At 38.2% G+C, this 250,463-nt stretch overlaps 1 protein-coding gene, 1 long non-coding RNA gene and 2 other non-coding genes across 7 annotated transcripts; 3 read left to right on the forward strand and 1 right to left on the reverse strand.

Moving 5' to 3' along the window:
* The first annotated feature begins 15,617 nt into the window (after positions 1 to 15,617).
* On the forward strand, positions 15,618 to 213,013 carry AFG1L (AFG1 like ATPase). Of its 4 annotated transcripts, none has more exons than XM_042939500.1 (14): positions 15,618 to 15,702; positions 15,831 to 15,974; positions 50,324 to 50,547; positions 71,913 to 71,964; positions 82,552 to 82,653; positions 83,830 to 83,960; positions 93,998 to 94,097; positions 119,018 to 119,076; positions 155,188 to 155,270; positions 178,022 to 178,092; positions 178,349 to 178,449; positions 206,846 to 206,986; positions 209,230 to 209,343; positions 211,845 to 213,013. In XM_042939500.1, the coding sequence occupies exons 1-14, from the start codon at positions 15,621 to 15,623 to the stop codon at positions 211,971 to 211,973; spliced, it is 1,533 nt and encodes a 510-aa protein (XP_042795434.1). In that variant the 5' UTR covers positions 15,618 to 15,620; the 3' UTR covers positions 211,974 to 213,013. The 4 variants fall into 4 exon arrangements, with proteins under 4 accessions (XP_042795434.1, XP_042795435.1, XP_042795436.1 ...); XM_042939502.1 differs by lacking the exon at positions 15,618 to 15,702 and adding an exon at positions 20,224 to 20,391 and having other exon boundaries at positions 15,904 to 15,974; XM_042939503.1 differs by lacking the exon at positions 15,618 to 15,702 and adding an exon at positions 46,611 to 46,765 and having other exon boundaries at positions 15,931 to 15,974.
* Positions 71,002 to 71,139, reverse strand: LOC122220855. Its single transcript, XR_006203022.1, has one exon. It is a non-coding gene; the product is annotated as a small nucleolar RNA SNORA70 (small nucleolar RNA).
* An 11,325-nt stretch (positions 213,014 to 224,338) lies between the features above and the next one.
* Positions 224,339 to 240,392, forward strand: LOC122219128. The gene is made up of 3 exons (XR_006202271.1): positions 224,339 to 224,562; positions 225,089 to 225,149; positions 240,330 to 240,392. It is a non-coding gene; the product is annotated as an uncharacterized LOC122219128 (long non-coding RNA).
* Positions 240,393 to 243,733: 3,341 nt separating this feature from the next.
* Positions 243,734 to 243,840, forward strand: LOC122220789. Its single transcript, XR_006202973.1, has one exon. It is a non-coding gene; the product is annotated as a U6 spliceosomal RNA (small nuclear RNA).
* The last annotated feature ends 6,623 nt before the right edge of the window (positions 243,841 to 250,463 follow it).

Here is a 250,463-nt window from a genome sequence, read left to right on the forward strand (position 1 = left end):
CTGCAACTGTATCTACATTTTTAAAAGTATGTTGAGTTTCAGAAACCTCATTCACTTTAAATAATTGGATCTGTCCCTTAAGTTGAAAAATTGCCCAGATCATTGGCAACCTAATGACACTAGGAGCAGTTGGAATAAAGAAATTACCTTAACATGATATAGACTATTATCCAGAAAACTCAACATTTGTTGATTCAACACTTGTTTGTTGAAGGTCTAGTAGGTGTTTTTCAGTTGTACATGCTAGAGAGCTAAGGGCAAATAAGACTGGAAATTCTCTAAATTCATCAAGTTTATAGTGTGGTATATGGTCTATTTTGGGGGGACATAATAAGTCAATAAGTCAAATAAATAATAAATTTGCCAATATGGTGCTGTAAGGAAAGTAAAACTGCAAAAACAAAGAACAAAAAAAAAAGGAAAATAAAACTGGGATAACTTAATAGAGAATGAGACAAGCTCATTAGACAGGGTGGTCAGAGAAATCCTCTCCAAGAATATACCTCTTTCAGAGAGTAAAGAGAATATCAGAATAAGTATGCTCAGACAGGACTCTGCTGGGCCTGTGTCCTGTTGCCAGAGACCAAATGAGAACTTGGCTCGTATTATTACAACAGTGAGTTCAAGAAATGAGTACAGATTGTGGGGGAGGAAAAAAATTTCCTTCTACCCTTTAAGATCTTCCAGCTGGTTTGAGAGTCAAACTGACATAAGGCAGATTAACAGGAGAAAAACACCAAAATTTAATTACATGCTCATGGAGGCCCAATGAGAATGAAAATTGAGATCCAAAGAAATGACTAAGGCAGGCAATTTTTATACTTTTTAGACAAAAAGCCAATAAATCTGTGAAGAATTGACACAGTTTAATTAAAGCTTGGGAGCTTTAATTAGTAAGGAATTCTGAGCAGAATTTGGGCTAGGATGATAGATTAGTAAAAAGTACCAAGGTTTTTTCTATAGCATTCTAGGCTTTAAAATCCCTATCTCTGGTGATAAGGCTTTTTTTTTTTTTTTTTTTTAACTTAGTGTGAAAAGGATACCTTTCATGTAGGAGATTTATTTCCTGCTTTCAGGGGGCAGAGAGAAGGGTCTGACTGTGCTTTCACCCACTGTTTCCCAAGTAACTTTTATTTAAAATAACATGCCAGGGGCACCTGGGTGGCTCGTCGGTTAAGAGTCTGACTCTTGATTTCAGCTCAGGTAACCATCTCACTGTTCTTGAGTTCAACCCCCCATCGGCTTTCTGCTGTCAACAGAGAGCCTGCTTCAGATCCTCTGCTCCCCTCTCTCTACCCCTCCCCTGCTCATTCTCTCTCTTTCTCTCTCTTTCAAAACAAACTCTAAAAAAATTGAAAATAATATGCCAAAGTAGCATATTTTAGGATGGTGTGCTCTTGGCCCCTACAAGATGACACTTTGAATTAGAGTATATGAGAACTAAGAGATCAGGAACTGCTGCATTGTGCTGCCATCTGTGACACTTGAACAAAATATCCTGAGGTGTTCTCATAGAAAGCTCCTGTCTCATTCATTGAAGGCCACTCAGAGCAGCTTTAGACAGCAGCAACAGTTGCCTGCAGTGGGAAGCAGTCAGAGAGGATAGTAACCCGGCATTATAGCAGTCATACAGCTAAGAAGAGCTTCCTGGTATAAACATTGGCAGGAAAATTGTTTCTCAGGAGATATGATTGTATTCCTAGAAAGACCCAAAAAGAATAAGCTGCTAGAATTAACAGGAGAATTTAGTGACTGAATGAAATTAAAGACCCTATTTATAGTTTTTCTCTGTCCAGGCAATGTCTAGTCAGAATGAAGACTATATCTATTTTTAGTTATCAGAATCAGAAGAGGAATATCCATGGTGTATTGGTGAAGATCACAGAAAAATATGTCCAATATATTATCTCATTTGGGTAAACAGAACAAAAAAATAATAAAGATATGTACATCTATATGTACATATTTTTGTATGTTCATGGGAAAAAGTGTGGAAAGATATATAACCAGGGTATTAATACTGGTAACTCAAGAGAGATTGGCAATTGTAGTGGGGATAGGAATGGGAAAACATCAGCATATTCCAGGGATAGGCTAAGATGTTAGAAATATATTACTAATTTTATGTTTTCCTAAGCGCCTAATATTAAATAAAATAAATTATAGTATGCCTGTATTACTATGGGGCCATGAGAGATAAAAATTGTGTCCTTTCAGTAGTCTATTAGGGTATATATAACACCACAGGATACACACTTTTGTATCTTATTTCACTTAACAATGTATCTTGAAGATAGTTCCATACTTGTACTGCAGCAAAGTATTCCATTACGCGGTGTGCCATAATTTAACTTGTCCCCTATTAAATATATATGGGGTCTCGACCTTTCATTATTACAGTATTGTGATGAATTGCCTTGAATATGCCATCATTACACACACATGGTATTATATTTATAGGATAAATTGCTGTGAATGGAATTACTGGGTCCAAACGATATACAGGTATAGATACTTATCAGAGATATTGCAAAATTTCCTCTGTACAGGTTTAACCAGCTTACACCCTGTTCAGCAATGTACAAAGGTACCTCTTTGTCCATAGCTTCACCAACATGAAGTGTTATAAAACTTTTTAATCTTCACTAATCTAAATGGTATTTTTATTTGCATATTCCTTATTCAACTGAGCACAGTTGAGCATCTCTTCATATGCTTATAAGCTATTCATATTTCCTTTTTTGGTGATGTACATGTTCAATTCTTTGCCCATTTTTCCATTGACTTCCTTTTTTTAATGTTGGAGTTTATTAAATATTAAAAGGTAACCCTTTCATGTGATATAAATTGCAAACATCTTCCTCAGTTTAACTTTTGACTCTGCCGATAACGGTTTTTACCGTGTACTTTGTATTTAACTTATGTAGTGGAATTTATCAATCTTTTATGGGCTTCTGAGTTTTGAAGCATGCTTAGAAAGTCCCCCTCATCTTATAAAAAAAATTCCTTTTTTTCTAGAATATTTATGGTTTTTTTTTAAATATATTTGATCTATCTAGTATTTCTTTTAGTATAAGTATGGATCTAAATTTCCCCCCATTTGACTACCTAGTTGTTCCTACACCATTTATTAAGCAATCTATTTTTTAAAAATCTATTATTTACTCAATGATTTGAGATGGTTTGATTATTAATTTTGGTAATGTTTATTTATTCTTGAGAGAGAGAGAATGCAAGGGGGAGAAGCAGAGAGGGAGACAGAAGATCCGAAGCAGGATCAATAGTCAGCACAGAGCCCAATGCGGGGCTTAAACTCATGAACTGAGCTGAAGTCAGATGCTTAACCAACTGAGCCACCCAGGTGCCTGGAGATGGTTGTATTATTACACTTAAAGTCACATGAGAATTGTATTTCTCATTCATTCCTGTACCTGAGACTGTATCTGGTGTAATAAAAAATATATTAGTTTTTATCCCTGGATCCTAGCACTGAGTTCCTAAAACCTTTGGAATTTTCTGAGTGGTAGGAGTGTCTTTTGTTATTTCTAAGGAACCCCTTTTGATCACACCTGAGTTTATGTTAATGAGGTGAGTCAGGGCAGGTCCCCTAGATGGCTTCAGGATGGGAGCTGGTCACCAGAAAGACCAAATACTTGAGGAGAGGATGGGAAATGTTAACCCCCTCCCCCACCCTCATCTCCTGGAAGGTGGCAGGCAGGAGAGGAAATAAAAATTCCACACATCTATCCCTTCCCCAGACCTTGCCCTATGCATCTCTTCCATTTGGCTATTCCTGAGCCAAATGGAAGAGACAAACCAGCAAGCATAAGGAAAGTGTTTTTCTGATATCTTTGAGTTGAATTATCAAACCTGAGAGGGAGGAGATTATGAGAACGCCCCAAATGTATAATTAACTGGGCAGAAGTGGATAACTTTGGCACCCCGTTGGAACAGGCTGGTGCCTGAAGTGTTCAGGCAGTTTGTGTCAGAATGGATTTGAATTGTTGGACACTGAATTGGTGTTGGAGAATCAAAGGCTTTGGAGATGATGTTACTCTGTTCTAGTTGCACATCAGACAGATCCTTCTCCTCTTAGAGGTTAACCTCTCTACTTCCACAGTCAAGGAGATCAGCATGTGGTTGCTCCTTAAACAGTCTAAGAGTTTGGAGTCTCTGGGAGGCTTATACTTTAGCTAAATACATCTTAACACTGATTTTCTTTGTATATTTGTTTACAGTTTTATTTAAAGAGGCTAAGTGTTCCTGGAACTGGAGCTAGCCAGGCAGGCCCTGGTTTCATACCCCACTCAACAAAGAAAACCTACGGGTAAAGTGACTCTAAGTGTCAGCAGGCAGGTTAGTAACCACCTGCTGTGTTTTAGGCATGCCCTTTGAGGAGTCTTAATTCCCACCCCGAGATCCTGTACAAAATATCTCTTCCGAAACAAATAATTCTGCCCCCCCCCCTTTTTTTTTATTTAGTGCCTCTTCTGTTTTGGTAAAGCAGGCAGTGTCCAGCTGGTTGTATTAACATCAGAACCACTCTCTTTTGTTTTTTTCAAATTTTTCTCCACTAATTATTCCTTTTTTCCTATATCTTCTCCATACTCTTTGTGGTAGCCATGAGAATGTGCCTCTCAGATCTCCAGCCTCAGGAAACATAATTAACCTATGGCCTCAGCTGTTGTGCTCTGAAATTCATTACTGCATTTGCTCCAAGGCCACATTTCCCATGAGCTGCTCCCAACCAATGGCTGAAGACTGCTCAGACATCAGGGATATAAGTCCTATTCCTGGGAAAGGAGGGATTCTTCTGATAGACAGTGCTGGATTCAATGTCTAGAAGTCAGAAGCAGCCATGACAAGGAGCTATTCCTGTTTTTAGTTGAGTGATTGATTTCAGGGCTGGGGAGGGGCAGGTACAAGATGCCTTTTGCAATAGGGCCCCTGACATGCAAAGTAACTTATTTCAAACATGTAAGGACAGGCAAGCTTGGTATACACCTGGATCAGGGCAAAAATAAGTCCTCACCTGTGGCAGCACTGGAAACCAGGGTTACCAACTTTCTGACTAAAGAACTACCAATGTTATCTAAAGCAGTGTTTCTCAAATATTAATGTGCATACAGATCACCTGGGGACCTTGTAAAATGCAGATTCTGATCCAGGAGTTCCAGGATGAAGTCTGAGATTTTATATTTCTAACAAGGTCCAGGTAATGCCAATGCTGCTGGTCTCCAGACCACAATGAGTAGCAAAGATCTAGAGAATTTCAAGAATGCAAGATTAGTTGATGAACTGGTGGGGTGGGGAGCGAGTCCCATTCCAGAAACAGTGGCATCATATGGTCTCTTTAGGTGAACAGATATGTTCCTCTTTGGACTTTTAGGTCCTTCTGGCCATTCATGTGACAGATATGCACTGAGCATCCACAATAAACCAATGTTTTTGGTGCTAGGGGAAGGAGGAGCATGGAGAAGAGGGAAGGTGGTACACAAGACACAGTTCTTGCTTCCAGGATCTTTCAGAATGGTCATAGAGACATAAAAATGAACAAGCCATGTGAATGGGGTGTGATAAGAGCTGTATTGCCCAGTCTTGAGGGTAGTAAGGGAAGAATGCCAGAAGGAAGTGGCAAGAAGACTAAGACAGAAAGTTGGCATCTGACGGCCAAGGTGCCTGTGATGGGGTGTGCATGTGTGTAGGAGGTGCCTTCTGGAGATAGAGATAAACATGCAGGGGCCCAGAGGAAAGAAAGAGCATAGCTCAGGAGCTACACATAGTTCAGTGCTACTGGAATGAAAAGGGAATAGAAAGGACTAAGGCCAGAGGGACAAGGCCATGAGGACCACACAGTCCATGTATATGGTTCTGGATGTTATCTAAAGGCATTCTAAAGGAAACCACTGAATAGGAGTGATTTGATTTGATTTTTAGTTTAGAAAGGTCACTTCAGCAGAACTAAGATGGTTAATGGTGGGAATGTAGAAAAGTGAATGGACTTGAAAAATATTTGCCCCTGCTTGACCCTACGAAAGTACTGCACTAACAATTGAAAACTGTTCAGACCAAAAGTTTGTGAGATGCCAAGTCAAAGGAGGATGTCAGGATACAAACAGCGCCACAACTCTTATTGGAACATGGAGGGCCTGGCAAATAAATATCTGTGGATTGGTGCTAGTGTTCTAGTGAAAGATCTTAGGCACCAGGACATACACTCCCAGGCATACCAGGTTGATTCCTAATTGTATTTGCAAAAGAAGTAAACTCTTCTAACTACTCATTTGGAAACATATCTGCATAAGAGATATATTTGTCCAGGACCTGTGGGTTGGGTTTGGTAGAGAGCTTGACCAAACCTGCTGGACCAGGGCTTGATCCACTAAGCTGTCTAATGCTCCCAAATCTATAAAGATCTCAACTTGGAGTGGGTATATCACTACAATGCTTACCATGCATCACACCACACAGATATCCACACAGATATCACACAGATATCCATATGCTCTTTCCATTTGTTGTCTTATTGTCTAATTCAAGCTCAACATGTCTAAAATTGGTCTCATCCTATTTGCCCTTACACAGTATCTCTAATATTTAAATCCTTTTTGCTGTAAATATTACTTTTTGTCCACCCCTGACTCCCCTGCCATAGCTTAGTTTTGGTTGATGTTAGACTGCAAAGATCTCATACTTCCTTATTTTCTCTAGCCTATCCTATCCATTATGCATAATACTAGCATGATTTAAATATTACTATTCTGATATGTTTTTATATTATAAATATCTCGTGGCTATATAAATGTGTCTGACTGGAAGACAATACTATGAGCAAATCAATTCTATTTAATCAGGGTTCATGAGAGGAGATGGGCAAAATACTTATAGCTGTGTAACCCTACAAAAGGTACTTTGCTTGTCACTGCCTCCATTTCTTCATGTATAAAATCAGGAAAATAATAGTACCTACCTTACAAGGTGGTTATGAGCATTGAAAGAGTTAATATTTGTAAAGCAATTAAAGCAGTGCTAGACACATGCTAAGCCCTGATATCTATGTAGGAGTCTGTAAGGAAATCGATTTATCTGGAAAGAAAGAACATGGATGGAAATTCATAGGATGAGGCCCTGAACGCCATTATCAGGAATGACTGATCTTATGTGGCTAGGTTTGTGAGCAGAGGATAGTGAATGTTGTATCTAGATGAAATCTAGTAGTGGAAAGCTTGATGATCCTCTTGACCAGAAACCTGAGCTTAAATCTATTGACAGAATTTTTCAAAGCCTTGATTTATTTACTGTTGTTTTAGATTCAAAACATTGGTCACAGGCATTTCAGTGTAAGGTAATGTCAATTAATTAGGTCCCAAGTAAGACAGCTGTCATAGGAGGTTTACATTACTATAGCTTACATTTGAGAAAGTCACAATTTTCAAAATATGGTTAGTTCCAAAGTATATTTTTGATCAACCAGCTTGGATACTGCATTGTGGATAACAAGGTTAAATAAAGGTTCTAATAAAACAAACAGCGACAATTTAAATAAATCAGATGTTTTTGCCGAAGATTACTCTGTGATTTTCTCCAATTATTCATGACATTTCACCCATTCATATTGTGATCTGCTTTAATAGTGGAAAGAAAAAAAAACCTTGTCTCCTTGTTTATTCTTTGTTCTCAAGGAGATAAGCTGTTTATAAAGATACGTTATTTGTTATTTAAATCACTTTTACTGAAGTTGTTTATTTCCTTGTTTCAGTTTCTAAAAATATTGCAACAATTGCAATGCTTCATAGAGATGTCTATTCAATTCAAAAATGATTTGTACTGAAATTCTTTGCTAAATGGGCACAGGTGCTGATGTGTATAACATGCTAGAGTGAGTCAAAACTAATAAATGCTAAAAAAAAAAAAAAGATAAGGGGGATATACTTGTGTCAACTTTTGAAATCTGCAATTAAACACATTTTAGACCTAAAGTCTCAGGTATTTGTAAAGGTTATCTCTATACTTGTCATTTCATAACTATTTAATAATAGTAATAGTAATAATGATAATAATGAATTAGATAACACCAAAACTCTAAGCAGAAAAATTGCATAATTTAAATCCAGAAATCTATTTCTTAGAAAATGCCCTTTAATCACTTCATAGACTTTCAAGATCATAATTATTATATAAAAGTAATTACATTAGAAGATAATTTATCTGGTAGTAAAGTATCAAATTAAAGCTGAAAAACAGTACTTGTAAACAGAATTATATTTTTAAAAAATTGTTGAACAGCAAACATGGCAAATTATATCTCCTGCTTCTCTCTTTGCTATGCATAAAATTACCTCCAGAATAAATTCTGGTAATCTGATACTATAATGCTTCAGAGTAATATAGTATATAGCTGTGTATTACAAGTCTTGCATATCAATGTATAAACTCAAACTATGGCATATCCTAGGTAATCAACAGGACTGATGTGTAAAATAAAGCCAAAGGAATTTAATATTTTAAGGGACAGTTGATTATTTGTAAGAACTCAAGCTTCAAAATCCAGCTGAGTTGATTTGGACTAAAGAAATGAAGCCTGGTACCATAAATTATAGTATGTATTCCTGCTGAGTAAGCCCTGGATACTGCAAACTTGGGTCTGTGGATGCACATCTCTCCCTTTGAAGTTGATGAGAATTGCTTGGCCTAAGTGAGATACATGCTGGGAAAATTGGGCCCTTACAATTGGTGTGTATAGACATTAGAGGTCTCATGACACTTTCCTCATCTGTTCCCTTAGTTTTCTGCACAGTCTTGGTTTTGGCAGAAGATACTCAACTTTGGAATGAACCCTTCTTGAATTAGATATGTCCTATGATTAACAGATATTCAAGTTTTATCATCTAGAGAGTCTAGATTAGGAACCTCTCTGTTGTCAGTAAAGTTGGGTAAATAAAACTCACCTTGATTTAAAACTTATCCAAGTAATCTCCCCAAGATGTCCAATCGAAAGCAAAACAAAACAAAAGAAATACCCAGCTGATTCCTTTGAAGTCTAGGTCAAATCATTGCTAATTCTGAGACTAATCATCTGCTGCAAGTACTAATATTTATTCAAACAAATGAATTCATACAATTTTATGATTGCATCTTTGAGTTTTAAATATTGGCTGCATTTCAGGCCAACTTATATTCCTTAGAATATGCAGTCTATAGAACTGAAAAACATTTGGTCTATGTGATTGCCTGTATTGCATCCACCAACTAAACCAACTGACAAAACTAGATTTGTTATGACCATCACTGAGTGTCAATCGAAATTCTATGTAGCATGGTCTACTTTCTTTTTGTCTATATATAGATCTGATTTAAGGGCTATTTGAAGAACTATCTCATTGAATAGACAAGCTTTCAGCCTCTATTACTAGTCAGTTAACTTCAAGAAGGAGTAATACCTGTGTTATCTTGGGTAAGTTATTTTTTCTAAGTCTGGATATCCATGTGAATAGTCTATAGTCCATCTATGTGAATGTTGTGTGTGTGTGTGTGTGTGTGTGTGTGTGAGATGAATGCTGAACACGTATGCAGTATTAAACCTGGAACATCCTTGGAATTGCCCTGGAAGTACTCAATTTCAATTTTTTTTGTAAGTTGTTTTTGTAATTATTTTATTAATATGATCTTTTTTCTAATTACACAAAGTACCAGAACATACTTAGAAAATAAAGAAGGGGGTAGGGAGTTGGGGCTGGGATCAGTTTTCCAGTTTTTCTAAAATAATATAGAGAAAGTTTCATGAAAACAAATGAGATATTTGGTAAATCGCCCAGTACATGTTTTCTGAGTCTAAGTCATTTGACTGACAGGAGAAAATGGTAAGTTAGGTAGGGGCCAGAGTTTGATTTTCCAAAGGCTTATAATAAAGAAATTTTATTTCATTCTGTAGATAGTAGGAAGGCATTGCAGGTTTAGATTGTGTGATGGGATGTGGTCAGATCATATTTTTGGAAACAAATCTGACAGTAGGCTGGAATGGAGGAGAAAGAGATGTAGCCAGTTAGGAGAGGGCTGCATTTAGCCTTGGAAAGACAGGAGGAAGATCCAATGATGATGGATGGATTTAAGTCATATTAACATTATAGGATTCAGGCATATCTGGTGAAAGACTGGATTTGAAGGATGAGGAACAGAAACTAATTGAAGGTGGCTACCAGGTTACAAATTTGCATGTGGAGTTGAAGGAGGTTAGAATTGGTTGGGGGTCGCTGCTCTTTTAAAAAGAAAGATGGCAGAGAGGGCATGTGGAGAAATTATATAAGGAAAGCTTCCACTCTACCCTCAAAGTTTAGGTAAGGAACACTTAAGGAGGAAAGATATAGGTAAATACAGACTTGTTATGTGGTTCAAATTAAAAAAAAAAAAAAGAATATCCCAGTAAAGGATATTGGAAACTGAAAAACAAACAGAACAAGTTATTTTTAATCTGTTGTTGAAAATAAGTGGAAAGGAACTAAATAAAGACTTGAGCCCTGGACTTGACTTCAAGTATTTTGTGTTGGTAGTCTTTAGTTACAGGTTAAACAATGTTTCAATAAAGGGAAAAATGGTAACTTTTGTTGGAAAGTTAGCAAATATATAATTCTTACTTATTAGAAGGAATGGACTGCTTGAGACAAAATTTATACTTTATGTAAATTTATGTTACTGAAGTAGGTACTGTATATTGTGTTTAGAAGTTTCCATAGTTAGTAGGGTACTTAACCATGTTTGATTAGTTTGTTGAAATTAAGTAACTGAAATTATATTTAAATTTTTTTTAATGTCTATTTATTTTTGAGAGAGAGAGGGAGGGAGAGAGAGAGAGAGCGAGAGAGAGCGCGAGCATGAGCGGGGGAGGGGCAGAGACAGAGAGGAAGACAGAATCCGAAGCAGGCTCCAGGCTCTGAGCTGTCAGCAAGCACAGAGCCGGATGTGGGGCAAGAACCCACAAGCCGTAAGATCAAGACCTGAGCCGAAGTCAGAAGCTTAATCAACTGAGCCACCCAGGCACCCCTGAAATTATATTTTTGGTTCAGAGTCTTTGTGTTTTTTTTTTTTAAGTTTATTTGTTTTGAGAGAGAGAGAGAGAGAAAGCGAATGGGGGGGGCAAAAAGGGAGAGAGAGAGAATCTCAACATGGGGCTCAAACCCGTGAACTGCAAGATCATCACCCAAGCTGGAAATCAAGAGCCCAATGGTCAACTGACTGAGCCACCCAGGCACCCCTTGGTTCAGAATCTTTTAAATACAAATGTTGGAATTTAGAAGCTAGATATTTGATTCTACTTTATAAAATGAGTTATTATGGTTTTAAATCATCCCTTATGTGTCTTTGAATGAATCATAGTGTTTCTTATAGCTCTGAAGTATTTCTTTGTTACAAATTAGAAGAACCTGTAATTATGAGAAGCTGTAATCATGAGGATCTATGTGTAATGACAAATCAGCGAAAAAATAAATAAGTGGAAAATAAGTGCTCTTTGTTTGTATTCCACTTCTGTGATACTGAGTTTGATGGTGTTTTTAATAAATCTTTAAAATGGGCTCAAAATATGAGGAGTGTAATTGATTTCATGAAGCAGGTTATTTGCTTTTTTGCAGAGACTAAAACAATAAATTTTGTATTTCTTATTAAGACTGCTTATTCATTCAACAAACATTGAGTGTCTGCTAATCTAGGTACTCTCCTAAACTTTGGGGATATAACAGTGAACAAAACAGACATAAATTCCTGTTCACATGGAGCTTAAATTCTAAGAAGAGCAGATAATAAACTAATAAATTTGTACAGTGTGTATTATGCCATGAGAGTAACTGTTGTGGAGAAAATAAAGCTGGGAAAGAGGAAAAGGAGTGCAGGGTGAGACTGTAATTTTCTTTAGGTAACTAGGGAAGGCCTTAACTGAGAAGATATAAGGGAGTAAGGACATGAAGAAGTGAACCAAATAGATATCTGGGAGGAGAGCATTCTAGGAGAAGGCATAGGAAATGCAAAAGCTTTGGGGTGATAAGCAGGCTTGTGAGTTCCAGGAATAGTAAGAAAGCCAATGTGGATGGACTGAGGGAGGGTAAGGGAGAGGGCCTTGAGATGAGATCACAAAGCCAGTTGGGGTCCAAGTCATGAGGTCTTGCAGGATGCTTGAACAATTGAGCGACAGGGGAAGGCATTCTAGTGGATGTTAAACACAAGAATGGCATGATTCAACTTAAAATTTTAAAAACAAATCTGGGGGAGTCTGGTTTGTTCAGTTGGTAGAGCATGTGACTCTTGATCATGTGGTGGTGAGTTCAAACCTCATGTTGGGTAAGGAGTTTACTTAAAAAAATAAAATCTTTTTTTTTTTAAACGTTTATTTATTTTTGAGAGACAGAGAGAGAAATAGCATGAGCAGGGGAGGGGCAGAGAAAGAGGGAGACACAGAATCCGAAGCAGGCTGCAGGCTCTGGGCTGTCAGCACAGAGCCTGACACAGGGCTCGAACCCACAAACGGTGAGATCATGACCTGAGCTGAAGTCAGACGCTTAACTGACTGAGCCACCCAGGCGCCCCTAAACAAAATCTTTAAAATAAAGTAAAACATAAATCTGGCTGCTGTGTGGAGGATGGACTGTAGGGGACAAGAATGGAAGTGAAGAGACCAATTGGAAGGTAACTGCAGCAATCCAGGAGGGAGGTGATGGTGACTTAGACCAATATGGCGGTAGCAATGTTGATGGTGTAAAGTAATGGGATTCTGAACACTTCCTAAGGTGAAGCTACAAATTCATTGTTGGACTGGATGTGGGATGAGAGAGGAAGAGGATAACTCTCTTATGAGTAGCCTTCCAGTTGCCATCTACTGAGATGGAGAGGGCTACAGATAGAATAGTGGAAGTGGGAATCATGTATTAGGGTATCCTCTTCCTTCAAAGGAATTGGTTTTAGAACAACAATAATAACAGTGTTAGATTTATACTGGGATCCTAGCTAGTTCCTGCCAATGGCTTATTATATCTGTTCCTCTACAGTGTGTCTCTGACAGTGGCTAAAAGGCACTTTAAAATGGCAACCTCATGAACTTAGGGATGAAAAATCATAGTGTATTAGAGTTGGAGAAGAACTAAATATTCCAAATCACCCATATTTATTATGGATTATCATCCTTATTTAAATCCTACCTGATTTTTTTTTTTTTGCTTTTAATGAGTTTCATAAATTTGCTTCTTGAAGTATTAAGGTTCAGTAGAACTTTCTTCTATTTATTTAAAAAATTCTCCCTACCTTTTGCAAGCTTAAGAGTACATTCCTTATTTTTATAATTCTTGGATATCATGAATCCATGCTGTCCTAGACTCATTATTTTATATTTTGACCTTATCCTCTTTCAGTTTCTGTTTATAAGTGTATATGATTAACCCTTTATGTATATACATTATCTCATTTAATTCTCACAAAACCTCTGGATGGTAGCTAGGATAGACATTATCTTAATTTTATAGATAAGGAAAACAAAGGGAGAGTTTAATTTAGTGACAAAATCAGAACCCAAATATAATTTATGACTTCTATATAGTATGTTGTCTATTGACTACTTTCTTTCCCATTTCCTTCATTACTTTATTTGTCATCTGGGTACTTTCCGTTTGGTTTTGACCATGAGATTAGATGCCAACACCACTTGGCATTTTCTTTAGGGAGATTTTAAAAATAAGGACAAAATAATGCTTTCTGATTTTCTGATTTCCTTCTATTACTTTTTCTGATAATATTCAATGAATTTCTTTCAGGGTTATTTTTGCTTTTTTATTTGTTTTAGCAATTGCAGGAACTGCAGGAGCACAGGATTGATGTTTTAATAAAATGGTTTATAATGGCTACTTAATTATTCTTCTGGTCATAATGAATTCTCTTGAATACAACAGATGTAATCTAAGTTACCTCATACTGGCACGCAATACTGGCACACAATAAAGTTTATTTGCTATATTTCTGTTCACTTGCACAGCCATGTGAAAATTTCCTGTAGATATTCCCGCCAATTTGGCATTAAACTGTCTACTAGTGCTTATTTCACTTCCAAAATTGTTAAGCTGTTGGAATCTCTAATAAAAAGTAATTTCAGGGGCACCTGGGGGGCTCAGTCCGCTGTGTCCAATTTTGGCCCAGGTCATGATCTCATGGTTCATGGGTTCGAACACAGCGTCTGTGCTAACAGCTCAGAGCCTGGTGCCTTCTTCAGATTCTGTGTTTCCCTCCCTCTCTGCCCCTCCCCTGCTTGTGCTTTCTCTCTCTCTCTCTCTCAAAAATAATTGTTAAAACAATTATTAAAACAATTTAAAGTAATTTCATTGACTAAGGCAAGCAACTATTTTTCCAGAGCAAACAAAATGACACACAGATACTCTCTGAAAATCTTGAATGTGATAAATATGTAAATCAAGGAAGAATAGATTTTTTTTCAAAAGATCTTTCACAAAGTGTCACACTCCAAATTAATAGTATTAAATGCAAAAAAGAAATATTCAATATAGCATGGAGGAATAGTTTGTCATGTAAGACAATACAACTTAAGATAGATATCAAATAGTAAGTGAAAATTTATTTTGAAAGATACAATCAAAATAACTTTTCCATAAACAATTTGACAGTAGAGAGTTTCCAAATTATTATTCTATGCTGTGCTCTTTTTCCTGTTTCTTAGGAATCTTCTATTGTGGATGAATTGTTTGATTTCCTGGAACTCTTTCTAGTGTAGTCTTTTTAATTTTCACTCAATCGAAATGTGGCTTTATCCTTCCTGTAATTCATACTTTCTTGCCTGCCTGCCTTGGTTCACTCTATTTCCTGTTCTTGGAAGGTCTTCATCTCTTGATAAAAGTAAAGCTTCCAGAACGTCCTCCTGATTTCCCAGCCAAAGTGCTCTCCTTAAGTGTTCTCCTTTCATTGATTCCATAACATCTGGTAGAATCTTTTGTTGCTTTTTTTCATCCCTGCTGATGGATTGCCAGCCTCTTCTGGACAGGAATTTGTACTCTCAATACACTTATAATAACTCAAACATTTTTTGTTTAATCAAATTAGGGCAATCACTTAAGAGAAATTCCTCTTTGGACACACTATCCCATGGCCACTCCATCCACTCATTGTCCATCTTGGGCCATTGGCTTTCCTATGCCAGTTACACACTCTTTAAAAACATTTGAGTGTATGCCATATTGAAAATAATTTATGCTATTCAAATATAGGAAGAAAAAGTGGAAGGTGCTCATTTCAGGTACTCTGGCAAAGATGAGTCGGACGCTGGAGGCAAAGGAATTAGGGTTACCATTTAAGGAGGTGTGACCAGGTAAACATCAATATTTCATTAAAACATGAGTGCCCACTGGGTCACCTACATCTTATTTAGGTTTCGAAATCTCGGTCAGGTACGCAAACCGAAAAATGCTCAGGGGTGGTGACGTGACCGTACGTCACTACCGCGTTCCACGTTCCAATTCCCTGAAAACGTTTTAGGATCCAGTGCCACGGACGTGGGCTGGTTTTGGGCGCAGGATCGCCCTTCTCCCCAAGCCCGTCCCTCCCCTCGCTCTGCTCCGCCCCCGGCGCTGCCGCATTGCATGCTGGGAGTCGTAGTCTGTCTGGCAGCGCCCGGAAGGACGGAAGGGCACCCGAGTCTAGCCTGTCCTCTTGCTACCGGAGGTCGCGTTCTTCCTCTGCTTTCTTTCGTTCTTTCCTGCGTAGCCTTCTGTGAGCACGGCTTGGTTTGTCTGTGCCACCGTTTCTCTTTTGGGTTTCAATAAAGTTTTCCTCTTCCTCCCTTTGTACAGAGCTCAAGATGGCGGCCTCCTGGTCGCCCTTGGTTACACTGCGCTTAGTGCAGAGCCGGCTGAGAGGGAGATGTGTTGGGTGCGGGGCCTGGGCTGCTGCTCTCGCCCCTCCGGCCACCGCCCCTGGAAACACCTTTTGGAAAGGTCAGTGACCGTGCCATGAGTAGCCCGAGCCGACTGCATATGACCGGGGAAGCCTCGGGTCAGTCACCCTCTTATCTCTCCCAGTTGCCTCCTGGTTTCACCTGTTTCGGAGCTAAGGGTCCCTGGAGAGGAGTTTCAGCCTCTCTTGTCTTTGGCTGGCTGCCCATGAAGGAGCCCTGAACACTGAGGAAACTGACCCAGAGCAACTTACATTTTTGAGGTCAGAGGTCAACTCAGAGTTCGTTCCCTTCAGGCTTTCAGAGAGTTAACACCTACCTGGTGAGCCCAGGCGTGGGAGTGCCTGGCTTGAATGGATACAAATGTGGGATTGGGGGCTGAGGACCCTTACACCTGCGCCTTACCTACTCTCCTGGCTGGTGACCCTGGCCTGGATCTAAAAGCCAAACCTCGGACTTCTGAGGGCCCTGCTGGCTCTCAGGATTCCGGGAACACAAATGTGCAAGCTTTCTCAGATGGAGTGATCAATTCTTGTTCTTTTCAAGCCACTAGAGGCCTTAGTGGGGGTATATTTTGTTACCAGCCTTGCTCATTCATTCATTCATTCATTCAAATTGTTACGTGTTCAGGAGTGAATGAACATATACTGTGAGTAACCGACCGAGTCCCAGGAATACTGATTTTGCTGCTTATATTCATATACTCTCATGAAACTATGGGCTACTTAAAAACAAGGACTAAGTGTCTTGTTTCTTCAGCACAGTGTTTAGTACCTGATGGGCAAGATATATTTTCTGAATGAGTGAATGAATGATATTCTTATTGTCTCTTCCATCCACATACCATTTTTTTCTCATCTCCAAGCATCCCTTCTTCTGTGTCTTAATAAATTAACTCTCATTGGCTCATTTAGTTAAAACCTTATCAGTCTTTCATTATTACATCAATAGAGTTGAAATTAATACTAGAACTCTGATTAAGTCACCTCAGGGGTTTTTTTGTTTGTTTTTGTTTTTTTTTTTTGCAGTTTCACATAATCTATTTACTACATAATGAAATATTTTGGTAGCATAAAGGTTGGGTCATAATGTAAACTTTATTGTTTTTATTTTTGGAATAGGTAATAAAAACAAATGATGCAAGAAAGAATATGGTAAAATGTTAAAACTATTCCACCCCTATTGCTTAGCCACTTAATTTTCCTCCGCAGAGGCAACTTCTAATACTAGTTTCTTATGTATTCTTCCAGAGACATTCTGTGTATGTACAAACATATATGCATATAAACATCTGTATTTAAAAAACAAAATAGAAGTGGTAACATATACACACCCCTCGATACCTTTCTTTTTTTTTCATTTAATATATCTTGGAGATCATTACATATCAATTTAGAACTGCCTGATTTTAAATGGTTGAAATAGAATTCTATGGATGTATCATAATTTATGAAAACTAAGATGTAAGGAACATCATCACAATAACATGCAGTATGCTAAGTGCTTTCTACATATATTATCTCATTTAATTCTCATTCTTCTCATGATCCATTTTGGAGATGATGAATCCAGGGTTGCAGAAGTTATATGGCTAGTTAAGTCAAGTAAAGGCTGTATTTGGTTTTATATCTTACAACAAAGGCTTTGCTATGAACCTGTATTCATATATATTTTTTTTAATTAAATCAAGATTTTGTTGTTTTCAGAATTATCATTTGGAATTTCAAAACTTACTGGTAACCAAAGGGTTAATGGGACTAATTACAGCAGCAAGCTAATAAGCACAGCTGCAACTTTTCCTCCAGACCTTTTCCATTTGCCTTCAAATTTCCCTCCTCCTTTGGAGAGGTGGATTTGAGGCTTGCGCCTTCATCTCCTTGTTTGGCTACCTCTCAAGCAAACCCTTCTCTGTCTGCATACTTGATGTCTTGGTGATTGTCTTTGCTGCAAGTTGGGCAACCAAACCTGGGTTCAGTTACACATTTGGCAAGCTAGCCAAGACTTTTTTGCCCGGCCCTGCGTGGTTTGTTGGCCGCCAGCTGGTGATGGGGGCCTCGTGACAGGTTGAAGCAGCTGCCTAGGTGACAGGTTCCTTGCTCTAGGAACTGTCCCTGGGGTCCCACCTACCTGGGTACCTCTGACCTTTGGTGCCTAATTTTCACTCTTGTGGCAAGGAAATGTTTTTTTGGGTTCAGTTTGGACAGATGTCTCTTGGTGACTACTTTGTGTGTGATGGACAGCATGTGAGTTTATTTCTTTCTCCCTTTGGTTCGGCTCTCAGATTTCTTACTCCCATTTGGTTGCCATCAAATAGTGGGTTTTGGTTCTCTTAGCCTCCTTTCTTGTTTAAAAAAAGGCTGACTAGGAAGCCATTTGGTTCAGTCAGTGAAGCTCTGATCTTTAGGGAGGAGCCAGAAACTAGGGAGCCATTTGGTTCAGTCTGTGAAACCCCAACTTTTGGGGAGGAACTGATGTTCACAGAAGTACTCTGGGCTTCATGTGTTTTTTTGTTGCTGTAGATTTTGGTATTTTTGAATAAAACCAGCCACGTTCTAACTGGAAAATGGAAAGTGACAATTTGATCCCCACATGCAACCTTTTGGACTGTATTCTCCAAAATTGGGCAGTCTTTTTTTGCAACACTGTTGGCCACATCCATTAATTGTAATACCATCTTGCAATTAGATTTGTGTTGTAAAAGGGGGATATTTGAAATTGGGCCCTTAAGATTTTGTTTGCATCGTGTGTGTGTCCATGTATGTTGTAAATTTGAGATATTTTCTCTATCTCCAGATGTTATTGCTGAAATTAATTTGTAAAAGAGCTCTATTTAATTGGTTTAAAGGCTAGCACTTATAAGAATTGGGCATTCTAAAAGAAAGATAGAAACTAACCCAGACGTTTTTTAAATTCACATGATCTTGGAAAATATTTCGTATTAAGGCTAATTCAAGGTTATTGGTTTAATAAAAATGGACATGTCTTTAGAGTTATCAGCATTAAATGTAAAACTTTTATTCTGCCTGTCTTTACTTAAAGTCAAATAAATTAATGTTCTCTCCATTGAGAAAAGAAAAAAAAAACATTAGAACTTTGTCTAATGCCTCAAGAAGTTTTATGAGTATTCTAATAAATATAAATAATTTAAATAAATGTAATTAAGACTACTGGAAATGATAAGGGAGACAACTCTATATCTGAGGAAAGTGAGACTGGTTATTTTTTTTAAAGAGGAATTAAAAAAAATTTTTTTAAGTTTATTTTTGAGAGCAAGGGAGAGCACTTGCATGCAAGTAGGGGAGGGGCAGAGAGGGATACAGAGAATCCCTGCTGTCAGTACAGAGCCCAATGTGGGTCTCAAACTCATGAACCTAGATCAAGAGTCAGATGCTTAACTGACTGAGCCACCCAGGCACCCTATTATTATTACTTTTAAATGGTTATTTAATTTGAGTGAGAGAGGGAGAGGGAGAGAGCACGCATGCAAGCATGCCTGCACTGGGGAGGGGCAGAGAGAAAGGGAGGGTGAGAATCCCAAGCAGGCTCCATGCTCAGCACAGAGTCCAATTGGGGCTCAATCCCATGACCCTGAGATCATGACCTGAACAGATATCAAGAGTCAGACGCTTAACTGACTGAACCACCTATGTGCCCAATAGCAGGTAGTTTTTGATATTTGTTAGTATTTGTAGACAGCCCTATAAGTTGGGTTGAAACTTCCATGCCTTTCAGAGAAGTCCTCATCAGAATTTTTCAAAAACACTTTTAAGCAAAATTATTCCTAGTTTTGGATTCTCACTAACAATCCAGAGCAACAATGGAGTGGCATTTGGGGCAAAAATCACACAAGCAGTGTTGAGTGCCTTGGGCATTCAATGGAAATTCTATGCCTCCTGGAGAAGCCAACAGATTGGAAAATAGGAAAAATGAACTTTGGCAAAAATATGCCAAGAAACCAACTTAACTTGGGAAGAAGCCTTGCCAGCTTCTCTGCTTTGAGTAGAGTGGCCCCTAGAAGTAAGCTTGGTTTAAGCCCCTATGAGGTGTTATGTGGAAGACTCTTTCTATACTCATTTCGTGACTTAGGAATTCCTGATGGGGCTCACGTTAGGGAATACTATCAGCTACATTCGCTATGTAAATTCGCGTCCAGGAGGTTGATGTGCCTTTATACCACCTGAATCCTGGAGACTTGGTGTTATTAAAGACCTGGAAGAACAAGCACCTGAGGACCAGCTCCAGCCACCATAGACAGGACCTTAATGAGATGCTGTTGACTACCCATTTTTCAGGGAAACCAAAGGGAATTAAGCCTTGGATCCATCACACTTGAATAATAAAAATCTACAGGTTCCCTATATCTTGTCAGCAAGAAGAACATCAAAAAGAGTCCTGCTTGGACTGGCAAGCCTTTGATGGACCTGAAACTACTTTTTAGGAGAGCTGGTCTGAAGAAATCAGTAAGTACAACAAGCTAGTTGCTTACAACAAATCTCCCTTGAGACCTAGATAAAATATTGTACAAGAACTAATAACCAAAGTACAAAAATCTTGGTAATGCAGGATGTTGGGTTTCAACCTGGAACCAAGGACTATTTCTAGATGACTGCAGAAAGGTTCTATTCCTCTAACCCTGATCTTCACCCCCATCTCAGCAGGAAGTAACTAATAGAGGTCATTGGCCCAATTCTCTTGAGAATGAGGAATGGTCAAAAGACAGTGGGAATTGAAACCAGTAACCAAAGGGTTAATGGGACTAATTGCAATTGCAAACTAACAAGCCCAGACCTCTTCCTTTTCCTTTAAATCTCCCTGACTCTCCTTTGGCGAGGTGGATTTGAGACTTGCCTTCCTGTCCTCTTGTTTAGCTGCATCTGGAATAAACCCTTTCCTTGCTACATACTTGGGATCTCAGTGATGGTCTTTGCTGGGCATCAGGGCAGACGAACTTGGGTTCAGTTATAATACTGCCTCTTATACTCAGAATTTAGCCAGTTTTGGGTGTGGAGATTTAATGAAAATACAGGCAAGGGAGAGGTAAATTTAGTTGTAACTACATACACTCCTTTCCTCTCTTTAAATAAAAAGAAAATTTTAAGTTGAAATGTTTTTCTGTATTTAGAGCACAATTTTAAAATTGGTCTTGTATCCCTCAATCTTGGGAGTGGGTGTTATTTACTGTTTACATTTATATTTATCTCCATTTTTTCATCTTTTCAAGTCTACTCTTTACTGCAGTATAACGTGAGGGAACCATTGGCTTAATGTTAAACAACGGAAGGAAATACATAAAGGAAAGGAATGAGGGGAAAGGAAGAGCATGTTCTTTGTTTTTATGTCTCATCTAAGCTTTCGTGCCAGCCCTGGCTCCAAGATGTTTTGGAAACTGACCTATGAAGACTTGGGGGGTCCTAAAATACTCTTCATCCAAATTGCCTACTTGATTGCTTAACTTAAAATTCCTTAGGAAATACAATATTATGAATTCCATTTTGGGATCTGTGTATTTCCATTTGTTTATTAAAAATTTAAATTGAAATTTGGTATCTTATTGTAATTTAAGTAATATGCTCCATTTTTATTTCACTGCCTGTTTTCTTTTAGGTCTAAGTGTATCTTCATTTAATGTAATGTTTAACATCCAGATAGTTAAGGGGAAACATTTTATTTGAGATTAGAGTGGCCATAGTGTGGGTGAAAAATGCCTCAAATTCAGTTGGAGCCTTGTATTTAGGGTGTGTGTGTTGGGTGAGGGGAAGTGAATGAAATGGGGTCCCAGCCCTTGAATAGCTCATGGTCTTGGAAGGGAGATGAAATTATAATAGCTAACATTTATCAAGCCCTTTCTATGTTCCAGGCCATCACTGGCAGTTTCTTTTTCTCATAATTTAATCTTCACAAAAGCCCTTGTAAAATACTTGTTAACTCTGTTTCATAGATGAATAAACAGGCATGGCTACCCAACTGGGATTTGAACCCAGGTACTTTTTACTCTAGAAGCACAAACTTAACCCTTATCTTCCAGCTCCTTAACATTGGACATTAATAACCCATAATTTCGGTTCATCTTAAGTGTTGTAGGACTACAGAGGGGAAGGCAGCTCTGCTAAGAGAGAGAAGGGGGTTGTAGCACAAGTGTAGAAGTGAGCTGTACATGGCCCTTACTGGTTTATGGGCCCTCAGGGAGAGCAGCTAGAGATGAAGCTGGGAAGGTGGCCTGGCTCTGGTTAAAAGTCCTGTGTAGTGTGTGAAGATGTCTAGGCTCAGTGGGATGCTGATGGAGGTTTCATAAGAAGAAAGGTGATCAGATCAGTTTTAGCATGATTATTCTTATTCCTGCCTGAAAAACAGATCAGGAATGCCTGAGTGGGGAAAATTGGAAGTGCGGTGGTTATTTAGGAGGAAGTTGTGGTTCGGGAGAGAGCTGTTCAGGGCCTGAATTACTGCTGTGGTGAGGTGGAGAGCTGGGCAGCAAGGTGGGGGAAGGGAGGAATTCAGAGGCACTTGCTTGGTAGAATTGCCAGGCTTTGGGGGAGACAAGGAAAGAGAAGGGTTAGGATCAATTCAGATATCCTAGTTTGGGTAATTTGATGGCATCACCATCCATCTAATCAGGGTAATCAAACCAAACAAAAAATAGGGCCAGAGGTATTTTAGGGAGAGATTCCATCTTGGACTTGTTAAATTTGAGGTGGTTATGACATCCTGGGTAAATAAGTTTAATTAGTTCTGGGAAATATGAAGGTCTGAGACTGAGAAAGGAAATACGATATGTCGAGAGCCACGAGAATGTAAGAACTAGCCTGGGAGTATTTGTAGACTGCAAAGGAGAAAATTTTCCTTGAAGGAAAGCTGACACTTTATGAGAAGAACCTGACCTTGTCAGAGAACATTAAGAGAGGTCCTAGGAAAACGAGAAGAGAAGCCAAAGAGGAGAATTTTACTAGGTTTTCTAAAACTGAAAATTGGCATATCTGAAAATTATATTTTATTTAAGCTAGCCTTGGAAATTAAGTTTGTTTCATAAAGGCAAGGTAATATGAGAGTCACGTCTTGTGATTTCTTTTTATTATAGAGTCTTTTTGTATCTCAGTGTTGTATTTTTAGGTGTCTTTATTAAATGATGACTCATATTTACCTTTGGCTCCACAATCTTTTCTTTACTGCATGTATGTATACATGAGATCTCCATTAGGCATTAATATGAGAACAAATGCACCTCAGCCATATGAATTGGTATAATTAATTGGTAGTATATATTAGTGATTAAGAAAATGGGCATTCGACTTTACTACCCAATTAGATGAATACCTTTACGTGAAACTTTGTTTCTTGGATTTTCATTAATATCTATTATTATATTAGAAGAATGTTCATGCCTACTCTTGAGACTGATAACTTTATGATAATGGTTTCTTCCAAATAGTTTTTAAAAAGGATAGCAGAGCCTATTACATAGGCATAGCTGGTGCCCTAGATGTAGTTCTGGGGTGGTAGGAGGGGCAGATGAAACAGGGCGTGTCTAAGAATAGAACTGGTAGAAAGGAATGTAAGAGGTCCAGATATGGGTTATTGAGCTACTCTAGATTAGCATAGCTTTACACCTCAGGAGCTTCATCCTCTTTGTTTAAGAAAATAATATTTAAATGGGGTATAACTATTTTCTTGATTTGTCTTTTTACAAAAAGTACCACAGAAATAATAGGTGTTAAGACTCTGAAACCTGGTAGTTCAGCCTTGGTTGCAGTATAGTGATATATTCCATATATTTGCTGACAAGTGATCTAGCCTCTGCTCGAATATATCTAACACTTGTTTTCCTAGGTCACTCATATTTTTCACTGACCTGTATCTACTATTTGTCCCAATGTCTCTCTTATAAACCTTTTGGATATATCTGTTCTTCCTACTTTGTTATGTCTTCCTTACCTAAGGTCCTTGATTGAGGTCCCCTTTCTGCATCTATTCTGCTGGTAGTACCAGATTCTTTAATCTCCAGAATCTTTTTCATAGGTTTTCTTTCCTGTCCTGCTCATGCTGCCTTATTTCTTTTCTTCATTGAGCCCTTTCTAGGAGTTACTTTTCAACATATTATCTGTTCATATACTTTTTAAAAAAATATTTATTTATTTTGAGAGAGACAGATGGAGCACAAGCTGGGGAGAGGCAGAGAGAGAGAGAGAGACAGAGAGAGAGAGAGAGAGAGAGAGAGAATCCCAAGTAAGCTCTGTGCTGTTAGCATCTATCTATCCATATTCTTCTTTTTTAAAAAAATGTTTGTTTATTTTGAGAGAGAGAGAATGAGAATGAGACGGGGAGAGGCAGACAGAGAGGGAGACAAGGAATCTGAAGCAGGCTCCAGGCTCTGAGCTGTCAGCACAGAACCCAACGCAGGGCTCGAACTCGTGAACTGGGAGATTGTGACCTGAGCCAAAGTCAGATGCTTAACTGACTGAACCATCCAGTTTATCCATAGTGGATAACCACCCAGGCTATCCATAGAGGGCCATGTATCTATTCATATTCTTTCCTGGATGGCAGTTTTCAACAACTTTTAAAGCCTGAATGTGTATTTCTTTTAGAGTAGTTCCTTCATAACTCCATAATGCAACTATATCTTAAATGTAAACTGTGTAGATTGCATTAAAAAATTCTTATATGTATGTGTGAGTGTATAAAATTTAAAGTAAATGAACATAACATAATAGATGTTATTTTTCTTTATCATTTGAAAGAAAATAGATCCCTTAGATCTCATTATTAAATAGTGTGTGAACAGGGTGAATATTAAGGAGTTACTCAGTATGCTAGGCCATGCCTATAATTACTTCAGAATAGCTTTATTCAGATTTTTAGGCGGTATTTTACTGATTTGTTATCATGAAATTTAAAGTACTATTTTTTTCCTTTTGTAAAGTTATACACTGGCACATTAAGATTAACTAGCTTCTAAAGCAAAAGAATGATAACCAGCAAGCATTTAGTTTTAATTTTCATAATTTTTCTATTTAAATCAAAAGCACCCTTTTAAAGCCCCTAAATCAGCCTTTTATAAATAAAGTAAATCATCTTGTGATGCATTCCTTGATGATGGCTTATGTTGTTTTTCTAAAGAAAGAGTTTAATTAAGATTTGATTTTCTTCTATTCTGCACTTTGTTTATTCATCACTGAATCAAACATAGGTCTTTAATGTCGCTGGTAAGTCTTGACTTTTTGGGTCATTGATGACCGTTGCAGTTTTCAACGAAACAGCCGAATATTTATCTTTCAGGTATGATTTAGAACATAATAAAAGAATAAATGGGCTGCCTATGACCTTAGTATGGACTTCTGTCATTGTAGGGGAAAATTTCTGGTCAGTGGCCACTGTTTACAGTTTTTTAAAATCAACACAAATGTACAAATAACTCATGAATAATTGTGAACACAGTATTTGAATGGATGTTTAATAAATATGCATTAAAAATCTAATTACAGTAATGAAGTTTACAGCTGAAATTTTAATCCAGCCCTTTAGAAATATTAAACATGCTTTTCCTGATTGTGCATTTTTCTCACAGCAGTTGGGTAAACATTTTAAACTGGAAATCTAAATTTCTTATATAGTTTTGATTTCATTTAACTAAGCGTGTGTTCTTTTTTGGCAACAAGCTTCTTCCTCTTTGTGAAGAAGTGAAGCTCCTTTTATTTCATAACTGTTACTTTGAAGAATTTTGATCAGTTCTATCTTAGGACTGATGAACATGCGGGATACCAGATGAATAATAAAATGTGACCTGCAAAACTAGATGGTGATTTTGGTTTCATTTGTTGTATGAAGACAGTCATTTAATTGGTATTTCCATTTTCTCATCTGTAGAATGGGATTAATTATCCTAATTCTACCTTCCTTACAGGTCATTTATGAGGCTCAAATAAGTTACTATGTGAGAAAATAATTTTAAAACTGTAAGAACGGTTACATAAATGTGGAGCTATGCTGGGAGTAATTGAAATATTATTAAAATACCAGAGGTGGTAGATTCCAGTCAGTGAACAGAAATGGAATGAATTCAACTCTCTACAGAATTACTGGAATCATTTTAATTTGAGGGGAGGACTCTGTTATAATAACAACGGCAAAGAACCCAGTCTGATTTCAGTGCTTTGAATTCTAGAAAAATGAAGCTTTTTTTTTTTTTTTTTTTTTTAAAGATTGTGGAAGGGGCCTCTGTAGGTAGCCAGGGACAGTTTTTGTTCTCCTGGACTTTACCTTTTCTCTGGATACTCTGAATACCTAAAGGTTCTTTGTCATGATGTTTCAAAGAAACTTGTTGAAGTTTGATTTATAGTATGAAGGTAAAATCTCTTCATTTAGTAAGAAATTGATACTGTTTTCAAAAGTAACTCAACTAGTTGCAAATTATTTTCTGTGAAGAAGATATAAAGGTAATATATTATAGAATCAGAATATTAGAGCTGAAGAAGTCCTCTGGGTCATGTAGTCAAAGGATGTTAGATAGGCGTGTAGTTTCTGCCTTAACTGTTTCTTTCATTTTTGGAGAGCCCTACATGTTAGAAAATTCTTTTTTTTTAAATTTTATTTGTTTATTTTGAGTAATCTCTACACCTGACATGGGGCTTGAACTCACGACCGTGAGATCAAGAGTCGCATGCTCTTCTGACTGAGCAGCCAGGTGCCCATAGAAAATTCTTTAAGTAGACTGAAATTTGAGATTTTCTTTACCTTCTCTCCATTCATCTTGAATCTTTCCCCAAGCACAACCTATACAACTCTAGTCCTGATTGCATATATGACAGTTCTTTAAGCATATCAAGACTGATAATATCGTTACCTTACTCATTTTTTCATTCATTCATCAGATTATTGGGTGCTTCTTTGTCTTGATTCCATTTGACAACTTTTCAAACATTAAAGACTTAGATTTCTTCCATTCATTCATTTATTCCCCAAATATTTCTTGATGCCATCTATATGCTAGACCTAGGATGCTTGGATCTTATTACCGTCTCTTCTCAATGTCAGCCGTCCCTTGTCCTATTGGTCAACTCTTATGAAATGGTTTCTAGATCCCTGGAACAATTTCCCTTCTTGAGATTACAGTCTACTTTCTGAATGTCACTCTATAAATATGGCCCCTGTATCTCAATATATTCCTTCAGATATGTCTGGCTAGAGTACTGTTGTAGGTTACCTTTCCTGTGTCCTGTTACATTCTGTCTCACCTTAACATTCCTAGGGCTGTTAAGACTGATCTCTCCAATTCATATTTGATTACTTTTTTCTTTTTAAAAAATAAATGATATTTAATTACAAAACATAGTATATGTGCATAGTAGAAAATACAGAAAAAAACAACCATTAAGTATACTTAAAAATTAAGTTATTGAGATATAATATTCAGAAAAGTACACAAATAATAAGTGTAAAGCCTATTGAATTTTCATAAAGAGAATAGATCTGAAATAGAAATCTAAATCAAGAAATAGAACATTTATAGAGCCCTAGGCAACTGTTGTAGACCCTCTAAGTCCCTAGCCCTTGACTTGTAATGGTAATCAACATCTTGATATATATATTACTATTGATTTATTTTGCCTGTTTTTGAATTTTATATAAGTAGAATCACAATTCTGGCTTATTTCACTTAAAATTATGTTTGTGAGGTTCTTTGATCTTTTTTACACATAGCAACTGTTAATTCATTTGCTGAATATAACAAGATATTGTATGATTATGTCACAATTTTCTTAAAGGTCTTCTATTTTTTTAATTGCAGTATAGTTGACATACAATGTTATGGTAGTTTCAGGTATACACTATAGTGATTAGACAACTCTATATGTTATGCTATGTTCACCAAAAGTGTAGCTACTATGTGTTACCATACAATGTTATTACAATACCATTGATTATATTTCCTGTTTCTTTCATCTTCATGACTTATATGATCTATAACTGGAAGCCTGTACCTCCCAATCCCCTTCACTCCTTTTGCTCGTCCCCCACCTCCCTCTCCTTTGGAAACCACCAGTTGTGTGTTTATGGGTCTGTTTCTGTTTTTTTTGCTTGTTCATTTGTTTTTTTGGATTCCACACATAAGTGAAATCATATGGTATTTGTATTTCTCTGCCTGGCTTGTTTCACTTAGCGTAATACTCTCAAGGCCCATCTATGTTGTTGCAAATGGTAAGATCTCATTCATTTTTATAGCTGAGTAATATTCCATTGTGTGTGTGTGTGTGTGTGTGTGTGTGTGCGCGCGCACGCGCGTGCATATATATTATATACACCATATCTTTTTTATCCATTCATCTATTGACGGACTCTTAGGTTGCTCCATATCTTGGCTATTGTAAATAATGCTTCAATAAACTAGGGATGCATATATTTTCTCAAATTAGTGTTTTTGGTTTTTTTTGGATAAACACCCACTAATGGAATTAACTGGATCAATATGCATTTCTATTTAAAAAAAATTTTTTTTAATCTTTATTTATTTTTGAGAGAAAGAGAGACAGAGACAGAGCTTGAGCAGGGGAGGGACAGAGAGAGAGACGGAGACACAGAATCCAAAGCAGGCTCCAGGCTCTGAGCTGTCAGCAAAGAGCCCAACACGGGGCTTAAACTCATGAACTTTGAGATCATGACCTGAGCTGAAGTCAGACACTTAACTGATTGAGCCACCCAGGCGCCCCTATGCATTTCTATTTTTAATCTTTTGACTAACCTCCATAGTGCTTCCCACAGTGGTGTACCAATTTATATTCCCACCAACAGTGCATGAGGGTTCCCTTTTCTTCAGATCTTCACCAACACTTGTTATTTCCTGTCATTTTGATACTTGCCATTCTAACTGATGCAAGAATTCTACCACAATTTTTAAATCCATTCTATAGTTTTAGATATTGGGGTTTCCAGTTTTTGGCTATTACTGTTCATAGTACTGCTGTGAATGTTTGTACAAAGTTTTTGGTGTACATATGTATGCTTTCTGTTGGGCAGATACCTGAGAATTGATGAATCATACAATACATGATCATCTTTAGCAGATAAGGCCAGTTTTCCAAAAGTATTATATCAATATGTATTTCTACTAGCAGCGTATGAGATTTCAGCTGCCACGCATCCTCATCAATACTTGGTATTCTTTTTAATTGTAGTCATTCTACTAAATGTGTGGTGATACCTCATTGTGGTTTTATTTTGCTTTTCCCTGATGACTGTTGAGGTTGAGCACCTTTTTTACATATTTATTGGACACTCGGATTACAGTCTTTTGTTTAGCTTTTCAGGTTTTGTGCCCATTTTCCTAATGCATTTTTTGGTCTCTCTCTTTTTTTTTTTTTTAAATGTTTGTTTATTTTGAGAGAGAGAGATAGAGTGAGCAGGGAAGGAGCAGAGAGAAAAGGAGATAGAGAATCCCAAGCAGGTTCTGCCCTGTCAGCACAGAACTGATGCAGGGCCTGAACCCATAGACTGTGAGATCACGACCTCAGCCAAACCAAGAGCCAGACACTCAACCAACTGAGCCACCCAGGTACCTCAAAGTCTCTTTCTTAATAATTGTAATTCATTATATATTCTGGATATGAGTCCTTTGTCAGATGTGTAAATTGTAAATATTTTCTCCCAGTCTGTGGCTTGCATTTTAGTTTTTTTCATGGAGTCTTTTCATGGACAGAAGTTCTTAGTTGTAATGCCTATTTATTAGCCTTTTTTTGTGATCCTATTTAAGAAATCTTTCCTTAGCTTAAGGTCATGAAGGTATTCTGATATCTTTTAGAAGTTTTATTGTTTTACTTTTCACACTTAGATCTATGATCCATCTGGAATTTTTATGATGTTAAATTGGGGTCATGATTTTTTTTTTTTTAATGTGGATATTCATTGACCTGGGAACATTTTTTGAATAGAGAATCTCTTTGCCAGGCTACTGCGGCATTACCTTTGACATAAATCCAGTGACCATATATATGTGTGAGTTTCTGTTTTGTTCTGTTGGTCTATTGTTCTGTTTGTTCTACCAGTACCACAGTGCCCTAATTATTTAGCTTTATCATCTTAGTATCTGTATGAGTCCTCTAAATTAACTCTTTTTCAAGATTGACTAGACCTAAATGAGCTGTCTGGTACCATAGCCACTAGCCACACATGGACATTGAGTACTTGAAATGTGGCTGGGGAACTAAATTTTAAATTTAATTTAATTTAATTTTAGTTAAATACAGATTTTAAAAAGGATACTTGATTCAGCTATTGGAAGACATTTTTAAAAAAGATTTTATCTTTAGAGCAGTTTTAGGTTCACAGTAAAATTGAGCATGAGGCACAGAGATTTCCCATACCTCTTTAAAAAAAATTTTTTTTTTGATGTTTATTTATTATTGAGAGACAGAGACAGAGCATGAGCAGGGGAGGGGCAGAGGGAGACAAAGAATCTTAAGCAGGTTCCAGGCTCTGAGCTCACAAACCACAAGATCATGACCTGAGCCGAAGTCGGACGCTTAACCGACTTAGCCACCCAGGCACCCCGAGATTTCCCATACCTCTTGCCCTCACACTTACATAGCTTTTCTCAGTAACATTAAGTAATCTTGGAACAACTTAGGAAGGTGAATCTACTTTCTCAACTGTAGATTTTGTGAAGTCTAAGTACAGATTAAATATTTCCAGTGAAAATTTAGCATCCAAATTGAGACATGTTCTAAGTGTAAATTACATTCTTAATTTGAAGACATGAAAAAAATAATTAAAAAATTAAAAAAAAATTAATGATTATTTTGAGAGAGTGGGAGAGAGATAGCATGAGCAGGGGAGGGACAGAGAGAGAAGGGGATGGAGGATCTGAAGTGGGCTCCATGCTGACAGCAGAGAGCCGGATGTAGGGCTCAAACCCGTGACCCACAAGATCACAACTTGAGTTAAAGTTGTGATGCTCACCTGACTGAGCCACTCAGTCGTCCCTAAATTTTTTTTTTAATTTTTATTTTTGAGAGAGAGAGAGAGACAGAGCTTGAGCAGGGGAGGGTGGAGAGAGAGAGGGAGACACAGAATCTGAAGCAGGCTCTAGGCTCTGAGCTGTCAGCACAGAGCCCAACGTGAGGCTCAAACTCAGGAACCTGAGATCATGACCTGAGCCGAAGTCAGATGCTTAATCGACTGAGCCACCCAGGAGCTCCTGAAAAAAATAAATTTAAAAGTAAAAATCTGAGTACATGTTGATTACTGTTCTTGATGTTAAGAACTGTGAAGGAGCTGAGATTTTATCCTGCTTGCAGGAAACATGCTAGCTTGTCAGGATTTTTTGAATGTTGGCAGAAGACATGAAACTCCTGGGTCAGAGACAAAGAATTTAATTACTCATGGCCCAGCAGGCGGTGTGCGTCCTGTATGCTTCCATTCCCCTTGCCCCTCAAGCTCCATGGGGGGTGGTGCAGAGGTTGATCCAGGTGGATGCTGACCTACTCAGTGGTTTTGTTTCACAATTGAAGAACCCTGAACTTAGGAAATCCTATCTTTTATAAGGGAGGTGCAAGGAAATTTTGGCTTTTGACCTGGGAGAGACCTTATTATACAACAAATATTGTTGGAAAGACTAGAACAAAAGCTGTCTGTTTCTTTACTCACAGGTGTGCAGAAATGTAAAAGATCTATGAAAAATTGTCTTTTAGCAGTTGAAATATTTTGGTTATATTGGATTAAATAAAATGTGTGATTGAGATTAACTTCACCTCTTTTAAAAAATGTTTATAACCATGTAGCTCTTAGGGGTGCCTGGGTGGCTCAGTCGGTTAAGCATCTGACTTCGGCTCAGGTCATGATCTTGCAGCTAGTGAGTTCGAGCCCCCAGTGGGCTTTGTACTGACAGCTCAGAGCCTGGAGCCTGCTTCAGATTCTGTGTCTCCCTCGCTCTCTGCCCCTCCCCCACTCATGCTCTGTCTCTCCCTTGCTCAAAAGTAAATAAACATAAAAAAAAAATTTTAAATGTAGCTCATAGTGAAATTTAAATTATATATGTTCACATTGTATTTCTTTCGTACAGCACTGCTTTAGGCCATTCTAGGTCCTTTGCATTTCTATATAAATTTCAGAATCAGTTTAGAAATTTCCTCAAAACAAAAAGTGAGGATTTTTAAAAAAGTGAAGTAAAATCTACCTAGAGTGAAATGCATAGATCTTAAATGTATTATTCAATGAGTTTTAGTAAATGTATTCACTGTTACTTGCACTCAATGAAGATACAGAATGGGGGTTGACAAACTTTTCCTGTAAAGGACCAGATAGTAAATATTTTATGCTTTGTGGGCCATAGGGTTTCTGCCACATTTTTTCTTGCCTTTTTTTGTGTAAAAGCAGCTGTAGATCATATAAATGAACATGGCTGTGTTCCAGTAAAACTTTATTTACAAAAACAGGCAGTGAGCTGGATTTGGCCCAAGGTCTAGAGCTTGCTGACTTCTAATAAAGAACATTTCCATCACCCTAGAAAGTTCATTCTGCCCCTTTTACTCATTTTTTATACCCTATAGGTTGATCACTGTTCTGATTTCTATTACCATAGATTAATTTTTCTATCACAATGATTTTATCTGTTCTTGAAGTTCATGAATGCAATTATATAGTATATACTCTTTTGTGTCTGGTTTCTTTCACTTTACATAATTTTTCAGATTAACTCCTATGATTTCATGTTTTAGCAGTTTTATTGCTGAGTAGTATTCTGTTATATGAATATACCCCAATTTGTTTATCCATTCTCCTTTCAATGGACATTTGAGTTATTTCTAGCTGGTATAATCTTATATTGGTTATTTTGGATATGTTTTCATTTCTCTTGGGTGTATACCTAGGAATGGCATTTCTGGTTCATATAGTGAGTATAGTTTATAAGAAACTGCCAAACTATTGTCTAAAGTGATTTTACTATTTTATACTCTGAAATAAGTGTGATTGTTCTGGTTGTTATATATCTTTATCAACATTTGGGGTTGTCAAGGTTTTACATTTTAACCATTCTAGTGAATGGAAATGGTATCCTATTGTGGTTTATAAAGTTGCATCTACTGGGGCAATTGGCTGGCTCAGCTGGTAGAGCATGTGACTCTAGATATTGGGGTTGTGAGTTTGAGCCCCACATTGGGTATAGAGATAATAAAAAAACAAATAAACTAAAAAAAAAGTAAATTTTTGTGTACCTAATGACTAACATGTTGAGCAATTTTTCATGTGCTTATCACCATTCACGTATCTTGTCAAGTATCTTTTGATACTCTTCTGTCCCTTTTAAAATTGGGTTGTTGGTCTTATTGGGAGATGTTCTTTAAATATACTGGAAACAGGTGGGGTTTTTTTTTTGTTGTTGTTTTTTGTCATATGTATGTATTGGGAATATTCCTGCAGGAATTTTTTGTTAAGATTTTTTTTTTTTTTTTTAATTTTAAGTAATCTGTACACCCAACATGGGGCTTGAACTCACAACCTGGAGATCGAGAATCATATGCTTTACTGACTGAGCCAGCCAGGTGCCCCTGGAATTTTTTTAATTAAAAATTGAGATGCAATTCATATTCCATAAAATTCACCCTGTTAAAGTGTACAATTCAGTGGTATTTAGTATATTCACAAAATTGTGGAGACATTACCACTATCTAATTCTGTAACATTTTTACCACCCCCAAAAAGAAACCCAATACTCATTAGCACTCACTACCTATTTCCCTCCTCCACTGCCCCCACCCCTTGGCAACCACTAATTTACTTTTTGTCTCTATGGATTTGTCTGTTGACATTTCATATAAATGGAATCCTACAATACGTGGTCTTTTGTGTTGGCTTCTTTACTTAACATAATGTTTTTGAGGTTTATTCAAGTTGTAGTATATATCAGTGCTTTATTCCTTTTTCTTAGTTTTTTAATTTTTTAAATTTTTAAAATTTTTTATTTTTGAGTAATCTCTACATGAAATGGGGGGCTCTAACTCATGACCCTGAGATCAAGAGTGGCATGTTCTACCAACTAAGCCAGCCAGGTGCCCCATCATTCCTTATTATGGCTGAATAATATTTCATGGTATGGATGGATATACCTTAGTTTGTTCATCAGTTGATGGACTTTTGGCTTGTCTCCACTTTTTGGTTAATATGAATAATGCTGCTACAAACATTTCTGTATACATTTTTTGTGTGGACATGTGTTTTCATTTCATGTGAAATGAGTCATGTGTAAACTCTGTTTAAGTTTTTGAGGAATTGTTACTATTTTCCAAAATATCTGCACTATTTTACATACCCATTAGCAATATATGAGGGTTCTAATTTCTCCATACTCTTTTCAACATTTATTATTGTCGTTTTGATCTTCACTCACCTAGTGGGTGTGAAGTGGTATCATATTGTGGCTTTGATTTGCATTTCCTGATCGACTACTCATATTGAACATCTTTTCATATATTTATTGACTATTCGCATATCTTTGGAGAAATGTCTATTCAAATCCTTTGCTATTTAAAAAATTGGGTTATAAAATTGGGTTGTAAGAATTATATATTCTGGAGCCAAGTTCTCTAGCAGATATGTGATTTGCAACTATTTTCCTCATTCTGTGGGTTGGATTTTAACTTTCTTGATAATGTTTCTTGTATAAAAGTTTTAATTTTGATGAAGTTCAATTTTTTTTTCCTTTGGTTGCTTTTGGTGTCATATCTAGGAATCATTGCCTAATCCAAGGTCATGAAGATTTACAATTATGTTTTCTTCTAAGCATTTTATAGTTCTTTACATTTAGGTTTTTGATCCATTCTTACTGGGATTTAGTTGGGATTCAGGAAGTCTGAGTTTCACAGGTTGAGTGTGATGTCCAGACAGGATTGGTCTTAGTAATAAGTCCACACCTATTAGGAGAATAGATCAAAGATTGACAGACTTTTTCTGTAAAGGACCAGATGACAAGTATTTTTGCAGGCCATATGTTCTTTATTGCAACTACTCAACTCTGATATTGTAGTGTGAAAACAGTCATAGACAATACAGAAACTAGTAGGCATGGCTGAATTTGGCCTGTAGGCCATAGTTTGCAGATCTTTGTACTAGGTAAATATTCATGTGTAGTTTCTTTGAATTTAATATTTACATTTTAAAACCACCTGGAATTTATTTGGTGTGTAGTATGAAGGGATAATCTAATTTCTTCTGTTGTCTCCCAGTTGTCCAAATATCACTTGTTGAAGAGTCTGTTGCTTCCCTTGCTTTATTTATTCAACAAGTATTTATTGTGTGTCTATCGTATGCCAGGCATTGTAGGTGCTAGGTATATAGCGAATTGAACAGACAGCCTACCTGCTTGTAGTTTGCAGTCTAGTTAAGAGGGATAGACAAGATGGATAACAAAAATATAAGTTAGGTGGTAAAAGAACAGTGATAAGATTTGGTATGCTTCCTTCTTTTATTATATATTATGCCATAAAGACTTTTTTGTAAAAGTATCTATTCTATTCATTGATCTTTTGATCATAGTGTTTTACATTTATTTTCACATCTGGTAGGCAAGAACCCCTGTATTAATTTTCACGGTTTTCTAAGGATTTTGGTGGAACTGTATTTAACCTATAAATTGTGAAGAATTGGCGATGTTGGTAAAGTTGTGTTTCTAATATTAGGTCTGTTTTTCCAAATTTTCATTTAGGCCTTTGAGAAAGATTTTTTTAATATAAATCTTACAAATTGATGATATTGTTCATGTTTATTCTAGACTTTTTATTGTAACGGTAAGTATTATCCTTTTTTTTCTCTTGTATTTTCCAACTGGTTATTGCTAGCTCGTTAGAATGATGAAACCATTAAAATATTTTTCCAGTATCCTCCTTTTTTGCTTAAGAGGGGCATAATCAAACTACTGCATTCTTTAAAACTCCTAAATGGCTTCCTATTGTTTTCAAGGTTAAATTCAACCTGCCTGTCATTGCAAGGCCCTGTGGCACCTGGTTCCTTTATAATTCTCCAGTAGCTCATCTCTTGCCCCATTCTGCTTTCCACTTTACATCTCAGCCGTATTGAACTTGTTTCATTTTCTTTAGTGTGTGCCATACTCTTATGTTTCAAAGCCTCCTCAGGCTAATGCATCTCATTCCCTTCCTTCCTAACCTGGCTAACTCCTGTTCATCCTTTTGCTCTCAATTGAAACATCATTTCCTCTGAGTACCCTTAACTCCCTAAGCTAGATTACTAGTTTTGGCTGTGATCTCCTAGCATTCTTCTCTTCCCTTTATGTACTATACTGTGTTAGAGTTGTTCATCCACTTGTTTGTATCTCTCCCAGGGCACTGCCAGTATTTTGAGTTCAGTTACTGTGTCTTTCCAGCTCACCACTGATTATATAAGAAGTTTTTAGCAGAGAGCTTTGCACTCTGTAGATGCTTTATAAATATTTGTTTATTTGCTGCTGACTGAATTCTTCTATTTAATAGGTTTTCAACTGATTCTTTTCAGTATAATAAAGTTTTTGAACTTAAATTCATCTTAGTTAAATTTTATGTTGGTATTTTCATCCAGTTTTGTAGCACATTAACATCACCTTGAATCAGGATTGTGATCATTGATGTGTCTTCCAACTTTGTGTCCTCTTCCTATTTGAGGGCTAGGTCATTATGTCTTTATTTAGTGCCAAATGTATTAATATTTTGTTATCAAAGCTCAAAAAGGTATGTATATATAAACCTGGTTTGTCAAAATTCTTAAAAGCCAACTGTGTGAAATATAAGGGCTTTTAGATTCATAGGGAAAGGAATTTCTTTCCTGTAACACTTCATTTTGGGACTTTTAATAGAAAAATCTGCTGCTGGTACATTTTGGAAGTGCCATTTACTAGAAGAGACAGGTTGACCCTAGAGTGTAGGCAGGACAGAGCTCTGACAGGGCCCGAGGAGGATGGAGATCCAGGAGGAATGGGTTGGTGTTTGCTCCAGGAGGCTTGAGGACTTCAAATTAGAGGGCCTGAGAGAGGTTTGTGTTTTGATTTTCTGTTGCCTGGCTACGACAAGTGGGAGCACAGCCTTCACTTATCCATAGTATTATGGTTGTTTTAATGAGCGTGACATCCTGGTGGTTTGGGTCACTTAGCTTCAGATCCTGGCTTGGCCATTCACTCAAGTTTTCTAACCTTTAAGTTATTTTAGTTTCTTTATTTGTAAGGAATAATAATAGCTACCTCATCTTTTTTGAGAGAAGATAATGTATAGAATAGTGCTGCCTGTGTGCTAAGTATATAGTAGGCACTTAATAGTGTTAGTTTTCTTTACCTTTCAGAATTTTGTCATTCATGAATTTTCAAATGAATCTAAGTTTCACAAAGAAAACTTGAAGCTGTTAAAATCAACATAAGCATATAGCTTTCCTGAGTTATATAAATACCTCTGGTAGTCTGTTGATTTTGTATAACTTCTTTGATTATTCTGCAGTAAACATACATAATGCCTTGAAGTGGTCAGATTCATCACATTGTATTAAGTATTTCTAGATTTATAATTTTTAGGAATGAATAATGCCAAAAAATTGTTACCTTGGAGACTCTTTATATTTGTACGGTCATGTGTCATCTTGCATATCTTCAATTCTTTGTTTTAATCATAGGATATTTTTGAGCTTTGAAATCTTTATAGAAGATTTTTGAGCTGAACCCTGCTTTACTGACAAGATATATGTAAAATTTCTGGCCATTAAACCACATCTTTACTGATTTTGAGTATAAAGTTAGAGATAGATTCTCAAAAAATATTTAACTTCAAGTATTAAAAAAAAACTTCAGGATGAAGCAGACTTTTAACATGACATTTTTTAAAATTTTAAATATTTATTTATTTATTTTTAAATTTTTACATGTTTATTTATCTTTGAGAGAGAGAGACAGAGCACAAGTGGGGGAGGGACAGAGAAAGAGGGAGACACAGAATCCGAAGCAGGCCCCAGATTCTGAGCTTTCGGCACAGAGCCCAACGTGAGGCTTGGAACCATGAATTGTGAGATCATGACCTGAGCTGAAGTTGGACGCTTCACTGAATGAGCCACCCAGGCACCCCTTTGATTTTTATTTTTTAAGTAATCTCTCCACCCAAGTGAGACTTGAACCCATGATGCTGAGATCAAGAGTCACATGCTCCATGACTGAACCAGCCGGGTGCCCCTAAAATAACATTTCTTTTTTTTTTTTTTAATTTTTTTTTTACATTTATTTATTTTTGAGAGAGATAGAGCACGAGTGGGGGAGGGGCAGAGAGAGGGAGACACAGAATCCAAAGCAGGCTCCAGGCTCTGAGCTGTCAGCACAGAGCCAGACGTGGGGCTTGAACCCACAAGCTGTGAGATCATGACCTGAGCCAAAGTTGGATGGTTAACTGACTGAGCCACCCAGTTGCCCCTAAAATAACATTTCTTAAAGGAAAAGTGCTTACCTTCTGCTGAAACAGTCGAGTCCACCATTTTCTAAAGTATCTAAACAATATCTTCAAGATATTCTCAACTATCTACCTATGTGTAGAATTAGAAATCCACTCCAATTTAAAGCACCAAAGAATACAAAGGCCATGTATCCCCTATGCTATTATCACTCCAGCTCTATGGAAACAGTGTCAGTACAATTAAGGTTTATAACCTATGTATTAATCAGGGTTTTCTAGAGAAACAGAGCAAATAGAATATATGTACACACACACACACACACACATTTAGAAAGAGATTTATTGTAATGAATTGGCTCATACAATTATGGAGGCTGACAAGTGCCAAGATCTATAGTCAGCACGTCGGAAACCCAGAAACCCAGGCGAGTTGGTGGTGTAATTCCAGTCCAAGTCTGAAGGAAGGCCTGTGAACCAGGAGAGCAGATAGTGTAGTTTTATTCTTTCAAGACCAGCAGGCTTAATGCCCAGGAAAAGCCCATATTTCAGTCCAAAGCTCATATTTCAGGAGTCCAAAGACAGGAGAAAACTGATGTCCCAGCTTAAAGGCAGGCAGGAATTCTCTCTGACTCAGGGAGGGTCAGCCTTTTTGTTTTATTTAGGCCTTCAGCTGATTGGATGAGGCCCATCCACATTAGGGAGAGCAATTTGCCTTAGTCTACTGATTCAAATGTTCATCTCATCCGGAAGTACCCTCCCAGACACATCCAGAATAACGTTTGACCAAATGTGTGGACATCTCATGGTTCAGTCAACTTGACACATAAAATTAACTATCACAACATATATCAAGACTATGGTTGTCCTCCTCCATGTGTCAACATTTTCCCTCATGTTCTTAACATGTTTGCAGCAGTCCAGGATTCCCCATTTGACAGAGAAAAGTACAAAAGGCAGGAAAGAATGAGTTCTTGTTCTGGTCTCCTTTTAAAGAGCTTTGGAGAACTTGTTGGGATGAGCACTGGGTGTTGTATGTAAACGATGAATCATGTGTATCTACTCCCGAAACCAAGAGCACACTGTATACACTCTATGTTAGCTAACTTGACAGTAAGTTATATTTAAAAAAAAAAAAAAAAAGAGCATTGGAGGAAACTTTGGCATAAACTGACTTCCCCTTAGGCATCAGTCCTCATTGGCTAGGATGGTGATCACATGCCCAATCTCCCCAATCCACCATCCGTGGTTGAGAGTCGATTCCAGAGCCCATCCTCCTTCCACCATAATGTTCTGCCTCCCTGTTGTACCTGTGGGGACAGATGTTGGCTCTCTCACTACCTGACTATGGGAACATGGACAGGTTACTTACTTAGCCCCTTTGTGCCTCAGTTTCTCTACCTTTATTTCCTTATTTAAAATTTTCTTTATTTTGAGAGAGAGAGCACGAGCACAAGTGTATGTGAGCTGGGGGAGGGGCAGAGAGAGAGGTAGAGTCAGAATCCCAAGCTGACAGCATAGAAGATCATGACCTGAGCTGAGATCAAGGGTCAGACCCTTAGCCGACCGAGCCGCCCCAGCGTCCCCCTGACTCTTCACCTTTGAAGATACTGTTAGTACCTATGTCATACGGTAGTTGTGAATATTAAATTAGTTCATATATGTAAAATACTTAGAAAAGTACCCGGCACTTAGTAAATACTTAGTAGAGGTCAGCAGTTGTTGCTGCTACTGTTAATAGCCACATGATCTTCATCAGTTTACTTAAGTTGCAGTGCTAACTCTGGTCCAAATTATGGGGATCTTTGAGCTAGATTATTGTTATAGTTTCCTAACTGGTCTCTGCTACTACTTAAGAAAATATAGGTAATAGCTTTTATTTTATTTTATTTTATTTTTATTTTTATTTTTATTTTTATTTTTATTTTTATTTTTAGAAAGTGAGAGAGAGAGGGAGGGACAGAGGAAGAGGGAGGGAGAGAATTTTAAAAAGGTTCCACACTAAGTGTGGAGCCTGAGGTGGAACCTGATCACAGGATCCTGGGATCATGACCTGAATCGAGTTGGAAGCTTAACCTACTGAGCCACCCAAGCACTCCTGTGCTTCATAAACTTTAATGTGTATATGAAACACTCAGGTGTTTTGTTATAATGCAAATTTTGATTCAGACTTCGAAGTGGGGCTTGAGATTCTATATTTCTATTAAAGTCTCTGGGAATGCCTAGGCTATTGGTCAGAGACTCTAGGATATCCCTTTTATTTTCATCACTGTACAGATCACTGTCTGCTCCTTTAATTTTTTGTCTCTTTTCCCCTTGACTGGAGTGAAGGCTCCACAAGGGAAGGAATTTTTAGTGTGTTTTTTTCACGGGTGTCAAGAATAATACCCCAGATGTAGCTGGTTTTCAGCGAACAATGAATGAATGAATGAATGAACAAATTTATCCCTGGATTTTTTAGTTATTTGTATAATAAGATTATTGTGAGGATTAATAAAAATAATTGTCATTACTCTAGTCCATGGCATACGGTGAGTGCTCAAAAAAAGTGAGCAGCTATTAATAGATTTTCCTTCTAAAACTCTTAAATTTTGGTAATTCTTTAAAACAGTGGTTCTTAACCAGTTTTCACAAACTTGTTTGACAATTCAAAGGAGGCTGTAGTATGTTCAGAGATCTTGCCTCAGAAAAAATACACAATTAACACATATACATACCCATAGTTTGTTTTTAATAGGCTCCCAGACCTCTCCACCCCCACCCTGGTCATGAACCATAAATTAAGACCTTGTTTAAAAAAGAACTGTGTGTTCTATAATAGCTCTTGTCAGGGCTATTGGTGAGTTTGCCTTTTTCCAATTTCTTTTATAATTGTGCTATGTAGTTGCCTCTTCTTTCTGCATTATATGCTACCATGTGCCATTAAAACCAGTGTAAACCAGTGTAGCTTAGTATTTATTAATGTAGTGAGACTAGTTAAGTGGAGTGTATTAGCTTGTAGACTGCAGAACTTCAGAATTGTTTTCTTCCAAATTGCTCTCCCTGCCAATAGTGCCCCAGCAAACAAACATGGTAAATATTCCCCAAACCTGTGGCATTTCCTGTAAGAAATGGGGCACAAAGTGACATGGGACAAGAAGGGCAAGGATTTTTTTGTAAGCCCAGGGAAAGTGGTCTTATTACAGGAAGCAGAGAGGCTGTGGTGGGCAGACTAAACAGATTTTCTGAGAAAAAGCTAAAACTACAAAGGAGATTGTGATGATGCCTGAATGCATTGAACCCAACCGCAGATCTGGGCAGTGCTGGCCATTAAGACATGCAGGCATTTTGAACTGGGAGGCAATAAGAGAAAGGGCCAAGTGATCCAGTTCTACGCTTCATCTTTTGTTTAATATGAAGACCATAGAATCCTGAGGTTATGTTCACTTAGAAAAAAAAAAAAAAAAGGAAATCGGAATAATCACAAATTCACTCAAAGGTTGGGGAAACTATTTTTTCCTGGGGTGGAGGGTGGGTAGAAATAATTGTTAAAATACTATCTAGGAAGTCATAAGCACTCAGACAGAAGGACATCATGATATTGACTAAGTCTTGTAGCATGTGAACTATGGAGTGTAGTGAGATCTTCTTAAAACATTTAAGAGAAAATGGTAAAATCAGGTACAAATTGAGGCATTAGAACAGTGCAGGCTTTATGGGCCTCTAAAATCTTCCATTTATGTTTGTAGATCGCTGTGTGGATCTTCAGAATGGCATTTTCCCACTGTCCATTTGGAGTACAATAAGACAAATTAATACAAATCAAAATAATATGGCAGCAGCATCCCATAATTTGTGTACACTGATGTAGTAACAGATTTAATTTAGTGCAGCTTTTGAGAAGTCTTTTGTGTTTCAATTTATACAGCTGCTCTCCAGGCCCAAGCTGGCCAATCTCTCAGCCTTGAGTGTCTTGTCTGATTCTCTCTCTCTTTTTTAGACATTTTTTTTAAGATCAGTTAAAAAAAGATCAATTTTAGGTTCACAGCAAAATTGAGAGGAACGTACAGAGATTTCCCACATTCCCCCTTGCCCCCCACATGTATTGGTGCCCCTATTATCAATATCCCTCACCAGAGTGGTGCATTTATAAGAACTGATGAACCTACATTGATTCATAATAATTACCTAAAGTCCATTTGGGTTCACTCTTGAACAATGGGTATGTATGTATGTATATATAAGGACACGTATCCATCATTATAGTATTATACAGAGTGTTTTCACCACCCTGAAAATCCTCTGTGCTCTGTCTATTCCCTCCTCCCTTTGTCCCCAACCCTTTGTCTACTATGGATCTTTTTATTGTCTCCATAGATTTGTCCTTTCCAGAATGTCATATAGTTAGAATATCTGACCTTACAATATGCAGCTGTTTCAAATTGGCTCTTTCCCTTAGTTATATGCATTTAAGTTTTGTCCATGTGTTTTCATAGCTTGATAGCTAATTTCTTTTTAGCGCTGAATAATATTCTATTGTCTAGATGTACCAATTTATTTGGCCATTTGCCTATTGAGGGACATCTTGATTGCTTCCAAGTTATGGCAGTTATGAATACAGCTCCTGTGAACATCTGTATGCAGGTTGTGTGTGTGTGTGTGAATTTAAGTTTTCAATTCCTTTAGTTAAAAACCAGGGAACATGATTGCTAGATCATATGGTAACAGTAGGTTTAGTTTTGCAAGAAACTGCCAGTCTTCCCAAGTGGTTGTACCATTTTGTATTCCCACCAAGAATGAATGGGAATACATTCTTGCTCCATATCCTGGCCAGCATTTGTTAGTGTTCTGAATTTTGTCCATTCTAATAGGCGAATAGTGGTGTCTCATTATTATTTTGCTTTGCATTTCCCTGATGACATATGATGTGTAGATAGATTTTTTCCTATGCTTCTTTGCCATCTGTATATTTTCTTTGGTGAGATGTCTTTGGCCCATTTTTAAATTGGATTGTTTTCTTATGAGTTTTAAGAGTTCTTTGTACATTTTGTAGAACAGTCCTTTATCAGATGGGTCTTTTGCAAATATTTTCTCCTGTTCTGTCTCTTGTCTTCCAATGACACCATGGCATTGACTTTCGCAGAAGTTTTAAATTTTAATTGAAGTCCAGCTTATCAATTATTTCTTTCATGGATTGTGCCTTCAGTGTTGTGTCTAAGAAGTCATCACCATAACTCAAGAGTGTGTAGGTTTCTTCTATGTCTTTTTATAATTCTCCTATGTTACCTTCTAGGAATTTGATAGTTTTGTGTCTTACATTTAAGTCTGTGATCCATTTTGAGTTAATTTTTTGTGGAGGGTATATGGTCTTGTACATTTTTCTTGAGATTTCTTCTTTAACACATATGTTAGTTAGAAGTGTATTGTTTAATCTCCATATGTTTTAGAATTTTCCTGTTACTTTTCTGTTACTGATTTGTGGTTCAATGAGTTGTTGTCTAGAGCAGACATTATATGATTTCAGGTCTTTTAACTTTGTTAAGATGTGTCTAATGGCCTAGAAGTAGTCTGTCTTGGTGAATGTTCCATGTGAGCTTGGGAAGAATGTGTATTCCCCTGCTGGATGAAGTATTCTATAAATGTCAGTTAGGGCAAGTTGATTGTTAATGTTGAGTTCAGTATGTCCTTACTGAGTTTTTTGCCTGCTGGATCTGTCCACTTCTGCTAGGGGGATGTTAGAATATCTGGCTATGATAGTGAATTCATCTATTTCTCCTTATATTTCTGTCAATTCTAGCATCCTATGGTTTAGTTTGATATTCTGCTATTAGGTGCATATGCATTAAGGATTGATTCTTCTTGGAGAACTGACTCTTTTATCATTATGTAATATAATGCCCTTATTTACCTCTGATAACTTTTCTTGCTTTGAAATCTGCTGTGTCTAAATTAATACAGCTACACCTGCTTTCTTTAGTGTTAGGGTATATATTTTTCGCCATTCATTTACTGTTAATCCATATGTCTTTATATTTAAAGTGAGTTTCTTGTAGACAACATATACTTGGGCCTTGTGTGTTTTGATCCACTCTGACCATCACTGTCTTTTAATTGATGCATTTATATCATTGATCTTCAAAGTGATTATTGATATAGTTGGATTAATATCTACATGTTTGTTATCTTCTAGCTGTTGCCATTGTTCTTTGTTCTTGTTTTTGTTGACTTCTCTTTTTCTGTGTTTTGTGGTTTTAACTGAGTGTTTTATGATTCCATTTTCTCTTTCTTAGCCTGTCAGTTATATTTCTTTTTACATTTTGCAGTATAGTCACAGCTGATCCAAGTCCACTTTCAAATAACACTACACCACTTCAAACGTAGTGCAAGGACCATGTTATAATAACAAAATAATCCCAACTGCTCTCTTCTGTCCCTTGTATTATTGTTGTTATTTATTTCACTTATATATAAGCATGCATAAACATATATATGACCTATGCCTAAGCATAAATGATTGAATACATTGTTGCTATTATTTTGAACAAATTGTTATGTGTTAAATCAATTAAGAATAAAGAAAGTAGGGGCACCCAGGTGACTCAGTCGGTTGAGCGTCCTACTTTGGCTCAGGTCATGATCTCACATTTAATGGGTTCGAGCCCTGCATCAGGCTCTGTGCTGACAGCTCAGATTTAGAAGATTTAGAAGCCCAAGGGGATTTTTCCTGTATTGACACTAAGAACTTGGTTGAGCTCTTGGAGGTAAAATTCAGGAAAGTATGGGAGCCCCTCTATGCTGGTTACCCCTGGAGTTTTTAAATCTTGAGTTGTTCACATTGAGCTTCTAGCAATTTGTCAAATAAGTTCAGGTTTTCCTACCCTGGCACTGGTTCCTGGGATGGTTTCCACTCGTGAGTCTCTGCTCCGGTAAGCGATTACTCCCTGTATTTGCCTGTCTTTCTCTTTAAATTTTTTTTTTTTTTTTAATGTTTTTATTTATTTTTGAGACAGAGAGAGACAGAGCATGAATGGGGGAGGGTCAGAGAGAGAGGGAGACACAGAATCTGAAACAGGCTCCAGGCTCTGAGCTGTCAGCCCAGAGCCCGATGCGGGGCTCGAACTCACGGACCGCGAGATCATGACCTGAGCCAAAGTCAGACGCTCAACCGACTGAGCCACCCAGGCGCCCCTGCCTGTCTTTCTCTTTAATCTTAGGGGCAGTGGTTTGCCCTGCATCCTCCCTTGTCCTATGGATCTGGGAAGAGATGTTGTTTTTTCAGTCTGCTTAGCTTTTTCATTGTTAGGATAGACTGGCAACTTTCAGGCTCCTTGCATGTGGAACTGGATAACTGCTATTTCTCTTTTTATGCCTGCTAACTAGCTGAAGTGATGTCTTATCTTCAGTGTGCCTTGGTTCTCTTTTTTGAAAAATGCAGGTGAAGTATATATACTACTAAATAAAGATGTTAGGCTAGTGAAAAATCAGAAGCAAAGAACTTAAGCCTCTCTGTGGACCAAGAGAAACAACGTGCTTTGCCCACAGTCCTGATCTTTCTAATGACTACCTTTAAAAATCAGATATTTTATGATTGTGAAAAGGAATATGAAGACTGAAGAGTAGCTCCTGGATTTGGCAATAGTAGGCCTTGGGTGAATTTAGCAGCACCTGTCTCAGTAGAAGCTTGACCACAGTGGGTTGAGAATTGAGCAAGATGTGAGGTAGTGGCCTGAAGAAGTAAAGGTAATCAAGTGGTTTGGCTTGTGAAGGAAAGGAGGAAGAACAGATGTCTTATGACTGGTTTTGTTGTTAGTATATAATTTGAAGATAAGAAAGGGTTGAATCGGTATGAAAAAGCTGGTAGAGAGGGGAAGGTTGATGATATAATACAGAGGTGGTTAGTGAAGAGAATGACATCTCTGGAAAGGTAGGAAGGGAGGGGATTCAAGAAATATTTCATAAGCACCAGTTATGCCCCAGGCACTGTTCACTGGGGAATATACAGCATTAAACAAAACAACAAAAATTCCTGTCCTCAAAGAGCATATACCTGGGGGGAAACAAAAAAACAAACAAACAAACAAACAAACACACACACACTGTGGGTGGGGAAGGCAGACAGAAAACAAAAAGGTAAATAGGTATAATATATGGCATTTAATATAACTAAATCTAGTAGTTCTTGGCACATATTTAGGTCACATACATATAGTAAAATATTATTAAAAATACCAGAGTATGTCATGCATATTTTTCTTTTAAACCATTTATACTCTTACTAAATGTCTTATTTCATGAAAATTGTTTTTCAGTTATTTATACATGAGTGAATATTGGATCATGATGACTAAAGAGGGTTCAAAAATTTGAAAGCCTCTGATTAGAGAACAAGGAGGCATTAATATCCTTGATGGAATGAGAAACAACTCTTAGGCTAAGGAAAGAGAAAAGGATGGGGTAAATACAGGTGAGTTTGGAGGTTTTGGTGGTAGGGAGCTGAGGGACTTTGAAGGGTGGTGAGGTTCTGTGAGGGAGAGATTAGGCTGGCAGAGGCTGGAAGAGAAGGATGTCCAGCCAGGGAATCTGTATGAACAAAGGCACTATGAAATGAAAGAATGGATTTGAGATGTGCTGAGTAATCCACTTGACTAGAGGACAACTCCCATTACTGAATCTCCCTTTGCATTTTCCATTTAACCAGCTTCCTGACATTTCTACTACTGCCCGTCCCAATTTAAGCCTTTATTATTTCCCACCCAGAATAGTTTCGTAACCAGTTTCTCTGTACCCAGATTTCTTTCACTTGCTAGTGCCAGTTGATCTGATACATTACTGCTGCATTTTTTTTGCCCCTCCACCCCCACTTAAAATTTAAAAAAAAAGCAACCTTGATATTCTCTATTACCCTGTTACCCATTACATGTGATGGATGCTCAATTGTTTCTTGTATCAGTGGATGCCTTTTGGAGAGTAGAGGGAGAGTAGTCTGGAAACGCAGACTGGGGCCCTGTTCTGGATTTCTCGAACCCCAGAATGAGGATACTGTGTTTGGGGATTCCCAAGACTACCTCCAGGTTTGGTGACTTGTTGGGAGAATTCACAAGACTCAGCATATAGTCGCGCTCACGGCTGTGATTTATTACAGTAAAAGGATACAAACAGTACAGCAAAAGGAAAGGCATGCAGGGCAAAATCTGGAAGAAATTAGGTGCAAGCTTCCACGAGTCTTCTCCTAGTGGAGTCACATAAGACATACTTGGTTTCTCCAGTAATGAATTGTGACAACAGATATGAAATGTTGTCTGTTAGGGAAGCCCCATAGAGACTCAATGCCTAGGGTGGAGTGGGGACGGTCGCATAGCTATTTATTGCATAGCATGTACTAACATTCTATATGCGTAGAAGGAAACTAGGTGTTCAGCATAAGCCACGTTGCTTATACATGGTATAAACGGTTCAGGCACAGCGAGTCACTCCATTTCTGGGAATGGTGGGAACCCTCTTGGAATCCAAGTTCCCAGCCAAGGGCCCACCGTGTAAGCAGACCTTTCCAAGGACAGTAATCTCAGGCCTGCTGTGCTCACTCTTTTCTGTACACTGTTTGTACTTAATGTGATTCTATAAGGTGGAAAAGTGGTTTCAGGGCTGCTTTAGAAATAGGGGTGGTACAGTTGTAGAAATAGAGGAGATGTGAAGAGGGTGGGATTTTGTGCTCCCCTCCCACTTTTCTCTTTAATAAATTTAGGATTCCATGGAATGTTTTATATGTAAAAAAACAAAAAAACAAAAAAACCCCCACAACGCTGCTGTTAAAATTATGTTTGAAAACCATCCTTTAAAAACAAGGAGATGAATTTCAAGGTAAATATTGATAAAATCACACTTGGATTTTAGCAAGATCATTTCTATAGTTGATGGAAGATAATTTAGAGATTGTGGTAAATTTGGGGTCAGTGGAGGTGATCAGAGGCAGGGAGGCCAAGCCAGAGATCATGAGAGTCCCAGCTAGGGTGGTGATATGAGGAAGAGTGGGAGGGGATGGATTAGAGTATTTGCCATGTAAAAGGAGTAGTATGGACGGATGATTGGCTGAGGACCTGGTTGAAGAGCAAGATAGAAGTTTTTTATTCTTTTCCATAAAAATCCAGTAGGTGGTCCGGAGCTGATTTGGCAGCTTAACATTGTTGGAGAACTTTGCTCTGCTTTGCTCAGCATTCTGCGGGCCTCTCCTTGCCAGGATGGCTTTTCCAGCTGCAGTGCCTATACTTACATGCCAGTTAGAAAAAGGGGAGGGGGAGCAGGAGCGGTTTGCCCTTTCTCTGTAAGGGCATGCACCAGAGCTGCTTGTTTCAGGTTACATCCCATTGGTTAGAAATGGTCCTATGGCTGTGCCTGGCTGCTTGAGAGGCCAGAAATGGGTTATTTAACTGGGCAGCCTTGTACCCAGCTAAAACTTTTATTCAGAAAGGAAGAACAGCTGTTAGAAGACAGCCCTGCCCTATCCCCAACATTCGTGATTTATTTAGAATTTTTTTTTTTCCTCTCTTGGGAAAAAGATGGAAATAACCTTGACTGTTCATTTTTTCCCCAAGGTAAGTAATTTTCATGTTACTGAAACAAAGGAAACATGGTATTCAATGAAACGAGAACAATACTCACAGTGTATCTTTGCAAAAGTTTTGTCAGACTCAAAGATGGGCACAGCCCTATCTAAAAATGTGCCAGGTTGCTGCTGTTTATTGTTGCTTTTACAAAATAAGGAGAGAGATAGTCAATATTATAACTTTGTATGGTGATGGGTGGTGACCATCTATTGTGGTGAGCATTGCATGAGGTATAGAATTATTGAATCACTATGTTGTCCACTTGAAACTAATATAACATTGTATCTCAATTATACTAAAGTAAAAGAATAAATAAAAATAGAAAGGGAGTTTCTGCTCACTGAAACCTGCCCCAGATAAGAAATAGTTATGACTGATCTTGCCACGGACAGTCATTTCTCTCCCAGGAGAAGCTAAAAAAAGGATCAGAAAACGTCACTGCTTTGAAACAGACACTCTATTGTGTTTCACCTCTTTGTGTCCAACTTAAAAGTTGTGGAAAAGGGAAGGAATCTTATAAGCAGAGGGCTGAAATCAATGTGGTAATATATGAATGCTGTGTGGTTTTGGAGAATAAAGAATAAAGGGGCAGTAGAAAACACTTTGTGACTAGTCTCTGTGTCTCTGCCTTGGTACTCAAGAGCCAGAATTAGGCCTAATTCAGAGGGGCCAGCCCTGCTGTGGGGAAGGATCTGATGAACCGAAGTGGCTTGTTTAATGGAGTAGAGATAAAGCAGAGACTCTGTGGCAGGTTAGGTTTTTAGAAGAGGGGTTACAGTGATAGCTTATGGGGTTTGCAGTTTATTCCTTTTTATTTTATTGTTTTAATTTTTTTTAATGTTTATTTTTGAGAGAGGGAGAGACGAGTGTGAGCGGGGCCAGGGCAAAGAGAGAGGGAGACACAGAATTCAAAGCAGGCTCCAGGCTCTGAGCTGTCAGCACAGAGCCAGACATGGGGCTTGAGTCCACGAACTGTGAGATCACAACCTGAACCAAAGTCGGATGCTTAACCGACTGAGCCACCCAGGTGCCCCTATTTTAGTTTTTTAAATGTTTACTTATTTTGAGAGAAAGAGTGTGAGCAGGGGAGGGGCAGGGAGAGAGAGAATCCCAAGCAGGCTCTACGCTAGCAGCTCAGGGGCCCCATCTTGCAAACTGTGAGATCATGACTTGAGCCAAAATGAAGAGTTGGACGCTTAACTTACTGAGCCACCCAGGTGCCCCTACTCGTTTTTATTAAAAGGAGATGATTATATTTATTGAACAGAATGTGTTTTAATCAAAATGAGATTTATAATAACTGCTCACATATACATACTTGTAACAGAAAGGTTTTAATGTGACCATTAAGAAACCTGTGGAGTATTATGAAATACTTTCCTTTAAGAAAGTCTAAAGTTGTATATATTTTTTGTTTATAGCCTATACAGTTCAGACACCTGAGATTATGTCTCCAACTGCGACTACAGAGGTTTATTCAAAAGCTTTGGCTGTTTGCCATGGACCACTGGACCACTATGACTTTCTGATCAAAGCTCATGAGCTAAAGGATGATGAACATCAAAGAAGAGTCATACAGTGTTTGCAGAAATTACACGAGGACCTTAAAGGATATGATATAGAGGCAGGAGGTCTTTTTTCAAAGGTAAGATTTGTGTGATATTAAAGATCAAACAGTTAAAAGTGTAGGCATTTTATAAAATGGATTAAGTGCAGTTAGTACAATCATTAAACCGCTTCAAGATTTCTCACCAGTTCCTTTAAACAAGCTCTGTTGGATCTCCATTCCTGATCTCTTGATGCTCCATAGCTTTCTTTTACCTTTGGGTGGGGGAGATTCAGATAGCTTCATATTTAGGTAATGACTGATGCAGTCTAGTCCAAATGACAGCTGTGCAATTCAAACACTTCCCCTGTCTCTAGCTCAGGCCTGTCCCAGGATCAGCAGTGCAGAAGGCGGAGTGATTTGTTCTTCCCCTTTCTCCCCTCCTCCTCCTTTTTCTGCTTGCCTGGCTTCTCCAGGGTCAGGATGAGAGGGAAGGAAGATTACAGAAAAACAGTGGAGTCTTCAGTGACCAGTTAAAAGCTTTTGGTGTGGTAGACACTGACATGCTAGATCTTTGTTGAGGGGCACAATGAGGGGTTCTTTTGGACCCTGGGGGGACCTCCCCACTGCTCCATTTTTGGATCTCTTAGGACTCTAGTTGAATACCTTGCAACACTGCTTTCTGCTGCCTCCCCTTGCCTTTACACTTGACCTTCTTGAGTAGGCTCCTTTCAGGACAGCTCTAGCCAGGACACCTTTTATGGTGTCCACTTAGGCCACAGGGAGAATAACATCTCCTTTCTCTAATCCATACTCCAGCATCAGTAACCCTCCTGGGAACACGTGTCAAGTATTTCCATGAACACTTCATTAGCCTGCTTCGGTACCTGCCTGTGGATTTACTCACCTAAACAAGCATCCAGCTGAGGAGGGGGATATCCTCTTGTTATATACTCAATCGTGGTCTTTTTGGATGCTTCTCTTGGGACTACCTGCCCTTAGCATGAGGTTTATCTGAGGGAAATAGATGCCACAGCATTCCTTACTTAGCTAACAGCTTTCTACCTTGATTACTTCAGTTACACTTTGTTTTTAGGAATATTTTTGCCTTTTGTTTTTCTTTTTGAAGTAATTCCTGCATGGGTATGACTAATACTCTCTTTAGAATGTAGGGAAACTTGTTTCTCCTTGTCCTTAGCTTTGAGCTTTTGCTGAAATTCTGAACCAACAGGAAAACTCCATTCCTTATTCCATTATGATGTTTATTTATTTTTGAGAGAGAGACAGAGACAAAGCATGAGCAGGGGAGGGGCAGAGAGAGAGGGAGACACAGAATCCAAAGCAGGCTCCAGGCTCTGAGCTGTCAGTGCAGAGCCTGACACAGGGCTCAAACCCACAAACTGTGAGATCATAACCTGAGTCAAAGTTGGATGCTTAACCAACTGAGCCACCCAGGCACCCTTTTTTTTTCTTTAAGTGTTTATTTATTTATTTTGAGAGAGACCGAGAGAGTGGGGGGAGGGGCAGAGAAAGAGAGGGAAAGAGAGAATCCCAAGCAGTCTCCGAGCAATCAGTCTGGAGCCTGATGCAGGGATAGATATCACAAATTGCGAGATCATGACCTGAGCCGAAGTGGGACGCTTAAACAACTGAGCCACCCAGGCGCCCCTCATCCCATTATAGAAGCCATTGTCATCAGCAGTGTCATCTTCAAATTATGAGAGATATTAATAGTAATAAGAATTAGAGTATGGCTCAACCAGAGAAACTAGTTTTCTTTTAACTGACTGGCCAAACCATCTTCCCCTGACCAACACAAATATTCTATTATGAGGCCTTTAGAGAAAGGTTCAGTATAACATATGTTAGTAGTACTTTATTTAAAAACTCTAGGGGCGTCTGGGTGGTGTAGTTGGTTAAGCATCTGACTCTTGATCTTGACTCAGGTCATGATCTCATGGTTCGTGAGTTTGAACCCCACATCGGGCTCTGTGCTGATGGTGGAGAGCCTGCTTTGGATTCTGTCTCTCCTTCTCTCTGCCCCTCCCCTGCTTGTGCGCGCACACACACACACACACACACACACACACACACACTCTTTCTCTCTCTCAAATAAATTTAATAAAACCTGTAATCAAAGTAATTTTACTTAAAAAAGTCTTTAGAGTATACTTAGTTTTATTTTTATGGAAAGAAAAAGGCTGTCATCGTGTAAATGTCTTTTGGTTAAATGGAGTAGGGATTCATTTAGGTTACAGAAAGAAATGGAGATTTAGAGCAAGACTACATATGCAAATAACAATGAAGGGCATCTCCCTCATACAGCCAGGCCTCAGCCGGCTTTACATCAGTGGCTCTGAAAGCAGCCAGTGACTTGATTGGCGGTAGTAACATGTTCTGGCCGATTCTTCCTCCAGTCCTCTGCTATTCATGTCATTGACTTACTTTGTTGTTCCTTTCCCCCGTGTCCATTTCCATTTCTGTTTGTTCTACCAGCTTATTAACTCTCTTCCTGTATCAGTGGTTTAAATTCCTGGGTAAGAACCTGATAGGACATCCAATCACTTTATCCCTGTTTGGGCAGAGCTTTCATACCGGGTTTTTCAGAGGCCGCCAGCCAGTGTACAGATCATATCTCTGCCTAAGGTACCATCCAGGGCTCCCATAAGTGTGGTGATTTCCCCCTAGAAGTAGACTGTGAGTGTGGTGGCCACTATGATTGGCCAGTCCAGCACAATGGTTATAGGAAGTAATAATGAGTTATCCCTTTAGATGGCCACCCCTTCTTTTTCCAATATTTCCAAAAGTCTATAGGTGAGTAAAGAACTAAAAAGTTTGGAAAATGTAGACCGCTTATGTACTGTGCACCTAATTATAGTTTGTAATACAGATGGTCTTCCAAATAAAATATTGGCGTAGTTACGTGTCATAGCCAGGAAACAGGATGTTTTACTTAACTGGGTTTTTGGCTATCTGAGAGTTAAATTGCTTTCATGAATGTTCTATTTTGTTCTGTTTCTAGTCCTTTCTCTCCCTTTTAGAAATACAGTCCTTTTTTTCCTCCTCCCCATTCTGTATCATCCTTGGGGCTCAACTTACTGTGAGTGGTGAACTCACATCCAGTGAAAAGTATCCTTTAATCATTAAAGTATCTGGTTGCCAATGCAACATGTTTTTTTTTTTTTTTTCCTTTAAAATTGTTGTTTGACTCTTTTTAGGGGTATTCTCCCACATTTTGTCTTTTGATTTCTGAATATGGAAGTGATGCATCTGCTTAGTAAATTGATAGCTATTTAGCAATATGTAAATGTAATATTTAGTATATAGGATCCCTGGTTTTAAGGTGTAGTTGTAATCTTATAGAAGTAAGAGATTAGACATCTCGCTAATTTTAAACACATCTACTGAAATCTTATATTTGTTAAGTCCTAATGCATCCGTGAATAGTCTTTTGTAGACAAATCAACATCTCTTTGTGATGGTATTTATCCTGTAGTTCCTAAAGCTTGCCAAATCTTTAACATTGAAAAAGACCCCAACATCTAACATAATTTGAATAAAACATACATAAAAGCTTTAGTGGTTTTTTGTTTTTTGTTTTGTTTTTTTTTTTTTTTTTTAAAGAGCTAGAAGTTTATTGAATAGAGGAGACGGGGTTCTTCACCTTCAGACCACACCAGGGAGCTACCCTGGCCAAGACCTTCAGGTGTCTGAGGAGTACTAGGGTTATACCACCAAAGACCCGAAGAGAGGAAGGAGAGGGAGGGTAGGATCCCTCCGAAGGGCAAGAGAGGAAATTCCTCACCATTCTGGGCAAGGGCAGTCTGGCTGGTTCCCTCAGGGGCTTTGGATCCTCATTGAGGAGTAACATCAGCCCAAGGTCCAGTTTTTACAGACAGTATGTCTTTCTCTGACTGACTTTTTTCGTTTAGCGTAATACACTCTAGCTCCATCCAGGTCGTTGCAAATGGCAAGATTTTATTCTTTTTTTTATGGCTGAGTAATATCCCATTGTGTATATACATACCGCATCTTCTTTATCCATTCATCAGTTGAGGGACATTTGGGCTCATCCGGGTGCCTGTATCCCTTTGAATCAGTATTTTTGTATCCTTTGGGTAAATACTTAGTAGTGCAATTGCTGAGTCATAGAGTAGTTCTATTTTTAACTTTTTGAGGAACCTCCATACAATTTTCCAGAGTGGTTGCACCAGTTTGCATTCCACCAGTGTAGGAGGGTTCCCCTTTCTCAGCATCTTATGACACCTGTTGTTTCTTTTATTGTTAATTTTAGCTATTCTGACAGGTGTAAGGTGGTATTGTTGTGGTTTGATTTGTATTTTCCTGATGATGAGTGATCTTTTCATGTGTATGTTAGCCATCTATATGTCTTTTATGGACAAATGTCTATTCGTGTTGTCTGTCCATTTCTTTACTGGATTATTTGTTTTTTGGGTGTTGAGTTGTAGAAGTTCTTTATGTACTTTGGATACTAACCCTTTATTGGATATGTCATTAGCAACTATCTTCTCTCATTCTGTAGGTTGCCTTTAGTTTTGTTGATTGTTTCTTTTCCTGTGCAGATGCTTTTTATTTTGATGAAGTACCAATAGTTATTTTTGCCTTTGTTTCCCTTGCCTTAGGAGACATATCTAGTAAGAAGTTGCTACAGCTGATGTCAAAGAGGTTACTGCCTGTGTCCTCCTTTAGGATTTTAATGGTTCCCTGTCTTACATTTAGGTCTTGAATCCATTTTGAATTTATTGTGTATAGTGTAAGAAAGCAGTCCATGGGGCGCCTGGGTGGTGCAGTCGGTTGAGCGTCCGACTTCAGCCAGGTCACGATCTCGCGGTCCGTGAGTTCGGGCCCCGCGTCAGGCTCTGGGCTGATGGCTCGGAGCCTGGAGCCTGTTTCCGATTCTGTGTCTCCCTCTCTCTCTGCCCCTCCCCCGTTCATGCTCTGTCTCTCTCTGTCCCAAAAATAAATAAAAAACGTTGGGAAAAAAAAATTAAAAAAAAAAAAAAAAAAAGAAAGCAGTCCAGTTTCATTCTTTTGCATGCTGCTGTGCAAATTTCCTAGCACTATTTGTTGAAGAGACTGTCTTTTTTTCCATTGGATTCCTGCTTTGTTGAAGATTAATTGACCACATAGTTGGAGACCTATTTCTTCTAAAAATAAGCACTGATATGCCAAGAAGAAGGAAAATTTGGGCTACTAGGTTTTTTTAGTGAAAGGAGAACTTTAATTATAAACTTGTTGATTTTGGAAAGTAGGATTTATGATTTTATTTGTCTTCTAAGCTTATTGAGAAATTTTTGACATTTAGCTTAGGAAAGTTCAAGGGGTACAATGTGATGATTTGATACTCATGTATTACAAAAGATTACCACAATGAAATTAGTTAATATCACCATCCCCTCACATAATTACCATTTTATTTTTGTGATAAACCATTTAAGATCTACTGTCTTAACTAATTTTGGGTATATAATACAGTATTATTAATTTTAGTCACCATGCTGTACATGAGATCCCCAGAACTTATCCTATAGCTGGTGGTTTGTACTCTTGGACCAGTATTTTGCCATTTCCCCCAGGCTCCAGCCCCTGGTAACCACCATTTTACAAATTTGGCTTTTTTAGAATTCTACATATAAGTGGGAAAATACAGCATTTGTCTTTGTGTGACTTTTTTCACTTAGCTATATGAGTATTTGGTTTTTGTTTTTAAAAAAATTTTTTTTTCAACGTTTTTTATTTATTTTTGGGACAGAGAGAGACAGAGCATGAACGGGGGAGGGGCAGAGAGAGAGGGAGACACAGAATCGGAAACAGGCTCCAGGCTCCGAGCCATCAGCCCAGAGCCTGACGCGGGGCTCGAACTCACGGACCGCGAGATCGTGACCTGGCTGAAGTCGGACGCTTAACCGACTGCGCCACCCAGGCGCCCCTGGTTTTTGTTTTTAATGTAAGCTCTACACTCATCATGGGGCTGGAACTTACAACCCCGAGATCAGGAGTCACATGTTCTACCATCTGAGCCATCCAAGTGCCCCTGGGCATTTGTTTTTAATGCAGATATTTAAACGTTCATTATAGTGGACTTTTTTTTCATTGTACTCCTAAGAAACTTGCTGTAAAGCTAAACTATAATATTAAAATAAAATGCATCTGAATTATTGATGAGAAAAAAAACTGGTGGCAGTGTATTAGGCTGCTTTGATGTACCTGTATAACGATGTTTTCTGTATTAAAAATTTGAAAAAGTTATGAGCAGATGACCATTATATAGAAGCAACAAACTATGAAAAATGAGCATTTATGAACACTTTACCTTTGTTATCAAATAAAACTTACAACCAGGTTAATCTGACACATTTAATGTATGCATAATTGTTATTGTGCTGTGAGGTAATTAGGCATAAATGGTAAGTAGTTCATGTAAATCACTATAATTAGAATTACTTTTACACAGCCAAATCAAGCATTTCTAGAGTCAGGGAGGGAGAGAATTAAATAGAGTGTGGAGCTACTGTGAACATCTCTGTTTCCATTAATCAGGGGTATACAGGCAGCCAGGTTTTTTCATCTCTTGGGAGGCGACATCATAGCCTAAGAGACCTGGGAATAGGAGTGGAAGGCACGGTATTCCTTTCCTTTTCCTCCTGCTCTCTACAAAATAATTTTCAGCTTTTCCCTAATGAGAAATTATTTCAACTTCCTCTTACATCCTATCATCTTTTATTTGGATACTTGTTCTTACCCTCCTAAGAACAATGCATAGATTGCGTAGAAAAGACCTGTCCTGTCTTGAAAGCCAGCTAATCTCAGGTCTTGATGCTTTTCTTGTTCTGGCTTCTAGTACTTGGAGGCTATGAGCAGGATACCTGGAATGCTGGGCTGTAGCCTTTCCTCGTAGGGGATGTGGGAGCCCTACTTGTCTGAATCCAAGACTAGGCTATTTGCTGCTTTTCCTCAGTTCTTCCCTTCTCTCTTCCACCTAAGGGAGTGAATACTTATTCTCTCCATTCTTCTTAGAACCAGCATTTCCTATAGGTAAAATGGGTTGAGCAGCATGATTTGGTTAAATTTTCTCTGATCCCTTCATTTATTAGAAAACCATAAACAACATTGAATACAAATGGGCAACATCTGTAGCTATATACAGCTTTATTGAAGACCAGGAATATTTTTATTTTTTTACTTTTTAAAAAATATGTAACATTTTTATTTATTTTTGAGAGACAGAGAGATACAGGGTGCAAGTGGTGGAGAGAGAGAGGGAGACACAGAATCCAAAGCAGGCTCCAGGCTCCCAGCTGTCAGCACAGAGCCCAGTGTGGGGCTTGAACCCACGAACTGCAAGATTGTGACCTGAGCCGAAGTCAGATGGTCAACCGATTGAGCCACCCAGGTGCCCCAGGAATAATTTTTGAATGAATGTTTCTTGTATCAAATTTTCTGAAAGCTGTAGCAAAATTATGTCCTAACCCAATGTTGGTATTGTCTGTAAGAAGTAAGATCAGGAGTCAGACCACATTGTTTATTGAGAACTAACATATCCCAGACTCATTTAAAATCTGAAATTTGAGAAACAGAGTGTAATAGGGCTGTTTCCATCTACAGAATAATTAACCAGTGCATTCAGTTTTATTTTCTAAGGTGAAATTTCTAAGCCATCAACATAGATGAGAATATCTTTAATAAGTCCCTTGAAATGAATTTAAAGGAAGGGATATAGCCCTACTTCATAATGTTGATGATTGCAATGCTTTCTGTCTTTATCAACCAAAGCTGACTACTTTGGTTATGGAAGCAAAATTACATAGGCCATAAAGAGGAATCAGTACTGTGGAATCTATGCTGAGATTATAGTCAGATCTCTAGATCACAGGTTGGCAATTATTTATTTATTTACTTATTTGGCAAATATTTTAGGCTTTGGGAACCGTATGACCTCTCTCCCAATTACTCGGCTCTGTTGTAGTCAAAGCAGCCACAGAAATACATAAATAAATGTACTTCAACAATACTTATTTACAAAAACAGGCGTCAGGCTGAGTTTAGCCCACAGGTCATAACTTGCTGACTCCTGCTCTAAATGAGCGCTACCTGAGCAGATTTGATGTCTGGTGGGAGACCACTCATTATATTCACAATTCTACTTAAACTGTACTTAGTCTAGCTTTTCAGTCTAATTTCCCATTACCTCTCTTTATATATACCTGCCTCTAGTCAACAGAACCATTCAGTGTTCCATTAGACAGACAAATGGAACAAAATAGAAAGTTCAGAACTTGAATGAAAACTTGATGTGCTATTGACTTGGCACTGAAAATCAGTGGGGAAAAAGATGGTCTAGTCAATAAATATGGATGAGAGGCTGAGAAAATTGATTATGTGAAAAGTAAAATAAAATTAGGTATCTTTTTCTTTAAATATAAACATAAATTACATAGAATTAATGTCTTAAACTTCTTGAAGAAAATATAAAGGAATATCTTTATGAACCTGGGAATAGTAAAAATTTCCTATATAAGATAGGAAAACCTAAATTATGAAGATAAAGATGGATACATTTGACTATACTAAAATTTAAAACTTTTAGCTGAGAAAAAGTGACATAGAAAAGGTGAAAAGGCAGAACACAGACTGGGAGAAAATACTTGCATTAAAAATAATTGATTGTGGATTATTATCTAGATTGCATAAAGAACTATCAAAAACAGAAGAAAAAACACCTCAGTAGAAAAATGGATGAAGAGTCTGTCTTGTGGGGATAACTAGCAGATGCCACAAAACTGGATAAATAAATCAGAATGTATTTCTAAAATGGAATGTTGCGTAACATGGGGATGTTTTCTCTGAGGAAATAGGATACAAAGGGAGGCTTCAGTTGTGTCTGATATTTTATCTTAAATTTTGGGATAAATATGTTAAAATATAAAGATTTGAAAAAGTTGGGTGGTAGGTAACTAGCTATTCAATATTTTATCCAATTTATCCTATTTATTATATTCTATAGTAAAAATATTTTAAGTGTATTTGTTAGATATTTCAACAGATTTCTTAAAATCATTTTTAGGGGCACCTGGGTGGCTTGGTCGGTTGAGCATCCGACTTTGGTTCAGGTCATGATTTCACGATTCGTGGGTTGGAGCCCTGTGTTGGGCTCTGTGTTGACAGCTGAGAGCCTGGAGTCTGCTTCAGATTCTGGGTCTCCCTCTCTCTCTACCCCTCCCCCGCTCATGCTCTGTCTCTGTCTCTCAAAAATAAATAAACATTAGAAGAAACTTTAAAAATACAATTTAAAAATCATTTTGGGGAAATTACAACTTGATGATGTAATTTTAGACTCTACTGTTTCATCATTTGCTTCTTACAAATAGACTAAAGAAGGGGAACTATTAGCACATAGCTCAGAAAGGCCTAGAAAGTACTATAGACTTTTTAGCAATGGAAATTTTTTTCTCTTTCTGAAGTTCCATAAGCTGAATTGTCTTGGTTTAAATCTTTTTCATGAGTGCCACATGTTTCTGAGTTCTATATATGTAGTTAGGTATTCATTTTTATTTATTTTTTTAATGTTTATTTTTGAGAGAGAGAGAGAGAGAGCAAATGGGGGCAGGGCAGAGAGAGAGGGAGGCACAGAATCTGAAGCAGACTCCAGGCTCTGAGCAGTCAGCGCAGAGCCCGATGGGGGGCTCAAACCCATGAACCACAAGATCATGACCTGAGCCGAAGTCAGACGCTTAACTGACTGAGCCACCCATGCACCCCTGTAGTTATGTGTTCATTTAATGTTGATTTAATCTTATCTTATGTTTGGTAATGTTTTGTCTTTTTCAAATAATGTGCCCATTTCAAGTACTGGGGAAATAATGAGCCAAGTGTTTTCTTGCTTTTTTTTTTTTCTTTTCTTTTTTTTTTTTTTTAACTTTAAATCCAAGTTAGTTAACATATAGTGTAATAATGTTTTCAGGAATAGAATTTAGTGATTCATCACTCACATATAACACTCAGTGCTCATCCCAACAAGTGCCCTCCTTAATGGCCATTGCCCAGTTAGCCCATCCCCTCACTAAACACCCCACCAGCAACCCTCAGTTTGTTCTGTGTATTTAAGAGTCTCTTATGGTTTGTCTCCCTCTCTGTTTTTATATTATTTTTACTTCCCTTCCCCTATGTTCACCTTTTTGTTTCTTAAATTCTACATATAAGTGAAATCATATGATGTCTTTCTTTGACTAATTTTGCTTAGCATAATACACTCTAGTTCCATCCGCATTGTTGCAAATGGCAAGATTTCATTCTTTTTGATTGCTGAGTAATATTCCATTGTATATATATACCACATCTTCTTTAGTCATTCAAGAACAATATTTCTAACACATAATCTGATTATACCATTCTCCCATTTAGGGTTCTTGATGCCCTTGGGGAAAAGTACAGACACATTAGTGTGTTCTACAGGGTCCTTGAGAACCTGGTCCCTGCTTCTAGCCAGCCTCATCTGTTTTAATTCTCTGCCATTAAAGCACCAGCTGTGACAAACTATTTGAAGCACCTTGGGCAAGACTAGGACCTTCTCTTGCCTTGGAGTCTGCCAGTGCTACATCTCATCTTCTTTTGTTTAGCACCTCTCATATTGCCCACCTGGTGACCACATATTCCTTTAGTAAATACTTTGTTTTCTGAATCTTCTGGGTCTGCAGAGCCTAGCTCACTGCCTGGCACAAAGTAGGTGCTCAGTCCTTAATCCTTGTTTGCAGAATAAATGAAAAATGAATGACAAAGCCATCATTGAAGATTCAGAAGACAATTCTCTGATTGTCAATTCTCTGATAATTCTGAATGATAGGCTATCAGTCTATCCATGTGTCTGTGTGAGTGTTGGTGTCTCTGTGAGTTTCTATATCCATATGTGTCTCTGTGGATGTGTTTGTATTCTCATTCCCTCCTTAGCATCAGTTTTTGATAATCCAGGAGAAGCCTGGAAGGTCACTTTAATTCTTCAAATTCAGAACTTCAACCAGGGATATTCAGACCAAGGGATATTTTTCACATTTTTTTTTTTTTTAAATGAATTCCAGGTTGGTTTGAGAATTATGCTTGTGTCTTGGATATCCCTCTGAACTAGTAGTGGACCGGAATAGATCACACCTAGTATAGCTTTGTCTAAGCCAGTTAGAATCAGAGTACCAGTTAGGAGTGAGCGGACAGTGTAGATTTGCTGAAGAAATTACCTGCCGTCATTTGTTTCCCAGTGGCACATGTAGACACTTAAAAATGCTTGTTGCTTGAATGCATGAGGCATTAAAAAGTCATTTGCATCCTCAAACTATGTTATAATAAAAAATAGAGCCATTTCTTATCCTAGTTGTTCTAGAGGTTTAAGCTCACCCCCCTCCCCGCCCCCCCATACATACTTGCTATTTAGGTACATAAATAGGCTTAATTATAGGAGTAAACTGAACAAATTGGTGTACTTTAGGTTAGGAGGGTTCTTCTGCAATTCAACTGAAGGCATTTTAAAAAAGATTTTCATTTAAAGAGCCTTTATGGGTGCTAACATATAGTTCATTCTTTTAGTTTTTAAAGATCTCCTTAGAAACCTGAAGTGATCTACTTTTATCAGAAAGTGGTCTATGTTGAGAATGATATAATGCTAGTTTTTAAAAGATGTAATTATGCCCAGCATTCCAGCTGGAATCATTGTCTCTGATTCTATCATTTTTGGAGATAATAATGGAATGATGAGGGGAGTGGGGAGAAACAGGAAAAGTAGTATTCCTGCATTTTAAACAAATTGAAAACAACCCTTTTTATTTTAAAGCACCACCCTTATTATCTAATTGTCCTAATGGAAATTATGCTGGAGTAGCAGGTGGGGAGTAACCCGGAAAGGTGGAGGACATGCTATTTCAATTTATAACTTTGGTGAAAATCACCTCGGATTACTTTTTAATGCTAGAATTTTTAACATAAGGAACAAAACATAAGTTAAAATGATTAAATCAAAATATTCAGAATGAGGAAAACAAATGTTTACTTTGCCGCAGTTAAAGGAATGGTTTTGGTAACAGTTTTGAAAGCAGTTGTCTAAAATGTAAATATGCAGATACTTTTGGAATAATTTTAGACTGAATTCAAAAGTAAAAGCATTTCACCAAAGGGGGGGGGGGGCGGGGAGTAAAAACAATTTAGTTATTAGTTACCACATTTTTTTCCCCAGCTTTTTATTTTGAAAAATTTTGGAGCACCTGGGTGTCTCGGTTAAGCATCCAACTTGGGCTCAGATCATGATCTCACAGTTCTGTTCACGGGTTTGAGCCCCACATCGGGCTCTCTGCTGTCAGCACAGAGCCTGCTCAGATCCTCTATTCCACTTTGGATCCTCTGTACCTACTTCTCTCTGCCCCTACCCCACTCATGCTCTCTCTCTCTCTCTCTCTTAAAAATAAGTAACCATTACAAAAATTTTCAACAATACTTAAGTCTATGAATGTTAACAATTTGCCACGTTTGTTTTTTTCTCTCTAAATTATATGTTTTTTTCTTTTTGTTTTTTCTTTAATTACCTGAAAGATGCAACATAATAACCCTTGACCCTTAAAAACATCATTATGTATTTCCTAACAAGGATATTCTCCTGAATAACTATATTACCAGTATCATACCCAAGAAATTTAACACTGGTATAATAGTATTATCTAAAATAGGGTTGCCTGATTTAGCAAATAAAAATACAGGATGTCTGGTTAAATGTAAATTTCAGATAAATAATACTTCTTTAGTGTATGTATGTCTCTTGTAATATTTGGGACATAATATATACTAAAAAAATATTTGATGTTAATCTGAAACTCATATTTAACTGGCCATCCTGTATTTTCTCTGGTAACCCTAAATATGAAGCCCATGTTAAAATTTCTTCAGTTGTCCCCTAAATATCCTTTTAACTCTGTGTGTGTTTGGATTCACACTTTGAATTTGATTATGTCTCATAAAATTTTGGTAGAATAATGATTGGATATTTACTTCTTACAATGTAAGCCCCATGTTCAAAAGATTCTATGGGTGTAAATGGGCTTTTATATACTGTATATAAACTTTAAAACATAAATTTCTACTGAATTTAGCAGTTTGGAGTACATCACAGGCAGGACCCCAAACATTGGTGCTATCAGCACATTTTTCATTGGACAGTTGGCAGTTTAGCTGTATTGTTTTGAAAAATTTTAATGACACTCTTTTAACACCTGCTTTTCCTAATCCTCCCTTTTGATTTAAGTTATTACAGCAGGTCTCCTAAACTTAAGAATGCTCTGTGACTAGAGAGTTCTGTGAGATTTTTTGTTTTGTTTTGTTTTGTTTTTTAGATTCCACAGATAAGTGGTATCATTCAATATATATCTTTTTCTTTTATTTTTTTGAAGTTTATTTTTAAATATTTTTAATGTTTTCTTTATTTTTTGAGAGACAGCATGTGAGCAGGGGAGGGACAGAGGAAGAGGGGGACAGAAGATCAGAAGCAGGCTATGCACTGAAAGCAGCAAGCCCAACGATGGGCTTGAACTCATGAACTGCAAGATCACAACCCGAGCCGAAGTCGGATACTCAACTGACTGAGCCACCCAGGCGCCCCTAAGTTTATTTATTTTAAGGAATCTCTAAACCCAACATGGGGCTCAAACTCACAATCCCAGGATCAAGACTTGCATACTCCTCCGACTGGGCCAGCCAGGCACCCCAGTACATGTCTTTTTCTGCTTGATTTATTTCACTTAGCTTAATGCCCTCAGTGTCCATTCATGTTGTCACAAATGGCAAGATTTCCTTCTTTTTTTATGCCTAATATCCCATTGTAAATATACACCACATTTTCTTTATCTGTTCATCGATTCATATACCCTTAGGTTGTTGTCATGTCTTGGCACATGCAAATAGTGCCACAGTGAACATGGAGGTGCAGATATCTTTCTGAGTTAGTGTTTTCATTTCCTTTGGATAAATGCCCAGAAATGGAAAGCTGGACATCTATGGGGTGCCTCCAAAAGTGTGCAGTGTGACCTCCCCAAAGGGGAGTACGTTAAAATTCACTGTGCTATGAAAAAAAAAAAGATTATAGCAGTTCATATTCTTACCAGTTTATGAGCCTGCCTGTCTCCCTACATCTTTGACAACACTGTATTCTCTCAGACTTCTAGATTTTTGTCATGGCAATATTTCATTGTTATGTTAAATCACACCACTTTTATTGTGAATGAGAAGTACTCTTTCAAATGTTTAAGCCATTTGTATGTGTTTTTCTTACTGATTTATAAAAACTCTGTTTACTAAGGAAATAAATTCTTGTTTCTAATAAATATTGCAAGATTTTTTTCCTTGTCTTTTACTGTTAGCATTTTTTTTCCCCCAAGCAGAAATGGTTAATTTCACTGCTTTAAGTCTTTCTGCCTTTTCCATTATAGTTTTTTGGGTTTATGTCTTGCTTTGTAAGACATTACACTTAAAGATTGTAAAAATGAATTCACAGGAAGGCCTTTATAAAGATGTTGATGAAAAGGATTACAGGAGAAGTGAAACATTTAATTTGGTGGTCATGGTTCCTGAAAAGGTGGTGGGGGTGGGGGTGAGGACTGAGATCCAGAAATTGAGAGAACGTTGCATAGGAAGAGGAATCCTCTTACTTTGTCACAGGAGGGAGAGAAGAAAGGATGGGTGCCGATATGGGTGGGATTGCAATTTCATATAGGAAGTTGAAAGAGTTCCACCTCAATGCCTTCTGTTTTCTCTCTAAGGAGAAGTAGGAGACATCTGCTGAAAGTGATGGGGGAGGTGTAGTTCGGCTTGAAGAGAGCTGAGAAGGTTCCAGAGAAGCACTGCAGAAACAGAGAGTGAACTAACCAGAGAAATGGAATTGCTGGCAATATGAAGGGACTGGCGAGAAGCTGCACTCTAAAGAGATTTCAGACTGTTTCAGCAATATTCCGAAGGCTGGGTGAACATGATGGGAAGGTTGATTTTCTATTTTTAGCTATCCTTCCATCATTTATTTTTAATTTTATTTCATTATGGTTGGACTAAAGTGATTCTTTGGAATTTATTGAGGTTTCCTTTATGGCTTAGCATATTGACTATATTTGAAATTGGGCTACATGTTCTTGAATATATTCTTTATTTGTTGAACATAGGGTTTACATAGATATAAAATAGCTTGAGTGCACATTGGTGTTCAGATCTTAGAGATGTCTCAAATGATATGATGTTTCTTTCTTTCTTTCTTTCTTTTTTTTTTTTTTCGTGTATAGGCTTTGATGGAAACAGAAATCCGTAAAACAAAGTTTGCAGTCTTCAGCATGAGGGAATGGACCTTGCAATTAGTGGGAACGCCCTGTACTCTGCCCTGTACTCAGTAGATAAGGAAACAGCAGGCTGTTGAGTTGATAAGTCTTATTTATCCAGGGTCACAAAACTAATAAGTAGCAGAACCAGCATTTTTACCCAGCCCTTTGGGGCTCATTTCCAGTATTCTTCTGCTCTTTTATGCTTAGTAGAGGCAGATGATAGGTTACCACTATCTTTCAACATCATCTTTATTTATTTTTAATTAAAAAAAATTTTTTTGTTAACATTTATTTATTTTTGAGAGACAGAGAGAGATAGAACATGAGCAAGGGGAGGGACAGAGGGAGAGGGAAACACAGACTCTGAAGCAGGCTCCAGGCTCTGAGCTGGCAGCACAGAGCCCGACGTGGGGCTCGAACCCACAAAGCATGAGATCATGGCCTGAGCCAAAGTCGGATGCTTAACCAACTGAGCCATCCAGGTGCCCCTATTTTTTATTTTTTTTAAATTTAATGTTTATTTTATTTTTGAGAGAGAGAGGGAGGGAGGGAGGGGAGGGGCAGAGAGAGAGGGAGAGAGAGGATCCGAAGCAGGCCCTGCACTGTCAGTGGAGAGCACAGTGCGGGGCTCAAACTCATGAACCGTGAGATCATGACCCGAATTGAAGTCAGAGCTCAACCGACTGAGCCACCCAGGTGCGCCCCCCACAACATCATCTTTAAACTTACCATCTGCACAGTCTATATATAATGTCATTGGAGATTTATCAAAAGCCCAGTGGAGAAGGTGTCGTCAGCCTGCTTTATGAATTTCTGAAGATATAAGTAACATAGCAAATCTTACAACTGGTCACTAATGAAACTTGTTCATCTTCAGAGTTTCAGGGCTTTGTTTAGTGTTAAGTGTATGCATTTAAAGGATAGGGCACGTATCAGAGTCCTGGCAGGAAACCGTTCACAACAGATGTTTCAAATAAAGACTGAATCAAGATGACTTAGTCATGACTTAATCAGGCCTAAGACAGCAAACGAGATGGAGATGGACAGCAAACGAGAGGAGCCTGGAGTGGGCTGGAGGCATGTGGCATGAGGGCCTGATTGGTGGTCCTGAAGGGATTCAGCTCTGCCAGAGACATAGCAATGAAGCCAGGAGGAAACAGGAAGGAATGGTCTGATTTTTCTTTCTTCCCTCTCTTCCATCTCCTGCAAGTAGTATGTCACAGGGGCTAACGCCAGCTAGCAGCCAGCCGGCAAGGTTAGCCTCCTGGGGTGCAGAGCTGGAGGGAGGAGATGGTTAGGGGAGGGGAGCAAATGGAGAATATCAGCACCTAAGAATGATAGCAGGGTGGAGTTTTCTGAGACCTAAGAACAAATGATAGAAATTAAAACACTATAGGGGTGCTTGGGTGGCTAGGTCGGTTAAGAGTCTGAGGTCAGGTCATGATCTGAAGGTTCATGGGTTGGAGCACCACTTTAGAGTCTGTGCTGAGAGCATGCACACTGCTTGGGATTCTGTCTTTCTCTCTCTGTTTCTGCAACCCCCCCCCCCCCCGCCCCCCGCCCCGCTCCTCCCCTACTCACGCTGTGGTCTCAAAATAAACTTAAAAAAATTAAAGCATCATAAAGGAAATTTAATGGAACTGAAAAATAGGGTAAATTGTGAGAAAATGTAAATTAGGAGCATGTAAATGATGTGGGTTTCTGTCTAAGTCGTTTTGAAGAAAATTGTGAACCTTACTTTCTGTGAATTCACTACTATAAATAAGGAATTTTAAAACTTCTTTAGGACCCATTTTATAGTCTTCTAAATAGTCTTACTGTTCACCATTTGATTCTGATTTTCCCCTTAAAATACAGATTTTTATCTTTTTATTTATTTATTTTTTTTGAGATTTTAACTAATCTCTACACCCTATCTCTACTTGGGGCTCAAACTGAACTTACAACTCCAAGATCAAGAGTCACACGCTCTACTGACTGAACCATCCAGGTGCCCCAAACTATAGATTTTTAGGGGTGCCTGGGTGGCTTAGTTGGTTGAGCATCCGACTTTTGCTTTGGGCTGAGGTCATGATCTTCCGGTTCGTAGGTTCAAGCCCCACATTGGGCTCTGTGCTGGCAGTAAGGAGCCTGCTTGGGATTCTACCTCTCCCTCTCTCTCTGCCCCTCCCCTGTGCACATGCTCTCTGTCTGTCAAAATGAATACAAATTTAAAAAAACCTTAAAAATATATATAGATTTTTAAACCCCTTGAAATAATTTCAGTAATTTTTGGATGACTGAAAGTATATTAGGAGAAAATTGAAAAAGTGAAAAGTGAAAATACTTGGAGTATATTTTGTTTAGGTAGATGGTATCTAACATGTTATAATTATAATATAATATGTATATTTAATACATATTATATAATTTAAAAATATGTATGTAATATATAGTGTAATATAACATTTGCCAAAATGTTTTTTTCCAAAATATGTTGAGTTTGAGTGGGTAAAACAGAAGATAGGACCAAATGCTGGTTTTTTTTTTTTGGCAGCATTGAGTTCTCTCTGTGTCATCTTTTCCTCCCAATCTTTAGTTTTTGCCTCGAACTTCATTTATTTAGCATATATTGGTGATCTCATGTGGATAGTACTAGAGACCCTAGACTATTCCTGCAAAGTGTGTTATGAAGAATTATGAATTGCTATGACCCTTGGAGTTAGCTAATACAGAACATTGCTTTCAAAAGACTTTTTAAAATTTATTTTGAGAGAGAGGGTAGATGGGGGAGGGGCAGGGAGAGGCGGGTGGGGAAAGAGACTCCTAAGCAAACGCCATGCTGTCAGCACAGAGCCAGATGGGGGCTCTGTCTCACAAACCATGAGATCATGACCTGAGCGGAAATCAAGAGTCTGTTGCTTAATTGACTGAGCCATCCAGGCGCCCTTCAAAAGATTTCTAATACATAGACTATAATTAGAGATTATGAAGTTCTATGTAAGCTTTCCAATTTGAAGCTGTTCTAAAATTATTTAAGAGCATAATGCTTTTTTCTGGCAAGTTGAAAATAGCATAACCAGTGTACAAGAATGGCTCGTATAAGATCTTAAAACAAAACAAATTAAGAGGTTTTGGCAGGAATGGAATCTGTTTTCAGCTGAGATTTAAGAATAGATTGAGAGTTAATGTGCAGAGGAACACAGGGAATGCAGTCAGCTGGCAAAATCAAAGCAAAGAACGTCCTTTTGCCTAAATGGTAGGGAAGGGGCATGCTAGAGTCAGGGGCTGGATTTGTAGAGAAGGCTGAGAGGGGCAGGAAAGCAAGAGAAGTTTCTGAGACATGTTGGAGTGAACTCACAGACTAAAAAACAACAGCCATTATGTACTAGATTGTATCTAGCCTTTGAGTATGTTCTCAGCCAAAATCCTGACTGCTCTGGTTTGTTCTAAGAGGCATAACCTTTGCCTCTTTCCGCTTTTACCCTTCCTGAATTCTCTCTGCTCTTGCTTACTTTGGTTTTTTGCTCAGGTATCTAGAAATTTGCAGAGTTCAAAGGTTACTTTTCTAAGTGGAACAAAATTTAGTATGGTTATTTGGGTTGACAGTAGTATCAGGCAAAGAGAAGTTGCATTTTGTTTCTTCCTTGGAGCCCTCCATCCTCCTGTTTTGATCTGGACTTGATTGCTTTCTTCATCCGCTTGTGTCTCTGCTTCTGGAGCAACTCTCTATCCCACCAGGGCTTCCTTCACAGGATCCTTTGTCTTTCCTGGAGCCTAGGAGTTCCTATTTCTGTTAGGGGGATATTATTAAGACCCGCTATGTATGGGGGCACCTGGGTGGCTCAATCAGTTAAGTGTCTGTCTTGGGCTCAGGTCATGATCTGATGGTTTGTGAGTTTGAGCCCTACGTCGGGTTCTGTGCTGACAGCTTGGAGCCTGGAGGCTGCTTCAGATTCTGTGTCTCCCTCTTTCTCTGCCACTTCCCCGCTCACACTCTGTCTCTCTCTCTCAAAAATAAATAAACGTTAAAAAAATAGACCTTCTATGTATGGAATGTCAATTTTCCATTTTCATACTTGATGGATACTTAGGGTCGATTAGATTGGAAATCGTTGCCCCTCAAATCTTATTCAAGTCTTTATCTGTTGTTTGTGACTTGTTACCCTACTCCTTTGTCACCCTCCCCAGTGGCCACCTCAGACATTTGTAGAATGTTTCCTCTGTCCCTGGTGTGTAAAATTTCAGGGTTATGACTTGGTATTGGTTTTATTTCCCTCTCTCTGCTGGGCACTTACTCTTTCCTCCCAAATCTAGAAATGAAGTCCTTCAGATCTGAGAAAAATCTTGGTATTATTCCTTAGATAACTTCCTCCTCCTCCTCTATTTTCCCTTTCTGGAATTCCTTTTTTTTTTTTTTTTGGCCAGACATTGGACCTCCTGGTGAATTAATCCAGTAATCTTATATTTTCCATTTATTATTGTTGCTGTTTATTGTATTTTCATTTTTTAACAAATGTTTGTTTATTTTGAGAGAGAGAGTGGTGGAGGGGGAGAGCAAAAGAGGGAGATAGAGAATCCCAAGCAGGCTCTGGAGCTGTCAGCACAGAGCCCGATACAGGACTCGATCTCACGAACCATGAAATCATATTCTGAGTCCAAATCAAGAGTCAGAAGCTTAACCAACTAAGCCACCTAGGCACCCCTAAAGACTTTGTATTTTTAAAGTAATCTTTACACCCAACATGGGGCTTGAATTTACAACCCCAAGATTAAGAGTCACATGCTCCACTGCCTGGGCCAGCCAGGTGCCCCTCTGCTACCATATTTTATTTATTTATGTATTTATGTACTTATGTATTTATGTATTTATTTTTTAGACAGGCAGTAGGGTTTATTGGTAGTCATGAATAGGGAAGGTATAGTGCCAAGTTTCTCATGAGTGCAGAGCCTGCCATTTTTCCAAGAGGCCATAATTAGGGATGTATTTGACCCCACAGCCATCTGGGATGAGCTGTTTTCCTACTACCATGAATTCAAATTCATCCACATTAAACTTAGTAAATTCCCATTTCTTAGAAATGGGACATCTTCTGTCAGCCAGAGAACTTGAACTTGGCCTTGTGTGGGGCGTCAATCACATGTTCCTTGTTTTGCAGCTTGGTTACAGGTGGAGCCTAGATTGGAGATGGGGTGAGGTCGTACATCAATGTCCACTGGAAAGGGCTGTCTCCAAGGTCCCTTAGGGCAACCCATACAATCACCAGGCTGCATACACTACCAAGGAGGCTACTGTTCGCAGCCATTGCATACTGAGCCCCCACAGGGAAAGAGCACAGCCTACTTACTTAATTGGCTGCAGATCTGCTACCATGTTTTAAATTTCATTCTTAATGTTCCTTTTTAAAAATTGCATTTTGTTCTTGCTTTACAGTTTTAAAAGCTTTTCTCATTTTCCCCAGCATATTAATTATACTGATTCCAGTTTTATTTTGAAGTTTCCTTTTGCTGTCTAGGTAGTCTCTGTTTCCTCTGAGTTTTTATCCTCTCTGTACTCTTGCTCTGGTCTCCAGCTTTCATCTTGGGCATTTTTCTTTTCACATTTCTATTGATTCTTGGTTGTCAATTCATTTTAGCATCTTTTCAGATACTGACAAGCCGATCGAAGGCTCCATCATAAGAGGGTGGTTGATTGGTGGTGCTCTGTTGTGAGGTGATCTAATAGGGACCAGGTATTTCTTTGGGAAAAGTCCACACATAAGTACCTTTGGGCTTTTTCTTTTCTGTAGACTATTTAGTGTCTCCAGAAAAATTCCTCTGCTCTCTTGCTAGCTGGGAATGAGCTAGGCTGTCGTTGTTTGGGGAGCCCACTTGGGGAAGACGGCATAGTTATTAAATGATGTAAGGGATGTAAACTCCAGTTGTGTGACTTCAGCCCTTGTCCTGGGCTGCTGTGATTCTTGCCTCCTACATTAAAATGGAAGTTGGGCTTCATAGCTTTTACATTAAGTTTTTTGTACTCATTATGTATAATAGCCTGTTTTACTCCTATATGTTATAGTTAGGAACACTGTGTATATGGTGATATTTAATTATTTCCATGTTAGAGATTTATAATTTGTTCTTAATTTACAGCTGTTTTCAAGGAGCAAACCTCCAAGGGGCCTGTATGTTTATGGAGATGTTGGTAAGTGTGCTAAAATAAGTTTTGAGTGGTCCAAACAGGAAATTTCCCAGCTTTAGCCCAGGGATATTTCCATTTCCATCCCTCAGTCTGCCACCAGGTAGGGAATAGGATGGGGCAAAGTAAAACAGGAGGAGAGGATAGGGGAGAGGTGGGAGCTATCTTAGTTTTCACTTTCACTTTTCATAGAGAAGTGACCTGAGCTGAAGTCGGATGCTTAACCGACTGAGTCACCAGGCGCTCCTAGGCACCCCTATTCTTAATGGATGAGTGGTTATGTTTCCTTGGTCTCCCACATCTACATACTGGGCACAAAGACTTACCTTTTCATGGAAACCTTATGAGCTATTGCTTACCTTCTAGATTTAACTAATCAATGAATGTCTGCTTCTTTTCTGACTTGTTCTTGGTGAAATTGTCTGTTGTTTGGCTTCTGTTTCCTTCAAACAAGTTCTTTTCTCCTGGTCCTAAACCTTTCCCTGTTTACCCACATTTATTGATGTCATAAAGGTGGCTCTTATTTTATTTGGTCTTAATGCTTATCAATCATTTTTTTTATTGGCTTACTCAAAATGCACATTTACATATAGCAAAATCGGTTTGCTCCTCAACTGATAAACCTCAGGCTCCCCTACAGCCATAACAAATTTGTGCTATGAGGAAATGGTAGCAAAAGTTTTTATCTTAATAAGAATTTTAGGACCAGAAAAGTATTAGGAGTTGACTAAGTAGTTATGGTGCCTTAAAGATCCAACTGTTCTTTTCTGGGTCCTCCCTCTTCCCATTTGTTTATGAATGCCTGTAAATACCTGCTCTACACTTAGAGATTTAGCAAGTTTAAGAAAAAGAATCGGTGAGTTCATAAACAAGTGGATGGTAAGAGATTGTCCTTTAAGATTCATCAAGTTCTTGGAGCTTACAGATTTGGAAAATGTCAAAGAAGTTCAAGCTATTCTATTTTGTTTTTGTTTTTTGTTTTTTTTTTAGATTTTAAAGTGATCTCTACACTCACCATGGGGCTTAAACTCACAGCCCCAAGATCAAGAGTTGTACGCTCTTCTGACCAGGCCAGCCAGGCGCCCCCAAGCTATTCTTTTTCTTAGTTCATTGGCTAATTGGTATTTTTAAGAATAGCATATGCTTATTTCTTAATTAGAAAGCAATTTATTCCAAAGGCTTATTTACAAAGCAATTTATTCCACAGTTTTATGTGTCTACACCTTTGGGTACTGTTCTCATTCTGTGGTCATCTCTTATTCTTTGCCTCTTTGGAGAACATTTACTTCCTATACCTTCACTTTCACGTTTAGTCATTGCTAAAATCAACATCTTTGTTTCTCCTGTTACCTTAACCACTTACCCATAAATGGAGATGGTTAGTAAAGCACAACTGTTTCTACTTCTGCAAAAGGGCTTTTAAAAAAAACCCCAAAACCTATAAAAGTTACTGGATTTTAGTTTGGAAAATACAGCCATATGCTAACAAATTGAAGGGAGGTATAACAAGCGTCATTCGTCTGAGTGCTTGAAGGAATTGGAGAAGATGTGATAACATGGGATGTTCACAGAGCTGGGTGTGTGGCAACCTTTGGTTAAGAACATCTTTATAGCGTAGAGAGGGGAAGAGAAAGGAATTCTAAAATAGGAAGGAAGATGAACATTTTGGTGGCTATACTCAGTTTAGTTTAGGATACTTACAAAAACAGGTAGTAAAAGATAGGTCAATTCTCAGTTTGAGGGCGTTCTCTGGCTGGGAGAATAGCCTCAGAATGCTCTCCCAAGCTCTTTTTTGTTACTATTTTCCTTTTTTTAGACTTGGGAAACAGGTATTCAGTTTCAGAGAGACTCATGACAAAGAGAGGTCTGTGTCATAGCACACCCTTCCCTTCCTTATTTCTGCACTTGCCCTAGGCTCTGTCATGCATGCTTCTTTCTACTCATGTGGAGATGACAGACTCAGATGGATCCTCAATCCAGGGAGCCCCAGTAGATTTGATTCAGTAATTTTCATTCATTTTCACTAATAAAATGCTTATTAGCACATCTCCTGCCGAAGCCAAAAGCTGCAATAGGAGTGTTTTTTTTTAATAAATTTTTTTATAAATATGTTAAATGTTATATTTATATAAATGTTTTATTAATGTTAAATTTATTTATTTTTTGAGAGACAGAGTATGACTGGTAGAGGGGCAGAGAGAGAGGGAGTCACAGATTTGGAAGCAAGCTCCAGGCTCTGAGCTGTCAGCACAGAGCTGGATGTGGGGCTCAAACTCACGAATGCGAGATCATGACCTGAGCCGAAGTTGGATGCTTAACTGACGCCCCAGGAGTGTTTTGTGGCTTCATTCTTACCCTGCAGTTGGCTTTCTTGGGTTTCAGCTCTGGCTAGCAGACTGCAGTGGTGATGGCGGGTTGTTGATTTCCCTGGTACATTTGGAGAGAATCAAAGGAGGCTTTTGTTTATCAGTCCCTTTTCTGCTGCCTCCTGATTTAACCTCACCTGCTTCACATTGATAATTTCACCAGTCAAAAGGCAGGCTGGTTTTAGGATTAGGAGTTGGGAAGCAAAACTCTGGGCTTGGGGCAGTGATGGAGGACACCACCCCCAGCTCCTTTAGCAGGAAGATTGGCTGTGAAAAGGGCACCATGGGGAAGGGGGGCTAGCGCTTGAGTAGTCCTTTTTGGCTTCATAACTATATAGGCTTGAAAGTTAGAACTTAAAAGGGTTTTAGGTTTTATAAGAATCTTCTCTTGAGAAAAATACAAGGTTCTATTTAGGCTACTGCAGAGACCAAAGCAAAATTGTGAGGTAGATAAAATTTATTGTTGGTTTCTTCCCCACGTTTTGTCAACATCTGTCCTCATTCTTGCGTTCACTTGACAAGTGTCTGCTGTGTGCCAGGCACCGTGTTGTTTCTGCAGATGGTGGTGGTAAATAAAGGCAGACACAGTCTTTGCTCACCCAAAGCTTACAGACTCTTGTGATGGCTCTAGAAATGTTTTCTGAACATAACCTACAGTAAAAAAATATTTTTACATTCTGACCTACATGTGAGTGTGTGTGTGTGTGCACACATATGTACACACACACCCTGAAAAATAGTTTCATGAAAGAAAACTTACCCTTACATGTGGTACATTTTGATATTTTCTATTCTATTCTATGAAAAAATAATTCTGGTTGTAGAGGCAGTATTTTTTTTAATTTTTTAAATCTTTATTTTTGAGAGACAGAGAGACAGTGCAAGTAGGGGAGGAACAGAGAGAGAGGGAGACACAGAATCTGAATCAGGGTTCAGGCTCTGAGCTGTTGGCATTCTAGGGTTTTTTCCTGCTGTTTCATCTCTTTGGGCATTAGGATTTCTCATGCTGGATCTTCCATGAGACACAGCTTTCTCCTCTACTAGTTAAACTTACCTGGTTGGACTCATATTATTCCAGGATCTTCTAGCCTTCTAGCTAAACTTCTGAACTATTTCTAAGCTGTTTTTAATCTAAACTATTCTAAACTACTTTTTAAGTTTTTTGTTAAAATTTTTAAATATTTATTTTAGAGAGAGAGAGAGAGACACACACACACACACACACACACACACACACACACACACACACACACAGCACAAGTGGGAGAGGGGCAGAGAGAGGGAGACACAGAATCCGAAGCAGGCTCCAGCTGTCAGCACAGAGCTCGATGTGGGGCTTGAACCCATGAACTACAAGATCATGACCTGAGCCGAGGTGAGACACTTAACTGACTAAGCCACCAGGCACCACTACTTTTTAAGTTTTTAATGGGTTCCATTGGATTAATGGGTTACCGTTCCAGAACATTTGCATTTAAAGAGAGTCTTCTGAGAGTTAGAATTTCAATGAAACTTAGTATATGAAATAGAACTGTAGTGATTCAGCTGGCCAGTTGGTAATTTTGGGCAGACAAATCTTTTTTTTTTTTTTAATGTTTATTTATTTTTGAGACAGAGAGAGCATGAGCGGGGGAGGGGCGGAGAGAGAGAGAGAGACACAGAATCTGAGGCAGGCTCCAGGCTCAGAGCCATCAGCACAGAGCCCGACGTGGGGCTCGAACTCGTCAACTGCGAGATCATGACCTGGGCCGAAGCCGGACGCTCAACCGACTGAGACACCCAGGTGCCCCCTGGGCAGAGACATCTCTTTTAACATCTCTGAAATTCTACCACACACAGGCTCTTGCCCACCCATACTAAATCTAATGGTGCTTATCATAGACACATTTAAAGAATTTTACATTTTAGAAAGATCTTTGCTACCATTTCTTTCCTTTTTTTGTTAGTGTCATGAACTTAACATTTTCCTGATATTCTCCCTAAACACTCTTTGGTGCTGAGGAAAGTCAAATGTTAATAATTACTTGGGTATATTTACTAGTCTCTGTTAGAAGTAGAGAAAAAAATAGATATTGGTAGAAATTAATAAGAGAACAAATACAAAATAAGTAGAAGTTTAAGTATATATAAGCCATACCATTTTCATATTAACATTTTAAATTTCATTAAGTATTCAGTTACTCAGATTTCTAATTATATCATAAACGTTTCTGTTTTCAATGTGATATTGTTAAGTCTTTAGTCTGTGTGTGTGTGTGTGAGTGTGTGTGTGTCTCACATCATACCACTGAAATGCATCAGCAAAATTCAGGCTGTTCATATATATGCAACATATGTAATGCATGTATAATGTTACATACATACATATATAAACCGATTTGTCTGGTAGGATTTTCTACAACCTGGATCTTGCTGGTGCATCCCTGTGGTATAGTGTGAGAGTCTTTCAACTTTGTCTTTTTTAAGATTGTTTTGGCTATTCTATGGCTTTTGCATTTCCATATAAATTTTATTATTTATTTATTTATTTATTTATTTATTTATTTATTTATGAGAGAATGCAAGCATGAGTGGGGGAGGGACAGATGAGAGGTAGAGAGAGAATCTTAAGCAGACTCCATGCTCAGGGCGGAGCTGGATGCGGGGCTCAATCTCACAAACTGAGTCACTAAGGCGCCCTGTTATTTTCTTCTTCAAAAAATAATAGTCATCCCAATGAGTGTGAAGTGGTATCTCATCGTGCATTTCTCAAATGATTAGTGATATCGAGCATCTTTTCATTGTAGGTTTCTTTTGTCTTTGTCCTTTATGTGTTTGAAAGTATGCTGCTTTTCCTAGTTTACTGAGAGATTTGATCATAAATGTGTGTTGAGTTTTTTTCACGTGTGATGATTGTATGGTTTTTATATGTTAAATTTTATTTTGGCAGGGGGTTAAGTTATTTACATGCCAGCTTAATTTATTTGAAGGTGTTTTTAATTGAAATTTTTATTAAGATAATTAATAGATTCACATATACTAGTAAGAAGTAATAATGGAGGTATCTGTGTAATGTTACTCATTTCTCTCCAAAGGTAACATTTTACAAAGACTACAGTATAAACATCACAAACAGAATGACATTGATACAATTCACTGATCTCATTCAAATTTCTTGTTTTACTTGTACTCATTTATGTATGTGTGTATTTAGTTCTATATAATTTATCACCTGGTGGTTCATGTATCCACCACCACAGTCAAGGGACTACACATTCTGTCACCGCAAGAGTCCCTTGTATTGCTCATAATTTTATAACCATACCTAGTCACCCATTGTTTCTAAGTCCTGGAAACCACGAATCTGTTCTCCATTCCTAAGATTCTGACATTTCAAAAATGTTACATAAATGGCATAGTATGTAACCTTTGGAGATTGGCCTTTTTTTTTTTCTTTCTTTCTCAGCGTATTTCTTTGGACATTCATTCAAGTCGTATGAGTTCAGTATCTCTGGAAATTGTTCATTTTACAGTTCCCTGGTGGCCATTCTTTGCCTCACATCGTAGAGGATCACTCTACACATGAGCAGCTAGTATTCAGCCAAAGACTCAAGAATACCCTCATGTTGATTTCTGGAGCTCTTTCATAGCTTCCTTTTCCCTGGCACTTTGCCTTGCAAATTTCACCTGTGTGGGACTCCTAATTCTGATCTGTCTTAACCCATCTCAGCCAGTCGTGGGTGTTTTGCTTGGATTCCTCCGTTCTGTTCAGCAGTCTGGAGGGTGCCTCCAAGCCAAAAGCTGGAGTGATCTAGGGCTCATCTTGTTTTTTCCTTTCGTCATGGATCAGAGTCTTGTACTGTTATTTTCCAGTGTCTGAAAACATTAGTTTCATGTATTTCATCCCGTTTTCTAGTTGTTTACATTGGGATGGCAAGTCTGGAACCAGTTACTCTCACATAGTCTCTCAAATGTTTTCATTTTCTTGGTACACATTGCCAAGCTTTTCTTGCTCCAAGGTGATACAAATGTTCACACATATTATCTGCTGGGTCTTTCATATTTGTTAGCACCTTGGATTCATCTGGAAATAATTTTGGTGTGAAATGTGATGGTAGAGATCTAGTTTTATTTTTTGCAAATGGTTGAGCATTTGTCTTTAGCAATTACTATTTTTTTCATATACACTCTTATATATACTTAGATCTGCTTAATTGGTTTAGTTGATTTTTTAAAAAATTCAGTACCACTCAAATATAATTTCTCTAATTTCATAATATATTTGTATTATGTAGTTTCTCTTCTTCCTGTCTTTGCCCCCCCATCTCTATTACTTGCTACTTATCTTGTTTTAGAACATTTTTTTAAAAGAAATTAACTGCTCAGCAGAATTTTTAAAAGTGTGGGTGTTTTGTTTTACTCAAATGTTAAGTGCTTTATTTTTTTCTAATTAATCATGGGTCTTAGATATCATGCCATATCAGAACATATAGATTTACCTCATTCATTTTACTGGGTATAATATTTTATTATATGAACATTTCACAATTCACTTAACCAGTTTCCTGTTGATAGGCATTTGTTTATTTTATTTTATTTTTTTTTTACCAAGAGATTGACTTTAGGATCATGTTGTCAAGTTACTCCTAAATTGATTTTTTTAAATGTTTATTTATTTTTGAGAGAGAGAGAGAGAGAGAGAGAGAACATGAGCAGGGGAGGAGCAGAGACAGAGGGAGACACAGAATCAGTAACAGGCTCCAGGCTCTGAGTTGTCAGCACAGAGCCCGATACTGGGCTTGAACTCACAAACCATAGGATCATGATCTGAGCTGAAGCCGGATGCTCATCTGACTGAGCAACCAGGTGCCCCCCTAAGTTGAGTTTGATTGGGATTTGACTGAGCTTTGAAGTAATTTAGGGGAAAAAAATCTCCTTATACTATTGATTTTGGTTCTGAGTATTTTTAAATACTTATCTTTTGATGGATACTGCCAAACTGACTTCCAGAAAGGATTTTTTTGTTTGTTTTATTTTAATTTTATTTATTTATTGTGTGTGTGTGTGTGTGTGAGAGAGAGAGAGAGAGAGAGAGAGAGAGAGAGAGAGAGAACATGTGCAAGCGGGGAACTGGCAGAGAGAGGGAAAGAGAGAATCCCAGGCAGGCTCTGCACTGTCAGCGCAGAGCCCAACATGGGGCTCGAGCTCATCAACTGTGAGATCATGACCCTAGCCGAAACCTAGAGTCTTAACCGACTGAGTCACCCAGGCGCCCCCAGGAGGGCTGGTTTTATACTACCACCAGAAGTGTATCGGAGTGCTTGATTTCCTACATTGTCACCAATATAAAAATGTTGTATAATTGGTGTTTTAATTTGTATTCCTTTTTATTTCTGGTAGAATTAAACTTTTAAAAATATGTTTAAAGCTATGTATTTATATTTTTTGTGTCATTTGAATACTCATATTTTTTTTTGCTCATTGATCATCTATTTTTTTCTTTCCCCTCTTGAGTCTGTACTGTTTAGTACTCTTTCAGTTGTAGCGGGGAAAAAAAGGCAGTTGAGTTAGCTGAACCAGAGGAGGAATTTAAAGGTTGGTTTAATTATTCGGTTGAATAATTAATTAATAATAATTATTAAGTTGAATGAATTAAGTTGATTGAACTGAGGGTAGATCTATATTTACTATCTTAAATAATGTTTTAGGGATCTCTCTCCCTTTCCCTCCATTTCCCTTTTCCTTCATCTTTTTTGTCCTGCTTTCTTTTTTGGCTTCATTCTTGTTCACAGGTTTGTCATTGGATTCATTCTTGGTCACAATTTTTTGCGGTTATAGAAAAGATTTCTGGAATTTTCTAGGTTGCTCTTTCAGAAAGAAAAGAGATGATGGTCATTCTCAGAACCTATGTTCACTGCCCCTGGATAACACTGACCTAACCTAGGTACATGCTGATTGCAGGGCCGACCACAGTTTATATGATAACGGGGTATTTTTGATTGGCCCGTCCTGTGATTAATACCCTCATACAATCGTGCTAAGTAGAGAAGTTTGCAGAAGGAAGAGATTTAGGACAGACCACAAAACAGAACAAAACAAAATACACAATTCCATTATAGTTTTTAAGAGCTCTTTATATTTTAAAGATACGTAAGGTCAATCTTTAAAGTTTCATGAAGGCTGGGATTTTTGTCTGTTTTGTTTACTACTAGATCCTGAGGCATGATAGGGCCTCACATGTGGTGTTCAGTAACAATATATTGATTGTATAAATAAAGATATTAATTTTATTTATAGTGATTTTGATATTCAGAAGGTTGAAGTTCATGTAGCCTAATTTATCATTTTTTTCTTTTTGATTTTTTTTTTTGCTTTTATTTCTAGAAACGTTTTATATGATGGTGCTGTTAAGTCTGTTTTTTAAAGTGTTAGCACAAAGATTGCATTCAAATATATATTATTCACATTTTTGGTTAGATAATTCATGACTTTTTTTCTGGATCTATAAGTATACTGTGCTTCATGCAGCAGAGTTTGAAACTTTATTTTTTGCATAAATGTAATGATTTAAAATCTGCCACTTACTGTATCAAGAAATGTTATACTGAATGGTTTTACAAAAAATTATTTTTAAATCTAATTGATCTCTTTATTAGTGACCAAATGTGTTTGGTGAATTGTACTTTCATATACAAAAAACTTTCTGGTAATTCCAGTGGCATAGGTTCAAAGTCATGTGAAGTGGAGGAAAGCCAAATAGATTTAAGGCTCAGATTTTACATCCTCAGCTGCCTATCAATACGCGTAGCTCCTGCAAAGAGAGGATGGGCACTGTGGTAGAGTGGTGGTGGAGAAAGTGGTGAGGGTGAGAGAGAGCACCAGCCTGGCTTGGCTGGGCCTGCTGAGGAATGCTGGGTCTGAACCGAGCTCTAGTGCCACCAGTGTCCCCAGAGCTCTGGGCTTCCTGTGAGGGAATAAGACTTTCTGTGCATACTTTGTTAAATGTGATTCTTTGATTACTAAAGCAATCACAGTGATTAAAAATTTCGGTGTGTTGAGGGGCGCCTGGGTGGCTCAGTTGGTTAAGCGTCCGACTTCTTCGGCTCAGGTCATGATCTCGTGGTTCGTGGGTTTGAGCCCCGTGTTGGGCTCTGTGCTGACAGCTCAGAGCCTGGAGCCTGTTTCAGATTCTGTGTCTCTCTCTCTGTGACCCTCCCCTGTTCATGCTCTGTCTCTCTCTGTCTCAAAAATAAATAAACGTTAAAAAAAAAATTAAAAAAATTTCGGTGTGTTGAATATTAGATAATTAAGTTATAAGGGTTAACTATATTAGAATTTCTTCAAGTAGGCCTCATTTTGAAAGACTTAGGTGCTAAGCTTTTTAAGAAAGTGTTACATTTTAAGAACACTTTCTTAAAAAGCTGAAACAAAACAAAGGGGGAAAAAAAGACAAACGGAGAAAGAGACTCTTAACTATGGAGAACCTGATGGTTACCAGGGCAGAAGTGGTGGAGGGATGTGTGAAATAAACTAGGTGATGGGGATTAAGGAGTGTGCTTGTCATGATGAGTTCCAGGTGATGTATAAAATTGTTGAATCACTGTATTGTATACCTGAAACTAATTTAACTCTGTATGTTTACTGGAATTAAAAAACTTAAAGAGAATATCAACATTTATAAAGGAAATCCTGTAGGATATGCAAGAAGAAATAAAGATAAACCTATAGAAAAAGTGTTCTATTGGCAATTCTCCAGCTCTAACATACATGTATTATTTATTTTCAGAATTTATGTTGGATACTAATCTTTTCTTTTTTTTTAATTTTTAATTTTCAAATTTCCCGTAGTGCCTAAGACCACTCCTCATGCATATGGCCCAATAAAGCCATAAATATTTATTTAATTGATAAAGTTATTTTATTCATATTGATGTCTTTTGGAAGAGAAACTGAAAGATGAATAATCTGCAAATCTTACCAGTTTATTTACATAATTCTCTGGGAGAAATAGCCCCTGTAATGTTAACTAGATGTCATATTTCCTAATAACAGGATTTTAACAGAAAAGAGCAATGTCAACATTTTATTTTTAGCTGGTTTAACATAAAAAATAAACACTCCTTTCTAAAAAAGTAACATAGTCTTAAGCTTTCCAGTAGAAGAGTGTGGTTTCATTATCCCAAAGCTAATGAACAATCATTAGAGCAATCAGTACATACTGTTTAATAGTTTTTTTTTTTTTTTTAAGGTACAGGGAAAACAATGGTGATGGACATGTTTTATGCTTATGTGGAAATGAAGAGGAAGAAACGGGTTCATTTTCATGGTTTCATGCTAGATGTTCATGAAAGTAAGTTAAATGATCTAAAAGAAGGGGTTTTTAAGTGGACAAACACTACAAAATACCTTTCTTCATCTTTTAAAATTCTTACTCTTTTAATCTTTTAAAATATTAGATTTTGCTTAAAGTAAGGTTTTATTTGGTTTCATTTGTTTTGTGCTATATTGAAATGATTTGTAGTGTATTTAGAGTTGACCCTAAAGACAGATTCAAAATCAGTACTTCCCAATAAGAGAAGAGAGGTTACTATATGAAGGTCAGGTATTTTCTCCTTCTACTAAGGGTCAATAAGAAATATTAAAAACTCACTTATTTGGAGAAGTTGTTCTTGATTAGGTCCTTTCCTCTGTGTTACCTTAGCATGTAGGCATTCATGTACTTGTAGGCATGCTTTATTGTTTGTCAACGTTCCTTTTTAAAAAATTTTTTATTTTTATTTTTTGAGAACGAGCTCTGTGCGAGGGAGTGTGTGCAAGTGGGGGAGGAGCTGAGGGAGAAGGAGGAGGGTATTTTAAGCAGACTCCGTGCTCAACAGGGAGCCTCAGTTGGGGCTCGATTTCACAGTCCTGAGACTATGACCTGAGCCAAAATGAAGAGTCAGACGCTCAACCAACTGTGCCACTCAGGTGCCCTGCTTTGTTGGTGTTCTTAAGTTATTTCATTTTGCATTACTTGTCTACCAGCTATACTAACCTCACCAGGGCGGGAACATTGTATTTTTCTTCTAATACTTTCAGCATTTAGTACACATATAATGAGTGAAGTGGGACTGGCTAGAGACCAGGAAGCATCCTGATTATGTATGCTAGATGTAGGGCAGGATCACCTCTTCTGCCTCCATCTCTGAAATCCTCAGCAGTAAGACTGATCTGTTGATCCATCTAGTTACCATCTTTTCATCTAGCCTATCATTTGTCATCTCTGAAGTGATTGAAAAGAGGGGGGATGGAATGACTACAAAGTGTCCTTACAGCCATGGGAATGTATGAATATGTGAACAACTTATTTTGAGGTAGAGAAAGTGCAACTAATTTTCAATAATCACATTTGATTTTATGTGGCATTTACACTTAATTTTTATGTTTACGCTAAGATTTCATTTAGAGATTTAAAAGATATGTTATAGTTGTCTAAAATGGACTATTAATACAATATTTGATTTGTGTTTAATTTTATTCATTAAAGGAATACACCGCCTTAAACAGAGTTTGCCAAAAAGGAAACCGGGATTCATGGCTAAATCATATGATCCAATAGCTCCCATAGCTGAAGAAATCAGCGAAGAGGCATGTCTCTTATGTTTTGATGAGTTTCAGGTAAGGCAGAGATATTTCATAGATGTAGAATGGTATGCTGAATGATATGTGAAGATTTAAATTCTGTTCTTGATTTTATCATTGTTTTATAAATTGGTTTGACACATTACCTCTTATGACTTTATTTTACTGTCTGGTCCAGGAGTCAGCAAACTATGGCTTGCAAAGGGAAAATCTTGCCCATCTGCTTTTGTATGGCCAGTGAGAAAAGAATGATTTTTATATTTTTAAAGAGTCTTTTCAAAAAGAAAAAGAAAATGCAACAAAGGCCATATGTGGCTTGCAAAACCTAAAACATTTACTACTCAGTCTTTTATAGGAAAAGTTTGCCTTCCCCTATATTACAGTCAGTGGATTTACATTTCCCCTATACCACAATGGAGATAATGTTGATTACACAATAATGTCTAAAGATATTTGAAATTTTTTTAAATGTTTATTTTTATTTTGAGAGAGAGAGAGTGTGCACACACAAGCAAGCATGAGAGGCGGAGGGGGAGAGAGTGAGAGAATCCCAAGCAGGCTGTGTGCTGTCAGCACAGAGCTGGACTCGGGGACTCGATCTTATGAACTGTGAGATCATGAACTGAGCTGAAATCAAGAGTCAGACGCTCAGCCAACTGAGCCACCCAGGCACCCCTGAAGTTTTTTGAAAGCGTTATATAAAAAAAACAAATGATTCACTCATCTCATTTAGACTTTACAACTTATTTGTGATAAAGGGAGGGAGTTCGCCCTCACTGAACTTCTAAAGTTTCTTCTAGTTTTAGGATTCTCTGAAATAGTACGCTTAAATTGGTAATATGTTACTTTCTGATCTTTATTTCCTATGAGAGCAAATATGGCATGCCAGCAAATACCGTGTCTTATGTTTTTTTCTGTATCCCAGAGTTTAACAACACCACCACCAACAACAACAGATACTCTAGTTAAGAATTATTTCCTCATTTCACTGCTTTCTTTAGTAGTTCTGAAATGCAGTAGTTGATTTTTCTATAATGCTTATCAGAAGAGCAATTGGTTATTGGAATAAAAATAGAAAAACCATAAGTACTGAATATAAATTTAAAAATAGGGCATCACTGGGGTGCCTGGGTGGCTTAGTCAGTTAAAGCATCTGACTTCAGCTCAGGTCGTGATCTCAAGGTTGATGAGTTCAAGACCCACATCAGGCTCTCTGCTGTCAGCACAGAAGCCTGCTTTGGATCCTCTATCCCTCTCTCTCTCTGTCCCTTCCCTGCTTGTTCTCTCTGTCTCAAGAATAAATAAACTTAAAAAAAAAAAAGTTTCACTCTCAAAGCTTTTGAATAATATTTCTGGAGCTGAGTGCAGAAATTCCCATGTCTGATTGCATAAAATAAAGGCCCAGAGAACTTTCAAGGGTAGGAAGCTAACACTTTGTGCCTACTCTGAGGTGGGCCCTGGTGAGTCACACATTTTATTTAAGCCTCACGACATATTTGTGATGAAGGGAGGGAGCCGTCCTAGTTGAATTGTAAAGTTTCTTAACAGTTTTAAGATTCTCTGAAATGATGCATTTAAATTGGTAGTGAGTTATTTCTTGTTCTTCTGTGTTTAAAAACCTGGGTTGGTGGGAAGATAAGAGGCCAGGATGCCTTTATCCCAAATGAGAAGTCTCCTTTAGTAGCTTGATACACTTAATCTAAGAGCAGTTTTGATTTATGAGAGAAGAGAAAGAAGAATTTTTGCCAGGAATGGTGTTACACTGAGCCATCTAAGGGGGAGGAATCTTTATTTCATTTTCCCTTCAGTCTATTAAGATAACCTGGCATTCACTTTTTGTACTGTACAGCTACAAAGGTCTTCAGAAGAAAGGCTGATGGGCAATAAATGTTTACTTACTACTCTGAAGAAGTGTACTAAGTACACCAATGTGTTGCAGAAAGAAAAGGGCCTCATTTAGTTTTTTGTTTTTTTTTTTAATTAATTTATTTTGAAAGAGAGCATGCGTGTGAGCCGGGAAGAGGCAGAGACAGAGAGAGAGAGAGGGAGGGAGGGAGAGAGAAAATCTCAAGCAGGCTCTGAGCTGTCAATGCAGAGCCAGAGGTAGGGCTCTATCTCACGAACTGTGAGGTCATGACCTGAGCCTAAACCAAGAGTCGGAAGCTCAACCGACTGAGCCACCCAGGTACCCCTAGTTCTAAAAGTAGCACCAAGTTGACAGTTATGCTGTCTTCAATAACAGAAGTCAGCAATCAATCAGGGAAGGCCATTTCTCTTGTTTCCTCATTATGAGTCTCTTAACCACAGTTTCCCTAAATAAAATTGAGTTGGCACAGTTAAATTAAAAAAAAAATTATATGTTTATTTATTTATTTTGAGAGAGACAGCATGAGTGGGGGCGGGGTGCAGAGAGAGAGGGAGAGACAGTGAGAAAAAGAGAGAGAGAGAGAGAGAGAGAGAGAGAGAGAGAATCCCAAGCAGTCTCTGTGCTGGCGTGGGGCTCAAACTCATGAAACTGTGAGATCATACATGACCTGACCCGAAACCAAGAGCTGGACACTCAACCAGCTGAACCACCCAGGCACCTCTGAAGTTAAAATTTTTAAAAAGGGTACTAACACCCAACCTTTGTAAAATGATTCATGGTTTACAAATTTTTCTTATATGCTTCATTTAATTCTATAAAATAGTTATGATATTCATTATGTAGATGAGGATATAGAGGCATCAGAATTTCCTCGGTATCGTATGAAAATCATTACCCTTAACTTAAAATGTGTAAATTTTAAAACTTTCAGAGAAAAGATTGGCCTGTTTCTGTGACATGATGACCATTGACAAGACTATTTAAGAAGCTAAGGAAGTAATGAAAATTTGGTTGTGCAAAGGAGATCATGAGAAGATTAATAGCAAGCAGGGCCAAATTACCCATGAGGTGCAGGAGGCACAGTACTTAGGGTCCATGATACTTTTAGGACCCCATGAAAATATTTTAATTTCTTTTCAAATTTGAAGAAAAAAATGAATGTATCATCATGAATTCAGCCTGTAGCTGTCTGTATCTGTATGTATTTTACACCAACATAGTCATAAAATACAATTATGTATATAAACACACATATTTTCAAATGTATTTTCTAATTGAGGAAGGGGCTCATGAAGGTTAAACCAGGAAAGTCATAATGTTGCCCTGATAGTGAGGTGATAACAGAAACCTGTCTGGTTGCACCGGGCATTCTCCATTGAGTTCCAATTTCAGAAGGTTGATGCTTGGCTGGGAAGAAGGAAACAAAAGCAACTCTCAGGATACTTATGTTCCAAATGAGTGAGTCTTGCAAAAGAAAGGCAGGCAGTTAAGATGATTTTTTAAATTAAGTATTAAGGAGATCAAGGGGGATACAGGCCCCTTGCCTGTAAAATGTTACTTGTCAACAAAGAGAGAATGGATCTGATGGAACTGTCATCACCTGCCCTGACCAGAGTTGGTTTGATGTTCATTCATTTGTTTACTCATCCATCCCTGTTGCCTTAAATAAAGAACCTTATCCCATACTATAAGACCCTATCTGACCCACAGTCAAATGGACCATGTCTGGACATCTGATCTCTGAGTAGCCTACACGGTTGTCAACAATATTGCACTTTTTGGTGTGCCCTGGGGATTGAGCCAATCATATACTCCATCTCATGTCTTTCAAGTAAAATGCAGTTTTACTGCACAGTAATGAAATAAGGGCAGTTCCTGCACAGTAATGAAACAGGAACAAAGAGACGTAGGAAATAACTGAATCCCGTTAGGGGGAAGACTACAAGGCTGCTCCCTGGACAGCCGCTGAGCTCTCCAGAGCTACCTATGCTCTGAAGCCAATCTTTAGCTCCGGTTCCCAGTAGGTGCTAACAGTGCTGTTCCCATCCTGGTGTCTTATTTATTTATTTATTTCTGAGAGAGAGAGAGAGAGAGAGAGAGAGAGAGAGAGAGAGAGCGCGAGAGCGAGAGAGAGCATGCGCATGTGCAAGCAGGGGGGAGTGGTAGAGGGAGAGGGAGAGAGAGAGTCTTAAGCAGTCTCCACGCTCAGCAAGGAACCCATGCAGAGCTCGATCTCACAACTGTGAGATCCTGACCTGAGCTGAAATCCAGAGTTGGACGCTTAACTGACTGAGCCACCCAGGTGTGCTCCATGCATCCTGGAGTCTTAAGTAAACCTCTTTTCTTTATCTGAATCTCCTGTCCCTGTTTCTTGCAAGCAGTCTCGATGAGGATGGAACTCCTGTTTTGCTCTTATCTGCCTTAGTGGTAGGGATTTCCCTGTGGTCTGTGAAAGCTAGCATAAATAGGGGTACTGTGAGGAAATGTCACCTTCCTTCATATAAAATCCAGTACCTCCAGTGGAAGGAGAATTACCTGATGAACTAAAGACAAAAGATCCCAGAGATGAGGTATCTCTTAGGATGCTTTTGACTGCAGGTAACAGAAAACCCAATTTAAAAAGGCTTAAACTCTAAGTGGGGGGTCCGGGGGGAGGGATGGAATACAATAAGATAGTGTCATTCCTTTTATTCAAGCCTGCCTCCTTCCTCTCTGATCTTATCTCCTATACTTTCAGCCTTGCTCATTGCTCCCTACTATTTCCATCCCTATTGTTTTCATAGATTAGGGAACCATAGCTAATAGATTTAGGTGTTAAACCAAATGCTTCTTTCCCATCAGGGCTCTGAAGAAAATTTGCTCAGAGATGGTAAAACAAGACTGAATACCAAATTGATTGCCTTTGTTTAATCCCAAATGCTACTAGAATGAAGCATTCTGGTATGTCAGAGTTGACAACATGAGAGACTCTCTGCTTTTAAGAAAGTTGGCCTGCATGTCTTAGGATGAAACATGTTAGTAGTTTTGCTCTTTTATTTCCTCTACAATTCCAGACTCAAGCCCTAGAGTCTGTATGCAAGACCCTGTATGCAAGAAAAGGCCAATATCTGCATATACCCACTGTTGAGAAGAACCAGGAAAGCAAGAGGATAAGGGCAAGAATATGTCCCTTAAGAGCAGAGATGATCACTGAGCAGTACCTGGATCTCCTAGTTTTAATATCTGGACTGTGTTCCACTGGTCTTAGAGAAGCTCTTGCAACACACCAAAACTGGATTATTTCTGCTCCAAATCTCTCCTTGTCTCTCATTCCAAAATTCAAGAGGATAAAAGGATACCTCCAAAATATTGCTGCAGCAGCATTCCGATCCCCAACATCCACACAATTTAGAACAAATAAGCAGAGCCTTTGCACTGAACTTTCTGCCTGGGACGGTCTCTCCTGGATACCCCTAAGAGTCTCTCACTTCTTCAGATCTTTGCTCAGTTACCTCCTTAACAAGACCTATTCCTACAAAATTGCAATTTGCCATTAATCAGTGTCCCTTACTATCCTTTAAAGAAATTTTTTTAACATGTATTTATTCTTGAGAGAGGGTGAGAGAGAGAGAGAGAGAGAGACAGAGAGAGAGAGAGACAGAGCGTGAGTGGGGAGGAGCAGAGAGAGAGGGAGACACAGAATCCAAAGCAGGCTCCAGGCTGTGAGCTGTCAGCACAGACGTGAGCTGGAACTCAGGAACCATGAGATCATGACCTGAGCCGAAGTTGTATGCTTAACTGATTGAGCCACCCAGGCACCCTAAAACCATTCTTTAAAAAAATAACATATCATCTTCTGGTAGATAATATATTACTTATTATGTTTACTATTTATATAATTCCTCCATAACAATGTAAACTTGAAGGCAGGAATCTTTGTGTTTTTTTTTTAATGTTTATTTATTTATTTTGAGAGATTGAGAGAGTGAGAGAGGGGTGGAGAGAGGGAGAGAGAATCCCAAGCAGGTCCTCCACTGTCAGTGCAGAGCCCAATGCGGGGCTCAATGCCAAGAACCGTGAGCTCATGACCTGAGCCAAAATCAAGAGTCGGTCGCTTAACTGACTGAGCCACCCAGACACCCAGGAATCTGTTTTTAATTGACGTATCTCAAATGTCTAGAACAGTGTTTGAGGATGAATGAATGAATAATAGTGAGTGAATGAATGAATGAATGAATAAATCTAGTACCAAATGATAAATATTGAGCTAGTCTCCCAACTAAGTCCCACTTCTCTTATGTATAATAACTACCCACAATTTTTCCTGTCAACATTCTGAATTATCTTAACTTTTTTGTCTAATTTAATAGATGAAAAGTGGCATCTCATTGTTTTAATATTTATTCCTTTAAGTAATAATATAGTTGGATTTTTTCTATGTTTATTTACTAACTACTTAAAATTCATCTTTTATGAACTGAGACAATGCCATTTATTGGAATGCTTACATTCCATCTATTATGTGTATTCTGTAATAACATTAGTTTTTGTTTGTTGAGTACTGTGGGACTATGTTCTTAACTACTGGACTATGCTAAGTATCATTCTATAGCTAAAATTCTATACAGCTACATATAAATAATATGCAATTATACTAGCATATATACCATACATAGATAATACAGCTGACATTTCTTGAGGATTTACTCTAAGGATCATAACAATTTTGCAAGGTAGGTATTGTTACTACCTTCATTATATTGATGAGGAAATTAAAGGTCAGAGAAGTTAAGTAACTTGTCCAAGGTCACACAGCTGGTAACTCAGTTTGAATTCATCATTGGTGCTCTGATTCATTAGTAGTAACAGCTACATTATATGTTCTCTTTGGTATATGATGTTTTGTGTTATATATTTAAATACATAGATCTAGAGCTGAGTTGACTTTTAGTAGATATTTTAATGACAGAACCTAAAAATTATCCTTAAGCCTATTAAGTCTAGTATAATACATTGCTGATTTTCTAGAAAATAATTTTTTTGGCCCTTTTTTCTTAACAGCCATATGTCTACAATCATCACATCACTTTTAAAATTGAATCCTACTAGTAGTCTTGATTTTTAACTAGTTATTATTGGCCTTTTGGTAGTGTTAATATAATATTTATTTTACTAGGGAGCTGGATGGGAATTATTGCTGCTTAAAATCAAGAGTACATGTGCTCTTGAATTTGAGGAATTTAAAAATTATATTTTGGTAGCATTCAGATTACATTTCCAGAATATATTCTTCATCAGCTTGGTCATTTTAACTAAGTATAGCATTTCAGTTTTGCCTGCAGTATCAAATATACTATTCTTGTTTTGTTTGAGAAATTTGGCTAGGTAGGTTGTTTTTATGTGTTTTAGTTGCTAAAATAAAAGAACAGCTTTTCCTCAGAGTTTTCTGTAGGGTCTTCATTGTGTTGACTTTGAATGATTATGTTTCTTATTACATCATTTATGAATCTGAAGGTATACAATACTGAAGGAAACCGATTTAAAAAAAAATGTTATTTCTTCCTGTCCCTTTCAGGGACACTGGATGGATGTTTTACTAATATGGTCTTAAAAACAAACAAAAAAAAGAATTCTGATGAGCAGAATATCATGCAAAATTCTCCTCTGTAAGCTATCAATATCATTTAAAAAATAGTTTTGACCGTTTTTGTAAAACAGAAAAGCTATTAAAAACTGCTAATAAAAAATAGGTGCTTATTTTTGTGCTAATACTAATTACTGATAATGCCTGCTTATGTTTGTCACTCATTACATGGCACTGTACCAATCAGTGGGTGACTGAGACTCGAGCACTTACATATGTAAATTAACCATTAGATTTTCTTTTTTTCCTTTTTTACTTAAGTGAGTCATAATGGAAAGCAACTCTAGGTCATAAAAAATCTTTTCTCTTTAATGCTAATGAAATGTCTCCCCTCTCTGTATTAGCAGACTACCCTTATTGGTAATCTGTAGCCTTCTCTTTTGTTCCTGGTGGTAATGAAATGCTGGGTGCTAAAAAAGCCCGCTCTCCAAGAATGTGTGGCCAATTGTCTTCTGTTCACTTATACTGTAAAATTACTGTTCCCCAGCAAAGCTGAACAAGTGCGGGGACAAGATCAAAAGAGTATACATTGGCACCCGGCTACACCAAGTGACTCCTGCTTTATTAATTAGCCATAGCTTCTCCCAAGTTAATTTACTCTGATAGAGCAAAAACATTTCGTAATACAAAAACAACAAATGATAATTCAACCACGAGTCTTTAATAGTTTGCTTTCTTCAACTTCCAATTTAAATCTTTGCAGTATGTTATAAGCTAAATGTCTCTTCACTTTTCTGAACCTTAGCGCACAAAAGCTGTTTTTAATTTTTTTCAACATTAGTAAGATAGTCGAAGGACAATTTTTATTTTCTAAAATTGGTAACTTTTAATTGATATCATTCTTTTTAAAAGTCAGTGTATTGGGAATCTAATTTAAAAGTGCACTTGCTTCTGAAATTTGCAAGCTTGTTTGTTCTCTCATCAGAAATGCCACTGGCGTTTAAGCATTTGAAAGGGGCCTTCTCTGTGAGTATTTTTGTGGAAGCAAAATTTGACAGTGAACCTAAGCTCCAAATTTAATAATATCACTTTCTTCTTAAATAATTAAATACTACTTTTCATTTTAGTCACCACTTTGTAAGTTCCTGAAGTCTTTTTAATTTAAGGAGTCTCCAGTAGTTTTTTAGCTAATGTTTTAAAGTTAGAGCTTGAGACAGCAAAAAAAGATCTGTGTGCACAGCCCCGTTTTCTGGTTTGTTTTTTGTTTTTGTTCAGGTGGGAAGGAAATAATGTAACGTTTGTGTAAGATAATCACCTGAAAAGAGAAAAGAGATGGAGACCTGTGTAGCCCAGGTGGTTGTTGTCAGTTAGTTGGTAACTTTCAGTATTTTGATCTAATTTGAAAGAATCCCCCAGTTTCTATGCTCTAACATGGTTAAAAATAAGAATGTGATATTTATTGTGTGATTTATTTTGGACAAATTTTATTATCTAAAATGCCATTAAAGAAAGATCAAAATAGCTTTACTTAAGAAGGATCTAAAACCCGTTTTATTTTTTTTTTAAGGGAAGGTAACGATGATTAATATCTACCTTCACTGTACATTTGTTTTTGAACTCAACTGCCTTCCCTCCTTAATTTCTGTATTTCTTTGTGATTTTAAAAAGCTTTTTAAAAAGTTCTTAAGCTTACTTGTTAATTGTGGATTTTTAAAAATAATTTTAGAAAAGGTAGCTCTATGTATCTCTAACTTAGGTGGAACAGTTTAATCTATATTATGCATTTCTGCTTTTGTCAGAAGTAATTTTTTAAAGCCCTGTATTAACCATTCTTGTAAGGTTTTTATTTTTTTCCTTTTTAATAGAAGGAATATTTGTGTTTGCGAAGGTTAGCAGAGGCTGGCTGTGCTGGAAGTGACTGCAGTGCCTTTTGATTATTCATGGACAGTAATAGAAGGCACTTAAAAAGAACAATGAAATTGCTTATTTTTGTGATGGGCCATCTGTTGAATTGTTTTGTGCAACAATTGCACAATAGTATCTATGTCATATCATTCTATTTTCAACAGCAGCTGATTATGTCTCACTGGCTATTTGTCCTTATTTCTAAAGTCCCATGACCATTTAAAGTCACCTTTTCAGGGACCTTTGCCAGAAAGGTATTAGAAATCTCAATCAGCTGTTTATTATTCTTTTTTTTTCTTTTTTCTTTCTCTCTCTCTTCTTTTTTTTTTTTTTTTTTTTTTTTTTTTGGTGGGAAGGAGGTGGTGCAGTGGATGGGGTCTGTGATGGGAGCAGGAGGAGGGATTTGGTCATGTTAGCTCTAATTAATTAGACTTCCTAAATGTTTAGGACAATTATCTATGCTTTCCACCTGTAGTTTATAAAAGAAGTTAACACAGAACCATTTGATAATTTGGGTAGAAATGATAGGCTTGCAAAAAAGAGTCAAGTTTAAAAGACTACTATACACTCTTTTATGGTTTTAATTATCTGCTCTTTTCTTCATGGTGATAATTAGAATTTTTCTCTTGGAATTCACTTCCATCCTTAAAAAAAAAAAAAAAAAAGAAGATGAGCCATTAGCAAATTTGTTAGAGCAGAAGTGAGTATAAAATAAAACAAATGTGTTGTTGTCCATAGGTCACTGACATTGCTGATGCCATGATTCTGAAACAGCTTTTTGAAAATCTGTTCAAAAATGGGGTCGTCGTTGTGGCAACATCCAACAGGCCACCGGAAGGTAAAAACAAACATTGTGCTAGTCTCATCCAATTAGGTGGAAAATAACAAGCTTTGAAAAATCCATAATTTTATACTCATTTTGTTGTGTTAATAGAATCTGATGACTTTGCTTATCATTCATTTTATAACAGACAATCTAAAAAATCAGTTGGTATTTGTGTCTGAAAAATGTTTATATTCTTCACAAGTTAAACCCATGTCATCCCCTGTGTTTGATGCACTTGCTGTTTTTCTCTGAGTTTTAGATATATCATATATTTGTATCAAAAAATGATGCCGGGATGTGCCTGGGTCAGTCAGTTAAGCATCCGATGCTTAGACCCTTGATTTTGGCTCAGGTCATGATCTCACAGTTTGAGCCCCATGTCGGGCACCATCCCCCATGTGGAACCTGCTTGCGATTCTCTCTTTCCCTCTTTCTGTGCACTCTCTATCTCTTTCTCTCAAAAATAAATAAATAAACATTAAGGAAAAAAAATGATGCCAGCAGGAAGGCTAGGTTTGAGGACCCAGAGGGGGCCTTGCAGGACCAGCCAAGAGGATCCTTGACTTTGCGCAGGATAGAAATCAAATACAAAACACCAGAAGGTGAGAACAGGGTTTACTGAAGATACAGAGGGAGCAGATGCAGATGGAGCATCTGGGGGACTTGGGAAGGAAAGGAGCATGAGTCTTGTCTTGGTTCGGGGCTTGGGGGTTTTATTAAGGATTGTGGTCTGCTGTATGTGTCCTTTCAGGCATCCAAGAACTGGTTAGAACAAAGATAAGGGCCCAGGTGTTAGTCCTTGGAGCCAGCGGGCCTTGGCATTGAGATGTCTAGTGCTGGTGGTCTGGAATATTCATATGACAGCTTCATTGGTCATTCTCACCTGGTCCTTCCTTAGATGTAATCTCTACTGAAGAAATCATTAACTAACTCCCTGCCCCTTACAAGGAGGAATTACAGCTGTCTGCATTCTGTGGACTGTGCAAAGTGGGGTGTGGGTCCTAGAAAGAACAGAAGCAGGAAAAGGAGCAAAAAGCAGATTTTTATGGAGTTCTTCAGTTTCTCTGTTTCAAAAATACAAGGCTTTCTAATTGCTTTTTAGGGGCTGTAAAAGAAGCTCAATGAAATGAAAGAGAAAACTCCTAATTGAGTCTTAGAAAAAGAATTGAATCTCACTTGCATAAGTAGTTTCTAATACTTAATTTTATTCCTAAAAAACCACTTGTGGCTTATTTGAACATTATTTAAGGATTAAAATACAAGTAATATCTAGATAAAAACAAGTTTAAAATGTTTTATCTTTCCATGATGTGGTCAGTTGAAGGCCAGAGGAACCAAAACCAATATTTAATGACTTCTTAAAAAAAAATTTTTTTTTAATGTTTATATACTTTTGAGAGATAGAGACAGAGTGTGAGCAGGCAAGGGGCAGAGAGAGAGGGAGACACACAATCTGAAGCAGGCTCCAGGCTCTGAGCTGTCAGCACAGAGCCCGATGTGGGGCTTGAACTCACGAACCACAAGATCATGACCTGAGCTGAAGTCAGAAGCTCAACTGACTGAGCCACCCAGGCGCCCCTAATGCATTCTTAATGTTAACATCTTTCTACCCTGGAATGCTCTACCACCTGGAATTCCCTGCATGGTTAATTCCTTACCTTTTTCAGGTCTTTACTCAAAAGTTATTATGCCAAAGAACTGTAGACTTATCTTTCTATTTGAATCTACAACCCATCCCTTTTTTTCTTACCTTGCTTCTCCTTTCCTCCTTTATTTTCTTCTTTGTGGTTTATTGTCTATCCTCTTTCAGGATGCAAAGGGTTCATGAAGGCAGTGACTTTTATCTCTTCTGTTCATGGGTATATACTGAACAACCAAAACAGTGCCTAGCTGATCTCAATAGTCTTAGAGTGAATGTTGAATGAATGCATGTTTTTAAAGGTTATCCCTGGCTGCAATACTGAGAATGGATTGTGGGGATGAGATTTCAAAGTTGGAAGTAAGGAGACCGTTGATGATATCATTGCTGCAATCCTGAGGGGAGATAATGGAGCAGTGAGGGTGGTGAGAGTAGTCAGAGTTTGGATATATTTTGTAAGCAGAGCCAAGAGGATTTACTAATGGGATGAATATATGGTATTAAAAAAAGAGAAAGGGATAAAGAATGACTCAAAGGTTTTGGCTTGAGCAATTAAAAGGATGAAGTTGATGTTTCCTGAGATGGAGAGGACTATAGGAGAAGCAGATTTGGGTAGGGAGGGGAAAGTACTGAGGCAGATGCATATCAGAGTTTGGATTTTAATGGAAAAGTTTAGATTGGAGATGAAAGTTTGGGAGTTCATTGGTCCTAAAGGAAGCTGGTCAGAGCAGCCAGTGAGGTAAGAGGAGAACCAACAGAGTATCATGTGAAGAAAAGGAAAATGGTACAAAAGGATGGATGGCCACTTTTGTTAAATGCTGCTAGGAGGTGAAGGGGAGGTTGAGAATTGACCATTGGAATTAGTAACATGGAGTTTATTGGTGGATCTGAAAAGAGCAATGTAATAGTGATAGTGTGAGTTTTTTCCTTAATAAGCCATGTCATGTGGGTGACTTATATTGAGTTTATAATCTGTTGTTACCTAGATCTTACTTTGTGAGCTGCTGTCAAACTAGGTGTCTCTCATTCTGTGTTTGTGTAGTTGATTTCTTTTTTCTTCCTATTACATTTCAGCTTATTAGTCTGCATTGTTCTGTTTTATGATTTATGTTTGATTATATTTGATTTATGTTTGTATCTTTTTGAAGTGTGGTTCTAACAGATTAGTTTTAGCTATCCCTACTAACTATGACGTTTATAAAATGGTAATCATGCTGCTATATCTTCAGTCATTCATTAATTAAAATGTAACCAAGTTTAGACCCTCATAGCATACCATTAGAGGCCTTATTTTAGGGAGACATCAGTTAATTAATACTATTAAATCCAGTTATTCAAACAACTGTAGTTATACCTCATCTATTATATTCTAAGAGAATTATGAATGATTCAGATGCACTTATTAAAATATCTATAATACTGTTATAGATAGCATTCTTTTTTTTTAATTTAAAAAAAAAAATTTTTTTTAACGTTTATTTATTTTTCAGACAGAGAGAGACAGAGCATGAGCGGGGGAGGGTCAGAGAGAGAGAGGGAGACACAGAATCCGAAACAGGCTCCGGGCTCTGAGCTGTCAGCACAGAGCCCGACACAGGGCTTGAACTCATGGACAGCGAGATCATGACCTGAGCTGAAGTCGGCCGCCTAACCGACTGAGCCACCCAGGTGCCCCTTAATTTTTTTTTTTTTTTAATGTTTACTTATTTTCGAGAGAGACAGAGACAGAATGTGAGTGGGTTAGGGGCAGAGAGAGAGGGAGACACAGAATCTGAAGCAGGCTCCAGGCTCTGAGCTGTCAACACAGAGCCCGGCGTGGGGCTTGAACTCATGAGCTGTGGGATCATGACCTGGGCTGAAGTCAGACACTCAACCAACTGAGCCACCCAGGCACCCCAGCATTCTTGTGATTTACTAGGGTGATAACGCTGTGAGACACAGCAGTGAGTGTTTTCATATTAGATCATCTGTGAAGACTCTCCTTTAGCTGAGTGGTGACTTAACTGTGTCATCAGTATTGCCTTTAAACATTCAGTGACAAGCTATAAATAGCAAGGTGGTAGAACAAGCTGGGAACACTGCCCCTGCCACCACCACCAGTAAAGACTGCCGAAAGGATGATTGCAGTTTGCTGCTCAGTTGGCAGTGGTAAACTGAGGAAGGACAGCCACAGGGAAAGGTTAAGGAGCATTCTGGAACTCAAAGCTTTGTAGGAGTGATCAAAGTTACAGGCCCACCGAGGTAGCATACAGAAATCCAAAGTGGAACCACTTTTCCAGAGAAGACTGAAAGTTCAAGATGTGGAATTACAAAAATTGGGCATTAGCCTCAAACATAAAGCCTTTTCTAAATATGATCCATTGAAGGGACACTGTCATACACTGTTTTTTGTTTTTTGGGTTTTTTTTTGCCATGGCAGACAATCATCATAAATGGCTTAATATTTTATTATAAAGAAGATGACATATACGTATGTACCAGGAAAATATAAAAGTATAGGACAAAGAATAAATAGGTCACTGGTTGCCAGAGGCCACAGTGGGAAGGTGTTTGACTGCAAAGGGGCAACATAAGATAATTTTTTTGGGTGTTTTGTATCCTGGTCATGGTTGTAGTTACTTGTATTCAAATTAATAGAACTGTAGATGAAAAAAGTTAATTAAGATTAAAAACAAATCCCATGGATAAGAAATGGCAGAAAAGAGGTTAGAACCTAGGTTTTGTGACTCTTTACACATTACCCTCTATCATTTCTCCTTGTTGGTCATCACTCATCTTTGTCTACCCTGTCCTAGATAAAGTGTGTCCTCTTTTCCAACCATCAAAATGCATTCAACTTTTTCTTTAGGTCACAGCTTTTCATCTAGAGCCTCCAGATAGGTTGTTGTTGTTGTTATTATTATTATTATTATTATTATTATTTTATTTATTTATTTATTTTTTTAAATAGCATCTACTTATTCTCAGAGTGTTATAAGAGGTGGGGGAAGAATCTTCTTATCAGAGGGTTGAGGCAAAGCCCAATGGCTGGAGAGAGAATGACCCGTTTGAGGAATTGAAAGGTAGCCAGTGTGGCTGGAGTACAGTGAAGGAAGGAAAGTAGGATGCAGTGCAGTACATATAACATGAATCTGGAGAAGTGACAGACCTTATAAAATAAAAATAAGGATTTTGGATTTTATTCTAAGAGAAATGCGAAGACATTGGAGTACTTTAAGTAGGGACTGACAAGAACAGAGTTGGACTATCACTGGGTATAGTGTGGAGAATGGGTTGTGGAGTGGAGTGCAGTGATGCGGTGGACTCAGTGAAGACATGTTAGGAGGCTCTTGCAGCACACTGGATAAGAAATGGTGTTAGTTTGGCATAAGGCAGTTATTGTCACCTAGGGGGATATTGGCAGTGTTTGGGACATTTTTGGTTGTCACAAGCAGGCAGGGTGGCAATAAGTGCTGCTATTGGCCTCTAGTAGAATTCTTGGTGGAAGCCAAGAATTCTGTCAAAATATCCTATAATGTGCAGAGCTACCCCTCACAACAAGGAATTATCTAACCAAAAATGTCTATAGTTCTGAGTTTCAGATACTCTGATATATGGTGATACCAATGGATATGGAGAGGATAGATCTGAAAGATATTCCAGAATTAAAATGGATAGTACCTGGTTATAGAGTGGTCACTGAGGAAAAGGTAAAGGAAGATTTAGAAATTGTTTTAAAATTTTAGGCTTGTACAATTAGGTGGTGATGCCTGTCATTCAATAAAGACAGAAAAGTCTGGAGGTTAAAGGTCCTGAAGACAGTGCTCAGTGGAGAAAAACCTATTTTTTCCCTTCATTAATTTTTTAGCATCTCTGTTTAATTTTCTTCTACTTCATTCATCTCATTCCCTCCATTTCTAGTTGTAAAAACATAAACTTCATGAACAAGAATGGGGATTATTGTTGTTGAGGGAAACTGCTATCATACCCTAATTTTTTAACAGCTTATAACTTGTCAATTAATAGGCAAATTAATTTTAATGGAAAATGAGCAGAAACATTTAATAAGCAATTAATAATTTTAATGAAAAATAATTGATAGCCGAGTGAAAGCAACACCAGAATTTAGGAACCTAAGAGAGAAAAATCGTGTAGAAGAGAAAAAAAGGAAGTGATATTTGAGGGGAGTGAAGGGAATAAGGTACCAAAGAGTGACTGCCTGTATGTTACTTTTTTCTAGTCCTAAATTTGAATTCCTCTCTTGCTTGGGTCCAAGGTCTCACTCTTTATACCCCAGGTAGTTGCTAAAGCCCCAAACCAGCATCAGTTCATGATTAGTACTTTAGCTTTTAGCCTCCTGTTTTTTTGCTGGTCTGTAGGGATTTTCCCACCTTCTTGCAAGCTTAAAATATGTTTAGTATATTATATTTTTAATTTTTTAAAGCTATCTGTTTTGAAAGAGACAGAGCGAGTGGGGGAGGGACTTAGAGGGAGAGAGATAATCCCAAGCAGGCTCTGTGCTGTCAGTGCAGATCCCAACATGGGGCTCAAACTCACAGCTGTGAGATCACGACCTGAGCTAATACCAAGAGTTGGACGCTTAACCTACTGAACCACCCAGGCGCCCCTATATTTTAGTATATTTTAAGCAACAGTTGTAGTGCAACATTTGTAGTGCTACTGTTTTATATTTTCTAGGATAATCTGATTAAGGCTTTTGAAAGAGGATCTTGGATCAAATCTATAGGAATAGGAAATTGCTAGAAAATTTTCAGATAAAACATATCTAGAGATAGTTTTTATTTAATTTCTTATTTTTATAAAACCCCAATTAAATGGTTTATTCATCATTTTTGTCATTTAGGGAAATACTTTATATGGCCCATATACAAATAGACATAGTTTACTTATCAAAGATTATGCTGTCAGTTCATTAGAAGAGCCAAAAACAAAAATGCACAATTAAAATTTCATATATATGCTACTCAATTTTTAGGTTCTGAAATAGAATGTTGTTAATTACATGATATTCTAGTAGAGAAAAAAAAATATTTAAGAGCACGGAGAGCCTAACAACAAATTGATAATAGACAAGTAGGTTACATTAATTAAAATGTGAAATTAATAAATTTAAGAACTTATTCAATCAAAAAACAAGAATACATTTTTATGGGGGAAATATGTAAGTTGAACTCAGCTGTGCTTCTTTGACAGTAAGACACAAAGTGGTAAAAGGAAAAAAGACATTTGGGCTCTTTCCATACTTTGGCTATTGTCTATAGTGCTGCTATAAACATTGGGGTGCATGTGTCTCTTCGAAACAGCACACCTCTGTCCCTTGGATAAATACCTAGTAGTGCAATTGCTAGGTTGTAGAGTAGTTCTATTTTTAATTTTTTGAGGAAACTCCATCCTGTTTTCCAGAGTGGCTGCACCAGTTTGCACTCCCACCAGCAGTGCAAAAGAGATCCTCTTTCTCCGCATCCTCGCCAACATCTGTTGTTGCCTGAGTTATTAATGTTAGCCATTCTGTCAGGTGTGAGGTGGTATCTCATTGTAGTTTTGATTTGTATTTCCTGGATGATGAGTGATGCTGAGCATATTTTCATGTGTCGGTTGGCCATCTGGATTCTTCTTTGGAGAAGTGTCTATTCATGTCTTTTGCCCATTTCTTCACTGAATTATTTGTTTTTTGGGTGTTGAGTTTGGTAAGTTCTCTATAGATTTTGGATATTAACCCTTTGTCTGATATGTCATTTGCAAATATTTTCTCCCATTCCATCAGTTGCCTTTTAGTTTTGCTGATTGTTTCCTTTGCCATGCAGAAGCTTTTTATTTTGATGAGGTCCCAATAGTTCATTTTTGCTTTGGTTTCCCTTGTCTCTGGAGATGTGTTTAGTAAGAAGTTGCTGTGACTGAGGTCAATGAGGTTATTGCAAGCTTTCTCCTTGAGGATTTTGATGGCTTCCTGTCTTAGGTTTAGGTCTTTCATCCATTTTGAGTTTATTTTTTTGTGTGGTTTAAGAAAGTGGTCCAGGTTCATTCTTCTGCATGTCACTGTCCAGTTTTCCCAGCACCATTTGCTGAAGTGTCTTTATTCCATTGGATATTCTTTCCTGCTTTGTCAGATTAGTTGGCCATACATTTGTGGGTCCATTTCTGGGTTCTCTATTCTGTTCCATTGATCTGAGTGTCTGTTTTTGTGCCAGTACCATACTGTCTTGATGATTACAGCTTTGTAATACATCTTGAAGTCCAAGATTGTGATGCCTCTAGCTTTGGTTTTCTTTTTCAAGATTGCTTTGGTTATTTGGGGTCTTTTCTGGTTCCATACAAATTTTACAATTGTTTGTTCTAGCTCTGTGGAGAATGCTGGTGTTATTTTGATAGGGATTGCATTGAATATGTAGATTGCTTTGTGTAGTGTTGACATTTTAACAATATTTGTTCTTCCTATCCAGGAGCATGGAATATTTTTCCTGTTTTTGTGTGTGTGTCTTCTTCAATTTCTTTCATAAGCTTTCTATAGTTAGCAGTGTATAGATTTTTCACCTCTTTGCATAGGTTTATTCCTAGGCATTTTAATGGTTTTTGGTGCTATTGTAAATGGGATCAATTCCTTGATTTCTCTTCTGTTGCTTCATTATTGGTGTATAGGAATGCAACCGATTTCTGTGCATTTATTTTATATCCTGCGACTTTTCTGAATTCATGGATAAGTTCTAGCAGTTCTTTTGTGGAATCCTTTGGGTTTTTCATCTAGAGTATCATGTCATCTGTGAAGAGTGAAAGTTTGACTGACTCCTGGCGGATTTGGATCCCTTTTATTTCTTTGTGTGGTCTGATTGCTGAGGCTAAGAATTCCAATACTATGTTGAATAACAGTGGTGAGAGTGGACATCCCTGTCTTGTTTCTTACCTTAAGCGGAAAGCTCTCAGTTTTTCCCCATTGAGGATGATATTAGTGGTGGGTCCTTTGTATATGGCTTTTATGATCTTGAGGTATGATCCTTTTATCCCTACTTTCTTGAGGGTTTTTATCAAGAAAGGATGCTGTATTTTGTCAAATGCTTTCTCTGCATCTATTGAGAGGATCATGTAGTTCCTGTCCTTTCTTTTATTGATGTGATGTATCACATTGATTGTTTTGTGGATATTGAATTAGCCCTGCATCCCAGGTATAAATCCCAGTTGGTCATGGTGAATAACTTTTTTAATGTATTATTGGATCTAGTTGGCTAGTATCTTGTTGAGGATTTTTGCATTCATGTTCATCAGGGAAATTGGTCTATAGTTCTCTTTTTTAGTGGGGTCTCTGTCTGGTTTTGGAATCAAGGTAATGTTGGTTTCATAGAAAGAGTTAAGAAGTTTTCCTTCCATTTGTATTTTTTGGAACACCTTCAAGAGAATAGGTGTTAACTCTTCCTTACATGTTTGGCAGAATTCCTCTGGAAAGCCATCTGGCCCTGGACTCCTGTGTTTTGGGAGATTTTTGATTACTAATTTGATTTCTTTACTGGTTATGGGTCTGTTCAAGTTTTCTATTTCTTCCTGTTTCAGTTTTGGTAGTTTATATGTTTCTAGGATTTGTCCATTTCTTTCAGATTGCCCATTTTATTGGTGTATAATTGCTCATATTCTCATTATTGTTTTTCTTTCTGCTCTGTTGGTTGTGATCTCTCCTCTTTCATTCTTGATTTTATTTATTTGGGTCCTTTCCTTTTTCTTTTTGATCAATCTGGCTACAGGTTTATCAATTTTGTTATTTCTTTCAAAGAACCAGCTTCTGGTTTCCCTAACACACTTGCATTCTGTGTCTGTCTCTTTCAAAAATGAATAAACAAACAAACAAAAAGGTGTAAAGTTAGGTTGTGTATCTTTGACCTTTCTTCCTTCTTTAGGATGGCCTGGATGCTGTATATTTCTTTCTTATGACCGCCTTTGCTGCATCCCTGAGGTTTTGGGCTGTGGTATTATCATTTTCTTTGGCTTCCATGAACTTTTTAATTTCTTCTTTAACTTCTTGTTTAGCCCATTCATTCTTTAGTAGGATGGTCTTTAGTCTCCAAGTATTTGTTATCTTTCCACATTTTTTCTTGTGGTTGATTTAGAGTTCCATAGCATTGTGGTCTGAAAATGTGTGGTATGATCTTGATCTTTTTTCTACTTGTTGAGGGCTGATTTATGTCCCAGTAAGTGATCTATTCTGGAGAATGTTCCATGTGCACTGGTGAAGAATGAGTATTCTGCTTTAGGATGAAATATTCTGAATATGTCTGTTAAGACCATCTGATCCAGTGTGTCATTCAAAGCCATTGTTTCCTTGTTGATATTCTGTTTAGATTATCTGTCCATTGTTGTAAGTGGGGTGTTGAAGTCCCTTGCTATATGGTATTATTATCAAAGAGTTTCTTTATGTTTGTGATTAATTGATTTATATATTTGTGTTCTTCCACATTTGGAGCATAAATGTTCACAATTGTTAGATCTTCTTGGTGGATTGACCCCTTAGTTATGATATAATGCCCTTCTTCATCTCTTGTTGTAGTCTTTATTTTAAAATTTAGATTGTCTGATATAACTATGGCTACTCTTTTGGTGACCATTAGGATGACAGATGGTTCTCCATCCACTTATTTTCAATCTGAAGGTGTCTTTAGGTCTAAAGTGGGTCTCTTGTAAACAGCATATAGACAGATCTTGTTTTATTATCCATTCTGTTACCCTAAGTCTTTTGATTGGAGCATTTAGTCCATTGACGTGTAGAGTGAGTATGGAAAGATATGAATTTATTGCCATTATGTTGCCTGTAGATTTGGAGTTTCTGGTGGTGTTCTCTGGTCCTTTCTAGTCTTTGTTGCTTTTGGTCTTTTTTTCCCCCCATTTTTTCTCCCTTCAGAGAGTCCCCCTTAAAATTTCTTGCAGAGCTGATTTAGTGGTCACGAATTCCTTTAATTTTTGTTTGTCCGGGAAACTTTTTATCTCTTCTTCTATGTTGAATGATAGCCTTGCTGGATAAAGAATTCTTGGCTGCATATTTTTCTGATTCAGCACATTGAATATATCCTGCCAATCCTTTCTGGCCTGCCAAGTTTCTGTGGATAGGTCTGCTGCACACCTAACTGTCTTCCCTTGTAGGTTAAGGACTTTTTTTTCCTTGCTGCTTTCATGATTCTTTCTTAGCCTGAGTATTTTGTGAATTTGACTATGATATGCCTTGTTGATGATTGGTTTTTGTTGAATCTAATGGGAGTCCTCTGTGCTTCCTGTATTTTGAGATCTCTGTCTTTCCCCGGGTTAGGAAAGTTTTCTGCTATGATTTGCTTACATAACTCTTCTACCCCTTTTTCTCTATCATCATCTTCTGGGACCCCTATGATTCTGATGTTGTTCCTTTTTAATGAGTCACTGATTGCTCTAATTCTTAAATCATGCTCTTTTGTGTTAGTCTCCCTCTTGTTTTCTGCTTCATTTTTCTCCATTAAGTTTGTCCTCTGTATCGCTGATTTGCTGTTCTGCCTCATCCATCCTTGCCGCTGTGGCATCCATTTGAGATTGCACCTCAGTTACAGCATTTTTTTTTTTTTTCATCTTGACTAGCTTTTATCTCTGCAGAAAGGGATTCTAATCTGTTTTCAACCCCTGCTAGTATTCTTATTATTGTGATTCTAAATTCTGGTTCAGACATCTTGCTTGTATCTGTGTTGATTAAGTGCCTGTCATTTCTTCCTGTTCTTTCTTTTGGGGTGAATTCCTTCATTTCATCATTTTGAAGAAAAGGAATTAATAAGGTAAAAAAAAACCCTTAAAATTAAAAAATTAAAAACAACACAAAAATGTCAAATAAAGGATGCTAGATCCTAGGTGTGTTCTGGTCTGGTTGTTGAAAGGAGCTTGATAGAGAAAAAAGGGAAGGATAAGAAAAGAAAAGAAAAAAAAGAAAATGGTTGAAAGTTTGAAAAAACGAATACAATGAAATAGAATAAAATGAAAGATGGAAGTAAAAAAATAGAATTTGAAAAATTTACAAAAAAGTAAAAAATGTAGTAGGAAAAATGTAAAGAAAAATATTTTTAATAGAAATGGAAAATAAAAACACATTTTTTTCTCATTCTATATTCAAGAAATAGAAAAGAAAAAAAAATTGAATAGATGGACCAGCAAACAGAGTGAGGTATGATTGAAATTACCTTGGTTTCCCCTAGAAGTCGAACTAAGAGGCACTTTATAGTCTGTAAACTAAGCAGGCGGAGAGACTTGTGTTGTTCCTGGAGAGCAAGGTTGGTCCAGTTGGGCGGGGCTTAGTGTAATGGCTCCATTCTCCACTAGATGGCGATGCTTAGCTTACCGGGATGGATTGTTGTGGTGCTTGTAGGTGTGTATGCACATGCGTGGGAAGGGTGAACATCGTGTCACTCAGCTATCCAGTCTCTAGTGTTGGAACAGTGTCCTTCCCGACCAGCATTTGCACACCCCTCCTTTGTCTCTGGCTTTTGTCCACTCCCTGCTTTTACACTGTCTGTGACCAAGCCATCAGGTTGCCAGGTGGCACCTCCCTCCTGAGTTTTATGTCATATGCGGCTGTGTTTCCCAACCCCTCACTTCTGAGGGACTGTGGTTTTGACCCACTCAGACCTTCTGGGGGAGGGTCTCAATGAGCAATGCTGGCCTGCTTCTAGGAATGTTCGGGAGACCATGCTGCTGCTGATGCCCAGACACTGTGGCTGGGTGCCAGCCTGCCCCAGAAAAAGTTCATGCAATCATGTAGCAGCAGCGTTTTAGGGATTATGAAAATAACAACACACATCTGGCACAGGCTTCCTCCCAACATCCTTGTTCCAGCACCAGCGAATGTGGATGTTCTCTGGGATCCACTGGGACCTTTGGCTATGGGGAGGTGGCACAGCCTCTACCAAAAGTCCTCCCAACAGGGGAACTGCCTCTTCCCATGTATCCTAAGGACCCTGAGGATCTTGCTCTCTGCTCCTGGGGATTTGCCCTTCCCACCAGAGCACTGCCAGGTATTGAGCTGCGGAGTTTCAGACTCTGTGCTCCCCCTGTTTATAGAGTCTTAATGGAATTTAAGTCCTCTCCTTTCTCCTTTTTCCCTTTTTTTTTTGTTTTGTCCCTTGTGTATTCTGTCCCTTGTGTACTCTTTCTTTTCTCTCCAGCTGATTTCAGGCGGAGGGGATGCCCTCTGTATTCTTCCCCCATCTCTGTCCTCTCTCCACAAGCAAAAACAGCTCCCTGCCCTCTGTGCCTTTCTCCCCCAGTTCACCTCTCCATGCTGTGTACCTGCTGAGTTCTCTGGTTCAGGTTGTGCAGATTGTTGTGTTAATCCTCAAATCAGTTTTCTAGGTGTGCAGGATGGTTTAGTGTTCATCTGGCTGTATTTCAGGGACGAGACATGCAAAAAAAAAAACCCCTTCCATGCGGTTCCTCCATCTTGGGCCCTCCTCTAGTTTCTTAATATGATACCAAAAACGTGTATATCTGTTCAAAAGTCATTATTATGCTTAGTTGGGACATTGGTATTTCTACTACAAGTATGAACAAAGGAAGGATGCCACCTATCCCTTTTTAACATTGAACTACAGTAGAGACAGAAAGAGTATAAGAACAACTGGGAGGATAGGGAAGGGAACCAAGAAAAAAACACATATCTTGATTATAGGGATTCTCTGAGATTAGTCATACCACTCCTTTTTCAAGGTCATGTAAAAAGAAAATACCATAATATGGGAACAATAAGTAGAAAAGAGAGAAGTAAATATTAGGAAATTTCTGTTTTGTATTCTTTAAAAATCAGGAAAATATAGACTGTATAATATAGAAGATCTAAGTGGAGAGAAGACAGATTGAATTGAAAACCTATTTACTCAGAAATTAGAAAATGAAATCACTAATGTTTAAGAAGTATGCACAAATAGAATAAAGAGAATATGATAAAGAAAAAAAAAAGTGCGTGCCCTGGAGGAAAGAGGTCTTAATGTTTCTCAAAAAGAAATGTTTGAAATAAGAAAATTGATGATACCAATGAATTGAGTGTAAATAAATGTTTGTAGTTACTGCTTGCTTAGATATTTGTAAATTTTCTTCCCCTTGGAGAGAGAGTTTACTGATTCTGAGTGACAGCATCATAATTTGTGGTACTTACCACTGGGGAAATATACAGTCAAGTATTTTAGAATTTAAGGTATACTTTTCAAATAAGTATAAATAAGGTAAAAGAAAAAATATTTCTTAGAGCAAAAACTAGAAAGCAGAAGAAACAGAAAATAAGTATGCATAGAGCATGAAACAAGATCAAGCATGTCAACAGGAAATATCAATGGGATACATTTATCTATTAAAAACTAAAACTGATATGGCTGAGTTCCTAGCTCAAAGCCCTAAGCTTCTAGCCAAATGGCCTTCTTGCAGACAATAATAATAAATTCTGAATAAAATATATAACACAACTATTTGAAGGTCTTAGAGAGTGAAAAAATGTCAGGGCAGATAAGACTTAGAAGTAGGTCCAAAATTGGAGAGAATATCTTTCTTAATGGTTGTCACCTTTAGGGCAGGTAAAGTCAGTACTGCGCTGAATGACTGAAATTCTGATAGAAAACCCACAGTGTTTCTGGCCTGAAGAACCAGATGCAGAGTTTGGGGCTAGCATTACTGCAGAGAAATGAGAAGTGAATCCCAGAATGAACTAGATGGCTGTAGCTCTAAGTTCTGTGTATAAATCCTGCCCAAGTCTCTGATCTCTGAACCATACATTTGCAGAGTAGATCACAAACTTCCTAACTAAAGGTAGGGTCCTGAACTGAGATTTCTGTTTGTAGTTCGAGTCCATCTAAGGTAATTTCTTGTTAAAACAAAAATATTGACAGTCTTCAGAGAATGAAACAGAATCCACAAGGCCCAGAACACAATCTCAAAGTGAAGAATGAGTAAAGTATGACCCAAGAGAAAAAACAATCAACACAGACCAACCCCAATAGACTTTAAAGTAACAATCATAACAATAATTGTTAGAGAAATGAGTTAAAGAAGATATGTTCATAATGAATGAAGAGATAGGAAATCTCAGCAGAGAAATAGAAATCATAAAAAAGTTCTAAGTTTAAAATTTAGAATTAAAAAAGACAGTCTCTTACATAAAAATTCACTTGATGAGCTTAATAGCAGATGGAAATAACTGAGCAGAGAGTCAGAGAACTTGAAATTATCCAATGTGAAGAATGGAGACCAAGTGATAGAAGAAAAGAAATAGAGCTTTAAGAATTTGTAGAACCATAACAAGCTTTAGAACATAGTTCTAATTGGAATCCCAGAAGGCAAGAAGAAAGAATGAGGCAGAAAAACTTTTGAAGATAATGATCGCAAATTTCCTAATCTGTGGGAGACAAAAATCTACAGATTCAAGAAACTCAGTGAAATTGAAGCGGAGGAAATACAAGAAAACACTGCTAGGCATATTGTAGTCAAACTGCTAAAAACCTAATGTAAAACAATCTAGAAGCATCCAGAGAAAAATAGCATATTAAATACAGGGGAACAATGATTAGCTTCTGATGACTTCCATTAGGAACTATGGAGGCCAGCAACCATGGAACTATGTCTTTATGCTAGGGGAAAAAACCCATTAACCTAGAGTTGTTTATGAAACAAAAATGTCCTTCAAGAATAAAGACAAATTATTGTCTACACCAAGATAAAAAAGTTTCTGTACAGCAAAGGAAACCATCAACAGAATGAGAAATCAATAGGAGAAGGTATTTGCAAATGATATATCCAATAAGGGGCCAATATCCAAAATCTATAAAGAACATAAGAAACTGAACACCAAAATTCCAAATAATCCAATTAAAAAATGGGCAGAGCGCTGATAGACATTTTTCCAAGGAAGACATCCAGATAGTCAATAGACACATGAAAGTATGTTCAATATCACTAATCATCAGTGAAATGCAAATCAAAACCACAATGAGATATCATCTTACACTTGTCAGAATGGCTAGTGTCAAGAAGACAAGAAATAGCAAGTGTTGGTGAGTATTTGCAACCTTTGTGCCCTGTTGGTGAGAATATATATTGGCATAACTACTGTGGAAAACAATATGGAGGTATCTCAAAAAATTAAAAATAAAAATAGCATATGATCCAGTAATTTCACTCCTGGGTATTTAGTGAAAGAAAATGAAAACACTTATTTGCAAAATTATATGCACCCTGATGTTCATTGCAGCAATATTTACAATAGCCAAGATATGGAAGCAGCCTAAGTGTCCTAAGTGTGCATTGATAGATGAATGGATAAAGAAGATTTGGTGTGTATACACACACACACACACACAAACACACAAACACACACACACAATGGAATACTACTCAGCCATAAAAAAACCAAGATCTTGCCATTAGCGACAACATGAATGGACCTAGAGGGTGTTATGCTAAGTGAAAAAGTCAGACAGAAAAAGAAAAATATCTTGTGATTCCACTTGTATGTGGAATCTAAAAAAGAAAACAGAAAAAAACATAAATACAGAGAACAAACTGGTCGTTGCCAGAAGGGAGGATGGGCAAAATGGGTGAAGGGGAGTAAGAGGTATAGGCTTCCAGTTATAGAATGAATAAGTCATGGGAATGAAAGGTATGGCATAGAGAATATAGTAAATAGTATTGTAATCGTGTTATACGTAACAGATGGTAGCTACGCTTGTGGTGAGCATAACGTGATGTTTAGACTTGTAAAATCACTGTGTTGCACACCTGAAGTAATATAACATGGTGTGTCAACTATAGTTCAATTAAAAAAAGGAATAAAGACAAAATAAAGACGTTCTGATTAAAAAAAAAAGAAGTAAAGAATTCATCACCATTGGGCCTGAACTATAAGATATTCTAAAAGAAGTTTCTCAGGTAGAAAGTAAATGATAATGGATGGACACTTGGATCCTTAAGAAGAAATGAAGAGCATCAGAAATTGTAAATATTGTGGTAAATATAACTAGCTTTTCTTCTTAATTTTTAAAAAATAGAAATAATTGGTTTTCATGCAATTATAATATTATCTTCTAGGGCTTATTATTATATGTAGATATGATGTCTATGATACCCATCCCATAAAGTGGGGAGTTTGGAGGTACTTATATTGATATAAGTTTTCTACACTTTTTTGTGAGGTGATAACGATATTGATTCTGAGTATGAAAAGTTAAGGATATATATTATAGCCCATGGAACAAGAACAAAAATAAAGCCCAGTAGTCAGATGAAAAAGGAATTTAAAAATAAATTCAAATAATCTGAAAATGTCAGGAAAAAATGAACAGAAGAAGAAAAAACAGGGTGGATAAGAAGAAAACTAATAAAATCAAAGACCTAAATATTATGGATATACCCTTACTTCCTTGCTGCTTGGTGGCATTGCTCACTTTTCCAGGGTGGTCTAGTGCCACTCTTATCTCTGTAAAGCTGTCTTTGAACCATGATAAACTGAATAGCTTTGTGCTCTGTGTATTATGTTTATACCTTCTGTCCCTTTTCACCTTGAATCGTGGTTATGGTCTGGTTGTGTCTGTCAGCTGTGGTAAGTTGAACGGGTCACAACATGGTTCTGAAAAAGTCCACAAGTTTTAACGTCATTAAAGACCTTGACTCCTAGGTACGCCAATCACTGGCAGGAAATTCAACAAATTACCTGAAACTCTCAGTATCAGTTTCTTTATCTGTAAAAGGGAGGCAGAAATACCTGCTTTGTTGTGTTACTGTGATTTGCATACATTGCCAAGCGAATTGCCTGACTCCTAGTAAGTATTCTGTAAATCCTAGTTTATTTATTTATTTCATTTATCTTTTGTCTTTAGCACTCATTTCAGCATAGCTATATAGTAGGAATTCATGAATGTATGTTGAATATAAAATGATAATATACCATCCAATGGGAACATTTAATTAGCTGTATTATCAATGCATTTAGTAACTATTGCATCTCCAATTAGTTGGTTTTTTTTTTTAAAGCTACATAGTTCTTGCTTCTTAAATGGTCTAAAGGGACCATTTTCTTTTAATCTATACTAAAATAAGAATCTCCTGGAAGAATAAATCAGATTGGTTCCATAAAGCCATGCACTTTTTTTGTGTTAATTTATAGGAACACTCCTTTTAATTATCTGTCCTAAATGTTTTCTTACTCTCAACAGATATGTACTTATATAAATAAGCATTATACCCTGTTACTTTTGACACTTGGAATTCTTTTTTAAGTTTTTATTTTAATTCCAGTTCATTAACGTACAGTGTTATATTAGTTTCAAGTATACAATATAGCGATATAATACTTACATACATCACCCAGTGCTCATCATGGCAAGTGCACTCCTTAATCCCCATCACCTATTTAGCCCATCCTTCACCACCTCCCTGCTGGTAACCATCAGTTTGTAATTAAGAGTCTGTTTCTTGATTTGTCTTTCTCTTTTTTTCCATTTGCTTGTTTTTTTTGTTTCTTAAATTCCACATTTGTCTAAAACCATGGTATTTGTCTTTCTCTGACTTATTTCACTTAGCATTGTACTCACCAGCTCCATTCATGTCACTGCAAATGGCAAGACTTCATTCTTTTTTATGGCTACATAATACTCCATTGTGTGTATATGCCACATCTTCTTTATCTATTCATCAATTAATTGTAAATAATGCTGCTATAAATACAGGGGAGCATGTATCCCTTTGAATTAGTGTTTTTGTATTCTTTCAGTAAATATCCAGTAGTGTGATTTCTGGTTTGGAGGGTAGTTCTATTTTTAACTTTTGGTGGGACCTCCATACTGTTTGCCACAGTGGTTGCACCAGTTTGCATTCCCTCAAACAGTGCATGAGGGTTCCTTTTTTTCCACATCCTAGCCAACACATGTTGTTTCTTGTGTTGTTGATTTTAGCCATTCTGACAGATGTGAGGTGCTATCTCACTGTACTTTTGATTTGCATTTCCCTGATGGTAAGTGATGGTGTATATCTTTTCATGTGTCTGTTGGCCATCTGAATGTCTTCTGTGGATAAATGTCTATTTGTGTCTTCTGCCCATTTTTTAATTGAATTATTTTTTGGGGGGGGTGTTGAGTTGTATTAGTTCTTTATAGATTTTGGATACTAACCCTTTATCAGATGTGTCATTTGCAAATATCTTCTCCCATTCCTTAGGTTATCTCTTAGTTTTGTTGATTGTTTTCTTTGTTGTGCAGAAGCTTTTCATTTTGATGGAGTCCCAATAGTTTATTTTTGCTTTTGTTTCCCTTGTCTCAGGAGGCATATCTAGAAAAAAAGTTGATACAGCTGATGTCAAAGAAGTTACTGCTGTGTTCTTTGCTACAATTTTTATGGTTTCATGTCTCACATTTAGGTCTTTAATCCATTTTGAATTTTTTGTGTAAATGGTGTAAGAAAGTGGTCCAATTTCATTCTTTTGCATGTTGCTGTCCAGTTTTCCCAGCACCATTTGTTGAAGAGACTGTCTTTTTCCCACTGGATATTCTTTCCTGCTTTATTGAAGATTAATTGACCATATAGTTGTGGGTTTCTTTCTGGGTTTTCCATTGTCTTCTATTTAACTATGTGTATTTTTGCCAGTACCATGCTGTTTTGATTACTACAGCTTTGTAATATAACTTGAAGTCTGGAATTGTGATACCTGTAGCTTTTCTTTTCTTTTTCAAGATTTCTTTGCCTATTTGGGGTCTTTTGTGGTTCCATGCAAATTTTGGAATTGTTTGTTTCAGTTCTGTGAAAAATATTGGTGGTATTTTGATAGGGATTGCATTAAATATGTAGATCACTTTGGGTAGTATAGACATTTTAACAATATTTGTTGTGCCAATTTGTAAGTATGGAATGTTTTTCTGTTTCTTTGTGTCATTTCAATTTCTTTCATCAATGTTTCATAGTTTTCAGAGTATAGGTTTTTCACCTCTTTGGTTAGGTTTATTCCTAGGTATGTATCTTACTGTTTTTGGTATATTTATAAATGGGATTGTTTTCTTAATTTCTCTTCTGCCTCATTATTTGTGTGTATAAATGCAACAGATTTCTGTGTATTGATTTTGCATCCTGCGACCTTACTGAATTTATTTATCGGTTCCAGCATTTTTTTGGTGGGGTCTTTCAGGTTTTCTATGTAATGTCATCTGCAAATGATGAAAACCTTACTTCTTCCTTACCAATTGGATGCCTTTTATTTCTTTTTGTTTTTTGTGTGATTGCTGTGGCTAAGACTTCTAGTACTCTGTTAAAAGGTAGTGAGAGTGGACATCCTTGTCTTGTAGATCTTCAGGTAAAATCTCTTAGTTTTTTTCTGATTGAGGACGATGATAGCTCTGGGTTTTTTCCATATATGGCCTTTATTATGTTGAGGAATGTTCCCTTTGAACCTATTTTATTGAGGGTTTTTATCGTGAATGGATGTTCTACTTTGTCAAATGCTTTTTCTGCATCTATTGAAATGATCATATGGTTCTTATCCTTTCTCTTATTGATGTGATTGGTTTGCAAATATTAAACCACTCCTGCAACTTAGGAATAAATCCCACTTGATCATGGTGAATGATTTTTTTAATGCATTGTTGAATTTGTTTTGCTAGTATTTTATTGAGGATTTTTACATCTATTTTCATCAGATACATTGGCTTGTAGTTTTCTTTTTTTGTGATGTCTTTAACTGGATTTGGCATCAGGGTAATGCTGGTCTCATGGAATGAATTTGGAAGTTTCTTTCCTTTTCTAGTTTTTGGAATAGTTTGAGAATTATAGGTATTAACTCCTGTTTACATTTTTGGTAGAATTTACCTGTGAAACCTTCTGGTTCTGGACTTTTTGTTTGTTGGGAGTTTTTGATTACTTATTGAATTTCTTTTCTGGTTATAAGTCTGTTCAAATGTTCTATCTCTTCTAAGAATTTATCCATTTCTCCTAGGTTGTCCAATTTGTTGGCATATAGTTTTTCATAATATTCTCTTATAATTGTTTATATTTCTGTGGTGTTGGTTGTTATTTCTTCTGACTCGCTTGTGATTTTATTTGAGTCCTTTCTCTTTTTTTCTTGATAAATTTGGCTAGAGGTTTGTCAATTTTACTGATTTTTTGGTTTCATTGATCTGTTATATTGTTTTTAGTTCCATATCATTTATTTCTGCTCTAATCTTTATTATTACCTTCCTTCTCCTGGTTTTAGATTTTGTTTGTTTTTCTCTTTATAGCTCCTTTAGTTGCAAGCTTAGGTTGTTTATTTCAGATTTTTCTTCTCTTGATGTAGGCCTGTGTTGCTGTAAACTTCATTCTAATGACTGCTTTTGCTACATCCCAAAGATTTTGGACCATTGTGTTTTCATTTTCATTTGTTTCCATGTACTGTTTAAATTTTTCTTTGATTTCCTTGTTGACCCATTCATTGTTTAGTAGCATGTTATTTAACTTCCATGTATTTATCGTCTTTCCAGATTTTTTCTTGTGTCTAACTTCTACTTTTATAGCCTTGTGGTCAGAAAAGATTCATGGTATGATTTCAGTCTTCTTGAATTTGTTGAGGCTTATTTTATGAACTAAAATGAGATCTATTCTGGGGAATGTTCCATGTGCACTTGACTAGAATGTGTATTCTGTTTTCAGATGGAATGTTCTGATTATATCTGTTAAATTCACTTGGTCCAGTGTGTCATTCAAAGCCATTGTTTCCTTGTTGATTTTTTTGTGTAGATGATCTATTGATGTAAGTAGAGTGTTAAGTATTATTGTATTATTATTATTATCTATTAATTATTGTACTGTATTGTTATTAATTAATTCTTTTATGCTTGTTACTGTAATTATGTTTATTATTAACTGTTTTATGTATTTGGGTCCTTGTATGTTGGGCACATAGATATTTACAATTGTTAAGTCTTGTTGGATCGTCCCTTGGTTAGTATATGGTGTTCTGTGTCTCCTATTACACTCTTTGTTTTAAAGTCTATTTTGTCCAATGTAAGCATTTTTACTCTGGTTTTCTTTTGATAACCATTTGCATGCTAGATGTTTCTCTGTCCCCTTACTTTTAATCTGCAAGTGTCTTTTGGTTTGAAATGGGTCTCATGTAGGCAACATATAGATGGGTCTTATTTTTTTTGTCCATTCTTTCACCCTGTGTCTTTTGATTGAGGCACTAAGACCATTTACATTCAAAGTAATTATTGATAGATATATATTTATTGTCATTTTATTATTTGTTTTGTGGTTGTTTGTAAAGATTTTCTCTGATCCTTACTTGCCATTTTTTTCATGTTTTGCTGAATTGTTTAGTGATATATTTGGATTTCTTTCTCTTTATTCTTTACATATTTATTCGTGGTTTTTGATCTATGGTTACCATTAGGTTTGTATATAACCTCTTCTGCGATGTTTGGATTTTTAAGGAAAATATCTGTATATCCATGTACATTAGATCCTTGTAATTACTTTAAAAATCCTCTTTGCATCTGTTTCATCTGTAAGTATTATTATAGTTATTCACTGTGGAGAATGTAGAGGTCCTTATAACCATTCTCAAAAAATGAATGTGCCATAATTCCAGTACACTCTCTTATATGACCAAGTGCTCACTTAACTGTGTTTAGAGGTCGTTAAAAAATCGTAGGCAAGAACTTCTGGTGAATTTTTAAACAGTATTTAGTAAACAATGACAAATGTTGATATAAATGTATCATAAAATCTTTATGTCTGGGAAAAATAATATTAAACGACTAGTATGAAAAAATTGGTAGCTAAATAACATTTCAGGAGATGGATCTATTGCATTGATAATTAGCATAATATTTGAATTGCAAAAAACTCTTCAATTTAATGAGTACAGCTCTTTTTCACTTAAGTGTCCTATAAAAACCTAAAGGTTTTCAAGCCAAATGAATTTTGTTTAGAATTCTGTTTAGAAAATACTTTTCAGAGCATAAAGTTTGAATTGTATATCTTTATAAACACAGATTTTTAAAAAGTTAACCCTTTTAAAAATTAACTCTTGAAGACTTACAGGTATTATTATTTGATTTTGCTGATGAGTGGAAACTTTTAATCAAGAATACTATAAGTGGGGCTTTACATCCTACTTTACAAGTGGGTACATTGTCATGGACCCACTAAAGGGTGCGCGCTTGTTAAGTTACAACTCAGAGCCTTATGTGTCCATAACAAAGATGTTATTCTGTAATACCAAAAGGTTACCTTAACATAGATAGACTTTCATTAGTGTGATATCTTAGTGTTAATTCTATAACATTGTGTTCTTCAGTATTCCCTTTGGTATTTTTCCCAATAAATTTTAGAAGAACTTATTAAGGTATAATATGCAATAATTGGTACATATTTAAAGGATACAATTTATAAAATATTGGCATGTGTATACATCTGTGAAATCATCACCAAAGCCAATATAATGAACATTTCCATCACACTCAGAACTTTGCTCTCTCCCTTTTTTCATCTGTCCCGGTTGTCGCTGTCATCCTCCTTGCCCCTTCTCTAGGCAACCACTCATTTGCTTTTTGTTATTGTAGCTTTAATGTGCTTTTTCTAGAGTTTTGTATAAATGGAATCAAACAGTATGTACCCTTTTTTTTTAATGCCTGGCCTCTTACTCTGCATAATTATTTTGAGATTCATCTATTTTGTTGTATGAGTAGTTTATCCTTTTTATTGCTAAGTAGTATTTCTTTGTACAGAAATGCCACAGTCTGTTTATCCACTCACCTAGTGATGGACATTTGGATTGCTTCCAGTTTTTGGCCATTATAAATAAAGCTGAAGTTTTTAGCTTTTATGAGTAAAGCTGCTATAAACATTGAGTGTATTTAAAATTATTTTATTTTTTTAACCACTTAGTCATAATCATGGCTGTCAACTCTTATCATACAGCATTATTTTTATGCACCTTTCCCAGCAACTTGGTAATTAGGGAAGACTATGAAAATAGCTAATTTTATAACTCATTTTCTACATTTTAGCCATTTTACTCATTTGAGGTATTGACTATAGGAAAGGAAATCTCTCATTTTGAATGTTGAAATTCCAACAGTCTGGCCAGCATTATCTTACCTTTTATAATATCTCTAAATAAAAATATTAAATGTAACTGAATTAAAGCCTCTGGTCCTTAAGTAACCAAAGAACTTTGCAAATACTTTATACACTGTAATGGTATTGTGATGGATATTTTTCTAAAGAGAATAAATGTTTCCTAATGACCATGTTTTATTTCTATAAGCAAATGTGGCAGTTGAAGTCTGTCTCAGTTATCACATTTTCTATAAACAAGGAAATCTAGAAAGAACCCTATAATGCAATGTTTAAAAGAAAATTGAGACACATAATCTAATTCATGAGTTTTATTATTGAGAAACTTTTTACTGTTCACATTTTTATACTTAAAAAAAATCTCATTACTTTAGATTTTACTTTTAAAAGGAATGTTTTATATACAATAAAAGTTCAATCTCTTGAATAAAATTCCAAGTCTTTTTTTAGAAGGGAAGAAAAAAGGAAGAATAAAATAAAATATGCAAAGTTTAAAATTTGTTGCCCCCTTTCACTTTTTTGCTCTTGACGGTATGTGTTTATGTGTGTGAATATGTGTCTAAACATACGTACACTGTGACACATGCATATATGAAAATTACCATTGTAAAGCACAAGATACGAGCAATTTATTATTTATAAATGCATTAAATTTATAGTCTATTGAGAATGGAATGTTAATTTTGGGGTAATTTCTTTTAAAGTAAAGTGGCCTTAGTGTTATTCACCTTTATGTTAAATATATAACTTTGATACAAATATATGCACAGCTCTGTCTGTTGATGTATTTTATTAAAAGGCTAATCTTGTCCTACATTTTTAATTATGTACTAAGAATTTTTACTATAGATTGAGATAGAAGACAATATAATTCCTTTACTAGTAAAATTCTATATTTTCAAATATTAAATACTTTTAAGTATATATCTTGTGTTGAGTTATTGACTTAGGAATATTTGTGATATCTTTGAAATTCTTTCATTGCTTTTTATTATACTTTAAAGCTAATTTGATTGAATGTCTTTTGATCTTCTTTCTGTAATTATTAATTTTTCTTCTTATTAAGAATGAATTTTGTGTAGTACCAGAATGGAAATCATTTTGGTTATTTTTCTTTTGCATGTTTATCTTTTTTTATAAATAAAAGCTTTATTTCTCAGGCCAAAATATGAGTTAACATTGATTTTAGGCTATGTAAAATGCTAATATCAATTTTTTCTTTCAGATCTCTATAAAAATGGACTCCAGAGAGCTAACTTTGTACCATTCATTGCTGTTCTAAAGGTAAGGAAAATCACTTACTTGTGTTCACTGATTAATATCATATTGATTGATAATTAAGGGCTTTTATAGGATTGCCTATGGTCTTGCATTCAAGCAGAATTCATTTTGATATTAGATAGTTATAGTCAAAGACACTAAAGGAGAAAAGAATGTTTTTTATATAGTATTCATCAATGTGTACACAGGAGAAATTATAAAATATAGTCTAAATTATTGTCTAACTGAAACATTTGATAGTTTGCATTTATAAATTCTAATTTGAGGTTTGCTCATAAATATTATAGTGGAATATTTAACCTTACACATTGATTTCTGAAAAAAATGTTTAATGTTCTCTATTTCTTTAAGGTTAATGGTCTTTAACGTGTTTTCTCAGCTATTAAAGTTGCTATTCTAGAGTAGCATTATTACAAAAATATTCTAATATATTTAAATGTGATTGCCATCAAGTTATGAAATTATGTCAAGTTGAGGCACATAAATAGTTTAAATATTTGTGTGTATCATCACTGCATGGAGTTTGAAATAGTCTTCATTACAAGATGATTAAGAATAAAATAGCCTCTTTTTTCACTGTTAATTTAAATAAATTTTTATACAATTATTCAATAATTCTATATTTTACCAATACTTATTGAGAACCTACTATGTGCAAAGTGCTACTTTGGGCATGATGGGTAATGCAATCATGAAATAGGCTGTTCTTGCTTACAAGTCATTTATAATCTAGTTGGTCATATAGGACATACACAAATATCTATAATACAAAGCAAAATGAAGTACCAAAAACAGTACCAAAAATAAGCATATGTGCCAAAATATAACTCCCATAATTCTTAGGTACATAATTTTTCCCAGTCTATAGCAATATAACTGAAGAAGGGATGAGGTTGTATTATTTTTAAAAACCTAAAACCTCAAAAATTCTTATCAAGAAGGAGAAGTAAATCTATTTTTTTTCTACAAGTATTCTAAAGATACAGTCAGATAGTCTTTTTCAAATTATTGGTACCAAACTTTATTCCCTGTGCTATACTTGGGAGAATTAAAACATCTTTTTCCTTGAGCAATTTTAAGTTCCCAGAGGTTTTTAATTTCTCTGAGATATTTATAGATGTAAGGAAAAGTACTCTTTGAAGATTTATGCTGTTAGTATTTTTTTCCCCTTTATATTCATGTTTTGCATTTGGGGGGAAAATAAATGTACAGTGTGTTCTTCATGCTGGGAATCCAAAGTAATTTGGTACATGTAGATACCAAAATATAAACAAGGAAGCTAAGAAAAATGGGTACTAAAAATAGTATCTTCATGTAGCATAAAATATACAAAATGTAAAGAGAGAAGGCTCACAGAATGAAACAAGTTAAAGGTTCTCAGGGAACTTTGTATGTATACTTTTTTTTTTTAACCACAAACCTTATTTTTTGGCCAGTAATTTGTCATACTTTAATATATAATAGCATTATTAATAAACAACTAAATTGGCCAGATTGGGTTTAATTTTTTCACTTTTTAACCCTCTCTCTCTCTCCATATATATATGTGTGTATATATATATATATATATATATATATATATATATATATATGTATTGTATATATATATGTATTGTATATATATATGTATTGTATATATATATGTATTGTATATATATATATAGTATATGTATTGTGTGTGTATGTGTATATATATATATATGTGTGTATATATATATATATATATATATATACACATATATATATATATTTGTAGAGAGGAAGAAACCCAAAGAGATAAATTATCCAAATTTGAAATTGAACAAGAACTGAAATAAATAATGTACAATTTGAAATTGAACACAAACTAAAATTCCTAGGAAACTGAATATCTTATTGGATAAGAAAGTATTTAAAATGTCCCGTTTATTCAAGACTTTTCACATGTAACAAAACATCAGCCAGGTAAATATATGCTGTGGCTGGTTTCCCTGGAACTTTTTTGGTGGGCATATGAGGTTTCCTTTGTAAGGAAAGTTTGTTTCATATTTATTTAAATGACATTTCGTCTATTCACATATGCTAGTGTTACTCTTGCATTTTGACCCAGCTGAGAGAACTGTATAGCAGAAGTCAATCTTAAAACTAATAGAGAATCTTGGTTTAATAAAAAGAGACTATAAACCAGATAGAAATTTATTTGGGGAAAAAGTACAGTGTATATTCACTTTTTCTTTTATGTCCTCTCCTATAAACCAAGTGATAACAAATTGGTAATTCACTACAAGAACTTGTGATTTGTTGCTTGGAGTATTGCAAAAAAACAAGAGCCTATGTAAGTTCTTAGTAAACAATAATATTTTTATAAGATAGTAGGAATGATGAGGAGGGCCAATATGCTGTTAAAAAACAAAATGTGGTATATTCATACAATGAATTATTGTTTTGCTATAAAAAAGGAATGCAAATTTTGACATTTGCTACATTACAGATGAACCTTGAGAACATACTAAGTGAGAGGAGTCAGAAACAAAAGGACAAATATTATATGATTCCACTTATATGATGTGCCTAGAAACGGCATATTCAGAGAAACAAAAGTAAAATAGAGGTTACAGGGGCTAAGAGGAGTGGGGAATGGGTAATTATTATTTCATGGGTAGAGTCTCTCTTTGGGATGATGAAAAGGTTCTGGAAATAGACATTAGTAATCGTTGTATAACATCATGAATGTACTTCATGCCATTGAATTGCACACTTAAAATGGTTAAAATGATAATGTTTTTGTTATGTATATTTTACCACAATTTATTTAAAAAAAGAAAAGAAAAAGCCATAGTACTTGAAAGGATATAGAAAATGTTTAGGTATATCTCTTTTAGGAAGCCCTCCTGGAGAACTCCTTCAAGCAAAGCAAGGCAAAACCAAAACAAAACAAAACCTAACCCTTACATATAATTTCCACTGCCATTTAAGTGGGGAGGCTCCAGTTTTGCTCTTACTTGCATTTTCTTTGAATTTATCTTGCTCTTCATTTTCTAATTTACTGAGATTAATTTTTTTTAAATCTCTTTTCAACCTTCTTTCCTAACTGCATTTAAGGCTATTTATTTTCCCGTAAATAGCTGCATTCATTAAGTTTTTATATTTAGTATTTTCACTATTAAGTTCAAAGTATTTTCTAATTTCTATTGTGATTTCTTTTTTAACGCATGTGTTAGCTAGAAGTATGTTTTTTAATTTCCAAACAAGCATATGAAATTTCCTGTTGTTATTATTTTCTCAACAAATGCTTAATTGCGTTGTGGTGGGAGGATATGCTCCATGCAACTTAAATCCTTTAAAATTTGTTGAAATTTCCTTTATGGCCTAATATATGGCCAATTTTTATAAAAATGTTCTTTGTATTCTCGAAAATAATGAGTACTCAACTACAGTTGTATGTGATAGTATATATAACACAGTACACCCATTAGATTGGAGTTGTTAATTGTGTTCAAATTCTTATTATTTTTTCCCATCAATTATTATGAAGCTTATGGAAAACATCTCTCACTATGGTTATGAATCTATTTATTTCTCTGATAATTCTGTCATTGACCTTAACATATTTCGAGGCTGTAAGTTGCGTGCAGATTTAGAATGATTAAATATTGCTTGTGAATAGAACTTTTATAATGAATTTTTTTACTAAGTAGTGATACAAGCTTCTTTGTTGTTACAAGCATAGTCATAATTGTGGAAGTATTTTTGTCATATCTGCTTTAAATTGCACACGCATAGGGTAATTTTATCAGATAATTTTAACATCTCTGTCATCTTGATGTTTTTTTTACAGTGTAAGATCTTCCTGGTTTTTGGTGTGAATGAATTTATCTAGTGATTGTCTTTTTATAGTGTGAGATCTTCCTGGTTTTTGGTATGAATGAATTTCATTTGAAATTTGGACATTTTCATAATCTGTCATGAGACTTTGGATCTTATTTTTAAAATTTTTTTTATTGTGGTAAAGTATATATAACATAAAATTTACCATTCGAACCATTTTTAAGTGTACAATCAGTGCCGTTAAGTACATTTACATTGTCGGGCAACCATCATCACCACCTAGCTCTAGAACTTCGTCTTCCCAAACTGAAATTCTGTACTCATTAAATAATAACTCCCCATTCTCCTCTTCTCCCAACTCCTAGTAACCATCATTCTACTTACTATCTCCATGAATTTGCCATTTTAAGTACCTTATATAAATGGAGTCATATGATATTTGTTCTTTTGTGTCTGGGTTTTTTCACTTACATAATGTCTTCAGGGTTCATCCATGCTGTAGTATGTGTCATATTCCATTCCTTTTTAAGGAATAAGATTCCATTATACATATATACCACTGTTTGTTCATCTGTTCATCTATTGATGGACATTGGGTTGATTCTACCTTTTGGCTGTTGTGAATAATGCTGCTGTGAACACTTGTGTACTAATATTTGTCTGAGTCCTTTTAATTCTTCTGTGTGTAATCATTGTAGTTTTGATTCATGTTTCTCAAGTGATCAGTGACGAGTAGCATATTTTCGTGTGCTTATTGGCCATTTGTTTGTCATCTTTAAACTTGAGTTTTAGATGGCTTTTTGGGCACTATTCTAACAGAAGGATAGGCACTGTCTAATTATTGCTAGATATAGGGGGCAGTCCAGGTTCTTTATCAGCATCTATAGAGCAGGTACTCCTTGTTTCTGCTGGTGGAGAGGTTCCACTGACATCATCGGGGTAGGGAAGGCGGGGTGCTCATTATTGACTGGCAGGGATGAATGTTTCTTTTTTAAAAAAAATTTATTTATTTAAGTAATCTCTACACCCAACATGGAGCTCGAACTCACAACTCTGAGATCAAGAGTTGCATGCTCCACTGACTGAGCCAGCCAGGTGCCCCAGGGTTGAAAGTTTCAGTTCCCCACTTAACCTTCTCTGATGTCACTGGCAGGAGTGTTGGGATGCCTCATTAACAGCCTTGTGAGAATGTACTTCTAGACTCCTCTCAGCCTTTGCTGGAAAGGGTGCAGGTGGCATCGGTTTTTTCCACTGTGGTGTTTGCCACAGTACAAGTTATTGTTGAAAAGTTTCTTCTTTGCTATGCTGCCATTTTCCTGGGTCCTCCCTTGTCCATGTCCATTGGCATTTCTGGGATGCTGGCTTCTTCAGTTCCAAGTCTGGAATACGTGAATTGAACAGAAAAGCAGAGAACTCACCATTCTGTTGTTTCTCAGGTCTTGAGATCCCTACCTCTTTTTTGTTCTACTTTTTAGTATGTACCTATGTTTATTTTATATATGATCTCTAGGATTTTAAATTGTACATGTCAGGAGGGACAGAGAAAGGATGTCTACTCCATCTTCCCAGAAGTAGAAGTCGTTTTATTAAATGTTCTTGTCTGCTAATTCCTTCATTTCTGTCATTTTGGTTTTGTTTCTGTGTTCTGATTTTAACCTCCCCCCCCCCCCCCCCCCCCCCCCCCCCCCCGCCGGTTGTGAGTCCTCCTTTCCTGATTCTTGGCAAACTTAATAGTTTGTGATTGGATGATGAACATTGTGATGATTATATTGAGTGTTACTTCCTTTAAGGCTGTTGAATTTTATTTTGGCAAGTGGTTAAGTTGCTTGCAGATCAGCTTTATCCTTCCGAGGCTTTTTAATTAATGTTTATTTATTTTGAGAGAGAGAGAGCACGCAAGTGGGAAAGGGGCAGAGAAGGAGAAAGAGAGAATCCAAGCAGGCTCCGCACTGCCAGCACAGAGCCTAATGCAGGGCTTTATCCCACAAACCTGTGAGATCATGAGCTGAGCTGAAATCAAGAGTGGGACACTTAACCAACTGAGCCACCCTGGGTGCCCCTTGAGGCTTGTTTCTAAGCTTTGATAGTATGTCTCAAGTAGCCTTTACTCTAAGACTATTTTACTCTTTCTTCTAAATGTGACCCTTCTAGAGCCTCTACTGAATCCCCTTAGTGTCACCAACTTCTCTCTACTCTGTCTGTTCAGAATGCTTGTATCTCCCAGCTTTGGGTGGATTGTTCTTTCCCCAGTCTTGTGAAGTTTCACCTTATGCACGTGCAATTTAATATTCAGCCAAAGATTACAGACATTCTCTATGCAGATATTCTAGAGCTCTGTCTCTGCATAGCTTCCTCTTTTACTGAACTCTGCCATGCAAATCCCAACTGCCTCAACTTCCTAGAGCTCTGATCACTGTCTCCTCAACTGATTTAGACTGCTGTGCTGCAGTCTAGAAATTGCCTCTGACAGAAAGCCATGGGAAGTGTAATGCTTGCTTAACTGGTTTATTTCCCACATCTCAGGGATTGCGTCTTTTGCTACTCATTGTATTATGTCTGGTAGTAGAGGTTTTAAATGTTTTGTCCAGTGTTTTAGTGCTTAATGGCAGGAAGGCAAAATTGACTTCTAAATACTCTGCTTTGGCCAAAAGGAGAAGTCTCTTAGTTTTTTTTTTTTATTGAACTATAATTAAAATTTACCATTATATTAGCTTCAGATGAAGCTAATCAACATATTGATTCAACAATTCTGTCTATATATTACTCACTGTTCACCACAGTAAGTGTAGTCACCATCTGTCACCAAACATTATTGACTATGTTCCTTATGCCGTACTTCTCATCTTTGTAACTTACTTGTTTTATAACTAGAAATTGTACCTCTTTTTGAAAAATTTTTATTTATTTTATCTTTTCAAATTTAAATACAAGTTAGTTAACATATAATGTAATAATGAAATTCAGGAATAGAATTTACTGATTCATCACTTACATATAACATGCAGTGTTCATTCCAACAAGTGCCCTCCTTAATGCCCCTCGGCCATTTAGCCCATCCCTCTGCCAAACACCCCACCAGCAACCCTCAGTTTGTTCTCTGTATTTAAGAGTCTCTTATGGTTTGTTTCTCTATTTTTCTTATTTTTACTTCCCTTCCCCTATGGTCATCTGTTTTGTTTCTTAAATTCCACATGAAAGAAGTCATATGGTATTTGTCTTTCTCTGACCGACTTATTTTGCTTAGCATAATACTCTAGTTCCATCCACATTGTTGCAAATGGTAAGATTTCGTTCTTTTTGATCACCGAGTAATATTCCATTGTATGTATGTGTGTGTGTATGTATGTGTATATGTATGTATGTATATATGTGTATATATACATATATATATATACATGTATGTATATGTGTGTGTGTGTGTGTATGTATATATATATATATACATACACACACACACACACACACACCACATCTTTATCCATTCCTCGGTCAATTGACGTTTGGGCTTTTACCATACTTTGGCTGTTGTTGATAGTCATGCTATGAACATTGGGGTGCTTGTGCCCTTTTGAATCAGCACTCCTGTATCCTTTGGATAAATACCTAGTAGTGCAATTGCTGGGTCATAGGGTAGTTCTATTTTTAATTTTTTGAGGAACTTCCAAATTATTTTCCAGAGGGGCTGCACCAGTTTGCATTCCCATCAGGTGCAAAAGGGTTCCTCTTTTCTGCATCCTCGCCAATGTCTACTGTTGCCTGAGTTGTTAATTTTAGCCATTCTGACAGATGTGAGGTGGTATCTCTTTGTGGTTTTGATTTCTCTTTCCCTGATGATGAGTGATGTTGAGCATTTTTTCATGTGTCAGTTAGCCATCTGGATGTCTTCTTTGGAGAAGTGTCTATTCATGTCTTTTGCCCATTTCTTCACTGGATTGTTTTTTGGATGTTGAGTTTGATAAGTTCTTTATAGATTTTGGATACTAACTCTTTATCTGATGTCTTTTGTAAATATCTTCTCCCATTCCATTGTTTGCCTTTTAGTTTTGCTGGTTTTTTCCTTTGCCATGCAGAAGTCTTTTATCTTGATGAGGTCCAGTAGTTCATTTTTGCTTTTGTTTTCCTTGCCTCTGGATACATGTCAAATAAGTTGCTGTGGCTGTGGTCAAAGAGGTTGTTGCCTGTTTTCTCTTCTAGGATTGACAGTTTCCTGTCTTACATTTAGGCCTTTTATCCATTTTGAGTTTATTTTTGTGTATGGTGTAAGAAAGTGGTCCAGGTTCATTCTTCACATGGCTGTCCAGTTTTCCCAATACTGTTTGCTGAAGAGACTGTCTTTTTTTCTACTGGATATTCTTTCCTGCTTTGTCAGAGATTAGTTGTCTATATGTTTATGGGTCCATTTCTGGGTTTTCTGTTCTGTTCCATTGATCTATGTGTCTGTTTTTGTGCCAGTACTATACTGTCTTGATGATTACAGGTTTGTAATACAGCTTAAAGTCCGGAATTGTGATGCTTCCAGCTTTGGTTTTCTTTTCAACATTACTTTGGCTATTCGGGGTCTTTTCTGATTCCATACGGAAATTTGTACCTCTTAATCGTCTTTATCTATTTCACCTGCCAAGAACCATCAGTTTGTTCTCTGTATTTAGGACTCTGTTTAATTTTTGTTTCTTTATTCATTTGTCTTTTAGATTACATGTATAAGTGAAATTATATGGTATTTGTCTTTCTCTGACTTATTTCACTTAGCATAATGAAGGTCCGTCCATATTGTTGCAAATGGTGAGATTTCATTCTTTTTTTTTCTGGCTGAGTAATATTCCATTGTGTACATCTACCACATCTTCTTTATCCATTCATCTATTGAAGGACATTTGAGTTGCTTCCATATCTTGGCTATTGTAAATAATGCTGCAGTGAACACAGGGCTGCATATCTTTTTGAATGAATGTTTTTGTTTTCTTTTGGTAAATAGCCAGTAGTGGGATTACTGAATAGTAGTATGCTATTTCTATTTTTAATTTTTTGAGGAAACTCCATACTGTTTTCCATAGTGTCTACACCAATTTACATTCCTGTCAGCAAGATTCCTTTTTCTCCACATCCTTGCCAATATTTTTCCTTCTTTCCTTCCTTCCTTCCTTCCTCTCCCTCTCTTTCTTTTCTTTTGTAGGCTCCATGCTCAACATGTGGCTTAAACTCCTGACCCTGAGATTAAGAGTCACGTGTTCTACCAACTGAGCAACCTGGCCAGGCATCCGAGTTATTTCTTGTGTTTTTGATTCTAGCCATTCTGACAAGTTGTAAGGTGATGTCTCATTGTGGTTTTGAATTACATTTTTCTGATGATGAGTGATATTGAGCAGTCTGTTGCCTGTCTGTATGTCTTCTTTGGAAAAATGTCTTTTCAGGTCCTCTCTCCATCTTTTAATCAGATTACATGGGGCTTTTTGGTTTTGAGTCATATAAATTCTTTATATATTTTGGATATTAACCTCTTATCAGATAAGTCATTTGCAAATTATCTTTTCCCATTCAGTAGGTTGCCTTTTCACTTTTTAATGGTTTCCATCATCTTAGCTTTTAATCGTAAAGAAGAAGACAGGATATTTTGTAATTTAGGAGCTCAGAGCCATATTTTTTTTTTTTACAGATACTTTAGAAATATAAAATAGGATAACTTTTTTAAAAAACTTTTTTATTTACTTATTTTGAGGGAAACACAGATATCGTGAAAGGGGGAGGGGCAGAGAGCGAAGGAGAGAGAATCCCAAGCAGGCTCTGCACTGCCAGTGTAGAGCCTGACATGGGGCTTGAACTCATGCAAATGTGAAATCGTGACCTGAGCTGAAACCAAGAGTTGGATACAGAACTGACCAAGTCACCCAGGTGCCTCAGGATAACTATTTTTAAGAAGCAGTGATGAGAACATCTTTCCCATCTTTAGAGGAATCATTAAGTAAATGATGGTACAGTCACATGAGGGGATATTATAGTATACTTACTTGGAATGATATTTTTAAAAAGATTTTAATAATGTGTAATAATGTTCACAGATAATTTGAGTGAAAAAATATGATGCAAGAGTATATCCAGTACTCTTAACTGTGAAAGTAATGTACATGTACATGAATAGAAAACTACTAGAAATAAATACCTCAAAATATAGCTAGAACTTATTTCTGAAGAGTTAGATTATAGATGATTTACATTTTCTCTGTTAGACTTTTCTAAGATTTCTTTTTTTAAAAAATGTTTATTTATTTTGAGAGAGAAAGAGAGTGAGCAGGGGAGGGGCAGAGAGAGAGGGAGACAGAGAATCCCAAGCAGGCTCTGCTCTGTCATTGCAGAGCCTGATGTGGGGCTTGAACCCACAAACCATGAGATCATGACCTGAGCTGAAATCAAGAGTTGAACACTTAACTGACTGAGCCACCCAGGCATCCCTTACTTTTCTAAGAATTCTAACATTAGACTTTTCTGGAATGATCTTGTATTATTTTTTGTTTATTTTTCTTTTTCATATTCTTAAAATTTATTTTGAGATAGAGATAGAGTGTGAGTGGGGGAGGGGCAGAGAGGTAGGGTGAGAGAATCCTAAGCAGACTCTGCACTGTTAGCACAGACCTTGATGCAGGGCTTGAATTTATGAACATGAGATCATGAGCTGAGCTGAATTCAGATACTTAACCGACTGAACCCCCCCAGGTGCCCCTTGTATTATTTTTTATAATAAAACCCATTCTTTTAGCAGGTAAATTTTTGTCTACCCTTCTTAGGAAGTCGGCAGATCTGGGTAGGATTATTCACATTCAGGGTTAAGGAATTAGCAAAAAGCAAAATGAAATGAACATAGGTCCTATGTACAGAGGCTATTATTAAAAGAGTGAAATGGTGGGCATAGGAAGGAAGCAGCAGGAACAAACAGGAGAGGTAGACACGCACTAATAAGTAAAAGCACATGAAGAATATACTTTGGAAGAACTACCTAAGGAAACGGGAGACGTTTGTAGATAAAACTATATGTATATATATACACACACACATATATATATATATAGAGAGAGAGAGAGAGAGAGAGAGAGAGAGACAGAGTGGGGTAGGGGCAGAGAGAGAGGGAGACAGAATCCGAAGCAGGCTCCAGGCTCTGAGCTAGCTGTTAGCACAGAGCCCGATTCAGGGCTCGAACTCACAAACCGCGAGATCATGACCTGAGCCGAAGTCAGACACTTAAACTGACTGAGGCACCCAGGCGCCCCATAACTTTACTATATTTTAAAAGAAATTATAAAGAAGTTATGGGTACCAGTGAAATAAGAGGACAGGTAAAGTAGCTGCAAGATTAGATGGAAAGTGAGGTGGCAGAGCTAAGAAAATAGAGTGAGGGTAGACACATTAAAAAAGTGAAAAGCATCTTAGGAAAAACAAGTTAAAGGATTGAAACTGCTAAAAATAAAATTAGTGATAAATAGACTCAACTTATGGAAAAGTCACACAAAGTGTAGCTAGAATAGTCAGAGATAAAACAATTACAGTGAAACTGCTAGACATGGAAAGCAGACAACAGATCAATCATTCACATAATTCATATTTCTGAAAGAGAAAAATAAAGATAAAATAGAGGGGTAATATATTTTTCTGATGCATAACTGAATTTCAAGGATAAAGAAAGAGTCATACAGTTAAATAGAAGAAAAGTTGGGGAGCTGGGTGACTCAGTGGTTTGGGCATCTGACTCTTGATTTTGGCTCATTTTATGATCTGGTAGTCATGAGACTGAGCCCTGCAACAGGCCTGCTTGGAATTCTCTCTCTCTCTCTCTCTCTCTCTCTCTCTCTCTCTCTCTCTCTCTTTCTCTTTCTCCCTCTCTCCCTTTCTCTCTCCTTCTCTCTCCCTCTCTCCATCCCTCTGTCCCTCTTCCCTGCTCTCTCTCTCTCAAAATAAATAAATGAACATTAAAAAAAAAAAGATGTGCCTTCTTGTTAGCCAAGCTGTCACGAAAATTTAAGCCTGCAGATACATATTTTTGGATATGTGGTATCGTAGGATTTATAGAACTCATGAAACTTCTTGAACAAACTACTTTAAGTCAGAATTAATAACTTTTAAATGGAGATATTAGAGTAATAAAACATTGGTGGTGGTCATTGAATCTGGTTAAATATTGTCTTTTTTATGGTCTGTAAGTCAGTAAAATTTTCTTTGTGTCAGGTGGGAACTTCTGTAATTGAGTTAACTATAGAATGCCAAAGAATATAGAAAAGGGGCCCCAACCCACACCAGCAGTTTGAGTGGAGTAGATGGTACATGTCAGGAGTATTTCCAAAGAACAAGTGATACTTAAATTGAAACTTAGAAATCAAATAAAAATTACCAGGCATAGTGGGAAAGGGCATTCATCATGGAGGAAAAAACCACATGGAAAAGAAACACAAGCATGAGAATTACAGATTAAAAATTTTGTGATTAGTAATTCTTTGAGATTTTTATAACATAACAACTATTACATTCTTCTGTTTGCTTGAAAGTTGGAAATTAATTAATTAATTTTTGAGGGCGGGGAGGAATAGATGGAAAGAGAATCTTAAGCAGGCTCCACACCCAGTGCAGAGCCCGACGTGGGGCTCCATCTCATGACCCTGGGATCATGACCTGAGCCAAAATCAATGTGAGTTGGCCGCTTAACCGACCTGAGCCACCCAAGCACCCACTTGCAAATGTATTTAAAAGTCAGATCCCCACCCCCACCCCCATAAAAGAATATGTATTGCATGTAGGGTAGTTCCTTGTTACCCACAGTTTGACTTGCTACAGTTTCAATTACCTGAGGATCCCCCTTGGTCTGGAAGCAGATGATCCTCCTTCTGACCTGTTGTCAGAGGTCAATAGTAACCTAACACCACGTCACATTGCCTTTGTCACTCACTTACTTCATCGTATCATGTAGGCATTTTATTATCTCACTTCACAAGAAGGATGAATATAGTACAATAAGATATTTTGAGAGAGAGACCATAACCACATAATGTTCATTACAGTATATTGTTGTAAATCGCTTACTATGTCTAATTTATAATTTAAACTTTATCTTAGGTATGTATGTATGTGTGTGTGTGTGTGTGTGTGTGTGTGTATAAAACATAGGATATATAGGGTTCAGTACTATCTGCAGTTTTAGGCATCTTGGACTGTATCCATCACAGATAAGGGGGTGGGGGGAGACTACTATAAATTAAAAAAAAATTTAGTATGTAACATTCCCTTATGTATATTAAAGATGGTTAATACTATGATTATTGTGCATGCTTCAAACTTGAAACTCCTTGCTTACTATATAACACAATGTCCTGATTTTGCTGATTTAGTCTTAAAGAATCTTTGTTGTGATTTTAATAAAACGGAAGTAATTCTTCTAAGTATATAAACATATAATTGTGAAAGCATATGTTGGTATCTACATAGCACTATTCTGTGAAATTAAGTATCTTAGTTCCACACTGCAGTATTTTAGACTGTGATAAACTATACCAGGGATTGTTAAACTATAGCCAGTGGCCAAATTCACTCTGCCACCTGTTTTTGTAAATAAGATTTTATTGAAAAACTTCATGCTTATTCATTTATGTATTGTCTGTGACTGTTTTCACAGTACAGTGGCAGAGTTAAGTAGCTGTGGCACTTACGGCCTTCAAATTAAAATATTTACTATCTGCTTTTAACAGAAAGTTTTCTTATCCCTGATTTATACAACATGCAAAGGAAAGAGAGATAAGTGTTTAAAATAACATATGTATATAGCACTTTTTTTCTGTGAAGAGTGACTTTTTTATGTGGTGGAAATCCTGTGTCAGCATAGATTCATTTTTAAATCTTGCAGAAAGTGTCATTTTAAGAATTTGCTGTATAAATGATTGATAGAAGGGAGGAAGCTTCTGGTGAACCAAAAGACGAGACAGTGGCTCAGTATCAATTTCAAATAATTTGATAAGTTGAGAAATACCAGTTTTGTTAGGATCAACTTTCTTAGAAATATCTTCAATTTTTACATTTAAGAAAATAATATCTTAAATGCGCATTCATTGTATAATATACATTGAACATAATTTTGTGTTGTAAACATTATTTAAATCATTGTGGTTGAGGGGTGCCTGGGCGGTTCAGTCGGTTAAGTGTCCGACTCTTGATTTTGGCTCAGATCATGATCTCACTTTTCGTGGAATTGAGCCCCACAAAGGGCTCTGTGCTGACAGTGCAGATCCTGCTTGGGGTTCTTGTTCTCTCTCTCTCTCTCTCTCTGTCTCTCTCTCTCTCTGTCTCTCTCTCCCCTCCCCCCATCCAGCTTGTATGTGTGTAGTGTGTGTGAGCTTTCTCTTATTCTCTCTCTCAAAAAAAAATTAAAAAATATATATATATACATAATTTAAAAAATGAAATCATTGTGGTTGAAAGGAAAGGACCAGTTGATATTTTGAGAAGAGTAGTTTCTTAGGTTAATTTCAGCTAGACACTATTATTGGCTTTCTTGATACATGGATTGCCTGGCAAGCATTGTTGCTTTTCTCATCTGATCAAATTCCAGCCATCTATGATATTTTGGACAGCTGTTTTATATTTGGGTAAAAATCTGTCTCTTTACTCCATCACTTAAACTTAGATAAACCATTGTGTCTGATGCATTCTATAATGAGCCCTTAAAGAGATAAATGCTATTCATACTTTTTAGAGTTAAAAAATAATTTTCCATGTGATTTTATTAACTTTCTTTTATAATTTTCTTTCTTTCCTTTTTTTTTTTTTTTTAAGATTTTATTTTTAAGTAATCTCTCCACTGAACAGGGAGCTCGAACTAACAACCCCAAGATCAGGAGTCGCGTGCTCTACTGACAGAGCCAGCCAGGCATCCCTTTTTATGATTTCCTTAATCATTTTAACAATGTGGACAGATCTAAAATAATCTCCCCATGGGAAATGTTCCTGTGTAGTATTGTATGTAGTGTTTTGCTATATGGTGATAGATTCTGTTATCAGTAATGTGGCATTTTAACTTTCATTCACACTAATGTTTTAGCAAACTATCTTCTTTCTTAAGTTTTTAAATTTCTATTTACAATTAAATGATTAGAAAAGAAATGAGTTAGGTGTTTAATAGATTATGAAAATCACACCTGTAAGCTGGTCAGAAATAACCAACAAGGCATTCCGCAGTATAATTTTCCTTTGATGAATATTAGATTACTAAATTATCGAAAAATAAGATACTAGCATTAACTTATAAATATGAATTTTCCTTTTCCTGATAAAGAGTTGTCCATTGGGAAAGCATCATAATCTGATTTGGTTTAACATTTGTTGGGTTTAACTATGCAACAAATAAAAATACTTTATAATCTAAAGTAGTAATGGTTTTATTATTATGATTTTTATAATATTTTTTAATGTTCAGGCAATAACTTTATTTCTTCTACTTGGTTGTTAATGTTTCTCAGTTGTTATGCATCCTTTATCTAAAACTGCCCACTCCTCTCAAAATGCTGAGTATTAGCTTTTGTTTTTGTTTCCTGAGGACTTTTTTTTCCTAAGAAATCTTACATCTATAGTGAACTCTGAGAATATTCTGGTATTGTGTGATTTCTAGTTACAAACTTTAAAAAAAATTGTTTATAACCCTCAGGTAAAACACTTTAATGCTCAGACTGCCCAGCTACCTGCATTGGGATTTATAGATTTGTTAAGTGTGTATTTATTTGCCATTTCTTCCTGCCATAATTTTCATTTCATTGGTGAAATTGATTTGTCAGTTTGTTCATTATAACTTTCAATACTAGAGATTTCAGAGGGCTAAGTAATCCGAATCAGCTCTTGAGGTCAGTGTCAACTCCACTGACTGACCTCCACTATGTTGTCACCTGAGTCAGTGTAGCAAGGATTAACTCTTTGTTAGTGTGATAATGTCTTTACTTAGGAGTTAGGTTTTTATCCCTTAAAGATTGAAAGAAACAAAATGTGGAAAAGTAATAGACTGAAGTCCAGAATTGAAAAGAGTTATGACTTTCCCCCATAAACCACTAAAGTGTTCATTTGAACTTTAGTGTTTAATAAAGTTTTAAGATACAAAAATGAGTTATTGACTTGCAAAACATTCCTATAATTTGCTAAATTTTAGGCTGAAGAAATTAACGAAATCTATTTTCATATACCTATTTCCTATATGTTTGAGAAAATTTATTTAAGCAAATTGGCTATAGTAACAGGCATTAAACTTTGTGACAGTATTTTTGTGCTGTGTCCTTGAAATAAATAAATATCTAGACTAAAAGTTATTGTAATGTGGATTTAAAATGTAATTCTTGTTCATCTTGATAGCAGAATGTACACCTTATATTAGTCATGGCCTACCTATGGAAAAGTGATTTTGGGTGTATGCCTTTTAAAATAATATTTTCTGTAATTGTCTTACATAAAATGAAAACATAGATTTCCCATGAAATATATAAATGATACATTTATATTTATGTAATCAGAAATAAAATATATAGATGATATATTTATCAAACTGGACTACAGCAGGCTATTGCTTATGTGTAAAATATAGACTGTTAGGTCTTGAATTCTCTTCTCTTAGAATAATAAATAGTTATTTTTGGCTAAATTACAAGAAATCAATTCTCTAATGGTAAAAATGATTGAAAGGAAGTGTGTCTTAAATATGAATTAGTTGTTGGACTCATGAGATAAATTAGTTTAATTACACGTGGCAATTTTCTTGGCTAGTGATGTAATGTGAAATAAAATTCTCCCTTTCCCCTCCCTGAAAACTCAAACCAATTAATAGAACTTTTAAGCTCTTTGTCATAGGCCACCGTGGAGGTCTGCAGAGAAGAACTTTAATCCAATAAACATTTCATTTAGATCATGAAAAGAAAGCATGAGGAGACGCTCCCATAAGAGAGGGTGTTACTATGATTCCAGCCATGAAGAGATGTGAGGAATTTGCCAAATTAACCAAGAGGTCCTCATATTTAACGCATAAATGTGTCAAAACTAACAGAATAATTATTTAATTTGCTTGAACTTTATATTGAGAAAACTCTAAAAAGCCACAACTGTTTGCTTCAAAGCCTTCACTGTTGGGCTGGATGGACAGGGCAAAGGGAGGTTGTGAGAAATCCAGATAGCAAATAACACTGGCCGAAGCTGGTCAGAAAAGGGAATAGATAATTAGACGTAATTAGCGTGTATGAATTGTTGTCTCTCTGCCCTTAGCTTGAATAAATTTTGAAGAAAAAACCCTGGTGGTGAAAATCCTTTGATGTAGGAAGAGTCATTGTGGCTTGGCAGCATAAAGGCAGTGTTTTATACTTCTTACATAATGGTTGTGATACAGAAAGAGTGAATGGACTCAGCACCCCCCTGTCTGCTTTATAGCAAGGACTTTTGGATTCTCTTGAAACAAAATGCATCACAAGTTTTCATTTGTTAGTAATGAGGGAGCGGACCTCATCAGTGCTCGGAGGAAGCCATCTTTAGCTTTTGTTTAAATCTTAATCACAGTTTTGTGTTTTTTTTCTGGGAAATCTGTTTTCTTAAATCAACACTTCTTTTCCCTCCTTTGCTTGTACCTCCAATAAGAGGAAGGAATAATGATCAAGAAAGCTAAACAGAAGAGTTCAACAAAAATTATCACATAAAAGACTTATACATTTTTGTGGTTTTAGTCCCATATGAAAAAGATGCTTGTTATATTTCTTTTTTTGCTTCAGATTGATAAGGTTCCAGGAAAGTGGTTTTATAATAAAATGTATAAAAAACCTATAAGGAATGATTTTAGATTAGTTTTAGAAGGAACTTATCTTTCAAATTGAAATTACACAAAGTGAAGTGGTAAATATGTTCTTTTTTCACCATAGTTAAGTTTTTAAATGGAAATCAGCTTGGTTAACAATATCACTCAGTAGATTTACTGTAAACTTTACTTATTTGAAGGACATAGTGGAAATATAGGTTTGGGAACCTAGCTCTGTGTGGATATTCTGTGACCACTACTGACAAGACAAGAAATTATTCTTGAGAAAGCATTGCATTTATTTTGAAATCTTCAAAGATCTGAAACAATAAATCATCCAAAATGCATTATCAATTTATTACCATACTGAATTATGTTCACTTTGTCTAAAATATTTTAAAAAGTTAGTCTTCAGAGAAATTAGCTATTTCAAGACTCTAAATCATGTATTTTTTGGGGAGAGGGGTGTTGCTGGTATTAAAAGAGTTTTACATATTATCCTTGGTATCAGAATAATACCCATAAGTTTTATATTTCTGATAGATTTCCACCCTCTTCCATCAACTATTTTGGTATTACATTAAAAAAAATCTACCCTTTAACTTCTCAGATTTCCTTCTAATTAATATTCTTCTTTTTACATATTTTAATGATAAGACTTTCTGCAGTAGTCATCAGGATCCGTTTCTTAATGTGTAATCTATGAATCTATTTTTATAAGTGTCACTTTGCTTAGTGTATTTTTGTTCTGACGTTTTGATTCTGGATAGACTTCTTTCAAGCCACAATGCTCTGAGATGCTTTTGGCTACTTAACCCATTTTGCATATTGTGCCATTTGTAGAATAAAGTAGCCTTTTATACTTGAAGTTGATTTGAACTCTGAAAGGCAACACCTGAGCATCACACAAAACTGGATAATTATGGCTGATTGTGTTTTTCAGGTATAGGTCACAGGAAATTCATTTGGGGTAAAGTACGTACAAAGCTAAGAAATATGCAGATTTTCTGTTGTAGGATTGTGTAAAAATTATTTACAGTTAATACTTGCATAAAGGTTAGAAAGGTTGATGAAGTGATATTTAGTTTTGCTTTACTATTCACTGCATGTCAGAATGTAATTATGACTGATTCATGAAACTGTCTTAGAAACGAAGCATCTTTATTAAAATGCTGATCAAGATAAGAGCTGACAGTAATAAAGAATAGAACATTTTAGTCTTGTTGCTTTTGAATGATTGCTAATTACCCCAGAGGTCATGTATAGTGCTTGGTAGGATTCATTGACATTATTTCTTTTAAGTCTGCTGTTTCAACAACATCTGAGCATGAAGACACAAACTGTGTGCACATTGAACAATAGTTTGGCCAAGTTTTTGAGGCTTCAAGATATCCAAGAAACCTTTTTCTGCTTCAGTGCATTTAGCTTTTCTCTCTCAAAATTATAGCATACTAGGGGTGCTTGGTACAAAATATTTTGTATATTCTTTTACTATTGACTGTCTCTACACTTCCCATTTATAAGTTGGTGTTAAATAGTATACACAGGTTATTGAGACAATGTCCTCTCTGAATATACACATAAACACTTAAAGTAAATAAGAACAACATGTAGATTGGCACTAAAATTAGAATTAATAGAAAGGACTTCTTAATGTATAATCAGAATGTACTTCTTACTGTCAATAGTGTTCAGCTTGTTTTTATTAAATGTGAAGTCTGCAATTTGTCTCTAAAGACATGTGGAAGTCCTTAAAGTTATAGTATTCCTCAGTTAATAATGAATAATGATCATTAGGATTCACATATTATAAAGATATGGTTGATTAACTGAATAAACTCTGCCATAATACCTAAAATAACTTAAATCTTTAAAATTCTTAACAAATGAAAGTAGAAGAAACCATACAGTCATATCACATATTTATGTGGTTCCATGATATAGCAGAAGAATAATGGGTTAAGAAGGCAGTTCTTTGTGAGTCTGGCTCTGTTCCTGACATTTGGGCAAGTGTCTTGAATCCACTTGAGTTCACATTTTTTTCATCTATAAATGATAGGATTGGACCTCAAGATTGCTAAGGCCCTTATTGTGCTACCAATTTTCAAAAAATTAAGTTTCAGAAGTTTACTTGTGAATTATTTTTTTGGATTATGATAGATTTCTCCTCTAAACATTGTTCTAAATGTGGTGTTCAAGTCCTAGGCTAGCTGGTCTGCAAAAGCCTAATTGCCCAATTAGCTCAAATATTACACCTTTGTAAGATAAAATACAAGAAAACAATATTCAGATTTCAACATGCATGCTAAGTTCCTTTTAGCATTTATTAAGTGCTTAGTCACTAGGATTACAATGGTGAAGCTGTCCTGAAATGAATCCTGCCATCAAGGAAACCAGGGTATTCTATTAGAGGAAATAGACACACCAACAAATAATTATAAGAAAAATATTATACTTCAATATTGAATGGGTTAGGAGTGATTAACTATGTGTTGGGAGTGTACAGTGCTAACAATGATATAAAACAGTGATAAAACCACAAATTTTATTTTTTTTTAATTTATTTATTTAAATTCAAATTAGTTAACATACAGTGTAGTATTAGTTTCAGGAGTAGAGCCCAGTGATTCATCACTTGCATCTAATACACAGTGCTCATCCCGACAAGTGTCCTCCTCAATGCCCATCACCCATTCAGCCCATTCCCCCCCCCCCCCCACAAATTTTAAATAAATTTTCTATCTTCTGTAATGCTGGTGATTATGGAGGATGAGTGAATGAAATGGAAACTTACGTGAATTCTGAATGGACTCCCATGTGTGTCTGCAAATTTCAGAGGCTGATGAGGCTGATGAATCTGAGCCTTTTGTTTGTTAAGCTTTTTGTTTTCTTTTAGGCGTGTCCCTGCCATCACTCTTGGCTTAGTAGTCATGCTTATGATTTTGTTTTTGCTCTAATTGGAGTTAAGTGAAGATTTTCCTGAGAAAGCTGGAGAAGGCTTAGAAGGGAGAGATGAGGGCAGAGGGAGAAAGCTAAAAATAGTTTCAGTGTATGTGGGAAAAGCTACCTGATGAAACTGAATAAGTTATGAATAGTGAGAGCTGAGAAATGGCTACAGAGCAAGGAATATATGGAAGGAGCCTTAGCAACATTTATACCAGCACCTTAGACTGTAAGGTAACATTTATACCTTTTTGAGGCTCATGCCTAAGATTGCCTGGCTAGTGACAGAGCCGTACCTAGAACCCAGATTTCCTGCTTTTTACTGAGAGTTCTTTCCACCCACCATGTTGCTCAGTGTGTGTGTGTGTGTGTGTGTGTGTGTGTGTGTGTGTGTAACATTATATATTTGTTATATTTACATATTATAATATTGTCTTTGGGTAGAATTAATTATATTCTCATTTGCTTTTATCAAGGAACTATTTGTCTTTCTTTTATAAAGTATAATCTACTTTATTAATCTACCTTTAGTTGTACATAATGATAAATATGATGTTCAATCTTGTTTTAGCTAATTGCTTAAAATTTACTCTTCAGATCTTTTATCAAAGATCGGAATAAGTTACAAGATTGACTAAATTCATCTTCTTTCTCTTCCTCTTGTCATCTTTATTTTATTATTTTTAAGCTTTTAAAAAATGTTTTGTTTTTTTGTTTTTGAGAGAGAGTGCAAGCTTTTAAGCAGGGGAGGGTCAGAGAGAGAAGGAGAGAGAGAATCCCACACAGGCTCTGTGCTGTCAGCATGGGAGTCCCTTGCAGGGCTCAATCCCACGAACCGTGAGATCTTGACCTGATCCAAAGTCAAGAGTCAGATGCTTAACAGACTGAGCCACCCAGATGTCCCTTTCATCTTTAAATAAAAGTGCTAGTGAACAGTGAAATGACAAAAAGCTGAGCAAATATAATGCAGAAGAGCAGAACCAGAGTTCAGAATATTTATAAATGGCTGTCCTGGATACTGGAAGTCTTAATGCAGTCTCTGAAAATATACAAGGATGATTTTTTAAGGTAAATATTTTATTGAGGTTTAGTTTTTCTTTCTCATTCTAGAAGTTGTGATTATAGAAAAATGAATCACATGCATTATGTACTTTGTATTTATAGTATGGTTATATTTTTTAAGATAGAAAAGTTACTGTTTACCTCTGATTATTTGTATAGAAGAAGGAAAAATCTTGTGGGTAAACTTACAGGATTTTCAAAAAAACAGATTTTGCAAAGCTGCAGATATAGTGGGAAGTTCCTCTTAGCCTGGGGATATATTGCCCAGTTCCTTTTTGTGGGAGAAAAAAAGTTTACAGGTGCTGCAGTTATGGGTTGGTAGCATAGTTCTAAAAAGATTTTGGGGCGCCGGGTGGCTCAGTCGGTTAAGCGTCCGACTTCGGCTCAGGTCACGATCTCACGGTCCGCGGGTTCGAGCCCCGCCTCGGGCTCTGGGCTGATGGCTCAGAGCCTGGAGCCTGCTTCCGATTCTGTGTCTCCCTCTCTCTCTGCCCCTCCCCCGTTCATGCTGTGTCTCTCTCTGTCTGAAAAATAAATAAACGTTAAAAAAAAAATTTTAAAAGATTTTTCTAAAGGTATATACATCAACTTTTTTCCAGTCTGTGATGTTATTCATATGTTTTTCTTTTTATTTTTTAAGTTTCTTTTTATTTATTTTGTGAGAGAGAGCAAGCAGGGGAGGGACAGAGAGAGGGAGACAGAATCCCAAGCAGGCTCTATGCCATCAGCGCAGAGCTGGATGTGTGTGAACCATGAGATCATGACCTGAGCCAAAATCAGGAGTCTGTACTTAACTGACTGAGCCACCCAGGCACCCTGGTTTTTCTTTTTTTTTTAACCTCAGGAATGAAAACTCTGGTTTTCTTGGATAAAGTAAACAGTGGGAGAAGAAATGGAATATTAATTAAAATTCTGTTGGTTGTGACAGGGCTGGAAATGTGTAATGACTAATTTCAATAAGGCAGCTATCACCTTTTTCCAGGTACTGCTATTTTAGGGACAATACATGGGCTCTCTAAGATCTTTCCTTTTATAAAATTTTATGTGAGATAAATGAATGCATGCTAGGTTAAAAAATCAGAACATCACATAAGTGTATATATACTAAATATCAAATGCTTCTCCTTCACTACTCTCCCTTCTCCGCATTTTTTCCCTTCTTCCACCCGTGTCTTATTTCTACTTCCCTCCTCAGGAGTAGCTGCTGTTAAAAATTTAATGTGGAGAAATGACATCAGTATTAGGTTGAGTAAGGCATCTCATGTTCATGCCCCCCCCCCCAACAATAATTTGGCATCCATTCACAGACAAAAGTGCCTTTGTGAGCAGTGTTAGATTTAGCACCATATGCCAAATCACCTGGGAGGAGGTTTACCCATCTATGTGTCAGGTAATAGGAATATATAGACCTTGGTCCTGGCTGTGGACCAGCTCTTGCCTCTCCCAGCTGTGGTCTGGGAGCCCCTGGAAACGCTCTCTTAAACAGTCACCCAAGGACAAGAGAGCCTTTGTAGATGTCCGGGTTTCTAGTAGAGGAGTTTCAGCACACTGTTGGAGCAAAAACAAAACAAAACAAAAAAACAAACCCAAGTTTGGACACATTGGGGAGGCTCAGAGAAATGGTTTAACTTTAGCTGCATCACTCCTCCCCTAAGGCAGCACAGTTTAGGGCAAAAAGAGATCTTGGTCTGTAATTTCCCCTGCAGGGGAACAAAAGAGGATGTGAGTGATCACCCTGCTTCCCCAGCTGTGTGGGATACTGCCTAAGAGGTTCATTCTTCTTTTGCTCCATCCAGAGTACTGATTCTGACATGCATGGCTGGAGGGCAGGAGAGAGGCTGGGAGAGGGACAGATAGAACTCTTTGAAGACATTGAAGACAGGTGGATCCTACTAACTGCTTCACATACTTCATCAAGAAGCTTGCTCACAAGCTGCTGGGGACACCTCCCCCAGAGCCCCCCAGCTGGCTTGAGGACATCTCCAGTGCTCTGCATATCACGTGTGTGTGTGTGCGCGCACGCACACACACACACACACACACACACACACACACACACACATCCTCATTTTGTGGCTGATGCCCTGTGCATGCTCCCAATGGTTGTGGTAAGAGTGAGCTTTGGTAGATGGCTAGTGAGCATGTTCAGAAAGCAGTCTGAATCTGCACACCAGAGAGATATCATAAAATTGAGCATTAGTGGCATCTTTGGGAAAATAAAAGGAAAGTTGTCAGCCCTCAGCCTTGTGTGTTGCAGGATTGAGAAAAGCCATGTAAGCATGTGGTCATATCCTGCTTCAAGGGGGAACAATAATTATAGAGCCATAGAAGGTCTGAGAAAGCCTCCAGATCATGAGTAGGGCTGATGGAAGGTATTTCTCTCCTGAAAGTAATTAGTAAAGATAGGAGGAGGTGACTGCTACTTCAGATGTGAAGACAACAATGCAAAACTCATGAAAACATGATACCACCAGAGGATCACAATAATCTTCCAATAACTGATCCCAAAGACATGGACACCTGGGGTTTACCCCATCAAGAATTCAAAATAGCTGTTTTAAGGATACTTAATGGCTACAGGAAAACACACCAAATTCAACAAAATCAGGAAAACCATACACAAACAAAATGAGAAATTTAACAAAGAGAAAAAAATCATAAAAAAGAACCAAATAGGGACACCTGGGTGGCTCAGTCAGTTGAATGTCCGACTTCAGCTCAGGTCGCGATCTTGCGGTTTGTGAGTTTGAGCTACAATTCAGGCTTACTGCTGTCATCCTGTCAGTGCAGAGCCTGCTTCAAATCCTCTGTCTCCCCCTCTTGTTGCCCCTCCTCCATTTGTGCTCTCCCGCAAATAAATATTTTTTAAAAAAGAACCAAATAGAAAATCTGAAGCTGAAGAATACAATGAATGAGGTGAAAAAAAAGATCAATATCAGACTTAAGTAGATGAAAGAATCAGTGAGATTGAAGACAGGAACTTTATAATCATCCAGTCAGAACAGAACAGAGGAAGAAGACTGAAAAAGAATGAAGAAAACCTACATAAACTATGGGATCTCATCAGAAGAAACAATCTGTGAATTATTACGGTTCTAGAAAGAGAAAAGAGGGAAAGGGGACAGAAAGTTTATTTAAAGAAATAATGGTGGAGAACTTTGCAAATCTGGGGAGACATTTCGATATCCAACTTCATGAAAATTAGAGGTCATCAAACAAACCCAAAGCATCTTCTCCAAGATACATTACAATAAAACTGTCAAAAGTCAGAGACAAAGAATTTCAAAAGCAGCAAGAGAAAAAGAAATTTGTTACTAGCACACCATAAGGCTATCAGATTTCTGAGCAGAAACCTTACAGACCAGAAGAGAGTGGGATGATATATTCAAATATAGCTTAAATTAAAAAAAAACAAAACACCTGCCAGTCAAGAATACTCTATTCAGCAAAGTTATCCTTCAGAAATAAAGTATAGGTAAACACTTATCCAGACAAAAGCTGAGGGAGTTCATTATGACTAGACCTGCCTTATGTTATAAGAAGTTCTTCAAACTGAAGTGAAAGAACAGTAATTAGTAACATGAAAATATGTAAATATATAATACATTGGTAAAGGTAAGAATGTAGTCAAATTCAAAATAGTCTAATTTTGTAAGGTGGCAGTATGTTAGCCACTTAAATCTGGTATAAGGGCTAAATGTCAAGAGTATTAAAAATAACTATACCTAAAAAAAATAACTATACCTATAGTAATTTGTTAATTAATACACAATATAAAAGTTGTGTTAAATTGTGACACAAAAACAAAAAAGAAAGGTAAGTATAAAGGATAGAGTTTTTATATGAGATTGAGGTTAAGTTGTTACCAGTGTAAAATGCACTGTTTATAAGATTTTTTATGTAAGTCTCACGGTAACCACAAAACAAAGACCTGCAGTAGATACACTAAAGATAAAGGGAAGGAAATCAACGCCTGGAAAATTATTCCGCTATGGAAAATTATTTGTTTACAGAGGAGGGCAACAAGAGAGAAAGAAAGGAACAAGGAAACTACAAAACAGCCAGAGCTGTTATTAATATAATTAATAAGATGGCCTTAGTATGTTCTTATCTATCAATAATTATTCTAAATATAAATGGATTAAATTCTCTAAAGACGTAGAGAATCTGGACGGATTAAAAACAAGAACAAAAAAGCAAGACCTAACTATATGCTGGCTACAAGCACATAGCATTAAGGACATGTAGGCTCAAAGTGAAGAGATGGAAAAAGATATTCCATGGAAGTAGAAACCAAAAATGAGCAGGGATTGCTATACTTACATCAGAGGAGATAGACTTTAAGTCAAAAATTGCAACAAGAGTTAAAGAAGACCACTATATAATAATAAAAGGGTCAATTCATCAAGAAGGCATAACAATCATATATGCACCCAACATCAGAGCACCTAAATATATTAAGCAAATACTAACAGTCTGAAGGGAGACAACAATACAATAATAGTAGGAGACTTCAAAAAATGGGCAGAGGAACCAAGTAGATATTTTGCCAAAGAAGACATACAAATGGCTGTGGGTACATGAAAAGATGTTCAGCAGCACTAATCATCAGGAAAATGCAAATCAAAACCACAATGAGATGTCACCTCACATCTGTTAGAATGGCTACCTTCAAAAAGACAAGAGATAAGTGTTGGGGAGGATATGGAGAAAAAGAAACCCTGTGCACTATTGGTGGGACTGTAAATTGATGCAGCCACTAGGGAAAACAGTATAGAAGTTCCTTAAAACATTGAAAATAAGGCTAGCATATGATCCAGCAATCCCACTTCTGAGTATACATCCAAAAGAAATGAAATCACTATCTTGAATAGATATCTGTACTTCCATGTTCTTTGCAGCATTGTTCACAACAGCCAAGATGTAGAAACAACCTAAGTGTCCATCAATGGATGAATGGATAAAGATGAGGTATATACATACAATGGAATATTTTTTGGCCGTAAGAAGGAAATTCTGTCATTTGTGACAAAATAGATGGACCTTGAGGGCATTATGTTAGGTGAAATAAGTCCAAGAAAGACAGATACCGTATGATATCTCTTACATGTGGATCTTAAAAAGCTGAACTCATAGAGACAGAGAGTAGATTGGTGGTTGCCAAGAGCTGGGGAGTGGGGGAAATGGGGAGATGGGTACAAAGTTTCAGTTGTAAGATGACTAAGTTTTGGGATCTAATGCACAGCATGGTGAATATAGTTAACAGTGCTTGAATGTTGCTAAGTTCTTGCCATAAAAAAAAAGAAATGGTAATTATGTAAGGTGATACGGTGTTAGCCAATGCTACTGTGGTAATCGTTTTGCAATATGTTAAGTTTATCAGTTGTACATCTTAACCTTACAAATGTTATATGTCAATTATATCTCAATAAAGCTGAAAGAAAATACGTATCTTCTCAAGTACTTTTCTGTACATTTATATGCATACATATCTTTATGTATGCCTAAGCATATAGTTTTGTTGTAAATTAGTGGAGTAATAGTTTTATCTAAATCTAAGTTGTGCTTTTTATACCTTGTAGATATCCTGAAGAACTTTTTATATCAGATATAATTCTACCTTTTTCTTTTAAATGACTGCTTTGTATTTCTGTTAATGGCTGCACTATCATTTCTAATCTAATCTGCAATTTTTGTATACTAACGTTTATTGTGTTTCTTTTCAAATAATGTTAAAAAAACCTGTTTACAAATACATTTTTAGTCACAAGAGTCAATGTTTTTGTAGGATAGTTTCCTAGAAATAGAATTTCTAGGTCAAAGGTTCTGTGCAATTAAAGCTTTATTAGGTTTTGTCAAATTACACTTAACTTGTATATTAGCTAACATTGAAAATTAAATGGTGAAATTGAATATACAAATAGTAAGATGATTTTTTAAAAAGAAGCTACACTAATCCTTCTAGGACACAGCAGGGTATGAATAAATAAATGACAAGAAATCATGTGGATTTAATGTGTGATAACTGAGAATTTTACTGGATGTTGCTTGTACATATATTGAGTCAGTATCATTATTGCAAAATCATAATGGCCAAAATACTTAAGGGTTGTGGAATTTTTGGACTTTTGTTCTATGTCTTTTTCTGAACACAGGAGATATGTGTAGTGGTGAGGAGCACGTGGTCTCCAGACCTGTAGTTTCATTAACAGTATGAGGTGTGAGTTGAAAACTTAACTCTATAAACTTAGGGTCATTTAGTTTGAGATGTTGGAGTCCTCTGATGGGCCAGTCTGTAGGGCCTCTGATGGGCCATCTCATCACTCAGGTCTTTTTCTATCCTTTCTGCACATTCTCATATTTTTTATTTTCCCTAGGGAAATGTATTCCAAATCCTCTTCATTTAATCAAACTACTCCAATTTTAGAATATTTCTCCAACCTACATTAAGCTTTATCAGTCCTTTGTTTACTTAGTATTCTATTCATTTCCGTTGCTGAAATAGCTCTTGACAACTCATATGCTTTTATGTCTTTACCCACATTGCAAAGTAATGGTGATTTCTTTTTCATCTCATTTTGTCCACACATAAACAAGAAAGAAATCAATGCTACCAATCTCTGACTCTGTGATTCTAGGATCGCAAACACCAACTCTGGGTGGTCTTATGGCTTTACTTACCACCTATGATGGTCATCGTGGTTGTTTCTCCTAAATTCATTCCACCTCTCTTGTGCTGTGTAGCAGCAATGTGATTTGGATGGGACCAATTGGAGGTGGGGCCAGATTAGTCTAAGCCAGTGGTTCTCAACCCTGGTTGCCCATTAGAATGACCTGAGGAGCTTAAAATAAAACAGACAAAATCAGCCAACCTAAGCCCTCCTCTGCAAAAATGTCTGGGAATGTGACATGGATATTGGTACTTTCTAATTCCCAGCTAAAGCTAATATACAGCCAGTGTTGAGAACCACTGGCCTACCAGTTAGAGTATTCCCATCTTCCCTGCCACTTAGCATTGGTTAGCTTGTGTCATTCCCCAAGCCTCATGAGTTGATTGTAGTAGGCATAATCAGCCTAATCAGCATAGTTCAGGACTTTTGTTTTATGAATGTGGATATATTCTCAGTTTCATCTCTGTCATTGAAGAAACCCTGCCTCGGGATGAAGTTCTTATTTGGAGGAAGATACAACTCCTTGGCTAAATTTTCTGTCTAAGCTGAGTTCTGACAGAGACTTTCTCCTTGACCATACTTTAGTTAGCCTCCTCAGAACCCTCTTTCTTGTCTCTAAGGCCTCAACCCTGTCCATGTCAGTCTTTGTTGAGTCTAGTTTTAGCAAGAATTCTGCTAAGTCAGTTCTCATTTTGTCATAAAAGCTCCTTAGGAAAGGGACTGTGCTGGTTGGCTTTTTCCTGTAGTTTCTAACAATATTGACTTGTACCTAACCTTTGCATATAGATGTTTGCTAATGATTTGTTCAGTTGATTAATATTAACTGAGCATTTACTATGTACTATGTACCACGTACTGTGCTAGGTGCTAGGGACACAATGATGAACAACAGACATGATCCTTATCTCAGAAGTTGCAGACTTGAAACCAAAACCTATTTCTATTACCTCAGTCATTAAAAGAAAACTTCCAGTTTTTTATGTGCAGTATAATATAACTGGACAAAGTTTCTGAAAAGCTGCTCCATATCATTTTTGTATGGGGTATGGTTATAATAAGTAAATGAATCTGTTCATTGCAACAAAGCTGCTTCTCAAGATAGCCATCAAGACTAAGCCTTACTTGGTTAGCATATAATCAGAAGGCAGGAGAGGTAGGACTTTTCCAAGCAAGGGACAGAGCACTGCAAGGACTTTCCAATAAGCCCATGTGAATTTTGCATTGCCTTGTATTTCCAAGTAAGAGACCTGGTTGCTTGAACATATCCCGGGTATGGAGGCAATATAGCAAAGTAATTAAGAATGTGAACACTGGAGCCAGAACGCTTGGGTTTGAATCCTGGTTCTGGTACCGAAACCCAAGTTCAGCTACCTGTCACTCAAAAGGCCACTACCCAAGAGATGAGTTTTGACTGGAAAGGAATATGAACTTTATTCAGGAGCCTGGCCACCTGGGGAGAAGGCAGACTCTTGTCCAAAGGCCAACTCCAAGGTTTCTGCTTGGCCCAGAGATTTTTAAAGGGGTTTAATCTGTTAAGGGAGTACAGTGATCTGTAACATTTCTTGATGCAGACTTGATGATGCCACCTACAGAGTTATCTTGGTACTCAGAGGTTGTGTAAGACGTTCTGGTTCCTTGATGCCCAGGGGTGATTGTGCAAGAAGGTCTGGTTCTTTGGTGCCCAGGAGTGATTGTACAAGGTCTGGTTCCTTGGTACCTGGAGGTGGTTGTGCAAGAGTATTCTGTTATTTCTGCAAAGGAGGGAAAGGTCTTCAGATACACAAAGGGAGGTGAGTAAAGTCATTATATGACCTTAAAAAGAAAAAAAAAATGTTTTGCTGAAAGATTACTGGGCTGATCAGAAAGCCAAGGAGGCTTCAAGGAGTCTTGCTGGCCTCTATGGCCTGGGAACATTCTGATCCTTCATTCCTCAAGGCCAGTGGTCTGCAAATCTCAAAGAAAGTAAATTAGTTGTGTTACAGTTCAAGGGCTTTAAGTCAGCAAGCAAGGAGTGTGTTAACTTGAAGCAAGTTAAACCTAAGACCAGCTGGAGTGTTGTTACCAAGCTATCAGAGCAAAAGCTTGTTCATTATTGTACTTTCAGTCACCATGGAAGTGGTGTTTCAGTGTTTGTTAGGTTCATCCAAAGTGAATATTGAATTTTCAGGGGACTTGATAAACCATAAGTGTATTTTTTTGTGCTACAAAACAGTGTGGCGTATTTGTAACATATGTGGGACATCTTTAGTATCATCTTGAAAAATCAATATACAAAAAATATTACATTAATAATTGAATTTCCAAGATTGCTGGATATAAGGTCAATATTCAAAAATCAATTGTATTGCTTCATACAAGTAGCAAACACTTACTTAGGAATGCTCATACACTACTGGTGGGAGTATAGGTTGTACAGTCACCTCGGAACACTGACAGGGTTCACTACAGCTGAGCAGACTTACCCTGTGGTCAAGCAGTTACTCTTCTAGGTATATATCCAACAGGAACATGTGCACATGTGCACCAAAAATCATGTGCGAAGAATACTCGTGGCTGCGTTATTTGAAAGAGCTAATAACTAGAAACAGCCCACATGTCTGTCACCAATGGAATGAGTCAATGAATTGTGGCTTCTTCACATGGTGGATATGAAAAACTGATCAAACTACAGCTATACACAACATATGGGTGGATGAATCTCAAACACATGAAGAACCCAATCACAAAAGAATACATCCTGGGTGCTTCTACTTACATAAAGCTCCCAAAACAGGCAAAATTCTATGTTGCTACAATCAGAGTACCGGTTACCTTTGAAGAAGTAGAAGAAGATAGATACCAGGGGGACTCCCGAGGTTCTAGTCATGTTCTGTTTCTTGATTGAGCTGGACATTTATGTTTTTTAAGTTTATTTATTTTGAGAAAGAGAGAAAGCGCATGGGTAAGCACAAGCAGGGGGAGGAGCAGAGAGAGAGAAGAGAGAGAATCCCAAGCAGGCTCCATGTGCTGTCAGCGCAAAGCCCGATGTGGGCCTCGAACTCATGAACTGTGAGATTATGACCTGAGCTGAAATCAAGGGTTGGACGGTTAACTGACTGAGCCATACAGCACCCCACTTGTGTACGTTTTTGTACTTGTGTTATACTTACATTATAAGAAGCTTAAAAATATGTTCAAGGTTATTATGTACTGAATTATTTAAAATGTGTATTTATTTTCAAGAGAGATCTGAGCAGGGGAGGGGCACAGAGAGAGGGGCACAGATGATCTGAAGCAGGCTCTGCGCTGACAGCGGTGAGCCCGATGTGGGGCTTGAAATCACGAACAGTGAGATCATGACCTGACCTGAGCTGAAGTTGGACACTCAAATGACTGAGCCACCCCTATTATGTACTGAACTTTTATATATCATTGCTTAAACTTAAAAGTGGTAACACATGATTATTTTAAATGAGATTGAAGCAGATATCTTAGAATGTATACATACTTCAGCATACATATTTGAATGTATACCTGCCTCAAAAAAAGATACCCCCACCTAGACTCCCACTCCCCCTCCTTTTTTTTTTTTTTTTTTTTGGTACACCCAGCTAGTCTCCCACGCCCCTCCCTTTGTTTTGGTTCAATATCTGTCTTGTACTCTTACTTGTCATTTACTTACAGAATTGTATTCTTGGCAAACAAGATAGTACCATATTCAGTGTAGCTTTCCTGTATTTAAATCTAGTTATTTCTCTCATACAACTTTTAAGTTATCAGAAAGAATTAAGCTTACAACTGTGTATATAAATATGATCCTAATTTCTCTGTCATCATCTCTATACGTGTATAAAAAACTTGAAGGATATATGCTATAAGCAAACTTTTTTCTGAGAAGCGGATGATAGACTTTTATTTTTGCTTTTACACTTTAATATTTGAATGTTTTACAATGAGCACGGATCACTTTTTTTAGCTTAAAAAGATATAGTTTTAAAGCCTTAAGTAAAAAGACAGATCTTAGTTATTCCTGGAAGTAGAAAGGCCTCAGCCATTTTTTCTTGTAGTACTTACTTATTCTTACTTATTAAAAATTTATAAAGCCAATCAGTCCAATATTGTCAAGAAAAACTTCAATAATGTGTATCTTTTAATTTTCTATTTAATATAATCACTTAGATAAGATGTAAAACTTTGACTTATATGATTTTACTCTTTTTCCAAATTTTCCATAATAAGCAATATTACTTTTATAGTAAAGAGTATTTAAGGTGGGCAAATCTTTATTATTTCAATTTTTGCTTATGAGGTTGATATATTGTGGTTTTTAAGGCTTTTCTCCACAATGTTTATTGTTCTTTTGTGCCAATTTGGAAGGGAAAAGCCACAGTAGTAGCTTTATAAAGTTATTTTGCGGGATGCCTGTTTTTCTGATGGTATTATTCGCAGTTGCTAAAAATATACACAATAGCTCTTGAGGAAAATGCAAACCGCTAGAATACGGTTTTTGAGTAGTACATTTTTCTTTGCAAAGTCAAGGCCTTTCACTCATGCACATGCTCCCATGGGTATGTTAACCTCCCTCCACTTCCTCTCCAAATTTCCTAATTGCATTTTTAGATTGTATAATTGTATTTGTCCTTTGTATATGTAAATATACAAACTATTTTAAAATAAATTTCTTTTGGTAGCTGATTAATTTTATTCATTTCAAATAGATGGTGATAAGAGGTCACAGGTCTTGTAAATATCCCTGGAAATTAGGAAATTAGATCTTGCCCTTTTGACTAGATTCACTAACAGGGAAACTGCTTAGCTTTCACCCTCCTTCTGCAAAGTGTTTTGAAGAACTTAGCTTAAGTGAATAAAATCTGAAAATTTGAGGCTTATTTTTCTTTAAAAATATAAATGGAGTGTTAGTATTTGTCAGACAATTAAGAGCTAAAATCTAAGGGCTTTGGTTGTAGTTCTTTTGCTGCTGATTAGGTATTCCTCGGTGGTGATTAGTGAATGTACAAATGCAATCATTCGGTAGGGCTTAATCACTCATATGAGAGAGAAGTTAGTTACCCAGAAAGAGAAACTGAAGCTTGTGTAACTTCCATTAGTCCTTATTTTTTTAATAGAAAAAAAAAGAAGGAAAATTTTGGCTGAATTAGGAGTATTGGGTCATGGAAGATAAATTGTGGTTTAAAAGGAATAGAGAACCTCGGTAAATATACTTACATGAACACATTGCAGTACTATTTATTATATTGCCTGCGGTACAGGTGGCTTATGAAAACCTGGCCCTTAAAACAGGACAGATTTCCTTCAGAGAGACAGAGAATGAAGTGCTACCTAAACAAGTTGTCTCCTCTTTGTACTGGATGGCTGAACCCCCACAATTGCAGGATGGGCAAGGAGAGGAAGTGTCTGTTTTCCCAAGTTTAGCACATTACTGAAAGTTGAGAAGCCATCTGAGGCAAGAGGAGAGTCCAAGTATTTGTCAATACCATATTCCTTTCTGGTTATGGGGCTTGAGTCCTGAGAGTGAGACCTGGGGAGTGGATTTGAGCAACTTGGAATGGCAAGTTAGGGATGTCTGTGTGGGGAGGCCAACTGGCTGCATGAGTCTAGCATTGTAGGGTGGTATGACTTTGTTAGGGTCAGGGCTTGTTCGCTACGGGTAGAGTTCAAAAGCTCAGCTTTGAAGACTTCCCCAGAGGAATACCTTCTTCTTGTGGACATAAAATAATCCCTAAACAAATTCACAGTTGCTAACTTATAAATCAAAATACTCCAGCCTTCTAGCTCAGATTTCTGGGTTATTCCTAAGGTGACCAGGACTGTCCTGGTGTTAGCACCCAAAGTCCTGCATCCAGAAAAGCCTATCAGTCTTGGGGAAGCCCCTCAGTCCCAGGGGGATTGTTGATTACCCTATCTTACTCTCTTGAGCCACTTAGCAGCTGCAGCATAGGAGGAGGAGAAATGTATTCTCATTACCACTGTGTACAATCTCTTGCCTATAGTGCTGATGATAAACAGCCCTCAGCTCTTGGATAGCAGTTCAACCCAGGATGCAATTTCAGAGAAGAAGAATGTTGCTACATTTCCAGCGTGCCCAGATATGACTGTTGTGATTATCTACTGCTGTGTAACTAATGACTGAAAAACCTAGAGGCTTAAGATAATATTGCTTCATTATCTTTCCTGGTTTCCGTGGATCAGGGATTTGAGAAAGGCTCAGCTGGCAATTCTGGCTCCTTTAGTACCATAGTGACAACTGGAACAGCTGGATCAGACACCTCTGTCTTCCTGTCCTCTCAGGGTCTCTCCAGGTCGCGTCTCTGTATGGGCTGCTATAAGCTCTCTCTGGCATGCTTGCCTTCAGGTAGTTTGATGCTTACCTAGCAGGTCAGGGTTCCAGAGCAAGTGTCCCAGCTAACAAGGAAGAAGCTGCCTTGAAGGTCACATCAGATATTATTGCATAGCATCATCTTATCATAGTCACAAGATTCAGGGGATGGGGAGCATAGCCCCCACTTCTTGATGGTTGGAATATCAACATCCCAATATTTTGGGATGGAGAGACAGTTGCAGCCATCTTTGGAAAATACAGTTTGCCACAATTACCTTGGCCCCCAAAAAGCAGTTTTTCACTAGTAAAAGTAATGAAGTTGTTAAAATATGATTTTTTCCTCATGAATTTTCATAGAGCAGTTTTCATTTTGGATGAAAACAAAAAGTTCAACGTGGAAATGTTTCTTGATTTGTTCTGAAAACCCTTGCTCACCATTGTTCTACTGGAGTGTGTGTGTGTGTGTGTGTGTGTGTGTGTGTGTGTGTGTATAAAATATATATTTGTCCCCTCTTACCCCTTAAAAGAAAGCCAGTTGACCAAGCTAGGTGTAGCAAAAGTTCATAAGCTTCTAGAGTAGGAGTTTCAGGGTGTGTGTGTGTGTGTGTGTGTGTGTGTGTGTGTGTGTGTGATGAGTTTCCATGCACATTTGCAACCTGGGGTAATGGAAAGGAAAGAATAGGGAGAATAGAAGAATGGGACTCAGGGTGAAGGAAGGTGTCTACTGGAAAGCACTCTAATGACATTGATGACTGGAAAGGGGACTAATAAGGGACAAGGGCGGTGGCAGTCATTTGGAAGTGAAGGTCAGGTATACATACAGCATCACTTTAATATGATCATTTGCTTTAAATTGTGGATACTAATGTTCTGGCCCAACTCTCTCCCTTTGTGGTGCTAGAGACCTATGAGTTATTCTTTTTGATAGCCTGTAGCTCCTTATTTCCTGGTAACAGAAATTGGGATTTAAAAATTTTTAATGAGGGGCGCCTGGGTGGCTCAGTCGGTTAAGTGTCTGATTTCAGCTAAGGTCATGATCCATGAGTTCAAGCCCCACGTTGGGCACTGTGCTGACAGCTCAGAGCCTGGAACCGGCTTCAGATTCTTTGTCTCCCTCTCTCTCTGCCCCTTCCCAACTTGTGCGCATGCTGTCTCTGTATCAAAAATAAATAACCTAAACAAATTTTTTAAATTAAAAAAAATAAAATTATAAAAAATTTTTAATTAAAAAATCAAATTTTTTTAATGGAATGCAGTTATGTGGGGAGTTTGCTGATAGCACTGTTTTAGCAAACTTTCAGAAAGGCATGCTGCAAATCTTAACTTTCTTGAACTGATTTTTTGGGGGCTTGATATATACTTAATATTCAATTTTTATGAATCTTCCATGACTTATATTGTTTTGTCCTAAACTCATTGTTTTATTGAGGAAAATTTTTTTAAATTTTAAGAAAGGAAAAGGATAGCAGAGAGATCATAATTCTAAAGCACCACTTGTTTAAGAAGATATTTATGTGTTTGGATTGTAGGAATACTGTAAGACTGTCCAGCTAGATTCTGGGATAGATTACCGGAAAAGGGAACTTCCTGCTGCAGGAAAACTCTACTATCTGTAAGTTTCTTAAGTTCAATTTTCTAAATTTATTATCTAATAATTAATCAGGAAAAGATGAGAAAAATAAGCAGGGTAATTATTAAAGCCTGAAAGGCTAGTTCTGAAGCCCATGATTTTTAAAATAGAAAATGTTATAATGTTAACTTCTTTAAACTGTGTTTTTTGCCATCCACATTTGCATGATTTATAATGTGTGATTGGATGAAACCCTAATTAGTTTTTTGGGGAGGAGTGATGACAGATGGTTAGGAAGTAATGAGAATCCTCTTATGAGACTCTGGTATTAAGAGAACATCTTTATTGTGTGAAAGTAATTAATTATTTGTGGATATCTCCTGACAAATGTGCCATTTCTTTTCCCCAAAAATTGTTGTTTTATTTTGTTGGACAATCTGTTTGTATTTATCATTGTTGATTGACTTCCATGCACAACTATGTAAAACATATATACACAAGTAAAATCAGAATATATTTTATCTTTTGAAAACTAAGACTTTCCTGAGTAGGGGCAATTTATAATAATAGATGCATTCAGCATGTGCTATTAATGCTGGAAAACAAATACTTGGTTTTAAAATGTCATTTGTGAGAACCTGAAAAGGGACAAGTGCTTTACAAACATAAACTGTTGTTTAGTGCAGGCCACCAGTGTTTGGCACACAGTGGGTTTCCAAAAAACAGATCTGTCTGAGGGCTAATTGTGATTTAACTCAAAGGCATGTTTCTCCTCATTTAAATTTTGATGACAATGTGTATATGAGAGGTTCAGAAAAGTTCTTGTCTCTGCCACCTTGTAAGCAGAAGTACTTTACTGTTTTTGAAGTAGAAATTAGCTGGAAAAATCACATAATTAAAATTGCATACTTTACAGTGTACCGAGGGGAACTATTTCAGTTTATTATTCAGATTCTGATGATTATTATAGGAGGTTCTTCATGTGCCCTTAAGTACTTTGTCTTTAAAGTACTTTATAATTTTTAAAAATTCTTACAGCACTTTTTTTCTGCTTTAACTTGGACCTTTTTCCCCCTCTGTTTCTTTCATGTTTGTGTTTTCTGGTTTTTAAATTCTTCTGATATTTGCAATCTTTCCCCAATTCCTTGCTATCTATTTCGTGATATTCCAGATTGTGTGGTACTTAGAAATTAGTATCGTATTATTCTCTGCATTCTTTTTCAAAGGAGGTAATCCTTGTTCCCTGTTTTCCTACAAAATGTATCCTTATGTGGAAGAATTAAAGCATTTTCCTAATGGGAAATTCCTTAGGTAAGAGTCTAAATCATGAAATTTGTTTATGCTAGAGAGGTCTTGGTGGAATTGACAGGAGGTGGAAAGCTGCTTTTATTTGGAGCGTGGCCATTTTCTCTCTGACCTTCTCTCTAAGGCTGCCTCTTCCTTTTCCTGATGAAATACAGTTTTAACACAATGAAATTCAGGTTTGTACTTAAAACATACATTGGAGGAAAACAATATCTAACAATGTCTCAGAGTCCAGGAATGAAACTCTGGATCAACTTTCTTAAAAATATATAAATTAATTTAATCCTCAGGGAAGGTAGATTTTGTTCATGCATTTATTATCAAAAGGGCTTCACCATAATCTGATAACCAAAAATAAAGAGTCTAGAGGCACACCTCACTCAGAGGGTAAGGCAGATATGTGTTCCTGAGGAGAATCAGGAATTAAAATCATCTCAGAAGTGGGAGAATAATATTAGATACCAAGACAGGGTGCTGGGTATGTAATTTATATTGTTTCACATGAGCCCTTATGTAGTACTTCTTTCATGACAGAGTAAAAGAAAATTTCCTAGGGTCATGTTAACATTTCTGATTTAATTAGGTTTCTTTTGATCTTGTTCCTTTTTGCTTTTAATTAAAAAAAATTTTTTTAAATGTTTATTTTTGAGAGACAGAGAGAGCATGAGTGGGGAAAGGGCAGAGAGAGAGGGAGACACAGAATCCGAAACAAGCTCTAGGCTCTGAGCCTGTCAACACAGAGCCTGACATGGGACTCGAACCTATAAGCTGTGAGATCATGACCTGAGCCAAAGTGGGATGCTCAACCGCCTAAGCCACCCAGGCGTCCCACTTTTGATCTTGTTCTTATAGGGAAACTTATTAATTTCCCACATAACAGGTTTTTTTAATTTTCTTTTTTTATTCTTTTTTTTCTTTTTTTTCTCTTTCGTTCTTTTCCTTATTTTTAATTTTATTTTTAATTTTTTAAAATTTACATCCAAATTAGTTCCCACATAGCAGCTTTTTAATGTACCATGCTATATATTGTCCTATTATAGCATGTGTTTCTCTTTATTACCCTCTCTCTGAACATCTGGTACTCATTCCTATATATGCAAGTTCAGACTCCTCCTCTGTCAATCTCACTGGCCCCCCAACTGCCAAAAAAGAAAAACAGAATTCTAGCTTCCCTCCAGGGGAACACCAAGCACTGTCTCAGAATTTCATACAAGCAAAATCCTATATATAATTTTTAATTGAATAGAAATATTCATTAATTCAGTATTTTATTAGTCTAACTTTCAAAAAGCTGATTCAAAATGTCCTCAAACACAATCCAAATAATACCAAGAATTACCAGAGATTTTAAAAACTATCCCAAAAGTTGACATGGAACACTTTTTAATATATATGTCTTTAAGTTTATTTTTTATTTATTTTGATAGAAATATAGAGAACAAGCGGGGGAGGGGCAGAGAGAGAGAGAGAGGGAGACAAAATACCAAGCAGGCCCCGCTCTGTCAGCGCAGATCCCGTCGGGGGCTCAAGGTCACGAATCATGAGATCATGACCTGAGCTGAAACCAAGAGTCAGATGCTTAACGGACTGAGCCCCCCAGGCACCCCTGACATGGAACACTTTTTATGGTTCATAAAAAGTCTGGGTTACACAAGAACTAATTCCTGTAAGACATTATGTGTTTGTATGTAATCTATTTCAGTTGTAGTTTTATATCACATTAAATGTAGAAATCTTCCAGTACCTTTATAAATAAGTTCCAGATGTTTTGGACCCATCCAAAGAAGTTTTTAATCTTCTATAAAATAAACTCAGAAACTTTAAATTTAGCAAGTTACAAATGATAGGAAGCTTGAGTCCAGATATATGAACTTTTGCAGAAATTAAAACACCTGTCGTTGTCCCAAGTTTTCATTGTGTGAGAATTGCATGCTTACCTCAGAGATGAGCACAAAGCCATTCTCTTCCTGGTTACTTGGTGGATTGGGCTCAATAAGAATCCCATGTGTGGAATATGGTCTGCCAAAATCCAAACAGGTCGACTAAGCATTGGGCTTCCTGTTTGTATTTGGGTGGGGGCTTAGGCCAGTAATGTTTTTGAACTGCCTGGTATTTACCAAGGGTGGCCCTATCCCGTGCCTTCCAGAGAATTTTAGTGCTTCAGATTAGCTCTCTGCTTAAGAGCTAGTGACAGTGAGGTTATCATTTTTTATATGCAACGAGCATCTCTTTTCAGACAGGAAACACCACTGCCGAGGGGTACATGGGATGCTGCCCCAGGCTATTTTGCTGTCACTTCTGTGAGTAGTTAACGGTTTTTCATGGCTAGAGAAGGTCAGATCATGTTCGACTCCCTCATTCTTTCTCTCTTTTGCTTTTTTCATTCAGGAACTGAGTAGTATAGATTCTTTTTTCTAAGTCTGTTGAAGAAACTAGGGTTGGGAGTGGCGAGTGGGTTCCTATTCAAACATCGTATCTTTGTCACAGTCACGTACAAACACCCCACCCCCAGCACAGAGGCCATGGCCTCAGTGGAAGACTCTAAACTGAACCAAAAGGGGTGGGGAGAAAGTAACAGGTCTGGAATTTGATTTCATCCTACTTAACGGCTAATACGTTTGCCTGGTATGGTTTCATGGATGCTGACAGAAGATACTAGAGGCCGGTTCAGAGACAAAGGATTTTACTGCCCTTGTCATAGAGAGCATGTTGTGTGTTGGTTAGTGCCCTCCTTGCCCTGTAGTCCCATTGTGGGGAGAATGGGGAATTTTGCCAAGGGCCCAGATAAATACCTGTTTAGGCAGTGAACTGTATTATAGTAGAGGAACTCTGAGCTTGGAGAACATACCATGTTATAGCCAGAAGTAAGCAAGCCTGTTTTTTGTGTCAAGGGAGACATTGCCTCATTTCTTAAGGTTTCTCGTGCCAAACACAACCTTGAGATATGTTCAGAGCCTCGCATTCTTGGTGTGCTTAGCAAAATGTACAGGTGAGTGAGAGACCCGTGGAGGACCGTTTCTCCCAATAGGGGACATTAACCAGAGTTTTAACCTTAAAGAAGCTAGGCTTTCTCCCTTCATTTCTTTTGGCTCCTATCCACCAAATCATCCACCACTTCTAGAAATTATATCTAACCACATTATTCACTTATTTAATATTTTAATTAAATTGTCTCAAAACCATCTCACTTTCATGTTTATGGGAGCTATGGATCATATTGAAATGATGAAAAATATGTTACAACTTTTAGGCAAAGCCCAAATATTCACATATTTTTTACCTGGCTTAATATAGTACATGTATTTATCTTTCTTTTGAACCTAGTTCGAAAAGAAGTTTCTTCTTTTACCAATAGACATTTCATGACTCAAGTACTCTTAATCTCCCGCTTGGGAAATATTTATCCCAAATAGAAAATAATTTTTGAGAATATATTTTGAACATTAAAAAAAAAAAAGAGTTTGCCGCCCCAAACCACACAGCTTTAAGGTTACAGCTCTGTTTGAGGGAGAAGGGTCCGTGAAAACAAAGACTGGTGCTCACACATGTTAAAACATACTTCCCTGCGATTAAAAACTTCATATTTCTTGCCTGTGATAGTCCCTACACACATTCTTCCCTCAACTGAGAGAACCAGATCAGTGAAAACTGAAAACATTTCTTAGCTCTGTTGTCATATCTTTTCATGCCTACAATTTTGGCAGAGAGCTCTCTTCTGTCTGGGAAGTTGCCACCGTCTACTTCACAGTCTCTAGGACATCCTGGGACCTTCTCCTCATTCCCCATCATTACCATTCCAGGTGTCTCTGTCCCGGACATTGGAATTTACAGCGTCAGTCTTAGTTTTTCTTACCAGGTTAGAGTACCAACCCAGTCATTTCCTGTTCCAATTCCCACTGAAGACCCTCTAAAACATCTGCCAATAGAAACAATGTAAAAACTGTTAAGTCTAGCTCCTTTCCTTTTAGACTGTAATTTCAGTTTCATGTACCTGACTGCCCAGAGTCCCAATAGCAGGCTGTGTACATCCCTCTTTGAAACAGTTTTTCTCTCATCATCTGTAAGTTTTTATAGTCCAGTGCCAGATATGGGCCCACTGTATTCTTTTCCCTTTAGTTCCCTGAATACTCTTCACGTGTCTTTTAAGAGTCTTCTACATTCATATTATTCCTACTTCTGACACTAGTTTTCATGGTGTCACAATGGAGTATTGATAGTATTGAAGGGAAAACACTACATAGTTCAAGAATATAACATTTGTTTAGTGGCAAAGGCTACAGAAACATATCCATGTGGTGATAGTTGCACAAAAACAGAGGATGACATAGCATATTCTCATTTGAAGTTGTAAGTTTTTTCTGACACGTGAGGGCCCAGGGGCTGACAAGGACAAAGTTCCCATCAGGTCACCTTTGTCATTCTTGGGTTGGTAGGTGGGGGGAGGGGGGTGGCGGGGAAGCAGGGAGGCTTACACCCTCCTGGTGAATCCTGACTGTTGTGGAGACTCTGGCTATTGTACAAGGCTGCTCACCAGGTACAGCGACCACGTGCAAACTCTAGGATATGCCTGAATGTTCACTGTCAATCAGTGTGAATCAAAGCTCAGTTTCTAATCCTTCATCAAGACCAGACACTAGGCCTTCCCGAAATCTGTTCCTTAAAGGGTAAGGAACAGAATTTCTCCCTCTGGCAGTTAAACTACCTTCATGGAGTTAAGATTGTTGATGTGGCTAATCCTTAAGCCTGGGGAAGGGAATAAAATGGTTGGGACATTTTTGATGTTTACAGATTAAACTTTATTCCTTTGTAGCATGATAACACAGAACATATCGGTTTATACACTTATGAGGTCATCATATTCATGAACTAAAATATTTACAGATAGAATAATACAGTGTGTGGGATTTGCTTCAGAATAATCCAAGGTGAGAGAATTATGGGAGGGAAGTGGTTTAGATGAAACAACATTGGCTATGAGTTGAGTGGGTGATTGTTTATGTTGAGTTTATTATACTACTCTCTCTATATGTGTGTATGTGTGAAATTTTCCATTATAAAGTTTTTTTTTTTTTAAAGATACAGAATCTTATCTTTTCTGATCATACTGGCAGGAATTTTATTAATTCTTTTGATTCTAAAGAAACAGCTTTTGTTATATTGATTTTCTCCATTGCTTTCTGTTTTCTATTTCATTGATTTTGGCACTTTTCTTTATTATTAATTTTATTCTGCTTAGTTTGGATTTAATTTGCTTTTCTTTTTCTAGTTTTTAAAGATAGAAATTTAAGTCCTTGATTTTAAAACTTTGTCCTTTTTTTTCAGTTTTTTATTATTTATTTTGAGAGTGAGAGAGAGTGTGCATATGCGCATGAGCGGGAGAGGGACGGAGAGAGAGGGAGAAAGAATCCTAAGCAGGCTCCGCACTGTCAGCGCGGAGCCTTATGGAGGGCTTCATCGTATGAACCTTGAGATCATGACCTGAACCAAAATCAAGAGTTGACTGCTTAACCAACTGAGCCACCCAGGCACCCCCTGCTCTTTTTATATAGCATTTTAATGCTATAAATTTTCTTCTGAGTACTATATTAATTGCATGTCATACATTTCAGTATGTCCTGTTTTCCCTTGTGATTTATTCTTTGACCCATGGATTGTTTTAAAATGTGTTGTTTAGCTTTCAAACATTTGATGATTTTTCTATACATACGTTGATTGCCTTTTCTTTTCTTTGTTTTTCTCCTTCCCCCTTCTTTTTATTTTTTTAAAGTTTTTACTTAAATTCCAGTTAACATACAGTGTAATATTAGTTTCAGGTGTACAATATAGTGATTCAACACTTCATACAACATTTGGTGCTCCATTCTAACTAATTCTTTTTTGTTTTTTGTTTCTTTTTGACTTATGTTTTTTAATTTATTAGTTTTAAAAAGCATCAAGAGCAATTAAAGTAGTTACTGTAATATATACTAAATATAACATCCACAAAGATGATAACATTAGGATTTTTTTTAATCCAAGTTAGTTAACATATATGTAACTATGATTTCAGGAATAGAATTTAGTGATTCATCACTTACATTTAAGACCCAGTGCTCATCCCAACAAGTGCCCTGCTTAATGCCTCTCATCCATTTATCCTATCCCATCCTCTCACACAACACCCCACCAGCAACCCTCGGTTTGTTCTCTGTATTTAAGAGTCTCTTATAGTTTGCCTCCCTCTCTTTTTTTTATCTTGTTTTTGCTTCCCTTCCCCCATGGTCATCTGTTTTGTTTCTTTAATTCCACATATGAGTGAAATCTTATGTTTGTCTTTCTCTGATTTATTTCGCTTAGCATATTACACTCTAGTTCCATCCACATTGTTGCAAATGGCAAGATTTCATTCTTTTTGATTGCTGAGTAATATTCCATTGTGTGTGTGTGTGTGTGTGTGTGTGTGTGTGTGTGTGTGTGTGTAGGTATTTATCCATTCATCAGTCTATGGACATTTGGGCTCTTTCTGTACTTTGGCTATTGTTGATAGTGCTACGATAAACACTGGGGTGCATATGCCCCTTCAAATCAACACTCCTGTATCCTTTGGATAAATACCTAGTAATGCAATTGCTGGGTCATAGGGTAGTTTTATTTTTACCTTTTTGAGGAAACTCCATACTGTTTTCCAGAGTGGCTGCACCAGTTTGCATTCCCACCAGCAGTTGATTGCCTATTCTATAAATCTTGCTCTGAAGTCTATGCTTAGTATCAGTGTAGCCACTTCAGCTTTTTAAAATTAGCATTTATGTGATCTATCTTTTCCCATCCTTGTCTTGCAACCTATCTGTCTCATTATACTTAAAATGGTTTCTTGTAAGCAATACATGGTAGGGAATTTATTTTTTATGTAATCTGACATTCTCTTTCTTTTTTTAATGTTTATTTTGGAGAAAGAGAGAGCACAAGGGGGGCAGGGGCAGAGAGGGAGAGAGAGAGAGAGAGAGAGAGAGAGAGAGAGAGAGAGAATCCCCAGCAGGCTCCATGCTGTCAGTACAGAGCCCAATGTGGGGTTTGATCTCACAAACCTGTGAGATCATGATCTGAACCAAAACCGATAGTCACATGCTTGACTGAGCCACACAGGTGCCCTGACATTCTCTTCCTTTAATGAGGTTGTTTAAACCATTTACATTTAATGTGATTATTGCTATGGTTGGGTTTAAATATGCCATTTATTTTTTCTGTTCTTCCCATTTACCTCTTTTTCTGACTTGTTTTATTTTTAAGATTCCATTTTATATCTTATATTAGCTTGTTTTTTTTTTGTGGTTGCTTCAGAGTTTAGAGTAAGTCAGACACTTAACCAACTGAGCCACCCAGGCGCCCCCAAAGTATTTTCTAATTTCTTTTTGATTTCTGTTTCTTTTCCCCACTTGTTTCATTTAGGAGTGTACAGTTTAATTTTCATATATTTGTGATTCCAAAATACCTTTCTGTTATTTCTAATTTACTCCATTGTGATTGAAAAACATACTTCATATAATTTAATCTCTTTTTTTCTAATTAAAACATTTTTTAAAATGTTTATTGCCATGAGAGAGAGACAGAGTGTGAGAAGGGGAGGGGCAGAGAGAGAGGGAGACACAGAATGGAAAGCAGGCTCCAGGCTCTGAGCTGTCAGCACAGAGCCTGATGCAGGGCTCGAACCCATGAACCGTGAGATTGTGACCTGAGCTGAAGTCCGACACTTAATTGACTGGGCCACCCAGGTGCCCCTAATTTAACCTTTTTTAATTATTAAGCCTTGCTTTATGGGCTAGGATATGATCTTTCCTTCAGAATGTGCCATATACACTTGAGAATAATGTGTATTCTGCTGTAATTGAGTGGATTGTTTGTATAGATGTATGTTAGGTTTAGTTAGTGTATATTGTATTCTAAGTTTTTCTTTTTTTTTATGTTTATTTTTGAGAGAGAGAGAGAGAGAGAGAGAGGAGATGAACAGAGGAGGGACAGAGAGAGACACACACACTGAATCTGAAGCAGGCTCCAGGCTCTGAACTGTCACCACAGAGCCTGACACGGGGCTCGAACTCACAAACTGCAAGATGACGACCTAGGCCAAAGTTGGACACTTAACTGACTGAGCCACCTAGGCACCCCAGTTGTATTCTAAGTTTTATATTTCCTTTGATCTTCTCCTTAATTGTTGTATTCTTATTGAAAGTTGGGAGTGCCAGGCTGGCCCACTCTGTACATCATGTGACTCTTGGTCTTGGGGTTGTAAGTTCAAGCCCCACATTGGGTGTAGAGATTACTTAAAAATAAAATCTTAATTAAAAAGTTGAAAAAAAAGTTGGATATTCAAGTCTCCCAACTATTATGCTACATTGTCTATTTCTCCCTTCACTTATGTCAGTTTTTGCCTCATGTATTTTGGGGCTCAGTTGTTAGGTACGTATGTTTGTAATTGTTATATTTATCCTTATGTATTGAAGTTTATCATTATGAAATTCCCTTTTAATCTCAAATCACATTTTTTGTTTTAAAGTCTGTGTTGTCTGGGGGCACCTGGGTGGCTCAGTCGGTTAAGCGTCCGACTTCAGCTCAGGTCACGATCTCACGGTCCGTGAGTTCGAGCCCCACGTCGGGCTCTGGGCTGATGGCTCAGAGCCTGGAGCCTGCTTCCGATTCTGTGTCTCCCTCTCTCTCTGCCCCTCCCCCGTTCATGCTCTGTCTCTCTCTGTCTCAAAAATAAAATAAATGTTAAAAAAAAAATAAAAAAATTCTGTGTTGTCTAATGTTAGTAGTGGTTGCTCTTTGTGTTGATACGTTTTTTTTTTCCTTGTGTTTTTACTTTCAACCTAGTTGCATATTGAAACCTAAAGCATACCTCATATAGACAATATATTGTTGGATCTTGCTTTTTATTCATGCATAGTCTCTGCCTTTCAACTGAATTGTTTAATCCATTCACAAGTTATAGTATTATTGATATAGTTGGATTTACACTTGCTCTTTTACTTTATGTTTCATGCCTTTTTTCTTTGTTGGTTCTTCCTTTTACTGTTTTTACATTAAGTGAATATTTTTAGTGTAAATTTTAATCTTTTATTTTCTTCACTATTTTTTTTGTATTTCTTTTAGTGAAGAGCTATTTATCTCTGAGAAGTATAAAGTTTCATCAAACTGAAATGTCTCAAATTCAAAATGAAGCATTGTATGCTACTATATGTTTTGAGATTAAAAGGCCAATAATGGTAATAAGTCTGTATTCTCAGGCCACCTGTAGGAAAAAGTGCTCTATGGTGGAGGAATATAGTTGGTTCTCAAAAGTAGATGTACAATATCTTTCTTATAAGAACCCCTATTGATATTTTATGAATAAGTAAGGCTCTGTGACATTATAAACTTATAATTGTATGTTAGTAAGTAACAACAACTTTCTGCTTTATATCCTGTAGGACATAGGTAGGCTATTATGTCTGTTAAAATCACAAAATTGTCCTTTTGGACATAATTTAGATGTGCACTTAAATATTTATTAATCTTTTATTAACTTAGGGAGTACTGAATTAACAATTTCAAAGATTTGGAAATATTTGAAATACCTCCTAAAAAGTGGTATAGCCGCAAAAGAAACTCATCTTGTATAGACTTCGGTATCAGATTCCATCAGTCAGCTCAGCATAACTTTTATCTTCCATGCTTTTATTGAATGGTAATTTGACAATAGCATATCACAGTGTTTATTTTCCGCAGGCCAGACAGGACCAGAATAGAGCTGGCCCACCATTTCCAGCTAAACACACTGACAAAGTATTCAACTACATGGCTGTCTTCATCTAGTAAAGTGTAAATAAGCTATATACACAATGTGTACACGAGTAAATTATATGTTTGCTTATACCTGTAAAAGTACAGAATAAAGTTCTTAGATTTCCATAGAATTCTTATATTCTTTTTTATTTCATCTTCAAATAGATTACATGTGTATAAAGGTCAGTCTTCAACATTAGGAAAGTTGATCTGGCAAAAGTCCTTGGTCTTTAGTTCCTTGCTGTGTACTTTTTTAACTGTTAAAAAAACTCCCTTGTCCTCCCTTTCCCAGATGGATAGGACCGTTTTCTTCTCCTGAAGAGGAGTCAGAGCTTTTTGCTCCTTAGCTTCTTCCTCGTTTTTAATTTATTTTTGTAATCTTCAGTCATTCTAGCTTTTCTTAAATTTTATGAAAAGGAAATATTATTGTATCTACCAAGTTGCAGGTCTGCATGTTACACCACAGACTTATTTGTGGGGAAATGCAATATTTAGATTTAGTAGAAATTTTATATGGAGTTGGGGGCTGAGAAGAGGGGGTCAAGGTCTGGAATTTGAGAGCGAAAGGTGCTAGGTCCCACTTTCTGCGTTAGACACAGGTCAAGATTAATGGAACCAGGTAAGTTACTCTCCAGGTGATTGAGAATGGTGGGAAATTTAGAGATTGAAATGGATCTCTGAACAGTCAATTAAGCCTTTGAGTGATTGAGAAGATAAATACTAGGACAAAATCCATTCTAACAACTGATTCCGTTATGTAAAACAAACCTACAGGATTTGAAATGCAACCAAGTCTGTTTTATATTAAGGCAAATATAAACCAACTTAATCTTAGACCTGCCTCCAGCCCCAGATTATGTTTGGTAAGAGCACAAAGAGCTGTACAGCATGAATACACAAGGAATCAGTAGAGTGAGAAGGCTCACTGCCAGGGAAGTTTGGCACAAGAACTCTAAGAGGAAGGGGAAATTTCTCCCTCGTTGAATCAACTTTGGCTCTCTGGAATAGAGAACATGGAGAGAGAGGGACCAAGGAAAGCCAACCCTATTCTACTTGTTGATACCCTAACAAGCTGTTGATTTTAAAAAGGGGATAAAGGGGCAAAGTGTGGGTAGCATTCTGTTCCTCTGAGTCAATCCTAATGAAGTGGGAGGTTCTTGAAGAAATTAATTTCCATTTAAATTCATGTGTGACCCTCTTCTAGAAACCTCCACTTCTTTTGGAATTTTAGTTGAGAATTTCAAATGATCCAGCAATAATAAGGTCTTTTTTGACATGTTCTATTTCTCCAAGTTTTTTGTTGAATGCCTGATTTCCGCTATAGAAATTTTCTTAAAATTGGAATGACTGATTACTTTCCTTTCTGTTTACTAATTTAATATGGAAAAATAAATCATGGTTCTCATACTTCCAAAGCAATCAGGCTTTTAATCCAGGGTACTGTACTCACAGGTTTCCTGTAGGAGTTCATGCCAGATTTTCTGGCAATGAAACAGTGGTCGATTCCAGGGCTTTTCTGACTTAAAGACACAGCAGTACTACTTAGCACAAAGTAGAAACCTGCCCCTGCACTGCAGTTTCCACGCTTAACAAACAGTGACAGAAGCAATGAAATGGGTGGATTTTACCAGGGCGTTATAGAACAAAGGAAAAATAGTCTGGGCTCTGCTTGGGCCCTGTGTACACTCCACCCCCCCCCCTAAAAAAAAATCATCTGAAAAGAATGACTTCGCTTTTTCTTCAGAAATGACTAATTCTCTGACTTTTGATTATCTGTGGGCAGATTTTCTGTTTTGCATCCTATTTGCCCCAAACGCTGGCATACAGTAACATCCCACTGGTGGGGCAATTACCTAGAATTGAAGGAAGTCACTTAAATTCTTTATCCCTACTCAGTTGTAGGAGCTTATGTGTCTGTTTTACCGGAGAGATACAATTCATAGCACCTGAGTTTAATTTCTGCATTTTCTCCTGATCATTTTCATGCTACTCAAGTCACTCTTTTATTTATTTGTTTATTTATTTATTAAGTTTTTATTTATTTTGACATAGAGAGACAACATGAGCAGGGGAGTGGCAGAGAGGGAGAGAGAGAAAGAGAGAGAGAGAGAGAGAGAGAGAATGAGAGAGAATGAGTCTCAAGCAGGCTCTGCAGTGTCAGCACGGAGCCTGATGCAGAACTTGAACTCACAAACCGTGAAATCATGACCTGAGCCGAAATCAAGAGTCGGATGCTTAACCTACTAAGCCATCCAGGTGCCCCAACCCGTCACTCTTTCTTAAGACATGGCACTTTGTGGTTAAAATTGAACTACACGAAGCTGAAGAGAAAGTTTTCTTCCTTGCTATGTGACATGATATTCTTGTAGCCCTGAAAGAAAACTCTGAATTTAGCTTCCCTTTTACGCTGAAAAAAATCATTTAATTTAGTGCTATCTTTAGGCTGCAGCTTTTCCATGCAACTGCTGTTGACTACCAGGTATTATACCTTCTTCAAATTTGACTGGTTAGGGTAGAATATCTTTTAATTATGTTTATAACTTAGGTCTGATTTTAATCACTGTTTGTAGTTATGTATAACGTAGATCCTTGAGTATTTTTTGTACATTTGTTTTCTGAATATACCTATTGCCAACATTAGGTCTTGTGTCCCAAACACTTAATTTTTTGAAAACTGTCTGATCCTGTTCCTTCTTTGGAGCTTCACAGGCATGGTTGTATTTTTGAGGATAGATTGTTAGGTAAGATGGAGTCGTAGACTCATTCCCATTACTCCAGTTTTTCTCCATTATAAGTACCTTTCTTTTCCTATTTTGAGGTTAAAGTCATTTTCTCTGGTGGGAAATTTTATAATAATGTTATGTTCTTGAAATTTCCTACTTAAAAAAGTCAAGAGATCTTAGTGTTTTTAAAAATAATTGTTTTTTAATTTCAGAGAGAAAGAGTGTGAATGGGGGATAGGGAGAGAGGAAGGGAGGGAGGGAGAGAGAGAGACAGACAGACAGACAGACAGACAGAATCTTAAGCAGACTCCACACTCAGCATGGAGCCTGACACAGGGCTCCATCCCGTGACCCTGGGATCATGACGTGAGCCGAAATCAAGAGTCGGACTCTCAATCAACCGAGCCACCCAGGCACCCCTTAAAAATGGTGTTTAAATTTTATGTATATCATAATGACATTTTACTAAGCAAATGCTTCTGGATTAACTACTGGATTAATTATATTTGTATTTTAAACCCCACCCACTTCCAAAAATAATTTGAGGCAACTTACATTAAAATCATTCATGTCCACTAAAATCAACTACAATGGAAGAGATGGGAAAAAAAAAAAAAAAAAACAACAAGTGTAGGCAAGGATGAGGAGCAAGTAGAACTTTCTGTATGTGCCCGTAAGAGAGTAAACTGCCATAACCATTTTGGAAAAGTGTCTGGCAATATTTACCAAGCTGAACATTGGTATGTCCTATGAGCAGCAATTCTAGTTATACAACCAACAGACATGTACACATAAGTTTACCAAAAGGCGCATGCTAGCATGTTCACATAGCGCTATTCATGGTTGTCCTGAACTGTAAGCTACGCAAATGCGCATTGTTCAGGACTGGATTGTGTCCTCCCCAAATCCATGGGTGAATCCCAACCCCCAGTGGGACTGTGTTTGGGGATAGGGCTTTTAAGTAGATAAATTGAATGAACGAAGCTAGACACATGTTAATAAGGGAAATGAGTTTATGTAAAGCAATAGGTACCCTAACACCCAACTTGAAAATAATTTAGGATACACTCATAATGATTTGATCGATATCAGTGCAAAATGGCATTTTCCTATGTCTGGAATATTTGTCAACCAGCAAAGATCAGATCTATCAGAGAGGCTGATTAATGCTATGTGTTTTAAAAACCTTCAATTAAAAAAAACCTTTTACCTATTAAATATTAGAGATACTTTTAAAATAATTTTATTTTGTATTTATTTTGTGTTGTTTCCTTTTTTAAACAATTTTTAAATGTTTATTTATTTTTGAGAGGGAAAGAGAGCATGAGCAGAAAGAGGCAGAGAGAGAGAGAGAGAGGGAGACAGAATCCGAAGCAGGTTCCCGGCTCTGAGTTGTCAGCACAGAGCCCAACGTGGGGCTTAAACTCACCAGCCCTGAGATCAATGTCTGAGCTGAAGTCGAATGCTCAACCGACTGAGCCACGCAGGTGCCCCTGTGTTGTTTCCTTTTAATATTTTCTACTATCAAAAGTGCATATCCAGGGGCGCCTGGGTGGCGCAGTCGGTTAAGCGTCCGACTTCAGCCAGGTCACGATCTCGCGGTCCGTGAGTTCGAGCCCCGCGTCAGGCTCTGGGCTGATGGCTCGGAGCCTGGAGCCTGTTTCCGATTGTGTCTCCCTCTCTCTCTGCCCCTCCCCCGTTCATGGTCTGTCTCTCTCTGTCCCAAAAATAAATAAAAAACGTTGAAAAAAAAATTAAAAAAAAAAAAAAGTGCATATCCAGTAGAGATCATTTTTATGTTGGTGAAATATACAGCATAATATATTATAATATAATATATAAATGTACGTAAATCTGTATAAATATCTAAAAATGTCATAGTATATTGTAATCATGATAAGTCATGAATTTATTTTTATGCCATTTTTTTACAGGAAACTGCTGAAGCTTTTAGTAAAACCCTGTACAGAAAAATGATTCACTGTTTATTATTATGGATACACATTATTTGAAAACGCATAAAATATTGTGATGAATACAGAATAACTTATGATTTCAGGAATTGGAAACACTTTTTTGCAGGGATGCCCCCTGATTTTCCACCTGTGTGGTTACCCTCAACTCTCCTCTGGTTCTCCATGCCAGAAGGACTGCAGGTTTTCTTTGGAGTTTTAGTTGCCCTGAGCAGTCCTAACTTTACTGCCTTCAGTCTGAAAGTTGTAAAATGGGTAATTCACCCCATGTTTTTCCCTTTTCCCAAGTGTCAGTTCTTTCCAGAATCTGCCTGCTTCTGTTCACTGTCCAGTGCTTTCAGATTACCTATTTTCTCTTTTGTCTAGAGTTTATAGCTGCCATGGGCAGGAGGGTCACTGGGGGAAGTGCTGATTTGGTTCTACTGGACCAAGAACTCTTCTCGCTTTTCTGAGAGCACACCCTCTACTATCTTACAAAGAAGGCTGCGTGGGAAATGGATTTTTTGAGAAATCACCTGTCCAAAAATATCTTTATTTTGCTTAATTAATAATTTGACTGGGCATGGATAGTTTGGCAATAATTTCCCTTTAGAAAATTTTAGATGGCATACTATTATCTTTGTGCTTCCCTTATTACAGTTGCAAAGTTTGATGGGAATTGATACAATCAGTTTCTTGACCTTTTATATTTAAACTGTTTTTTCTTTTGAAGTTTTTGGAATATTCTTTTTGTATTCCTGGTTTCTGAAGTTTCATGGTAATATGCCTTGGAATGGAGCCTTTCCCCCCATTCTTTGTGCTCGGTGTTCACAGGACTTTTTTTTTTTTTTTTTTAATGTTTATTTTTGAGAGAGAGAGGGGGCAGAGGATCCAAAGCAGGCTCTGAGCTGACAGCAGTGAAGGGTTAGGGACTCAAACTCATGAACAGTGAGATCATGACCTGAGCCAAAGTCGGATGTTCACCCAACTGAGCAACCCAGGTGCCCCTGGACTCTTTCAACTTAGACAAGCATGTTCTTCAGTTCCAGGAAATTTTATTTTTATTTTTTCAGTGCTGCTTCTTTTTTTTCTCCATAGGTTTTGGAGCTTCTCCTGGTTAGATATTGGACCTTCTAGATTTATTTTCTAATTCTTTTATTTTCTCCTCTGTCTCCTGTTTTTTTGTACTCCTTTTGTTCAGTTTTCTGGAAGATTACTTCAACCTTTTTCTTCTAATTCTTTTCCTGAACTTTTTATTTAACAGTCCTATTTAGAGCTCTTTTATATGCGCTAATTGTTCTTTCCGTTTACAGCATCCTTCTTTTTTTTTTTATATTTTTTTTAATTTTTTTTTTTAACATTTATTTATTTTTGAGGCAGAGAGAGACAGAGCATGAATGGGGGAGGGTCAGAGAGAGGGAGACACAGAATCTGAAACAGGCTCTGGGCTCTGAGCTGTCAGCACAGGGGCCCGATGCGGGGCTCGAACTCACGGACCGTGAGATCGTGACCTGAGCCGAAGTCGGCGCTCAACTGACTGAGCCACCCAGGCGCCCCCATCCTTCTTTATTCTATGGATATAATATCTTTTTCTCTCTAGGTGTATTAGAGTGTATTTTTCTTTGTTTCCTCCAATATCCTTTTTTCTATTTCTTTATTTTGGTCTTTATCTTCTATCTTAGAGGTTTTCCTTAAATGCCTAGAAATACTTGGTTGTCCATTCACACTTAAGATTGAAGCATTAAAAAGCTGATTATGGATAGGGTGTTATTGATTGGTATGCTTCACTGGACGGTGGTAGACAAGGTGGCAAGTCAGGTTTTCCATGGAAGAATTCCCGGTGTCACTATCTTACAAGTCTTTCTTTTGACTATTCATTTTCCTCTAGAGTGTTTCCTCCAATCTTTCTACTTCCTAGGGTGGAAATTTGGCTGGTAGGGTTCTGGATGCTGTAGAGGGAGGAACTGTTGGTTTTGCTATTTAATGTGTAGGATTTCACTATGGTGTCTCTCCCCCTTTCTTCATTGTTAAAACTGACCCAGATGCTAAACTTACCAGTTTCAGCTGGAATGGAGGAGGTATAGGAATCTTGCTATCCAGGTAAAGGCAGGGAGTCTAAAGAACTGTCTTTGTCTTATTTTCCAACAGTGCCCCTGTTTCCAGCCTGACTGATATCTTCAAGTATATCTGGTAGTGCTGAACCTTTGGAGAGTTTTTAGTGAGAATTGGCTTACTTCCTATTAGCTTAGCACTCCATCTCCCACCTTCTGATTTCTCAATCTACCAAGGTCCTACTCATCCAAACAAACAAACAAACAAACAATGCCAGATTTTTCTTCTTTCAGGCTACCCTAATCTTTCCAAGTGATTGTTGTAGAGAACCTTTCCCCCATCACTTGTCTTTGAGAGAAGGTAAATCATCCTCTTCTTTCCTAAGGAGAAGGCACTTATAGCAATGGACAATCATCTAAACAAAATCAACAAGGAAACAGTGGCTTTGAATGTCACACTGGACCAGATGAATTTAATAGATATATTCGGAACATTCCATCTTAAAACAGCAGAACACACATTCTTTCAAGTGCATGTGGAACATTCTCCAGAATAGATCCCGTTAGGCCACAAAACCAGCCTCAAAAAATTCAAAAAGATTGAAGCTATACCATGCATCTTCTCTGACCACAGTGCTATGAAACTAGAAGCCAACCAGGAGAAAAAGTCCTAAGGGAAAGAAGGGAGGAAAAAGGGTCTTATCACAAATACTAGACACAAAGACCAATGACTCCTGATCCCGTTTCCCTTCCTTATAAAGATGCGTGGTGTGGTGAAGAGACAGTAGCATTTGGAGTAGGGTTGATTCTCTTCATTATTTAACCCTGGGGGCAGGAGTCTGGATCCGTCATTGGTGGCACATTGGTGGTTCTCTTTAGACACTTGGGGGCACTAAGCACTTCTAGCCATCATCTTTGGACCTTAATTGCAGTTTCAGGACAAGAGGAAAAAGTTGCACTCAAAAACTGCGTAATATTTCATTGTGTGAGTGTATTCCTCATTGTGGGACATTAGTTTCTTTGTTTATTTGTTTTCACTGTTTTGATGTTAGCGGTGTCGCAATGAACAACCTTATAGTTGTTAACCATTATTATTTCCATAGGTGAAATTCTCATGAGTGAAATAGCCGTGTGATATGGTTTGCATGTTTTTAATGTTTTTATTACATATTATCTGGTTGCCCTGAACTCTTGTACCAATTTTATACTCCTCCCAGCAGTAAATGAAGAGGGTCCATTTTCCCCTTACCTAGGCTTGCTCTAGTATTTTTCTTATCTCTGCCAATTTAGATAAAAGAGTAAGGTCTTATGATTTTACTTTGCATTTGTTATCACTAATAAGAATGAATGATTTTACATAGGCTTCTTGCCCATTGAGCTATTTTTTTTTAAGTTTATTTATTTTGAGAGAGAAGGTGTGTATGCAAGCATTTGTAAGTCAGCATGAGTGGGGGAGGGGCAGGGAGCCAGAGAGAGAGGATACCAAGCAGGCTCCACACTGTCAGCACAGAGCCCGACCACAGAGCCCAACACGGGGCTCGAATCCACAAACCGTGAGATCATGAGCTGAGCTGAAATCAAGAGTAGGATGCTCAACTGACTAAGCCACCCAGGTACCCCATTGAGCTATTTTTTAATGCAATTTGTCTGTTCAGGTCCTTTATCAGTTTTTCTGTTGGGGTATTATATTAATTATTATTATTAATTATTATGATAATATGCCACAAATATTGCCACTGTGTTTTCTAATACTTTGTTGTTTTATTTCTAATACTTTGTTGTAAAGTTTTGTGTTTTAAGATCTTAGATAAGTGACTTAATTCTCTGAGTGTCAGTTTTCTGCTCTGTAAAAATGGGATAATAACACATACTACATGCATGGCAGGGTGGGGGTAGTATAGGTAAATTAGCTGTTACATAATAGTTGCTCAATAAATACAGCTTTTGTTCTTCCCTGTGTGGCACATTGAAATAGTTGAGAATCATCTAAATTTTTTTACTAGAATTACAAAGCATATTCAAAGATGTTTAAACCAGATATGAACTTGTATAATTAGTAAAACTCTGAATCTTTTAAACTAATATGGCTAGGTAGGTTTTAATTTCTCTTTTTACTTTTCTAATTCTCATCCTTTTTTTTTAATGTTTATTTATTTATTTATTTTGAGAGAGAGAGAGAGAGAGAGAGAGAGAGCGTGCACAAGCAGGGGGAGGGGCAGAGAGAGAGGGAGAAAGAGAATCTCAAGCAGGCTCCATGCTGTCAATGCAGAGCCCAACATGGGGCTCAATTCCACCAACCGTGAGATCATGACCTGAGCGGAAACCAAGAGTTGGACACTTAACTGACTGAACCACCCAGGCACCCCTCTAATTCTCATCCTTTAAAAAAGGTTAGTTCTGGGGTGCCTGGGGGGCTCAGTCAGTTAAGCGTCTGACTTCAGCTTAGATCATGATCTCATGGTTTGTGAGTTCTAGCCTGGCATTGGGCTCTCTGCTGTCAGCACAGAGCCTGCTTCAGATCTTCTGTCCCCTGCCCTCTCTGCCCCTCCTCTACTTTCTCTCTCTCTCTCTCTCTCTCAAAAATAAATAAAAACATGAAAAAAAAGTTAGCTCTGATTGATGCATCCTTTTAAGTAGGGAAATCTGGTCTGGTTGAGGGTGAAGACTAAGGTTTTCTTATAAATTACCTGTTAAGGAATTATGAATAAGTTTATTTCTGGTAAGGATTTCTTTCATATCATCCTCATTTATTTTGTGTCCATATGGATACATCTAATAGAACCAAAAAGGCATACCAGCCCCTCCTGTTTTTAAGACAATATGAAGCTGAGGTTCCTGTCCTTCAGCCAGTCAATAGAACTCACTCCCTGAGGTCAAGTACAAATTGGCTTAGATGGAAAACCATCTATTCAATTATACATTACACAAACTACTTTTGTGAACATTTATTTTTAGGCCACTACAGCAGTAAAAAATTTTATTTTGCATGTTATAATTTCTGAGTAACTTTTTATGATAATAGAATTTTTGTAGGATACTGCTATAATAAAAATAATTGTATCATTTCACATTATATACATTTCACATTTCACATGCAGTGTGCCATTTCACTTATAGTGAAATCATGTATAGTAATTTCATAGATGAGGTAGAAGATGTGGCCTGACTAAAGTCTTGTGAGCCTCATTTTAATGTTACAGTATATTAGAGCGCAGAGTAAAACAGAAATCACCACTGATGAAATTTGCAAGCAATTATTTATTGACCAAATATGCTTTTAGAAATGTAACCGTGTTCTGCCTTGGTTATTTTTCAGAATTCATTTCTCCCCTTCTGTTGGGTAACATGCCTATCCTAAGGAGAAGTTAACTTTCTACAAGCCAGCAGATATCCTTGGTGTCTGGCTTTGCTCCTTCTCTATATCCCTTAAAAAGTGCTTTGGCTTCTCCAACAGTTGTTGCGTTTACGCCCATTACAAGGTGGAGACAATTCTAAATGAATTCTCAAGAATAATGTTGGCAAAGCCATCTAAACATACATGTGCTTGGTGTGGGCATTGACATTTACATTGGCTTGTGTGATTTCTTTCTACCTTTAAAGTTGTTTTTTTGTCTCTATAATCACTTTCTGTAGTGCCATTTTATTATTTTAATGCTACCCTACTCAGATGTCATACAAGGCCTTACTTAAGTCAAATAGCATTTCTCCTGCAAAGTTAACCATTGCAGATGATGTTTTTAAGATCCTTTCAGGTGGAATGGTTATTACATGGAATGTGACAATTCCATATCCTTCATAATAACTGAATAATAACATAACAAAATGCAAATGGCGTTTTAAAAGCATTTGCTGGAGAACAGTTGAAGAATTAGGTGCTGGTGTGTTAAATGCCTGCTACCTGATAATTATCTCAGGGAAGGAATGAGTTTAGTTTTGTTTAAACTTAATCTAAAGAAAAAATAATTTGTCATTTTAGTTTTCAGTAAGACTTTATTGAGATGATGTCCAGAATCGAGTTTAATTGCTTCCACACCTAGGTAAGAGTGACTTGTATGTCAAAATTAAGCATATCGGCAAGTTATCCTGTATAAGGTTGTATGTAGAGTTGACGTAAACTTATATTTGCACTTGAAGTTTTTTTTAACAGCATTTATTTTTTTCTGCCGGTTATTTTATTGACAGTTAATTTATAAATCTCTCTTTAAAAAAAAATAAGTGACAGGAAAAAAGGCCATAGTGTTATCACATTTGTATTTGTGAGTTCCCTAAACCATATGGTGATTTGTAATTAGAATACAAAGGATTCTTTGATGAGACTAACTTCCCAGTAGCCGGCAAGTGGTAGGCATCTCAGAAGGAGAGAGTTTTCTTGAATTTCTGACAAGGACACTTTTGAGAGAAACTGTGTGGTCTATAATTGTCCTTATACTCGAAGTCTGATAAAGTTATTGATGTGCAGATCAAGTTGGTATTTCGAAGCTGGTCATTTAATTCTGGATGTTTGATCCTCTCAGCCAGTGGCTTGACTTGATTTTTTTTTTTTTTTAAGCAGCTTCAATATTTAATTTCACATGTACCCTCTCAGTAGAGATTTCAAAGGATACTTTGCTGGATGCTTGACTGCCTTGTCTATTTGCTCTTGTTTTGCATGCAAGAGAGAGCCAGAAGCCTTTCTTCTCATTGTGTACACATAGTATTAATGGATTTACTCTGCCTGTATCGTCTCATTACTGGAAACAGCCAGAAGCACAGAAGTCTTTCAGTGTATGCAAATAAGGCAGAATCATCTACCTGAGAGTTAATATTCTCTGCTTTTAAGTGTATTCTAAATCTAATGTTTGTATTTAGAGCATAACATCCTGTTCTCTTTCTTTATGGGCAAAAAGCTAAGCAGGCTCAGGCAGCTGTTTGATGTTGGCTTCAAGTGTTATTAATTTCATATTCTATTATTCTTTTCACTGTAGCACAAGTGAAGCTGATGTGGAGGCTGTCATGGATAAGTTGTTTGATGAGCTGGCTCAGAAACAAAATGATTGTACGTAAGTTAATTTCTCTTGAAAGAGAATACATTTAGAACACAATGCCCAATCTCCACTGACCAATTAATAAGTTCCATTGCTGTATATGGGTTGATGCCACGCTCAAGTGGCAGTCATTGTATCAGCATTTTGTCTAATTTATGTGTTGAATCATGTGCTATTATTCATCAAGCTATGCATTTCCTATCTGTAAGAGATGAATTTTATAGTAATTATCCAGACAAGATTGAGTCTTTGTTCATGTTCCCATAGTAACTAGACCAAGGATTCTAAAAGTGCAAGGCAGAGAGCTGCGGCTGAATAAAGCCTGTGGAACTGTTGCCGACTGCACATTTGAAGAGCTGTGTGAGAGAGTAAGTATCCAGACACGTCCAGACTCATTGGCCTTTTCACATGTTAAAATACTTCATATTTTCCTCTCTGCCTGTTTCAGATTTTAAAATACCATTCACAGAGTCAGAACTGATTTAAAAGTCTCAGTAAGGGAAATACTCATCTGTATATGCCATGTCCCTTTTATAGATATTGGCTCAAAATTTGTACTTAGAGGGATGCTAAAGCAAAATTAGAAATACAGAGAGAACTATCAACTGTTGCTGGAAGCAAAACAAAAATCACTTTTAGGAATGTTCTGTAAAAGTCAAACATAAGAGAATTAGGTGTTTTTTTTTCTAAATTGAAGTGAGATTAGTATGTGGAACAAGGAAGATGAAGTAATACCACCATGATCCAAGGAAGTAGGACAGAAGAATTTCTGTCCCTCAGTCCCATTGCCCACCTGTTATTGCCATGACTTACCTATTTGGGTGAGGGTCAGAGAAAGTGAATTTCTCTAACTGTGCCATCTATATTATATAATAATATACTCAACAGAGAAAAAAATGTATATATACACACACATTCATATCAGTGAGAAAGACCTGGATTGTAACTTCATTATAGATATGAATTCTGTCTTTTAGAAGCTCTAGAATTGTCACTACTCAATGGATAGTCAATGTATTTATTGACTGTAAATCTTGAGAAGAATCCAAATTATACATAACTTTAAGCATAATTCCTCAGTTGTCATGTAAATAGTCTCCGACTTATCTTAAGTTTTAGGCAACTCAAAAAAGAATTTTTCAGCGAGTGGGAAGAAGAAAATCTTTATTTATAGTTGCCCACCATTTTATGAGTACTTTTCTTACAAGCTAATGACTTAATTACTTTTAGCCAGTGTAATTTTGTAATTTTTAAGTCAGAGATGAATCTAATCTGCAATTGTTATTACAGAAATAAAGCACTTCAGTAAGGTTTAAGAGCTAGTCACATCCTCTGACAGGGTGATGAGGTCACCCCTGGTAGTGAAAGTCGTTCTGGGTAATGTGGATCCTTCACACCTCTATGGGATCGTTTCATCAAGGTTGAATTTTATCTCTAGACAAAATTCTATGAATGCTTTCATTTAAGTTTTACTTACTTTGCCAGAGAAATAAACTTGAGAAAAATCTTATGTATTCAAAAGATGAGGCTCATCTTTCTTCCATAGAAGGACACCTAGGGAGGAGAGAAGAAGGACAGACCTGTTCCATTTTGGGGGAAGATGGTCTCCTGGAGCAGATACTGAGTATTTACCTGTATTTTTTTATGTGATCATTATTTCAGGAGACACTTAGTACCAGGAAAAGCCCACTATTCAGGGACTCAGATCTTCATAGTTACTCTGTGGAGGTGGTGGGGAAGAAGGTGTTGCAGAGAATTCTTTTTCCTTTATTTACAAAATTTCAGAACAATTAAATAAATTCAGGTAGAAAGTTACTAGTATACATCTTACCTTTTTAAATCAAGTTATGGTATGAGTCAATCACGAGATTTTATCCCACCCTTTTCTTAGAATTCTGAGGGCCCATGTGAAACAAACTAGGTCTATGCATGTGTGTTGAAATTTTACATGTAACTGCTTATGTCCTAAATTCCTTATCACCCATTCAACTGCATCCCATAAATTGGCATTGCAAGACAGCTGAAGGACCAGAAGATGATTTTCAAGATGCCTTTCGACACCAGGACTATGACTCTTTAACTTAAGGGTTGATGAAGAATGTGAGGAAGCAGAGAGAGGACAAAAAGAGTTAGGGATAATTTTTGACATTGGATTTGCACCCTTCCTACAAGAATCTGACCCACTCTCTACTAAGCTCTTTGTAATCTCACTTCTGCCCTACCTGTCCCCTGTGCTTTAGCCAGGCTGGCTCCTGCCTTATTTGGACATGGTATTGCCAGAAGTCAGCATATTTGAGAAACGGCACACGTAAATCAGCAATGCTGCAGGAATGATTTTGCTGCTGGGAAGGTAAAGGGCCAGGGAGATTCCTGGGCTGTCTCGGCTCTGGTGATTAATGCCCTTATTCCCTGATGCTAATCACCGCTGTTGGCATCCAGACACCATCAGCCTTGACTCTTGGCCAAATAGTGGAGATAAAAGCTATTCATCCTTTAGTATTTAGTCAGAGTGTACCAACCGCAGGACACAAACCAGAAGTAGTTCCCAACCAGTGGTTTCGCTTGGAATACATGAAATGAAATAAAGCATAAAATAGAAAAGCGAAATGTTTTTTAACAACTCCCCAAGAGATACTGTTAGGTACAGTTATAAGGCTAACTATATATGAACTAATGCGCCATAATCAAGATTAATAGACAGATGAAGGCCAAAACATGTATCTGATGGATCTCCATTCCTTGAACACTAAAAACCAAAAAAGGAAACTAATAAGCAAGAAGTTGACAGTGAACATGTGTACACCCATGCATATGCATCAACTGATATATTTTTCTGCTTAGACTTTACAAACACACCTGGCTACCTGTCATTATTTTTAAGACACAAATAACTAACTACTCTTGCAAATAGTTACTTGTGAGCACAGTTATCAGTTGAGGAAACAATTTTCTGCAGGTGTAAAAATTACATTTTTCAATAAGGAAAATTTAGGTATAGTCAGTTTACTCATTAAGCCTTTAGAATTCAGTTTTGGCTCACTTTCTTTGAACAGGGTTCTTTCATTTTTGGTCCACAAAAGTTTAACCCTAAAGCAAGTGTTTCTCAAACTATTTGGTTTCAGGAACCGTTTACACTCTTAAAAATTATTGAGAGACCCAAAGAGCTTTTGTTTATATGGGTTATCCCTCAATATTTGCTCTATGTATTAGAAATTAAAACAGAAAATTTTACAATATTTATAACTTATTTAAAATAACAATGATAAAAACCATTATATTCAACCCATCAAATTAGCATAAGTAACATTTGTATGAAAAATAACATTTTATAAAGTGAGAATAATTTAGTAAGAAGAATGACATATTTTTTTGCAAAGCTCTTTAATGTCTGGCTTAATAGAAGATAAGGACAACTGCGTATCTACTTCTACATTCAATCTTTTGTGATATTTTGGTTTAAGTATGTAAGAAAATTTGGTCTTACAGAGATATGTAGTTGGAAATGGGACAAATATTAAAATTTTTTTTAATGTTTATTTATTATTGAGAGACAGAGAGAGACAGAGCATGAGCGTGGGAGGGGCAGAGAGAGGAGGAGACACAGAATCGGAAGCAGGCTCCAGGCTCTGAGCTGTCAGCACAGAGCCCGACGCGGGGTTCGAACTCACAAACCGTGAGATCATGACCTGAGCCGAAGTTGGACGCTTAACCAACTGAGCCACCCAGGCACCCCGGGAAAAATATTTTAATAGCCATATCAGATAATTGTGGATACCCTTTTTTTTATAAGTTTATTTTTATTTTTTTGCGAGAGAGCATGGGGGAGGGGCATAGAGAGAGAGGAAGAGAGAGAATCCCAAGCATACTCTGCACCGTCAATGCAGAGCCCACAAACCTTGAGATCATGACCTGAGGCAAAATCAAAAGTTGGATGCTTAACCAACTGAGCCACCCAGCTGCCCCATGGATACTCTTTTTTGATGCTACATGAAAATTCAACAAGAACTTCCTTCCACAGAGCACAGTATGAAAAGGATTGGGGGAAAGGGTAACTTTATAGGGGAGAAACCTGACAAACACCACTTCAGACAAATGTGATCAAGGTTAACATCAACAGCAATAATTCATGTTGATAGTTTATACCCTTGATATGATATGATGAAAATAGCACATGACCTCTGTGGTTGTTCTCCCATTACCATAATTCCAGCCTAATCATGAGAAAAACATCAAACAAATTCCAGTTGAGGGACATTCTACAGAATAACTTGCCAGTGCTCCCCAAAATTGTCAAGATCATCAAAAATAAGGAAAGTATGAGAAACTGTCACAGCAGAGGGGAGCCTAAAAGCCATGATGACTAAAAGCTAATATGGTATCTTAGGTGGGATCCTGGGACAGAAAAAGGACCTTAGGTAAAAAGTAAGGAAATCTGAACAAAATATGAACTTTATTTTTTTTTTAATTTATTTATTTTGAGAGAGAGAGAGAGAGAGAGAGAGAGAGGGAGAGAGAGGGAGAGAGAGAATGTGAGCAGGGGAGGAGTAGAGAGCAAGGAAGAGAGAATCCCAAGAGCCCCATTGGTTCATTAATTGTAACAAATGTGCCATACTAATGTAAGATGTTAATAATAGGGGAAACTGGGGGAGCCTGGGTGGCTCAGTTGGTTGAGCATCCAGCTCTTGATTTCAGCACAAGTCATGATCCCAGAGTCGTGGGATCAATCTCCACAACCAGCTCCATGCTAAGTGTGGAGGCTACTTAAGATTCTTTCTCTCTACCTCTGCCCCTCTTCCCTGCTTACATTCTCTCTCTCTAAAATAAATATACTAATAATAATAATAATAATAATTATAGGGAAAACTGAGTTTGGGAGTACATGAAAGCTCTCTGTACTATCTTTTCAATTTTTCTGTAAGCCTAAAACTATTCTAAAAAAAAGCCTATTTAAATTTTTTTTTAAAAAAACTTGACAAGAAGATTTTAAAATGTTAGTTACAATATAGTATCTGAAGCAGTATCAGTGTATTTTTGGCATTCTATTATCCTTCTTGAACTTTAAATGGATCTTTTGTCATGCATGACTTTGTAAGAGAATGCACTGATTACTGGAAAATATTGATTGAGTTATATAGATCTTTCAAATGTTGGCACATTTAATTATACAATATCAAAGCATTATATTCATTAATATAACCATCAGTCTCATCAGAAAAAAAAAACATGTTTGAGAATTGGGAAGCTATCAAGTTCATGGTGGAAACAACAAGCTTTCCAAAATTCCAATTTTCAGTTTTTTGCTCAATTTGATCACTGACAACAAATTACTTTTAGTTGTTTTCCTTGAAGTGACAGTCTGTCTTGTTCATTTTCAAGAAAATGTCTGTGAAACATTGTAATGATGTTTCAGTGTGAATAACCATAGTTTGCCTGTAACTCATTCTTTCAAATAAAAATTATGTTCCATGATAAAAGTGGCTAGTTCAGCTAGCAACTCAAACAACTGCACAAGTGCTTTTCCTCAAGATATGTTTGGTGTATAGTGGAAGTGTTTTATGTGTACTTCCTTCACCACAAAGAATACTAAAAAGATGTGTTCTCAAGGGTTCAGATTTTAAAAATCCTTTTTACTGCTTCTTCAAGGACATCTGAAGTGGAACTGGATTTTTTTTTTTTTTTTTACTGTGAGTACATGGGCAGTGAAGAACACAATATGATTTGGTGCCACTGCTTTGATTCATGCTTAAGTGCCAGAAGTTTTACCCACCATTGCTTTTGCACCATTACTGAAAACGTCAGCACAGTGAAAAAAGTAAATAGTGTCCTAGTATTATTACTGCAAGTTTTGGCCTCAAAGGACCTCTGAAAGGGTCTCAGGGACCCCTAGAGATCTTAGAACTGCACTGTGAGAGCCACTGACTTAAGTAACAGTATTTCTGACTTCTGCTTTGCTCTCCATTTGAGCCAAGTAACTGTATCAAGGGAAGGAAAGGAAACCTGAAAGCTCATGTCATGTCCATAGAGATGAATCTGCTCACTTTCCCTTACTGTAGCTCTGATGTGGGGGGAGTGACTGGGAACAAAGACCACCCAAATATATTCTCCTTTATCCTTCTACAGTTCCCTGAAACAGGGCTTCCCAACCTTCTTCATATCATGACAGGGAGAGAGAAATGGTAAGATTCTTATTAAAGAGTAAAGAAATGAGGCTGCCTAAGCCTTGAGGTCCCTAGTCTGGAGGTGTAGATCCTTTATGGCTTTCAGGAGTACCCAAGGGTCAGTAGCACAGCTACCAGATCGTGTGGATATGCCAAGCCACATGAGTTGGACAATTCTGTACTAAGGTTCTCATCAGGGAGGGGGCTCTCACACTGGAGGATGTCTGTTCTACAGCCAGCTTCATGCTCCATAAAAGGCTCAAAGGTTAGCTCAGATGTGGGAACTCACAAAGTATCTGACTGTACTTCATGATAGAACCAGAATTGAAGATTTGATGTAACCTGTCCAGAACATTTTTGGATAGAGTGTGGTGATTAAGAGCACAGAGTCTGATTCCCAAACTACCAAAGAGTTCAAGCCGCTTGCTAACTATCTGATCTTGGGAAAGTAATTTAACACATTGGTGCCTCAGTTTTTCTACCTATAAAATGGGGACAATAATAGTGCCTACCTATTATAAATATTAAATGAGTTAATGCATATAAAGTATTTAGAATGACACATGGCAGTGTTTGCCTTATTATTATCCAAGTGCTATAGGCTCTCCTAATTGGGTTTGCTTTTCTGAACATGACCATATTGAATTGTAGATTTGCAAAGAAAGAATCCTGAAGATACCAAGAAGCTAGATGTTAACCTGCAGGATTGCAGATGTGAGGAAATGTGCTTGGAGCAGGGAAGGGGAGAGAGGTGTGGGAAGGGGGGAATGATCTGGGCCTCTTTAGTTTTACTTATGGCTTATAGTCAAAACCTTTTTTTATCTATGATGGCACTAATAGACAAACTGCTACCTAATGTATAAGTCTATAATATTATTTTTTCTTCGAAGGGGCCATGGCTCAAAAATAATCATTACTGACTATCAACCCCTTCATTCCTTGCCAAAGGTTTTCTTTCATGGTGGTATCAGGTGTGGTAATTGGGTAAGTCTCAAGCTTTAAGAGCCTCCCAGAAGACCAGGCCATCAAAAGCTGGGACTGTCCCAGATATAACACATGCCTGCTTTTTTACTTGGGGTTGGATGTGTTTTTATATTTACTGAATGGTTTTTGTTTACTGAACTATTTAGCCTGACTCAGAAGATTATACTTAATTAAGAATTTTAGGTTACATCTGAAACTGAATGATTTCGAGAGTCCTCTTTATGCAAGTATTCAGTATCTGAATTGCCATAGTTATATGGTTGCAAAGAAATGCAGAATTATCATAACAAGAAAATAGTCACAAATGAACTGACCACTTAAAAATGTAGCCCATCCTGGGGTGCCAGGGTGGCTCAGTCAGTTAAGTGTCTGACTTTGGCTCAGGTCATGATCTCACAGTTTGTGAGTTTGAACCCCATGTCAGGCTCTGTGCTGACAGCTCGGAGCCTGAAGCCTTCACATTCTGTGTCTCCCTCTCTCTGCTCCTCTCCCACTCACACTCTCTGTCTCTCTCTCTCTCTCAAAAATAAATAAATATTTTTAAAAACTTAAAGAAATGTAGCCTTTCCTCAAACATCTCTCACAGCTTATACTAGAACCATGCCCCACCCATCACGTCTAAGTCTTTTGCCACTAAGTCACTGCTTGTCTGAGGTAGTAAACACCCTAACAATGTAGATAAAAAGCAAGCCTGTCCACGCAAATGAAGATTGGTCAACTTGATAAAGAAAAAAAAAAAAAAAAAAAGAAGGATAATGACACCATAAGAGCTTTAAAAGAAAATAATTGAAATATTTATGAATTAAAAGAGGATTTTGAGGGGTGCCTGGGTGGCTCAATTGGTTAAGCATCTGATGCTTGGACTTTGGCTCAGATCATGATCTCTTGGTTTGTGAGTTTGAGTCCCGAGTCTGTTTTGGATTCTCTCTCTGTTCCTCCCCCATTTGTGCATGCTCTCTCTTTCTCTCAAAGTAAATAAATAAACTAAAAAAAAAGAGAGAAATGAGGCTTTTAAAAAAACTGATGAAATCCTTAAATATTTTTGTAAAAATATTTTCTGTGTAGTTGAACAACCAAATTGTGAAGTGCAGGATGTACTATTTTAGCATCCTAAAACTTTATCAAGAAAGTTATGCTGAAAATGAATAGTAATTTGTTCACTGCTTATTCTAGGAATATAGTTTATAGGTGCTGTTCTAATCCATATTTTGTTAACTAAGCTAAAATGACATTTTATAAGCATTATTTGCATTTTTCAAGATAAAGCAAGTTTGGAGATTGAACTGAAGGACCAGTTTTTACTAATTATAGATGGTGATTTGTATCTTCCAAGGAAATAACTATCTGTTGGGTTACAAGTTATGATTGTTGTATTTTGCTGTTTTAAAGGGAAAAAGAAAAAAGACCCTTAGAGAAATGCCCATAAAGGAGGGCTGGATTAGAAATTTAAAAACTATAGCCACTTGAATGTGGCCATTTCCATGATGGGTAAAGAAGAATCAGAAGGAATGAAGAAAAACTGGGTTGAGAGAACACCTTCCTACTCTCTCCATATGACAAGTTTTCTGTTACAGGGCTCATTGTGAGGCTGGACAGTCCTGCTCGCCTTCTGTTCCCAAACTAGGGCAAGCATAGCTCTTTAGGTGATGTAGCATACAGCCCCAAACTTTAAAGTCTGTAACCCATTGACTACTTAGGCTCAGCTGCCTGAAGCTTCTCTGAGGGAGAAAGCTTGCTTTCATTTGCTGTGGAAATGTGCATGGTCCCTATAATGGGGAGAAAACACCTAGGGATTCCCAGAGTGTCTCAAGGGAAGGATGAATGTGCTGTATACCTTCAATATGTTATCTGTCTTAAGAGTACAATTATTTTGAGGAGGAGATTTAGTATTAGACACAACTCCTCATGTTCCCTTTAAGATCACTTTTGTAAGAAAGTATGACAAGCTAATTTAATTCAATATTTGCTTTGGTCTTTGAGAGGAATGTGTCATTTACCTGCTCAAGGATTAAAAAGTATGAAATAAAATTTTAAAAATTAAAGTCACTAGCTTTTTAAGATTAGAATTTTTTATATTATTATTATTTTAAAGTAAATGACCTGGGGCATCTGCATGGCTCAGTCAGTTAAGCATCTGACTCTTCATTTTGGCTCAGGTCATGATCTCACAGTTCATGAGATCGAGGCCCACGTTGGGCTCTGCGTGCAGAGCCTGCTTAAGATATTCTTTCTCCCTCTTCTACTTCTCTTCCCGTGCTCGTGTGATTGCTCTCTCACTCTCTCAAAAATAAATAATAAATAATAAATAAGTAAATAAAAGTAAACTGAATGATCTGACTTGGAGTATCACAACTCTAAACTACAGAATTGAATTCGCAAACTACCAAAGAGTTCAAGTCCTGGCTCTGCCACCTACTAGCTTTGTGATCTTGGGACGGTAACTCAGCATCTCAGTGCCTCAATTTCTCTACCTGCAAAACAGGAATAATAACAGAAATAGTTCTCTAAACATAAGATCTGTATAATGAAAAGATTGGTAAATATAGGAAATATAGGTCAACCAATTAATAAGACTGTAAAACACTTTATAGGTACTTTATTTTTAATTTTTTTCTAACATTGATTCACTTTTGAGAGACAGAGACAGACCACAAGCTGGGATGGGACAGAGAGAGAGAGAGAGAGGGAGACACAGAATCTGAAGCAGGTTCCAGGCTCTGAGCCATCAGCACGGAGCCCGATGTGGGTTTCTAACTCACAAACCATGAGATCATAACCTGAGCTGAAGCTGAACGCTTAACCCACTAAGCCACCCAGGCGCCCTGCACTGTATAGGTACTTGTTTGAATTTTAAAAGTTTTAACACTGTGGCTTTTTTAATGCTTACCTACCAACTGGCTCTTTTTTATTATTATTATTTTTTAACAGAAGTTTTATATATAAAGTAATTCCGTGATTTTTAATTTTTAAGTTTTTCTATTTCCCACCATAAAATACATGACTTGATATTCTCCATAGTACCTTTCCTCTGGATTAGATCAGTTGACTCAGAATTAGTAATTACTTAGTACATTGCTAATTAGAATATTTAGTAAAATATATTCCAATAGATATATTATGACTTTGAAGTGTATTTTATAGAAAAAATTTTGAGAATTGTTAGAATATACTATTTTTGTTTCTTAAAGTAACCTGAAGATACTAAGGCCAAAGATTTTGAGAAAAACCTAGAAATGAGTTATAGTATCAAAAAACTGTAAGATTTCTACGTATTTTAGGATGAAACATTACTTAGCTCTTTTATCTTTTTATTGTTAACGAAGAAATATATGTTGTGTAAGATTCCCCCCTTCCAAAGATTGTTACATTGATTCAGTGGCCAGCAACTATTTCTTAAGTACTTCCATATTGGTATAACACTGTGTTATGAGGAGTATAAAAGAAGTATAAGAAGTTTACAATTTAGTAAAGGAAATAACATGAACAAATGCCAGACAGTGTTGTAGAGTGGAAAGAGGCCCAACGGAATCAAGAGGTAGGAATTCCAGTACTTACCCAGATACTATGTAGCTGAGTGGCCTTGGGCAAGTCACTTAACATCTCTGGGTCCAAGTATCTCATTTGTAAAATGATACAACTAATTTCTTTCATTCTTTTGAGCTGTAGCAAGTCTATTTTGAGGAGTTGTGCTCATTAGTACATGTTATGAGTACATCAGGAGTTAAAAGTAAGGATAGTAAGGATTGGGAAGACTCTGAGGAGACATGAGACTTAAGGAGGAAATTGATCTTGACCTTGATAGGTGAGTAGAACTGAGATGAGCAAAGTGAAGGTATTTCACCATAATCGGAAGCCAAGCACTGAATGTTTCAGGAGGAACAGAAGATACTTTCCTAATGAGAGTAGAGTACATGTTAGAAAAGAGGAATAAGAATGAAAATTTCAGACAGATCCACCATAAAGACCAGGCAGAGAAATTTAGACTTCTTACCATGATCCACAAGAAGTCATTTTAGATTGAGCAGGACCATGGTACATAAAGTAATAGGATTAATGAGGCAGTACACTCTAGGAAAGGTTGTAACTTACCAGCATGTTCTAGTGGGTCAGCAAATAGTATCTCCCCTTGGAAATGCCCTTCTTTCAAGAAGGAAAACTTGGATAAATAAACCAACATGCTAGGTAATTGTTTGTTACCTTTTATGCAAGGTAACAGAGCCCTACCCTTTTTATATTTTATGGTACTTTCTAATCATTCAACAGATATTTCCTGAGTACTTAATGGAAGGTTGGCATAGTTCTAGGTGCTATAGGGGGTACTAAGGTGAATAAGAGTTAGTCTGTACACTCATACAACTTTAATTTAGAAGAGAAAATATGATCAGTACATAGATCACTGGAGTGTGAGGCAGATTATAATTAGTACTATTGGATCAGTGTGAGCAGAAAGTTGTGGGTAATTAAAGAGGAACTAGGCCTTAAAGGCTGGAGGGTTGAAGATTCTGCTGGTATGGAGAGGAGAGAGTGTGAGGGTAGCTGTTTGGTTGTTCCTAAGAATAGGGCATCATGGGGGCAACCTTTGATCTCTTCCTCCTCTGAGGTTTTGTGTTTTTATGAAAAATACGGAAGTAGGAAATGGCAGAGTATGTTCAGAGAATTGAAGATTCAGGAGGGTTCTACTTCCGTTAATGACAGAGTAGCACCTATTTGACTAACCCACCTTTAGATCAGAGCTGTAACTCTGGACAAAATCTAAGAAAGAACTGTCTGGGAGGCACTATTGGACAACCAAAAGCAGGGAGAAAGCTCAGGCACCACTTGGAAGAAAGGAAAGACACTGGTACCAGAGTTTCTTATTTTTGTAGGTTTTTGTTTTGTTTTGTTTTGTTTTTTTGCCAGAGAAGAGATCACAGTTGTTTTCATATGGAACATCTAAAACTCAGTAGAAACTTGAAATATTCCTGGCTTGAGGAATGAGAAGAGAGCTGGAAAATAAGAAAAGAAATGATGGAACAGAGAGAACCACAGAGGAAGAGCCCAGAGTTCTTCACAGAGACTGCCCAAATCTTGGGCTGATCTGTGAACTGCACATGCGCAGCTAACACTAAAAATACTGAACAGAGACTTCAGCTGCTGCTCATCACAGAGGAGACAGAGTTTGGAGTTTGGGACTAGCCAAGTTGATTACCTGCTGAAATAGCAACAATAGAAAATCAATATACTTTGGTAGAATAAAAAGAATTCCAAGTCTCTAACAACATATCATTCACCTTATCTAGAGTCCAATCCAAAACTGCTAGCTGTGTGCAGACACAGGAAAATCTGATCCATTTTAAAAGAGAAATGATAATCAACAGAAACTGACCCTGAGAGGATACAGATGTTGGAATTAGAGGGAAGGATTTTAAAGTGGTTTTTTTTTTTTTTTTTATATCTACAGTCAAGGATATAAGGGAAAATATACTGATAATGAATAAACAAATAGGAAATCTTAGCAAAGAAATTGAAACTAAAAAAAAAAAATGGAAATTCTAAAACTAAAAGTTGAGAATTCTAGATCTAAAAATTTTTAAGTTTATTGTACTTCATACCAAACTGTAGAAGAGAGTAGAATCAGTGAACTGATAGGTCAATAGAAATTATGCAATGATCTGAAAAACAAAAGTGTTGAGGGGAAAAAAAAGCAAAACCTCATGACATAAACTATATCAAAAATCAACTATATCATTGGAGTCCTAGAAGGAAAAGAGAGAATGGGGTGGAAAAGTTTTTTAGAGAAATAATGGCTGAAGTTTTTCCAAATTTAAGAAAAGATGTAAATTTACAGATCCCAGAACCTCAACAAACCCCTAGCAGGTACAAAGAAAATCATTCCCGGGAACATCATAGTCAAATTGTTGAAAACCAAAGATAGAGAAAATTTCGAAGCAGCCAGGGGCACAACAGTATGATTGAAGACTTCCTATCAAGAAGCAATGGACAAACAGTGCAATATCATCTTTAAACTACTAAAAAGAAAAATCACCCAACAATCAAGAACTGTTTTTGCAGACAACTTAAGGGTCATGGCTGGAATTTAGATCGTATATAGGAGAGTGGTATGCACTCAGAATAGATGGGTTGAAGTCAGTATAAAGGAGCTTGCATATCAGGTGGTAGAGTTTGAATTAGAACCTTCATCAGCATAAAAAAAAAAACTTGTCATTTTTTAACAGATCTATATTGGATAATCTGCCAAAGTTGTATAAGATTGTCTCTGCTGCTACCATATATGGAACCTTTGTGCATTAGATAAAGCTCCCCAAGATGGGCATGGAGCTAAGTGAGCAAATCATGCCCTTATGTGCCCCTTCCTCTAGATTGATGCTACCCCTCATCAGGGTCTGTGGCTTGGAACGCAGAACATGGGTCGAATCTGTGCTCTCAGTTGCCCCCTAAAACAGGTGTACATGATAGATTGGAAAGAACAAGATGAATATGAGGGAAATATGTAAGATCGGATGCCGAGAGGTCTCAGGGCCAAGGGCATGCCACCTAGGGCTCTGATGTTTTCAGTTTGGATGACCAGAGGAATGGCAGGACCCTTGACAAATACCTGATATAGGAGAAGGGGACTTACAAGCAACTGGAAATCTAAGACTGAAGATACAGATCTGAAAGTCATTTATAGAGATGTGTTAGTTTGAAGTTGAAAGGAGTCCATGAAATCACCTGAACTGACACTGAAAAAGGAAGAGATGAGGAGTGTGGATGGGATTGGAAAATCTTACCATGGGATTTAGTGGAAGGAAACAGAGTCAGGGTCCTAGTACAGCTGAATCAAAGGGACATTAGAAACAACTAAAATCTCCCACCATTTCTTGAATAATTTTTTTATTTTTATTTAAAAATTCTTTTTTAACGTTTATTTATTTTTGAGACAGAAAGAGACAGAGCATGAACGGGGGAGGGTCAGAGAGAGGGAGACACAGAATCTGAAACAGGCTGCAGGCTGTGAGCTGTCAGCACAGAGCCCGACGCAGGGCTCGAACTCACGGACCACAAGATCGTGACCTGAGCTGAAGTCGGCCGCTTAACTGACTGAGCCACCCAGGCGCCATTTGAAGAATTTTTTTAAATGGAAGTAATTTACTAGATTGGTAACATCTTGGGATTTGGAGGTTACTATGTAAAATGTGTTAATAGATGAATATAACAAGCCTCTGCTCTTAACTTAATCTTACTGTTTTCCAGCCTTAATATATGTGGAAAAACTCTGTAAAATATAAATTATCCTTCACACTTACATGGAGATACAAAAATTATCTTACATACATTTTCCCCCAGTTTTATTGAGAAATAATTGACATACATCACCATATAAGGTTTAAAGTGTACAGCATGATGATTTGACTTACATATATTGTGAAATGTGATTACCCACAGTAGGTTTAGTTAACATCCATCATTTCATATAGATAAAAAGAAAAGGAAGAGTGATTGTCTCATAACTGAAAGTTTGCACCTTTTAACCACATTCCTCCATCTCCCTTCCTCCCAGCTCCCCACCTCTGGTAACCACAAATCTGATCTCTTTTTCTATGAGTTTTTTGTTTTTTAGATTCCACATATAAGTGAGTTTAAGTTAGTCTGTTAACTAACAAACTTAAAAGATGTACTGCTGTTGAGTATCTAAAGTTCTTACATTTTATTTCCCAGATTCCCTTTTGCTTCCCATCTAATTAAAGCAAACTAAATAACAAAATAAGCCTTAAAAAGAAATAGAAAAAGAATAATTTAGGCATGTATTTATTTGTAGCAAAAAATATTACAGATATACACATATATTCACAAATAGAATTATGTAGATTTTTTAAAAAGCAGGGCAAAGAGAAAATAGAGAATAATTAAGTTGAAAGGAAAAGTTAGTACATGTAAATCCATGTCATAAACCTCTACAAGGTTCTTACACTGAACAATTATATCAGCTGTCAGCTTCTCCCAAAGAGGGGGAAAGATGTTCAGTAAGTTATAAGACATAAAATTAGTTACTCAGGAGAAGTGAAGCTTTTTCTGGCACTTGGATAGGGACTTCTAAAAGATGCCGGCAGACAGTTTTCTCAGCACTGTTCCTGCTGTCAATACAAGTTTGTATCACACAGATTCTTATAAACAAGCTGGGGCCCTTTTGACAAAGTACTGTTCAATGAAACTAGTGCTATAAGAGGTCAAAAATGCCTTATAAGTAAGCTTTTCTATTATCAGGTTGATCCAGAGAAATTGCTTAGAGATTGGATAAATGCTTGGAGGTTGGATAGACTCATGTTCAAACCTTTCATGAATGTTGTATATTTTAATAAAAGTTGAGTAGCAGATAATTCAAGGTTGTCTTTTTGGTAAGAAGATGGAGTGAAGAGTTCTATTGGTCTTACTCTGAAGCATTTGGCCCTTTGTGTATCTAACAGCACAGAGAGGCATTCAGCCTTGCTCTAATTAACTTTTTAGTATCTTTAGAATATTAATTAGTATTTTTCATGAAGTATTTCCATGATTTTGAAAGCAGAAGAGTGGGAGGAAGAAAAATTCTTTGATATCCATTTCTTTTCCAACTCTGATTAGGCTTTTTCAGTATCCAAGTCTAAGAAGATTGGGGAGAGTCCGTGAACTCTCACAGGGAAAAGCAAAACAAAAATAACAAAATTTCTGCATTTGTAAGACTTTAACAGTTTCAGAAGTCATCATCCTCAAATTTAAAATAAGTTACTTGCAGGTGCCTGGGTGCCTCAGTTGTTAGGCATCTGACTTTGGCTCAGGTCATGATCTCATGGTTCGTTTCAGAGTCCCACATCTGGTGAGCACAAACCCTGCTTTGGGTAAAAACATGAATCTGCTTTGGGTGTGCCCCGCTCCTCCCTCACTCCCTCCTTCTCTCTCTCTCTCTCTCTCTCTCTCTCTCTCTGACCCTTGCCCACTTGTGCCCCCCCCCAAAATAAAATAAAATAAAATAAAATAGGTTACTTGCTATTCTATATCCTCTTGCTTTTTAGTGTCTTAAATGTCACTTTTCATGCCTCCTTGCTTTGATTTCCAAAGGAAGGAGTTTACATTGATGAACCTTTCTTTTCAAACGCACGTTTAGAACCAGTAGCAAAGGTGTAGACCCTCATTTGGGGGTAATCTTTCAAATTTCTTCTGGATAGATCTCAAAGCCAGGCAAATTTAGAACAGTCTTTCCTCCAACAGAGATGTAGCAAATACTGCCCTCTACCGAGGGGATACGCAGGATGGCTTGACTATGTTAATGATCAAGTGCTAGTCTTCAGTTACTGATTTCAGTGAATTTGGTGGAATCATGTTGTTACTAATTACTTCATCATTACTGTATACATTCTTATTAAAATCATTATATTAAAAAATAGAAAACATAAGGGATGAAACATTTCAGCCTTGGCCACATACATTATTACCTCTGTCGTCTGTACAATCAGATATAATGTCTGAGGCATTAATAATAATGTTTAAATTTCCATTTGTTTTAAACCAGCTAATAAAATCTTTTTACCAGTGGGAAATTAGAAGGGGGTTGTTACCGTATTGTTTTCATAAATGAGTTTGTAAAATGCAGTAATGATGAAGTAATTAGTAAAAAAAAAAAAAAAAAAAAAAAACAGGAAAAATGTGGAGATAACTTAAAAACACAACGTTAGAAGAATGTGAAAAGGTAGGAAATCGTTAACATCATCATCATTATTAAGAGGCACCACTGAATGTAAGCATCAATACAGCTCCAAGGAAATACATAAAAATTTTGGTTTTCTGTGCTACAGGCTATAAATCAAATATTTTTGTGACAGTTGTTGGAGTTTATATTTCCTAAATGAACTGGAAGTATTCCTGGGAATAAACCCAGCGCAGTGCTTTTCATCTAGCAGGTACTCAGTAGATCTGATTTGATGTGGTTTGTGTTTTAAGAAAGTTGTCAGTTGTGGAATCTCCAGATTTAGGTATCTCCAGAATTTGGAGATTTATTACGTACAGAAAGCTAGTCAAGTCAGAGTGAGGAAAGAGTGCAATCACCTCTGGTTTGCCACATAGATTTTTGTGTTGAGCCATTGTTACTATACACTCCATTAAAAATGACACGCACAACCCCAAAAGAGTACTGCATTAGCCCATCATTATCTCGAGGGGATAGAGAGTTTGCTAAAGATCCGGTAGATTTGGGGAGAACTAGCCTTCCTGACATTGAGACTCTAAGTCAAGGAGTAAATCTTTCCCTCAGCACACCAGAGAACATTTTCTGAAGTAGAGTGTGTAAGAGATGGTAGTATTTTCTGGAATAGTGAGCTATTTCCCAGTTGGATGTTAGGGACTTCATATTAATGTGATTTCTCATGTTAAGGTGCCGTATTACCAGTCTTGGGAAATTATGTACTCTACAAATACACACATTTCAGTGCTTTGTTTTTCTAGTTATTATCTTTATTGATTTGGTGCATATAGTTGTTTTAACAAATTCATATGATATTTTTAGTTTGTTTTGAAAAGGATGCATTCATCCTAATTAAAGTGTTTTTTTTCCCTATTAAAAAGCACTTTTCTTTAAGATATGATGTATTGTCATTTCTGTATACACAAAGCAAGATGCCATGCACACTTGTGTAATGAGGGGCTATCAGGGTAGCACTACAAGGAATTTATAAAGAGAAGTCTATACAGATAAAGAGTAACCCTTAGGACAATATAATCTAGACAGCGCTTGAAATAATAATCATCCTACTTGAGCTGAAATAATGGTGGCAGAGCAAGCATTAGCCAGGCAGAGAAAAAAGAAACTCAAGCTGACAGCTCATTCGTGTGTGCTGAAGTGGACCAACCGCTCATTGCAGGGCAGAAGGCAGCCTGGTGGTAACGCTCGTGCATTTCACACTGGTGTGGCTTTGAGAAAATCCCCGCTCCTGGCACCAGGGTCAAACCGAAGCAGACAGCTGTGCCGTTTCTCATACAGGAGAAAGAAGACAGCAGGCAAGCTCTTTATTCCTAAAAGTTTTTTAGAAAAACTGTGCTACATATAATCCAGCTGTATACTCCCAGTAATTAAGGAAAACAAACGCTCTTTGCAAACTCATTATAGATTTAAAGTTCTTTAGGTTTTCATCAGGTTTCCACAGAAACAAAGAGTTTGAAACAATAGTCGAGAATGCACAAACCATCGAATGAGTGGATTTTAATTGTTTCTGTTTAGAAAATTATTCAGATAGCCAGCCACATCAGAGACTATTAAACTTTTTAATTGCTCAGGTAGAAAGATGGAGAGTGCCATCATTATCTATCATAAGAAGAATCTGCATTAGATAATGTTACTTGAATTTTGAGCTAGAATAACATACTCAAGGATGCTACTAACTGAAGTGGCATTTAGTAGTCGAAAATAATCATATGCTTTAATTATTCATAGGACACAATGCATGAATTTATAATACTAATTATGGTTTCAAAAGGTGTCTTATGCTATGGTTTACTTACATAAGAGGATCAACTAATGCAAACAAAAGTATAAATACTTACAACTGCTATAGAGATCATGTGCATGCAATTTTGTGGTGTGTTAGGTCAAAAGAGTAGACAAACGTATCTTTGTGTTTTGCCAAGTTCTTGTGAGAGTTAGTACAAAATTTGTATTTGTTAAGCATTCAGTAGTTACCATTGGTTCTGAAGAGGACTTGGTGATCATGTGTTTACTTGTTCACTAGTCTTGTATTATGCAAGATCGTGTTCCCTGGGCTGGTAGGTGCCCCAGACACTTGGGTGGACAAGATAGTACTGACCCTCCTGGGACTCCCAGTCTCATACAGTGGAGTAAATGAGGGTGGCAACTGCAGCTTTGAATAGATGTGTAACTCCTCAAGCTCTTTAGTATATGCATTTGCGGTGACTGTTTTACACATTCACTCTTCATGATTATTAGGGAAGAGGCAGGGGATTAAATAAGTGAAAAGCAGGGGTGCCTGGGTGTCTCACTTGGTTAAGTGACTGACTTTGGTTCAGGTCATGATCTCACAGTTTGTGAGTTCGAGCCCCGTGTCGGGCTCTGTGCTAACAGCTCAAAGCCTGGAGCCTGCTTCAGATTCTGTGTCTCCTCTTCTCTCTGCCCCTCATGCTCATGCTCTGTCTTTCAATAAGATATAAACGTTAAAATTTTTTTTTTAAACAGCTGAAAAACAAGACCAAAGAGTATACTTTGCAATCAGTAAAGGTCTTCAACATTGTTTTGCTACATCATTCAGTTTTTACTCTTTTGTCATAATATATTTTGTTTCCCTTTTGGAAAATACAGAAAAATCTATAAAATAAAGAAGATCATAAAATATTATAAAATATAGACTTCTAAGTCTGTCACTATCTATAACAATTGTTAGCATTTTTACGTATTTAGTCTTTTTCCTACATATATATTTTGAGCAAAATAGGTACCTTAGTATAATTATAATTTTGAAGTATGATTTTTTTCACTTAGCTTTTTATCATAAGCATGTTTTCATGTCATAAAATATGTTTCATAAACATTATTATTTGTTGGCAATATGTTCCATTATGTCAACATGCCATAATTTATTGAGCCTTTCCTCTGTTGTTTTATTTTAAAGTTGCTTTTAGTTCACATAGTTATAAATAATCCTGTATATAGCCTTTGGTTGGATTTCTGGTCACTTCCTGTAGATTGATTTCTAGAAACAGAATGATTGGGTCAAGTCGATGACTTCTTTTAGGGCTCTTAATACAATCCAACAAAATATTTTTGGAGCATCTGAACTAATTTACTCTCTTAGCAGCAATGGATGTCTCATTACCTACTTGCCAGCATTGAGTAGTATAATTTATTTTTCTTTGCAAAATTGCTATATGAAAAATGATATATCATTCTTATTTTGTCTTTCTTTGGTTACTAGTGAGCTTGACTATATTTTTCATTTGTTTATTAGCCTCTTCAACTTTGCTTTTCGTTCAGGAATTATGTATTCGATCCTTTGTCCATTTTTCTGTTGGAATGCTCTTATAATTTTAGTTTCATTGCAGTCAGTCCTTATCTCTCTCAGTTGCCTTTTTCATGCCAGCTTGTTTTCTCTCTGTGACTTTCTGTTTTTATTTGATTGGTCCATGTCTTCTGGTATTCTATTGGGATGCCACATGATTTTCTAGCTTTTTTTCCTTCTAGCTCTTGTATACAGTTAATCACCAAGTTTTATTTTTAGACATGAGTTCTGTGCTACACCATAAAAATGCCATAATTGATTAAGAAAAATAAATGAACATAAAACAAATGACAGTATGTGTCTTTACATATCCTCATCAATTATGTAAGACCAATCTTGCTACAAAAGCTAGACATACTTTTCTACGTGTGCTGGACTTGCTAAGGACTTTGAAAATATGGGCTTTTCCTAGTAAACCTCTCTGTAGCAAGTATAGTGTTTCAGTTAGCTATTGCTACATAACAAATCACCCCCAAAATTCAGTAGCTTAAAAAAAAAAAAAACCTTTATTATTGCTCTCTAATCTACAGGCTTAGCTGGAAAGTTCTTTTAATGTTTTGGATTCACTTATGCATCTGCAGTCAGCTTTGCTGATCTTGGTTGGGTTCTCTCATCTACTATGGGCAGGTGGGGCAGCAGGCTGGAGGCTGGCCTCAGCTGCTTTCTCAGGTTAGACAGTTGGCTCTCCTTCTTATGCTCTCTCCTTCATCGGGAGTCCAGCCCAGCTGTTGCAACAGAATGAGCAGAAGTGTGCAAAGCCTCTTGAGACCTAAGCTCAGAACTGGAAAATTGTGACTTTAGCCTCATTCTATTGGTTGTGGTAAATACAAGTCTGGCCCAGATTGAGGAGTTGGGCAGACAGATGCTAAGACATGGAAGAGATCGAAAGTCACAATCTAAAGAGTGTAGACAAGGAGGCAAGAACAATTGGAACCATTATCATAATTAGACTACCCCACAAAGGCATTCTTTATTTCTCCAAAAATGTATTAAATGGGTTTAAACTGATAATTTTTTAAGAGAATTTTTAAGTTGCACTTGAATGCCCCAAGCATATTTAAATACCGAATACTAGGGGAAGTAAGGGTGAGTAGTCCTGTGGCAGCATACCATTTGGAGGGTGCACAGGGCTAGATGAGATAATTTGTCAGCATCTACATGTGTTTCGATGAAAGTGTTTACTAAATTTCTGTTATATAATCAGAAGAAAAATAAACTTACAGACATATTTAAAATGCATCAAATATTAAATTTGAACAAAACTTTAACATCTTTTCAAATTTGTAATGAGAAAAGTTGCCTCCATTAACATAACTTTTTAAAAATCAGCTTTGGGGGTGCCTGGGTGGCTCAGTCAGTTAAGCATCCGACTTCAGCTCAGGTCATGATCTCACAGTCCGAGAGTTTGAGCCCCACATCGGGCTCTGTGCTGACAGCTTGGAGCCTGGAGCCTGCTTCCTGCTTCAGAGTCTGTGTCTCCCTCTCTCTCTGCCCCTCCCCCCCTCATGCTCTGTCTCTCTCTGTCTCAAAAATAAATAAAAACATTAAAAAATTTTTAAAAATAAATAAAAATCAGCTTTGATTTGAAATGGATAAGTGCAGTTCCTGATTAAAAAATTTTAATGATAATCTGAAGAAAACTTGAAGAGAAATTTTTGATAGTTACCATCTTGTGTGAAGAAGAATCCTTATCCACCTAGGAAATGTGAGAAAGTCTTCCACTTCCAATAATGGTGGACTCTGTCAGTAATTTGCACTGATCCTGTCATTAGGATGATGAAGGAAGATGGATGAAATAAGAATTAGGATAAGCTAGCTGCTGAAACAAACAACTCCAAATCTCAGAGGCTAAACAAATGAACGTGTATTTCTTGCTCATATCACCATCCAGTGTAAGTTGGCCAGGACACTGCTCCATGTGGTTCTTCATGGAACCAGACTTTGTCCCTGTTGTGCTTCCACCCCTCCTTCAAGTCCTCAGAGCTCTCTGTTCAGTGTACAGGTAAGTTAAGGCAGTGAGGATCCTGTGGGCCAGATCTAGAAGCCATGCAGGTCACTTTCCTTTACATTCCACTGGCCTTAACCTGATCACACGGCCACACCTAAGTGCAAGAGAGTCTAGGGAATAGTGTCTAGCTGGGTGCCCAGGAAGATGAGGAAAACATGGATAGTGGTGAGTGCTAGCAATCTTTAAAAAAAAATGAGCTGAGTTGAACTGAGCTTACTTTTGGCAGCCTCACTGGATCAGCAGGACAAAAGTCAGAGTTTAGGACCAGCTCAGGATGGGGACCTAGTAAACTACCCCCACTTTGGATGGAACCTTGAAGGACTGAATGCTAGGAATAAGTGTGAACTAGAAGTCAACTAGCTCTCTCGTGGACTTCGGTCAAATTCAGTGAGCCAAGTGACTCAGAATACTTCAAGCCTCGAACTTGGCTTTATTTCTATGAGTGTTTTTTTTTTTTTTTTCAAAGATATACAAAGATACACAAAGCAAACATATGAGGAGACAAGACACTGTGGATGTGAACAAGAACAAGAACAAATGATAAAATTAGGAACTCCAGATATTAGAATTAGGAGTCTCTATTTTAAACAACTAACCTTACATATTCAAAGAGATTTTTTTGAATAGGCTTGGAAATTTAAGTGTAGGGATCTAGAGACTAAAAAGGTGAGACATAGACATAGGCTTTGGAGACATAGGCTTTGGAAAGAACCAATAGAAATTCTAGACCTATAAAGTACAATAACCAAAACAACTCAATGGATGAGTTTAAGAGCAAATAAACCAGAGCTAAAGAGAAATATAGTAGACTAGAATATGGGTCAGAGGAAGCTATCCACGGTGAGTCATGAAGAACTGAAAAAGGGAAAATACAAAACAAAGGATAAAAGCAATGGAGAATATGAAGTTTAGCTTAGGTTCTCTTAGAGTACCAGAAGGAGAAGAATGATGGAGCATGGAGCAGAGGCAATATACATGTACAGATGGACTAGATGTTGTCCGACATTTATGGAGAAAAGGAATACAGCACACTTATCATCAAGCTTGCATGGAGAAAATTTGCTCAAATTAAAACATGACATAAATGGAAATATATCAGTCTGGGCTGTGACAAAATGGATTTTGACATCACTAGGCCTTTGATCAGGGAACTCTGGTGCTTGGCCGCAAAAGCTAAACGTGAACTATTGGGAGATGCTACCATTCACCTCATCCCCTCTGTCTGGTTTTCCTAGTGTGAAGAACATAACTATATAACTGAAGTCAAATTTCACCCCAAATATGAAATCCCTTATCCTTTTGTCAGGCTGTATAGGAGAAAATATATGTTCAGCCTTGTGTTTTATTTTCTTTTTAAATGTCCCTGAAAAAATAATACTTCCATGATGAAGAAAACCTTGGGGGAAAAAATGTCCATGAAAAAACTGATATTATGATCTCACACATATGAGATAGGGTATAAGATTCCAATTATAAAAAATGACCCCCCACCAGAAATACTATTTTTGTTATTTAAAAGTAACACAGTTCATGGGGCAGGGATGGGGGAGATCAAAAAGGTATAATAAAATTCATCTTTGATTCCACCACCCAAAGATAACCACTGTTAACATTTTGATCTATATCTTTCTAGACTTTTCCTACATACATACTAAGATATACAACAAAGGCTTGCCTTGGGAATGGGGAATTTGGGCCAACTAAGAAAGAATAGGAGTTTTTTTTGTAGGTGGTTCAATTATTTTGGAGACAAATGGGTATAAAAGAAAGAATAAGCCTGCTCCTTGGGCTGTGTTGTGTTTTATTCACACATTCATTTGCTAATTCATTCAGTAAGTATTAAGCACTTCCTATGTGCCATGGTGCCATGTGCCGGGGGTAGGCGCTCTTCATTCTGTGGGCCTGGGGCCTTCCCCCACCTGTAGTGCTAATGGTATTACCAAAAATGTGGGAGGGGGCTGGCCTGAGACATGCTATTTTTGTCATCTGTAAACATGACTTCATGGAGAGCTAATGTGCCTGGCTGACAGAGACCGCAGCTTTTACCTCCTGAGTGCAAAGGCAGAAGCAAACTGGAGTGAGCCGAACTATTCACTTGTTTGGGCTCCCTGGCCTCATGAGCTCAGGAAAAGGTTATTTGATAGTGACTAGAAGAGTAGCTACTATTCATTAAATATCTGTTGTATGCCACATAGGTACTGTGCAGATACCATTTCATTTGCTTTTCATGTGACCTCTTAAAATTAATTTAAAATTATATTAATAAATTAATAAAATAAATGTGCTTTTCACATGACCACTTTAATAAGTAACATTTATTGAGCACTTACTATGTGACGGCCACTGTTAGAAGATTTTACATGTAGTCAGTACAGCGAAGCTTCGGGACAAACCCGTGAGACATGTCCTGCTATGATCCCCAGTTTACAGATGAGGAGATGGAGGTTCAGAGACACTTGCTCAAGGTCGCATGACTCGATGTGACCAACGATTCCAAAGTATAAAGTATGTTTTTGCCCACAGCTTTAACTTATTTTATTAATGAAAAATCGCATTTCTGAGTAATAAAAAAACAAACAAACCCATCTCTCACCAAAATCAATTCTGAGAGTTTATCACTTCTTGGATACTTCAACATTGAATCTAGTATAAGAAAACACTCTTTAACTACTAAAGATCTCACATTTTAGATTAATATTAATCTAATGTTGGAGCTGATTTCCTTGGTTAATGATGTCCTCCTTCAATTAATACATTTCATTCTTAGGTTTTATTTATTTATTTATTATTATTTTATGTTTATTTATTTATTTTTTGAGAGAGAAATAGAGACAGAGACAGAGAATCCCAAGCAGGCCCAGCACTGTCAGCACAGAGCCCCACGCAGGGCTTGAATTCAGGAACCATGAGATCATGACCTGAACTGAAATCCAGAGTCGGGTGCTTAATTGACTGAGTCACCCAGGCGCCCTTCTTCTTATATATACATTATATATATATATATATATATGTATACACACACACACAACACACACATATATGTGTGTGTGTTGTGTGTGTGTGTATACATATATATATATATATATATATATATATATTTTTTTTTTTTTTTTTTTTAGTGTTTATTTTTTTTTATTTTTGAGAAAGAGACAACGTGCGAGCGGGAAAGGGGCAGAGAGAGAGGAAGACACAGAATCTGAAGCAGGATCCAGGCTCTGAGGTGACAGCATAGAACCTGATGCAGGGCTCAAACTCACAGACTGAACTCATGGACCAGAAGTCAGAGGCTTAACTGAACTGAGCCACCCAGGTGCCCCTCTTTTTATGCTTTTAAAGAAAAAATTATATTGTTACCTCTCTGCAGCCTAAGTTGGGATTTCTTTGGCAATGAATAACCTTTACTAGTTTTAATGTTTTTTGTGGTGGTGGTAAAATAATATATAATATAAAATTTGCCTTTTTTTTTTTTTTTTTGGCCATTTAACCATTTTTAAGAGTGAAGTTCAGTGGCATTAAGTCCATTTGCGCTGTTGTGCAGCCCCCACCACGGTTCGTCTCTAGAACACTTTCATATTCCCAGACTGAAACTCAGTATCCATTAAACAGTCACTCCCCAGTGCCCACTTTTTTTTTTTTAACCATTGTTTTAAACTGTATAAAGCTTAATTTTCTTTACATGAATGAGCACGTAATTTTTTAGGGATATGATATTTGCTATTTGCTAATATAATGGCAAATGTAGAACCTACTGACAAAGGTATATAATTTGTAAAAATAGCTGAGTGGGCAAAATTCTGATTTTCAGTTGCCCTAGGCACTCCAGTGCACTTCTGATGATGATTTGCCTTGGGCATGTAGTTATACTGATAGAAATCACATCCGTGCATAAAGAACGAGTTTAATTATACATAACTACATACCTAAGATGAGGTTTTACATTTTTTTACATATACTTTCTGATTTACAAAAGATGAGACACTAAATTCTCACTGATCTTAAAAAAGTAGTGTGTCACCCTCAGAGCGAGTGTCCTATTGTATGAGTTACACGCTGTATCTTGCCTTCCCCCTCCCCTTTTAGGGAATTGTTTTCCTTCTAGGGGATTCCACAGACTCATTTGGTCCCTGCTGTGACTCTGAGGACTGGCAAATGCACAAAGACTGATTTAGGGGTTTGGATATGGTGGATGGGGGAGCAACGCTAACTGGTCCTATTTAGAATGACACTTTACATCCTCAACATGTCTGTATTGAGCCTAATCATTTGAGCTCAAGATAATAAAAATAAAAAGCAGCCAAAGTGATTTGAGTGCTAATGTATGCCCTAGGCACTGTGGTAAATGCTTTGCCTGTATTATTTTGTGTCATCTTCACAATCCTTTGAGATAGGAATCAAACTCCCATTTATAGGTGGGAAAACTAAAGGAAGAGAGGGTGCCTGGGTGGCTCAGTCAGATCATCTGACTCTTGACCACAGCTCAGGTCATGATCTCATGGGTTTGTGAGATCAGGCCCTGCACTGGGCTCTGTGCTTGCAGCATGAAGGAGTTCTTGGGATTCTCTCTCTCCCTCTCTCTCTGTCCCTCCCCGCTTGCTTACTCTTTCTCTCTCTCTCTCTCTCTCTCTCAAAATAAACATTAAAAAAAACTAAAGGAAGAAAAAGATTAGGTAGCTTGCCAAAGGTGCACAGTTAATAAGTAACAGACTGAGTATTCACTCCTGGTTCATAACAACAGGCTTAACAGCAGGGTTCCCTTGAAGACAGCCAAGGTTAAACAAACAAACCAACAACCCCACAGTAGAGTCCCTATATGGCCAAGTGAGTTGGGGAGCCTCAGCTAAGGCCAGGCACTGGGTCTGGAGGTAAAGGCTGTCCAGCCAGGGAGGTAAATGGGAAAAGCAAGGGTCCCCTCTTCCAGCCCCATTTGGTACCTGGTTGGTGAGAGGAGATGTGGAGAAGGGACATCTCTAAGCAGATTTCCAAAGGAGCCAGGACATTCTTTGTGCTTCTTTGTGCCCTGTCTCCAGTCTCGTGCCCCTTTGCTCAGGGTCTCATAATTGCTGCATGCTTTTTTTTTTTTTTAAGTTTATTCATTTATTTTTGAGAGAGCAAGAGAATGCATGAGTGGGGGGAGAGAGAGAGAGAGAGAGAGAGAGAGAGAGAGAGAGAGAGAGGGAGAGAGAATCTCACACATTGTCAGTGCAGAACCTGACTCAAGGCTCGATCTAATGAACTGTGAGATCATGACCTGAGCCGAAGTCAGACGCTCAACCAGCTGAGCCACCCAGGCGCCCCAACTGCTGCATCCTTCTTAGAAGCTGCTCTCGCTTGAGGGAACCACTTCCCCAGAGCTTCACTCTCTGATTTACTCTCACCTCCCCACACTTCCGTGAGAGGTCTACTTTCCTGAGTGACTGGATTCAGCTGGTTGCCGGGAGAGTATAGGCTTAAATAGATGGGCTCTGTAGTGGAAATGACTGTCTCTCCTTGTCACAAGTCCCTAATTCTCCCAGGAACATAGACATACCTACATTTCTGGAAGAAGTTTTGATGCAAATAACTCAAGGAAGGGAGAGGTTTTTGGACAGGGTGGAGTGTTGATGGATTCTGCCCGAAATTGAGAGGCTTCACAGCCTGTGTCCCAGAATGTGTTTGCAGATAGTTTTCACGATTTTCATGAGCTAAATTCATGTTTCAGGAAGAAGTGCCTTACGTTATAGGTGGAGCCTTTGTGAATAATTTTGTGAGCCTTGAGTGTTGGACCCTCCTCACATCAAGAGGGAACATGTTGCACCAACTTATGCTCAAGGTCTCTGTCTGCTTCTGGTCAGGAAACCCTCTAGTATCTCCTATAGAAGCTGGCAGTGTTCACTATCTTGCTCTTGAACACTTGTACTTGAAATTCAATGGAAGATTTTTTCTGATGATTTTTTTATTATTATTTTAATGTTTAATTGTTTTTGAGAGAGAGAGAGCATGAGCAGGGGAGAGGCAGAGAGAGAGGGAGACACAGAATCCGAAGCAGGCTCCAGGCTCCGAGCTGTCAGCACAGAGCCCAACGCGGGGCTGGAACTCACAAGCTGTGAGATCATGACCTGAGCTAAAGTCGGATGCTTAACTGACTGAGCCACCCAGAGGCCCCATTTTCTGATGATTTCATACTGAAGCATAGTCTGTATTTCAAAATGGTGACATCAGAGGTGGCTTGCCATTGTAAGATAGCTCCATTTAGTGGTGGTGACAGTTTGCGGTTGAGCCATAAGAAGGATTTGTTGGGACATGTTTACGGTTATGTCATAGAAATAAAAAAATTGAAGGCTGAGTTTAAGACAGGGACCTACAACCTAACAACTGAGGCAGCTCAAGATACTCTTTCACTCCTCACCACACCCTATCCTCTCTCCTGCCCCTTTCCTCCATCGCTATTACAGTTTCGGTAGACCCCGCTCTTCACCTGCTGTGAAAACTGCTCCATTTGGTCAGGTTACCCCAAACCACCCCCTAGATCAGACCACGACCAGAAAAGGAGGTGTTTTCAAATTAAGGCAGGGCAACCAGAATTGGCTTTAGTTTTCTAGTCTTTACTTCATTTTAATTACAGCCTCTTGGAGCCAGTGACTATCTGGAACTGTCAAAGAATTTCGATACAGTATTTTTACGAAACATTCCACAATTTACGCTGGCCAAGAGGACGCAAGCTCGAAGATTCATAACTCTCATTGATAACTTCTATGATTTCAAGGTAAGGATGTAGTGCATTTTCTCAAGACTAAACATTTTGAACTGTGGAGCCAGCTTGCCTGGGCTGGAATCCTGGTTTATTCTCTGTGCCTCAGTATCCTCATCTGCAAATTGGGGATAATAGGATTTGCCTCAGAGGATTGTTGTTGTTGAGGGCAAAATAAGCTAATCCATGAAGAACATTTAAAACGTTGTTTTGGTTGTTTTGAGGATTAAATGAGCATGTAAGGCAACTCGAATATCATGTGGCATTTGAGGGCAGGAGGAAAGTACCAGAATCCACTAGGAGGGAGAGGTGAGATTTTAATGTTTCATTAATTCATTCATTCAGCAACCTTTCTCATGCTAAGCAGTGCTAAATGCTAGAAATTCAATGATAGGCGAAGCCAGGTCTAGTGCCTGCCTTCATAGAGCTTATAGTCTAGTGTCAGAGAAACATTAATCAGACATCCACAGAGCTAAATGTGAAGTCACCACTGAGGACTGATCTCTTGGAAGGAGAGAGAGGAGTATGGTGCTCTGAGGGTCTGGGGGAGAGAAGGCTGATCTTTGGAGGTGGGGGGTGGGGGTGGACATAGGGAAGGCCTGCTGTGGACCACCTACATCAGAATCCTCTGGGCTACCGAAGGCCCACATTCCAGAGCCCACCCTGTCCCCAGCCCAGCAAATGAGCCCTAATCCCAGGGCTGTTCATCTGCAGATTCACAAGCTCCTCCACCGCTCCTTACAAATGCTGGAGAAGCGATGGCTAAACTCCAGTGCAGGTTGAAAAGGGGTCACCAGGGGGCATGTTTGCAGCTTGCAGCAAAGGCCCTGTGGTAGGCCTGAGCACAAAGGGCAACCAGCCTGGCTCAGGCACGGTGCTGAGAGGACTCTGCCACAGTGAGTCACCTCAAAATGTGCCACACACTCCAATGGGGCCAGCATACAGATGCTCAGCTAGACAGGAGAGGAAGGAAGCTAGGGGATCCAGTCCGGTCTCTTGTCTCCTGCATCACTTATCCAGACACCCTGCTCTGAAATAATCATGTGGGGTCCAGCATGAAGGGAGTGAGCCTGGAGGTGGCCCTCTGTTTTTAGAGGGCAATGCTTCAAGAAGAAAGTGGCAGAGGGGCATTAGTAGGTGGTTCTTAGAGTAAGAGGATTGATAAACTCTTACTTGTTCATGTTTCAGCTAGGAATAACTTGAGGAAAACATATGCCTCCCCCCCAGTCCTATCTCACTCCCCATTGTTTCACTTCTTAATTAATGGGAAAGAAGATTTCTGTGGCAATATGAAGGAATACCAGAACCACTCTCCTAACGTTTGCTTTAACTATATATCACACATGTAGGGCTGATATTCTTTTTTTAGAGAATCATTGAAATTCTCTTATTTCAGAAGTTGGGAGCGCTAAACAGACATTATTCTAGAATGTATTCATGGAAATTTGTGAAATCAGAGTATTCCTGTCTCAATGATGAAAGAAGTGTCATTTGTGATTAAAAAGAATTTGTAAGAGGAGGTAGGAGACCGTCTGGAGATGGAAAAACTAGTCCCAATGTCAATACATTATTTTAAAGTATTGGTATCGTTGTTTAAATAATGATTTTTTAAAGGATAGCTGTGAATCTTGAAAACAAATTCAGGACTTGTTAAGCATCAAGAAGAGTATGTATTATCTTTAAATTTGTGGACATAGAGTTTATAAAGATATAAAAGCTGTTTCCAATATATGATCACATATGCACACTCAAACACGTAATCAACCAATATTAATGCCAAGCTTAGTCTTTTTGAAGAATGTCTTAGTGTAGGATGCTGATATAAATGTAGGTTCTAGAAATTCAGGGTGTGATTAGAGTAGCAATGCATTGAACTTAGCAGTCACCTCTGCAAGAAGCATCTTTGATGTACACAGAGACGGGCTCCAACCAGCCAGGTGTAAATGTCAACATCAAGGTGTAACGGAAAGACCACTGGACTTCAGATTGGGAGACCTGAGCTGGCATCACGAAAATCTTTGCTTCCTACTTTACAGGATATTACAAGCTGTAAGGAAATATTTAGAAACATACTATGCAGTTTAAAAATACCACTTTAAAGAAACACAAACTATTAGGAAGAATACAGACGTTTTAAAAGCGAACATCTAAACTCCCTGTAATGACAAACACAATTTTATTTCATGAGAGATTTGCTCTTACTTTCGAGTTGTGACATGTAAGGAGTCATACCATTTCCTCATTCTCCTCTCTTTCAGGTGCGCATAATTTGTTCTGCATCGACTCCTATATCAAGCTTATTTTTGCATCAACATCATGACAGTGAGTTGGAGCATAGCAGAATACTGATGGATGACTTGGGGCTGAGCCAGGTAGGCAATATTAACATAATCTCTTTTCATTATAAAACAGCCTAATTGTTTTGGGTTTTATACGTGGCTACATTTTGAAGAAGGAATGCGATACGTATTTAACTATTGACTTGCTGCTTTCTTCTAAAGCCATTATAGCAGACTTTCTCTCAATGTCACTGAAGTAGAGAATAAAATCTTAGGGTGGAAGGAATCTTCATGATCACTTTTTGCATATAACGAAAACGAAGAACAGAGAAGGGGACAAGTGGGCCTGTGATCATCCTGCTGACTAATGGTGGGCAGGCCAGAAGCTGGACACCAGGGCACCTGTGTCTGGTGCTGGGCTCATTCTGCTACACCACACTGCCTTTTTTTTTTTTTTTTTTTTAATTTTTTTCCATGTTTTTATTTTTTTGTTTTTGAGACAGAGAGAGACAGAGCATGAGCAGGGGAGGGGCAGAGAGAGAGCGAGACACAGAATCTGAAGCAGACTCCAGGCTCCGAGCTGTCAGCACAGAGCCCGACATGGGGCTCGAACCCATGGACCATGAGATCATGACCTGAGCCGAAGTCAGACGCCCAACTGACTGAGCCACCCAGGCGCCCCACCATGTTGCCTTTTGTAGATATTCTTCGTGTCTACTGGACTTGTAGAGTGCAAGATACAGTATCCAAGCATGCGGGCTGACTATTCCAGGACCGTAGAGTGCCTGGCAAGACCCTTGGTCTAAAAAGAAGTCCATCTTTCATCTCCCAACACCTATTCCATAAACATGCTATAGAGAACCAGCCAGTGCTGGCTCAGTCCTCCTGGAGCTTGGGGTCTGGTGATTCTCCCCAGGTCAACCTAAAGTGATTTTATATTTCCTTATTCTGTATGAACATTACAGGGGATATTTCTCAACAGTTGAAATATTAGTCAAAATTTTAAAGCTATCCATAAACAATAATCTCCAGAATGAGGGGAGCCCATTCTTCCAACCCCAGAGTTGAAAGACCATCTGGAGTGAGGAAACAGTTCCTTATTGACCCAAGTAGAAATTATGCAATCTTAGGAGTTTGGGGAAATGAGGCCTATAATTCATTAAAAGGCGAATTTCTGGGGCACCTGGTGGCTCAGTCAGTTAAGTGTCTGACTTTGGCTCAGGGCACGATCTCACGGTTCGTGAATTTGAGCCCCACATTGGGCTCTGTGCTGACAGCACAGAGCCTGGAGCCTGCTTTGGATTCTGTGTCTCCATCTTTCTCTGCCCTTGCCCACTCATGCTGTCTCTCTCAAAAAATAAATAAACATCAAGAAAATAAAATTAAAAAATAAATTTTGAATATTTTTTTTAAAAGTGAACTTTCAAAATATGACTGCTTAAACCTATGTGTAAAAATAAATAGCTACTTATAAATCTGTATGCTAAGAACTTTCAAAATGGTGGTTTCTTTAAGAACGGTACGTATATCCAAATAATATCTTTTACTGTTTGAAAAAATACACTGGAGGGGCTATATCATCTCAGTTTCTAAAGTTTTTTAAATCATTGGTGCTTCAGCTTTTCTCCCTAGGATCAGGGTTCACATGTAGGGTGAAGTAAGCTGAACATGTGGGGCCAATAATCTATGAAGGAATGAGGGCTTTGGACCACAGGGTCATGCAGTTTTGCAGTAGGTCAGCCAGGAATACGTGGACTAAGGAGTCGAGAAGTTTTCTCTGAAGAAATGTGGTAGAAACCCCTAAGGAAAGACACAATTTCTCTTTCTCACTTACTGGCCACAAGCCCATGTTGCTATCACCAGTCCCAGGCTGTTTGCTGCCCTCACTGAGGGATCCCTGACTTAACCGTGGTTGGTGGGATCACAAAATGTCCCAGCAGCTCAAGACCAAAGGGCAGCTCTGCCTTCCCAAAGTAGGCTTCCAGGCCACTCTCTAGGCCCACAGGGGACCTCTGTGTCAGCCCATTAGGAAAAGGTTCTGCAGGAGTTTATCCTCAGGGCCTCTGGTTGGGAATGTGGCCCTGCCTGTGACGCTTCAGAGGGACGTGTCAGCCTCTTCCAAACTTGCCAGAACTGCTGTGTTTTGGGTATTACTTCCTTGTGGTGTGCACTTTTGGAGAAAGAATTCTTTTCTGTCTGACATGTCCTTTCTTCAGATTCTGCAGAAAACTTTCATCATGCAAAAACTTTCTTCATGCAAAAATGTTCATATTTGGATTTTGGGGCATTGTTTCAGCTTTAATTATTCTTCTTATGTTTTCCCTATCATTTTCTCCCTGGTAATTTGTTCTGTCCATTGATTATTGGCGTAAATTAGTGGATTCTCTAGTATCCAGAGAGATTATTATATATGAAAAGAGATTATTATATATGAAAAAAAGTGTATGAAACATTTTAAAATCTAAATCAAAAAAGGTAAACCTAAAAAGTTGTTTTAACCCTGTACTTAGTTTTGTAAATCTGTATTTGTGGTAGTTTTAATTGGTGCTGGGTTGTTTCCTTTGTTTTGTTTTGTTTTGTGTTTTGGTAACCAGGACTCAGCAGAAGGACTCTCCATGTTTACCGGAGAAGAGGAAATCTTTGCGTTTCAGCGCACGATTTCCCGGCTCACAGAAATGCAGACTGAGCAGTACTGGAATGAAGGGGACAGAGGCAAGAAGTAACCGTGACTTTTTCATGAATAAAACTCAGGACGGATGATTACGGCAGGGAGAACTCTTCATTATGGAACTGGAAGGAATCGTTTTCTCATCGTTAATTATGCACTTTGTCCTCTGGACCATTTTTATCTAAAATTTCTCTCAGAGATGTAGTAGTGGATTCGTAAGTCAAAGCCATTTTTGTAGGTTTACTTTTTGCCTATTTATTTGGCTTTATTTCTGCACCACAAAATTAAAATCATCACTCCTGAAGATTAATGTAGGACCAGACCTTTTGGTTTCGTATTAAGCCACTTGAATGATCCTTGAACACACACACACACACACACACACACACACACACACACACACACACACGCACACACGGTTAAATGCGGTGTCATTATGGAAATCTCCGAGCTTTGGCTGCATATTAGCCTCATGATACAAACGCATCTTTTATGAGAGGGGAGAAAAACCCCTATATTTCAATTCAAAGCCAAGAAACTTTCTGATCTTGTTATAAACTAAAGAGAATAACATTTTAGAATATGGGCTTATATGTGTGATTTTAGGGGGCCAAGAATGATACTAAATCTCCCAGGCCTTCAGGATTCCTCACAACCGAGGGTATGTTTTTTGACCTGCTATCAGGCTTGGCAGAGGCAGGACCAGATCTTCAGTGGACACGAAGTTGCCCGAAAAAAATTGAGGATGACACCATAGAATAAGGAGCGAGGGTGTCAAATTCTAACCCGCAGGCAGATCCCCCAAGTCTGACTGCCAGTAGAGGAACAGATGCCAGGAATAGGGGCCAGCGAGAGGGTGTCAGGAGGGGACAGAGTCCTGGGCACACAAAGTAGCAGAGCGGATTCCAGCTCATCTGACGCCAGCAGGACTCCAGTGGACGGGAGGCTCTGCCCAGCGCTCGGACGCCTTTGCTCTGGCTGCCAAATGCCACTCCCCACTCTCGCCTCTGCTTCTGTGGTGAGATGGACTTAACCGTAAATGGGAAGGAACACTGATGAACCTGCTTAAATAAAATCTGACTTATCCTTCATCGAGGTCTTTCCTTCCTTCATTCAAGTACAACCTGACTTTGCTATTATCCCAGAAGGGATCTTAGTTGAGGCTGTTAATAGGATCTAAATCCCTCTTCCAGGAAAAAAGAGAAAAGGAAAACTGCAAAATCTATAACATATTGTGAAAATCAAATACGTGGGGGGAGTAGGCACAGTTCAAATGATTACGGTTGTCAACACAAGCCCTTTTGAATCTTTTGAATTTATACGTGAATCTATCCACATGGGTCTATTTTGGACATTAACCTAAGTCAAGCAGATAGATGGATAGGGTACCCAAGTATAGAGAAAAGTTTAAATCAAGGATTCTGAAGTTAACTGTGGGTTTAAAAACATTAAAAGTTTTTTATTTCTGGGGTGCCTGGGTGGCTCAGTCATTTAAGCGTCTGACTTCAGCTCAGGTCACAGTCTCATGGTTTGTGAGTTCGAGCCCCACGTCGGATTCTGTGCTGACAGCTCAGAGCCTGGAGCCTGGCTTCGGATTCTGTGTCTCCCTCTCTCTGCCTCTCCCCTGCTCGCACTCTGTTTATCTCTCTCAAAAATAAACAATCATTAAAGAAACATTAAACTTTTTTTAAATTGAAGTATAGTCACACAGTGTTGCATTAGTTTCAAGTGTATGTGATTCCACAAGTCCGTACATTATGCTGTGCTCACCACAAGTGTAGTTACCATACAACGCTATTACAGTACCATTGACTATATTCCCTATGCTGTACCTTTTATCCCTGTGACTTATTCATTCCATAACTGGAAGCCTCTCTCTTCCATTTCCCTTCACCCATTCTGCCCATCCCCCCAGCCTCCTCTTCCCTGGAAACCATCAGTTTGTTCTCTGTACTTGTGGGTTTGTTTCTGCTTTTTGTTTGTTTGTTTTGTTTTTTAAATTCCATGTGTGAGTGAAATCGTATGATATTTGCCCTTTTCCGTCTGACTTATTTCGCCAGCATAATACCTTCTAGGTCCATCCGTGTTGCTGCAGATGGAAAGATCTCACCCTTCTTTATGGCTAAGTGTAAAAATATCTTCATTGAAGTGAAACAAAAAGAGTTCAAAAACAGGCCAAATAGGTTAAGAGGGACGAAGGTGGGATATAACCACTGTCTGCCAGATTTATTGCTAGATATTTATATTATCTCAGATAAAAAATTTAGCCTAGAGAGTTATATAATCATCCCTGTTTATAGATAAGGAACCAAGGCTTGGGATAGTTAAGTAGCTGGACCTAAGATTCACAACTACAAAACTCACTTGTTGTGCTTTATACCACATCACCTCTATAAAAAAGAGGTTATTTTTAATATTTTTATAAAAACTTCAGTGAATATGAATTTACAACAGAACCATTGCTTTGAACTCTATAAGTATAAAATGTGTAACTTGTTTCTATCAATCTTAGCTTTTTGCTTTTCACATTTCTTTGGCAATTACGCTATACCTTAATAAAAAGACCGTATGAACGGATGGACAGACAGATGGCCAGCCTGACTGATAGAGGAACTGTCTCTGAGGGTGTGGGTGTATGTGAACTAGTCTGTACTCAAATACTATTGTAAAAGTTCAGTTGAAGTAAGGTATTTGGAATTAGAATTTCATTTTTCTATGGAAACAATGAGGTGATGTTAGGGCCCTGGCACTGCACAGAAGCCCATGGAATTCTCAGTGTGACTGACCCATAATTTTGGTACTAAAGAACTTTAACTTTTAAATATTGTTTCTATAGGGCAAATTGTAGTTCAGGTTCCACCTGAGTACTTGGATCATGTCCCCACCTCTGTCCCATTCCCTATGCCTCACCTCCTCCAGGGCCTGGCAGTATAGGCCATAGTGAAGGGGCTGTCTGAGCTGGGAGTTGGGGAGAGGAGGGAGTTACATGGTGGCTGGAAATGGCACGTCTTTATCCCCATCTACTCTCCACAGAGTCTGTTTCATAAACAGCCTGCAAGAAAAAGAAACAAGTCTTAAAGAATAGCTGTTACCAAAAAAAGAAAAAAAAAAAGCTGTTACCAGGAAACAGTATGGTGCTAAAAAAAATTAATGCCAAAATGAGACATGAAAAACAACTTTTAGATTGGAAAGCAGTGTTTCGATTCATGTGTTTTTCTTGCAAATCCTGTCCCTATTACATTCTCAACATTCCAGTCTTTCTCCCTGGGGTTGCATGAAATCTCTCAAAGCAAATGTTCTCTCTCTATTTTTAATGCGTTAAATTGATACTTGAAGATGGAGGTTTGACCTGAGTATTTTTGTGGAACCCTCCCATGCACCTTAGAAATTCAGACCGAGGAAATCTTTATAGTCAGGAAAATAGCCAGGGCACCGTCCGCAATGACCACTAATTACCAAACTTAGAAGCAATCAAGTAGAGAAAAAGGGCAACTTTTCTTTAAAAGAGAAAGAAAAATCTGATCATTGCATTTTTCTTGGATTACCTTAGCAGCAGATAGGCTTATTTGCCAACATCAGTAATAATGAAAAGAAAGATGTGGTGGGCCTAGAGAATTTTTAACTTATTTCTGATGTTTATAAAATGTCAAAGACTACAGCACCATTCTAATCCAATTTATGCATTTTCAGTGGGATTTCAGATTTTAGCCATAAGGAATACTTGAATCTTCCTGAAGTAGATTTCTTGTAGCTGCAAGTGTACAAATAACATCATATTTGAATTGCTTGGAATTCTGAAAACAAATTTAAGCTTTTACTTGTAAAATATGTAAGTGGAAGAGCTCATATCCACTTATTTATTTAGCATTATTTAAGAAACACATGGTGCTTACTATATGCTGGGCATGGTTCTAATACTTTATAAATAAATTCTTTTGATCCTTAAGAACAATCCTGTGAGATAGATTACCATTTTACAGACAGGGAGACTGAGGCACAGAAAATGGTAAAACAACACACTGAATTGCTAGGATGTACATTGGAGCCAGTAAAAGTACCCACATACTGATTTATTATCTGTCCTGAAAACAGTCTCCCTGAGTCCGTACTTGAACCTCTACTTGTAGCACCTCGTCTGGGATACAAGCACCTGAGAGATAGGGGTCCTGGGGCCCTGACATTTGGGTTCCTGACTGATAGCCAGAAGTTGTGTGGCAGCAATTCTGTAACAAGTGATCTTGTGATCTTGTAAATCACCGTCCTCAGATCTACTGACCCGTAAGACATCCCTTGCTGGTAGAAAAAGATTTTCTTTGGAGATTGAGTTTCCGCCTTTTTCTTAAGGCAGAATTAAGATTTGTTTTTCTCATTGGCGTAGCAGTTCATTTTCCTGGATCACAAAATTAAAAATAATAGGGGCTCCTGGGTTGGCTCAGTCGGTGAGCAGCCGACCCTTGGTTTCGGCTCAGGTTATAATTTCACAGTTCATAAGTTCGAGCCCCGAGTCAGCCTTCTGCTGACTGTGCGGAACCTGCTTGGGATTCTCTCTCCCTCTGTCTCTGCCCCTTCTGCACGTACTCTGTCTGTCTGTCTCTCTCTCAAATAAACTTTAAAAATAATAAAGTCTGTCTTCTTCATTGAATGCTGATTCTGTCCAGCTTCGCACTGGAAACTGCCCATCTGTTACCTCAGCAAGGCACTCAGCCCCAGTCAGACATGTCTCCCGACCTGCTGTCTGTGATAACGTCAAAGTCCAGAGGACCTCTGTCTTTCCTGCCTGCCTGGGAAGTCCTCCAGAGGTTTTCCTGAGAGGTTTCCTTTCTCAGGGCTGTACTTTTTGGGTCCCCAAGTGGTTGACTGCTAGTCTCTATGATGTGCCTTCTCTTCTCATCCAAGTATAGTGGGAAGGGTTCAGCATCTGGTTCTGCCAGCTTTTGCTTTGTGACCTTGAACTAGTGCTGCAAACCTCAGTTTTCTCATCAATTCTCATCTGTAAGTGAGAATAGTAATACCCATCTCACAGAGTTTTTCTGAGAATATTTGGCGAAAAGCACTTTGCAAGTGGTAGATGAAAAGCAGTTATTGATACTAATGACTAGAATCACAAAGTAATAATAAATGCCTACTCTGCTTTGCATTTTAGCGCTTGAGGAAACAAAACAGTAGATGACACATCCCAACTCACTGAGGTTTCCAGCTGAAGAGAAAGGAGACACGTTAAAGTGCTAGACCCAAGGGCATGGAATTCTGGCTTAGTGAGATGCTGTGAAGATTGTTAAATTCAAATATATTCTTTCAGGACCTGAGAGCAAATAGATTGCTGCCTGTTTGGCGATCATCAAAGATTTCCCAGAAAGAGGGCACCATCTTGTGGTCAGCGGGATGAACTGACAGGAAAAAAAGTCCAAGAATCACACAAGCTGCGTATTCCCAGGCCTAGGTCCCACTCCTGGGGAGTCCGATACACTTGGTCAGGTGCGGGGCCTCGGGCCAGTACTTGTTAATGCTCCCATGGGTTCTCATGTGCAGCCAGGGTTGATCGCTGCCCATCGGGCGCTTGTGCCCATGACTGCACGGCCAGTAACCACACAGAGTTGGGCCTATAGCTGGGTCTTCTGACTCCCACACCTGGAGCACTTCCCAGGGAGCCAAAGGCTGCTGCTCAGAGGTCCCGGAGCCCAGGTCACTGGCACAGACATCTCCAGGGCCTCCCTGCTGCCTCCTAGTGCCTGTTCTCTTCCTTCTTCCGCTTCTCATCCTTCCTTAGACTTTCCTGCCTTTCGCCCCCATTCCCACTAACAACAGAATAGCTAACCCAGCATGCTCCTTACATCACAAAGCACTCGCTCCTACCCTGTCATTTCATCCATAGCAGTCTGAGGGAGATCCAAATATTCCTACTTTTTTATGAGGAAATGGAAGCCAGGGGTAACACAGCTGGGAAACATGTCTTCTGGACCCAGATCCTGTGCTCTGTGGCCTTCCCTGCTCCAGTAGTAATAAAATAAAAATAACAGCCCCCATTTATTGAGTCATTGTGGACCCTGATGTCTGGGGTAGGAAAGATGTGGGTGTAGGAACATGTACAAAGGGGCTGTTCCTCACTGTAACGTGTGCGATGGCAAAGAACTGGAATCACAGTGGTTGGCAAGACTTTGAAGTCCCAACTGGCACAATAACTCTGTAAAAGGAGGTATGATCACTACCAGTCCTTTTGTTTAATGAGAAAATGGAGCGTCAAAGAATTTAAGTGGAGGCCACCTAAGGGAGTCTGTCAGTGGGGGAATGGCTAAGGAGGGTGCTCTGAGCTTGGCAGGGGGTCCTCTGCAATAGCGAGAAGCAATGAACTGGATTTATGTATGGTATCATGGGCAAGCCCAAACACTGTCCTGCGGGAGCATTAGATTCAGTACCATTAATACGAGTTTGGAAACCCATACATAAAATAACCCCCAATATTTTTCTAGGGCATGCAAAATCTAAATGTATTAATGGCAGATAGATTGGAGGGAAAGAATATATACTAGAATGGATGCTTCTGGGGGGGAGGGAAATGACATGGGGTGTGGCAGATGAGAGGGAAAAACAAAAGGGTGGCCTTGCATGGGCAAATGATGTCACTGTATCATAAACTGAGGAGTATAAGCCACATAATTTGACGCACCAGAGGTCCCTAGAAAGAAGACTGGAAGGTATTTGGAACGAGGGTTTGAAGGGAAGTGAGGGGTGAGAGTGTCCCTTCAGGGTTGATTGCAGCTGCTGGGAAGGTCCAGCCAAGGTTGGGGGTGGGGTGGGGGATGGTTGCTGTGAGTGCTACAGGAGCCAGTGGGCAGGCTCACCAGAATTCTCCATCACTGGGCCTCCAGGGAGATGCAGAGACAACAGACATTTTGGGGAATGGCAATGACTTTGTAGAAAGTCTGTGCAAGGATGGGAAACTGGGGTGCTGGTGAGAAACTGGGGAGGCAGGAAAGGCTGTGGTGTCCACACAGCAGAAGAGCTGGGCGGGGGAGGGGACGAAGGAAGGAGGGGACTGACCTTCCTCTACTGCTGCCTTGTGCAAAAAGAAGGCTTGAAGAAGTAAGGAACTTGATAAACTGTTTACTCTTTTTGTTAATGTTTATTTATTTATTTTGAGAGAGAGGAAGAGCGAGAGCAAGCAGGGGAGGGGCAGAGAGAGAGGAAAAGAGAATCCCAAGCAGGCTCCATACTGTCAGTGCAGAACCCAACACCTGAGATCATGACCTCAGCCAAAATCCAGAGTCTGATGCTTAACTGACTAAGCCACCCCGGTGCCTCTGGACCATTGTTTACTCTTAAAATTACTGCAGATTCCAAAAAGCTTTTATTTGTGTGTGTGTGTTTCATATTTAACCATATGAAAAATTAAAATTGAGAAATTAAGTGTTAATTCATTTTAAAAATAATAAGCTCATTACATATTACATGAATAGCATTATAAAAATAGCTATATTTTTCAAAACAAAAACAATTTAGTAAGTGGCGTTGCTTAAAATTTTTGCAAACATCTGGCTTAATAGAATATAGTCAGAGTCTCATATCAGCTTATGCACTCCATCTGTTGTGATGTGACACATCATGTAGCTTCTGGAAAATTCAACTGTATACCTGTGAGGGAGTGACAAAGGTAGAGAATGTCTTGGTGGTATTATGAAAAATAGTTTCGATCTCACACTCACTGAGAGAGTCTTTGGACTATACTTTGACAAGGTTGAATTTTATTGCTAAAGGGATAAAGGATTCCTATGAGCCCAGTGGGGCCCAGCAGTTGAGAGCTGGTCTAGGGAGCTGGACTGGGGAGAGGGCACTGGGCATGGAGGTGGGGGGGGGGCAGGTGGGGCTAAGCCCGATGGGGATCTGAATAAAGAGAAGATGGCGGTCAGTCTACCTAATGAAACCTCTCTCTCTCAAGCCAGCCCTAACTTCCTCATCACCAACTGCAGAGCCCTGGCTTTAGCCTTCAGTATCTCCTGCTGCTCTGAAGCACTTAGTACTTCACCACCCCAGCCCCACCTTTACAGCTCTCTCTTCTCTAGCCGCCATACACCAGTCTTCCAAGCCCACAGTATCTTCTTGCAGTGGTATCATCCCAGGCACTCAGGCAGCTGCAATACTCCATGGATTGGCAAGGACCAGTGATGTCGGAAAAAGAAAAAGAAGTGATAGATGTTAGAATCATGTCGATACATGCTTCAGAAATGGTTCAAATAAGTGTTTGCACAGGGCCAGACTCGGTAGGTCATTAATTCTTGGAATGAATAGCAAATCCAATAATCCGAAGGTGGGAGCAGTTTGGGCAAACATGATCCTAAGCCCTCTGGGCCTGTCCTGAGTTCTACGGTAACTGAATTAGGTTTGGAGTCTCCACGGGCCTCATTATTCGCCCTGTGACTGAGGATATTGGAGACTTACAGAAAGGTAGAGGCTGGCCTTCAGGAGTACAATAGAAAGTTGATAGTTCTCATTCCTCTCATTCCTTCTCTAACTCATCAAATTAAGGGCTTCTTATGGTGAGGCACTCTGCCAGATGCCATGTGGGCTATAATGATGTAAATGCTTACAAAATAGTGGTTATTTTGGTAAGAGAATCTATATGTTGACTAAACTGTTTCCCTAAGGAAATCGCTCCAATTTCAATCAAAATAAAACCTAGAATTAGGCAAGGATAAGCCATACTTGAATTTCCCCAAATCTTAGCTAAGACAAAGACTGTCTTCATGTTTTGGGGGACACAGATAATAAACTCAGAAAGTACTTGGGATCCAGATGATTTGGCTTATCACACTTAATTTGATTATCTTCAGCTTGCACCTCCCCTTTGCTTCAGCTCTCCCTCCACAATCCAGACTCCTCCTCTGTCCCCTACCAGAAAGGGATACTCTAATAGACACAAAGATACCTCCAAGAACCGCACCCCCCCCCCCCAAGGAAGACCAAAAAGAACCCCCTTCCCCAGCCGTGGCAGATGTTAGCAGAGCTAATGCATCATCCAGTTTGTCTTTCCTTCCAAGCTTACAGGAGGATCACACCTCCTTTCCCCTAGACTGTTGGGCAAGTCCATGTAACTAGTTCTAAGCAATTGGTTGTGAGCAGAAATGGTGTGCCCTGTTGCTTCCAAGGTGAAGCATCATCAGGTGGTTTGAAGTCTTCTAGATTGCTCTTCTCTTGCCGTGGAAAACATGGAAATATATTAAGACAGTTACACCCAAGACAGAAGTAGCCTGGAGCGCTGAGCCACCACATGGAAACCCATGGTGAATGTTGCATGAGCAAGGAATGAGATTACATTCTGATAAGCCATGGAGATTTTTGGTGGTGTTTATTTATTGCAGCATAAATGAGCTTATTTTGACTGGGTAGCAGCCATCCCCCAGGCTAGCTCTTTTCATTTTGGTTAATTGTCTGAGGACCTCACGCCTTCCTGAGAATTCACACTAAGGATGGCTTCTCTCTTCAGCTTTATCTCCAGATCCATGTGCTGTGTCCCTGGGAGGATGGAGGTATGACAGCTTATCTCTATATTCTCCCAAACCCCAGCATTCATACATAAGCCATGACTGTCCTTACCAACCCTACCTCATTCCTTAACTTTAAGTACTTTCCTACTTCGTTTTTGTGTTCACAGTCATAGTGACAACATTAAGTGGATAGGTTTAAATTTGTTCTGTAACTTGAAACCCATGCTCGAGGGGCGCCTGGGTGGCTCAGTCAGTTAAGTGTCCGACTTCGGCTCAGGTCATGATCACGATCGCACGGCTCGTGAGTTCGAGTACGCTGGGCTCTGTGCTGACAGCTCAGAATCTGGAGCCTGTTTCAGATTCTGTGTCTCCGGCTCTCTCTGCCCCTCCCCCACTCGCACTCTGTGTCTCTCTCTCAAAAATACAAGTAAACATTTAAAAAAATTTAAAAACTAAAACCATCCTCGCTTGCACTCTAGTGACAAGGAATGTTGCTTCAAGTTACTTAACGCTTGGAGTTCAGCCGCCAGTTGCTTCAAACTTTAAGTAGCTGCAAGTTATAAAAACCGTCTGCTCAAGTACAAAGTCAGCACCCAGACAAAACCATCTTCAGAGATGAAACCAACCAACCAAAGACAAAAGGATACGGCCTAAAATCAAAAAGTGCTGGAGCACATGCTTATGCTGACTCCTAAGGAATTCAATGATTTATCGGATGAATCTTCACTCATACAAGGGCATCGGAATCCAGAGGCAACCTGACGGAAGGGCCAGGTGGGCAAGAAAGAGCACTGGTTAGGAGTCAGGAGTACATTGGAGACCCTGTATTGCGTCTAGCCACGCACAACCTTGGGTAAGTCATCTGTGAAATTTTCCTGTGAAGCTCTGACATTTTATAATTTGATTAAATAGTGTACAGATATAAGTGGCCAATAAGCACACGAGAAAGTGCTCAGTAACTCGTTAGGGAAATGCAAATCAAAACCACAATCATATATCATGCCACACCAGTAGGATGGCTAGAATCAGAGAGACAGATAATGACAAGTGTTGATCAGGTTGCGGAGAAACTGGAGCCCTCCTATGTCACTGGTGAAAGTGTAAAATGGTGCGGCTTTTGAGAACAGTTTGGCAGTTCCACAAAATGTTAAACATAAAGTCACACCAAGGTGAATGAGACAAACTCCCTAGCCAGGATGTGCGCATGATCTTCCCGGGACAACACAGGGACATAATGTTGTAGATGCCAAGAGGGTAGCTTGCCCAGGTGTCCTGGGAACAGTGAGGGGGCTCAAGTCAGTCAAGAAGTTTAGTAAAAGGCAGAGGAAGAACAGAGTGACAGACATCGTGTGCTTAGGGAGAGGCGCAAGATGGCAAGACCTATCCCTCCTCTCCAGGAGATTAACCTGATAAGAAGGAAGAATAGAGGGCAGGGTGTGATACATACCATGAGAAATTACTAAGTGCTCTGGATATTCAGAGAAGGGAGATAGAATGACTTGAATGTTATTCTTCTGAGTGTTGAGAGAAATGGGATATCAGTTGGTCCTCCTAGATTTAACAATTCATTTTTAGAACACCAAATTTAGGATGCATAGTGTAAAAACTGCTGCTAGCCATTAAAACATACCCATATTTTGTACCAGTAACCTATCATATTTAAAAAAATGTTTTTTAGTGTTCAAAAAATTTTTTTAGTGTTCATTCATTTTTGAGAGACAGAGCACGAGTCGGGGAGGGGCAGGGAGAGAGAGAAACAGAATCTGAAGCCAGCTCCAGGCTCGGAGCTGTCAGCCCAGAGCCCGATGTGGGGCTCAGAACCCACGAACCGTGAGATCACGACCTGAGCCGAAGTCAGACACTTAACCAACGGAGCCACCCAGGTGCCCCGAGTAACCTATCATATGTTTAACCGAATTCTGTTACATGCAGAATGTTAAATTCAATTGCTAAAGAAATATCAGTTGATTTCTGCTGAATAGAGTAACATAGTCTGTAGAATTAAAAATAATTGCTTATGCCTTTGCGGTGCGGACATAATCAGATTTAACGGCACAAAAACAATCCTCTAACCATGATAAGGTAACACTGAGTTTGGAGCAAAGGAGATGCCCAGAGCACAGGTGAGCGACACCCTTGTGTTAGGATGCCTGTGACGCAGCCCGCTCTCTGAGAAGGAGGGAAGGACAGCTGTGGCGTGGCTGGCAGAGCACTCCTTCCAGGGCGTGCAGGAGGGACAGGATGTCAACATCCAAAGCTGTTGTGGCACAAGGCAGATGGTTCCAGGGTGGCCTTCTGATGCCGGCTGAGGGCAGCTCCTTCGCCCCGTCTGGGCTGGTGCGACCAGCTCCCAGAGAAGCCCAGGGCACAGCATCTAATGCAGGGCTGAACAGGAACTGCAGCCTGTGTGTGGATTCTGGGACCTCCTATGCACCTGCCTCAGAAAGAGCTTTCTTCCCTAAGGTTCTGGGCTGTCCTCAGTTTGGGCCCCTGAGCTTCAGCGCCATCAGCTCGGCCTCGAGGCCAGAAACTGTGCCCCAGGGTTGCATGGGTGGGGAGAGGTTGTGCTCACACCTGTCCTCTCCCTCACAGTCTGCATTTGCCTTGTTTAAGTCCCAGGCAGAGCATAGCTTCTGTTTCCGGCTTCCATTCGTGGTGGAACGGGTCTGGACTGGGACCAAGAGACATCAGCTCGGAGCCTGGCACCGTGCCGGGGCAAAGCTCAGTTCTTAATGTCCTTTCCACGGAGGGCCAGCTTGCTGTTTGGAGTCCGACCCTCTAGATAGCCACGTGACCTTGGTGTGTTACCTAAGGTCGCCCTGCCTGCAGGTTCCCGTTGTAAAATGGGTGGGGCAAAGCACACCGACCTTGCAGCCTGTTATGAGGATGAGCACGTGGCAAGGTCAGGCATCTGGTGATCATGGTCATCTATGATTCTCTTCCCGAGAGACGTGCTGGGTCACATATCCACTCTGCTCTATTCTTCGGCCTGACATTTCAGGTCCATCGGAAGGATTTGCGAGGGGACCCCGAGGAAGCTGCCCCTTGAATTCAGAGACCCAGATGATGACTGGAGCAGTCCACTGCAGCTCTCTGACCATCAGCCTTCCTCCTGCCACGCTCGCTGCTGTCTGTCCGCGACCTGCCTCCAGCCTGGCAGCACAGGTGAGCCGGCGGAGGGCCGGGCTTGAGCCTCCCTCCCCGGACATGATGCCTGCAGGGCAGCGGGACCCACTGGCACCATGATGCCATGGCAAGCAGTATCAGCCTCTAAGCTGAGGCTTCACCTCTTCAGTGTCAGGCTCCATCGAGAGCTGAGCATGAATGCCCAGAGGCCTTTTCAGAGCAAGGGAAACACGGCCCATTCTGTACACAGATCCTCTGAGGCCTTTGCGCAGATTCTCGAGTGGCCCAGGGACCCCACGTTAAGATGTGTACAGTGGCCTCTCCTAGTCAGGGAAGGGGCTCAAGCGCCCACCTGCTTTCTGGAAGGCACCAAATTCAGGGTGTCCCGGCCCAGGCACTGATGCCGGAAGTGCCGAGGGTGAGCTGCCCTCCTCTCAGGCAGGCCAGGGCCCCCACGACACACCTCCAAGTGTCTGGCACATTTGGAGAGAGTCCAGCCAAATGCCAACGTTATAATCAGCAGGTTTGAAGCAAAATCTTTCACCTTTTTAACACTGTTTTCCAGCCATGAGCTTTCCAATGGTACAACGAAGCATTGATACGGTTTTCCGGACGATCGGGAAAAGGTAAGTTATTGTATTGCCCCCAGACCCAGCGAGCTACACGACCACCTGTGAAGCCTCATGCAGATTATTGGAGACCACCTCAAGGCTCCTGAGTTTCAGTCTTCTGTGGAGGGGCCTGGAAATCTGCATTTTAAATAAATGCTCTCAGAGAAGCTGATGATTGAGACTGGGAAACAAGGACTTAAGACATTTAACATTTCTAGAGAAATTTGTGGACAAATCAAATACTCGAAGTTACATCCCCGAGGGATTTTAATGTGTCTATTAGTTCTACCACCTTTTTTTCTACAACCTAAGTAAGGTAACTTTGAGAGGTGCATAGAACACAGTGATTTTTTTTTTTTAACTGAAATAAGAGAAATGAAACATTAGATTTAAAAAGAAGATAAACTGGGGCGCCTGGGTGGCTCAGTCAGTTATGCGTCGACTTCAGCTCAGGTCATGATCTCATGGTTCGTGAGTTCAAGCCCTGTGTTGAGCTCTGTGCTGACAGCTCAGAGCCTGGACCCTACTTTGGATTCTGTGTCTCCCTCTCTCTCTGCCCCTCCCCCGCTTGCACGCGCGCGCATGCATGCTCTCTCTCTCTCTCTCAAAAATAATAAATAAATAAATAAATAAATAAATAAATAAATAAAGGTGCCTGGGTGGCTCAGTCGGTTGAGCGTCCGACTTCAGCTCAGGTCACGATCTCGTGGTCCGTGAGTTCGAGCCCCGTGTCGGGCTCTGGGCTGATGGCTCAGAGCCTGGAGCCTGCTTCTGATTCTGTGTCTCCCTCTCTCTCTGCCCCTCCCCCGTTCATGCTCTGTCTCTCTCTGTCCCAAAAATAAATAAACTTAAAAAAATAAATAAATAAATACAAATAAGTTAAACTAAAGCTGTCTTATAACCTCATACATCAGATTTCACTGGAGCAATTTCTACTTTCTTATCTTCATCCCTCTCTGTCTCCCTTGCCCCCTTTCTCTTTCTATTTTCCCCCATAAGTGGATTTGGGGTCATCTCAAATGAGACTTTTATTAAACTTACCTTGTAACAAGTATTTTAAGAGGATACGAGTGAAGTCTTTACCCAATATTTATTTATAAGGGTCAGCTGCCCTGACCCTTATATTCGTGTGTGTGTATGTGTGTGTTGGGGTGAGGGGAACAGTTAACAAGTGCCCGTAAAAATAAACAAGAAAACATCCAGGTAGGCTTAGTGTTGAGACGAAAGTGGAGAAGGTGCTGTGATGGAGAGTGCCAGGCTTCCCTCGATCAGGTCAGAGAAGCTCTTGAGGAGGTAACATCTGAGTGGAGCCCCAAATGACGTAGGGGACCAACTGTGTGACCTCGAGGGAGGGTGTTCAAGACAGACAGAAGCTGCTGCAAGGACCCTAAGGCAGCACCGTGTTAGGAATGTGGGAGGAACAGAAAGAACATCTGTGAGTCTGCATCTAAAGACCTTTTTTGTTCACTGTGCAAAATTTTTTATTAGAAACCCAATGTACCTGGAACACTGTAGGGGGGGCTACCTTACTGTCCCCTCTCGTGACCTGTGGATTGTTGAGTTTGTCCTTGCGAGTGACACGGTGAGCTCTTCCTCATCCATCTATACGTTCCCCTGACAGGTTCTTCTTCGTGACATCTCCTAAAGGCCACTCCATCATCTTCTCTCCATCCTTTCCCCTTGTTGCAATGGTACCAAAACCTGTACCACTGAATAGCATGCTACCTCCTCCAGGAAGCCTTTCTCAATCCTTCTAGGGAGAATGAGCCAGAACCAAGGGTCTTTAGCTTCATGCTCCCACAGCCCTTTCTTGCATTTCTCCAGCAGCTTCTACTACGTCCTGCCCTGGATTGTATGCCATCCCTTATTTACACATCTCTCATCCCAGTACATGAAGAAGCCTCAAGAATGAGGTCTAGGCTTTATTCAGCTGAGCCCTGCCCCCACTGGGTTGGTGGGCATCTGCACGTGAGAGGGCTCGCTGTTGGTGGAGCCCCTCATTCCATTAACCCAGGGGCGTGGAGCACCTGAGCTTTGCTCTACCTGTGCTAGATTCTTGGTGGGGACGAGAAGGATAAGGCCCAGCCCTTGCTTTTCAGAAGCTTAGAAATCTATATTGGTGGGGGAGGGGCAGGCAAGACTGGCACACTTGAAGTACCATCAGGGGCAGTGGTCTCCAAACTGGGGGGAGCACACACCCCAGGAGCACTTGACGAGCACTAGGATGCAGGAAGAAAGCATAAGCAGCTCTAGTTTGTTGTATTGCTTACTATCGATTTAGAAATAAATGAAAAATTTAGACATAAAAATTGTTTTACTGATTTTTGCTATCTGGCTTGCCCTTGGCACCTCTCCAGGCCCCTTGTCAGACAGCCACAGTCACATGACTCCCCAGGGAGAGGTTGCAGCTGGAGTGAGGAGGCCTGGGCCTCAGTGCCCTCACTTGTCCTTGCTAGTGACGACTCACCTCACACTCCAGTTTAGGTGTTACAGGATGTCATCAACATGGCTACTTCTATAAAGACAAGACCTTGAGGGGCACCTGAGTGGCTCAGTCGGTTGTGTGTCTGAGTTTGGCTCAGGTCATGATCTTGCAGTTCGTGAGTTCGAGCCCGGTGTCAGGCTCTGTGCTGACAGCTCAGGGCCTGGAGCCTGTTTGGATTCTGTGTCTCCCTCTCTCTCTGCCCCTCCCTGCTCGTGCTTGTCTCTCTCTCTCTCTCTCAAAATAAACATTAAAAAAAAATTTATAAAGACGAGACCTTTAAGTAATAGGAACTTTAGGGGCACCTGGCTGGCTCAGTTGGTTAAGCATCTGACTTCCACTCAGTTCATGATCTCATGGTCTGTGAGTTCAAGCCCCGTGTCAGGCTCTATGCTACAGCTCAGAACCTGAAGCCTGTTTCGGATTCTGTGTCTCCTTCTCTCTCTGCCCTCCCCTGCTCATGCTCTGTCTCTCTCCATCTCTCTCTCTGAAAAACAAATAAACATTAAAAAAAAATTTTTTTTAAATAAACAATAGGAACTTTATGATATTTTGCAAATGAAATGGTGGGGAAAAGGAGTTGGCCATGAAAATCTTTTGTACCACAGAGAGGTTCTGGGGTTAAATTAAAAGAATTGCTGGACTTAAAGATGAACTACACATTTTTTCCTTGACAAACGGCCAAATAAGAGAAGAAAACGTAATTGTTCCAACTATGCCCGCCTTTCCTGGGATCAGTGGTTTAGTAATGGGCTACCAATGAGTATGTTTTAATGTGATACCTTCAAGGGATGGGTGATGTTTTTAAATGAGTGTGAGAAAAGAGCAGCCTTCCCATAGCAGTAGCAGCTGTACAAAGAGAGCATTTTGAACATGTCTGGGAATATTGCATCATAATAGGATTTGTGGCCAAAAGTGATGTTAAGTGTCATTAGTAAGAACTCCCACATCTGCACACTTAAAAAACAGTCTTTCAAATTAAGGGTTCATTTGTTTAAAAAAGAAACCCACAAAACACAATACCTTTTGGTGTCAAGAAGGTGGAAAAGAACCTCGTAAGTGGTAGATAGAACTGAAATACTAGTATCATGAATTAGTAAGTGCAGCGATTGATACAATTTTCCTAATTTGAATCTATAAACATCTTCTTCTGCAACAACAGCCTTTAAAACCAAGTATAGAAATAAACCCAGGACTAGGCCTTTGAATCATAAAGTATTACACTACAATTTTAAAAAGGCAATAAAACATTTCCAGTCACGATCTTATTTTAAAGTTGGGAAAAAATTGACATTCAACATCATGTTAGTTTTAGGTGTACAATATAATGATATTTGTATATACTGTATTGTGAAATGATCACCATAATAAGTCTAGTTGTATGGGTCATCATATATAGATACAAAATTTGTGTGTGTGTGTGTGATGAGAGCTTTTAAGATCTACTACTCTTATCAAACTTCCAAATATGCAACAGTAGCATTAACTATAGTTACTGTTCTGTACATTATCTCATAACTGGAACTTCGACCTTTTGACCACCTTCACTCATTTCCTGCATCCCCAAAACCCTTGCCTCTGGCAACCACCAGTCTGTTTTCTGTATCTGTGAACTCGGTTTTTTGTATGTTTGCTTGTTTTTAATTCCCACATATAAGTCAGATTGTATGGTATTTGTCTTTGTTTGGCTTATTTCACTTAGCATAATGCCTTGAGATCCAGCCACATTGTTGCAAATGGCAAGATTTCATTCTTTTTGATTGCTGAGTAATACTCCATTGTGTATGTATGTATATATATACACCATCTATATATACACCATCTATCTATCTATCTATATATATATCTATATAGATAGATAGATAGATGGTGTATATATATATATATACACACATCCACCATATATATATATATATACACACAACATATATATATACCATATATATGTACACACCATATATATATGCCATATATATATACCATATATATCATATGCCATACGTATATAATATATATGTATATACACGATATATATCATATACCATATATATCATATATATGTATATATATATATATATCATATGTATATATGTATATATCTTCTTTATCCATTCATCTGTCAATGGACATTTGGACTCTTTCCATATTTTGGCTATTGTCGATAGTGCTGCTATAAATATTCAGGTGCATGTGCTCCTTTGAAACAGTACACCTGTATCCCTTGGATAAATACCTCCTAGTGCAATTCCTGGGTTATAGGGTAGTTCTATTTTTAATTTTTAGGAACCTCCACACTGTTTTCGAGTGGCTGCACCAGTTTGCATTCCCACCAGCAGTGCAAAAGGGGTCGGTCCTCTTTCTCCACATCTTTGCCAACATCTGTCGTTGCCTGAGTTGTTAATGTTAGCCGTTCTGACAGGTGTGAGGTGGTATCTCATTGTGGTTTTGATTTGTATTTCCCTGATGATGAGTGATGTGGAGCATTTTTTCATGTGTTGGTTGGCCATCTGGATGTCTTCTTTGCAGAAGTGTCTATTCTTGTCTTTTGTCCATTTCTTCACTGGATTATTTGTTTTGTGGATGTTGAGCTCAATAAGTTCTTTATATTTTTTGGATACTAACCTTTTATCTGATATGTCATTTGCAAATATCTTCTCCCATTCTGTCAGTTGCCTTTTAGTTTTGCTGATTGTTTCCTTCACTGTGCAAAAGCTTTTTATTTTGATCAGGTCCCAATAGTTCATTTTTGCTTTTGTTTCCCTTGCCTCTGGAGGCATGTTGAGTAAGAAGTTGCTGCGGCCAAGGTCGAAGAGGTTTTTGCCTGCTTTCTCCTCCAGGATTTTGATGGCTTCCTGTCTTACATTGAGGTCTTTCATGCACTTTGAGTTTATTTTTGTGTATGGTGTAAGAAAGCGGTCCAGGTTCATTCTTCTGCATATCGCTGTCCAGTTTTCCCAGCACCACTTGCTGAAGAGACTGTCTTTATTCCATTGGATATTCTTTCCTGCTTTGTCAAAGATTAGTTCCCATACGTTTGTGGGTCCATTTCTGGGTTCTCTATTCTGTTCCATTGATCTAAGTGTCTGTTTTTGTGCCAGCACCATACTGTCTGGATGATTACAGCTTTTAATACAGCTTGAAGTCTGGATTGTGATGCCTCCAGCTTTGGTTTTGTTTTTCAAGATTGCTTTGGCTATTTGGGGTCTTTTCTGGTTCCACACAAATTTTAGGATTGTTTGTTCTAGCTCTGTGAATCTTCTGCCCAGTTTTAATCAGATTTTTTTTGCTATTTCAATCATAGTCTTGAGAAAGAAAAAGATTTTTCAACACTGTTAATAAAATAAGGTAAAACCTGTTTATGATTTTACTTTAATTTCAGCCTTTAAAATACATTTTTCTGGAACTAATATTACATTGTATGTTAACTAACTGGAATTTTTAAAAAATTGGAAGAAAAAAATGATACATACATAAATATATATATTGGTATTATAGCGTACAAATAGATGCTACATTAGTGTAAATCTATAATTTATGTATTAAATATACATCATGTTTATTGATTGGGGGTATATGATGAAAAAAATTGGAAACTAGTGGTGTGGTACTTTTGTAAAGTTTTTGTTCGTGTTACATTAATGTTATATTAGTTTCAGGTGGACAATATAGAGATTCAACACTTCCATACATTACCCAGTGCCCATCACAAGTGCGCTTGTTAATCTCCACCACCTATTTCACCCATCCCCCTCACCTCCCCTCTGGTAGCCATCAGTTTGTTCTCTATAGTTAAGATTATGTTTCTTGGTTTGCCTCTCTCTCCTCCCCCACTTTGTTCATTGCTTTGTTTCTTAAATCCCCCATATGAGTGAAATCATATGGTACTTGTCTTTCTCTGACTTATTTCATTTGGCATAATATTCTCTAGCTCCATTCTTGTCATTGCAAATGACAAGATTTCATTCTTTCTCATGGCTAAGTAATATTCCTCTCTCTCTCTCTCTCTCTCTCTCTATATATATATATATATATACATATATACATATATATATATATATATATATATATATATATATATACATATATACATATATCATATCTTCTTTATCCATTCACCAATAGATGGATACTTGGGCCATTTCCATGATTTCACTGTTGTAGATAATGCCGCTATAAACATTGGTGTATATGTATTGTATCCCTTTGAATTAGTATTTTTGTACTCTTTGGGTAAATACCTTGTAGTGTGATTGCTGGATCATAGGGTAGTTCTTTTTTTAACTTTATGAGGAACTTGCAATCTGTTTTCCACAATGGTTGCACCAGTTTGCATTCCTACCAACAGTGCAAAAGAGTGTGGTACACTCTTATTGGTTACCTTCCTAGCATCTATTCCTTTTCTCCCACCAAAATTCAGGGTCCAGTTTTCTTTGGAGAATGCTCCCACCCCATTCTGTGGCAGCCATACGTGCTGTGTGAGACTGATTCCACCCTAACTCCAGAGTGGACCCTGTTTGGCTTACATTAGTCAGAGAATCCTACCCCCTGCTTTGGGCATTGTGATTGGCTTAGGGATAAGAACCAATTGTGATTGGCTTAGGGATAGGGACCAGTCTTGGCCTCACAAAGATACAAGGAAATACTTAACAAGGGCTTTTGATCAGGAAGCTTCCTTGATCTTCTGGGCACTACCAAAGGAGATAGCTCGTCTTTGTCTGGACTATGTAGCATGAAGATACGAGGTCTGGCCTGGCATTGCCACAGTCAGTTCTATAGCCTGCGGATGATGCCAACATACCAAAGGGCAAGGGTAGAAAGAACCACACAGACAAGGACTCAGAACCCTGAAGACAACATGAACTTCTGGATCAATCCATGCCTGAAGTTTTCCTTACCTTTGTTTTATTTATTTATTTTTTTGCAGTTATATGAGCCAAGAAATTCCTTTTATTGTGTTTGTATGTTATATTACTCAAAACATGAAAAGGCCCTGCCAAAACATTTAGAGAGTAGTAAATTTAGCTGAATTATGGGACAGAGGCATCCAAAGTGTTCTGGAATATCACTAATGGTGGGGGGGTGCAATGATCGTTAAATTAAGACTTGTTGGGGCGCCTGGGTGGCTCGGTCGGTTAAGCATCCGACTTCGGCTCAGGTCATGATCTCACGGTCCGTGGGTTCGAGCCCCGTGTCAGGCTCTGTGCTGACTGCTCAGAGCCTGGAGCCTGTTTCGGATTCTGTGTCTCCCTCTCTCTGTGACCCTCCCCCGTTCATGCTCTGTCTCTCTCTGTCTCAAAAATAAATAAACATTAAAAAAAAAATTTTTTTTTAAATTAAGACTTGTTCATAAAGTTTATTCTCAAGCATAGTTAGCCCGCACTTCAGAACCAAAGCTGGATTAATGGGAAGGTCCCCATTCTTCGGGCACCTCATCTACCCAATTTCAGCAAAAGTTCACCTTGGTAAAAGTTGGCATCTGATGTTTTCTGGCTCCTCTTTTGATAACTGTACGATGCTCTCAAACAGTTTCTTTCTCCTTGTTTCATACTAAGGGGTAAATGAATCATGCGTGTAGTGGATTCTTCCTCCCATGGTGTAGATTGCAAGGGATAGAAACTCACTCTGATTGTTTAGAGAGCCTGGGAAATGAAGACTGGAATTTGCATGCACACTTGGCTCGCAGCCACAAGATGGCAGGAAGAGACCAGTAAACACAGGCAAAGACCTGGCTCTTCCCAGCTCTGCAGAGGGCAGCCTGGGGACGCTTGCTCCGCTTTGAGGAAAACACAACCTGCCAACTCACCTGAATTTCTTTTAAATTTTCTGTAAAACAGTGAGAGGTGCTGAGGAAAACAAGCGGAGGCTGTGAAGTTCGATAGTGAAGGTAGCCAGTATGGAGGGATGTGTGTTTCTGCTCTTCCTCTCTCACTCTGCCTCTCTTTCTCCCTGTGCAAAATAGGGGTTCTGGCTGTGACCTCCCTCACTGTGATAAAGCAGGTAAAGAATACGATGTGCGAAGTGCCCTGAGAGCCACAGAGGAAAGATGTATTTCTAGAAAGATGGGCATCAGACTACTACCATGTGTGTCTGACCCTCCTGGAACCTTCTGGGCGCACACAATGTGCCCTGGTACAGGGTGACTGTAGACTATGGACAGTCTCTAAATGTGTCTCCCATTCTGACATGATTCTCTACTTAAGTAAGACAGTGACACCGGCGGAATTACGGACACTTGCCAGAAAGAGGTGCCAGAGGCAGAGGGAAAGATACTTTCTTCTTGGGGGGATTCTAGGAAGGATGAATTTGGAGCCAGGTGCTGTGGTAAGGTCCAGCCCTGTTCTCACCAAGCCCGGTTCTTGGCCTCAACTCTCCTACCTGGAAATAAAGGACTGCCTACCGCGTAAGCCCCTCACAGGGCTCAGCGGAGATGACAAGAAACGTTAATTCTGATCTGAATCGAGTTTGTATATAAGCATGTGGGGCAGTTAAGAGACGGCCTCTTCCTGGTCCTTTGTGCTGAATTTCACCATGTTCTGTCAACTTCAGTCTAGGTACCTCATCGCATTAGCCGTGGTAGGAGGACACCGTCTGTAGTCAGCTGCTCAGCCAGTTTTGATTTCTTTCTGCTTCTGCAGAGTCACCCCTTCCTATTTCATAAATATCATTGTAATTTCTTGGCATCTTAAGCTGGGAAACGAACAACAGTACTGGGGTCACTGTGTATTTTCACTTTAGTTAACAAATGCTTCTTGAGACTTTACTAAAGCTCTTTCTGTTCCCACCCCAACCCTCCGAGCGTGTTATACGTGGTGGCTGGCAGGAGAGAATGAGAAGGAACTGTGGAAGCCTCGGGAGTGATGAAGATGAAGGCACTTGAGGAGGAGGGAGCCTGCTCGGGCCTTGGCGAGTAGGTTCTCCCAAGGGATCTGTCCTCTCCAAGTACAGTGGCAGCAGCCTCAGGCTGACTCTTGGGGAAACTGGAAAACCTGGCCTAAGAACAAGCCATTCTTCGCAGGGAGTGTTTTCACCAGGCGAAAATCTGGAGGCTGAAACGAAAGGAGCTTGAGGCAGAGAATTAAAGTGAAGACAATTACAACTGTGGAACTGGCAGGCATTGGTGGGGCTGTGCTCTGGGAGCACTGGGGGGTTGCAAGCACATGCAGAGCTCAGCTGCTGACCCGCCTGAGAGGCCTGCTGGGCCGCCGAATGCACTCAGGGGCTCCCTGATGGTGGCCGTTTGCACGGATCTAAGGGACCATGACAGCTGGCAGCAGCAAGAGTGGGGAGCCCACAGCAAGCCGGTTCATGACAATCCACAGCAACACCCGCGGAGAGAGTGATGTCAAACAGCACTGCACGGATGCTTCCAGCAAGGATGGCAGCAGCAAGGGGTATGTACACCAGACCAGGAGTACTAGGCCAGCGCTCGGCTCAGGACGCAGAGTAGACCAACCCCCCTGGTTCACGCTGGGTTCGTGCAGGCAAACAACGGTGCAAATACGAATGAAGGCCTCCACTGGCAAGCCCCGGTTTCAAGATTATTCTGAAAAATTACCCTTTTGGGAGAAAAATGTTCCAGAATTGGGTCTCATCCCCGAAGTGATTCATTTACTTTTCAGCAGCCATTCCATTTTTTAGAGAAATGCAAGACTAGAATGGGAGTGGTGGTGGTTATAAAACCCAGAATAAATGTTAGGGGCTTTTGTATGTAGCTCATCTCTTTTTAAAAAGGGATATTTTTTCCCCAAGCTGAATCTTTCCTATGACAGCAGTTACAGGCCAACTAAGGCAGGAGTTTAAAGACATCAAGCCCATCATCCACTTGTGCAGAACCCCCTTGCTGATGAGAAAGTGTTGACATCTTTCCTTCGCCTAATCCCCAAAGAACAGGAAGCCAGGGATCCCTGAATGGGGCTATAGGGCCATCAGTCAGGTACAAAATATCTATTGTATCTTTTGCCCACCTTTCTATAAACAAGGGCTTCCTTCTAGTGTCAAAAGGAACTCAGGCATCTCCCATGATCGTGGCTCTACTTTATTATCCATTAATTGAGAATAATTCATAATGACAAGTATTCGTGACAGTGCTTAAATACCATTTGAAAATCGTAACACATGGATGTGTGAGAAAGTGTTTTTCAGCCTCAGGCAATGGTTAGAAGATATGGCAGAGCCATCGCAGTGGCTCCAGGAAACGCAGGAGGGGAAAAAAGCTAAGACATATCCTAACCCTTAAGAAGTGTATCATCTAGTTTTAAAAATGGGCCTACACGGGGCTTGACCTTACAGAGTTGGATTAGCATAGCACTTGGAGACTGAGAGCTTTGGGACAAGTCAGGGATTTACTTGGCACTTGACACAGCACCTTTCACCCACAGAGTCCCTCCGGAAGTGTTGCTGAATACCTGGCGATTACGGAGGGGGATGCGGAGGGGAGGGGTCACCTGTGGCCAGAAACTGTTCCAGGACCCCAGCTTCTCCACAAGTGAGAGAAGTAGATGGCTGTCTACAGGCTCAGCCCCTGGGACCTTCCCTCAGAACCTCTCCCAAGTCTCACCTGGCTTGAGACATGAGAACTTTGTAGACAGAAAGAGTCTGAAGTCAGCCTGGCTCTATTCCAGGCTCGTTTTGGTGCTTCGAAAAGTAGAGTCCACCTTTCTACCTAGAGACTAGTCTTCTCCCCCTGGACACCTTAGAGGGAAATGGTAAAGAAAACATAAATCAGCAGCCTGATCCTCCACAACCAGCCTAAGGTCAGACCTTTTAGTGGGGGTGGGGGTGGGGGTGGGGGTGGGGGTGGGAGTGGCAAGTCTGTTTTGCACCCCCTGCCCCTGAGGGAGAGGTCCGGAAGTCCAAAGACTTCTTTTTCAGAGGGCAAAGGGTTGTCATGTGAGAGCAGGAGAGCACCCTGGCTAAGCACAGGAGAACTAGGTTGAGCAAAGTAAAATTTTGTGTTTTGCACTTGAGTTAGGGACATGGACCTGGTGACTGTGGGCAGGAAATGTAATTGGGGCATATTCATAATAAGTCATGGGTCCCCAGGAAGTTTGGCAGAACTCAGAGCTGGACCCAGATAAAGAAAATTAGACCTTCCTAAACAGCACCTCTAAAACACACTAACAACAACTAGCAGAAAGCAGGTTGCCTTATACTAAACACCAATTCAGGAGAAATAACGGATCTCCCAGAGCTGTCGACTTTCTATGGTTAAAAGCCAAATGAGTCTGGTAACTGTATTACGATTCATTTCTGTTCTCCTTTGCATTCAGGGACACTTGGTATCCTTTATCATGGCCACAATACCATTAGGTACCCGTGAAAGGCTTCAGTAAAAAAAATGTAATTTTGTATAGCTCTGATGATCTACTGGTTCAGTGAAAGGTCAGAGCTTGCAACCAATGGCACCCGGTACGGACAGGGACTGTGGTTTAAATATCGACCGTCTCTGTGCTCAGTGATATCACAAGTATGGGAAGATTCTAAACATCAGTCCTCCTTTTCTCCCTCTTGCCCTTCCTTCCTTGCTTCCTTCTATGTTTATTGAACATCTGCGATGTGCTGGAGATACAAAGACAAATGAGACACAATCCCTGGCCTCAAATCCCTGGCCTTACTGAGCTTCCAGTCTGGTGGGGAAATAACAAAGATGGCTCTTGCTAAAAAAGAACTAAATCTGGTGGTTAGAAATAGGTAAGCCATGAAGACATAACAAATATCCCTGAACATGTAAAGAAGGGAAAACACAACAGCTCTGTGGCATTTTATCTGAATATTAATGATATGGGCCAGAGTTTCGTTTATAAAAGGATGCAAACAGAAGGTGTTAGGTAAATGCTTTTTGAAGAAATTAATTAGCCCAGTCACAGATGCTAGCACCAAGTGCCTCTGAGATTGTCTAGGCTAGCCTTTTCATTTTATAGAAGGAGACATTGAGACATGGGAAGGTCAAATGGCCTGGGTGAGCTGAGAATGGAGCAGGGGACAGCAGCCATGTCCCCTGGGCCTTGTGCTTTTTCTCCTATATTGCTCCTGGTCTGAGCATTCAACATCCAATTTTTTCTTTTTCCTTTCCTTTCCTTTCCTTTCCTTCTACTTTATTTCATTTCCTTTCGTTTCATCATATTGTACCCACTTTACTGAGGTATGACTGATACTCAAAAAGCTGTATATATTTAAGGTATACAACCTGATGAGTTTGGAGATAAGTATGTGCTCTCCCAGACCATCACCACCATCAAGGCCATAAACTTATTCATCATCACCTCTAAAAGTTTATTTTTGCCCCATTTCTTTTTTTCTTTCTTTTCATTACTTTTTTTTTCTTTTTTTTAATGTTTATTTATTTTTGAGACAGAGACAGAGCATGAGCAGGGGAGGGGCAGAGGGAGAGGGAGACACAGAATTGAAACAGGCTCCAGGCTCCGAGCAGTCAGCACAGAGCCCATCGTGGGGCTCAAACTCGTGAACTGCGAGATCATGACCCGAGGTGAAGTCACTCAACTGACTGAGCCATCCAGGTGCCCCTTTTTTTTCTTTTGTGATAAGAGTACTTAACATAAGATCTCCCCTCTTAGCAAAATTTTAAGTATGTAATACAGAATTGTTAACTACAGGTCCTATGTTGGTACAGATCCCCAGAATTTATTCATCTTATATAACTGAAACTCCACACCCTTTGACACCTCCTCACAACACATGATTTTTTTTAAAGGGATTAAAACACAGTCTTTGTATTCAAGTAGCTCAGAGTCTGGGAGGGAAGATCCCCCTGCAAAAGGACTAAGGCTGAGCTGAAGGAGAAGGAAGTGGGGTTCCGGGCAATAAACAAAACAGAATAAACTAGTTTTAAAAGAGTGTTTAAGAGGAATCCTTCATAACAAGAGAAATGTGGTTCAGCTGGGTGAGTGCAGTGTGACCTGTAAAGTTCCCTTCAGGTGGTGGAGTCTGTGAGGTGTGTGTGAGGTCAGAACCGGGGCCTGGTGCCCAGCAAGGGCCTGGGGTGGACTCTAAGCAACACACTTCTGACCCAGCCATCTGTCTTCCAGATGCTGATGAGGGGAAGCAGAGGTCAGGGATGGAGACTGCGTAGGAACGTGGAGAGTGTGTGGTCTTTGTAAGTCCGCCAGACCTGGCTTCTGGTCCCACTTTTGTCACGGCCTCTGCTGGGAAACTTCTAGCTTGTGGCTTTCATTTTCCTCATTTATGAAATGGAGAGAACATCATCTCCTTTCGGGGGCTGTTGTGACTTTATGATAATTAAATACACAGAGAAGTTCCTAGTATCGGCACTGCTTCTTAGCAGATGCTCAGTAAATCTCAAATCTAAATCATCACTAAAAGAAACTAACAAAATTAAATGGTTCAACAATTTTAATTGCTAGTGAGAATGTGGACAAAGAGCGCACACATCCGGTGCTGGTGAGAGTGCAAACGGTACAACCACTTCAGAGAACAGTCCAGTGTTCAGTGAAGTGGGAGATGCCTATGACCCAGAAACTCCTCTATCAAGTATAGACTGAAGTCATGCACGCATGCCTAGGAATGCCAGAGCAACAATGTTCTCAACTGCACTGAAATGGAAACAGCCCAATTAGCCATCAACATTTGAATAGAGACACTAACTATATATAGATTATACATAGATGGAGAGCTATTCATACAGCTGACTATTTGGCAACAAAAATGAATGAAGCAGAGCAGCCCATAGCAATATGGGTGAACCTCACATTATCCAGAGAGGAAGTAAGACCCAAAAGAAGACGTAGAGATCACATACGCAGTGTGATACCATTCATATAAAGGTAAAAAAAATTTAAAAAAAGAGGCAAAACTAAAGGAGAGTGTAGGGGCGCCTGGGTGGCTCAGTCGGTTAAGCATCCAACTTTGGCCCAGGTTATGATCTCACGGTTCATAGGTTCGAGCCCCGTGTTGAGCTCTGTGCTGACAGTTCAGAGCCTGGAGCCTGCTTTGGATTCTATGTCCCCTTCTCTCTCTGACCTTCCCCCACTCATGTTCTGCCTCTCTCTCTCAAAAATACAATAAACATTAAAACATTTTAATTAAAAAAAAAAAAAACCAAAGGAGAGTGTTTAGGGCTGCAAACAAGGTGGAAAGCTATAAAGAAAAGCAAAGAAATTACCACAAGTTTAGGAGTGATGACTTTTAGGGAGATAGGGGAGGGCTTTGATGGGAAAGGGCACTTTAGGGATTTTAGGGTGCTGGTAATCTTCTATTTCTTTTTTTAAATATATTTTTTAAATGTTTATTTATTTTGGAGAGAGAGAGGGAGACAGAGGACCGGAAGCAGGCTCTGTGCTGTCAGTACAAGGCCTGATTCAGGGCTCAAACCCATGAACTGCAAGATCATGACCTGAGCCAAAGTCGGATATTTAACCCACGGAGCCACCCAGGCACTCCTTCTATTTCTTGACCTGAGTGTTAGTTATATGATGTTCTCCTAACAGCCATTCAGTAAACTGTACTGTCATATAAAGTGTTAACTCTTCTCTGACTTTCTGTAAGCATGTTATATTTCTCAATAAAGAACTGAAAAAAAGAAAGTATATGTTGAAAAAGAAGATAGGCGTATCATCCTCATAGATATAGGACAAGTACAAAATATAGATGCCTTTTAAAATATTTTAAGTGCCTTTGTTTCCTATTGGATAAGTTGAAAGATTCAAGGTTAATAAACTTTTGTTTTTTCTTTTTAGTATCTGAGAGAATGAAAGCATTAGGCGGGACCACATTAAGGACATCTAGAAGGGATTTTCCAAGCATTCTCATCTTCTGAGTATTTCTTGAATCCAGAAGTTAAGCAACAATGATGTAAGAATTCTGACCAGCCTGCTTTCAATATTAATATACTACAACTGTGGAAAAGGGGAGGAGGACTAACTTAAAACATACTAGAAACTAGTTTTTATACTTGAGATAGGAATGCAATTCTAATTGTTCACTTGGGGGATCAATTTGTTTAAAAGGAACAACTTATTGGTAATACTGAGTTTATAGGGGGAGGGGAGAAAAGGTCAAAATGACTTCTTTCAGACTGAGCCTCATGGAATTCTTCCACCTGTGGTTTCTCCAGCTAGGCTCTGATTCTCTATTCAGCAGGTGAGGAAAGTTGATTTCACCACTTTACCACTGAGCTGTCAGGTCCAGGGGACAGCTGAGAATGGTTTCTGAGGCCACCAACCATCCCCTGGCTGTTGGACTCTCCTCTCTGCTGCCTGTGCACTGGAGAAAGGCCAGCTGTGCAGGCCGCAGTATCTCCCACTTCTAGGCTCCTTGTGGGTCACAGCCCTTCCAGTTGGTTGTCATGACAACCAATTCACTCTTCAACCACGTAGTTTGATAACACAACAAATGAGAAAAAAAGGGGGGGCTTGGCTCAAACCTCATCTTATTGGTGGGCAAGATCCCTACAAACTACAAAGTGAGTTTCACTCTCCATAGTGAATAGGAAAGCCTGACCCAAAGTGACGGGTTTGGTTAGTTCCCTCAACAGGACAGGTACCCTAGGGATTGTGGATTTTTATGGAATTATTCACTTGGCTTCATTATTTGTTTCCAAAATACAGATTTTATAAAAGTTTAAGAGTTAAAAAAAAAAAAAAAAGAAGCCCTTAACAGTATACATTTGAGAATTAATTGAAGTTGCAAAAGAGCTCTAAATGCCGTGCAAATATGTGTGGTTCAGATGTTACGCTTTCATAAAATGACTCGTGTTTGGAGGCCTGGAGGCTTCTTCCTCACATATGTCTCATTTAGCGATTTTGTCACCTATTTTGTTGGCATCCGTAGTCTCTCCAGAAATGAGCACAGGTAACCCCTGAGAGGGTGCAGAAATGTGATTATTAAAGGAACGTGAACTGTCTAGAGAGTCAAGCAACAGAATGAAGGTGAGGCCTTTCCAACACGTGGACAAGAGTGGATCGAACCACCAACCAGACTTTCCTCCCTGGTGAGAACCCAGGTGCTCAGGCCAGATGCCCTGAATGCTTCTTGAAGTGGGCAGACTGGACTCAGAACGCAGGTCCCACTAATGGCACTAGGATCCCTACTCAGGCCACCAAGAAGGGGTCTGCCACGACCTGAATTGAAAGAGAAGTTCCTCTGGCAAAGGATAAACCTTCTTCCAAGACATTCAAACCATCACTAATAAATAACATTCAAACTCAAATACACCATCCTTATAAGGCAACCGTGGTAGCTTACCCAGTACTTTCCTATGCCAGGCTTTGCTGTAACATATGCACAGACCTCATACCTTGCTAGTTTGAGGATTTTAAATTGTTTACATCAGACTTGCAAAATTTGTCAAACTTTTATATGTTTCCTCTGCTGTCTTCCTGTTCCACAAATTTACTCCGTTTCCAGCTGTGAATGTAGGAGAGGCAATAATCATGTCTCGTGAGCCTTGAAACACACCCTGTAGGGATTTTAGTATTAGATTATTCTAGAAAACTTTACACACTAGCGGACATGCCAAATTGCACCCGGTAGATGTAAGTCTGAAGAATAACGAATGGTTCCATGTGACCTTGATTTCTTTAAAGTACCACATCAATGTTTTAAAGTAATTTGTATGTAAGATTCCAATTACTAGGCATTTAAAATAGATTTTCCAGGGAGTAGACGTACAAGTTTTCCCCAAATGAGAAATGGAATGGATGCACCACTTATGACGCCCGATGCAGTCTGCCGCAGACCTGTCAGCTGGCAGCATTGCATTAATTCTGCCTTCCTGGCTTCCTTTCCTTTAGAAGTGACTTGTTGGGGGGTGCCTGGGTGGCTCAGTCGGTTAAGCATCTGACTTTGGATCAGGTCATGATCTCGCGGTCTGGTCCGTGAGTTCAAGCCCCGCATTGGACTCTGTGCTGACAGCTTGGAGCCTGGAGCCTGCTTCGGATTCTGTCTCGCTGTCTCTCTCCTTGTGCTCTGTCTCTCTGTTTCTCAAAAATAAATACACATTAAAAAAAAATTTAGAAGTGATTTGTTGAATCTTATAATAGAATTTAGAAACTGTGGTCACAAACTCAATTCTTATTGCTGGCTTTCAAAAGAAGAATTGAGTACTTCCTTCCTTCAACTGGCAAACAATAACCTATAAGGCATTCGGCCTGGCACTGAGGTCTTCAAGGACCTAAACTCTAGTTGGGAAGAAAAAATTAAAAATAAATAAGAAGTCTTTGATTTAAAATCTATTTAGCTTTTGTTTTCTTTTGAACTCTGTTCTTTGCTTATATTTTTAAGCTTCTCTTTTATTTCTTGAAATATATTAAACACACCTATTTTCTGGGTCTGCTTATTGCAATATCGTAAATCTTTGTGTATCTGATCTTTTTTTGTTTCTATCTGCTCTTACTTATGGAGGCTTGCTTCCTTATTTGTTTTGTTTTTTTTTTTATTTGTTTTTTTATTTTAATGTTTTTTATTTTTTATTTTTTTATTTTTGAGACAGAGAGAGACAGAGCATGAGCAGGGGAGGAGCAGAGAGAGGGAGAGACACAGAATCTGAAGCAGGCTCCAGGCTCTGAGCTGTCAGCACAGAGCCCGATGTGGGGCTCCAACTCATGGAGTGTGAGATCATGACCTGAGCTGAAGTCGGAGGCTCAACCGACTGAGCCACCCAGGCGCCCCTGTTTTGTTTTCTGATTGTAAACTTCTGTTCTTGAAACTTTATCTGTGGGCATTCTTTGGGGCCTAAGTTCAAGATCTCCTTCTCCAGAGAAGATTGTGTCTGCTCTTTCCAGTTGTTTGGAGTACCCCAAACTTGAACTGATTAAGTTTTTAAAATTCCATGGTATCAGGAATTTAAATCACAATCTTACATGCAGATCACAGTGTAGTGATGAACTCTCAAGGAAGATTCATATGTCTTTTTGGTTTTACTCCATCCAGCACCGGATCAATACAGGCAAATTTTGGGGGGGTCCTCTTCTGCAGAACAAGTCAATTTCACATTCATCTTTACTTGGCTCTTTGGAATCCCAGTTTTATCAGAGAGGTTCTTTTTTTTTAATATATAAGTGTTTTATGTGAAATATTTTCTCCCAATTTTATTAAGGTATAGTTGACATGTAACATTGTGTAAGTTTAAGTTATACAGCGTGTGCTCACTTCGGCAGCACATATGCAAAAATTGGAATGATACAGAGGAGATTAGCATAGCCCCCGTGCAAAGAAGACATACAAATTTGTGAAGCATTCCATATTTTTTTAAAAAAAGGTCCACAGCATGATTATTTGATATATGTATATATCGTGCAATGATTAGCACCATTAGGTTAGTTAACACACCCATCACTTCACGTAATTACTCGTGTGTGTGTGTGTGTGTGTGTGTGTGTGTGTGTGTGGTGAGAACATTTAAGATTTACTCTCTTAGTAACTTTCAAGTATAAAATACAGTGTTAAGTATAGTCACCGTGCTGTACGTTAGATCCCCAGAACTTATTCATCTTATAACTGAAAGTTTATACCCTTTGACCAATATCTCTCCATTGCTTCACAAAAAACCCCTGGCAACCACCAATCCACTATTCTAGGAATTCGACTTTTTTAGATTCTACATATATGTGAGACACTACACTCCTTCTCTGTATGACTTACTTTTCTTAGCATAATGCCCTCAAGTTTCATCCATGTTGTCACAAATGGCAGGACTTCTTTTTTATAACTAATATTCCATTGTATATACACCACATCTTCTTTATGCCTTCATCCCTCGGTGGACAGTTATTTACATGCCTTGGGAAACATGCCTTGGGTATTGTGAATTATGCTGCAATGAATATTGGGGGTGCAGATATCTTTTTGAGATAGTTATTTCATTTCCTTTGGATCTCCAGAAGTGAGATTGCTGGATCATATGGTTGTTCTATTTTTTTTTTAATTTTTTAACATTTATTTTTTGAGAGACAGAGACTGAGCATGAGTGGGGGAGGGGCAGAGAGAGAGGGAGAGGGAGACACAGAATCTGAAGCAGGCTCCAGTCTCTGAGCGGTCAGCACAGAGCTGGACGTGGGGCTTGAACTCACAAACTGTGAGATTGTGACCTGAGCCAAAGTCAGCCAGTTAACTGACTGAGCCACACAGGCGCCCCTGGTTGTTCTATTTTTAATATTTTGAGGAACCTCCTTACTGTTTTCCATAGAGGTTGTGCCAATTTACATTGGGATAGGTTCTTATTATGCTCATGATCTTGGATAGGCTTCGGGGTATATCTTCTGGGTCTCCACCACTGGGTACCTGTCATTGTGGAAGCTCAAGGACACTGCTGTTTGACAGATTTTCTAGGAGCTTGCTCACTTGCCAGGGGTCCCACCGTAACTTTGTTTTTGACTTTGGTGGTTTCCCTGCTTTCTTGCCAGTTCAATGATTCACTTTAAAAAATAGTAAAACATATAACTTTAGTTTTCATCAAGAGGCTTGTTCTGGATATCTACTCCATCACAGTAAGTTCAAGTACTTTAAAAATAAGGTTAGACAGGAGCACCCGGGTGGCTCAGGTGGCTAAGTGTCTGACTTTGGCTCAGGTCATGATCTTGAGGTTCGAGGGTTTGAGCCCCGCGTTGGGCTCTGAGCTGGTGGTGTGGCGCCTGCTTGGGATTCTCTCTCTCTGCCCCTTCCCCACCTGCTCTCTCTCTCACTCTGTCTCTCTCTCAGCATAAATAAACTTTAAAAATAATAAAAATTAGACAATGTATAATCAATTACTTAGCAGAATTGAAGTAGTTTCTCAAACGCTTCTGTTCCCTTCACTTTCTACTTAGAACAAATCTTCATCTTCGGAGCCCCAGACAGTAGCTGAGTGGAGTGGGGGCAATGGTGTGCCAGCAAACTGACTTTCAGGAAAAACGAAAACAAAACAAAACCCACAAAAGACTCGACTGTTAGCATCGCCAGTTTCTGTGGGGTAACAACTCCCACAACAATCCGAGTGACCAGTCTGATTCACGGAACAAAGAGTTGGGTAGGGATATGCACAGTCACTGCTCATGAGCTGGAAGGAGCCAGCTCTGTTGTGCCCTGTTGAGGCAGAAGATACAAGTTAGGTGGCTAAGTTCAAAGTCTAGAGGTCGGTCAGGAGACATAAATGAAGAGGGTCTGATGATGTAGAGGTGAGCTGGAGAGCACATAGCAGCTAATTGTTGCCATGTGTTACCAGAGTTACTTATTTCTCAAGAAGAATGAGAAATCTGACTTTCAGGTGAAATATCCTCCTTTTCAGATGTTGCCAATTGATTCAAAAACTTTAATTTTTTAAAAATGTTTATTTGATTTTTGATAGAGAGAGAGTGAGAGTGGGAGGGGGCAGAGAGAGGGAGACACAGAATCTGAAGCAGGATCCAGGTTCTGAGCTATCAGCACAGAGTCCGACACAGGGCTCGGACCCATGAACCGTGACATCATGACCTGAGCTGAAGTCGGACGCTTAACTGACTGAGCCACCCAGGCACCCCTCAAAAACTTTAAAAACACATGAGAGATCCAAGAAAACAACCTGATGGGTACAGATTTGGCCAAACACCAGCTTTGGGTTGGTTGGGTTTGCACTTGGAGTTCTGTTTGTTTGCCTGTTTCCAGCTCTGTTTCTCTAGGCTAAGTGGCCCACCTAGATAAGAATTGCAGGGTTGGTGAAGGAGCAAATGCCATGGACCCACACAGCCTTTTGTTCCAATTCTGGGCCTACCACTCATTGTGTGACCCAGGGAAAAATGCTGTAAAATGAGAGGGATGGTCCCTACTGGGGTAGGTTGTTCTAGAGACAAACTGAGATGTGTATGAGACCTGCCCCCTTGTGCATACTTAATGGTCTATCATTATTCTTGAGCAGAAGCCAATAGTTCTAGCTAGCTCTAGCTAGAAGGCAAACACTGGAGTGTAAAGAAGAGAGACCTTGAATTCAGTGTTCTCAGTTTTCACTGCTTTAGATTCATCTGGCAAACATTAAAAAAAAAAAAAAATCAGTGCCAGAACATACTCTTCAGTTGGTCCCAAATGGAGCCTGGGCATCACTATATTCAAAGCCCCCCTTTCCCAGTATTCTAATCCTAAATGCTTTAGGTTCATCTCATTTAACCTAATCTTTCCAATATTATTCTCATTTCATGAATGAGAAACTAAGGCCAAGGGTTAAATAATAGCCCAAGGTCACATACCTGGTAAGTAAGGGGATTCGACTTAACCTCAGAGCCTGAATTCTTTTTTTTTTTTTTCAATATATGAAGTTTATTGTCAAATTGGTTTCCATACAACACCCAGTGCTCATCCCAAAAGGTGCCCTCCTCAATACCCATCACCCACCCTCCCCTCCCTCCCACCCCCCATCAACCCTCAGTTCTCAGTTTTTAAGAGTCTCTTATGCTTTGGCTCTCTCCCACTCTAACCTCTTTTTTTTTTTTTTCCCTTCCCCTCCCCCATGGGTTTCTGTTAAGTTTCTCAGGATCCACATAAGAGTGAAAACATATGGTATCTGTCTTTCTCTATATGGCTTATTTCACTTAGCATCACACTCTCCAGTTCCATCCACGTTGCTACAAAGGGCCATATTTCGTTCTTTCTCATTGCCACGTAGTACTCCATTGTGTATATAAACCACAATTTCTTTATCCATTCATCAGTTGATGGACATTTAGGCTCTTTCCATAATTTGGCTATTGTTGAGAGTGCTGCTATAAACATTGGTGTACAAGTGCCCCTATGCATCAGTACTCCTGTATCCCTTGGGTAAATTCCTAGCAGTGCTATTGCTGGGTCATAGGGTAGGTCTATTTTTAATTTTCTGAGGAACCTCCACACTGTTTTCCAGAGCGGCTGCACCAATTTGCATTCCCACCAACAGTGCAAGAGGGTTCCCGTTTCTCCACATCCTCTCCAGCATCTATAGTCTCCTGATTTGTTCACTTTAGCCACTCTGACTGGCGTGAGGTGATATCTGAGTGTGGTTTTGATTTGTATTTCCCTGAGAAGGAGCGACGTTGAGCATCTTTTCATGTGCCTGTTGGCCATCCGGATGTCTTCTTTAGAGAAGCGTCTATTCATTCAGAGCCTGAATTCTTAACCCCATGACATTTAGCATTTGGTGTATCTACCTGATTTGGTCTTTGTGAGGGCTTAAATACTGTAAATAAAGTGCTTACTTCAGGGCCTGGACGTGACAAATAAAGGTTAGCTATCATTATTACCTCATAATACCAAAACAGAGAATCCTTTCCACTTCCTCTTCTCGATGCAATTCCCTTTCAGGTACACCTTCAATGTTTTTTGGATCCCCACTCTTTCCCTGCTGAAAACATTCATAGTTGTCCTCCAAATTAATCCTAAGACAGTCACTGTAATGACTAGGGGCGGCTCTGCCAGGGTGTGTCATGCCTGAAGGAGGCAGAGGAGAGAGGACAGGAGCTCCAGAGATTCTTGGGGAGGGTGGTAATGAAACCTGCCTCGAATGATGCCTTGCTATATAACAAAAATTCAACTGAGTAAAATTGAAGCTCAAACTGGCTTTGTTAAACTATTATGAATTGAGCGGCATCCCATCCAGCAGTAGAAGAGAGAGCTCCACCAAGCTATAAAGAAGGAAAGGTTTTTAAAGGTGGAAAGGGGGTGGAAAAAAAGACATTATTAGCAAAGAATGCATTGTTTCAGGCAAGGTCGCCTTCCTAAGGGGACTGGAAAGGGGACTTCCCATTGGGATGGTTATCTCATTAGTGCTAACCAGGTAATTCCATGTTGACTGGTTACAGGCTACATTCCTGGGGGTGGCACGGGGTGGGTATTGAAACTGCAATTACATTAGGTATAAAGTCTTGGTTTGTTGATGTGGGACTTAGCAAAAGTAACTCCATTTTGGGCCTGCTGTCTCCTTAACACCCTGAAAGACAAGGCAAAGTTCAAGCTCTTTCATACATAGTGTTCTATATTTTTTCCCTGTGAGTAGTTTGCTGAGGAATGGGAGGCAGAGGAAGGGACTAATGTGGATGTCAGACAAAGGGTGGGGAGCAGCCATAGACCTGAATATTGGGGATCCTTCTTTCTTTCCAGCTGGGTCACATGTATGTTTGGAGACTTCTACTGTACTTGTTTCCTGTCTTCATTGTTGAGATGGATGTAGAAGCCAGTCCTCGAGGGAAATGAGCACTCGGTGACGGGAAGCATGCTCGCTCCCTAGTATTTAGGCTCTGGGGTCAGAGGAGTGTGCAGCTGACTTAGGTGTGAGGAGCATCGGTAAGGACCCAGGTGCTGAGTGGTGGCCCCCTCAGAGGCAGAGCTCTGGCATCTACTACCAATTGCCTCACAGTTAGATGTTGGAAATGGTGAATTTACTTAGCTTATTCGGGTAAAAAGTTTTGTAAAGTCTTGTTCCTCCAGTGACTGAATTTACAATGGAGTGAACAATTACCACCTCAGATCATTTATAAAAGTAAACAAGAAGTGAGTTAAGAAGTGGGGAAAGTTTTGGGGCACCTGGGTGGCTCATTTGGTTTAGTCATCCGATGTTGGCTCAGGTCATGATCTTGCAGTCCGTGAATTTGAGCCCTGTGTCGGGCTCTGCACTGACAGCTTGGAGCCTGGAGCCTGCTTGGGATTCTGTGTCTCCCTCTCTCTCTGCCCCTCCCCACCCCCTCCAAAAAAAAAAAAAAGAAAAGAAAAAAAAAAAGAAAAGGACGTAGGGAAAGTTTTGACCAAAAATTCTACCACAAAGTTAAGGCTGGCATTCCTTCTCAATCAACAACCATAACTTACTCAGCTTTCCTATACAGATCTTCCTTGACTTATGATATGGTTATGTCCTGAAAATACCCAGTGTAAGTTGAAAATGCATTTAATGTACCTAACCTATCGAACATCATAGCTTAGCCTTGCCTACCTTATGCTCAGAACACTTGTATTTTTTTATTGTTTATTTATTTTTGAGAGAGAGACAGCAAGACAGAGTGTGAGTGGGGGAGGAACAGAGAGAGAGGAAGACAAAGAATACGAAGTGGGATCCAGGCTCTGAGCTGTCAGCACAGAGCCCGAGGCGGGGCTGGAACCCGCGAACCGCAAGATCATGACCTGAGCCAAAGTTAGGTGTTTAACCGACTGAGCCACCCAGGCGCCCCTCAGAACACTTATATTAATAATCTACAGTTGGACAAAATCATCTAACACAAATCCTACTTTATAATAAAATGTTGACTATCTCATGTAATTTATTGAATGCTGACAGTGAAAAACACAATGACCATATAGGTATAGAATGGTTCTAAGTATATTGGTTGTTAAGGCCAGTGATCAGGTAGGTGGCTGGCTGGGAACTGTGGCTCACTGCTGCTGTCCAGCATCACAAGAAATGATCTACAGCACATGGTGGGGGGGGGGGGGTGCAAAAGATTAACATTCAAAATTTGAAGTAGGGTTTCTACTGAATGTGAATCGCTTGCACATCACTGTAAAGTTGAAAAACCCTAAATTGAACAATTCTAAGTTTGGGATTATATGTACTAAAAAAGTGTAGGGAGAAAAAGTTGCGGGTAAGAAATGAAGGCACATGGAGGCTTTGTGGGGAAAGCAAAGGTCAAAGCAATTTCAGGCTAAAATGTAACAATCACTGAGATTTTCCAAGGTTTGCCCATAGGGACAAATTACAAGGGTAAATTTTCTGAGTAAGATGCACATTTACCAAGCTCAATGTTTCTGATCACTGCCATTTGAAGTTTTTGTTGTTGTTATTTTATTTCCATTTGAAGTTTTGATCCTCAACTCATTGGAAACTTACCCAACACTATGCATGACCTCTTGTGTTTGTCTTGTACTGCTTTTCAACTCTCGAAATACTGAACTTTTTAATGTCTTGT

Source organism: Panthera leo, chromosome B2, assembly GCF_018350215.1.
Source record: "Panthera leo isolate Ple1 chromosome B2, P.leo_Ple1_pat1.1, whole genome shotgun sequence".
Classification (NCBI taxonomy): domain Eukaryota; kingdom Metazoa; phylum Chordata; class Mammalia; order Carnivora; family Felidae; genus Panthera; species Panthera leo.

Coding starts and splice junctions, on each gene's coding strand:
- AFG1L (XM_042939500.1), top strand. CDS start 15,621: ATGCTGGGAGTCGTAGTCTGTCTGGCAGCGCCCGGAAGGACGGAAGGG. Junction 15,703..15,830: donor CTGTCCTCTTGCTACCGGAG/GTCGCGTTCTTC, acceptor CCCTTTGTACAG/AGCTCAAGATGGCGGCCTCC. Junction 119,077..155,187: donor CATTCATTGCTGTTCTAAAG/GTAAGGAAAATC, acceptor TTTGGATTGTAG/GAATACTGTAAGACTGTCCA.